The sequence below is a fragment of the Odontesthes bonariensis genome, chromosome 5 (genome assembly GCF_027942865.1).
Source record: "Odontesthes bonariensis isolate fOdoBon6 chromosome 5, fOdoBon6.hap1, whole genome shotgun sequence".
Taxonomy (NCBI): Eukaryota; Metazoa; Chordata; class Actinopteri; order Atheriniformes; family Atherinopsidae; genus Odontesthes; species Odontesthes bonariensis.
This window is the reverse complement of record NC_134510.1, coordinates 19,825,969-20,049,918: the sequence shown is the minus strand read 5'-3', so window position 1 is coordinate 20,049,918 and position 223,950 is coordinate 19,825,969. Positions and strand designations below refer to the sequence as shown.

General features: G+C 42.6%; 20 protein-coding genes across 34 annotated transcripts; 5 read left to right on the top strand and 15 right to left on the bottom strand.

Annotated features, from left to right (window-relative positions):
• The first annotated feature begins 825 nt into the window (after positions 1-825).
• rcc1 (regulator of chromosome condensation 1) lies at positions 826-6,343 on the top strand. Its single transcript, XM_075466625.1, has 10 exons — positions 826-906; positions 1,785-1,908; positions 2,063-2,250; positions 2,358-2,537; positions 4,036-4,132; positions 4,231-4,353; positions 4,482-4,622; positions 4,811-4,930; positions 5,030-5,182; positions 5,583-6,343. The coding sequence occupies exons 2-10, from the start codon at positions 1,803-1,805 to the stop codon at positions 5,756-5,758; spliced, it is 1,284 nt and encodes a 427-aa protein (XP_075322740.1). The 5' UTR covers positions 826-906; positions 1,785-1,802; the 3' UTR covers positions 5,759-6,343.
• A 5,512-nt stretch (positions 6,344-11,855) lies between these two features.
• oprd1b (opioid receptor, delta 1b) lies at positions 11,856-18,957 on the bottom strand. The gene is made up of 3 exons (XM_075465196.1): positions 18,298-18,957; positions 16,517-16,872; positions 11,856-16,294 (listed from the first exon to the last, which is right to left on the bottom strand). The coding sequence occupies exons 1-3, from the start codon at positions 18,537-18,539 to the stop codon at positions 15,765-15,767; spliced, it is 1,128 nt and encodes a 375-aa protein (XP_075321311.1). The 5' UTR covers positions 18,540-18,957; the 3' UTR covers positions 11,856-15,764.
• A 27,515-nt stretch (positions 18,958-46,472) lies between these two features.
• On the bottom strand, positions 46,473-54,369 carry tcea3 (transcription elongation factor A (SII), 3). Of its 6 annotated transcripts, none has more exons than XM_075465190.1 (21): positions 54,155-54,369; positions 53,327-53,389; positions 53,098-53,203; positions 52,880-52,985; positions 50,986-51,486; positions 50,792-50,905; positions 50,496-50,597; positions 50,325-50,393; positions 50,104-50,214; positions 49,879-49,947; positions 49,670-49,729; positions 49,445-49,516; positions 49,268-49,336; positions 49,097-49,159; positions 48,943-49,017; positions 48,485-48,645; positions 48,287-48,342; positions 47,984-48,139; positions 47,714-47,860; positions 46,969-47,040; positions 46,473-46,861 (listed from the first exon to the last, which is right to left on the bottom strand). In XM_075465190.1, the coding sequence occupies exons 1-21, from the start codon at positions 54,221-54,223 to the stop codon at positions 46,853-46,855; spliced, it is 2,250 nt and encodes a 749-aa protein (XP_075321305.1). In that variant the 5' UTR covers positions 54,224-54,369; the 3' UTR covers positions 46,473-46,852. The 6 variants fall into 6 exon arrangements, with proteins under 6 accessions (XP_075321305.1, XP_075321306.1, XP_075321307.1 ...); XM_075465191.1 differs by having other exon boundaries at positions 49,879-49,944; XM_075465192.1 differs by lacking the exon at positions 50,325-50,393.
• A 20,919-nt stretch (positions 54,370-75,288) lies between these two features.
• Positions 75,289-82,320, bottom strand: tent5ba (terminal nucleotidyltransferase 5ba). Its single transcript, XM_075465189.1, has 2 exons — positions 81,882-82,320; positions 75,289-78,866 (listed from the first exon to the last, which is right to left on the bottom strand). Exons 1-2 carry the CDS (start codon positions 82,029-82,031, stop codon positions 77,838-77,840), a joined length of 1,179 nt encoding a protein of 392 aa, XP_075321304.1. The 5' UTR covers positions 82,032-82,320; the 3' UTR covers positions 75,289-77,837.
• An 11,448-nt stretch (positions 82,321-93,768) lies between these two features.
• On the bottom strand, positions 93,769-100,448 carry zdhhc18a (zDHHC palmitoyltransferase 18a). Of its 3 annotated transcripts, none has more exons than XM_075465186.1 (10): positions 99,816-100,448; positions 99,502-99,662; positions 99,104-99,253; positions 98,687-98,824; positions 98,561-98,612; positions 97,880-97,982; positions 97,669-97,781; positions 97,408-97,513; positions 96,245-96,315; positions 95,423-95,511 (listed from the first exon to the last, which is right to left on the bottom strand). In XM_075465186.1, the coding sequence occupies exons 1-9, from the start codon at positions 100,046-100,048 to the stop codon at positions 96,274-96,276; spliced, it is 1,098 nt and encodes a 365-aa protein (XP_075321301.1). In that variant the 5' UTR covers positions 100,049-100,448; the 3' UTR covers positions 95,423-95,511; positions 96,245-96,273. The 3 variants fall into 3 exon arrangements, with proteins under 3 accessions (XP_075321300.1, XP_075321301.1, XP_075321302.1); XM_075465187.1 differs by lacking the exon at positions 95,423-95,511 and adding an exon at positions 95,519-96,065; XM_075465185.1 differs by lacking the exon at positions 96,245-96,315 and having other exon boundaries at positions 93,769-95,511.
• A 3,193-nt stretch (positions 100,449-103,641) lies between these two features.
• On the bottom strand, positions 103,642-106,297 carry pigv (phosphatidylinositol glycan anchor biosynthesis, class V). Its single transcript, XM_075466624.1, has 3 exons — positions 105,966-106,297; positions 104,597-105,763; positions 103,642-104,505 (listed from the first exon to the last, which is right to left on the bottom strand). The coding sequence occupies exons 1-3, from the start codon at positions 106,032-106,034 to the stop codon at positions 104,218-104,220; spliced, it is 1,524 nt and encodes a 507-aa protein (XP_075322739.1). The 5' UTR covers positions 106,035-106,297; the 3' UTR covers positions 103,642-104,217.
• A 1,883-nt stretch (positions 106,298-108,180) lies between these two features.
• Positions 108,181-125,084, bottom strand: arid1aa (AT-rich interaction domain 1Aa). 2 transcript variants are annotated; one of them, XM_075465183.1, is made up of 20 exons: positions 123,907-125,084; positions 121,335-121,553; positions 120,653-121,252; positions 120,434-120,529; positions 118,871-119,111; positions 117,634-117,723; positions 117,354-117,524; positions 116,454-116,787; positions 116,175-116,320; positions 115,993-116,078; positions 115,684-115,893; positions 115,356-115,560; positions 115,053-115,206; positions 114,776-114,945; positions 114,501-114,672; positions 113,498-113,623; positions 112,753-112,843; positions 111,684-112,524; positions 111,424-111,554; positions 108,181-111,331 (listed from the first exon to the last, which is right to left on the bottom strand). In XM_075465183.1, exons 1-20 carry the CDS (start codon positions 124,819-124,821, stop codon positions 109,460-109,462), a joined length of 6,870 nt encoding a protein of 2,289 aa, XP_075321298.1. In that variant the 5' UTR covers positions 124,822-125,084; the 3' UTR covers positions 108,181-109,459. The 2 variants fall into 2 exon arrangements, with proteins under 2 accessions (XP_075321298.1, XP_075321299.1); XM_075465184.1 differs by having other exon boundaries at positions 115,053-115,188.
• A 3,581-nt stretch (positions 125,085-128,665) lies between these two features.
• gpn2 (GPN-loop GTPase 2) lies at positions 128,666-132,393 on the bottom strand. Its single transcript, XM_075466623.1, has 5 exons — positions 131,542-132,393; positions 131,200-131,356; positions 130,952-131,112; positions 129,217-129,347; positions 128,666-129,038 (listed from the first exon to the last, which is right to left on the bottom strand). Exons 1-5 carry the CDS (start codon positions 131,956-131,958, stop codon positions 128,966-128,968), a joined length of 939 nt encoding a protein of 312 aa, XP_075322738.1. The 5' UTR covers positions 131,959-132,393; the 3' UTR covers positions 128,666-128,965.
• Positions 132,394-132,644: 251 nt separating this feature from the next.
• On the bottom strand, positions 132,645-135,151 carry gpatch3 (G patch domain containing 3). The gene is made up of 7 exons (XM_075466622.1): positions 134,716-135,151; positions 133,955-134,412; positions 133,651-133,825; positions 133,480-133,539; positions 133,247-133,368; positions 133,042-133,169; positions 132,645-132,913 (listed from the first exon to the last, which is right to left on the bottom strand). The coding sequence occupies exons 1-7, from the start codon at positions 135,128-135,130 to the stop codon at positions 132,730-132,732; spliced, it is 1,542 nt and encodes a 513-aa protein (XP_075322737.1). The 5' UTR covers positions 135,131-135,151; the 3' UTR covers positions 132,645-132,729.
• Positions 135,152-140,870: 5,719 nt separating this feature from the next.
• On the top strand, positions 140,871-141,766 carry nr0b2a (nuclear receptor subfamily 0, group B, member 2a). The gene is made up of 2 exons (XM_075466621.1): positions 140,871-141,405; positions 141,525-141,766. Exons 1-2 carry the CDS (start codon positions 140,871-140,873, stop codon positions 141,764-141,766), a joined length of 777 nt encoding a protein of 258 aa, XP_075322736.1.
• A 2,119-nt stretch (positions 141,767-143,885) lies between these two features.
• kdf1a (keratinocyte differentiation factor 1a) lies at positions 143,886-147,505 on the bottom strand. The gene is made up of 4 exons (XM_075466620.1): positions 147,170-147,505; positions 145,823-146,883; positions 145,356-145,430; positions 143,886-144,571 (listed from the first exon to the last, which is right to left on the bottom strand). The coding sequence occupies exons 2-4, from the start codon at positions 146,862-146,864 to the stop codon at positions 144,483-144,485; spliced, it is 1,206 nt and encodes a 401-aa protein (XP_075322735.1). The 5' UTR covers positions 146,865-146,883; positions 147,170-147,505; the 3' UTR covers positions 143,886-144,482.
• Positions 147,506-147,962: 457 nt separating this feature from the next.
• Positions 147,963-150,421, bottom strand: LOC142379850 (trophoblast glycoprotein-like). The gene is made up of 2 exons (XM_075465181.1): positions 149,891-150,421; positions 147,963-149,677 (listed from the first exon to the last, which is right to left on the bottom strand). The coding sequence occupies exons 1-2, from the start codon at positions 150,148-150,150 to the stop codon at positions 148,708-148,710; spliced, it is 1,230 nt and encodes a 409-aa protein (XP_075321296.1). The 5' UTR covers positions 150,151-150,421; the 3' UTR covers positions 147,963-148,707.
• A 93-nt stretch (positions 150,422-150,514) lies between these two features.
• LOC142379851 (transmembrane protein 222-like) lies at positions 150,515-154,457 on the bottom strand. The gene is made up of 6 exons (XM_075465182.1): positions 154,293-154,457; positions 153,999-154,083; positions 153,735-153,766; positions 153,541-153,637; positions 153,324-153,454; positions 150,515-151,419 (listed from the first exon to the last, which is right to left on the bottom strand). Exons 1-6 carry the CDS (start codon positions 154,409-154,411, stop codon positions 151,332-151,334), a joined length of 552 nt encoding a protein of 183 aa, XP_075321297.1. The 5' UTR covers positions 154,412-154,457; the 3' UTR covers positions 150,515-151,331.
• A 527-nt stretch (positions 154,458-154,984) lies between these two features.
• Positions 154,985-165,201, bottom strand: wdtc1 (WD and tetratricopeptide repeats 1). Of its 3 annotated transcripts, none has more exons than XM_075465178.1 (16): positions 164,880-165,201; positions 164,405-164,544; positions 164,182-164,265; positions 163,995-164,041; positions 161,101-161,212; positions 160,350-160,537; positions 160,075-160,257; positions 159,890-159,984; positions 159,643-159,758; positions 159,452-159,512; positions 159,232-159,328; positions 158,951-159,121; positions 158,634-158,869; positions 158,337-158,505; positions 156,677-156,869; positions 154,985-156,562 (listed from the first exon to the last, which is right to left on the bottom strand). In XM_075465178.1, the coding sequence occupies exons 2-16, from the start codon at positions 164,468-164,470 to the stop codon at positions 156,365-156,367; spliced, it is 2,016 nt and encodes a 671-aa protein (XP_075321293.1). In that variant the 5' UTR covers positions 164,471-164,544; positions 164,880-165,201; the 3' UTR covers positions 154,985-156,364. The 3 variants fall into 3 exon arrangements, with proteins under 3 accessions (XP_075321293.1, XP_075321295.1, XP_075321294.1); XM_075465180.1 differs by having other exon boundaries at positions 158,337-158,502; XM_075465179.1 differs by having other exon boundaries at positions 165,066-165,201.
• Positions 165,202-167,054: 1,853 nt separating this feature from the next.
• Positions 167,055-179,149, top strand: cep85 (centrosomal protein 85). 2 transcript variants are annotated; one of them, XM_075465170.1, is made up of 14 exons: positions 167,055-167,187; positions 168,104-168,163; positions 168,268-168,399; positions 172,076-172,857; positions 173,888-174,018; positions 174,189-174,306; positions 174,418-174,603; positions 175,047-175,199; positions 175,286-175,440; positions 175,539-175,656; positions 176,508-176,558; positions 176,653-176,760; positions 176,866-177,109; positions 177,215-179,149. In XM_075465170.1, the coding sequence occupies exons 2-14, from the start codon at positions 168,124-168,126 to the stop codon at positions 177,376-177,378; spliced, it is 2,382 nt and encodes a 793-aa protein (XP_075321285.1). In that variant the 5' UTR covers positions 167,055-167,187; positions 168,104-168,123; the 3' UTR covers positions 177,379-179,149. The 2 variants fall into 2 exon arrangements, with proteins under 2 accessions (XP_075321285.1, XP_075321286.1); XM_075465171.1 differs by lacking the exons at positions 167,055-167,187; positions 168,104-168,163; positions 168,268-168,399 and adding an exon at positions 171,143-171,419.
• ubxn11 (UBX domain protein 11) lies at positions 176,391-182,634 on the bottom strand. Its single transcript, XM_075465177.1, has 13 exons — positions 182,353-182,634; positions 182,160-182,200; positions 181,575-181,685; positions 181,323-181,423; positions 181,190-181,241; positions 181,025-181,104; positions 180,668-180,940; positions 180,499-180,576; positions 180,302-180,425; positions 180,121-180,224; positions 179,949-180,025; positions 179,595-179,744; positions 176,391-179,504 (listed from the first exon to the last, which is right to left on the bottom strand). Exons 1-13 carry the CDS (start codon positions 182,421-182,423, stop codon positions 179,348-179,350), a joined length of 1,419 nt encoding a protein of 472 aa, XP_075321292.1. The 5' UTR covers positions 182,424-182,634; the 3' UTR covers positions 176,391-179,347.
• fez2a (fasciculation and elongation protein zeta 2a) lies at positions 182,624-188,459 on the top strand. Of its 4 annotated transcripts, XM_075465174.1 has the most exons (10): positions 182,624-182,760; positions 182,962-183,459; positions 184,332-184,440; positions 184,611-184,854; positions 184,934-185,199; positions 185,398-185,478; positions 185,613-185,688; positions 185,769-185,834; positions 186,936-186,961; positions 187,417-188,459. In XM_075465174.1, exons 2-9 carry the CDS (start codon positions 183,119-183,121, stop codon positions 186,944-186,946), a joined length of 1,194 nt encoding a protein of 397 aa, XP_075321289.1. In that variant the 5' UTR covers positions 182,624-182,760; positions 182,962-183,118; the 3' UTR covers positions 186,947-186,961; positions 187,417-188,459. The 4 variants fall into 4 exon arrangements, with proteins under 4 accessions (XP_075321289.1, XP_075321287.1, XP_075321291.1 ...); XM_075465172.1 differs by lacking the exon at positions 186,936-186,961 and having other exon boundaries at positions 187,417-188,456; XM_075465176.1 differs by lacking the exons at positions 185,398-185,478; positions 186,936-186,961 and having other exon boundaries at positions 187,417-188,456.
• A 797-nt stretch (positions 188,460-189,256) lies between these two features.
• On the top strand, positions 189,257-193,277 carry clec3ba (C-type lectin domain family 3, member Ba). Its single transcript, XM_075466619.1, has 4 exons — positions 189,257-189,364; positions 192,040-192,250; positions 192,373-192,471; positions 192,658-193,277. The coding sequence occupies exons 2-4, from the start codon at positions 192,154-192,156 to the stop codon at positions 193,056-193,058; spliced, it is 597 nt and encodes a 198-aa protein (XP_075322734.1). The 5' UTR covers positions 189,257-189,364; positions 192,040-192,153; the 3' UTR covers positions 193,059-193,277.
• Positions 193,278-193,820: 543 nt separating this feature from the next.
• cdcp1a (CUB domain containing protein 1a) lies at positions 193,821-203,646 on the bottom strand. The gene is made up of 9 exons (XM_075465169.1): positions 203,216-203,646; positions 202,396-202,605; positions 201,674-202,036; positions 201,230-201,601; positions 199,821-200,012; positions 198,987-199,361; positions 198,538-198,894; positions 198,351-198,438; positions 193,821-195,747 (listed from the first exon to the last, which is right to left on the bottom strand). Exons 1-9 carry the CDS (start codon positions 203,286-203,288, stop codon positions 195,306-195,308), a joined length of 2,472 nt encoding a protein of 823 aa, XP_075321284.1. The 5' UTR covers positions 203,289-203,646; the 3' UTR covers positions 193,821-195,305.
• A 1,454-nt stretch (positions 203,647-205,100) lies between these two features.
• tmem158 (transmembrane protein 158) lies at positions 205,101-206,705 on the bottom strand. The gene has a single exon (XM_075465168.1). The coding sequence runs from the start codon at positions 206,400-206,402 to the stop codon at positions 205,689-205,691; it is 714 nt and encodes a 237-aa protein (XP_075321283.1). The 5' UTR covers positions 206,403-206,705; the 3' UTR covers positions 205,101-205,688.
• Between the last annotated feature and the right edge of the window lie 17,245 nt (positions 206,706-223,950).

Sequence of the window (223,950 nt, the reverse complement as noted above, 5' to 3'; positions counted from 1 at the left end):
GTTTGAAGCAGTGCATCTAATAAAATACCTCTGAGATCTTATTGACCTTATTTGATTAGATTATGCTCCTGCTACTCGGGGAAGAAGCTGCATTATCACTGTGGGATGAAGGCCAAATGTTTCCTTCAAGTAAAACAAAGCATATTACAAGCTGGTAGAATTCACTAAAACATAAGATAACCAAGAGGGGAACAACCAGCATTCTCAGATTAATGCTAACTGACCATGAGTAAAATTCAACCGGACAAAGAACTGAACCAGATGTTCAAACCTGGTGTTTGTGTTTTTTGGAGAGAAAAACAAAAGCTACATTATCTACCACAGCAGTTATTGACGTTTTCTCATAAATGTTGTTGATAATATTTTCTTCATTATACTTCAATATTAATGTAATAATTTCAAAGTAAAATGTTTTGACTTTGAACACAAATACATTGTTTACATTGAACAGTACTGCGTGAGTTACATTACATCATGCAAAACCAATGTCCACAAAAACTGGGACGCTTTTTTTGCTGTCTTAACACGACAGATAAGTTTCATAGCTAATTTCTTCATTTGTTTAAGACACAAGTACAAAGGAATTGATTTTTCCGTGTCTTCAGTGGCCCATTTAACTATTAAGAGAACGTAAGCAAATCTACAGCTTAATGCCAACAATGGCGTCTGGGAATAGTTTCATATAACCGAAAAAGTTTTATATAAACAAAAAGTCTAAGTGGGTCTATTTATTTCTTCTTTTACCTACAAGCTTCTCGCTGCTTGTCTGCTGCTGTCTCTTTAAGGGGGCGGGACTTCCAAAGGGTCCATAGAACGTAACGTCTCGCGTATGCTGCACGTCTGAAGACCGGGAACAGGCGGTGCACGTTCACCTCTACGCAAACTACAAACTTCTTCAAATAACAGGTTAGTAAATTTTCTGTGCCTACACCTTTCTGGTAGAACAAACAACTAACAATAACCTCATAGAACCTTACCAATGCCACGCGCAGTGAAGTTATTGAAGTTTCTTGCCGTGTTTCATTCATTCCTGAGTGTAACGCTAACACAGATGGCTAGCTAGCAATAGCAAGTAAACACCCAGTATAAATGCCACCCAGCCAACATATTCAGTTGTAACCACTTGTGTTTCGTTTTCTCACGATGTTCGTAGCTGATTGTTTTAAGTTTATTTGCCACGAATAATTAACCTGGTGTTCAGCCATGTGCGAGTCGTTGAGCGGCGAAGCTAACGCCAAATGTTAGCCAGGACACATGGGCATTTCCAACAGCGTTAGATCACGTAGCTGAATATAAACTGTCCATTAATGCAAAGCTTTAACACGCTCGTGCAACTCTCGCCACGTGTCGTGGCGAAAAGTTAGTATTTGGAGCAAAATGTGTGAGTGTGACAGAGCTAAATTTAATATCCCTTTTATTATTCTCGCACATGCCCTCGCATTGCACGTTGGCTCAGTAGCAGCTATGAAACAGAGGTGGAGGAGGCACAGCTGTTTATGGGTTGATGTAACATGACCCAGGGCCAGTGTCTGGAATTACCCACTAACAGCTGTTGAACCCTCACTGGCTTCCCGTTAACCGAAATAATAACGTGTTTGTCTGGACTGATTTGTTTATTCCAATCTCAGAAGAACTTCCCATATTTCAAGTTTATCAACTTGTCTCCTCTGACCATTTTCATGTTTTAATTTTAACACTTGTGTGGCATTCATTTCATCCCCTTTCTTTCACCAAAAATATTAACATCGATTGCTGTCATGATTGATACCTGTCTTTGTTTCCAGTCTTAAAGTTTTGCTGCCATGCCTGCTAAAAAGACGCCGACTAAGAGAAAAACCGCTGCTGTTGTGGAAAATGTTAAAGACTCCAAAAAATCGAGAGGGACAACAATACGTAGTGATGATGGAGGTAAGCAGAATGGATTTGCATCTAGTTTGTCAGCCAACCAAATACAATCACACCAAGAATGCCATATTATCTTATGTGCCATGTCTTGTTAATAAATTGAAATAAACTTTTTAAGGTGAAACATTCTGGGGTTTTTGGTCTGTGTTTGTATCAGTTGCGCACAGGAGTCATCACAGGGAGGCAGGCCAGGTTTTAGTTTTGGGCCAGGGTGACGTTGGACAGCTGGGTTTGGGTGAGGCTATCATTGAGAGGAAGAAACCAGCTCTCCTGTCTCTCCCAGAGAAAATCGTGCAAGTGACAGCAGGAGGCATGCACACGGTGTGTCTCGGCGAAGCTGGCCATGTAAGAGAACACCTGGTCTACTTTTTAACAAAGCTGAATTTTTACTTTAAAAAAAAAAAAAAAAAGCCTCAGACAATAGACGTTTGAACCGTTGTTTTTGTTTTTAGGTCTACAGTTTTGGCTGTAACGACGAGGGGGCCCTTGGCCGGGACACAACTGAGGAGGGATCTGAGATGGTTCCAGGAAAGGTGACGCTGGATAAGAAGGTGGTCCAGGTGTCCGCGGGGGACAGCCACACAGCAGCTCTCACAGAGGATGGATCGGTGTATATCTGGGGTTCCTTCAGGGTTGGTGAACTGCTGTTTTAAATAACCTTAAGTAACCCTGCACTTGTTTGTAAAGGATTCTTCCTTCAATAACCGATTGCAATGTTTGGCTCTCATTTGAAACTGGACACTAAATCAAGTGAGGTTTAAAACAGACAACCATCAGTGTTGGAAAAAAAATATTGACATGGCTAGTGTTCAGTGTTAAAGGGGAAACTCTTCTGTCTGTTGAAACTTTTTGAGAATTTTTTGTTATAAAGTTGGTTGTTGAGTTTATAAAAATAAACTTTTAAATGGGTGTAGAGGACTGAAAAATGATGATAAAAGCTACTAAAATTAATTTCTGCAGTAATAAATGTACAGAAAGGGAAATGTATTGTCAGTGCTCATATTAATTTACTGCTACTTAATTTTTTATTATTTTTAGTTATAGATTTGGTAATTGATTATTAATTTGTCTGATATATGTATTCTTTTATCCCTGTAAGCATCTTCTCATTAAGTCACCCCCCCCCCATTTTTTTTGCTAGATAAACCCATTTATTTGAAAAATGAGAAATATCCAATTTGATCAATAACCTTGAGAAATGATTGCCAAAGTAAATGAGTAATACAGCAAAGCCAAATAAATGTAGTTGAAGTGAAATTTGAAAATGTAGTTAATTTTACCTTCTGTACATTTATTATTTAATAGTTTATTTCTATTTTTTTTTTTTTTTTCACGCTGGATAATGGCAGTTTCAGTCATGAGCAGTTGAAAATCTCGCCATATAATTGGGCAGAAGAGAAAATTCGCCTGTAGTTCAAATGCTTTAAAACCGTTTTCTCCTGTTCATTTTGCTTAGAAGCTGGAGTAAAATATCTAGCTGCTGCAGCTAATTATTTTAGGCAGAACCATGACGTAGGAAGGTTTGAGCAGAGCTGGTGTTTCTAAGCGTCGTGACTTGTCAGATTCCTCTCGACAGCTTGTTATAAGCCACTTTAACCCTTCTGTACTGCGTGTATGTCGATTTAATGTGACTCCAGCTGTTCAGACATGTGCCGTGTCAAAACTGAATCATATATTAGTACAGTGTTTCTCAATTCCGGTACTCGAGTACCACTGTACTGCATGTTTTCGATGTTTCCCGCCTCCAGCACACCTGATTCAAATGAATGGCTCCTGATCAAGCCACTGCACTGAGTTGATCATATGAATCAGGTGTGCAGGAGGAGGGAAACATCGAAAACATGCAGGGCGGTGGTACTCGAGGACCGGAATTGAGAAACACTGTGTTAGTAGATTCGACTCAGTGAGACATTTCAAAGACAAAAAACACTGCATTCATTCATACGTGACCCCGGCGTGCGTGTCCCTTTCAATCTATGGTCCTTTCTTTAAATGGCTGTGCCCTATTAACCTTCTTCATTTGTAGCCTTCTTGTTTGTATCTGGCCTACTTTTTTCCTCCGTTAATCATCTCCATTATAGTCTCGGTCGTCTCACCCTAAATGTGCTGGATCTTGTTTTTTTTCCCCAGGATAATAATGGTGTCATCGGTCTTCTGGAGCCTATGAAAACATGTCCTGCTCCAGTTAAAATGTCCCTTACAGAGTCTGTTGTGAAAATTGCCTCAGGTATGCATCAGTTTGTCTCATTGCCCCATGTTTGTAGTTCTTCACACTATGAATTAGTTCCCGTGTTTTCTATTTAATTTCCATGGATGTTTTTATAGGTAACGATCACGTGGTGTTGTTGACACTGGATGGAAATCTTTACACGTCCGGCACCGCTGAACAGGGGCAGCTGGGAAGAGTACCGGAGCATTTTTCAAACCGAGGAGGCAGGAAAGGTCTCGGTAGGTAACGCGCTCCTACTCTACATCCACGTCTGTGTTACTTTCGGCTTGCATAAGCAAATCTAAACGCATTTTTATCTGTAATCTGTACTGCATTTGTTTTTGTTTTTTGTGTGGTGCGATTTCAGATCGACTGCTGGTGCCACAGATGGTGAAGCTCAGAGGGAAAGTTCACTTCAGCGATGTATTTTGTGGGGCGTACTTCACCTTTGCTGTGTCGAAAGAAGGATATGTGTATGGATTTGGCCTCTCAAACTATCACCAGCTGGGTCAGTGGAGCTTATCAGTGTTTTGTTACAGTGATTAGTGAGTTATGTGACACTGCTTTCTGTTCAACTGAATTAATCCCACTCTTTTCTGAGCTAATTGCATCAGACAGAATGAAGTGATGGCATGTAGCCTGAAACCAACACCCTCCCCACACCCCCCCCTTTTTTTTTTTTAATCATCTATCTAGGCACTAAAAGCACAAAGATGTGTTTTGTCCCAATAAAACTGACTTGCTTCAAGAACTCTACCACTGCCTGGGTGGGTTTTTCTGGAGGACAACATCACACTCTCTGCCTTGATGCTGAAGGTAAGCAGGTCTGATAAGCGGGCTTATTCTGTTTAACATGCACAAATACTGATGTCTCTGGCGTTTTTCTTTTTCTTGTCTCGACTCCTCGCCATTTAGGGCAGGTATATAGCCTGGGCAGAGCAGAGTATGGCCGCCTCGGTCTGGGCCAACAGGCCGAAGAGAAGAGCGAGCCCACACCTGTGATGGGAATGGAGCCGGTGAGAGGAGTGTCGTGTGGGGCCTCTGTCAGCTATGCGGTCACCAGAGAAGGTGAGAAACACAGAAACTGTAGCTGTTATGTTTATGGACCGTACCCCTGCAGTCTTTAAGCGTTATACCTGCAGATGCTGGCTGTATCTGAGGTGAGAATAAACAATCATGAGTGAAACAAGGTTAAACCTTTCTCACTATCTAGACTTGATCTTTTGAGACATTTCTGTTTAACCAGCAGCTTTAATGACGACATGGCATCGATCTTCTTCCTCTTTTGTGGTTATTAGTGTCTGAACTGTGGATAAATGTTTGTTTTTTGTAGTTTTCCTGCATTTTGTTTGTTTTTGTTAAATAAAATTTAAAAAATGTAAGGGCAGTTTTGTTTTTTTGTTTTCCTACTTGCGTTGTGCTGCTCAGCTTTACAAATGTTGGCTGTGCTTTCTCCTGCTCACTCCAGGATCTGTGTATGCCTGGGGAATGGGCACCAACCTGCAGCTTGGCACAGGAGAGGAAGACGATGAGTGGAGCCCCATGAAGATGACGGGCAAACAGCTGGAGAACCGTGAAGTACTGATGGCCTCCAGTGGAGGGCAGCACACAGTCTTACTGGTCAAAGACAAGCAGGAGAGCTGATGTCCACAGAACGATGGAAGAGTTGCAAATCTTTTTCAAGCTGGGGCCTTGCTCAGGATGCTTCAATCTGACTTGGGGCTTAATCTGTGTGCGACTTCCTGTGCTGAGCCTAGTGAATATAAGAAGTGCAGGGGGGGCGAGTTGAGGCTTTGGCCTCTTTTTATGAGAACTCTTCTGTTCTTAACTTTGGGAAATTGTTCGTGGAAGTTTTTGATAGATCATGATCAACGAGAGACTATTTTTTTAAATCTAGCTTTGGGTGTTCCTTTGAATTATTTCATCAACTCACTCGTATGACTGTACCATAGTATTTTGGATGTTTCTATATGTGACTGCATGTACATAAAGAAAAATGAGAGTGCAAGCTGTTTAGTAACTTTCACGATAGTCTTTTAATTGTTTCCTTTAAAGCAATAATTCTCATTTACATTGGCTCAGGCAGGACATTCATTCTCCGTGAGTTTAACAAATGCTACTGCTGTTCATTTCACTCCATAAACACCATCGTCGTGACTGTTTAGGCATGTGGTAACACATTGTACTGTACATTGCATTTGTTGCTTTTCCTGTCTGAAAATAAAGATGTTTTTTATTTTCCCCCTTTTCTTAAGCCTCTACTTTGCATTAGTGTTCTGAAAACTACATCATAAAATATGAGACGAAGAAAAAAAATCTCAACCAATGTTTCTCATGTGACCCTTTGCTGCTTTGATGCAAGTTATTTAAAAACTGAAAGGTCTTTAAAGCCATTTCCAGAGTCTGTGTAATTTATCAATTAACGTAATGGTGCTTTTCAGTTCGCTGTGCCGTAATTACACGAGTCCCAAAAATCCCCCTTTTTGAAACATCTAAAATGCATTTATTGCCTTAATGAGAAACATTTTAGTGAAAAGTGAATAAAAACCGACAATTTGATTCATCCTCGGTGCACCCATTACTGCTGTTATGAGACCATTTTATGGTTCGAAATGTAGCTTTAATCAAATTCAAGGTTTTCTGCTCTTAATGTGGGTGTTTTTCTCATGGGTCTGGACAGAATTCTGTATAATTATTGATATAAAGGGTTTAAACTGGAGTTTAGACCTCTTATTTTCATAACGGATGTCTGCTGCCAGCTTCTTCCATTAGTGGTTTTTATGTGTTAACAGCTAGACAGAAGCAGAGTCCACTCATGTCTAATTCAATTGGTTGGTATGTGATCAAGAGGTTATTTGCCTCTCTACATAAGGTCTTTTAAAGTTGAGTCTATTAATGAAAACAAGGAGATGAGGTCAAGAGAAATGTCTGTACTTTTCAGAATTCTGTGAAATCACAGATATGAGGAAGGATTTAAGGGTTTCTGCAGCATTTAAAGAAACAAAAACCCAATGGAGTAATCAAAGATGAAGGGTTTTGCTCAGACAAGTAACCGACAGGCCAATGGTCATGAAAAATGAGATGTGGGGGGGGGCTTAACCCACTGTGACCTGGAGTAAGCGTATGTGTCTTTATACCTGTCAAACCAGCTATGTCAGCATCGTATCAGATTAATTAACATGATGCAAAGTCAGTCATTTAAAACCAAAGATGAAGGTGTAACAGCTGAAAAGGTTTTAATGGCGTGGTTTGGAAGGATGTTTTAAACTAAGCCTTAGGTCCGAATGGGTTAAAGAAGAACAATCATCAATGTATCACCCCATCGGTGAGTGGCCAAACTGATGTCATTTCTCATTAAAAGTCGTACGGCAGCTTGCTGGGAGTTTGCAGAAAGTACCGACAATAGGAAAATTCTCTGATCTGATCAAAGATTAAACTTTGTGAACACAAATCTGATGTTTGGTGGAAACCAGGCACTCAGCATCACCTCATTGCTACCATCCCTACGCTCAAACATGGTGATTGCATCGTGCTGTGGGGATGTTTTTCTGCCCCCCAGGGGCTCTTTTTTGCCCCCAGGGCACGTGGACTAGTCTGGAAAGAGGAAAGCATAGCAATCTGAATTTAAAAAAAAACTTTTCATGGGGGCTTTTGATCTCAAGTTGTGGAGAAAGTTTCCATATCAAAAAGATTATATGAATTATCCCACCAAGAGAACAAAGGAGCAGCCGAAAAGGAAGTCTTAGAGAGCTTAGAGAGGCTTGAGGATACCTGTACATACTCCCCATCCAACCCAGCCTGGTTCAGCTCAAAGGAACAATGTTACAAACTCCAAAAGGAAAGATGTATCAAGCCTGTACTATTATTCTAAAGAAGATTTTATGCTGTCCAAAGTTCTTTAACAACGTACTTATTGAAGAGGCCTGAATGCTTACATGAATGGAGGTATTTCGGTTCCAACAACTTGTCTTAAAAACGTTCCGTATGCACTATAACCGATGGCCATCTTCATATTCGAATGGAGCCCGTATCACTGTTTTACGGGAGCTTCATGCTCAGCTTTACAGCTGTCACTTTAAGCCTTTGATAAAAGAAATGTAAATTTTCCAGCAGCTCCAACGCTCAGCATCTGAGTCGCTTTATGTCCATTATGGATGCAAACAACTCATTCGTGCACTAGTCATTCATTTGAATCAGCAGAAAAGCTCAAGGATGCAAATGATGGCGCCAGCGTGTGCATCAAAGCTGCACGCTTTTGTTTCCTATGTGGGGGTGATGCACAGGGTCCTCGCTCGTCTCCTCTTCCTTTCATCTGACCAAATTAACTGTCAGGCCTGGGTCTTCACGAAGAAGAAGAGAAAAAGAAGGCTTCTCAAAAAGCTTTGAAATGCTCAATTATTGTTCATAAGTAGTTAATATGGATCGAGCGAACCACTTACCTTATTTGTTTTTTGCCATCAGAAGTACACTTGGGTTCAAGTGTCCGCTGAGGACCAAGGCGTTGGCACAGCTTGATTCTAGTTAGCATAGTTGATCTCATCTGTTTTCAGTTTGAATTCTAACAGAGTAATATTTACACTGTGCAGATGTAGACGGGCCATAATGTGAATGACGTGAGCTGTGAGGTTAACAGGTGTCAGGGATGGGTTTTTTTTATCAGCTTTTCACCCGGTGGAGCATTCAGCGTCTAATAATTTTTGAAAAGTCGACATGCTCCCATCACAAAGAGAGACATTTATACTGGAATATAGGAACGGCATCCTGCGATTAGCTCCTTTCACTCCCAGCCATTAAAACGGGATTTTTCATCATTTCTGTGAGCTCTTCTTGTTAAACTAATCAAAGAGGAGATGAAGATGTCTGTGGCACCTGCACCGCTGCACATTCACTCTAAAAACAGAGAGAGAGAGCCATATTAATCTTTCTGCGATGTGCTTTACGCTTCACATGTGGAACAGGTTGATGGGATCCACGAGCTATTAGAATCTGCGACCTGACAAATTCAGCATCATTTTTGCTCTGCTTTGAGTTCAGCATGGCAGCTTTTGAGCCTCAAATAACATCTCGTAACCCAAAATTCACGACAAAAAAAACACTTTTCAGTTTTTGTCATTTTTTTAAATGATTGCTGCAGAGAAGAGAATTGACGCTTTTCCTGTGGTTGCTTGTGTGAGAAAGCAGCCCACGCTTCTTTTTTATTACATACATAGGCTGAAATACACTCGACGGTATACTGACAGCTTTCATTTTGCAGGCGAAAATAGCTGTACAAAATTTGAGTTATTGCTGTCACCCCCCCCTGTTCAGACAAATAAGTTTGCTGCTGTTCAACACTGTATCGAAGCAACAAATGCCCCTGCTGTTACTGATGTGATGTCTGAAAGATGAAATGTACAATGCACTGTACTGTTACCCTGACGATATGTTGTTTGGCTTTGAGTCAGTTCAGCCTGGTGATTTGAGTCTACTCCCTCAGTTCATTTTTTTTCTTTTTTTACATTGCTGTCCCAATGAATAAAGACAATGTATCAAAATTTTTTAAATTTTTTTTTTCATGTATTAAACAATACTACCGTAGACCCCCCTCACAGTCTGCTACAGTTCACAAAGAGGTTGTAAAAAAGCTGTGTGTGTAGAATAAAAAGCACCTTGGGAGTTTTTGAGACAATCAGCACAAAAGCACAGGATTTGGTTTTGATTAGCTGTCAGTAGGGTATATGCATTTGATTCAAAATCAGCGCGTTACCTAGGTGAAAGACTTGCTTTTTCCACAAGGTTAAAGATAAGGTTCAGCCCTCGCCTCTAATAAATCTGTCATTTTCATCCACATGACTGCTGGCAGATAGCACCCATATTGACTCCTGTCTTGGTTTTTTTTGGCAGTGAAAATCTACTTCACAGCATTTTGTTCTTTGGGCATTTTGTCAACATTTCAGGCGAGGTCTGACAGTCTGATCTCTCCTTCGGCAAAGCATCTGTCACATAAAGCTGCAAGCCAGCACCAGAATCTCTGCATAATGATCATCCCTCTTGTGGTGCATATTCAGTTGTGGTTTATATGGCACCAACTCAGAAATGACAGGTTTGTGCACTGTTGTCCAAAATGAGGTGTTTTGTAGAAAGCCTAATTGACAATATGTCAGTGTGTCCACTGTGAGCTGAGACAAGGCCTTTGCTCTCTTATGCTCAGAGAGTTTCATGGCTGAAATATTGTGGTGTTGTCATGAATGCCTCAGAAAAAATCCCTCTGTTCTCATTTGCTTCTGTTACTTTAGGACAGTGAGTAGTCACTAATGAAGGTCAGAACACAAAAGCATTACAGTTTGTGTGTCCTCATGCACCAAATTCAAGCAAAACCTTCTTAAAAGCTCAAATGTCAAAGTTATCGCATAGTTGACTCAGAAATGTTAGATCAGAATTCTCTGTTGAATGGAACACATTGCTATTCAGTTATATAAAGAGGTCAACAAACCATCTTGCCAGGTCAGGAGCCAGCTTTGCCCCTTTTGTTTTTTTGGGGGGTTTTTTACAGTGAAAACACACCATGGACATCGTGATGCCTTCTGTGAGAAACACCCATGAGTGCATCATCAAAGACATCGAGATGATGAAATCATTCCCCAATTGTATGAAAGTGAGGACTCCATCCAGATCCAAAACAGCTGCCTTTCATTTAGATGAAAATTAAGATAGAAAACCACCAGAACAAACTTAAAGCTGGCATCGACAAGATCGAGCAGAGACTTCCAAAGATTCAGAGCAACAAGAGGGAGACCCAGCTCCCAGCTCCCAGACAACCCTGATAAGTTACTCACTTCAACAAAGTCTGCTTTTAAAAGGAGCCCGCCTCCGGATAAGCATTCACAGAGGGATAGCTTACGTCTGGCATTACTTTCACAAAGATTTCAAGCATAGTAAATAACTGGGTTTGATAGTTGATATTTTAGGATTAGACCAGCAGAATTTGAAGGCACGGCTGATCATCGGTAGGATAAATTGGGCAGCCGCAACTGTCTAATGCAAAAATTACAGTATATATTACCTTATCTTAAAAGTGACCTGGTGTAAAAATCTATACATGTAGTATTCTCTCGAACCACTGTGAAGATCAGGTTTTTAGTTGTTTTAGATTATGAAAATTTGCTTTCTTGTGGCTCTATTGTAAGCAGCTGTTAGAAATCCTCTGTCTCTTCAAACTGAGAGCGCTGTGATCTCAGATCTCCGGTTAGCAGACAGTTTTGATTGAATTTCAACTACCCAAATTATAAGGCACCGGTACTAAAACTTTTAGCAGCATTAAGACATACAGCCTCTGCCGGATAACTATGATTAAATGTGTCATGATTGAATCTTGATGTTTAGACTGAATATCTCTCCTTTCAATCAACTGAGTGAAATAACCCTAATCTAACAAGAGTCTGAGAAAATGATGAGCTAAACATCACCATCTAATCAAGGTCTTTATTCCCAGACACAACATCATTCATTGAGAGCAGAGATTCAGAGAGCGAGTACTTTAGTTTGAAGTGTGCAACAAAGTAAAGAATGACCATTTGCATATGTACTGTCTCAACTAAAATGAAAAAATAGAGCAGAATTAGTCATTTTTTAACAAATTCCCTGCGCGCCACTCTAGCATTCACAGTAAATGTGTGCTATTGGGATCCATGTGGTTGAGTGCATGTCATATTTCAAGAAGACAACACAGTGTTTAATTTGACTTTTTTTATTCTCCACAGTGAGTATACAAAAATCCATTGGTGATTTAAGTGATTTTCTGTATTTCAAATACTGACAACTCATTGCCATCTCGTGACTGAAAATCCCAATATTCCTGACTTATTTCTTCTTGTGCTGCCATTTATTCACTCATATTTACACATGCACATTATATTCACCCCATTGCTGTGAGCTTCCAGCCACAAGCGGACATTGGGCCTCGTCTATACCAACCTGAACCTAATCAATATCTCATCCTACCCACTAATTACACAAGGTACTCGCTCAGTTTCTAAGCGCATAAGCTAAGAGCATAAGCTATAAAGACAACACAAAACGTATACAGAATTAATCCCGACACTGTTCTCTAACATGATCTTAAAGTAACAGTACAAGACACAGACTAAGCTTTGCTTTATAAGAAAAAAGAAAAAAGGTATCCCATTTGTAGAAAATATTTACAATTTACATGTAAAACCATATTCAAACATCAAGCACTTTTTGCCTCAGCTAAACAGTTCACCTTTAAAAAGAAACAAATAACAACATAAACTGGATAAGGCATTAGGGTTCATCTCTCAACCCAATCTCATAATAGAATGAGTAGCAGCTATGTTGGTCCACATCACAAAATGTATCACTTTCACAAAAAGGGTTTCAAAACTGTTTGAAATTACTAGACTTTGTGACCTTAAATATCACTTCATGCCAACATCTGCCTTGTAAAACTGTCACAGATGTCATATTGCACAACAAAACCATGTTCAAAGATGCTTATGAGCAGGTAGGAGGGTGATGGGATGCCAGGGAACCAAATTCTAGCTCCATCCAACCCAATTTTGTCCAAGGACTTGTGACTTTTCACCTTCAACAACTCCTCCAACTGAAATGCTCATTTGTTCACACCCTTAAATACAGCTCATAACGGCATCCAGTAAAGTAACACCCCTACAAGTGGCAGAAGGGAAATACGACGCATATGGTCTTTTCCACCTCAGAGGAGACGTCGTTTTCAAGATAAAAACAAATGTTCCGTTAACAACACAACAGTTTATTCATGGTCTCATGGTCATCTGAGGTTGAATTGTCATTAGAAAGTAATTATCATTGACTGTATTTTTATGCCTGAGCCAGCTCCACACGGGCACCTTTCGAGGAGGAGGACAGCCTTGGGTAACAGTCGCTGTTGGTTAGGATTAGGCATAGAAAAAAGATGGCTAGGTTTAGTATTAAAAGATACGTGGTCACAGGTTGGCATCATCCTGCCATGCACAAAATAATAGGAAAAGTTCAACATTAACATCCCAAAATATCTTTGCCTTTTTTGTGGCTCTAATACGTTTTCGACGTGCGGACAAATGTACAGTGGCTTACAAAAGTATTCAACTCTCTTTGCGTTTTTCCTTTTCCTTTTTTTCCCTTTGCTATGTAGTTCCTAAATAAGATCTAGTGCTTCAGAAGTCACATATTTGGTTAAATCAGGTCCACCTGTGTGCAAGCTAAGTGTCTCACCATACGTGCAGCTGCTCTGAAAGGTCCAAGAGTCTCCACTTAGGCACCACTTAGCAAGCAACACTATGAAGTCCAAGGAGCTCTCCAAACAGCTCAGGGACAACAGCTCACCCTCCTACATGGTCGAGTTGTGGCGAAATCTCAAAAGTTTTGATAATCTCATGGAGCAACATTAAATCCGTCATCATAACATGGAAAGAATATATGACACCACACCAAACCTGTCTAGAGAGGGCCTTCCGCCAAAGCGGGCATTAACTAAGCAAGGTGGGCATTAATCAGAGAGGCAACAAAGAGGCCAAAGGTAACCCACAAGGAGCGATAAGACTGGTGTATCTGTCCCACCTCCACAGAGCTGGGGCTTTACGGAAAAGAGTGACCAGAAAAAAAGGGTTTGTTTTTCATCAACAGGAACTGGGAAACTGGTAAGAATCGAGACACTGATGGAAGGTGCTACATACAAAGAAAACATTTGAATATGCTTGCAAGGCATTGTATATGATTTCTTGTCAGATTGGGATGCATATTTTCACTCTGCTTAATATACTGTCAGTGATGCTGTTAGACATTTAAAAACACTTTTCTAGCAGCCGTGGCCTTTTAAATGACAAAAGATACTCCTCGGGGAGGACAGGAACATTTTCTTTTTTTTCTCCAACATTTTTAAATAAACATTTTTAGCATTAACATTTAACTTTACTAACTGGTTACAACTGCAGCTTAGTAGAACAGCAGCTTGATGACACAACAACAAAAAAAAATCATTCACAGTATCACAGAATACACCATTACAGAGCAATATTGTATGTACAATTGATACAGTATATACAGTGTTTGAGTATTCAGACAAAGGTTTCCTCACTGCCCAGAACCCTGAAAGTGTCCGGCGATCTTCAGAGGTTAAGTGTCCATTAGCTTTAAAATGTGTGGGAAGATTCCTGCTGCTTACTAATGCATTAGGTCCGAGTTATCTACCTTATGGTGATGTGAAAAAGAAGTGCCTCATTTCCAGCTCTTGACTCCACTGAATACTTTTTGCAAAAACAGAGCCGGCAGACTGCCAGAGGAAAGGAAATGTTGAATTGGCTCAGAACAGCTGAAAGGTCCTCTCGCCACACACTTGAAGACAGTACTTTAGTATTACTTGAGGTGTCCTTTTTTACAGGCCTCACAGGAAATATTTGACCTCTGAGCTTGATTACAGACATTAGTCTGTAATAGCAGCCCCCCTCACAATCCCAAGAACATGAAGCTGAATGCATCCAAAGAATGAAACTATAGTTCAAGCTTAACATTCACATGGATAGATTTTCATTATCTTCCCGAGGTTGATTGGCAATATTGATACCGCTCTATACAATACACTGAAGTCACACATTTTTACACTGTGCCGACTCTGAACTCAAGTTCTGCTTTTAAAGCTTTAACAATAGCTAAAAGGCTCCTGTGAAGCTGGTTGAGACTGATTCTAATTTATAGTTGTGTAAAAAAAGAAAGGAGTATATAATGAAGATTATCAATACTGTTAACAGTAGATTATTACTTTGTCTACAGACTCTACCTCACATTTCCTTGTAATTCACTGGCCAATAAAGAGACAAAATGAGTTAAAGATATTGTGATGGTATCATTATTCTAAATGCTTTTTGACTTAATATTTTAGTGAAAATCTAACATAGAAACTAATTTCCACATTATTTTTTTGTGTTCATGTGTTTCCAAACAAAAATAAGTCAATAACCATGAAGCCGCCGTTTGAAACTGCTGGACGTGGGAAAAGCTGTGGGCCTCTCAGTTTTGATTTGAAGGTCTCAGATGAAAAGTTTCAGAATTGAAACCCTTTATCAGTAAAAAGCTCCTGCAATTTCCAGGATTAGAAAGTAATTTTAGGAGCCAGTATACACTTAAATAAACCCATCACATGTGACATTTAGCTTCAAAACTGTTATCAGTGGCATCTTCCCTGCAGCTCTTCTGTGCCATCACTCATCACGTCACTCGTTCCTGTCACGAAGTGTTTTATGTGTCAGTCTAGCCTTCATCAAGTACAAGACATAATCAGTTGGACGGGGTCAGGTGACTGATTAGGCCAACCTTACATTTCCCACCGCTTAGCCATAAAAAAGACACCTTGGTGACAATGTGTGCTTTAGATCTGACAGTCTGATCATTAAGGGACCGTGTGCCTTTTGTGCACACCTCCAGATTGGTTTCATTTGTCTACATTTTCTTTTGCACAGGCACACACGGGCTTGTTATCCCGTCCTACTGAAATACAGTTCTTAAATAACTGTGTTTCACAAGTGGAAGTCAAAAGTCTGCATCCGTACACTCAGAGTTCTGTGGTGGACAACTGCGTGACACCGTCAGAATGGGCTTCATATTGTGCTGTTTCCCTCCCTGAATCATCCAAGCCTAGTCAGGCAGGGGCCCTCTGTGCTGCTGCAGACGCACAAACAGATGCAGGCTCCTTTGCACTGTTTCGTGCCCTGGAAAAGCTGCTCTGCTCCAAGCGGGAGCGATAGGGCAGGCAGAAATCCCTGAAGCACCTCTTGAAGTTTTCATCCAAAAAGGCATACAGCACGGGGTTCAGACTGCTGTTGGTGTAGCCCAGAGCAATGCACAGGTGCCAGCTCGCCATCACCAGGAGGTTCTTGTGGTCGATATTCACCATGGTCTTGACGATGATGAAGATGTGAATTGGGGTCCAGCAGAAGATGAAAGCTGCCACGACCACCAGGACCATACGGGTGATCCTCCGCAGGTTCCTGTCTTTCTCTTTGGAGCCAGACAGGAGACGGACGCTCTTCAGCCGCAGGATCATCAGACCGTAGCAGATAGTGATGACGAGGACGGGCACCACGAAGGCCAAGACAAACACACAGATTTTTGTCACTGTGTCCCAATACCATTCCGGCTTTGGAAATCTGAGTGTACATGCAGTGTTTCCTGTGGAGTTAAGACAATTGAAGGTTTAATAGGAGGCCATGTGCAGAAGCTAATTTAAGTTAATAACCCAGCTCAAATTCTCTTTCATGGTGTGATTATCTCCTGAAATCCACATTTACCACTGAAGTGCAAAAAAAAAAAAAAAAAACAGTGCAGAGAATAGCATTTATTACATTGATGGTGATTACAACCATTACTTCTGTAACAATTAAACCCACCCACCTTTATCTGTCACCGTGGTTACAGCCATGATCATCACTGGCACTCCAACAGCAGAGGAGAGGATCCAGATGCAAATGTTGATGAGCTTGGCTTTGGCAGGCGTGCGGAAGTCCAGGGCCTTCACAGGATGACATACAGCGATGTAGCGGTCCACGCTCATCATGGTGAGTGTAAAGATGCTGGTGAACATGTTGTAGTAGTCAATGGCGATGACCACTTTACACAACAGCTCCCCAAAGGGCCATGTCCTCATCAGATATTTGGCACTTTGAAAGGGGAGGGTGGTGGTGGCCAGAGTGTCGGCCAGAGCCAGATTAAAGATGTAAATGTTGGTGGCTGTTTTCATCTTCGTGTACCTGGTTAGTGGAAAGACAAATCATGTTTAATAGATACTAACTCAGAGTAAAGGAGTGTTAGATGCTGGAAATTGGATTTTTCTCAAGGTCTGCTTGCTCCTGTGTCACAGAGAGGAACGTGTCTGCGTTTCCATCACGATTTCTGATTGTTTCTCAAGGTTAGAACTCACTTTATAGTTTGATCTCATTATTTTCTGCACTCAAAATGATGATTCACCATTTCCCTTCAAACATATTGAACCTATTTGAATGAAATTGATTTTTTTAGCTGCATTATAGTTGTTATGACAGTACACTAAATGCTAAACAGCCTCAGTTCACAGTCAAAATGAGCCTATAAGACTCTGTTACATCCAATTTCTCAGTAATGAGTCAATTCCGAACATAAAGATCCTACAAAACTCCCTCTTGGTTTCAGATGTTTTTTTCTTTATTAGTGTGTTTCCCCCCGAATGCCAGCTGAACCGTTGTCTGATTGTTTAAAGACAATAGCTGGTCACATGTAACACGCAGTGGTTTTGAATGCTTTGGTGAAACAGACTATAAAATAAGGCTCAAAACAATTAAGGAAGGTAGTTGACATTATTTCATCCAATCCCACCCCCTCTCCCATTAAAGGGTTTATTGCATTGCACACTGTGCATGGATCTCACTCTGATTGGAACTGATTAGAAAGGCAGTGAGCGCAATACATCTCATTCTCCATTTGTTTCATCACAGTGATATTGAAGATCAATAAAATACTCTTGGATACTTCTCTGGCAGAAAATTTGTGGTGATGTTTCCATCAACCAGAGGCCCAGCCATCACATCACTGCTTACCTATAGGCTGCATTACTTCACCAATGAAAGAGGAAAATAATCAGAATCGGGATGATATGAAGTGGTAAGGCACAGTATCCGAGAAACCGCTTTTCAGCAGGGTTAAGCATTTTTTTCTCACGCATCACAACAAAGCTCCTATCAAGAGTAATTAGCACAGTGAAGTAATTTCAGTGTTAAACGTTGGATCACAGAGTCCTCCCTCTCCTCTTTTTCTTTTACGTGTAGGAGGTGTGTGTGTCTGTGTGTGTGTGTGTGTGTGTGGTTGTGGGAGAAGATGCGTGTCTGAAGATGGCTGTTAGACGTGCTGAAACTGCGGGCAATGACAAGAGACCATCACAAATTAAAAAATGAGTAACAGTACATTTTTTTATTTCAATCTTAAAACTATCAATCATTTCAGATTATTCAATAGTCCAAAAAGATAGTTACTAAAAGATTTTGAAATTAAATCTTTATACAAATGTATCATTTCCACCGTGGGTCTTCTGATAACCTATGTGGCTTTTCACTCATCAGTATGTGGCCACATATAAAAATCAAAGTTAGTAGCAGTTTTTTTTTTGTCAAATAAATGATGGGTCTTTAGTGTCTGAGTCTTACCTGAGGACTCCGTACATGACAAGCATGTTGCCCAGCAGTCCCACCACGCAGATGAGAGAGTAGAGAGCCGTGATGCAAACGGCTAGGATGAGACCTGACGTGTTTCTGGCTGAAACCCCGTTGGTTTCGTTGCTTTTTGAAGGCACGAGCAGAAGATCCTCTGCGAATGTAACATTGAACGGAGTTACGGAGACCGAGTATCGCTCGTTGAGGTCTTCTGGAGGAAAAGTGGGGAACTCCATCACCACAATCCAGGTGAGATTTTAGCGCAGAGAAGTTGGGGATTTCAGAGGCAGGAGCACAGGAGCGTTGGGGAACTAGACGCCAAATTGAACGTATGGAGCATCAGAGGACGTTGGAGCGCTTTCTCTCTCTGTGGGTAAGTGCGCGCGTCTGTGCGCGCTCCCTCCGGCAAAGCGCAACGGTGCGCATTGCGATGGGGAGACTATTTTCCTAGTTCTTGCCTAGCTTAAAACAGATATACATTTTCAGTGTGGGGAGGTCCAAACACCGTTCTCTACGTACATAACAGTCTTCTTTCTGACGAGTTAGACACCCAACATATAGATTTGGCATCTCACTTTTCCTCTTTGCTTGATAACGTGTATGAAACAGCCGTAGGATTGCTGACGCCGTCAGTCCTCTGTCTCTTACGAAGTGCTAAGAAGTTGAAGCAGAATTAACAAAAGTGTGTGAAAACAAAAGAGACGAGAGCTGTTGATGATCAAAAGTCCATCAGCTGTGAGCTCCAGTTGAGGTTGCCATGGTGATTTTAAGTGCAACATGCTTAATAACTATAACAATTTTAACCCTACCTTATCCACTGTTCAGATTTCTGTTGTCGACAAGGAGACCAATTAGAGCACGTTTAGCAAGTTGAAAACACTTCTCACATCTGAAAATAAACCTTAAGAAAACTTGTAATACAAAACATAATTACCTTCAAGTAGCCTGTTGGGGTTTCATGGTTAGATCTATCAGCTGAATTTTTACACTGTTGGTCTGTAGTGTCTCCCCATAACTACATTTGCAGCAGCATGTAATAATGCCTCATTACATCCATTTGCTTCCCCTCTCCCAAAAGAGCAGCCTCTGGTTCCACCTGCCACGCAGCAGCTCATCAGACAAATAACTTCTCCATACATCTCTCACTCTTGGAGATTCACAACCCAATTAGACATTTCTATATCGAGCCCTTCCTCTTACTGTGGCCCGTTTACAGCACCTACATGCTTCTCTTGGCCTGATGCTTGTGTTGGAGGAGCTTCATTAGGAGGCTGGCTGTTCTCACCAGGCTGTCAACCTGTTTAAATTACCTCACTGAACCAGGAGCTTTGCAATTACATGCCAGTGGTGCTGATTACATATTTAAGATGGCTTTCACAGCCTTTGTGGCATTAGTCAAGTGTGTGGATTTTGAATTGGTTCTTACATATTGTCATATAGTTGTTGCCTGGCTACATGTCTGTTATTATTATTCAAAGCGGTATGAGCAAACACACTGATGAAAGTATACAACCCATGTATAAAACTTTCATTTAAGATTTATGTACTTGTTACAGTATTAAATCAACAACATTTAGTGGAAAACACATACATTTATGTTTCAGGCGTTAATTCATCTGGATCATTCCTCCTCTCTTTATTACAAATTTATAAATAACTATCAGTTTCTACTTCTAGGATACGTGGTATAACCAGAGGAAACAACATAAATGGAGTCCTTGATTGAATGAATTATTGAATTCTCCTGAAAGCAGGTGTGCTTTTTCAGCACTGCAGTTAACATCAGAAACATCAGAAGCATGCGCCCATATGTGATGGTGTTTGTCTGCTGAGAGTGGTCTATGTGTGCCAGTGTGTAAGAGTTTTTCTCAGGTGACTCGGCTGACAGACTCTCCCACGGCTCTGTCTGTAGCGGCAGTCTTTATACAAACTGACCTTTACAAAACTGCCCGTCTATGCAGCCACCATCAACTCAACAGAAAGCAGCAGCAGTGAGAGAAATAGCAATGTGAACAAAAGCGCTCCAATATCTAATATGAATACAGATTATTTTTGTCTCTGACATGAGGGAGTTATCAAATTGAAATGATCTCCTTAATCTTATGGGGTTTTTTTTTATCAAGGAGAGATTTTTGTGGTATGTTTCTGTTTAGCTTTGTTGATGTTCACCTGGTTGAGTACATAGCTTCACTGGCTGCAAGGCAGTGCTGATTTGTCAGTTGCTCGGGCAGGTGGGCACAACACTTTGCATGTGAATAATCCAAATTAAGACAGTAAGCTTTTAGACTAATGGAATAAAAGCAATTTAGTGGGGAAGTTTAGTGAACAAGGAGAAAACACCTGCGGATGTTATTACGCTTATTGTGTAATTGAAAGGATGAAACCAGAATGGAGGAAAAATGTGGGACATGTTATATTTTGTTTTTTTACACCGTGGACAACAATTACATGCACAGGTGTGAGATAGAAAAATGCATATTTGTACCAAGTGCTTAAATCTTTAAATTGTTATGTCAAGCGGAGGTGTGTCAACACAAAGCAGCGACAGTGAGAAGAATGTGGCGAAGAAAAGCTCTGACTCATCCCTCTTCATTGTAATAACTGTAGAACATATGTAAGAAGACACAGTGTAGGATCCTCCAAAGAGTCAGATTGTTGCTCAGTAAAGTGAAATGTCTACCATCAGAACTAACCTGCTAATTTTAGTTTGCTGACAAAATTCGACAGGCACAATAGTGCAATAAACAATATTTTGAGCGGTAGTGAGCAACATTTTGAGATTTTGCGTGTGCTGCTTTAGCTGACTGCAGCTGACTCGGTGGTCAGATGCTGGGAACAACAGGGCTGAAGTTGTCAGGAGAGCCAGCTCACAAGAGCATTTCAAATCTTACATTTTAGAGAAATATCAAGTTTCAAGGACAATACCTCTTCTCCCGTAAGTGGGGTAATTTTTCCCAGTAATGTTTGATCCGAATGGTTTTCATCACTATTCCTTTTGGGAATGAAAACTATATAGAGTTTGGTGTGTAAAAAATGTGCTGCCAGGAGAGGAGATAAATCATATCCACCTTGTCAGAGATAATTATCGTTCTTAGGCTGAAGGTGTATCACATAAGGGCAAAGATGTGCAGGCACAGAGGTGTAGTTTCCACCCGATAAAGCCAGAGCAGAGAAACTGCTGTACCTGAATGGTCCTGACCATATAAGGAAGTGAAAATAGCCATGTCAGTCATTGATTTGTGAATCAGCCATTGTGAAACCTGGGGTTCAGTATTTGCCATTTTGGTCTATTTGGATCCAGAGGTGAACATATTTGGATAAGAGGGTGGAGCTGGAGAATAATACTTGAGACCTAATGAGATAAAAAAAAATGCACGTCTTTGAGGTGTAAAATAAGTAATTATTTTTCAAAGGACCATCGGCACACTGAATCGAGTTCGTATCACCATGATGACGAGCAAAACAAAGTTTTAGATTTAGTGTTTAGTGAGAAAAGTTGACACATGGGAGTCTACTGGAGCCAGAGAGGGTTGGTACCCAGCCCCGTCTACGTCTGTGTGTCATGGAGGCAAGAAGTCCATCTGTAATTAAAGTCTTCATAAGTTAATGCATTTCTAATGGATTTCAGAAATGTATTACTGACGCAGGATGCTTCACCAAACCAAAAAGAGCAGAATGCAGAAACTCAGTGTAGCGTATGATGATGACAACAGATCAGTGTGTGGATGCAAAACAATTTTCTCCAGCTAAAATCAGACAAAACTGAAATCATTGTCTGTGGCCCACAGAAACAAAGAGAAGGTGTTATCAGTCACCTTGAGACTCTCTCTCTAAAACCTAACTATCAAGTTAGAAATCTCAGGGTAATATTGGACTCAGATCTGAACTTTAACAGCCACATTAAATCTGTAACATCAGCAGCTTTTTACCACCTAAAAAACATTGCCAGAATCAAAGGAATAGTGTCTAAACCAGACTTAGAGAGACTGATCCATGCGTTTGTCTCCAGCAGGTTAGACTACTGTAACGGCCTGCTCACTGGGCTCTCTAAACGGGCTATAAGACAGCTGCAGTACATCCAGAACGCTGCTGCTCGAGTCCTGACTAGAACCAGGAAATACGACCATATTAGTCCAGTGCTCAGGTCTCTGCACTGGCTTCCTGTCGCTCAGAGAATAGACTTTAAAACAGCTCTGCTTGTGTACAAGTCTCTTCATGGTCAAGCGCCAAAGTACATGTCTGACATGTTGGAGCCATATGAACAAACTCGGGCTCTGACAACCTCAGGGAGGGGTCTCCTGCTGGTGCCCAGAGTCAGGACTAAACAAGGTGAGGCTGCGTTTCAGTTTTATGCTCCTAAAATCTGGAACAGTCTTCCAGAAGATGTGAGACAGGCCTCAACTCTGACAATGTTTAAATCCAGGCTGAAAACAGTTCTATTTAGCTGTGCATATGACACCTGAAAGTATTTTATCTACACTCTTCACATTTAAATGAATTAATTAATGATTATTTTTAATGTTTTTTTTAATTAATTTTTTATTTTTATTAGTATTTTATTTTTTTAATGATTGTAGGCCTATTACCTTCTTGTGATTTTATGTAGCTGTGAAGCACTTTGAATTGCCTTGTGTATGAATTGTGCTCTATAAATAAAATTGCCTTGCCTTGCCATGATGGAATGAGGCTGCGGCTGAAGGTGCCACGATGGAGCAGCGCAAGCCACGTTTGTTAATGTTGGCATGCCCACTTGTTATGCTGTATTTTTTTTAATACTTTATTGTGTTCATTCAGGTCTCAATCACTTCACAAACATTAATAATAATTCATTTGTGAACACATTTTCTCATTTTTTTTTCTCCCCTTATGTGCATTCCACCTTCCCCACCCGTGAAATAGACTAAATGAAATATGAGTCATAGTCATGATAAACAAATAAGTAAACAAAAAATAAATACTAATAATCATAGTAATAGTAAAATATGCATTAAATACATTGAAAAAAAAAACCCAAACATAAATATGTACCAATGCAATGCATGCACCTATGTATGCAATTTAACCTGTGCTTAGCAGTATTCCTCTTCATTTTAATGTACATGTACTCTTAAACCCTCCCGCCCTTCTAACCCCTCTTCCCCTCCCATCTCCAAACATACATCCATCCATCCACGCATACGCCCACATTCACACCCATATAAATGCATCAGCATATGTTCATCTATCCACACCTACACCCACATTCTCATCAGCATAAATGCATCCACATGCACTCACAATCCCCCATCCCTCCCCTTCTTTCTAACACCCCCCCCTCACATACACACACACACACTCACACACATGCATTCGCCCATCTATATACAAACACACTCATGTCTAAACCCCCATAAACAAAATAACAATTAATCTAAAAAACTGCAGAGGGTATACATAAATATGAATTGAGTATTAAGTATTAATTTCTCATGAGGGTGGTTTAAGATGGCTCCTCATTGTAAAGGGCCCATTTTTTGTCATATACATTTTCTTTATTATTAAGTCTATACATTATTCTTTCCATATTTCTAATTTCATCTATACTTTCCAGCCACTTATCTGTACTCGGTGGTTGTATTTTTTTCCAATTTCTTGTTATGTTTAAGTGCTGTTATTCTAAAGACCCAAAACAGGTAGAGGTGTTCCTTTTCCAATCCTTCTGGTATTATGCCCAAAATAGCATAATGTTGTTGTATTGACACTTCCTTACTTAATTTTTATCTGCATAAGATGTTGAACCGCTTGCCAATATTGTCGAGTTTATCACAAGAGTAAAATATATGTGTATAATCAGCGTAGTTTACACCACATTCCCTCCAGCAGCTGGTATTGGTTTGTGCGTATTTACCTATTATTGATGGTGTTAAGAAGTATCTAATATTTATCTTCCAGGCATACTCCTGCCAGTAGGGGGATCTTGTATAGGTGTTGGTATCTTTCAGACACCTTTTCCATTCCTCTTCACTAATAGTTTTGTTCAAATCCTGCTCCCACTTATCCTTAATGTGATCTAACTTTTCAGCCCCGTATTCCTGTAGAATGTTATATATTTGTCCAGTTGCACGTTGAGTGTTCTCGCTCTGGCATTTTCTGGCCATGAATTGTATCAGTAAATGTAAATCTTGAGAACTTTTTAGCTGAACTTTTTCATTAAGGTAATTCCTGAGCTGCAGATACCGATAGAATTGATTGTTTTGAAGCTGATATACTCTCGCTATATTTTCAAATGAATCTACTCCAGTGTCACTGAACATTTGGCAATGCATAATGAGGCCTTTATTCCCCCAGTTCTAAAAGGCATTATCCAGTTTATTTGGAGTAAAATATGGGTCATTCTGTATTTCTCTTAAACAAGTCAGATCTCCTTCGTTGATTTTTATACTCTTACATATTATTCTCCAAGTTTTAACAGTATTATTTACTACAGAGTTATTTGTTTTCATCTGCTTTGTGGTGAAAAGTTTGTTTAAGTTACCAACCAAGGATGTCTCTATTTTTTTCCATTTTGGGCACAGTCCTTTGTTCAACATAGTTACAGTTAATTTAACCTGTGCTGCATAGTGGTAGTTAATTAAATTTGGTAACGCAAGCCCCCCTTCCCTTCTCTTCTGTTGCAAAATTTTAAGTTTAACTCTTGGCTTCTTTTCATCCCATAAAAATCTTCTCAATAAGCTATCCCAGTATTTGAAACTTGTATGTGGTATATAAAGTGGTATATTTTGAAATAAAAATAAAAATCGTGGTAAAACATTCATTTTTATTGTACTAATCTTTTCCATTAACGTAAGAGGTAAATTTTTCCACCTATGTAGGTCTTGTTATGCTGTATAGTCTAATCTCATGTACAGATGTAGGTAGAGGCTATTGAACTCTGCAAACAGCATAACTTGAACACTGACAAACCCTGAATTAATCTCAGTCCGGCTCTATTGAAGTATGTCAAACTGTTGGCGTCCTTGACATTTGTGACATCGTACTTTGCTTTTATTCTCTCATATTCTCGTTTGCTTGCTATTGACACTGTGTGTGCTTTCATTGCTGCAAAAAACACACACTTTATGAATTCACCCACTTTTTACATCCCACGTCCTCCTTCTTTCTCACTGAATTGAACATTTCCAGGGCACCGTATTGTGGATAAGTTCACGTACCAAATATTTGGACATTCAGATATAGAGAATATTGCAGAATATAATGATTGTGGTGAGTATTAAACTTAATTTGTTAAGTGCTTTTCTGAACCATGTTCCCAAGGGCTTTATCAATCGAAAAAGCAATGAAAGAAATATAAATGACATAATAACAGTATATTATGTACTGTGGTAAATGGGATGTCTCCCTTTACAAAATTTTTGACTGGATCTGGCCCTTAAAACCACCAAATGTCCCTGCAGTAAATTCTAGCCTCCACATCTGCCTAATCTCACATACATATATACACACATAGCTCTTACACCAAAAGCCCAGACTACATATCAGGTCTTAGTAAATCTAAGTGGGACAGCTCGCCCACCCAGATGTCTGGAAATGATGAGGAAAGCAGTTGACCTGTTATAACTTTTGTTGCAACAGTTTTTTAGAACACTGACCACCACCTGCTTCTGCTGTATGAGATATGATGACCTACAGCACAGTGTTACTGTGGAGAACCATCTACTCCACCAAGGAGTAGAGCAAAAAATAAAAATAAAAAAACCCATAACAAATGAGTGTGGGGTCAGTGGCAATGCGTAGATGATGTCAGTTTTTCTTGGTAAACAATTTCTAAAACAGGTGGGAATGTGTTGTAAAAGGGAGTGAAATGGGGCCAACATTGGGCAGCAAAAACAAAATGCTGCTGTTGATGTGTTTATGTTTTCTCCTCTCCCCAAAAGGAAAATTACTCATGATTAGTCAGTACAGACGGCATGATTGCCTGCATCACTCATCAGCCCAATGGAAACCTTGGGAAACATTATGTTACCCCCCATCTCCCGAACCATCTCACTCACAGCACGAGATACAGACTGCAGACAGCTTAAAGTAAGCTTGTTGTTGTCTTTTTGCATAGAGACGCACTTAGCACGATGCATATTTGACTTGGTAATGATCACAAAAGACAAGTGAAAGCAGACTCCTGTCAGCAGCTGATGGTTTATATATATATATATATATGTGTGTTACAACAGATATGTAATAGATTGGATTATCAGCATCTATAAACAGCCATTTTCTTAATGGTACATGCATTATGAGCTGATTGTTTTATGTCAACTGTCAGATTTTAATATTTTGATTTATTTCAGCTTCTAAAAGGTCTAAAAATGAAGGAACGCATATCGTATTATAGCTTGGCTTTTCATTTCCCAAATGTTCAAGTTAATGATGGTCTAACCTGGTTCCATCGTATTATGTGAAGTGGGCACAAAACTGAAATCATCATATCACTGCAAAATGTACATTTCCTTTAGCACAACAAGCATGAATTTCAAAGAAATGTATTTCTGTCTGACGTTTCTTTTTTTTCCCTTTGTCCCGACCTAATTTTGGGTTGTTGCTATGACGATATACGCGGTGCAGAAGAGCAAAGAACTGTGCCGTAAGTCAACTTTGTCTAAAGGTCAAAACGAGTTTTAAAATAGATTCTTCAAAGTTGTGAATCAGTCTTGAATTGTGTAAATTGATTTTTTTTTTCCCACACACCCTTGCTGTCCATATTGGTTTTATACCTATGATGATACCTACATTCAGGACCTGCAAACATGCTTTTAAATGATTGAAAGGGAAAATGAAGCAGAGGGTTATAAAATTACACTGCCATAAATAAATCATCCTGACAACGTTGTGCTGTTTGTAGTCCTCTCGTTTTGTTTACTCCTGCCAGCTTGAAAAAAAGGTGGTGAAAGTGTGTATGTTTATGCATTATTGATTTGTTGAGAAGTAACAGATGCTCGTCTGTGGTATTATGCAGCTGTAGGTCACAACAGGAAGGTGGTGAGGCCTCAAATCCATCTTATCCCCAAGGTGTTTGCTGTGCTCCCTTTTAGCAGAAGCACAGACGTAAAAAAAAAAAAAATAGACTCATGGAATGATAGTTGCAATAAATAAAGGTCACGGCTGAGAGTGTTTCAAATTTTGAAATCAAGTTGCTATTTAGAATTATTCGAAGGAAATGAAGGTGACAAGGGTTATGATCTTTTGCATTTTCATTTGTGTTGTATTGAGACACTGGCCAAGGTGTTTGTATTTCTTCAGCTGTTTAAAGAGTTATTTTTTCTTTAAAAACTGTTGAAAAATTCTGCAGCTCGGGTACATCGGCACAAAGAAAGTTGGAGCAAAGATCACTTACCTGATGCAGAAGTTTTCTCTAATTTGCTCTGAACTCACTGTTGGGTTCAGCGTACTCTCTCAGAGGAGCTATGGAGCAGAGATCAAAGCAGATGGTGCTGTTAAAAATTTTAGCCCAATACACAACAAATTGCCCGTCTACAACAAGTTACACCTGACGTGGCTGTTCCTGAGAGATGTGTGTAATGCAAACTTGTGTCATATAATTGTTGCTAATGGCTGCACAAGTAGATTCATCAAACACAGTCTGCAGCAAAACATGAGATTGGCACAAAACTGGCCAATTGTATGTGGACACAAATGTCTCAGTTTCACATGCTGCCAGACATGAAGATTACAGCCTAGAGGAATACAGTTTGAATGCGTGCTGTTAAATTGTCATGAAAGGAGTCTTTATGACGGTTAACAGGTGACAAAGTCTGCAGTAGAAGTAAGAAGGGTTTGACGCCCAACTACGGGTATTTGTCCACATGATCCATCTTTGAAAGGCTACTCATTCATTGTCCACATAAAAAAATGCGATGCATTTTGATTAACTGGCTGTCACAAATGCCTCACCTCAACCTTACTTTCAACAGCTGAGCTCTCACTGAAAGCGAACCTGGGTCATCCTGAGGAGGCATACAACTACCAACCCCGGACAAAAATGTGCCCTTGTAAAATGTCCCTCTTTGCTCAATGCAGGGACTCATCACCAAAACCCAAAAATATTGTTGTGTGAAAAAGTGCCAAACATAACCAAAACAGCTTAACAATGCTGCTGTAAACACAAGATATTTATAACATTGTTAATAAAAGTGTTGTACAATTCTCATTATTTTCACTATCTGTTGTTTCTGTGGTGTTGCGCCATCCTTGAGGTTTAGATTAATGTTGGATAGTTTCCAACACAGCTGGAAAATTATTGGTGATCGATACAAACCTGTTATGAGAGCATTACACTGATGTTTCATTTCAAACATCTTGTGGAACAAATCTGAAATCATATTTCTGAGTTTAGAATTGAATCAGGACTAATAATCTCTTCAAAGAACATTTATAGTACAAGCAGCAGTGATTGCAGAGTCTCTGATGCTTACCAAATCCATTTGTTTTTTTGTTTGTTTTTACATCGTTGGGCTAATATATCACTCCTTGTGTAAACTGTGAATTCTTCACAGAAGATCTCCTTTTGCATGATAGCTGTGACTGACAGTTATTCACTCTCAGCTGCTGCCAGATGAAAATCTCATAGGATGTTATTTTCTTCTTTTTGTGTGTTTTTTTTTCTTCTTCACAGCAGTATCCTGCAATAACAGCCATCAGTTCCGTTTGTTGTCTTAGTTTCAGCTGACAATTAGTTATGCTGCAGTGCTTTGTACGAGTCTAGGACTTGATTAGCTCTCTGATTTGTGTCTGGCAGGGCCAGCCAGCGCCGACACCATGACACAGAGGCAGCACACACTAATTAAAAGAAGTGTCTGAGTGTAACATGCATATTTATTTTCATGAACACAGATTTTGTAGGCTCCTGCCTTCGGAGGAAAGGTGTAGCTAAAGCTAATATGTATTACTCATTATATGTGTTGGAAGAGCGATGATGTCATTAATGATGTCTGAATGGAGTCAACAAAGGAAGGCAGAAAGGAGGCAGAGAAGGCCTTCAGGGGTCCGTTTCACGTAGCAGGTTCAACCAACTCTGAGTCTATTCCTGATCTCTGAGTTGATCTACTCTGAGATAGAAAACCCTGAGTTTTCGGTTCCAGAAACGCTGATTTGAGTGAGGTTAATCAACTCTGAGTAAGTTCACCTTGAGTTTAGCGCGTGCACCACAACTTTAAAAAGCCAGCATCAACGGAGCCCCGATTCGACGAGTCACCTTGGCAACGGGGGAAGAGGAGGGGCTACGTTTTTCACCAACCTCGAATTGGAAATCTTAATGCGCTCATACGGCGAGTTTCAATACGTTTTTAGAAATAAGTGCAACACCGCTGCAGCAACAAAAGTGTAAGTTTAAATGTAGTCCTTTGCAATCACAATAATATTACAGGGAAACTGCTTGAATGGTAGCCCATTCATTTATTTCATTTAGGTGCAATCCCGCAGGGGAGAAGCGCTCTTGGCAGCAGTTTAAGATGAAATGTAAAAATATTGTTCAAACAGGTGAGACCTCGGCATGGAGGTACCTCATTTTGATCATGTTTTACACTGTAAAATAAATATTAAGTGGCTATTTGACTGTGCAGTTATTTTATTTCCAACATAATGCTGTTTTCACACACATAAACTATGTCTTCTCATCTATATCATCCATCCATCCATTATCTATACACCGCTGAATCCGTCAGTCGGGTCGCGGGGGGGCTGGAGCCTATCCCAGCGGTCAATGGGCAAGAGGCGGGGTACACCCTGGACAGGCCGCCAGTCCATCACAGGGCCACATAGAGACAAACGAGACAAACAACCATACACACTCACAGTCACTCAGAAGGACAATTTAGAGTCATCATCTATATCATGTTCTGTTAAATAATTAAGCCTATTTAAACTAACACAGATTTCTACTGAGCCAACAGAAAGAAGGCAGATGCCCGTAAAACGGGTGGTGGCCACCACCTCTAACGGGAGGGCAGTGGCTGAGGGAATCCCCGAGGAAGTCCACCCCCAAGACACGAGTGCCTTTATAAAATATAATAGGCCTATATATGTCTTTTTTAAGCCTATTCATACAAATATTTATTTGTCTTTTATGTCTTTTTTTTCTTTTGTCCCAACACATTCTGATGGTGCCGCTCAAAAAGATAATTGTCTGTCAATGCAAAAATCTATGCGCGGTCTGATAACCATCTCCGACGAATATTTATTTCTCTGCGCAATAATGCTGCACCTTCATCCACGGGATCATTGTCAAAAGGACATGTTCGTGAAAAAAGTTGCCTCCTACTGTATCTAATGGACTTATAGAAGTAGAAGAACTCGCTCTGCTAAATGAATGAATGAGGAAATCAAATGGCGTGTGTGGCTGAAAGAGGGCGGAGACAGAAAGAAACTCAAGGTTTCTTGAATAAAACCTGGTCCCGACCAGGTTAGGTTCAGAGAGTCTGTTACTCCGGTAACTGACCGTGAGGTTAAGTTACCTCTCTTTGTGAAACAGGCTAGAGTTACCCCTCTTTCTCGGGGTTGAGTTACCTCCCTTTGTGAAACGGAAAACTCAGGGTTTCCCTCATTTCAGGGTTAACCTACTCAGAGTTTTCACTAAACCTGCTTCGTGAAACGGACCTCAGAACTATATGACTGATGTTTACTCCTTTAAAGAACCGTCTCTCTGAATCAGTTTGTCACCACTTCAATCCTCTGGGAGTTATGTGGGAAGGAAAGACTTCTGTCCTTGACCCCAACAGAAGCAATTCAAATGTGTTCCACTTGTTTGAATGTTGCAGAGGGGAAAAAAAAGAAAGAGTGAGGCTGTAACTGAATGAAACCTGTAAAATGTAAATGTGTGAAAAGTGAGTCTCGGTCCATACAAACACTGGTAAAAAAAAAAAGAAAAAGGAGTTTTTTTTCCCTCCTCCACCATCGCCCATTCACATAAAACTTCCACCCACAGCACAAGTTCCACTGTGACAGTTGTATGTGCTACATACTTGCTTTATTGTTTTTTTCATCATACCACTCGTTTTGAATACTGTACTCAAATGTGCTCGTCTGCTACATTGCTCATAGTGCAAATCTTCTGACTTCACTGGCAGTTTTTCTTCCCCTCAATGTGTGGATGAAGCAGCTCAATTCAACATTCCACATTTTCTGGGTTTGCCTAATGACCAGTCACCATCATTAAACCACTGGCCACTGTCACTTTGCTATTCCATACGATGAGGTCTGCCAAACTACTCTGCATGAAAAACAGAATGTTCAAGTGATTTCCTTATCCCTTTGTCTGTTTTTTGTTTATTTTTGACAGCATGTTGGTCCTGAACACACAGCCCTCTGATTCCATAACACAGTGACTGTCCTTATTAATGTTACTGTCACTGCAACACCTCTTTGAGGGTCACCAGATATCTGCACTAGTTCATAGTGAAGGTACAAGCTGGGTGTCAGGCAGGTGTGAAATGCAACTGAAGGGAGTGGAATATAACCAAACAGAACTGGCTGCTGATTCTCAAACACACATCCAAAGAGGCTACTAAACTGTATCAACAGTTAAAAAATAATGCTCGCATGAGAAAACAAAGGGTGTGGAAAAGGCTTATGTAACACTGCGAAGAGGCAAAGATCACATGCAATTATAACTGCAGGAGTGGCAGAATATCATCCAGTTTATCTGTGAAAACCTGCTAAAACAGTGAAAGAGGACTTGACTACAATATTTAGTACATTTTTAAACGGTTTTCTCACTTTTGCAACAATAACCACAGATGGCGGGGAGATGGGAGATGGAGATGCTTCTACATTTTCTGTTTGCTTACTGATCAGATGTTGAGGGACTTATGTTGATGTCTGTCAAACTCTGCATGTTTAAAAATGACCATGAAGAATTCCAGTCAACAGTATGTTATGGGAGAAATAATGAATATTTCATGAAACATTTATCCCAGAATGGTACGGGTTCAGGTTGATTTTTTGAAATCTGAAATTTCCAGCCAAAAAGTTTTTCAAATCTTGCATCATCAGAGGCATCTACAGCACAGTAGAGACCCGTCCTGCACAGCCAGCCTTTTTGTGTATGTAACTGGTTAATATAGCAATAAACCAACTAAAGACACATTCTTTTGATGTTCTTTAGAACAGTGCCTGCCTACAGATAAAGATAAAAGTCGTGTACTGAAACCACACCACAAGAAAAAAAAGGTTTTTGAGGTGATATTTAACATATTCATAAAGTGATATGAATTTCCACTTCAGTGGAAAATCCAAAGAAGTTAGTGCTGAGCCATTTTATATCTAGATAATCTCAATCTGTGCTTGAATTTGGCCATTCCATCACGATGCATTTCTTCTGTTGGAGGCATTCCTTCATGGATTTCAATTCATCCATCCATCCATCCATCCATTATCTTCCGCTGGTCCGGGGATCGGGTCGCGGGGGCAGCAGCTTGAGCAAAGAGACCCAGACGTCCCTGTCCCCGGCCACTTCCTCCAGCTCTTCTGGGGGGACCCCGAGGCGTTCCCAGGCCAGCCGAGAGACATAGTCTCTCCAACGTGTCCTGGGTCTTCCCCGGGGCCTCCTCCCAGTGGGACGGGCCCGGAACACCTCACCGGGGAGGCGTCCAGGAGGCATTCTCACCAGATGCCCGAGCCACCTCATCTGACTCCTCTCGATGCGGAGGAGCAGCGGTTCTACTCCGAGCCCCTCCCGGATGACCGAGCTTCTCACCCTATCTCTAAGGGAGAGCCCAGCCACCCTGCGGAGGAAACTCATTTCGGCCGCTTGTATTCGCGATCTCGTTCTTTCGGTCACTACCCACAGCTCGTGACCATAGGTGAGGGTAGGAACATAGATTGACCGGTAAATCGAGAGCTTCGCCTTCTGGCTCAGCTCCTTCTTCACCACGACGGGCCGGTGCAGAGCCCGCATCACTGCAGACGCCGCACCGATCCGCCTGTTAATCTCCTGTTCCATTCGTCCCTCACTCGTGAACAAGACCCCGAGATACTTGAACTCCTCCACTTGGGGAAGGATCTCATTCCCGACCCGAAGAGAGCATTCCACCCTTTTCCGGCTTTTCAATTCATTTCAGTTTTATTTGTATAGCGGAAAAATCTCTTTGAGTACTTCAAAGATGCAATCCCATTCAAGCCAATTAAAGTCCAATCCATTGTAATACAATTATAATCCAATCAAATCCGATTCCTTCAATTCCAAATTCGTCAAACTCATAGATACAGGGGTGGTCGGTGGCGTAGTGGGTTGAGCAGCTGCCCCATGTGCAGAGGCTACAGTCTCGCTGCAGCGGCCCCTGGTTCAAGTCCTGCACCGTCAAGATGGCCCTTTGCTGCATGTCTTCCCCTTCTCTCTGCTTCCTGTCTCTCTCCAACTGTCCTATCATTAAAGGCATACAAAGATACAAAGCCAATTTTTAAAAAGTTGCCAAGCTAAGGAAACCAACAGATTGCACCGAAATTTCTTTTCGAGCCAATCTCCCATCTTGAGCGTGCACAAGGCAAGGCAAGGCATCTTTATTTATATAGCGCATTTCATACCACAGGCAACTCAATGTGCTTTACATAAAGACAAGGCATTTAAAAGAACAGCATAAAGCAGCATAAAAACCAAGAAATTTAAAGAAAAAAAAAAAAAATAGAACAAAAATTAAAGCAATCAAAGAAGAGGGGAAAAAGAAAAATATAAACTCCACCATAAGCACACCGAAAGAGAAATGTTTTTAACCTGGATTTAAAAGTGCTTACAGTTGGGGCTGAAATCAGTTCTGCTGGTAGTTTGTTCCAGTTGTGTGCAGCATAACAGCTAAAAGCTGCTTCACCGTGTCTAGTTTGAACTCTGGGCTCCACTATCTGACCTGAGTCAGCAGATCTCAGAGCTCTACTGGGTTTATACTCTGCTAGCATGTCATTCATGTATTCTGGACCTAAACCATCCTGTGATTTGTAAACGAGTAGCAGAACTTTAAAATCTATTCTGTATCTGACCGGGAGCCAATATAAAGACTTGAGAACTGGGGTGATGTGATGTGATCTCTTTGTTCTGGTTAAAACTCGGGCTGCAGCGTTCTGAATGAGCTGCAGCTCTTTGAGACTCTTTTGGGGGAGTCCAGTCAGAAGACCGTTACAGTAGTCGAGTCTGCTGGAGATGAAAGCATGAATCAGCTTCTCTTGGGACATGAAACCCTTAATTCTGGATATGTTCTTAAGTTGATAAAAGGCTGATTTGGTGACTGATTTGATATGATTGTTGAAGGTCAGGTCTGAGTCAGCACGCCGAGGTTCCGGACTTGGTGTTTAGTTTCTAGAGACAGTGACTCAAGATGTTTACTGACAGCAAACCTCTTCTCTTTGTTGCCAAACACAATGACCTCAGTTTTTTCTTGATTTAACTGAAGGAAATTTTGGTTCATCCACTTTTTGACTTGCTCTAAACAGTCGCACAATGACTCTATAGGACTGCAGTCATCTGGAGACAGTGCGAGATATATCTGTGTGTCATCTGCATAGCTGTGGTAGTTGACTTTAGAGTTCTTCAGAATTTGACCCAGAGGCAGCATGTATAGGGTGAACAGAAGGGGTCCAAGAACTGACCCCTGAGGAACTCCACATGTCATAGCCACTCGATCAGATTGATTACTTCCAATGGTCACAAAATAACTCCGCTCCTCCAAGTAGGACCTGAACCATTCTAGGACTGTCCTGCTGAGTCCTGCCCAGGTTTCCAACCTGTTCAGCAGTATACTGTGATCCACAGTGTCAAATGCAGCACTAAGATCCAACAGGACCAGAACTGACACCTTGCCTGAGTCAGTGTTCAACCTTATGTCATTTAACACTTTAATAAGAGCCGTTTCTGTACTGTGGTGAGGTCGGAAGCCTGACTGAAATTTGTCAAGGAGTCCACTGGAGTTCAAGAAGTTACTGAGTTGATTAAAAACCACTTTCTCAACAATCTTGGCTATAAAAGGAAGATTTGAGATGGGTCTGTAGTTGGTTAAAATGGAAGCGTCCAATGTTCTCTTTTTTAGGAGTGGCTTGATGGCAGCTACTTTTAAGGGTTTAGGAAACGTGCCTGATTGAAGTGAGCAGTTTATTATTTGCTGCAAATCTGTTTGGACAGAGCTTACAATAGTTTTAAAGAAGTCAGATGGCATTGTGTCTAGACAGGATGTTGATGGTTTAAGATGCTGGACTGTTTCTTCTATGGTTTTTTGGTCAACTGTATTGAATTCTGACATCAAAGTTGATTGATTCCTAGGTGGTTTTAAGGTTTGCGTCATTTTATTATTTTGCTGATTTATGTTGATATTTAGCCTTATAGATTTGATTTTTTCATTGAAAAAACAAGCAAATTCATTGCATTTTTCTGTGGAACAGAGTTCTGAAACTATCTGTTTTGGGAGGGTTGTCAGCTTATTAACCATAGCAAACAGAGCACGAGTGTTGTTGATGTTCTTATTAATCATTTCAGATAAGTGTTGCTGTCTAGCGCGGAGTAACCCGTGGTTAAAATTACAAAGACTTTGTTTGTAGAGGTCATGGTGAATTTGAAGTTTAGTTTTTCTCCATTTACGCTCTGCTTTCCTGCATTCTGTTTTCAAGGCTTTTACCATCATAGTGTTCCTCCATGGTGTTCGCTTTCTGCTCAAGATCATCTTATTTTTAACAGGTGCAACAGTATCCATGACATTTGAGATTTTCAAGTTAAAGTTATCTAAGAGTTCATCAACTGTTTCTGCACTCACAGTTGATGACATAGCTATAACTTCCATAAACTTAGCACTGGTATTCTCATTTATGTACCTTTTTCTAACAGACACACGGGTTAACTGAATGTTTGGAGTTAACTGTAAGTCAGAGAACGCACAGAAATGATCAGAGAGCGCCAAGTCCTTGATATCAACAGAAGAAATGTCAACACCTTTAGAGATAACCAGATCCAGTGTGTGGCCTCGAGTATGTGTGGGTCCATTCACATGTTGAAGGAGGCCAAAAGTGTCAAGTAGAGAGCAGAGTTCTTTGGCATAAGTGTCCATGTTATTGTCTATGTGAATGTTAAAATCCCCTGTTATGATGAAAAAGTTATAGTCAGTGCAGATAACTGACAGCAGTTCAGCAAACTCATCAAAGAAAGTTCCTGGGTATCTTGGTGGTCTATAAATGATTAGGAAGATAACTTTTGGATCCCCCTTTACTAAAAAACAGAGATATTCAAACGAGCTAAAATCACCAAGTAAAATTTCTTTGCACTGAAAGACTGATTTAAAAATGGCGGCAACTCCCCCGCCCTTCTTACCACTTCGACACTTATTGATAAAACTGAAATTTGTTGGTGCGGCCTCATTGAGAATGGTATCACAGCTACATTCAGTCAGCCATGTTTCACTAAGAAATAAAAAGTCTAGATTATAGGTCATGATCATGCCATTTGCTAAGAGGGATTTGTTGGCAAGTGAGCTGATATTGAGTAGGGCTAATCTCGTGGAGACAACAGGTGATATTGGTGTGTTTCGGGGTTGACACACTATATTCAATAGATTGGTAGATTTAACTGAACCTTTTTTATTTCTCACCAGTTTGACCACTTTTCTGTTACCTGTCATCACAGGGATTGAAAAGGCTGTCTGAACTCCATAGGGCCCTGACTTTATCTGGGGAAGAGCATTCTTGATATCAGTATTACAGCCTGGACCCGGCACATATCAGTCAGACTCACAGATATGATGATTCAAAGGGGGTGGGGGGGCTTGGTCACTTCTGTTTGAGGGTTGTTTCCAACGTGATGGACGTGGTGGAATAGGAGGGGCTGGATGAGGTGGGATGTTACGGGGGAAGAAAATGGGATTTTGGTGTGGTGTCAATTGTATTCCAATATTGAGAAAGCTCTTCATCCTGTCTGGGAAATCCAGAAGTGAGGAGTCCAGACTGAGTGGAGACTGCTGGGGGCTGGGTGGGGTCCGGGGGGGCGAAGGCTGGGGGTTTCCCACTGGGGCTGGGGGAGACTCCGCCTGTTGGAATGCCAGGGCTGGTGAAGACTCCTTATCTTGGGGTGAGGCTGATGACGTTGCAGACTCCTTATCTTGGGGTGAGGATGATGACGTTGCAGGTTCTTTCTGGATCTGCTGTCCATGGTCAGTCCTTGTCTCAGCGCCCTCACCAGAGCATTGTCCTATCTGTCGTTTTGGATCGTTTTGTCCTGTCTCGTCTTTGATAGGGGCTGCTGGTGTGTGACGCAGAGAGTAAAAAATGTTGGAGCTTAGCAACTGAACTCCTGACTTGTTAAGGTGAAATCCATCTGCCTTAAAGAGGTGCCTGCGTCCCCAAAAGATGTTGAAATTGTCAATAAAGTTCATTGAATGAGCAGCACACATGTCTTTGAGCCATCTGTTTAGCATCATCAGTCTGCTGAATCTCTCATCTCCTTTCCAAACTGTTGGTAGAGGTCCACTGAAAAACACCTCTGTACTGGTGATTCGAACTTTGTTTACCAGGTCCATAAAGTCTTATTTTAATACCTCCGATTGTTGCTTCACAACATCAAGGGCTCCTTCACAGTCATCAAGGAGACTGTGAAGGAAAAACTCCCCTTTAACAGGAAGAAACCTCTGGCAGAACCAGACTCGGGGAGGGCAGCCATCTGCCTCGACCAGCTGGGGTTTGAGGGAACAGGAAAGAGGAAACAACAAGCACCATAACACCAGACCAGGGATACCTGCTGAGAAAGAGGAACACAAGTTAATGACAACAATAATGCCATATGTACATCCAGAAAAAAGAGAGCAGAGTGAGGAAATTATGAGAGGTCCCCCAGCAGTCTAGGCCTATGGCAGCATAACAATGGGGTGTTTCAGGGTCACCTGAGCCACCTCTAACTATAAGCGTTGCCAGAAAGGAAAGTTTTAAGCCTAATCTTAAATTTAGAGAGGGTGTCTGCTTCTTGGACACATACTGGCAGCTGGTTCCACAGACAGGGGCCTGATGACTGAAGGCTCTGCCTCCCATTCTACTTTTAGAAACTCTAGGCACAGCCTTTAATCGGTGTGCACCGATTTCTGCACGTGGAAATTATTCATTTCAAATATGATACCATGACAGGATGCAGTATTTGATATAGATGTTACGGGATTAGATAACACAGGCTCCATCTTCTTAAGAAGATAATGATCATTGGCACCTAATCTGGAAAAAGTATAACTTTTCTGTGCACCCAATCGCCTTCTAATATTATTCTGATTATGAAAAATGTCAATTTTTATATCCCATCGACATGAGTGTGTCAGGCTTATCTATAGGTACCACTTCGACAGAAAACAGAGAGATGGACTGACCGAGTTCAGGATGTCAAAAGGCTAAACATTTGTAAATCAGATGATATGAGGTGATAGAAAAAACAGAGAAATGTATTGGAGTGCAGACAATAGATATAGAAGTGCCTTCACACTCGCTGGGAAAAAGAGATTTTCAAGTATCGTATTAAAGAGAAACTCACTGATGAGTGGGAGAAAAAAAATCTTAAATTGGCAAAATGTGGTTGTCAAGGAAACCTGAACTAATCTCCACATGAATTCACTTTGAAAGAGCCCAGCATTGCACTCATGTGATTCTGTCTTTTGCTCTCCGCTGAGGTCTGCTGCTCTCACTGTGCCATCTGGAGGTCGACCTCGGTGACACATGCTGTTTTTACAGTCAGGACTCAGCTGGCAGGCATGGAGACTGCGGTTCGGTTGAAACCTACCTACCAAAATGATAGATAAGTATTTCTAGGACAATAAAAAATTATGCATACATACATACATACACTCAGGACACTAACTGGTGAAGAAAATTTAAGAGCTTAAGTTCTTAAAAGTCCTAAAGTGTTTAGAGACACTGGAACCAAAAAAACTATGCTGAAAGTGTTTGAGGTTTAGTATCTCTTGAGAAATGGTGTGACTAGCTTTAACGAGTTCTCAATTTGATTAATATAGGGTATGATCTTTGAGTAAATTTTTTTTTTTTTTTTTTTAAAGATTTTCCTGATTTTATTCAGAAGATTTTGTACAAAAAAAAGACGTCCAGAATCCAGCGTTCCAATGCAATTCTGGCCATATAAGTATATGTTGCCAGGTTTAAAAAAAGAGGAAAAAATCTCTGAAATTTAGTCACCTCTGAAACCAATGCACTGAAGAAAAACCAGTGACCTTAACCAGCCAGTAGAGTACAGTAAAAGTGAGAGGTGTCAAGCCAGCAGGGGATCAGACAGATATTAAGCCTAAAGGGGAGAGAGAGAGGGATGAAGGAGCGTCAGGGAGAGAAACTGCCGTTCAGACCGGCACTGTCCATGCAGAAGGTTTCAGCTATTCACCGTTTATGACCGACACTCATTTGCGTAGCTTCTAATGGTGGCTGACATTTGTGGCTGACTAAAGGCCACAGTACTATCCAGACTTACCAGTGTGTGCCTATTCAAATGAGACATTATGTCTCTACTCTAACTGTGCACTGTTGCCTTATTCCATCTTATGTGCTCAGTGCCATAACACTGTTTGTCCGCTTCAAATATTCAAACATTTTCTTCAAGATCATTTTGAATTGTGGAAGAATTTGGGGCAAATATTACCTGTCCAAAGGTGTCAGATGCAGGCTGAGGGGTTAGACCTAAAGAAGGACCATTGCAGGGAGCAGTTCAGGACTGGAATAACGTACAGTATAGATGGGGAGATGAGAGGTGATGAGATGATGGAAAATGGAGGATTGATCGGGTTCACCTCATCGGGTGTTAAACCTGAGATGATTAGATGACACTTTGATGTGGAGAAAGTGGGTTGGTGCTGTGCTCCTTACAAAGAAAGAAGTTCATTCAGGTGTGCAGTTAATCCACTTCTTCAACTAAAAACAAGCGAGCACACATTTTGACTACTTTTCATGTGCTTACAGCATCAGTAAGAGAGATTATTCTTGTGTACACTTGGCATATACTGAAAATCACACCTCTTAGAAGGTACAATATTTATAATGCATTACATGTTTTGTAAATGTTCGATCAAGATTTACTCTTAAAGTGCATGTGAGGTTACATCTTTATAAATAAAAATGTTCTCTATTTGTCATAAGAATGATCAAAATGTTATAATAATACTAGTCCATTTGCAATAGCCCACATACAGTCTAAAGTATATTTGGGTAGTATAATATGATTATGGCAAAAGCTAGAACAATAAGCATACTTCTCTTTGTAACGCTCACATATTTACAAGAAACAGGACAGAGAAAAATGTTTGCGTGTTTGTGTGTAAAGCTTTTCACAATAACATATACATATATACATATATATATACATGTGTGTGTACAATATAAATGCACATGAAGACAATATACATATCCTTATGCAAAACTTAAAAAGGTTTATGTTTTCCTTCAAACACTGAAGCTGTAATCCTGCACAGCTGCAAAGAGCCTTACCCCAAAAATCTGCAGTGGCATTAGTCAGTCGTCTCCTGTTCCCGAGCAATAGCAGAGAGATACAGGGTTTTCCCACATGTTACCAGGCTCTAATCAAACAGTAAACAAATCACAGCTTTGTTGGCTAATTACAGCCGAGCTGTGTCATCCGATTGTGGAAATGGAGCTACAAGCTGGCCGCCACATCACATCGAGAACATTCACTTTGTTTTGAAAGGCAAAAGAGACAAGGACACTTCATGGTTTCAGATAGATCTAAGAGAAAGTTTTTACTCAACACATCTCAAGTCCACCATAGAAATTTAAACTCAAGAACTCGCAGCTCAAGTCTCCAGCAAGTGAGAAGTGAGATAAGAGCACGAGCAGCATCAACTTTTCTGTTTGTCATGCTTTTATTTTTGTAGAAGTTTTGAATAAATAAAAACCACAGTGTTTTTACCGAGCTCCTTCTTCTTGTTATGGTGGAACGTCAGTAATTTCTTCACCCTCCCAGAGCTCCACAGTGTTCACTGAATCATCTCCAACAGCAGAGGAGAGGGGTGCAAAATCTCCATGACAATCGCTTCAGCCCCATAACACTCGATGACAGTGTTGATGAAGACTGTACTAAATGGACATGACATTCTGGCCATTAGTCAGAGGCAATTGCATGATAATATCTGATTTTACTGTTATTTCCTGGTCTGATTTAAGCTATTTCCAACCCAGCTTACTGAAGGCTTGATAAGTTTTTCCCCCGTCCTGCGTGGATATTTATATATGTATATATCAAACATCCTAAATATTCTGCAAATATAACTAATTTTAACTTGCCCCTCTTCAGAAACTAGTTTGCAAGATTTGAGTCCTCAAATGCTTTCCACACACCACAGTGCCTCTGTTAGTTTCAGGTCATTTCACCCAGCATCAAGCAGCCATGCATATCATGTCTGGAACGGCTTGAATAACATTCCTTTGACTCTTCTCAAGGAGAACGACCATTAAATTTGACGTTTTCATGTGCTGGCAGCATCAGTCTATTTATCCAAAATTAAAGCAGTAGTGATGATAATGATAGGAAGTCAGGTGACGGAGCCGCAGTGGATTAAAACAGACGAACGATGCCGTCACTTTTAAAAGCTCCTTGACACAAACATCCTGAGAGGAAAAGCTGCTCCTCCTGAAAAACAAACAAGGAATTTTCCCCTATCCTCCAGGCTATTATTCAGCCTCCATATGCCAGATCCAGCGGTGGTCGCTTGGCTTTTGGACTTTTCTGAATAAATTGAATTGTATAAATAGAATAAATTCATTTTAAAGGGAAAGGGAAAGGGCATAGTACATCCTCCACAGTCTGATGGCTCTCAACATCAAATGCATTTCCTCACACCACTCATGAGCAAAGCCAGCATTTGCAAACAGCGTCTGCTTATTAGAGAACATAAGAATGAGACAGGAAGCTCCATGCGGTCGTATTCTCTTTCCTCAGCACTTTGAACATACATGCCTTTTTGCAAAGTCAACCAATGAATTATTTAAAACTGACTGACTCTATATCTACTGCCACAAATGCAAAATGTAAATATAAAAGAAAATAAAACTGGATAGATTTCAGATTCCAAATTGAAAAGTTTCACAGGGAGATAACGTTCCATTACGAGCACTCCTGAGATGCATTATAAAGGCAAGGTCAAAAAAGAAAAGAGAGAAAAAGGCATCAAACTCGAGGCTTTTGCCATCATGGGTATTTGCAATATGGAGTAAGCTTGAGTAAAAAAAAACTGTGACAGTCGCTTTTCAACAATATGCAGCAGAACTTCAAGACGATGCTGTTCAGTTCAGTGTTCAAGAAATATATAACATTTTAAATGGCTCATTTCATCACCAGTAACCTTTATCGTTAGTTTGCTTTGTGAAGTGGCGTGGAGAGCTTAATATTGAGAGGCTTTCTTTCATATTTCCATGTTATTTTATACTACTTCTCCACTACAGTCCAGTCGGAAACTGAACACTATTATTTTAAAAGCCTAATATTAGCTCTTTCTTTATCTTGATCCATAACAATATTGAAAATAATTACATTTTGACACATCAGTTTTTATAATCTACAATTGTGCAAGCCACTTTTTCTTCAGTAAATCATCAGAATATGTCTTTTATTGTTACCTTTTCATAGGCTCGAAACTAATTCTTCGAGTCCCCTTTTATAGTTTCTGAGATCAACGTTCTTTAGATGGAACACATTGTTATCATTTTTAAAGCTTTCTCTCTTTACCTCTCAATGTTTCCGTCACGATCTGAAATGAAAGATATGAAAGGTTCTTTTGGGTGAGCAGTAGCTTACCTCTTGCAGCCCTTCCATGCACATTGTTGTTGTTGTTCTCTTGAACATATGATGTCATGAACATTAACACTAGTTGATATGAGAGAGGCTTTTAGCTGATTCAAAGTTAGCTTGACACGCGTTGCTTTGGAAGGAATCTGTACCGGTCGAGCACTCCTGGAAAGGATAACGATAGTCTGCAATTTTCTACTTTTTAAAACTCTTTAGAAGTGATCATGGAACTTTTTCCAGTCTGATGAACATCAAGTCTTTTTCTGTAGTGCTAAGAAAACTCCATCTTTATTGTCCATATTTCTACATCATATCTGCTTTGTCTCACCTATTCCTTGTGTTCAAAGTTCTATTCAGACTGAAATGACAGCAGCAATCCAATCACACTTTGATACTAATCAGAGCACATTTATAGTTCTTGGCTGAAGTGCTCAGTAAATAACCTGTACCTGGCTGTGATGGGGGGACCCAGCTTCCTCACAAAGTGTCATCTATTTCAATTTATTGCGAGGCTGCATGAGTTACAGAGGTTAAAATCTCATAACACCAGAGAGAAGAATTCATACCAAAAAGGCTTCCACAAACCAGGAAGGAAGTGAGCCTTTTTGAACAAAATCACCATGAGCTCTTTCAGGCACAAGATCACAAGAGATATGAATACGTCATCAGAATCATTACATCTCTTTTGTAAGTGTTTGATTATAAGAAAAAGCAGATTTAACCTGCCATTATACAATACTTCAAAAAGCACAGTTAAATGAGATATTACAGTCCGATGTTACAGATATTATCGGTCTAACTCTAACAGAGCTATATGCCCAATTGTTGCGCTTGTAGAGAAATAATTCATCCTGACAGACAGTGACTTTAACCTCTTAGGTTATCTTTTGTAGCACATTGAGTCATCTGACTGGACAGGGATAGACTGGCAGGCATGTCCCCAGGGGAGACAAACATTTATATGGAGTTTAAATGACTGTGTGTCTTTGACTTACCGGGCATGCCACGTCACGCCACATAAGAATAGCTTTGTGCTATGGGTCATTTCAGAGGTACAAAAGCAAGCAAACATGACACCTGCGTAAGAGAGTATACTCCGTCAGGCTAAAACAAGTCCCAAACTGATATTTTGTTGGACTAGCTTTAGCGGCTTTAGCATTTCCCAAAGATTATTAATAGGGTTCAAGTCTGAACCCTTTGGACCTTTGGGAGCCAGTGTGTATGCAAATGATGTCTCATGCTCTCTTAACCACTCTTTCACAAGTGGAGCACAAATAATACTGGGATTGTCATCTTGGTAGTAGTGTGTGCCATCAGGGAGGAAAACATCTCTGAAAAACTCATTCAATATGTTCAGCTGACCTCATTTTATTGGCTACATAATGTTACTGCACCTACATCTGACCAACTGAGGCAACCCCAGATCATAACACTTCCTCCACATGCTTGTGTAGGAGGCACCAAGCATGATGACTGCAGCACTTCATCTGCTGCTCTTCTTACCCTGATACATCCATCTAAATCTCCACATCATTTTATTCCTCAGCTCTCAGTCTTAGTTAAATGCTATTCAACCAACTCATGAGCCTAACACTTAAAAACTGTCAACTAAACAACTAAAAACTGGTTTGGCTCTAGATTTTGTGCGCCAATAGTGTTTGGTGACCACAGAACCAATTCTGCAGAGCTAGTTATCTTGTAGTAGTGGAAGCAGAATAAGTTCCACACTCAGCAAGTTCTGCACACAATTTGAGTTTCAGAAAATTTGGCTTTCTGAAATTCATCAGATGGCCACTCTGACACAAAACGCTGACGTTGTGATTTCTAACTGATCTCCAGTTCTCGAACCAAATCAAAGTTCTCTGATGGTCAAACAATCAAGTTAGTGAAACTGTTGGGTTCTTTCCCACAAATTTGATTAAGGCCTATCCTGTTTGGTTTGACAGAGTTGGTGGTTTCAGTTTAACTTAATATTGACTTATTTTATCTAAAGGTGTTCTTTGACTCAGCATTTGTTCTAATATAGTTTCAATTTTGGCATCTTATATACTGTACATAGATGTGTGTCATTCTAAACTATATCCAACAGACATTTTGAGCACAGTTATTATAACTGTGCTCAAAATGAAAGATGGCTCATATCCATCAGGTGTCTCATTCATCCGTGACAGTCAGCTAGCCTGTGCAGAAATGGGAGCTCTGGAAAGTTTTTGAGATATTCTAAGGGTGATTAAAACAAAAATCGAGGGCACCACAACAAAGATTCTGAATTATTTTGTGAATGAGAGATTTCAATTTGAGTTCTGTCATTTTTCTGTCAAAAGAGAATGTTTTATCAATTAAAAATCAAATCTGCGACTCAGGTCTGCCGGCCATAAACCTGCATTCTATAATAACTGGTGAAAGTGAATTTAAAACTCACTCAGAAAGGTAATTTTTTTTCATAAATATTTACACAAGAAATATTTGGGAGCATTACACTCACTGATCATTTGAACTGTGATTTGCATATTTCTCTCATTGAAATGATGACATTAAACATTCAGCAAAAAAGTTAAACTGAAAATCTACAGTGTATCAGTCTTGCATATGCGCTTTGCATGTGTTGTAGACTTTTAGGCACTCTCTGTGTACTGATCCATTTTTATTTGCATCCATCCAAGCAACAAAGTCAATTATTGGTGTAAAACTATTCTTTTGTGTGTGGGATGAGATCTTAAAATGTTAAATGTGCCCTTTTATTTTTAAGAAAGTTAGCACTATGAATACTTTGAATTAGCATGAAAGTATTGTTCACAATGTAATTTGTGATAACCTGTGAAGTTAAATGTGTATTTTCTGTAGCTAATGCAGCCTGTGGTCTGAGTTCTGATGTACTGTCGCCATCTACGGTTTGTTTTGGGCGGTGCGACAAAATAAATTACATCACTCTTGCTATAAGAAATATATACATCTATAGTCCGTACCTTGTGTGTTGTATGTTCTTCATAACTCTGTTAGAATATTAGCAAACTGTGTATGCAACACCACCGTAAATTTCTTGCCAGAGTGTAATTTTGAACCCTGTCAATATAGTTTTTCTTGGAAATTACAAACTGATAAAAATTGTAAAAATATAAGTGAAAAAATGTTGTGCATGACATCGCAGTGAGCATAATGTATGTAAAAATCATACTTTGATTTCACCATTGTATGACAAAGGCATGGGCTACAGAGTGGTGGGCTGCTGGACCCTAAAGTGAGCATGAGGGTGCATGGTTGGTTGTCTCTGTGTGGCCCTGTGAAGGACTGGAGACCCATCAAGGGTGTACTCTGACTCTCACCCAATGACAGCTGGGATAGGCTCCAGAAAATGGATGGACAATAAGAGGATAACTGTAAAAAGGTTTTAAAAGCTGCCATGCTGATAATTTGTGTAGTTTTTATTGGAATTAGATATATACAAAGTGAACAGCTGTAACATGACATGGCATATTAAATGGATTATGGGTCTCTGCAAGACAGCACCGTGACAATTATTGACGAGTTACATCTGGGTTGATTTAATAGTTCAATCATCAAAATGACATTCACACTCAATCGTCCATTCCACAGGGAGCAAATCTTGGTTACTAGCACATGCGTAGAAATCTCAAAAGTTCAAGTAAAAATTGTTAGAACACCATTATCTTTTCAAATCACCAGCTGCAGTAATTCAGAAACTCCCCTCCCTCCCATCATAGAAAATAAAGCAGTTCATGATGCTCAGAAAAAAAAAAAAAAAGAAGTGGCACCTCGAGGGCATCAGCAGAACTGAAAGTTAGAAACAAACAGAAAGATGAATGAATAAAAAAACGTTTTTGTAATCTTTCAACAAAGTTGAAATGAACAAAAGGGGAGAGTTTAGAGTGAATACCTACCTTCCAGCGGTTTCCACACTCATTACACAGGACAAATGTTGTCATTGGCTCATCAGCACTACGTGTCTGCACCTGAAACACACACACACACACGATAAGGGTTGGTTACACTGAAAAGAGGTTCTGCTACAGAAGAACTGAAAGAAGCTGAAACACAAAACTAGTATTAGTAATATATCTATACAGTGGCTATGAGAAGCCCCTGCGGCAGTGACATAGAAGATTCTTGATTTTCATCACACACACCCTCATTTTATTCTAAAGTGGTTTCTTCTATTATCCACATGGTCAGGTGGTGTAGAAAATTGGAAAAAAACAAACAAAGAAAAAAAACAACAACTCAGGAATGCTGGAGAAGGAGTCCCACACAGCCAGCTAATTATGCATCTTTTCAAGCTTACAGTATTCCCCCTATTCTGTAACATGTCCAGTCGTCCATATTCACTAGTATTCAAGCAAACAGCTCGGGGGGGGGGGTGCTTTAGAGTAGCAGGCTGCTCCAGTATCAGACCCAGCTTTGCAATTTTGCACACACTCATATGTAATCGCATTGTAGTTGTACATGGTATTACTTTGCTCTGCGGGTCATGAGGAAACGTGGACAAAGTAGCAACAACACACAGATTTATGCTTAATTCAAACACTCGCTTTGGGATCGAGACAAACGACATCGGACCAGAGCTTCTCCTATGAGGGTTTGTTAGCAGGTACTCTGCGTTGGTACATTAAGCATCTGGCTGTTTACCTGGTTGTAGGTGCAGTTCTTCTTCCTGCACTTGCCGCACTGCAGCAGGTCTGTGGTGGTCCCACCAGTTTTGGCCATCTGGTGCTCCCTGATGGCCTCCTGGGTGAGAACATTCCTCAGCTGTTTGAGCTCATCACTGGCCATTTCCTAAACACAAACACAGAGGGTGCAACCAGAAAGCAGAGCAGAGCATGTGAGGTGAAGTGAGGAGAGCGTGTGAAACTACTCTGAGTATCACACAGGAGACCAACAGTGAGTGGCGCTCTGTACCTCTGCAGACATGGTCGCGATGCGGCTCATTTCAATGTTGCCCGCAAGGACATTTTTGCGAAGCCCCGGGTTCTTGGGGTCCTTCAAGTTGCTGATGCGGCTCCGCACTCTGTTCTTGTATTTCATATCAGTGGCCTTTATCTCCTGGTAGATATGTGCAATCACACAGTCAAGGATGAATTCATCCAACTGTGCACACCATCTGACAGCGTATAAAATATGTCAAAACAGGATACTTTCCATTTGGTCCACAATTAGTGAAACCAGCAAAGGCCTGAAAAATTAACTAATCTGAAGGATATGATCTTCTATCTCTGCTGCCATGCCGTCACAGTTTGCTCCAAAATCTTTGTAATCGTCTGTGAAATCCAGAACAAGTTTTAATCAGCACAACACATAACATATCTAAATGTGTGCTACATATGCAGCTACTTGCGTGTAAGATCCACTGTGCAGTCAGTTATAGTGTGTATAAACTGCTGCAGTGTTTTTTAGCCTCACTGTCTGTGCGCAGGGCAGCAGCCAACATCTCGATGCACTTGTCTCTAATGGATTCTCCGGTGGCCAAGTGGGGGGGCAGCGGACCCCCAGCAGAACTAAAGCTGGGTGACATCGGGCTGGTCGGGGTGGTGGGAGTTCTGGGGGCTTCAGTCTTGCCTTTTCTGTAGAAAATGACACATCGGGTGATTTCAGAACAGACGGCTCTGACGTAAGTACGACCAGAAAGCTTCAGGCGATTTATTCTCGTATCCATATCAGAAATTCTTTTTTCTTTTTTTTTTTTAAATATAAAATTCTAAAAGACAAACTATTTTTTAGCATTTACTGAGTTCTTGCCATCCACTGAGTGCACCAGCCAGCCCTCCAAACAGCCTTCCTTACTCTAGTTTTAGATTAAGCTAGATTAAATAAAAAATAAATAAATACTTGAATCTCATTAAAAGGATTCTGTAAAATACCTTTCAATGCCGTCAGTAGAAGCCTTCCTCAGTGGAGGTCCAGGATGAGGAGGCTTGGAGCCCAGAGACTCTCTCCTTACAAGCAAAGTCAGAGCGAATTATGTTACTGATGCGTCCCAAAAACTCTTTAACAGCACTGGTGTTCTCCATTTACCTTTCACCTGTTAGTTTCTTCACTGGCGGTGGGCTGCTTTTCTTTGAATCAGTGGATTCTCGTCTAATTAATGAGACACTTTCAGTAAACCAGGGTATAAGGTGTATTTGTGTATTTATTTTTGTTTCATTTACACGTATGGTTGAGATTTGAAGTGAATGCCACTCGTACCTGTCGGGTTTGGAGTCAGTTGAATGCCGTTTCACAAGCTGACCAGGCTTTGAGTCACAGGAATCCTTCCTGAAACAACACAGACAAAAGGCTGCGTCACTAGCATAATATTTTGTGAAATGCAACCTTCTTGGGCTAATGCTGTACAGTGAGGCTACTTTCCACAGTCCTGCACACCTGTGTTTTTCTTTTTTGACCTCCACACTGGGCGTTTTGGGAGGAGGCAGTTTAGAGTCAGACGAATCTTTCCTGACAAAAGGAAACATTTGTGTGTGATTCTGAACCAAATCCAGCTGTTGATCCAGTAAATTCCGTAATGACCGCTTCTCGTCATGCAGTTAAAGCACCAAAATCCTCACATTCAGTATGACATGCAGTTTGCAAGGCTTTCGGCTTGCCAACCTTTCTTTCTTGGCGTCATCTGAGTGTTTCTTAGGTACTTTGCTTTCCACTGAGTCTTTCCTGCAAAAGAAGAAAGTCTTGATGCCAACAGAACATAACTGAAAACCTTGAGTTCAACATGCCAGTGGCCAAAGGGCTCCTGATAACGTGCACAATTAATATAAAGAGAATAATCGAGAGAAAAACAGAGTGATTCTCAGATCCCGGACCTGTCTTTCTTCACACTCTCTGCAGACTTTTTCTGTGGCGCAGGCTTCAGTTCTGTAGAGGACTTTCTGCTGCAGCAAACAACATGTGGATTCAATGCAGAGAAGGAAAGTTCAAATTAAATCATAGGAGTTTTTTTGGTTTTTTTTCCTCTGAATATTTCTCTCCAGACTCTTCCAGGCAGTGACTGCATGCACTGTGAAAATGACAATTCATCTAATCCAGACCTGTCTCTGTCCTTTTTCCCATCCAGTGAGGGACGCTTCGGAGGCGGAGGAGGGGGGTGAAGGTGAAGAGGGAGAGGAGGAAAAGGAGCGTTGGGGTCAGGAGGCTCTTTTCTAAATGGAAAGACACCTCTCAGCTAAGCTGAATCACTTCACAAAGAAGGTGAGTAATGGCAGCAAATGTCACACTGTGATGCAACGCAGGTGGGCATGCAGAGCCTAACCTTGGAGGTGGAGGATGAAGGTGGAGAGGAAGAGAAGCTATTGGAGCATTAGGGTCCGGGGGAACTTTCCTGATGTGAAAATGAACTTTGGTTTAAATCTCTCTCCCTCTCTCTTTGACCTTTTACACAGTTAAAACTTGTTTCACAAACATGCACCAAAGCACGCCTGACCTCTCTTTCTTTACTTCTACTGCGGGCCGCTTGATCGGTGGAGAGGCAGGTCGAGGAGCATGAGGGCGAGGGTGTCGGGAGGAAGAGTCTTTAACATCCTTCCTGCGCACATGACACAACAGTTCAGATGAGAGGGAGGCAGCAGATGATGTAGCAGCGACTCATCACAGCATGCACCATGCACAGCAGGTATCCCGTTTTGCCACGTGTCCAGTTATAAAACTGTTAAATCATGCAGTTAGCGGCAGCAACATGTCAATCTGTCCTGCTCTTCAGCTCAGGCAAAGAGACCTGACCTGTCTTTTTTCATGTCCAAAGCGGGACGTTTGATGGGCAACGGCGGCTTAGCAGGCCGAGGGGGGGAGGGGAACCGGGAGGGATACAGAATACTGCTGTCCAGCACTGATCGCCTGAAACAAATATTTCAGTCTGAAGCCCTGCTGGACCTTTGTGAGGTGTTGTGATCATTTTCAAGCCACCGTGTCCTCACCTTTCAAACAGCGGTTTGTGAAGACTGGCGGGTCTCTCTCTCTGGGGTTCACTCAGCGGCCTGTCTCGATGATGCATGCTGACTGGCCTGTCGTGTCGGATTTCTTCTCCGTGTTTGTCCTTCTTCACATCATCCGTCTGCCTCTTCAGCTCCTCTGGGTGTTTCTCTTTTTTGAGCTGCTCCACATGCCTCATCTTTTTCAGATCTTCTAATGACCCGTCCTTGACTGGGTCCGACTTGTGTTTGCCACTCTGCAGGTCCTGTGCGTGCTTCTGTTTCTTACCATCCAGCTCCACCTTGAGATTTTCCGCAGGAGTTTGTTTCTCCCCTCTGATTTCTTGAGGGGGTTTTTCATTTTGGAGGTCCTTAAGCTGCTTTTCATCCCTGAGGTCATCTGCATGCCTCTTCTTGTTTATAAGGTCTTCATACTGTTTCTCCTTTCTGTTTTTATCAGAGTCAGGATTGGAGTCATGTTTTGGCTTGACATCCAGCTTCCTGTGACTAACAAAACAGAATCATTTTTACCTCTACTAAAGAGCCAAATGCAATTTAGACAACATTTACTACAAGATCGATATGAACCTCTTCTAACCTAGAGGTCCGTGTAAGTGAGCATGCCACACTTTTTATTTTTCTTTAAGTTTCCAAGCATGGCTCATTCACTGAAGAGACTGCCTGTTGCCGCTATGACTAAAATAGATAGTATTTGTTGGCCCCAATTCTTTTTGCATCAAATTCAGTCATTCTGCAGTTAAACATATTTTAAAACAGGTTCAACAACATCTGTAGTATTGACTCACTGTTATAAGACACTGCAGGAGTTTTTGTTCTCCAAAGGGTCTCTTATCAGAAGAGCCCAAGGTTGCTCAGTTTGGGTTTGGCTGTGGAGCTGTAACTGTTTTTCCGAGTGTTTTTCAAGAGGTTTAGAAAACGTGAGGCTGTGTGGTTCTTCTCATGCAGTTCTTCTCACTTTTTATTTTTCATTTCACATCACTTTGGATTTTACATTTGTGGTATTGGAGCCTCCGACTTCCTTTTTTTTGTTGTTGTAAATTACACTCTACAACTTACTGCTTCCTGTCCAACCAAAGGCTGCCAACAGTGACGTCTTGATGGTTGGCTTTAAATCTATCCACATCTGGACTTGATAATGTTATCAACCATAACATGTGATTAGAGTGCAAGTAAAAATAACCTAAAAATAGTAAAAGACAACATGACATTCCTTTTAGGTTAAGTTGTTGTTTCATAAAGGTGATTTTCAGGTGTGTGCAAACTTCAGCCGGCTCAAAATAACAGTGATCAGGTAATCGCATAATAACTGAGAGGACTCAGTAGAGGTAATATTGAACTCACCTCCTTATACAAAGAGGGATAAAATCCAGTGTGAATGAGTCTTTAGTAATTGGCTGCCTTCAAAATTTCCTTGAAAATAAAGCTAATTACAGTCTTCTTTTACTGAGACAAATAACATCGAGACTAGGCTTCACTGTACACATTTCAATGGCTTTAACTTCAAAGATGAAATGGGAGATCTTACATGTTTCTTATAAAGGTTTCAATCAACCTACTGATATTGTTTCATGACATTGTATGCTGCATTTCTTTCCCCGTGTAGAGACACATTACAAATCACAATGACTTCCTGTCAGAGTGGACAAACTGTCCGAATGAATGGCTCCTCAAATTAGTCTAATCAAGTGTCTGTATGAATTTTGCTAGAAAAACTTTATGCCCGGTGTAATGTTATGGTATACTAACCTTTCTGTGTTTGACAGAAAGCAGGTGTCGCACACATGATTGGTACTAACAGGGCGTTATTTCATAATGTGCAGGATCTATGTTGAGTGTCATGTTACCTTTGCCTGTGTGCAACAGCTGTGAAACAACTGACCTGCTGTGTGTCTCAGAGGGTGAGTCGTTTGGAGCTGGTGCAGTCTTAGTGGAGTCCAAACCGTTCTTAGTTTCAGCTGCTTTCTCAGAGTGAGGACGGCCAGAGTCTGAGAATGTGTGTGGGGGGAGGATCATATTAACAAACAATACACTCTCATAATGCATCTACTGCACAAACCATTTCACTGCTCTGTAAACGGTTCGCACAAATGTCTGTACCCAGAAGTCTCTTCCAGTCTTTAATGAGGACCTTTGCCAAGGCAATGACTTCTTCATCTGTGCAGTGCTTCCTGATAGCGTTCACAGACATGCCGATTCTCGTTTCCTGAATCAACAATGCACAAGAAGAAGATTGCGAGCGTTGATTGCCATGCACTTATGTCATTTTCTACAATGGTGTGAGATTTTCAGATGAATAACAATGTTAAAACTGTACTGTTGAGCCCACCTGGAGAAGTTTGAGTGTCACGTTGAAGCCTTTCAGCTCTTTCAGGAGATCCAATGCACCCTCCTGTACACACATAACTATGTTACTTTTCACCTGTGATTCATGAATGTGAGCAATCAGAAACATGTAATAACAGTATTTAACACAGAGTTGACAGCATGCAAATGAGCATTTTAAGGAGAAACTAAAGTCTGGTTGGTGGGCAGTAACGCTTTCACTTCTGTATTAACTGTGCATTCTCAACAGATAAATAATAAAAGCATTCTTTTAAACAGCAAACGAAGGATTAAATAGACGTTTGCATAACTGCTTGTTGTGTTCACTTGCTAGAAGTTTTCTGGTGCATGAGCATTTGCAGCCTTTTTACTGTGCAGAAGCGCCATGAAAATTCAAACAATGTCCCGTTTGCAGAGGCAAACACAACACAAGCACGACCTATGCTCACAGGCCGCGCTGTTTACTTTCTGTTGCACACTTTGCTCACATGTATATATATATGACAGAGAGCCGTAGATCTGCAAAAAGCTATCGGCAAAACGGTCAACACTTTGACCCCCACAGCACATACTGGGGGCTGAAATGTCCTGCGAGGGAAATGCATGCAAACTCGCACCAAACACCTGTTGATCGTGTTACAAGACAGTCAGACTCGTATTACACTCGTGGAGAAACTCCAAGCACGTCGAGTGTAAAGAAACCTAAGGCAATTTCAACTTAAACTTGAAGGAAAGCGGCGGATTTTAGCAAGAACTGTTCACTGGCCTTCGGCGTCGCACGAGGCGTCAGCGGGACAACGCGCCACCTGTGGGTGTCAAAATATAGTCTCACCGTGTTATTTCTAGACACCATCTTGTCCAGTTTTTTGGCGATCCGCATGAGATCTTCCTCTCGAGACATCGCTGCATTCAGTCAACCATAAACCAGTCAGCAATGTAGTTTGAATACTTATCAAATCCCAAATATTTTGGAAAGTTTAGCTCCGCAGCAGGTCGGGCTTTACGCACGGCGCACTCCATTCAGCCAAGAGGCGTGTCCTGCTGCAGGGTCCCAGCTGACCAGCGCGACCTATGACAACTATATATAGACTCTGTAGTGAACGCAGGCACAACTCAGATAGCAACACTTCACCGTGATTCTTGTCAGAAGTTTTTTTCCCTTTGTTTTTCTAGACTTGAAATATAATTCCCAATTCCCGCCCATCGAACAGGAAATCAGCGTCTTTAACCACTTTTTTATTTGATTTGTGTGTGTATGTGTTTCTAAAATATTACTGCATTATATCATTGTCCGGTTGACTTGTATTTAAGATTCTCCACTCAATCGAGGTCACTGTGTAATGATTAATCCTTCCAATTGAAGCCCGGGCGCAGTGTGCACTCACGTTATTTGCACACCGTGGCCAGCTGCTTTGCCAAACGAGCACCCTGACGCTCCATAACAGTTTATTAGGCTACTTATCTATTACACACACAATTTTAGGGAAGCTAAAACTTTTTTCTTTTACTTTTTTAAGTTCATACATTTTTTTTCAGTTAATATAGTGACCTAAAATGGCAGGAAGGGTTACTGGAGGTTACTATACAGCCACGAGAGGGTGCTGCGATCCTGTGACTGAAGTTAATCTTGCATGACAAATCTAAAAAACCTTCTATCCAATCTCAATACCCCATGTAACCTACAGAGGTCTGAAACAATCACCGCTGACAAAGGACGTGATACAGGCTACATCCCGACTGTCGTTCAAGTTGTTTTTCAAGACTATTTATGTTTCTCTCACAATGACTCTTTACGTTTTCATCTTTTAGTTATTCTCCTCTTCTTCTTGTGAAAAAAAAACCTGTTTGTGAAAAAATACAATCCATGCCAACAGAATGTTTTCAGACCCTTCGTTTTGCTCCACACAGGAAAGCCACAGAATGATTCTACAAACCTTGAAAGTTTAACCCATGTTTACTTTTGTAGCTATTTGGCCCAAAATACATCTGTGATATGTTCAGAGAATATAAACCCAGCAGAGCTCTTAGATCCAAGGACTCAGGTCAGCTGATCCAGTCCAGAGTCCAGACTAAACATGGAGAAGCAGCATTTAGCTGTTATGCTGCAAACAAGTGGAACAAACTGCCAGTGGAGATTAAACTTTCACCAAATGTAGACATTTTTAAATCCAGCTTAAAAACATTTCTTTTCTCATGTGTCTATGCATGCAATCTGTGCGGGATCTTAATTTATCTGGACTGTTGCTTGTTTTTAAATTCATTTTAATTATTTTATTTGTTTCTCTATATTCTTTTATGTATTTTTAATGCTTCTTCCACTCCCTGCTGCAATGCTTTTATTTTATGTAAAGCACTTTGAATTGTTTTGTACATGAAATGTGCTATACAAATAAATTTGACTTTGACTTTGACTTTGACATCTACATCTACATTCAAACATCAGCGAGGAAAAAGAAAAAAAATGATGTAGGAATTAAGTGAAACATATATCTGAAGGAGAGTAAGAAATGAAAAGAAGTATTATGAGTTCTGCCTGTGTAGATTCTCAGCCATGCAGTTTATAGTGATAAATAAAAGGCAACTGAACTTTTCTTGGTTCTTTAAGACATTTCACCTCTCATCCAAAATGCTTCCTCATTTCTAACTGAGTGGTGCTGAGTTTAAGCTGTTGTTGGGAAATCTCACACACTGAAAGTCATTAAGGTCACCATTGAGTTGTTTACCTGCCTGACCAACAGGTTTTGGTCACAAGATCCAAGGTGTAAATGGTTATTAAACCATCTGAAGAGGAGGGTCAAAGCTGTATTGTGCATGCTGGGTGTTACCTGAGGTCATCCCCTCAGTGCAAAGTTGTTTTTTACCCTTTGATAGATGGCTTCTTTATTTCCTCTCTTAAAACGATTCCGTTTGCAGAATCAGCATCGGGTCCATCAGTGAGAGAGCTCACTGTGGTCAGCTGTTAGATGAGTAAGTGCACAAGAAGGGACGCGGCGTCATCAACAAGAAACAAACAGCTAACATTACATGTTTATCATCCTCTCTTCTAATTTTTCATCTTTATTTTTCCAGAACAAGCAATAACTAATCGTCAGTCATGAAACCCAGGTGTCCCACATCCCAGGTGATTTCAATTAGGCTGTAATTACTATAATTTTAAGTTTATATTTTTTTTAAATCTCTGACTAGCTGAAATAATAATTTGATCAGTCTTGGAGGGGTTTAGCTGCAGATGTCCTTCCTTCATCTATGAGAATATGTCAGAGACACGCAGAGATTTGTGTTGAAAACATAGTACACCTGGTGAGAACAATAGGTATAAGTTGGGTATCATGTGCACAGCAGTGGTAATTGGATCAGAGGTTGAGTATGTATGCCGGAAACGAGTATTGAGTCTTGGGGCACACCTTTAGAAGAGGCGATGATGTTTTTTGCTTGCCGTGACACCTTTAAAGACTGTTCAGTGAGATGTGATTCAAACCATGAATGATGCTGCCATCACTATGTTTGATTGAGGATGATAATGATGAGCTGATGATCCCTTTGTGCTGTCCTCCACACACATGGTTCTGACATGTGACCTGACCTGTGAACAAATTAATAAATCTCAATTTAATCAGATCAGAGGATTTCATTTCTCAACGTCCAAAAGTCATTCAGGTTCCACTGGGAAAATGCCCAGTGAAACAAAATAAATATCTCTGATTTCTTTATCATGAAATCCTGATCACTGACGATTGTTGTTTTGATCCTATTAAGAGTGACTGCTGGGCTTGATGGCTCAGTTTGGGCAGCCAGATGAATGAAATCTGTTTCTTCCATTTTAGAAGGTGGAGGCTGTTGTGCTTTTTGTCACTTTGAATGCTGCAGGAACTGTTTTGCATCCTTCCCCAGATGTGTGCCTTGAAACAATCCAGACTCAAACGTAACGACAGTTTCCTTGATCCCACAATTTACTTTTCATTCTGGCATACACCGTCAACTTTGACGTCTTACATAGATGAGTGTGAATCTTTCTAATTACCTCCAGTTATTTTCAGTTAGACACAAGTGAACCCAAATCAAGTTGTACAAGCATCAGGGGTCTGAATACTTGCGTAAATGGGATATTTCAGACATTTTTTTTCCCAATGAATTAGCAAAACGCTTTTTAAAAAATCTGCCTTGGCTTTGTCACTGTGGATAACTGCGTGCAAACTGATGAGAGGAAACATTCATTCATTTTAAGATGAGTCTGAAACAAACAAAATGTGGCAAGTTTGAAAGAACCTGTGAGTCTTTCTTTGAAATCAAATTATTAGAAATTAATCAAGTTCATGTCGCACCAGTCAGTGCTTCTGAATCCCTCTGAGTCATGCACCTGGGGCTAAATATTCAGGAAATTCATTTACTTAAGTGCTTCATACAAGGTCTTTTGTATTCCTGTTAAATGTGTGTCTCTTTTCACAGGAAATCACTCACAGACCAGGAACTGAACTCCATTTCAGCTCAGATCTGGGAAATGTCCCCACTACTCAAATTTCTCAAAAGTTGTGGGAAGCAATGGTGTGCGATACGCAGTGGGTTGAAGAGGTTAAATTTGGTTTGGATCCATCCTTCTTTGTGTAGAAATATTTTCATTATCAAGTGTCCCATTTCAGACTAAGACTGGCTTGAACTGTATTCTTCATCCGCAGCAGTTTAAGGGGTTTAAACGTCTTCAAAATTAAAATCCTAAAAGAAAAAAAAAATACATAGCCTATTGAACCTAAAAGCAAACTGCAACATTATTGTCTGTAACACAGGGATTTGAAGATAACTGTGTTAATGACAGCAGGTGAAAGTACAGACAAAGAGCTTGTCTTGAGTAAAGCTCATTATCTCTTTACACTGCTCTTACACAACAGACTGAGAGCAGCACCCGCCTTCCCGCTGCCTGTCTAGCAGGTAGACGCAGAGCCGGCCAACTCAGCTCGGGAAGTGGGACGGATCAATGTGAGGTAAGAGAGGAAGCAGGTTAAGAGGAAGGACCAGTGATCAAGATCAACCAGCAACATCCTTTAGCTCTGTGTGCTAAACCTAAATGCCTAAAAAGCAACAGTCCCCTAGTGACTTATGGCCTCTTTCACAGACGCTCAGACTAAGCAAACTGTCTGATCTCTTCACACTCAGTTCCATCTTGTTCAATTAGCAGTCTTAAATTGGACTAATGCACTGATTATTAGAATAATTGGTTTTACATCAGTCTGTAGAGAGGAGTAGTGATAGAGTCCTGTCTATATTTGGCTATGCATTTGACTCTCTGTTCTCAGCAACAGTTGATTGTTTTGAAAAATAACTCGTCTTAGAGTGTGAGACCATTGATATAACTTTTATATCTGTCTGATAATCCTTACAACCCTGTTGGTCTTTGTAGTAGGAACAGGCGGCACTGGTTACTACAATGTAACCAACTAACCCCACTTGGCTGGCTCTTTTAAGAATCTTTGTGGTACCGCTGCATTGTTGTGTTTCATCATTTTCTGCAATATAGACTTTTAAAAAAAGTTCAATATGACAAATATCTTTGTAAGAACAGTGCTATTAACACTGTAATGTGTTGGTTTGATTGTGCACTAGTAAAACCATCCAGCTCTTCTAAATCTCTCTGGACTACAAGACATTGTGTATCTCAAGTGCCTGTTGTTCACGTAATCCAATGTTGTGTAAGCTGAATTTACAATTGAGAAGCTGTTAGTGAAGTAATTGGAAAATACAAGGTAAATACGGTTCAATTTATTAAGAAAATGTCTCCATAGCAGTTTAGCATAAAGAGCCTGGCTGTGAATGAAAGTCCAAAGCACTGAACAAACTGGTACACAACCTCCAATGAAACCACTGCATCCTGTTTTCACAGTTTTTCTAATTGATTAAAGGAAATACAATACAATCATACAATGAATTTCAGGGATTCCGCTGGGAGATTTTAGTACCTTCAGATAAAGTTTCCATGTTTCCCGTCCAACTGGCTACTACCTGTAAACCCTTCAGCCATTTTCTACATAACTGCTGCTAGTAAAAACATCCCCAAATTTAGTCCGCAACAGCTTCATAAAAAACATCTGTTTACCTGTTCTAAATTTTGACTTCTACCTGTTCAGGGTAAAAAATGACAGCCCTGTAATGATTAGCATACAATGGTTCAAGTCAGCCTATTCTTGTCACAGGTCTTAGCTGAGCACTAATGCAGACACCTGCATTAAACTATATTTAACAGAGGGTGAATGGAGAAGGGCGGCGCAGAGGTAAGGAGGAGGTCAGTATCCAAGTGTAGTAAAGTCTTACCACAAAACGTGTAAAACATACATTTGTCCATATGTCTGTCATGTAGTAGGCTACTGTAGCAGCCTAGAAATTGGGAAATGAAAAAAAATTGCTGCTGTTTTACATCGGGAAGTGTTCAGGTGACGTGATACAAACTTGTAAGAATGAATTCATTCCTATCCCTCATCCTACTCATATTCTTTTTATATTCAGGACTAACCTAGTATTTTTTCTATGATTGTAACTGAGAGCCAAATAGTGTAAAATTGTTCTTGTTCTTGTGAGTTAAAGTCAGTGTTATAACCCCCGGATTAGATACATAAATGTAAAGGCTTTACATAGTTACAAAACTGCATCTGTGTGCGTTTCCATACGCTGCCATGACGTACCCTAAGCCGCTGATGCTGGGTCTGAGAGTCTATCATTAGCCTCCTGGATTTGACCACTTCAAGTCCGATCTTGTCTTTGTTTGCGAGTGCAGCAGAATGTTAAAGGCCTGCTGCTTTGGTCAAACAGATGGGAGAAAGTCAACCCTGTTTGAATGACCGGATCCAGCATCCACCAGTCTAAAGTGCTTTTCTCTTTGTGCACCTCGCCCAGTGTTGTTGTCTCTGCCAGTTGCAGACCAGAGACGCCAGGCCTGGGCAGTTGTTGCAATTTTTGGATGACATCAGACGAGCAAATGAATGATTTCATTTAGCTGTCAATTTTTTTTTCTGGATCTGGTGTAGGATACAGAACCTATAATAGAGCGTGTTGAAACAGAGTGGGAGAACTGTTTAGACGTTCACATCTGCACTTGGCTGGAAGGGGATCCCAGTCTGGTGGGGTTGGTTTGTCTGTTAATAATGACCACTGTTTGGTGTCGGCACTTGCAAAAAGTAGGCTGAGAGGTTGGACCACCCAAAGACTTTAAGAACATCCTTGTACCTTCAGCTGTGTCTTAATCTCTATTTACTGCCACACACACACACACACACATGCCAAATCTGCCATATCCAGCACTATTTTGGTGGTGCCACAGTTTTAGGCTACCTTTAACCAAAATAACTGGTGGTGCCACCGTTACACACAATCCAACCAAAATAGCTAAATGAATAACTAAGCTAAGTCTGAATTATGCACCAAGTAAGATGTGTATAACCCCATTCAGACTATAAAAGTACAATTATTGTTTGTCACCCAAAGTGCAGATTTTGAAGAGGTGAGGCAGAGAAACTGATTCAGCCCATAGATGCATGGTGAATCGCGAAAGATGCATTTAAATGCAGGAGAAGCAGGAAAGGGATAAGTGGAATATGTACTATAACTTATCCACAACTGTCAATTACCCACTGGCACAGTGGACAGACAATGAGTCATTTGTATAGTGTGTCTGCAAAAAGATCCTGTGGTTCTTCCCAAGGCTGCGATTTTGATCTCCGAGCTCTTTTCGTTTGTGCTCGAGCTTCATCTTTACGCTGACAAACAAGTTTGTAATACCTTTGGCTTCAGACTCGGAAAGGAAATGAATCCCTCAACATAAAGAAGCAAATCAGTCTGCCATGAAAGAGTGCGGTGATTCTGTGACTCAATATCGTCAAGCTAAATAACTTCTAAAATGTGGCCGTTTAGAAACATCCTGTTGCACAAACCCTTCAGGTCAGACTTTGCTAATTGACAAAGCAGAGTTCCAATGCTAACAAGCTGAAATGTGTTAGTGTGCAAATCCCCTCTTAGTCTGATTTCCTTTTCAACTGTTCACTAATCCAACAAGCCCCCCCATAGTTCAACACCCTATACATCTACTGCACCTTATCCCTCCTGTCTTGGCAGCTTCAGCCGCACTTTCTTTAACATTTTGCTCATAATAACCATTTAGTCATTTAAGAGAAGTAGGAAAAGGTGTTCGGGAGAAAGGAACTGTAAACTGCACTTAAGCATCTTAAATATAGAGCCGCGTGTTTCTGCAGATTTGCTTTATCATATATGAAGACTTCAGTTTAGATTTGGGAATAAATATCTTTAGGAACACAAACACATTTCTCATCAATTTGATTTGTCTCTTTTAAAGATGTTAAACAGAGTCTGGTACAAAAGCCAAATGGAGAGCTTGCAGTTTCCATGGAAACAAGAGTGAAAATATCCCCAGTACTAGCCACGCCACGCATAAAAACACACAACGAAAATCAATGACACAATGTATGTCTGGTGAAAGAATAGAACTTTACAACCCAATCTGACGACAAAACATGAAGTAGTTCACACACACAGTTTTTCCCAGTTTTGTGCTATCCAGATACAAAAATATCTCCACAAAGGAACATAGTGTCCTCGCATTTCTTAAAATCATGTTATGAAAGAGGTGGCAAAGTCTGTGTTTGAAATTCGAGGGCTTTGAAGGATGGGGATGCGCACACAACTGCCACGCCAAGCCACCAAGTTTGGCTCCCGTTCCAACCACTGCCTTCTGCCCCCTCGCCTAAACACACACCTGTCATGTTCCACCAAATGAACACAGTTTACGGACCTCTGCAAGGTTTTTTTAAACAATTCTTTCACCATCTTTATAAAAAATTTGTGGTAGTCTATGAGTAATATATGGCTTCACATCATATCTATTACTGTCTAATTGCAGATCTGCTTGTTTAAAAGATAGGACTCTGACCCCTTTAATTCACTGATATCAACTTGGTGCAACAAACCTCTGAAAATAGTTGTGTTATGTGTCGAGGAGCTTTGTCACATCTGAGTAAATACCTTCGGGCTGTTTTCACTAGTTGCTGAAACAAAGCCATGAATATGTTTTTGACAGTGAGCTACAGTATGAGCCATATGTGCTGAATTATAGTCACGGTACGAATAAAAGGTTTTAATTGACGTTCTCTTAACTTTATAGATTTAACATAATAATTTTAATTTAGTTTTAATTAACTTGTTTGTTCGGGCAGCTGTGGGTTCTGGCCAAAAATGTCAAAAGAATTACAATGTGCTGATTCCACTTTGACCATTCCCTTTGCATTCCCCCCTCAGATGGTTTAATGTGGGAGGAACTAAAACAGATAATTCAGGAAAGTAATGAATAAATGAACAAACATCAGACAGAAAGAAAATCAGTTTGTGATAAGAAAATATGAAAAGACAAAAAGCTTGGCTGCCCAACCTCATTCAGCTGGTCTGGATTCATTACTTCAACTTGCACCTCAGCAGCCCAAAGGAAAGGGACTCCTGTCCAAGAGTTCCAACAAAAAAGCATGAAACCCTCCCGAGCACAAGCTGACATGTCAAAGCGTGGGTGATGTCACGACCAAGAGGCCTCTGGCAATGATGTCGGGATATATACTGAGGCCTGCATGTGTGTTAAAGAGAATGAATAGATCCCGTGTGTGTGTCTTCATCTTCTGGGGGAGGTGGAAAAGGCTGATGTGTGTTTTTGTGTCTGTTTTGGTTCAATGACAGCATACAAATGCACTCTGTCTCTGTGGGGTCCAGGGAGTTGAAGGGTCTCAGAGCAGAGGAGGCACCTCCGCTTCACTCAGGATGCATTGAATAATCTGCTCAGGCTTCCTGTGTTTGGATCACATGATAACAATTTGATGTTTTACACTGTATGTGTCTACTGTTAGAATACCAAGTTGATATTATCGCATCTTTTTAATTCTGTTTTACTTTTGACATCTGACATGTAGCTTGCTTTATTGAGATCTGCAGAGAGCAGACAATATGGACACAAAAGGGTTCTGTCTGTCTTCAGGAGGAAAACAAAAAGATTATGAAGAAGAAGCAAAGTCATTCAATCGAATTATTGTTTCAGCCTCCACAGAGCTGTAGAAACCAGGTTATGGTGTTAAATCACTTGGCTGAATGCCAAAGGTCAGAGTTGGTCGCCACCGTACACTTCAGCAAGTCTTTCTCACAGCTTTGCAGCTCTAACTTAACTTAGAGTTCATAATGTAAATGTACTGTGGAGGTTGAATGTTTACAGGCCCTTGCAAGTTTTTGTTGTGTTTTTTATTTATCCTAAAGCGGTTTAAATCCTTTTTTCTATTATCACTAATATGGACAATATTCTCAAAAGCCAAGCAACCAACAAGTTATTGGATGGATTTTTTTATCAATGGAAAAAAAGCAAAAATGATCCATTTACATGAGCATATTAATGAGGGAGTGCTCAGTACCTGATCTCTGCATATGGCACATTGGACACAATGGAGGCTGCAGTGCTTTGAGGCACTTTGAAGGTTGCAGCAATGTCCTTGTATATTTCATCAGATCTGGGCCATGACACAATCCTACCTTGCAGGTCTACAAACAATGTTTCAACCTGTTTGGTCTCCGCTCAGACGTACACCAAATAAGACACCTTATAAAGACTAGAATCTGCCTTCTTAATGTCAGGGGAGTTTGATAGAAATTGTCTATTTTAACAGCAACTTGCAGACATATATCAGCAACTCCCTACACACTCTCTTGTATTCTTAATAAGGAATAAAATTTCTCAATTTGAACAGACTATGTCTATCTTGCAGGAGTGGACTGCAGCCTCGTCTGCCCTGTGTCCTTACTTTAACATGTCCAAATCTGCTAACATCATACCATAGAAATGTAGAGGCTTTTGTCGGATGTGGTCTGACACAAGTGGATGAAGCAGGCTTTTCCAAATCCATTCGTTCTGCCTCTACATTTCTAGCCCATAACTGGAAAATATGGCGTCCAAAACACATATAGGAGTGACCAAAGTCAACACTGGTTGGTAACTCAAATATAAAAGCCTTTTTACTGTAATACCTCGTCAGATGGGTATTTCAAATAAAAGTTAATGACAAGTCTCTGCAGCTATCACGCAAAGAAAAATTGTTTTTGGAAGTATGTTTCATGGGGTTCTCCTGCCGTCGCCGCAGCTTTAAACAATAAAATTTTGACTGTTTGTTTGACAGACAAAACGATTTTCATGAGAAGTGGAGCTGCTCACTTTTCTAAAACTGCAAAAATTAAATGATCAGCCGAACAGCTGGAACACACGATGGTAATTACATGCTCATAACTTTCTCATTCTGGTGAGAGTGGGTTTACACTTGGAGGTCAAAATCGAGTAATGAATTGGAAAATCCTGTGTGTTCCAATGCTATAAACTGGAATAGGTCTATGTTAGGATAACTTATTGAATGCTATGAGAACTATATTTCCGAAATGTGTACATCTGATTTGTTTTTAGCATGTTTTATTATCTTCAAATCAATTTAAGTAAATCATCATCTTCTATTAAAGTAGTAATTCCAAAGTTCTCTTCCACTCATTAAATCCATGGTCTGTAGGGAGTAAAACAAAAGATGGGCTAAATTCCCACCCAAAAGACTGTTACCAAGTTTCAAAATGTATCACTCGAGAAAGACAGTCCTACACTAAATTTTATAACAGTGCTTTGGCTTTATGTCTCAAATGTGAGTAAAAACACAAATGAAAAGTTTGGTTGAGGCTTCCATGATATTTTTGACAGTTCCCTGATGGCTGATGTTGAAAGGTGATACAGATCAGCGTGGTTTTGGAGCTAAACACATGTCTCAGAAGTGCAAACTGTCAAAACAAATCATTGATTTATGTGTTTTAACAGGGGCCTCATTTTCCATCTGATCTCAGCTGCAGACACAGAAGAAATGCAGTTTGATAGAAATGTTGGTTTTGAGTGGGGAAGATGCCATCGTCAGTGGTTCTCCAATAACACTGGCGCAACGTCAAGACATGGAGCATTTAATGATTTTCGCTCAGATTAATATCAGCAGAAAGCCATGTGGAGTTATTATAACCAGATCGAGTGGGCTAAGTGAACTGGTAGCCAGTAAACCCAGTCACCAGCAGCAGGAGGCAGTTTGCGGGGGCTGAGCAGCCAGACAGCGGTGGCGGTGAGGGATGAAAAGCTGCTCTGAGACGTGGAAAACTCAAAATGTGGAACAATGATTTTACTGGGCCCTAAGTAAACAAACCCACATCAGATTGGACCAAAGTCCTCATGCATGAGTCATCCATCTCTTGAAACCCCCACTTGGAGATCTTCAACACTCCTCTAGTGTTGATGAAGACCACAGCCAAGCCCTTTTCTCAACATTACACTTCCTGTCCTGTTCCAGGAATGCCGAAAGGCGGACACAAGTGAAAGGAGCCTTATTGATGGGCTCCACATGACGTCTTACTGGTAAGATGGTAAGAGGATCGCATGTGGTAACATCACTTGAACCCACTTCTGAACAGGGCTTCAGAGTTTTTCACTTTTTTTTTTTTTCAGGATGAAGCTCGATCACATGATCCTCCTGAACAGACGCAAAGTTGCTCAAGCTGTAGTCTCAAAATTTCCTCTGAGGCCTTTTACTCCTTTTTTTGTGTGTGTGTGTGTGTGTGTGTGTGTGTGTGTGTGTGTGTGTGTGTGTGTGTGCATGTTTATCCTCCAACTGGAAAATGTCCTATATTCTGTCAGAAACAGCTGCAAAACTGAGGCAGAAAATGAACAACACTGACGTCTACGGACAAGAAAAACTGATACATTTTTAAAAACTTTAAACTTTGTATTCACATTGTATTTCCCTTTTATCCAATCTGTAAATTAATGCATGTTTTAAGAAATTTCAACAGTAAATGTATCTGAAACGATGCATAGAAACAAAGTAATGAGAAAGATTTTGCATCACTGTGGCAAAATAAAACCTCTTGTATTTTTTAAACAAATACAGGTATGAGACCTCTTTTTTGGGTCAGTTTAGAGTCTGAATTCAAGTTTCCATCAGTCTCAGATTTAGAGGAAACAGGCGAAGTGTCGTTAGCGTTCTTGAAGATTGAGGGGTCCGGTTCTTAGTCACTGTTGCTTTTTCTGAGAAGCTTTCCAATCTGGCACAGCACATATTGCAGTTTAATTCATCGCTTAAAATTCAATTTCTAAAAAAAAACAATGACTCCATCTAAACTTTCTAATCCAGGTTTATTCAAATCAACAATTCTTAGTGTAATTCTGTATTTCAGGCCCTAATCATAAGATAATTGTAACCTTAATTAGGCTACTTTTATTACCTGACAAAGCAGTACAAGTAGAGGGATGGAAGAGAAAATTAAGTCTAAAAAAAACAAAAAGAGGAAGTGAAAAATATCAAGGTTTCATGCTTTAGAGTAGTATCTATTCCTCTCCAACCTCCTTACGTGGTCTGTGTTAGTTGCTCATAACCCAGCAATATATAATCAATGTTTCCTGTTGCCATTTCCTATCGGTACAGCCAGTGAGTCACTTACCAATTCAAGAAGATAACTGGCAATATACAACTGCAGATCAGCTCCCTGAGCATTGGAAAATGATGAAAAGGTTGCCTTTTTGATGCATGTGACTACTGTCCAGGTGCCAGTGGGTGATGTATTGGGAATGAGTGTGTGTTGGCCAATGGCCTGATTCAACTGGCTAAGGTTTTACTGTAAATGTTGCACAAATGTGCCAGACTTGTGTATTAAAGTGAAGAATGAAGGACTGTTCATTTTTTGGACATGAAGGACCAAAGATATGTCTGATTCCTGGTCTTCTAATAAATACATGTATTTGAAAGAAGCCAACAAGTGTCAGATTTATGGAAATGCATTTAACTGAACACATTTAAATAGCCTCTAATTGTTCTGTATAGAAATGGATTCTTTCCTACTTAATAATAATAATAATAATAAATAATCTTCTAATAGTAAATTATATCTAACATTTAAGTCAATACATATAATTTTGTTTCCTTTGTCTAAGGACTTTGCATCCATCTATCCATCCATTTTCCATGCCCACTTCCTCCAATTCAGGGTTGCCTAAGCCTGTCCCAGCTGTCATCGAGCAAGAGGCAGGGTACACCGTGGACAGGTCGCCAGTCCATCACAGAGCTAACACAGAGACAAATAAACATGCACCTGTGGAAGTTGTCTTTAGGCGAAAAGATGAGCCGAAAACTTCTCACATTAAGACTCTGTGAGTCGCGTTTACTAACTGACAAAAACTGACAACTGACAAAAACTGACAGTTCCAACTGACAAAAACTGACAGCTCCAACTGACAGCTCGCGCATCAACAGAACAGCTGTTATCATGAAACGTCACCGGATCTCTTAAAGAGACCGCAACTATTAAATGCATCATAACATTCAAGACAATGAACCGCACAACATTACAGATAACAGAACACATATAAGAAAGTGAATTATGCCGTCAGTGTTGAGAGCACTACACATGCCCCCCCAGAATTCACTCTAACAGAAAACTTGAGAAAAAATATCAACGGCGTGGGGGGCAAATCAAACGTCCAGTGCGGCTCCGCCGAATTTGAGAGTGCGGAACCGCCCCCTCAGTGGCTGTCTGTGGGGCTCCCCTGCGGCATGGTCGAGGGGCAGGAGGAACGGAAAAGGGGGGCCTAGTCAGAGGCCGTCCCCGTTTTGGGGGCTGCGCCAACTCAACTGGCCTGGCCAGATCAAGGTGAGCTGGTTTAAGGCGGTCCACAGAAATACACTCAGGTTTGCCCCCAATGTCCACCACAAAGTGCTTGTCCCCAGTTTCCACAACACGGAAAGGGCCCTCGTAAGGAGGACGGAGAGGTCCGCGGTGCCCATCCACACGAATGAAAACATACCCAGCAGACTGTAGGCCACTGGGGACGTGAGAGTTTGGTATACCATGGCAGGAGGTAGCAAGTGGAGCAAACAGCTTGGCATTGTCTAACAGGCTGGAGCGCTGGAGTGTGGCTGACCAAGGGGTCGTGGTGCTGGGGACGAAATCCCCGGGGACCCGCAGTGGCTGACCGTAGACCAACTCTGCGGAGGAGGCCTGGAGGTCTTCCTTCGGCGCTGTCCTGATGCCCAGCATGACCCATGGGAGCTTGTCAGCCCAGGAACTGTCCTTCAGGCTGGCACGCAGGGAGGCTTTCATGGACCTGTGAAATCGTTCACAGAGGCCATTGCTCTGGGGGTGGTAGGCCGTGGTGCGGTGGAGTTTAACTCCTAAGCTCCCTGCGACAGCGTTCTAAAGCTCGGAGGTAAACTGAGCGCCACGGTCTGAGGAGATGTCTGAAGGGGCGCCAAAACGGGACACCCAGGTGCCAATAAATGCCCGTGCCACGTCCGCTGATGTTATGGATGACAGTGGAACAGCCTCTGCCCACCGTGTGGTCCTGTCGACCATAGTGAGTACATGTGTGTAACCCTGCGAGGGTGGAAGTGGGCCAACTAGGTCGATGTTGACGTGGTCGAAACGTCGTTCAGGCACTTGAAATTGTTCCAGGGGCGCTTTGGTGTGGCGGTGTACTTTGGCACGTTGGCACTCCACACAGGTGTTCGCCCAGTCCCTCACGTCCTTTTTAAGTCCGTGCCACACAAACTTTGCTGCCACCAGCCGTTGTGAGGCCTTGGTTCCGGGGTGTGAGAGGCTATGGATGGCGTCGAAAACAGGCCGCCTCCACTTCGCAGGCACAACAGGCCTAGGGGAGCCCATAGAGATGTCGCAAAGCAGAGTGGTGCCAGCGTCGTCGAATGCCACATCCTGAAGCTGCAGCCCAGTAGCGGATGAACGGCAAGCCTGCACGTCTGGGTCTGTGGCCTGCTCCGTTGCCATGCTGCCGTAGTCCAAACCAAGGTGGACCGCCCCCGCAACAGCACGGGAGAGGCAGTCTGCAACCTGGTTGTGCTTCCCAGAAAGGTGTGCAATGTCCGTCGTGAACTCTGAGATGTAAGTCAGCTGCCGCTGTTGCCTGCCGGACCATGGCTGAGTGACTTTGGACATGGCGAAGGTCAGAGGCTTGTGGTCCACAAAAACGGTGAACTGGCGTCCTTCCAGCAGTGAACGAAAGTGTCGGATGGCGAGGTACACTCCAAGTAGCTCCCGGTCGAAAGTGCTATACTTCCGTTCACTGGGACGTAATTGCCTGCTGAAAAAGGCAAGAGGCTGCCAAGCATTACCCACCCACTGCTCGTAAACCGCACCGACCGCGTAGTCCGAGGCGTCCGTGGTAAGTGCGATTGGGGCAGAGGAGGCGGGATGGGCCAACATGGCAGCCTTAGCCAGGGCTGTCTTAGCGTCCACAAAAGCCTTGTCTCTTTCCGGGTTCCAGTCCACAGTGTGCTTAGGCTTGGCACCTTTCAGAGCCTCGTACAGGGGCCGCATGGTTTGGGCAGCCCTGGGGAGAAAACGGTGGTAAAAGTTAACCATGCCAAGGAACTCCTGTAAGGCTCTGACAGTGACTGGGCGTGGAAAAGTGGTGATGGCCTCCACTTTTGACGGAAGGGGAACAACCCCGTCCTTCGTGACTCTGTGCCCCAGAAAGTCTATGGTGGACCGACCGAACTCGCACTTGGCTGGATTAATGATGAGCCCGTGCTCGGTAAGTCGCTCGAACAGAGTGCGAAGGTGCGAAAGGTGCTCTGGAGGTGATGAACTGGCCACGAGGATGTCGTCAAGGTACACAAACAGAAAAGGCAGATCCCGTAACACAGAGTCCATGAGCCGCTGGAACGTTTGAGCAGCATTTTTGAGCCCAAATGGTGTGCGCAGGAACTCAAACAAACCAAACGGTGTGATTACAGCTGTTTTTGGAATGTCGCGAGGGTGTACGGGCACTTGATGGTATCCTCTGATCAGGTCCACCTTCGAAAACATGACCTTACCAGCCAGGTGCGCTGAAAAATCCTGGATGTGCGGCACTGGGTAGCGGTCAGGCGTTGTCGCGTCGTTGAGCCGTCGGTAGTCCCCGCAAGGACGCCAGCCCCCCCCTGGTTTGGGGACGAGGTGTAGTGGAGAGGCCCAAGGACTGTTGGAGCGTCGAACAATCCCCAGGCGCTCCATGGACTCGAACTCTGTCTTGGCTACGGCAAGCTTGTTCGGCTCGAGGCGTCGAGCGCGGGCGTACACAGGTGGGCCAGTGGTGTCGATGTGGTGCTCTACACCGTGCTTGGCTGTAGAAGAGGAGAAAGTGGGCTGGGTGAGTGCTGGAAACTCGGCGAGCAGCCGTTGGAAACTGTCCGTGACAGAGAGCAGGCTGGAGAGGTGTTCTGCGCCAGAGTCGCTGAGCGAGCAGGCATAAGAACAGAAAGTGACGGCGTCGATCAAGCGCTGATTTTTAACGTCCACTAACAGTCCAAATGCACACAAAAAATCTGATCCTAAGAGGGGAACAGCGACTTTGGCAGTCACAAAGTCCCAGCCGAAGCATTGGCCGTCAAAACACAGTTCAACATGCCTTGTGCCGTATGTACGGATAGGGCTTCCATTGGCGGCTTCCATGGGGGGGCCGTGGGTGTCAGCCACCACGTCCACCTGTGAAGCAGGAAGTAGACTCCGCTGTGCCCCTGTGTCGCAGAGGAATCGCCGGCCGGAGATGGAGTCGTGGATGAAGAGCAGCCCGCCGGCATGGCCGACGCTCACGGCCACTAGTGAGCGCCGGCCTTGGCGTTTCCCGCTCCACTGAAGCTGCATGGAGAGCGGCATCGTTTGGCCTTGGGGCCAAACCTGGCATGGTAGTAGCACACACCTGAAGACTGCTGCCGACGTGGGGCTGCTGCTGCGATGAGCATGTGATCATCGGATATTTCTGATACAGCAACAGCACCAGCAGGAAGAAGGGCAGCTGCGCAGGGCTGTTGACTAGCCAGGAAACACTTGTCAGCCTCAGCAGCCAGTTCTCTACAATCAGTGCTGGCAGTGTTGGCCAAAGCAGCTCTCACATGAGCAGGCAGTTGGCGCAGGAAAAGGTGGAGGAAAAGGAAATCTGGCTTGTTGTCACCGAGCAGATCGAGCATTCGGTCCATTAGCTCTGAGGGCTTGCTGTCACCGAGCCCTTGAAGAGAGAAAAGCCTGCTAGCCCTCTCTGTGTCAGATAGTTCGAATGTTTTCAGTAAGTATTCTTTCAGAGTTTCATACTTTCTCGTCAGAGGAGGACGTTTAAGAAGGCTCACTACTCTCGATGCCGTAGAACTTCCGAGAGCAGATACCACATAGTAGTATTTCGTTTCGTCGGCCGTTATCTGACGCAAGGCAAACTGTGCCTCAGTCTGAGCGAACCAGGCAGAAGAAGACGATTCCCAGAATTCGGCGAGCTTGAGAGACACAGCGTTTGCGGTCATGGCGATCTGGATACGTCCAGTAAACAAACGTCGGGGTCACCAGTGTGGAAGTTGTCTTTAGGCGAAAAGATGAGCCGAAAACTTCTCACATTAAGACTCTGTGAGTCGCGTTTACTAACTGACAAAAACTGACAACTGACAAAAACTGACAGTTCCAACTGACAAAAACTGACAGCTCCAACTGACAGCTCGCGCATCAACAGAACAGCTGTTATCATGAAACGTCACCGGATCTCTTAAAGAGACCGCAACTATTAAATGCATCATAACATTCAAGACAATGAACCGCACAACATTACAGATAACAGAACACATATAAGAAAGTGAATTATGCCGTCAGTGTTGAGAGCACTACACACCCTCACTTCTAGGTTTCATTTTGAATCACTGATTAACCTAACGAGCATGTTTTTGGACTGCGAGAGGAAGCCAGCGAACCCAGAAAGAAACCCCAGACATGCACAGGAGCACATACAAACTCCCAGAGATTCAACCGTCTTGCTTTGAGGTGATAATGCCAACCACCACACCACAATGCAGCCCAGATTTTTAGGACCTTTTTTTTTTTTACATACCTGTTTGTTTATTCCTCTTAATATCTTCTTATAATTTTTCTTTTTTGAGGCACTAAAACCTGTCTTTAGGATTTAACCACATAAACTGGTTCATAAAGTCAATGTGAATCATTTGGGATGCCTTGACGGTGGAGTTTCTTGATGTTTGTTTGTGTGGACATATGAGGATAAAATAAGCAAAGGTTTGATCTTTCCCACAGCTTGGAGCAGGTTGAGCTGCAGTGTTCTCAAAAACAACAGTTTTACAGCTGAATGAAGCGGATGCTGATTTGTGCATTTGAATCTTTTTAATTCCAGCTGACAGAGCCTGTTTTTATTTATAGAAGCAGACATGGGTCATGTATCTGGCAGTAATTACTGCCATGTTTTGGTGAATAAATCTTAAAAACATTCTGCTGCTGCTACAATGAGAATTACTTTCACATGTTTAAAAAAGAAAACTCAGACAGATTCATTTGCACACTCCTGACAATCAAGATTTATAATGTAATCTTAGTTGATAACTGGATTATTGATTGAGTTATGATGAGAAAGTGGAGGATCAGATGGACCACAGCCCTCCTCAGTGGGTAAAATATTCACACTGTAGCCATTCAGTTGGTCCTGCTCACTGGATAAAGTTAGGATTGTTTGTCAGCGAGCTGTAATGCCAGGAATGCTCAGTGCTGTGTGTAAGTGTCTGTCACACTTTTGCCTCTCCAGCAGCAGTTTTTACATCTGCGGCGACACCACTGAACTCCGAAGTGAAGTAACAGCTTCTATTTCTCTCCTCTAAACTGCCCCACCCTTTGCCCAGTAGCGACTGTCCGGTCTATTTTCTGCTCTGGCATTTTCCAGCATGTTCCATTTGCCTGTCATGACATCACTTTCTAAATGAGCGCGCACACAGACACACACATGAACCCGCTCGAATGTCTGATGATTCACAGCTTTTGTCGAATTAACGTCAAGCTGCATCCGAATCCTGCTGAGATGCTCTCAGTCCACTTTTAGGGCTTTAGTGTAGCCAAGCCAAAACAATGTTGATAACTATTCTGTTGTGCATATTTCAATGTTTCCAACACTATACTATGACAACCTTGTGTGTCCCACTTTGGATATATCCATACTGTCATGTATTATAAAGGATTAAACAGAAATTGGAGCTTTAATGCTACTAGTACTGTCAAAATGCCATAAAGCTGACTTTTTGGAGATACCAAGTCTCTCTCCAGAGTAACAACGTATGATTTAAAGTCATTCAAAGTCAACATCCATAAAGTACATCAAGGAAGTTGTTGTGCCCCAGCTCTCCGGAGGCTTTCCCCTTGTGAAGAATTTGGGATGAACTTGTGGACATTCTTCAGCACAGTTCCCCAGCAACACACAGACAGCCAGGCACACATCTCTGCCGGCCAGAGCTGCACTGTCAGCTTGCTCCAGTCTTGTAGTTGAGCTAAGACATGTGTTCCCCTTCTGCACCCTCGGGATGATGTCACATCCACACAGTCATGTGCACCCCAACAACAGCTTAATTTAAAACATCCCCGTATCCTGAGTCAGGCCAGTGTGACCACTGTGACAGCGAGTCTTAAAAGTTTGTGTTGCATCTGACACAACAAGGAGAGCAAAAAATAGACAAAAGAGGAAAAGAAAAAGCAGTGAAAAACGCCCCTTATATAATGGGTGATTGTAAACGTTATAATCGCTCCCTTGGATGAATAAACCCTTTCTGGGGAAAGGTAATAGCACACACACCAAGCCGAGGGGGGGGTTGATTTGTGTTGTGGCAAGAAATTGGGAAATCTCTGTCATTACTGAGCGTCTGTCCTGTCATCACACGGGCTTCACACAGACATGTGCACAGAACCTCAGCCCACACACGCTCTAAATGAAAGCCCGAATTAAATGTCTCAAAGATTGTTATACCTGGCTTAAGCTGCCCACTTCTGTCATCTGGTTATGGCTCTTGATCAGGTCTCTCACTCAAACCACTGCTCTGTACGTTGTGCACTAACTTTTCTTTTATTTGGATTCCATTTTTTGATAAATGTAGAGATCAGTGTCTCAGCTACAGGTGAAACACAAGCCATGCTGCTGCTCAAATAACGTGCAGTCATGACAGGAGAGTAACGAGCGTGCACTCTGGGATATCTTTCTCGGTGCCATCTGCCCAATGCTAACAGCTGAAAACACAAACATGGTTATAAAAACAGAGCCTGCAATCATGACAGTTCATCCAGCATAGATTCAAAAGAGAAGGATCCAGTCTACTTCCTAGGCTCAATCGGCTTCAACAGCTTGATTCTTTGTTCAAAACAACATGCTGTTAATTCACACAGTGGAAGAAAAGATCATTAGATGCGGTAATAAAAACTTAAGAAGACAATGAATAAAAGAATTATCCAAATTTCCTTAAACTATTTATGTGACAATGGAGGCAAATAAGAAAAACTCATCATGAAGAGGTCATGGATGAGGCATCATGAATGTTGTTAGCATCCTAATCATTTATGAAATTCATTCTCCACCAATCAAACTCAAGATGTGAATAAGTGGGAAAGTGCATCACCATTACTATTCTGTACAAATGTAACTGAACCCGTTCAAAAAACTATCAGCTGTGTTAGATGACAGGAGCCTTGAATTTGTTCATGTGACTAAGTCCTGGAGATGTGATACATAGCAACCGTGTTGCTGATTTGTGCTTTAAAGCGATACTCCGGAATTTTCGAATTCCGAACATTGCCATTCTTTGATCAAGTTTTTGTATGCTCAAGTAGTTGTGACAGCATCATTCTTCACTAAACAAACTATTGGCAGCGAGAGCCGGTAAGATTGGTGCTAGATATTAGTCCGCGGCTGCCAAACTTTCAAACCAGGAAGCACGAATGGCTGCGGGTGATAAAATATAATTGTAAGGTTGGTTTTACTCCCTAAATCTCTCTATCAACGTAGATATTTGCATCGATAGCCTGGCAAGACAATTGATATGCTTTGAGTGTTTATTGAATTGGGCAAGACTGTTTTATTGTGGCAGGCTACCAAAAGTGGATCACTTGCGCTAGCTTAGCAACAGCGACCAGTGGTTTCACAAGGGCTACATGGAATTTAAAAAAAATTTAAAAAAAAAACATCTGTACACATTTCTTACACTCTGGTTGAATCATGGCTTTAAAGCATCACTGAAGACATTTTTGACTAGGAAAGGAGAACTCTTGAGTTACCAAATCTCTAATGTAAGTGTGTCCTGGCCAAGGCGGAGAGCAGCTCATCAGCAATGTTTGCACAAAATTTTCACAGGTGACATAGGCACGACAAACACTGAAATGTACATTAAATAAAGGAGGAATTACACAAAAATCAGAGTGATAAGAGTTTAAATTCATGAAAGAGAAAACATCAAAATAGTTCATTACAGTTTTTGGAGGTCAAATAGGGCCAGTTATAGTCTAGTATATAATTATAGGCTACCTCAAAGCCATTTATAATTTTCTTGAATTCATCATGTGACACCAGCTCCAAGCTGATTCCAATCAGTTTCGATATTTACAATCTCTATAAATAAAAGCAATAAGTGTGAATTTTTTGTGCTATTGAGATAGTTGTAGGTGTGTTTAGAAATTAGAAACAGATCAAGAATGAATAAAAAATGAATATGACAATATTTGAGTTATTGAGAGGGCAACGTGAACAAATAAGGTTTTCGAGGCTTGTGATGAACCTCGCTGCCCTGTGTTAATGCATGTAGTGTGTTTGGCATCAACATAATCCAGCACCGACATAAGGATGGGAGTGACAAGTCCCATTTTGCCTTTGAAGGAACAGTTTAAATTTATGCTTAATCTGCGGCTGCTGAATGTGAGGTGCAGAGGAGAGGGAACTGCACCAACCTTCAAACTCAAATTTAAAAAAAAAGTTTTACTTTGTAAACATTAGAGTTCAGTTTTTTGGCAAAATATAATAGAGAAAATATCATGGGGTAGGATCAATATCAGCAACAATTTCCTCTTATATTGAGCTCACATTCCTAATGAACATGTTTAATCTAATAATTGCCAGTTAGCAGAAATATAATTGCAAAGGTTCCAGCTGTGCGTATATGAATAAGAGATTAAAGGCTCTATACACAGTGCTTTGAAGGCAGCTGGTGATCCAGGGCCCTTAACTGGTTAATCTTGTCAGATGTGCAATAGAATGTGACAAAAGTGAAATCATTTCATATTAAAAATATGCAAAGGATTACTGTACTTTATGTCGGCACAAGCACTGTTCCTCTCAAACTGATGTGGAGGTTTCAATGTGAGGAAGCCCTGAATATGTGAGGGTCACATTTGGGAAAATGAACACCAAATTTTTTATCAGAATGCAGAGTAGATACAATTATTGAGCCAAACAGCAGGGCTTATCTGCCACTAATCAGTGTCATTCCCAGTTTCTTCCTTTTAATAAACTGCCTGCTTGTGTCTCTGAAGATTTTCGATTGTGACTCAGACAAAATGACATGGATATAGTATCAGTCAAGCAAACAGGGCTGGGTTTCCATTGGGAACGTGGATGGGAGAACAGGCCAGCCTTTGTTAAAAACCTTTAGTATCACAGAGGAGAGAGAAGCCATTGTGCTTTAGAAAAGCCTCCTTATGGTTCATGTCCTCAGATTGTAATGGATCCTCAGCTCCAGTTTGACAAATGCAACTCACTCCAGTCAGCAGTATATACATTTCATTGGGCCCGGTTACTGGAAATGAACCAGCTGATGTTGTTGGCTTATAAGGGTTAGGACAAACAGCCTTATATCCATCACACCCATACACAAGAAAGGAGAAAAAAAAGTTTGAGTCACTGTATGAGTCAGTTTTTCAGCCAAAGTTTCTCACATTTAATGAAAGCCATGTGACAGTTTACAACTTGACTGAGCGAAAGGTGAAGCTGCTCAGATAATGAGCACTTTAAACAAACTGCAGCCCTTAGAACCTCAAATGTCAATAATAATTACAAGACAAAGTTAACATGGAATAACAACAATGCAAAAAAAAAAAAAAAAAAAAAAAAAAAAAAAAAGGTGTTTTTCCTTGTTTAATCTCACAAAAGTGAATATTTCTGTTCCTGAAAAGAGAGACAGAGTCATCTGGAAAACACTGAATACACAGTTCTCACTTTACAGATGCTTTTAGAACATTTTGCGGTTATTTTTAGGCACCAGGAATCATAACAACATTCCCTTTTCTGAACAGCACACATTTCTTTGGTCCAGTATGTAATTAGAAAAAAAAAAAAAGCGTATGAAAATAACATCAGCTTCAATGGGTTTTTTTTTTCTTCAAAAATGTTTTTTTCTGAAATATATAAAGACTTCATTTTTGTAATACTTAAATAAGATATTATAGCTACATCTCAGAAATGACCAGCAATCTTACAGATGTCTTGTAAGACACAAAAAGTGAGAAGAATGAATGTGTCGGCTCAATCAGATGTACAGCAGTACAGGATTGTTTTAATTAAGTTACATTTGGCAAACGTGAGTTTCTTTCTTCCGTGTTTTCAGTCCAGCTCCTCTGAGAGTCACCAAAGTCGACCCTCTCGCACCAGCTCAGCTACATGGCAGCCACGTCTGATATGAATTACTGCACTGCGTGATCTGCGGCGGCTGCACGTGTGCAATATAATAATTACTGAAGTTGATGTCCTGTACGTATGGGGCTGGCTGGTAGTAACAGGTGACATTTGTCACGGTGGGGATGGCATTCTGCTCAGCCAGCACCTTCAGCGCCAGCATGGAGATGAGGCTGAGCGTCTGGCGCCGCTCGTGGCCCATCAGACACACGGTGCTCTCGTTCACAACCTCGTGCAGAGTCATCAGGCACTCGTAGCGTTTGTGCTCCATCCCAGCAAAGTGGTTCTGCAAGTAAGCCTCTAGCTTCCTCTGCTGCTCACCTATGTCGGAGAAGTCAATGAAGAAGCGTGAGCACATGTAGCGCTGCATGTGCTTCATGTCCGCCTCCGAGAAGGGTGTGAACCCCCGTACCAGCAGGTGGCAGTACTTCAATAAGCCGCCTCCCCTGATTTCCTCTGGGCTTCGTGTAGCTATGGTCCTCTGGCACAGGTGGTCCATAGCTTCCTTGAAGTCCCCGTACACACTCTCCCCAATCACTGTGGGGTGAAAGCTCTCAGACATGGGCGTCTCCGAGCAACGGTCAAATAAAAGCAGGGAGTCAAGACAAATCTGGAAGGAGTCCACACTAAATTCAAACTGCCGTCTTAAAGAGTCCACAAACTTAAGCTCCACATTCTTGCCCGTGTTGTTGGACAGTGAGATGAGGCTCCAGCGGTCTGTGTCATTACAGACCTTAACAAGTTTCTGTACGTAGGCCTCTTTGAGGGTTAGTGCTGTGATGCGCTCCTTAGAGACCCCGGTTGGCAAGAAGTCCAACAGGCAGTCCAGGACGACATCTTTAACCAGGCGGAAGGCCTGGTCATCTTTCAGCGACACGCCAAAAATCAGGTCAAGGTCCTTGTAGCCCAGTCCATTCTCCTGGTGGAGCACGTGACTGGCAGCCGAGCCATTCAACCTCACGTCTTTAACGCACACACCTCTCTCCTCCAGCCTCGCTCGTACCACCTGGACAGAGACAACAGAAACACACAATATGTTATTCATAAAGCGTTCATACAGTTTCTCTCTTCAGAAAATTTAAGTCAAGTATTTGAAAAAAATAAAAAAATGCTCTCGTTGCTTGAAATGGTATACCCACACATCTAAAAAGACATATGCAAGTAAATTGCACATGGGCCAAGTGGAAATCAATAGTTTGCAAGATCAACACCACTGCTTACACAAGTTCATTTCATCACCATCAGCCGCAGTCAGAATCAAACAGAATCAGTCCACAAAAACGAGCGGCGATGGCAAGTCTCCAGGCCTATCTCTGCCCTGGGTCAAATTGTCTTATCAAAGTCACAGTGATAGGATTTATAATCCTGATATTTGACCTCACGAGAGTGAACAACCAAGTCTGTGCAGGAAACTGTGGTGTCAAATAACCACTGACCTGTGCATGAGTAAATGTAGGCATCTCACCACAGTGAGGATACATTTGAAGAGTATCATCAACAGCAGGGATTCTCAAACTTTTCAGCCAGCGACGCCCGAATCAAAAGTGGCATAGAATTGCAACCTCCAGTATCACTGGTTAAATTAAACAATTACTGTTAATAAGCCAATTCAATTAAGGGGATAATGAAAACAGGAACAGTCCCAACAACCATGAAACTGTTTTTATTCTTTAATGATTACAGCTTCAAACATGGCATTAGTAGTCATTTTCACACATAAATTGATTTCTGGAGATCATCTCCAGACCGCCCACTTGGTGCCTCAAGACCCACAGAGGAATCCAGACTCCCAGACTGGGAACTACTGAGCTATTGCTCGAATTAAATGCAAATTTAAAAGAAACTAAAAAGTTGTTTGAGTCCTCAAATAAGACATTACAGGCTGATTTATCTCCCATGCCTTAAGTGACAATGAACATGTGCCATAAAAATTTGCCTTTTTTTAGGACCTATTGAAATGACCAAACTAAATTACCAGTAGCAGCTTCCTTGTCATACCTAATGAGCCGTCACATTTGTCATGGCGAGTGGATACACAGCAGGCAGACTTGCTGTTAAACTTTATTCATGTGGCACATTGTAAATATGCCTCTTGTTGACTATATTTCTCATGTGTCTTTGTGTCAGACTTGATTTCTATGGAGTAAACAGTATTGCAGACACCTGAAACATTAACGGCAGTAGCACAGATGAGTTGTTACACACTTGCACACAATCCTAAATCCCCCTACTGACACTGACCTGTCAGATTAGCGTCTATTAACTCTCTCTCCCATGGTGATCAGATAACATAACGGCTCTATTTATACATACTAGGTCAGGCTGTAGGCAAACATATGAAGGCAAGGCAACCTCTAGCACAGGAGGAGTTGAAGAACAAAACCAATGCAGCAGTCAATTGGAAGTGAGAGGATTGTAATCTTGCAACCATAAAGTGGCGCGGTCTGGGTTCAGACTCCAAATCAGAAGCTATGTTAAAGTGGCTCTTTTATGCTTCTGTAGGAGCTCTGAGACGTGAGAGCAGGCACGGCAGACTGCATGATCAGGCCTAGAGTTAACACCTTAGACCTGAATGCTACATGCTTGGATACAAGTGAGTGGTTAAGTCCTCCAACCCTGCCTCTGGAAGCTCAGGTATGACGCTGCTGGCTTGACATCAAATCCAGGCAGAAACAAGACTCGATCGTCCAATCTAGTTTTGCTCCCTTCTTAAAAAAATTTGGAGGTAGGTGGGTGGGTTGCACAGTCTGGTCCACTCATAAGCTGTGAAACGAAACTCTAAGAAGAGAGGAAATCAAAAGCATCTGCTGTTGTTATCTTGACCTCGAGTTACACTGCTGTAAAACTTTGGAATCATGATGCTGGAGTGGATGCTAGCAGCGTGTTTATCCGTCTAACCCCCCCCACAGTTGGACAAAGGTCCATGCTCTCATTCATGACTCCTGCGATGCACAACAGGAGAGGAGTAAGTACATCACCACAACTGCTCAAACCGTTTTGTTGTCCAAGTCATGCCAGCATAAGTGATCAGTGTTCAGCCTACCGCTAACTAAATCTATGTAACAGAAGGCAGATTTTAGCAAAACAAAAAAATGCCCAGAGGAAACATAAGAAGTCCCCACACTTGGAAATCAAACCCCCATTTAAGCCTCCCGTGTGTTCAATGGAGCATTCATCTTTCCACAACTGCAAGCATGAAGCTCTGGGCTTCACATGCTTGTTGAGTTCATCCTGAATATGTCAGTGTATAAATGAGATGGAAAAGGTGATCCTGTAACAGCTATACATTCATTTTGAAATTCTAACCTAGCATTTTCTTTGCACTTTAATGCAAGACAACTATCAAAGGACCCTGTGGGGGAGTTGAAATGGGATCCAGCCACAGAGCATAAGAGGAGGGACTGTGGCATGTGTTTGGATCATATGGGCTATGTAACTCCAGCTCAGGGAGCTAAGCAACGGACACTTTTAAAGACTAACCACATTTCATTCGATAAAAAAAATTAATAAATAAAACAAAATACCACAAAGGATTTTATTCGACCTCAAGCGATACGGGCATTAAACCTGATTTACCAGAGTTCTAGTCTGTCTGCAGAACATTTGAAACATTAACCTGCCTCCAAAGGAGGACACAGAGCAACCAAAGTTATGACAAGAAGTGTCAAGAGAGAAATGTGACTATTAAGGAAGAATCAACGCATCCTGTGAGAGTTACAATCCATGTAGAGGAACCACCAGAGGTCGTAGAAGGATTTAAAGGAACTTCAAGGAATTAAAAAAAAAAAGAAAAGAAAAAGAAAAAAACTGTGGTATTTGAATTATATTTTTAAAAAAGATCCCACAGATAATATCCACCTGTAGTGCAACAGGTGTGATATTTATGAAATTCGAAATTAAATTAGACCCCTTTTGTCTCGTTCTTTAAATGGGATTATTACACTTAAATTCCAACATACTTTCAAATGTGAAATGAAGCAATAACGGCACAGTTCGTGTGCGTCTGAGTGCGTGTTGGTACCTGGACAATCTGACGGGGTTGCACAGACAGAGTGGGGAAGTTTCCACGGCCGTGGATGGGAACAGCCTCCCCCAGGATCGAGTCCAAGCGCTGCACCTGATCCCAAGACAACACGCAGAACCGCCGACTGTGATCCGAAGCAGCGGACATGGCGATGTTAACTTTCCCCCCAAAATTAAAACGAAAAAAAAAAAAACGAGAAATCAGCAGAAGGTGAGTCCGCTATTCTTCCCAGCCCAGCTGTCTTCTTACTTCAGCAGCAAACAGATATTCCTCTAAAGTGTCAGCGGCTGGAGCGGATCCGGTTAGTCTTGAGGTGAGGAGGAGGAGGAAGGGGGGGGGGAAAGTTCTTTTCGTCTCAAGTGTGGAGGTTTGAGTGGGAACAGCCGTTTCCTCCCGAGTGTGCAGCTAGAATCCGGTCAGTCTGCAAAGCGCCGATTCATAAGGAAGGTCCAGAGGGCTTAAAGCCTCCTCATTAGCATTAGCCCTGTGATTGGCTGCTGTGTTTGGTCATTGATTATGAACGGCCTGCCTGCAGGAAACACCCTCCAAGTGACGCACTTGACAGTTTCCACTCCTCCGCTCCCTTCCAGCTGCATGCCGACAGGGTTTTCCCTCAATCAAGCCCTCTGATCAAATGATACTGTGTGACATTACCGCAACTGCAGCACAGTGAGAAATGAGCTCTCTACGTCTAGTTGAGACTGATAAGTAAAGTGGTGACTGATTACAGGGATTTGTTCGGCCTTCCAAACACATCCTCGGCTTTTCATTATGAGGAAAAGTCCATAATGGAGTATGAAGGAACTCCTAAGTTCTATCAGTATCATACAGAGCTGAAGAAAACGCCAAAACCGTAAGATTTTCTTTCTTGGAAAACACTTCAGTTTTCACATCACTGAGAGGTAAAATCACATCCAACAGGTGAATGAGTTGAACACTTATCATTCTGTTACAAAAAAAAGCCTCTACAGGGAAACTTCGAGCAGTTGTTTGGATGTTAAAGCTCCCACTATAGCATTACGTGTGACCTGGGACATGGCATTGACACTCCCTGACAACACCGGCCACCACATTTTGACCAAAAACTGTTTGTGACCAATTCATGGATGGTTTATGAGTCAGTAGGGCCCTGCACATAGATGTGTGAAGGGTCCCCCCACTCATTCCACAGAGGATCGAGACACCCAGACAGAAAGAGACACAAAACAATTTTGGACCATACAGGTACAGTTTGTTGTAAGATTATTTCCACAAACTTTGTGTATGGCAGATATTTTCCATAATCATTTTAGTTTTGATCTTTTTGAGTCTCCTTTTTTCAGAATATTTTTTATCTATCCCTTTTTTTACAGGTCTGTAGTTATTTTGCATCCTTTTGTCCTACGTTTGCATCCAATTTTGGTCTTTTACTGCCTCTGTCTTCCTTTTTTTGATATTTTTTGGCGTGCTTTGGTCATTATTTGTCTGATTTTCATCATTTGCCCCATTCAGTAATTTGTGCTTCCTGTTTATTTTGCACCTGACTCGGTTGCTTTGTTATAATTTGGTCCCTTTAAAGGCACCACACAAGTGCGTCTCACAGCGCGAAGGTTATCCGTTTGACTCTCAGTTGGGACCTTTCTGTAGACTTTGCACGGTATGAAAGTGAGCGTGCAGTTTGTTTAATTTGTCTCTGTGTTGGCCCTGTGATGCACCACTCTGTCCAGAGTGAACCCTACCTGCCTCCCCACAACCCTAAACAGAACAGAGTGGGTCTAGAAAAAGACTGAACTAATCAGCGATCACTTTGTGTTTCATATGGGTCGCTTTCTATGTGTTTTTGGTCTATTTATGACTCACTCTGATAGATTCACATGACTTTTGCCATCATCTCGGTCTTTGTGTCTCATTATGGTAATTTTCCCTTTTTTTTTGTGGTCACATTGTTTCATTGTGGTTCAAATTTCTTATGGCTGTTGTAAATAATGCAGATGCATGTCGGGGTTTTTTGTCATGTCGGGCCTCAATGCTGTTAATGTATGAAGCCAATTACACTGCTTGACATCCAAAGCTGACTATAAAATTCCCTGGAAATCAATCATTTATCAAAGTCAAGAAACTGTTTGTCAGTGGTTAAACTGCGATAATGGGCTACTAAAACTGCGAACCGTTGTTTGTTGATGAATTGTTATATATGCTTTGTATTTCCTCACAGATGTTTAAAGTGGAAACCAGTTCCCTTTGAGGTGTTTATCCATCCTCGAAAATCAAAACTTGCAAGCACGCAAACAGTCTTTCAGCTTCCATTTACATTTTCAGATACCTCGCAGCTGACGTTGTTTTCCACTGTGCCTCCTTATCTGTTGAGCAGATTGTGTTTTTACTTTTTTTGGTGTGGACAGAGAGACATTCCTATGGTACGGACAGAACGTTTTTCAGCTTTTCTGTCAGACACTGTATGTATTGGCCAGTCGGAGGAGAACTGTACACACATTACATCGCTTACTTTGGTGAATTTCTCCTCTTTATTCACTCTGACTCCAGTCACACCACTATTGTCTTCACACCTTAAGCTGGCCTGAATGCAGCCAATGTCTTTAAAAGCACTAAATAGCCCTTAATGAGGGACTTCGCTCAATCATAGACATTACTCACAATAGCAGACATTACACCTTCAGTGATGAGATGGCCTTTGGATTGCTCCGAAGTATACTTTGTCGATGAAAAGTACAGGTGAACAGTTTTGTAATTTCCTCTTTTAAGATTGATCATCATTTATGAAATGTCACACTGGTCATAACTGTCCACACAGCATTTTTATGCACCTGTAAAATGTTTACAAGAGAGTAAAGTTCATTTCATGATCGAACTTCGGGGGGGGTGGGGGGGTTTATATGAAGTGATAAAACCCATGATAAAACACACACTCAGCCACACACATCTTCCCCAAACATATTTGTGTGAGTGCTCGTTTTACTTCACACACATTTCGGCTGTTGTCACCAAACGTATAGGTGGAGGTTGACAATGTTTCACAAACCTCCAAAAGTCTGGTGCTGATCATGCCGTGGATTTTGGCCTCTACAGACGATCACTTTGGGTGCTGTGATGTCAACACAATCCTGTTTCTGTGGCAACAGCATCCATGGCTGTTGGGCAGCCAGGCAGTGGCGTCTCCAGCTGAGGGTCCAGCCAGGTACACATGAGAGACATCTGCGTCATGCGACTATAAATAACTTACCCTGCGGCAGCTGTGCATCCTCGGAGCAGAGCCAACATTTAACCTGAATGTGGAAAAAAGGATGGCAGATAAATGTCAGTCCATTTGACATTCTCAGGTTCCCCCACAGCTCTGTGTCAGAAGGAGTCATTGGGAGGTGGCGGCAAGGCATTCATGCACCGGAATAAATCAGTTAATACACTTAAGACAAAATGCCTGTGTCTCAACACCAGCTTGTTGTTTCACTCCCCATGTCAGGTTTTGTTAATTGAAGCTGGTGTTACAGCTGCTGGATCCTCTGTTTATCCCTCAGTTGACATCCTGCTGGAGCTATGACAACAACGATTATGAGCGTTAAAGGTGTGGTGAGGCAGCCAATATTTAAACACACCTTGAACAAATGCTGCCTTAAATTGTGCTCATGTCCTAACCATGAACAAATATAATGAAGCTATTTGTCTTGGGTAAATAATATTAAAAGTGTTTTAATCAAAATCTATTCCACATTTCTTTTTTTTGTGTTTATCTTTAGAGATTTTAAAGGGAAAATAAAGAAAAACACCAGATAGTATTTTTGTTGAGGCTGTGACACATGAGTATTTATCTTTGCCTCCTGTGCAGTGAAAAGAAGAGGAACAGTGCACTAATGAGGGCTTCTGAGTGCAGCGACATGGCTGGACGTCACAGCATGTTGTAAAAGCGCGACTGGAAATTGACGTTGCCAAACAAAAAAACACTTAAGTGTCATAATGACGAATTGTGTGTAGACGCATAATGCTCCGTCTGTCACACTGGATGAGTTGTGGAGACCTTTTTCTTACTCTTCTGTCAAGGCTCCTACGATCTCAGTGAATTATTCTCCCCAAAAAGACTTATTTCATTTGACACCACACACAGTCAGGCATGTTATACAAGACGACCAAAGTCTTTGCTATAATTAGAGTGTGCTGTTGCCATAGCTAAAATAGTTAGGCAGCTGCTGGTAGTACAGAATCAAGACATTTGGAGAGTAGATTTTGTGGATGATTTAGCCCAGTTCCTTCAGCTTTTTACTAGAACAGACTTGCCAACGAAGCAGATAACCTGCCTATACAACCAGGTTGGGATGACCAGTCAGCCTGGACGTGAGCTGACTGGGCGTAGAGGTAATATGTGATAAAAGCGTTTACTTTTCCAAATTGCTCCGTATGACAAATCTATGGGACGGCAAAGCAAGATTGCGCAAGCAGCTGTGCCACTGACGTAAGACTCCCTCTGCTGCCTGCTTGATTGATTACCGTAGTGTTATGGAGAACAGATAAGTGAGCTGTTGGGAAAAATACACACAGCAAAACACACTAGAGACTTGAGCGTCATTGTCATGGTAGTTACGCTCCCCACTGTGTTATCACCTGCACCTGCACCTGCACCGTCAGGCAACATGAATACGAAAGTGTGAAAACGCAAGCAGATAAATTTATGGTCTTTCGTGTAACTATAACTTCTGGTGCCTTGTTGTTAGCCAAACCTAAGATAAGCATGTTGCCACTGGTTTTGCAAGATAAAAATCAGATATATAGATGCTTGATTTATGAGGAAGTGTTCTGTTTTGAGGTAACAAACTGCAGTAAATTTTCATGTATCAAGCCACACACTACAGTCCCAGCATTAACTCGGGGGGATAAGAGTTTGTTGCATAGTTGGAGTGCTTTGAAGCTCAATGGTCAAATATAGTCTTAGACTATGTATTATGTAAGGCTCGTCTCGCTTTACTCTCTGAACGGGAGGGGGAAACTCTTACTCTCACTGACGCTGAGTGGAATGTTCAAAGAAATCTAAATCAAGCACAGGTCTATACGATGCTAAATGATAAGAATTCTTTAGGAGGACTTTTCTTCTGGCTTGGGTGAGGTGAAACTGAGAAGCAAAAGGCCGAAATGGACTGCGTGTCACACACACATTTTCTCCTATATATTTTTCCGTATTGTGTTCTTAAAGCCCCAGCCAAACACGTGGATATCTCCGCACATGTGATTTCTTCCTACCTTTGGAGAAGCCAATGTTTAAGCGAGGACCGTATACAGTGCACAGTGAAAATGAGTACACCCCTGTTGAAAAGTAACATTTTGAACAATATTTTAATACACACACAAGTTATTCCCAAAACGTGCATAGAGTAAGTTTAATACAACATCTGTTCAGCTTACAACAGAAAAGAAAGGTCAATAATATAACTTAAATGACATATTTGTCCATTTTTGTGAAATTATGCTGGTGCAAAAGTGAGTACACCCCTATGTTAAACTCCCTGAGAATGGGCCGTGTTGGCCCGAAATGTCATGAAATGAAAAGGCATTAAAAGGGAGGTCATCGTTGTGCGTTTCATCCTTGCCTTACATTGACATTTTACATTTTGAGTCTGCACCAGGCTAAAAGAGACGTGTGTGAGATTTGACTGAAATCCTATGGAGAGTATCATGATCTGCTTCAGTAGTCACAGTACATGTTGACAAGCATGTTTCTTTTGGTGAAATTCAGCTTCCTACTGTTGATGGCATCCATACAGCCCCAAACCATGTCACTCCCACTACTATGCTTGACTTTAAGCATGGGGCACTTTTCTTTGTACAAATCACTTTTTACCACCACACATGCTTGACACCATCGAAAGCAAATTTGTTTATCATTGTCTCATCAGAGACAAACAAACAAAGGATATGGATTGCTGGAACCATGTCCTGTGATCTGATGACACCAACATGAACAAATTTGCTTTAGATGGTGTCAAGCATGTGTGGTGGTAAAAAGTGATTTGTACAAAGAAAAGTGCCCCATGCTTAAAGTCAAGCATAGTAGTGGGAGTGACATGGTTTGGGGCTGTATGGATGCCATCAACAGTAGGAAGCTGAATTTCACCAAAAGAAACATGCTTGTCAACATGTACTGTGACTACTGAAGCAGATCATGATACTCTCCATAGGATTTCAGTCAAATCTCACACACGTCTCTTTTAGCCTGGTGCAGACTCAAAATGTAAAATGTCAATGTAAGGCAAGGATGAAACGCACAACGATGACCTCCCTTTTAATGCCTTTTCATTTCATGACATTTCGGGCCAACACGGCCCATTCTCAGGGAGTTTAACATAGGGGTGTACTCACTTTTGCACCAGCATAATTTCACAAAAATGGACAAATATGTCATTTAAGTTATATTATTGACCTTTCTTTTCTGTTGTAAGCTGAACAGATGTTGTATTAAACTTACTCTATGCACGTTTTGGGAATAACTTGTGTGTGTATTAAAATATTGTTCAAAATGTTACTTTTCAACAGGGGTGTACTCATTTTCACTGTGCACTGTAGGCCTGGTAACAAAACACCCTCGCTTCCTCCTGCACGTCTGGAACTTAAATCAAGTTGGCTCTGAACCCACCCCAACAGACACGTCGTGCAAATGTCCTTTTAAATAGAATTGTTGCTTCTCTTCCCTGCTTTTGTGTTCTAGATGGTTTGTACTATTCTCCACTGATCAAATTCAAACTCAAACTGCGAGGGTAGAAACAAGCTGACAGCTGTTTACAATGTGCAGATACTGCTGAGTCAACATCTCTAACCATAAAAGCGTATAAAATAAACGTGTTCTGTAATTTTCTCAACACTTGTGCCTGGTGTGGACGCTTTATATTAAAAGCTACCAGGGAAAAGGACAGGCTGCCTTCTCTCCTTTGAGAATTTACCAGAAGTGAGGGGGAAGCCCTATTTAGCAACGGGTTCTGATTTCATTCCCAGAAATCCCACTTGTAACCCCCATCCAGTAGCCGATAGAGGGACTATGTTTGAGGGGAAATAAATTTTAAAAGAGTAACCCACTGAAGGGAAATTGTGTGTAGTCACTGGACAGCTTTGGGTTTAGGAGAAGCAGGGCTACGGAGCAGGTCCTGCAGAAAATACATACGTTCAGGTCCAGCGTGACTAGTGTGACTGATACCTCTGAGAACAACAGTTTTATCCAACACATCTGTCAGGTAAAAAGTTCTGCCCACAAGAGCGATCAGCAGAGATCATGTCAGCAGCACCATTCTCAGATCACCATCCAGACCTCTTCCTCCCATCTGGCTCCAGGTTGCAAAGGGCCAGCTGGATGTTTCAAAAGTGTCAAAGCTTTTTACGATCAGAGGGATAAAGCACTAGACAGTGAGATATTCATGAATAGGAAGAAAAACAAAACTTGATTTGTGCGCTATTATTTAAAAGACTCGTGGGGTTTTTGGCTGCAAGATTAACATTTATGAAGTGATGTAACTGGAAGCAGGCAGGAGGCAGTTATGCTGCACACGTGGCCAAAAGCTGCTCTGAGTTTAGTGCAGAAGTAAGAGCAGCGAGCGCAGGGCTCCACGTTTTACATCAACAAAACTCTTCACACCCCACAATCAAAAATACATTTTGTCACCATTAAAATCCATCTGGCCTACTGACCATGGATTTCCTCTCTGTCTCGGTTACGCTTTGCAACCTTTTACCGTTTACATAACTTACATATGTAAACATGATAAGCAAAATGGAGCAAATAAACTGCTGTCTCTCTTTAAAGTTGTACTGGCCTTACCTGCAAGTTGGACATTTCTAGAATATGTCTGGTCATGCCTTTAAGGTGACTCAGCATCCACTATCTGTCTGTCCCACCTCTTTATTGTTGCTGCTGCATAGACCTTGGCCGTCACCAAGAACATCAAGTTCAGGGGCCTTTATGGGTTATTGCACAAGCATCACCTATGCATAAGTAGCTCTAAGACTGTCCTTCTCCACTATGAATGCAGCTCCATTCTTTCATCAAATATCCATTACTGTATGTTCTCAGCATTAAAACAGAAGTACACAGGCAATCATTATTCGACATTATCATGACTAATGTGTTAGCATATAATGGGAGAGCGTGTCCTGGTGCAGTAAAGGTAATGCGCCACATAACGAATTTGCAACAAAAACAATCATGAAGGTGAGTATAAAAGAATGATTAACAGGAGATTTCGTGTTCACTTTTGAAAATTGAGACACGAACAAGTTTTGTATTTTTGTAAGACCGACACACAGCTTCAAAAATCACAAAAGAAATACGGGTTTCTCTGTCCTGACAGGAGATATTATGGCAGCACTAAATTACAGCTCTATAATAAGATTGTAAAAGTGGGGTAATAGTTTGGTAACAAAGACGAAGTAATTAGGTGATATTACGTAATTACCATAGTGATGGCCAGATTATAGGCAAACAATAACAATGAATGCATTGAGGAAATGATATAAAGTTACAGACTGCTCAGGGGCCGATCTTGTACTTTTTGTTTTCTTCCCAATTCTGCACCAGAACAAGTTCTAATGATAGCTTTGCACTTGATGTGGACCCTGTCCTGGAGAGCCGCAGCTGCTGGCCTGTTTGCCAACCGGCCAACTCTTTTTTATTTTTGTTTTCTATCTTTCGCTGCCGCCCTGACCTAACAGGTCGAGGCAGATGGCCGCCTTCCTTGAGTCTGCATCTGTTGTTCATAAAAGGAAGCTTTTTATCTCCACTGTTGCCAAGTGCTTCCTTGAAGGGAATTGTTTTTCTTTTTTCTTTGTTATGTGCCCTAAATTTACTTTCAACCGGGAAATCTTCCGTGTTACGTGTGGATATGAGGATGACTCATCAGTACAGGTTTTAGAAATAAATAAAAAAAACAGGTGTATCTGTTGACAGGTGATCCCTGATATTGAGGAGAAAAAAAAGACTTGGAAGCAACCGAAGCATTTTCCACAGATTGATTGAGACCACATCAAACAGGCTTCATGATAACGGTTGCTGTGATAAGGTCTGATCCTGTGGTATCGTGGTACACTAATCCAACTCCATGGCACATATTCAGGTTTCCATGGCGAGCTCTTTCAATTTAACCACACACAGCCAACGTGTTTCCACTGCAGGGACTGCTTATACGTCACATCTTTTGAGCTTTTTATTAATATAAACTGTTTGCTCCAAAAAAGCCCCCCCCCCAAAAAAATCCAACTTTGAGGTTTAAAACATCAAACAATGAGTTGATTCTCATGATTATTTGTGAGATATGAGGACAAGGATTCATATTATGACACCATGAGACCAAGGATTTTTGCAAGCAAACAACTATAACTGTATCAGTGTCTGCTACTACAAAATGCAATAAATAAAGCATCCTTATCTCACTCACTATTTCAATATGAGATAAGCTGTCCAGTCAGAGCTGTAACTATACACTGTGTGACCCTTCTCTTTTCTTTAAACAAGGCTCTCGGGTGAAGCTGACTCGAGTCGCTATGCTCAAACAGATAGATAATCATGTACACCCATGTCACACCCAGAGAAATTCCTAGAAAAGCAGAGCACAAATGTGCAAACTCAAACCAAAAATAGAAACAGGGAATATAATACAAGGAAATCTTTAAGGCATTTAGTGTCAGAACTTATGTCTAGCATATTGTACACTTTTCTACACAAAAGTATGCAAGGATATCACTCTGCTGTGTTCCAGCTCTACATTCAGGATTCTGTAATTTTAACCGCCATGTCCAAGTCGCCCACAGTATTTCAGTCGTTTTGTGTTTCATTGGAAGCGGCAACAAACTGTGCTCGCTGGCAGCTGTCCTCTCCTGCAGGCTGGTTTGTTCTGCTCAGTACAGGGTTAATTATATCCAGCCTCACTGCCCAGCAGAGAGGCGCACTTTTAGCTCAGCGGTGACGCTGACTGCAGCTCTGACTGTGAGTCACCTGTTTAGTTCACAGAGGTGCTTCGCTTCTGTCCTCCTCAGACCAGCGAGCGATGAGAAAAAGACTTGTGAGAGCGTGACACACGGCTGCACACATGACAGCACCGCCAAACAGGGCTCAGCCAAGAGGAACGAGGCACAATGAGTCACATAATGTATGACAGCCAGAGGTAAATTGGTGGTGGATTACTTCTTTGACGAGCTGGAATTTATTTGTTTTAAAAGAAAGAGTTGGCTTTCCCTGATGTTTGGATCCAGTGCCATGCATTTCTAAGCTAAAGAGAAAGAATACTCGGACTGAAAAGGGAGGTTTTGTGTCTTTATAAATGTCACATATCTGCTGAAAACAATAGATGCAAAGCTTCAAAGCCCAGTCCCAAAATGTGCATTCCACTGGAAGGATTTTTTAAGTCTCTCCTCCCTTAAATAATTACCACCATGATGCAAAAGTAAGCCAAATGCAGGCCCTCAATCTGAAAACCAGCAGATAAACAGGGCTCTGTACCACACCAGCTGGGGTTTAAGATTATGATCATCTGCTGCCAGCAAGTACTGAAGTATTCTTTATGCCAACACTTCTTAATAAACCTTGTACTACACTCTAACAAACTACACAATTAGTTACAATTAGGTACAATTACTGGCTTTGTCGAACACAATTTTCAAATGCATCTTTAGATTTTTTTGTTCATCCTCTTCAAACAATTTTTTAGTCTTCTCTGCAATGAAGGGGCGTGAATGTTATCCAACACAGCTGCTGAAGCGGGGACTCTTTGGCTTTTTCCTTCTATGAGACACTGAGACGAAATTCTGAACATCTGTGTTACGTTTGCTCAAAATATACAAGTTGCCGTACTGATGTGCTTCAGTTTTGTGAAGCCAAATAAGGTTGTGTGAGTACATAGAAAACCCAAAGTGATCTGTTTGGGTTATCTCATTTCAAAGTAAATGTGCTGTTTTGTCTGTACCCTGACATCTTCTATTTGAATCCAGCTTGAGTTTAAGGGCGAATTTGCGTCCTGGGCCATCTTTTTATTTTTAGTATGGCCTGCCTCTCTCTTTTACCGGCCACTCCAAGTAAAAAAAAGGAATTAAGATAATTAAGATTTTTGTAGACGTCACAGCTTTCCTGCTGTCGTAACAGAGAAATCAACTGTCACATGCGAATATCCTCTCAAGATTATATTAAAAACTAAAAAGGTAATTTGTGGAGAACCTTAAAGCAACATTCTTACTTTTTTTTGTACACAGCTGAGAGCAGACAGCCTTGGCTCCCATGGTCCATCCATTTGTATGCACCAGCCTTCTGGCTATTGTTCTACATTTTCCTTTCTCGATTAATTGCAGGCTCCTTCAAAAGCACAACACTGAACATTATATAAACATCTTGTCATGAGCAATGGACAGGAATAATTCATTACTCTCTGAGAGATAGCATTTTGTGGCTTTATACGATTATGCTGAATCAGAGCTGGTGGAAGTGAATCCGAGGAGAGGAGAGGAGAAGCATATTTTATTTCCAGTTATTTATGGTCTTTTAGCATATTACACATAACCCGGTGCATTAGAACCTTGTGGCATATGACCCACTACTGATGTCCGGATCTAACCCAACGGAGTCACCCATGAATTCCTCACTCTTTTAGTGCAGATTCGTGTCAGCTGTCGTCCCCACACATTTTAATCACTGTACGTATTCCTCTCTTAGCACATGTGGTCGACGTGCAGCTCAGTTTCCAACAGGGAGCTGCCAGGAGGAGCAAACCCCGCTTACACCACATAAGAATTTGACATCTGTTTGAGTATGCCAACAGAAAATTAGGTTAAGACGATAAAATCAAGTCTGTATATTTTTTTTTTTCCAGCTCTCAAAAATCTGAAAAAAAAAAAAAATTAGAGAACCTTCAGGGGGAGAAATAATAGTCCAAAGTCCACAAAACTTATATTTATTGACCAAATGTTACAGTTCCACTGCTACACTACAAAATTCAAACAAAGTTTGTTCGTACAAGCACTGCTTGTAATCATCTAGCCAACCTATGAGTCTTGCTGCAGACTAATAAATGAGAGACCCCCCACTGACTACAGCAGAGGGGCTCTGCACAAACTCACAACCTATTTACAGCTTCAAAGTTCAGTTACAAAAAAATAAATAACATAAAAAGGCATTTCTTCTATTGCTCTCCACATGACTAAATATTCACATCCTGCCATCTAGTGGTACAATACTCTCACAAAGAAAAAAATAAATGAAACTGTTCACCATCATGACAGGTTTCATGCTTTAAGATCAGTAAAAGGTCACAAACATGAAAGAGGCCGCAGCGACATGCCGGAGAACCTCTTCACATTGAGCCTAATGTGCCTTTTTGACAAAGAAAAAGCAGAAACTAAGAAGGATCCCAGCAGTTTATAGAAAAAGTAAACAGTGCGCCACTGATGAATACTGCTAACCAAGTCCTGAAAAAAATTAATTAGCAGCAATTGTGACTTCAGTATTTTTGTTTTTGAGGTCCAAGATATTGGAGGAGGAGTAAAGGAGTTCATTATGAAACACGGAGATGCTCTTTTCTGAAATGCTACACGTTTCACTTGGTCACACATGGAAAAATTTGAACAAACTCGTTCCATTTTAAAATCTCCCTTCCCAAAAAGCTTCCTAACGTAATACTTCATAAAAAAAAAAAAAAAAAAAAAGAGATGACATTCACTTTTCTAAGACCTGACATGCAGAAGTGGTTACAAAAATCCAGCCGCACAAACCTTCACAGAAGAACTGAAATGAAAAATTGAGCTGCACATTACGCTCCCCTTCAGATAACCAATTCCTCTCCAGACTGTTAAATCACACCCACCTAATGACACTTAGATGATGCTGATGGTGAGAAGTGAAATGACAGGGCATTAGGCCAACTCTTGAGTTGATAAACTTAAAATGGCTTACTATCCAGAGAATGCCCATTCGGTAAAAATCCAACTTTTGTCTCCGCACTTTGTGCATTTACACTCATAAACTCAGCATTCCCCAATTTAAACATTTGCTTGCATAAGATATTAGCAGGAACTTAAACACTGAGGTTCTGCAGAAGGTGTGGAGGCTTAATTAGTGTCTCAAAGAAAGGTGTTGAAAAAAAATCTTTGTGCTTCCAAGTGTTACTAAGATTCCCCTTCATTCAATAGTATACTGGTGATAAAACTGAATCAACTCTTACAATGACATCTTGAGAGACCACATTTCAACATGCATCGTGACCACCACAAGGAAGAGGTTTCTGTGTAGCCACAACCACCGCGTGCAGCCGGAGCAGTCCACACCGACTCCCACTCATATGGTCACCGGGAGCGCTCACTGCAAAGGGATAAAACCAAGGTCAGGCGCACTGCCCAGAATCAGGGCGGTGCGGCTGAGCGATGGTGACGGAGAAGCCAGGCGGAAGGCTGGATTGATCGAGTGCAGCGAGTCCTTGTTGTCGCTTCTGCTGAATGTGGGACAAGGAGCAGCTAAAGGCTGTCGTGAGCAGCCAGCGGAGGGTGAAGGCTCTGGGGTTGGTGCTGCGGCGCTGGGAACCTCCTGGTTCAGTGGGATGGTCTTTGGGGTCCCTGGAGGGCACAAGCAGTGAAAGTCGGAGGAGTGGACCATCCTCTCCAATATGTCCTTTGTGCTCTGAGTGCACTGCGTGAAGAGGAGGAAGCAGGGAAAAGAAGAGGAAAAGAGAAGAAAACTGAGCGCACTGCTTTATGAGAAGATGAAGCAGCGATTACAACATGTAAGACAGGGCAAGCGTGCATCAAATATTCTGCAATGTGATTCAGAGGATTAGTTTGGAACTCATAATCGCAGTAAAAGCAATGAGAGCCCTGACGACAGCACCGTCAACAGATTCAAATGGAGAAGCATAGAGGAGGTGAGTTAAGACGCAGACAGTGAGATAAGGCAAACATATTGAACATGGGTACAGAGAGAGTTAGATGAGTTGACAAGCTGCTTCATCCTGGGTTTCTGACTCAAAGAGTAGACTTGTATTGGTTTGTGTCACCATGCATGCACAACAACACCCAACTGTAATGAGAGCAAATCCAACAAGATCATCAGCCCTTCAACACCAAGCTTCATCCAGCGCTGAGTGAGCGAACACATGTTAATGGGTAGTAGAATGATGATCATGAAGCATGCACAGTCACATGTAAACAGTGATCCACACCCTCGCCACAAACCAATCACAAGATCTAAAAACAAAACCAAAAAAAAGGAAAAAAGCCAATTTTGGGTGGATGCAAAAAGGAAAACGTAAACGTCAGGTTAACAGCGAATGCAAAAACAACCTCAAATATAACACTACAGAAGATTCAGTGAATGGCGAGTGAAGAGATGATGTGATTGGTTTAATGTTCGGCCCTACTCTTACCATCAACTGTCTACATGCAGCAGTGCCCTTCAGGCTGTGCAGGACAATGAAAAATCCTGACAGTTCTCCTCCTAGCAGAGGGGAATGGATACAGCACAACACTGAGTGTCAGATCTCTCGTGTAGCTTTTAAGATACACCCGTACGTAAGGTTCATGATGCATAAGTCATTCTGTTCGTTAACACATTCCTGAAGAAAGAATAAAAAATTAAATTAAAATAAAAAAAAAAGCAAAACACAGATCACAACTTCTTCCAAACATTTTCCAAAAAAAAAAAACTCAACTCAAAACAGACCAAATCCTTCAAAATACAAAAATAATGTTTATTCAACAAATAAAAGAAAACCTGCGTATGCATGTAAAAATAAAAATGTGTTATAAAGCAACATACATTGCAAATAACAGACTTTTGATATGTTGACATCATTAAGACAAACATATTCGAGGCGTGTGATAAATGTTTCTCGATACAGTGCCGATGACCCAGCGGGTTTCCACCTGCACGTGCTGACAAAACACAGCATTTAAACACTAGTTTGTTTGCATAAACCTTCACTACAACATAGAAGCCGACTCAGCAGTTCGGTAACAAGGAGCATGACACAGCAAAGCATTGAATTCCTGAAGTCTGAGCCAACAAATAACACAATAAGAACAAAAAGTGCCACGATTCAGGGGTGTACCTGATAAAAATAAGACCACTACACATCTGCAGCTGTCTGACGTCCTGTCAGCCACCAAGTCACTCAACACTGACCGTAACATATTGTTACATGTCTGGCAGAAAAATCTCACAGAATTTCTCTATATTTCCATCTCTAATGAGCTTGTTTAATCAGTTCTGCTGTGACTACTTTGCTTTGTATTGTGCAAGTTCTGAGCTGCTTACACTAGCCTACTGAAGTTGATGATAAAGCACTCAGAAATGGTGAAATAATTACACGCCCCCCTTTCCCCCTTTTTTTTTTTTTTACTTTCAGTGATAATACATAGACACATTGGGAAGACATTAATGGCATTTCAGGTAGCCAACTACTTAGAGAGGCTGAAGTTGGAGGTCTGGAGGATGTAGGAGGACACAGCGGGTGGGTAGGGCTAAAAATTGCACTTGAGCTACGGGGCAGTCGGGACTCGGAAGGGACCACAAGCTGTTTCATCCTACCATGTTTACGTCGTTCTTGGCTGTGAAGGAAGGCAGTTCTACCTCCGAGGCAGAAGCAGCAGGGACCGCTTCATTGGGAGGAAGGAAACCTCTTCTGTCAATCAGACTAAAGAACAGAACAGAGGATTCTGTTACAAAGCACAAAAATTTGGACCACAAGCAAAGTTCATGCAGCATGTTAGCTGGTAATGAACAGTAGGGGGGGGTATCATAGGAATAAAAATGTGCGAGATCATGAAGGCTCCTGACATTGTTACTTACCTCGGGGGCATGGGGCCACATAACGTCACACAGCAGTTGGTTATAATGTTGCTGTAACTGTACGGGTTCCCAGACTCCTCTGCACCCCTTTTACTTGACCAAGACCCTTTAATCTGTTAATGGACATGGAAAAGTTGATGGCTTTCAAAGCATTTTAAACCGAGCATCAATCACAAATTCAGTTTTGTCATTGTGTAACATCTTTACTTACATCTTCATTTGTGGTGAGATTGGAGGCCACTAAGTATGTATGGAAGCCCGAGAGGCCCAGAATAGACCAAATGGAGAAGAAACAAATCACCAACTCCACCACAGTGCACAAGGATGAGTCAAGGCCAAAGGTCACTGAGGATATGAGGCAGTCAGAGCTACAAAAGCAACTTAAATTGAACTTGTTGTCCTCCCGTCGTGACAAATAAATTCTTGAGGCAATCGTTTTCTCAGAATTCATGACCAATAAAGTCAAGTATGATTCATGAATTGACTCGCACTGGAAACCCAATGCCACAAGTTGCTGAAGGTACATCACCCGAAGAAACATTTCATAAATAAAAAGACCTAATAAATGCCTCTAAATTCAGAAATACACCCACACCGACACTAAGAAACTGATAACAATGTCTTGCATGTCATACACACCATGAGGAAGTTAACGCACAACCTCTTTGTGGATAACAAAATGTAGTACTACATTTCTTTATCCGTCTAGGCACTGACATCGCCTTCCGAGTTCCCAAGGCAGCACACTTGCTACTGGAAAGCCATCTGCCTAAAAGCACTGCTTTGTATGATGCCAACTGTCTGATCCGATCAAATGAGCTGTAGGAAACGCCTCAGCCACACTACAAGTTCTGCCATTTCTTAGCATAAAAACCAGCTCGTCAAAGGATATCTCGCAGGGCTCTCCTGAATGGCTTGAACAAGGCTTTTGCCTGCTTGAGAACCTGGAAGAGAAAAGATGAATCAGGAAACAGTCCTCTTAAAACAGTCATTCCTTTCCATCCTCTCGCATACTTACGCAAGGTGATGTGTGTGACGACGCAGCCAAATATGAAAGACGTCAGAAAAGACAGAGAGATGATGAAGCTGTAGAAGAAGCGGTAATTGCGCTTTCCAACACAGTTCCCCACCCATGGGCAGTGGTGATCAAATCGTTCTGATGGGAGGGGGGAAGAAAAAAAAAAAAAGCACATGGCAGGGGTTAGAAACATGGGATTAGCAGTTCTGGTGTTGACATGAGCTGAAGATGGAATATTCCAGGTCACATAACACAGTTTGATTAAATCAGACAGCAGCCAATCAATCCTTACATTCCCAATCAAGAAAATGGGAATCAACAATTAAAAGCATAAGGAAAACTTCACGGAGGGGGAAACAAAACACCCTCCTGTCAAACAGCATCATGATATACTCTCTGCAGCTGCAACAACCTTACCAACACAGTTGTCACACAGACTGCAGTGGGAGGTCCGAGGAGGGCGGAACATCTTACAAGTAAAGCAGTACTTGAGCTTTACCACCTGCTGGTTGATGAGGATCTCCCTGGTGCGCGGAGGGGGGCGATATGTTGATGATCCTGAGGTATCTTAAAATAGACCAGGGGTAGTCACTCACTGACACGTCCACATTTCATCAAAGCATTTGACCTAAGAAGCCAACACGTGATACCGTAACATCTCTATAAACAAATACGTTTGGGGTACGTCTAGTGTTGCTGCTCCTCAGACATGACAGAGTAATCTGCTTAGGTGCGGGTCTGCAGTTCAACAACAAACAAGTCTTCCATATGGCAAAGCTCTTATATCCATCTGTCCCACAGCAGGGATGCCTTACCTATCTGCCTCTCTATGTCTGCAGCTTCATCTGGGGTAGCCCTGGGTAAAATGCCTGGGTCTGTAAAGCTGGTTCTCATCAGGGACATGACCACAAACACAAAAAGCACCCCACCTATCACAGGTATGAAGACGGTCAGGTGCTCCACTAGGAACGGGCAACTGCGGAAGAGAAACCATCGTTAATCAACACATATATGATACAAAACCCTGCAAAAAGAAGACTTCTACAACTTCCACATGCACGCCAGCATACCCCTCTCATGTTTCAGTCAGGACCTGTGAAACAGGCGTACACGGGAACAAGTTACTCACTCAAATGCAAAGAAAAGGCCACAGGTGACAACAATAAGGCCCAGTGTCAGAGGAAGGATGCCGCTCTGTCTGGCTAGGATGAGCCGTCCATCGCAGAAAAACCTGTTCTTCCCTGGGAACACTTCCCATTTTCTCTGCGAACACTGCGCCTTCCTCTCGGTGTGGTTCTGCACCGACAGCGGCTGCACCGATAGCGCCCGCGGGTCGATCTGCTGGTACTCGCAGTTCTTCATCGTGTAAACGGCGTCGACGCAGTTCGGAGGCAGGCAAAGGCACCGACTAAACTGTCTCTATACCCCGAACTCTAGAGAGACGATTCTCTCAAAATTCAGAGTGGACATCTGTATTTCTACTAGTTCTGCTAGCGTTCAGTCGCCCAAACTGAAGCTAACCCCAGCTAGCTAATGTACCAACAAAGGCATTCTTCTCCGTAGGTCACTTGTACGAGTTGTATCCATTCACGAGTAGATTCCGAGTTAACTAGCATTTTTGGTAGGTAAACTAAACCCGTACAGACATATCGATACCCATTTGGATAAATAAAGTCGACTTTTATAAATGATTCAACACAAACTAGCAGGCAGTTGCTCCGGCTTATTGCAGCAATTCACTAATTCACGTTCCCCTTTTCTGTTCCTGTCAGCCGATGTACGTCACGGCGTGACGGTGATGAAGTCACGCAGGTTCCGCTAATTTGTAAAGTTACAATCACATGCACGCAGATGATTTGTAAATCAGGGGTTTGCTTGTGAGCCGGGATAATCTGGACAGGAGCTGCTTGTTCCACTGTGCATATGAAACCTACAACAATTATTTGTTAAAGCAAATATTCAGGGTTGGGTCAGATTATTTCTACTATCTAAAAATATGTTTTTTCATTATTATTACTACATTACAGAAATAAATATGTCTTATCTGAATATAGTTGGATTATTTTCAACTCAAACAATGAAAATACTGCACATTATTTCAAAGATAGGCACAGCTACCAAATTTCAAGTTAGAAGTTCTCTTCAAGCACATCCCCTTTTCACTGCAAATAAGATGCATTTTTCATATTCAGGTTTTAGACTCGGTCATATCAATTTAACAGTGAGTATTCAACAACCCAAATGTTTTTTTCTTCGTTGGTGCTGTAAATTGAGGACTTTTCTCTGGTGACCGAAGAGGAGCTTTCCTAAAATGTCCATGCACTATTTTAACTGGAAATAAAAAGGAATTAAAAACTCCATTATTTATAAATATTCATAAAAAAATAAAAAATAAAAAACAGACATTAGTTTTAGCAAAATTGCTAACCTGAGAGGGGAATTTTACTTGCTGAAAAGTTGAGTGTATTTGGCATTCAGAATGAGTCAAATCAAATTATTCTTCCTAATTATCATCCTATGCATTCCAATGATTGTTACAAAACAAAAAGGTTCCGTAATAAACTTCTTCTTACTGTTTTGTTTCTTTCGAAGTAACATTCGATTCTTTGGTCCCTCTCTTTTCCTTTGGGAGGTTCTGCGGAGCTTGATCCTCTGTCCTAGGCATATTTGGATTTGCATTACAGACTTTTCAGACAATTCAGTTTCTCAAGACCTATATGTCTGAGAACAGGTGTTTAAGCTCATTATTCATTATCATTATTCAGTGACGTGCAAATAAACTATATCATGTTTCAGAGATGAGAAAGAGACTAACTTCAGACCCTCTTTTTCAATGCCAAATCCTTTCAACTGTCAAGCACTTTGCATAGATGCTTGTTGTTGTAGTTATATTGGGTGAGCTGAATGAGAATTGGAAGGCGAATTATTTTTTTCTAAAAGTCGTAATAAAATGTTAATTTACTACTCACTAGAGATGAAACATATTACCTACAGATAGTCTAAGACGTATCTGTGATTTGTCACCGTGTGATCACTGCAAAGAGCTTAAGCTCTGCAAAACCACACCACCGAAACTTAACCAGCACTTTCGCTTCCATGTTTTGTTCATGACACCTGGAAGCTTTCTCACTGTAGTAAATGGAGCCGCTGTTATGCTATTTTTCTTTGAACTAGTAATAAATCTCTCTGAACATTGCCACGTGAGCTGCTGAGAAAAAGCAGAAAAAGCCTTGGAGGCTGTGATGCACTTAACAGCATATCGAACACTCCTCGTCCTTGTGATGAATAACAGATGACAAACTAAGTGTTTCAGATGTATTATGGAATTCAAGGTCGACGACTGGTCTGCGTGACAGCTGTTCTTCACACTTGTCATCATTAGAAAATGCAGGCTCCTTCATACACCAGAAAGGGGCATATGTGTTCAAGTGTTTAATCACATTTATTAGTTTATTCAGTGCCTTCCATGGAATGACAAATCATAGAAACCGTTCAGTCTTTTCACTTTTTATCTTTTGGCCATACACAATTAGGGATGCAGCGATTCCACTTTTTTTCAAACCGATACGAAACCGATGCTTGGATCTGAGTACTTGCCGATACTTCTACCACAAAAAAATGCAATGAATTGGAAGACAGGTTTCGGTCTCACTAGCCTAACCACACTGTTCCTGATTAGCTCGACATCTCCCCGGGCCACCAATCTAAAAAAATACAACAAAAATGATAAGCCACCCTCTGATCGCAGTCTTCATGCAATAAATTGGTATTGGTTCATGGAATCGGTTAACTGTAACGAGTACGAGTATGTTAGAACAGTATCGGCCCGATACCAGTATCGGTATCAGTGCATCCCTATTCACAATTGTTAGAAGGCATTCACAATCATAAAAGAAGAGGTGAAAAAGACTAATGTCTGCAAGTACTTCTACAGATAAGTGACAGCCTTTTTTGATCTTCTTACTTATTAAGGCAGAGCTATAAGGGAAAGAAGTGCAAGAATAGCCTATCTAAGGTAAAACACGATGGAGGTGCTATCATGCTGTCAGTCTGCTCAGATGACATTGAAAATGTCTGAGGTTTAGGTCTTTAGTCTTTCAGCAGTACGGTGACCTAAAACACACCAAACAGCACACGAGTGGCTTAAAAAGGAAACACCGAACAGACAAAACAGACTCTTTTCAGCTGGCTAGCGATGAGCACCGACTTAAATCCCAACAAGAGGTCTTTGGAGAGCTGAAATGTGCTGAATGGACTGAAACTTTAAGAGCTTGAACATGTTGCAGTGGAAGAGGGACAGAAACTACCAGCAGAGTAGTATGGGTTCAAGATTTAAAGATGCATTTGAAGACAAAAAAACTAACCATATCTTAGCTGAAGCTGCCAGTAATTTAATCATTTGTGTAATATTTCACCATTGTATTAGTTTTTTTTTGTAATGTTACTGTAGAACAGTAACCTTTGCAACTTTATCAAAAATACAGATTCATTTGCAAGATTTTTTTATAAAGAATTACGCACCTAAAGTTCTGACTTACAAAGATATTTATAAGTATATTGCTCAACTTTGAGCAGAACTGTGATTACAATCGTTTACCTGCGAAACCCTTTGAGCAGCGACCGATCCAGGATGCCTGAAAAAAAGATTCAGGTATAAGAGGCGGCGCTGCCGCAGGTCGTTTCATGAGTGACCTCTACTGGTTTTAAAAGAGGTCCCTCCACATGTTACATATGTAATATACTACTCAACAGGTAGTTTACACCGTAGTAAAAGATGTGCTTCGCAGATGAAGTCGACAACAGGACGATAAATGTTTAGAGCACACTGCAACTGCACGTTCTGAGCTTTTTTCAAAATGTTGTACTTGACAGCACAGACTTATAACACAATGTAGAATATTTACATCAGTGCATTGAGCAACATTTACTCTCAGATGAAAATCAAAGCCGAGGAATTAAAATTGAGTCTTTTATTTATTTATTCTTTTTTTTTTTTCCCATTCTCATTTTATAAGTCCCAAACTACAACTTGGAATAATTATCTTAAACGTGCAGTGGATTAGACTCTAAATAAAAGGATTTTTTGTTTTTTTCACTTCACAGCCATGCAACCACATTTGAGCTTTACTCGAACAACTACAAACACGAAGATGTGCAAATTAAACTTATCTTAAATCAGCGTCAAAAAAAATATTTTCTTGTTACAATAAGCTGTGCAGGACTGGGCCGGCGCCACAGGAACATGGGGAGCAGCATTTTTTGTTTTTGTACAACTGAGCTCCTCTTTTCTTTTTTTCTTTTGTTTTAAATAAATGAGACGCTGATAATAGGTTTTGCTGACATTTGCAATTACTTTCATGGACACTAAATCTGAATGTTATACCACTAAATGATGACTGGAAAAGAAAATGTTTCTGTTGATGAGGTGCTACAAGGACACGTCTGACTTTGCTATCTATAATTCGACAAAAAAGGCGTTTGCAGCCCAGTCCGACGCAGATGTGCTGCCTTTAAACCTTAAAAGTCTTTATTCAAGTCCATGGCAAGAAGTTGCAATGCAGTGCAAGGCCCAGTACCCAGTATGAGAGGAAGTATCCCAGTATGCTCTGTGTGGTGGGAGAACAGGATTTAAAGTGTGGCAGCAGTGCAATGACGGGGTTTCGAGGAGTGTGCGTGCAGCCGTTTCTAGAGTGGGTGTGCAGCTGCACGTTAGGGTTTGACGTTTTCCTTCGGTGAAGAAGAGGCTCGTTGAGGAGGAGCAGGTGAGCGCTTATCCAGAAGGGAACAGGAGAGGAGGAGGCCATGAATCTGGTCAGAACCTGGAAGTGAAGATAAAAACGGGCAGCGTAAATATCCCTTACACAAAGCTCGACTTGGACGGTCCACAAGAAATTGATTTGATTTTCTTACCTGCACGTGCATGCAGAGCGTTCCAAACACCAAGAGTACAGCCGAATGTACAACGTACACAAACACTCTGGGGTTGAAGAAGCCTGGCGCTGGTTTGTCAAGTCCTTTGTTTGCACCGGACTCCCAAAGTCCAAGCCTCATACAAAGTTCAGGATTAGTTTGAAAATATGCATAAGCAGCCATTATGCCGAGTGTAGCCATGGGCAGAGCCAGAATAAAGTTTGGTATCTGCTTCAGCTCGAAGTAACGGAGGAAGCCCACATCCCAATATACATCCTGGATGTGGGAATAAAGCAGGGGGAGGGGTCTCATACACCAGAGGGGCGGCGGACCGTTTTCATCTGGAACCCGATAGCCCTTCCTCTCAGCCAACGCCAGAAGAGCCGGGTGGATCTGTTCCAGGGAGGTGGAAGGGGTGCAAAACGTCCTATAGCCATAGTACTGGAATGCGCAGAAAGGAAGGGCGATAATTGCAGTCCCGAACAGGGAGGTGAGCAGGAGGGAGATGACGACCCAGAGGTAGTGCAGGACTTTACTGTGGCCTCTTGTGGTTGTACGATATACACGAATCTGGGTAATGGCGTGCAGTGATGGGAGATACAGCAGAAACCCTATGTTCACAAGTCCATTTGAGCGAGCTGCAGTGGCTATGCTGAGGGCCAGGCAGGCTCTGAGGGTGAACCCTTTCTCCAGGAGGAAAAGTCCACCAAAAGTGAGCGCAGCAAACAGGCTCTCGGAGTACCCAGCAGTCATGAAAACATTGGCAGGCGTGATGCAGTACAGCAGGCTGGCGAGAAGAGCAAGACGTCTGTCCTGCAGAACTGCTCTGCTGAGAGCATGCAGGGCGACCACACTCAGCAGGAAGAGGGCACTGTTCCCCAGCGCCACAGCCACCAGCAAACGCCCCCGCACACTCAGCCAGCTGCTGAGGGGCCACAGCAGCGTCTCTGCCAGGCCTCGGAGGATCACGGGGAACAGGGGGAAAAATGCAAAGTTGTGCTCATAGAGGTATCCTCGCTCTGCGATGAAGAGGAAATGTTCAGCATCCCAGTGTGAGAGGCCACCAAACAACCACTCCACCACAGAGTCCAAATACAGGGGCTCCTCTGTCCGAGGGGGACTGAATGCATCAGCTTCGTGATCAGGAATGGCAGCATTCAAGACAGCCTGAAAAGAAATGCTTCACATTATAGCTATAAACACATAACGACTTTGATGGTACAGGAAGAGTAATGCGGACTGTTGTACTTTTACACTGCGCAGAGGCACGTTACGGGAAAACGGGGCTGGTACAAACATAATAAACACAAAACACGAAAACAATGCCGATCAACGAAGTGGACAAAATTACAACAGCCTTTAAACTTACCTGCAAAAACAGGGAGAGACCCCTGGTTACCATGGCAAACTCCAGAACTGCTTTCACATCCATGGTCATTGATGAGACGGACAAAATGTGGAAAAGCCGGTTATGACAGCCATGAGCACTGCGGCTGCTACGAGGCACTCAATACTGGATTGGACATGTTTTCCATAAAACATAACTAGCTAGAAGGGGGGAAATTATCTAGAAATTAGCTTTAAAACGTTTTAATAGTTTATCCAATACAGAGATGGTAAATAAAAACAAAATTCCACCATAAGGGGAATTCTTCTTCGAGCAGCATTTATTTGTCGCTTAGCTACAAGCTTTGTCCTCACATCCTCATCCTGAAGCAGGAAACTTCCTTTCAAACAGCTCTTTTACTTCCGGTGCGGAAACCTAGAATCAAAACAAAAGCTTTGGCGCCTTCTTCGTAACGATACAATAAATGTTTATCTTTATTTTGTTCCTTTAACATATTATTAATCATTTATTGACCATGATATCTTTAGCGTTCGCTGGCGTGGAGACTATTATTTAGCGACAATTGTTGTTATGAAATTTTCATATACTGAAGTTTCTTTCCAGTAGGAGACGCTGCATAACGTCTTGTGACTGATGCTAATCCGCATACACTATGTTGCCCAAAGTATTCACTCATCCATCCAGATCATTAAATTCAGGTGTTTCAATCACTTCCATGGCCACAGGTTTATAAATTCAAGCAACTGGACATGCAGACTGCTTCTTCAAACATTTGAGAAAGAATGGCTCGCTTTCAGGAGTTCAGTGAACTCCAGCGTGGTACCGTGATAGGATGCCACCTCTGCAACAAGGACAGTCGGGAAATTTCCTCGCTACTAAATATTCCACAGTCAACTGTCGGTGGTATTATAACAAAGTAAAATACATTGTGAACGACAGCAACTCAGCCACGTGGTAGGCCACGTAAAATGACAGAGCAGGTTTAGCAGATGCTGAGGCGCACAGTGCGCAGAGGTCGCCAACTTTCTGCAGACTTTAGCGCGGACCTCCAAACGTCAAGTGACCTTCAGATTAGCTCAAGAACAGCGCGTACAGAGCTTCATGGAATGGGTTTCCATGGCCGAGCAGCTGCATCCAAGCCATACATCACCAAGTGCAATGCAAAGGGTCGGATGCAGTGGTGTAAAGCACGCCGCCGCTGGACTCCAGAGCGGTGGAGACGCGTTCTCTGGAGTGACAAATCACGCTGCTCCATCTGTTAATCTGATGGATGAGTCTGGGTTTGGCGGCTGCCAGGAGAACGTTACCTGTCTGACTGCATTGTGGCAAGTGTAAAGTTTGGTGGAGGGGGGATTATGGTGTGGGGTTGTTTTTCAGGAGCTGGGCTTAGCCCCTTAGTTCCAGTGAAAGGAACTCCCAATACTTCAGCATATAGATTTTGGACAATTTCATGCTCCCAACTTTGTGGAAACAGTTAAGGGGATGGCCCCTTCCTGTTCCAACATGACTGCTGCACCAGTGCACAAAGCAAGGTCCATAAAGACATGGATGAGCGAGCTTGGTGTGGAAGGACTTGACTGGCCTGCACAGATTCCTGACCTCAACCCGATAGAACAGCTTTGGGATGAATTAGAGCAGAGACTGCGAGCCAGGCCTTCTGGTCCAACATAAGTGTCTGCGCTTCTGGAAGACTGGTCAAATATTCCCATAAACACACTCCTAAACCTTGTGGAAAGTTTGCCCAGAACAGTTGAAGCAGTTATAGCTGCAAAAGGTGGGCCAGCATCATATTAAACCTATATGGATTAAGAATGGGATGTCACTTAAGTTCATATACGTGTAAAGACAGATGAGCGTATACTTTTGGCAATACAGTGCATCTTTGGAAACACCATTAAAATGTTCAAGTTTTACAAGATAGACAATGCAAAGAGATGTACTGCCTTATTTCTGCTTCTCCGTGGACTCTTCTGTACACCAGAATATGGCGTTCAATGGAAAGAAACACTGCTCTGATGATTAATAAGCTCAACAGAGAAAAGACAGAGTGCCCGATGTCAAGCTTTATGCTGTGTAACCTCATGTTAAGTCAGACAAACCCACTGGTGAAACACTGAGAAATAAAATAACAGAATGTAAGATTTTTTTTTTTAACCTTACGTTGTGTGGATTCACACATTTCTTTCTCCGGGAGCGCTTACTGTTCCAAAAGAACGAAACCATCAAACAGCTTACGAAGATTTGATGTACATTTATTCTTACCACGTGGAACATATAGTATAAAGATTTCATACTGAATAAATGATATTCCTTGAGCCAAAAAAAGGGAAAGGGAGGAATTTACATGATGTCTTAGCTACATAGTCTGAAATACAAATATGCAGAATCCATGACCAGAGAAAATTTGTCGAGTGTGTGTACTTCATCTAGTTTATTCTTGTTGTACCAGGAGATAACAAGTTGGAGCCGTGTCTGTCATACTACGGAGCTGTGGAGAAACCAGAGGAGTGGATGCGATCGGTGTGGACTGGAGGTCACGGACCAAACTCACGTCAGCCTCCGTGCCGTACCGATGACAAGTGTGAGAGTAGTGACACAGACAGAGACAGACACAGAGAAAGGAAGTATAATGTACAACATTATATATACACCACAGCAAAGCTGTATTTGAAGTTGAAAACCAGTCCTAAGAGGTGATTTCTTTTCATAAGGGTATTCATACAATCAAGGGATAAGAGGAGGTAAGGGTGTTGTAGGTTCTTGATACTTTGGGGAAGAAAGCCATTTTCTGTTCAACACCAAACTAAAATGACCTCAGAACTCTAGAGCTGCATCATCAGCCTCTGTGTGAAACGTGTGGTACAGAATGCTTACACTCAAGAGCAGTACGGTACAGAAAATGTCCTACAATCTACTGCACACTGCACAGGCCTCCCCGGTGAAGGTGTTTATTGACAGCGCTGTCTACTGTCGGGCTGACTGGTGAGGATCCAACTATAACCAGCAGGCCACTTTGTCAGTCTGCTTCACCTCTGAACGTCAACCAGTGACAGACTCACTGTGCCCTCGAGGGGAGAGCTAGGGCACACTGCGTCTCCCAAACTCACTGTAAACGAGACAGCAACTTTGGTTACAGTTTTTGTTTTTCAGCTATTTATTTATTCATTTATTTATCTTTATTAAAAAGTACTTTCCCCCCCACCAAGTGCAGAACAGTCTCCCAACCATGGTGCTCTGCTCCGTGTCATCCAGTTGGCATTCGCGTTGCAAGTAGTGTCACTTTGTCGGCGTCTCTCTGGTTTGCAATCCACCACAGCTCTGCATTTACCCTCCTCAAGCAAGGCTGGCCTGTGGAGGGCTCACATAATGTAATCTGAAGGATTTTCATAAATTAAAAGACAGTCACTTGAACTTTCCGTGCCCTGCTTTACACACACAAGCCAGGTTTACCAGGGAGGAGGGGATTGTGGATAAAAACCCCCCCGAAAAAGTGGAGCCACGGCTCTCTACAGCCGTCATGACTGGCCGATCAAAAAGAGTACATCACAGATAACATGAGAAACCAGCGAGTTCATTAGGGGAGATACTGAAAGGTCGAGGAGTCGGGACTCGTGTAGTGTGAACTCTGAGTGGTTCTCCTCCACCTTCGCTAAGGCATGCAGCGCCCGGGCAGCTCGTCGCATCATGTCAGGGCTTGTGGGCTCGAAGTGCATCCCCTGTAGGTGTAGCAGAGAGCCCTGGCTCTGTTGAAGCTGTGTGGCAGCCAGACTGTCCTCCAAGAAACCCAGCAAGTTTCCCACACTGCCCTTCTGAACAGCAATTGCTCGGGCCGCCAGTGTGTCACCCTGGGCCAGATTGGCCAATAAGACCACGGCCATCTCCCTGCAGACTGCAACCTTCCTGTCTCCAATTAACCGCACCAGGTTCCCATATAGCTTCTCCAACCGACTGAATGGCGGAGTGGCCAAGATAAGGTCCACATTGTTATCCTGGATGCTTAGTTTGCTTAGCGTTTCCAGAACCAGTCTCTGAGGTGACAAAGCACTGTGGGGACCAAGGGTGGGGAAGGGGTCCTGGGCCTCTGCTGAGGGGCACACAGCCCAGTGAAGAAGACCATCCAACAAGGGCAAGCAGATGCTCTCTGGGTAGATCGAAAGGTCTAGTTGGCCTGAAATGTTTGCCAAGGTGACCAACGTGTTCTCCCTCAGGAGCTCCAAGCAGTCCCACCACCACTCATCCCTTTGGCCCATTCCCTCGTCTGAATCCTCATCTTTCTCGTAGGTGAGTGGCGCCTGTTTGCGCTCAGGGTGCCGGTGGTGCAGCAGGATCAGGCGCCCAAGTAACAGCAGCAGTCCTGGATGTTTGGACATCTCGTGGTCATTGCCTGGTACAAAGGAGAGGCTGCGGACAATATTTGAGACACAGACGCAGCGACGTGCTAATGAATCCTGCCAGTCAGCCAGTGCAACGAGTGGCCCTTCGTCTTTACTGTGAGGCTCATCCTCTAGGATGGTGCCAGTCTGCTGTGCCTGTTGGGTTAAAATACTTCCCGGTGGAAGAATTGGTCTATTATTTTCCTGGTGACTTTTAGAAGCTTTCTCTACTGCCTTGGAGTCAGCATCGGTTTTCCTCTCCTCCTCACTGCTAACGCTGGAGCCCGCCTTCTCCGAGACCGTAGATTTCTCTGACGAAGATGCCCGTTTTTGCCTTTCTTCCTCCTCTTCATGCTTCTGTTTTTCCTCCTCAAAGGGAAAACAATTTTCCCGTATGTCCTCTTCGAGGACTCGTCGCTTCAGTAAAACATGGGGAACGAGTATTCGTTCTCGCGGTTCCAAGAAGTCTTTGCATGGCTCAAAGTGGGTCAGGATATGCTCTGTTGAGTCACCCCCTCCAGCACTCCAGTGAAGTAACCCACTGTCGAACTCCTGCACTTTGCCGTGATTATTTGCTTGGGCAGCGACAAATGGGTCTTTCTTTCGTACCACCCTCAGAGGAAACTTGTCAAACTTGCTGGCCTGTTTGGGGCGCTCAATGGCAGGTAAAGCCTGCGAAGAGCCAGTCTGTTCAAATGAAGAACTCTTGTTCTTCCTCTCCTCATCCGTCTTCTCCTCTTGACCGTGAGAGCATTGCTCTCGGTCTTCCTCCTCTTTCACATGAGCTGGCCTAACCGTTTCTCGCTCCTCCTCATCGTCATCTTCTTCCTCTTGTTCCATTTCCTCAACCCGTGGCTCCTCCTCTTCTGTGTTGTCCAAATCCCGTTTCAAGGCATCGGGATCAAGCAGCGTCCTCTGACCAAGGTCCCCGACTTCATACTCCCGCAGGATGCCAAAGATTTCAATTAGGCAGCGTCTGAAATACTCAACCACCAGCTCCAGAAAGCCAGGCAACTAAATAAAGAACACAAATAGAGAAAACATTAGACATGATCACCACTAAGAAGGCTATTAAGTGTAATAAAGGGATCAATATTAAGCCTCACCGTGTTGAGATCAAAGGTAGAAATACTGTTGTCATCATACAGGAGAACATTGATGGCATCTAAGGCCCATGTACTTTCAGCCAATAAACCAGATTTTAATGACATCATGATTCTCCAGGCCTCCGGGGTTCCTAAAATGAAAGGAATAAAAAAACTAAATGGGTGCAAAGAAGTTTCAGTGCAATAACACAAAGCTGAGAACATCTAACAGTAAACACTGTTGTGGTTATGGTGTCAGTTCTTATCATTTATAGTCATACCGATATCTTTCATGGTGAGTCTGCGTCTGGGTTTCAGCACAGGATGTGTTGCTTCTATCGAGCCTGGGGGAAAAGGCATGTCTCGCCTTATTAGAGGCGACTGCACCGGAGGGGGCACAATGTGGGATGCAGGCACTGGGGGGCCGGCCTTGTGCATCTTCATTACTCCGTGCATATAGGGAGATTTGCTGGGCGACGTCCGGCTCTCCATGGGGCGGGGCATGGAAGCTGGGCTGGACACTTGTGGAATGTGGTTCTGCAAACCCTGAGGGGGCTGGTAGTTGGGCTGTACTGAACGAGGCATAGGTTGGCCAGGCCCAGCTGGACCATAGGGAGGCTGCCGAGGGCCCATCTGACCCCCCCACTGACCGTCGTGATTCATGCGCTGTTCTGATGGCATCATATCATCCGAGCGGTTCATGCCGGGATAACCGGGTCCCTGGGGTGGGCCCCCAGGGCCACCCTGTCGGTTAGGGTAGTTCTGATAGTTGATATCTCGAGGTCCCTGCCACATTCCTCCCTGAGGACCATCAGGACCTGACTGCATCATCTGAGGGGGCATGTTAGGCTGAGCATTGGGCCCGGTAGCTCCCTGCATCCGCTCGCGACCAAAGGGAAACGGGAACTGATTGCCGGGGCCAGGTGGACGACGGTCAGGCCCGGGGTAGGGCCCGCTGCCGCCGTACTGATTGTACGAATCCTGCTGTCCTGAAGTTGGTGCAGGGGAGCCTCCTTGCTGTTGTTGCTGCGGTGCTTGTTGTCCAACAGGAAAAGGGCCGCTGTATTCAGTCTCATGGCGTTTAGATGGAGGGTAACCTCCTTCCACAGGACGCTTGTAACTCTACAGAAAATGGCGGACAGAGAAACATCCAATTACACAACACATCAACAGAACTGTTCTGGAAAAATCAAGTTGCTCACAATTTGTTTTTTCTGCTCTCTGTCATTCAAAATGAATGACAGAGAGCGTGGCACTGCACAGACACACTTAATTAAAAAGTACAACTTTCAAATCTGATCCCAGTGTACTGAGTGTAGTTTGAGTTGGTCGTGCAGATGGATAATTTACCGGTTGTGGGTACATTCCAGGCTGCTGATTTGGGTAAGAACCAGTAGGGGGCGCTCCCTGTCCAGGATACTGATTACCATAGGAATCAAGCCTGCAAACATTAAAGCCTAGTCAGTTTGAACATTTAAATCTTCTGCATCTCTGACTCAGTGGTAACACATGCAGTTTGTGACAAATTTATAAATAACAGTCTCTTAAATCTCCTTCTTTTCCCCTCAAATCTATAATGTAAAATAAGTAGAAAATGTCATTTTTATAACCCTTTCTCTGTACACTGCACCACTAAGTATAAGTGAATATTATTAGCATCGAGCCATTTTAAATCGAATTCCCACGTTCAAAATTAATAGTACATTTCAATCAATGCAGCCACCTGCTTCTCGCACCACAATCATTTACGAAAGAGACCAAACCAAAAGGCTGTCGACATATAACTACATTTGGACTGGATGTCCAAAGACTGGATATCCAAGAGAAATGACCAACAAGATCTGATGTTCGTGATGTGACCAAAAATTGGGCCTATAAATTGACTGCAATACTGGAAGAAACCAGCTGCTTTAAAAAAAAAAGAAAAAAAAAGAAGAAAAAAAAAGAAGAAAAAAAAAAGAGTTTATTATTACATTTCCGGCACTGAAACCTTTCAGAGACAATATTCTTGTTTACGTAAAAAAGAACAATCAGGTTCCACTGACAGCAGTTTTAAAGCCAAGAAGTCTGCCAATCAGTTGTTGAGTGAACTGACCGTGGCTGCTGTGGTGGGAAGCGATTTGGCGAATACATCCCCGTGTCGGCGTTGGCAGGCATCATAGGGTTTGGCTGAGGAGCACCGGATCCCATGTTGCCCTCCGGGCCCATTCCTTGTTCCGACCTGGGAAAAAGCGGGAAAGCACACGAGGTCATTTTCTTTGCTTTCCGTGCTTTGGCTAAACACAAATTATGTCCGACACGTATAAATAAAATAAAAACACCAGGACAACAGCTCCAAAAAAAGCACACAACAAATTAAAAGGAAAAAAGAAAATACCGTCTTCATCATAAGCCGGGGACTAACATTAATCAGGTACAAGAGCTTCTTTGATGGGCTATTTTTAACATCCGGTTTGATGACAAAACACTGAGAAAAGTGGCTTAATAGGGATATTACAGGTACTCACACAAACCTTTAACAAAGTAATAAGCTGTAATGGACGGTTTGAAAATAAGCTCAAAGAAATGAAAATTGAAATCCTGTCATTTTTGATGGACTGATTTGCTTTGTAGTTTGTCTGCAAAACAACAGCTCTCCGCACAGTTAAATAAAAAAAAATACAGGGGTGACTTGGTTGATGCAAGTTAAATCAAAGATTTTTCATTTTTCCAATAATTCAACGGACCAAATTAAAAAGTCGACCATGCATTTTTAAATGTATGTACAACGATTCCATTTTCAAAAGTCTCATTTCTGTTTATGGACGCTTTTCTGCCTCAAAAGACAGAATCAGCACCCTGTGTGTCACCGACCGACACGAGACAAACAGATAAAGATAAAATCATACAATTCTATCATCGATCACCACAACAAAACATGGAAGTACATTGGAAACTTAACACCCATCTTTTCATAAAATACCTTTTCTTCAGATGACAAAAAAAAAAAAAAAAAAAAAAAAATCAAATGAAATTAATTTCTGCTGTAACTAAAAGTTAGACCTGCTCCTCCTGAATTGAAAAGTTTCAATTAAAAAAACAAAGTTACAGTCTCTCACCTCCTGTCATAGCCTGGTCCATAAGGATACTGCTGTCGGGGCCCCATTGGCATCGTGCCCATGGCCCCAGGCGGTCCTCTATTGAACGGAGGCTGTTGTTGTGGCGGCTGCTGCTGTTGGTCACCCACGACACTGTTAGGGCCCTGGTTAGTAGGAAGAAACTGCTCCCCGACTGGAAACAAGTTCAGAATTTAATTACATCACGTAAGAGACAAACTGGAACGCCAATTTCAACTTGGACTATATGATGGCATGAGTACATTCAGTGCGCCTACCTTTCCGCATGTTACCGAAGGGGTCTTTGTTGGGTTCGTAGGGTCCCATTCTACCCTGCATGTCTGGTGTGTTCATGCCTGACTGATAGGTGGAGTTGGGTGTCATGTTCTTCCTGGGGAAAGTGGGGTCACTTCCATCAGAGAAGGGGTCCTGCAGGTTAACGCTGCTCCTAGGACAGAGGTACCGTGAACAAGAGGCAGAATTAAACCGGTTGCACTGATCACCGTGCTTTTTCATAAGCAAAGATCCATTAGTAAAATCTTATTTGACAGTTACCTGGACCCGGGAGGCATTGGGGGCATCTGGGTATGAGGAGTAGAGGCCGGCGTGGGAGGTTTTAGGTCTCCCCCCTCAGCCATGGAGCTACTGGTGGACTGGGGTGTCTGAGGGCCCTGCAGAGAGCCTGACCCAGCTGTGGAGCAGAGGGACGCTTCAGTTTGAAGCAGACAGACATGGTACAAGACTTTAATGACATTGCAAAAAAGGCAAGTTCTTGTTTTGTTTGTTGTTGTTGTTTGTTTTTAAAGTGAGCAGATGTGAGCCACTGAACCACATGTTTTATCTGAGACTGGCTCTAACCTGGGGAGGGAGGCTGGACCTTAGCAGCTTGGTTCTTTTTGTTGTCTGTAAAGATCTCAGGAGGAGGGTCTTCACCACGCTCGATTTTGCACTCAAAGGCATAGAGACACTGGATGTACTGCTTCTTCAAAGAACTGGCAGCACTGCTGGATGTACCCACGTTTAAGGAGGTAGCAAGATCACGCCATTTCTTACTCTTATTTACCTACAACGCACCCAAAAGGAGACAAAATTTAAGAAGGGGAAAAAAAGAAAAAAAAAAAAAGGTCAGAAAGCAAACAAAACATGCGCTTTGGAGATTATTGTAGGTTACAAATGGCATATTAACCTGTGTCATTCCTCCAATCTCTTTAACTGACATATATAGCCGGAAGAGGTCGAGGGGTTTGCGCCCTACAGCAGGCAGGTTAGTCATGCTCATGGCTTTCTCTTCAATGAAAGCCAAGTATCGGTCAACCCACAACTTCCTGTCCGGCTCTGGTCCAAGCTCGTACAAGCGTGTTATGCTTTCATTGGTTGTCGTAGAAGAGTTGGACTTCTGTGTTTTTTGAGAGAAATAAGAAGAAGAAAAAAAAGTTTAAAAAGAGTAAGAACCCCCCCAAAAAGATTTCAGAAACATTTGTATTAAAAATGTTACCTTAGATTTGGGTTCTGGTTTGGGCGTTACAACCCCGTCTACTTTGTTATTCATCTTATTATTCATCTCTGGACTTGGAGCCATACCTATAACACGGGTTGAAATTAGCTGTGATGCGTCTACATTTAAGAAAGAAAAAATAAAAGGACAGAGCCAAAGGCAATCATCTCTGTATAACTTACCACTTGTATTATTGGCCATGTTGGGCCCCATGGGATAAGGTGATCCACCTGGTGTGTTCATCATTCCAGGCATGTTGTTCATTGGTGGGCCATAGGGTGGACCAGAGCCCATCATGCCTTGAGACATGTTGGGATAACCGGGCATCCTTGAAAAAGAAGAAAATGTGTGAAGATCTGATATGCACCACTGTGACAAAGTATTGGACACACATTTCATATTAAAGCAAAGCTGTGCGATGTAAATAAATGTATCCACAGGAGGACTGATGGAGAACCAACCTGTTGTGCATGGAGTTGGTGGCAGGGTGGTGCATGGCTGTTGGGTCCTGGGGCTTTCGGTTCATTCCTGGAGGGGGACACATTCCTGAGCCTACCTGGGGTGGCATGTTGCCCATATTAGGGGGCATGTTTGGACCCATAGTAGGTCCAATATTGGGGCCCATGTTGGGGCCATAAGGACGAGCCCCCATCTGATTAGGAGGCATCCTTCCTGGAGGCATGCCAGCATATGGCGGCCCTCCACTCTGTCCCGCCATGGGGTTGACGGTACCCATGCCTGGCCCAGGGTAGTTTGCATTGGGCATGTTGCCATAGCCAGGCTGTCGGGGATAACCTACAGATGATGCCAGGGCAACAGCAAACAAACAGTAAGTGATCTATTGCTTGTAACTGAACAATAAAAATAAAAAAAATGTATTACTGCCACGCAGTGACATTAATTTGCGTTTGTGATTTAAAAGTGTCTTGTTATATGACAAACACACTTTTCCTAAAAAGCTGTGTGAGACACACTTTCTTTCTAACAGAACTATGCACCCAGTGCAACAAGCCTTTGTCACAGTTTCAGCTCTACTGACAGGAGGCTAGGCTACGTCAGCTGACTCTCTGCTTCACAGCTATAAATAGCTGCAACAGAGTCAGAGGGAGGGACCAGCGACAGCATGGTATTCCTATGAGGCAAGGAGATATATTCCATAGGTTTGTCTAAAGGGATATGTACATGAGCAGATTTCACCAAAAGACTGTAAAGTAAGTGGAAAATCTTTATAAATCACAAGTTGGGCCATATAAACCATCTCTGAAAGCCTTTCATTAGGAGAGTATTTCAAAAACAGAAAAAAAAGAAAAAAGCTTTCAAGTAAAGTCAAAGTCAAACAGGGACGATTTGATAGTACAAACCTTGGGGGCCATATTGTCCTCCCTGCTGCCCATAGCCACCCATGGAGTTGTTCTGCTGGTACGGGGCCATCCCAGGATGCATCTGTCCCCCAGAAGACTGACGAGGTGACAGTGCAGAGGCTGACTGGGGGGAGCCGTAGGGGGGCATCTGAGGGTTTCTCTGCATGAACCCTGACACAAATGAACAAGAAAAGAGGACGGGGATCAGAATCGAATGCTATAGCTAACACTCTTGACGGGTTAATCCCCATACTCACTCTGGGTTAAGTCAGCTACGTACCTCTATCCTGGGCCATAGGAGACTGGCTCATTGCAGGATTCAGGCTCCCGTCTGACTGCACACTTGATGGCCTGGGAGGCATCTGGGTCACTAAACAAAAATCAACGTTTGGTTAGTTTGAAGTCAGGGGAAGTAGATTTTCTGATTTGAGGAAAAGGACGATTTTTTTGTCCATGAAAATAAATATGCCGTTTTGATGATAATTTGTGTCTGTGTGAACAGAAATTCTACGACGTTCATGAATTGAAAAAAAAATGTGCTACGGTTAACAGCAAATCGGTGAAAGCTACACGTCTACAATTACTCAAGTAAGTAAACTTTATAGGATATAAACATGCGGCCCATCTGAGAAAAAGTCTATTCTCAATCCAAGTATAATACAGACCTCCACTTTCCACATTACTTGTGAAAGCTGCCTATCAAACCACAAAGGCCTCTAAAACTAGCCGTGTTACATCACAAAACCGTAAACTCAGATTTCAGATGAGCGAACAGAAACTTTGCGCTTCTATTCTCAATCTCTCACACATCATTCCGCACAGAATGTGGCCTTTAACCTCAGCGGAGCCAAATTTATTCTTTTTTTTTTTTTTTTTTTTTTTTTAAAAAAGCAGCACACTCTTCAAGCACAAACAAGGTGAAACGTGGGTGCTTGACACTTACTGCCTTCTGGAGAGGATGGACAAAAACACTGTTTCAAATGTGTGCGTGATACTGTTTGACAAATTAATTTACAACAACAAGATAGACAAATAAAATAATATTATGGTTGTAGCTACCAGTACATTCAGCCTTCTGATCCGACTTTTGTCAGGTCGGTCAGCCCGAGTACACATTTTGTGAGCAACCACCTTTAGAAATCCCACAAAACTTATATATCTTAAAGAGCAATCAACATCCGGATGTGCTCAAATACAGCCAGTGGATTTTCAGGAAGAATTAGATTACATAACATCACTTTAACGTTGCCATTCGTACTGTTTTCAGCCCCAAAATGAGCAAATATATGCAGGTTTGCCTCGGCGAGGGTACACACACCAATACATCAAGTGCGTATGGATTTAATTAAATAAATCAAACAGATCAGGCTGCTGCTTTCAAGCGTCAAAGCGTAAGTAACTTGGGAAAACAACTTTTGAAAAAGAAAATTGACATCCATAAAGCGATTTTATAGTATCGTGTCTCAGGAGTCTGCTACATATCAAACGCCTCATTTCTCTGTGAGGTATTGGCTCACCTGGCATGTTGGCGGGTGACAGCGGTCCTGTGCGGGGTGTGCTGGCGCTGGCAGGGGAGCCAGCTGGGGAAGGTGAGGGCCCTCGGATGCCTGGCAGGTGGGGAGACGTATGTGGAGAGAAGGGCGACTGGGCAGGGTTACTCTGCTCGCCTTGGCTACTCGACACACCCGACGTGCTCACGCCGGGACTCAGGGCGCCCTCTGTACCCGTTGGCAGGTCGTCGATGGACCCCGATAAATCCTGAAAAATACAAACGGTGAGACACAAAGGAACAGTCAGCCAAAGGAAAAAATGTCATGTCATGGTTTCATAAGATTCACTTTTGGTGCCCGTTGTGCTGTATCTACTTCATATACTGGCTGTAGTATAAGCATGCACACACATCCCCTGGAGGCCTTTGTCCTTATTTATCTTTTTCATGGAGAACATGAGTGTGCACTAGAGCCATGGGTTGTCATGGATACAAAGGTTTGTAGGAGGCAAGTAGCCGAATCAGCAAAAGCAGCAGCCTCGCCATGTGATTTCATTACACAAACAAATTATTTTGATTTCATCCCAGATTTAGAGCCTTTTTATACCGACATTTGGACCTGGGTAGGAATGAAGAAAACATTCATCTTAAAGTCATGAATTTTAAGTTCACACAATTTGACATTCCGTGCGACTTTTTAGACACAAGCCAAGTCTGCGAGACATGAAATATTTCAGTCTGACAGACAACTCGCCGATTAGACCGGTTCAGTGATTTTATCCAACGTCAACGTTTGGTGACTGAGCCCAGGTCAGCGAGTACTCCTGGAGTCACAAAGAGCTCACAGAGAAGTTACTGCATATGAATAGCACCTGTAAGTTTTTACTATCTGCAGCAACTCGTCCACATGTTGTGAATTCTAACAAAGGTACAGGCAGGGCCACTGACATGTCTTTTTTTTTTTTTTTTAAACGGTCTTATTCAACTGAAAGTAAACATAAGATACAAGCAGTAGAAAATGCTTTTGATTCTCTGATAAGGTCTAAATTCTGGTACTCACGTGCACACGTCTTACCATCATTAACTAATTATTGACATGAATATGTGCAGCCAGAAAAGATGTCTGCCCAAACACTCGGCGCACGGATGAATTTATAACTCACTTAGCTGAGGAATTTAATTGAAAAATAAATAAATAAATGAATTAAGAATGAATATGCTTTGTTTTGAGCGAGCCAGGTTTTCAATCTTCACAATTCTCATCCACACAAACTAAAACACCTCATTTCCACAAGCATCAGCCACACAGCTGTGCCCCAACAACCACAGAAGTGCAGCAGCAGAAAAAACAATGACAAAAATCACTGAGGAGCAGAAAGCGCAGCGGCCACAGTACGACAAAACAGTAGCAGAAACCCGTTCACACAAATACCTTTCATTCATAATAAAAACAGAAAAAAACTGTACTGTAATTAGCCTCAGAAGTTGTAAGAGAACAACTATACAAAGATAGGAACTAACTGTCATTCATTAAGGTGAAAAGCAAAAACACTGAATGCGACCCAGCTGTGATTTAACAGGCATTACTGACCGGTAGACTGGAGGGGCGGCCTTGGCTGTCCTCTTGGCCAGGTTTAGGCTGAGTGGAGGGAGGGGCGCTGGACTGAAACGAGTCCTGGGATACTTCCTAAAAAAACAAAAACAAAAAAAACCCACATGTTTAACTATAATGAAATGGAAGCACTGAGAGAGAAAAAAAAAAAAAACACGAGTCCGACATACGAATTTGATACAAGGCCGAGGGAAGTACCTGCTGCTGGGGGGGAGGAAAACGCTGATAAGGTGACTGCTGTGCTTGCTGCTGCTGAGCATTCTGCTGGTATGCTGCAGGCTGGCCCTGTGGGTGTTGGCTGTGCCCCGGTGGCTGCTGTGGATGAGACTGTGCCTGCTGTTGCTGTGAAGGGGGTTGCTGAGGGCCCTGTGTGGATCCTGGGTAGTTGGATTGGCCTTGTGATCCAGGGCTAGCCTGGGAACTTGGCTGCAGTGGGGTCTGATTGGGAGCTCCCTGCTGTTGGGCGTAGGGAGACTGGCTGGGCTGGGGGGCTGACGTTTGAGAATAAGGTGGCTGAGACTGTGGGGGCCCTTGGGATGGGCCTGGCAGTGGCCCCTGGGACTGTTGGGGCATGTGGGGCTGCTGATAGGGTGGTCCTCCCTGGGTGAGTGGAGCAGAAGTTGGTGGAGGGTGAGGCTGTCCTGGATAAGGCGACTGCCCGCTGGGTTGTCCGGGTGTGGGTTGGGAATACGGAGTTTGTTGCTGACTTGGGTGAGGAGCTTGACCAGGTTGGCTGTAATAAGGTGCCTGGCCCTGAGAGCCATATCCTCCTGGTCCCTGCTGCGCATAAGATCCCATCTAAACAGAATACAGAGAACAACTTTAGAAAGACAGCAGAAAACACGAGTGAAAAACATTCATTCAGAATAGGATCAAATACCTGTGGACCATAGGGCATGGCACCCATGCCTGCAGGGGTACGTCCTGGCATTCCCACTGGGTATCGCTGGGGACCTGGTGGGCCGTAACCCTGGGCAGGGTACCCCGGCCCGGGCTGAGGACCTGTTGGAGGCCCCTGCTGAGTCTGCTGACTGTACGGACTGCCTGCTCCATATGGCTGACCTCTCATTTTTCCCATCGGATCCATGGGAACAGGTGGCTGGACAAGAAAATGAGACAATAACTTCAGTTAACGACTAAATAAGTTAGGAAATAAAAATCAACAGATGTCAAAACTTACAAGCAGCCTTCCTCACCCATATGCAATTATGCCATCACAGCGTGTTTTTCAAAGGCCCTAAAATACCTGGCTGCGGTGTGCAACCATCATAGACCCAAAGTATAAAAACAAACTTCGGTGAATGGAGAATGGAGAAGTTGTGCTTTTTTTTTTTTTTCTTTCCCCAACTCTTACCTTATTTCCCACGGTCATTACCCTGATATTTTTTTTACCTTACTTTGCCATAGTTTCGGAAGTCAACAGAGCTATATATATCTCCTTTCGAAAGGAGGGCAGTCTGCCCAATCTTAAACATATCCCAGCTGTGCTCCTGTTTTGAGCCTGGTCCAAGTAGCTTTTTTTTCTCCCCAGAGAAGGCAGTTTGGCTTTGGATGAATGACACCAGAAATGAGAGAAGTACTTTAACAACATCCAGAGAGAGTGAAAAATGTACGAGCATGCACACACCATTACCCAGCAAACAAGTCCTAAGTCTGACTCATCGTTTTTAACTTAAACAAGTGTTTCACTATATATAAAAAGGTCAGGTCTCCCATAACAGTTTCAACAAAAGAAATATGTACAAACTAAAATTGTCCCCGGATTTTACTTCAAATCAGATCTCCCACATGTGCACTTTGCTGAGAGGAGCATCCTCAGCTCCAAAGCAGTCCCTTTACTAATAGTATACACCATGCCTTATGTGACATACTGCAGATCCAAGATAATGAGGTGAAATAAATAAGAGCAGCACATGGCTAATCTGCATAAAACAGAGAGGAAACTCCTGTGGTGGATGAGAGATGGTGGACTGCTTTCTGATTGGCTTGGGGGGAGGATTGGGGGAATTCTTTGCAGGCACACAGTCAAACTTGTGTGGCATGCCAGATACAGCAGCAGGACACACATCCTCCTGGGCAGAGCACAAGGTTGGCTTTTGCTATTGTGTAATGAGTTGGAATACCCCCCCCCCCAAAAAAACAAAACAAGTAATCTGTAATTTATCTTGGCAAAAATCAAGGATAGAAAAAAAAAAAAAAAAAAAAAAAAAAAAAAGATTTGACAACAGATCTCATCTTAAGCCATTATGTTGTGAAAATTGAACGACTGTAGTAATGCTATTATAGTTTAATTTGAATTATATATCAAATCAATCCAATCTCACACACTGATGCAGACTGGAGCTATCATGATGATCTCTCTGGTGTTCTAGTGGAGCAACCATGCAGCACCTAAAAATCAGGCCTAATAAGAGGTTTTTGAAGAAATACATGACCACGTTTTTTTTTTCTGTGCCCCCAGCTGCTCTTAAAGTGTGTGTTTTTAAAAGTAAAACAGTGGAGCTGGGTGGAGGAGTGAGGCAGTAATGGCCTAAGTGACCCTGTGATGAGCTAATGCTGTGTGTTCTTATCAGCAACTGTTCCCTTGCATCACATGTAATTATAAATGGCCATGAGCAGCGGATGAGGAGCCAATCAGATTTCAGCTAGCATGTCAACCCAAGACCAACTATCTCCTGGCTTTGACAGTCGGATTTTACCTCCACAATTCAAATCCCACTGCAAACTGCAATCTGCAGGCTGCACTCAGTCACTCATAAGGCAGAGTTGACTGTTTACAGGCAGCATGCGTGGAAAGTCCGGAATCCTTTTATCACAAGCGAACGCATTTAATCAATATATTGCCAAAATCTAACAATATGCGTCTCTTCCTGACATCTCACGAGGCAAATAAGCAATTTAAAACAGGACCTAAACAGGCCATTTAACTAACCGTGAAGGACTCACTCGGCACCAAACACATTCCTTCCGTCATGGCCGCAAAATTACAGCTTACCAGGCAAGAAACAGTATAAAAATCAGGGTATAAGCAACCCCCATGTACTACGGTGTGAGGGCACGTTATAGAGCCGCATAGTAAAGCTTGCTTATGACAAATAGTCCTGAAAAGTCCGCGATTAAAAGGGAGTAGCAAAGCTCACGGTGAAAACACGAAGCTTTGCATTTTCGCCCCCTTTTCAAAGTCAGGCCTTCTTGGCTTCCTGAACATAATTTCACCAACTTATACCTTATATAATGAACACTCTGCTGCGACTACGTGCCTTCATGCATTTATTAAAAGCAACACTTATTTAATGGTGTGGTGTAAAGAGAAAAAAAATACACACGAGAGGCAGCCATTTTAGAGTCTTTGCGAACTAGTATCAGACAATGGCTGGCCTGCTGCGTTGTGAACTAGCTCAGAGGGAAGCAGACGTGCTAAAGCCCGTGTTTCAGTAAAAGACTGGTTTTACCTGGCTCCTAGCTAGCGGCTGCCCAGCACTTCCCGGGCTCATGGGCGACGGGTGATGACTCCTTTGTTGCCAACCCGGATTGCTCCCTCCGTACTGACCGCTACTGCCCATGTCTGCTGGTCCCTTGCTAGCTCCTTCTTGGCTACTGTAGTCACTAGACGGGTAGTTTGGATATCCCCGCGATGAGCTGGGGGACGTTAGGAGCTTGTTGAGTGTCGGCGTGGATGTTGGTTGAGGGTTTCCAATGTTATATCTCTGGTTACTGTAAGATCCAGCCATTGCCGATGGTCCTCCTGGTGGCGGCTGCTGCTTAGCTGGCTGCCCCCCAGCTGTCGGCGCCTGAGCACTGCGAGGGGAGTTCATGGCGTATGCTTGGCCGGGATAGGGAGTCCTGTTCGGGAATGGGTTGTAATTGTTAAACTGATGGTTTGAAAAGCCATGCTCGTGTGAATTAGGCTGATACGGGTCCATCATGTTGCTCGACTGCACAACCGGACCCGCAGCAGCTGCCATGCCAGGGCTTTGTTGTCCGCCATGTTGATGAAAAGGGGCCCGACCGTAGTGCTGACCGTATCCGTACGAAGGTGGAGGAAAAGCGGGGCCGTGGTGATGCACCAAACCGGGGTTGTTATTTCCCTCCGGTCCTACAGAGTCATTCTGGGTATTATTGTTAGCCCTGGGCGGGTTCCCATTCCCGTTCTTCATCTCAGGTTCCCCTCCTCCCCCTGCATTTCCACCGTCGGCCCCGTCCTGCAGATCCACCCGGCCCGGCGATCCGCTGTCCAAACCCGGCTGCTTTTTATCCGACTGCTTCTCTACGGGAACAGACTCTTCCTTGGGGTCTCGATCCGGCTTTTTGAGTTCGGAAGGCGGGCTAGTGTTAAGAGTGGCGGCGCTGGCGACCTGAGCGGCCATGATATACCCCCCCCACCTCTCTCTCCCTCTCTCGGCGAGTCAGTCACAATCAAAAGCTAGCATTGAATATAAATAATTCTTTAGAAACATTAATCCTTGTGTCGATTCATTCCCACCCCTTATTCCGGACCGAATCCGGCTGCCATCCCACCGGTTCCGGCTCCGTAAATGGGTTTGAGAGATGATGGAGGCTCCATACAATGCGTAAAGAAGCGACAGAAATTGTTGTGGGAGTTGTGTTACTGAGCCCGGGTAGAGGCAGGGAGCTAGCCCAACCAACACGAGGCTCCGCTACATACAGCCATTTTACTGAGCCGCACGGGTGGCCGCAAAACACGGACTGCCTCTTATCCGAGGAGGCCCGGATTTTTCTTGTCTGAAACCCTCATGTTGTGTCTCTTTTTTTCTTTTCTTTTACCCTGTAGGTGGAATATTTTCTGCACATGATAAGTCTTAATGTGCGTTCGAGTGAAAAACAACCAAGAAGCGTTCACCAAAGAAAGTGCAGCCCGGTGAAGTTGAACAGAGAGCACTGACTGAATAATGAAATATGCAACTGTATGCAACGAGTATGATGCCACAGTTGTACATGTAAAAAAGCAGGGGGACGCATTGTGAGGTACATATTAGCCTACACATAGACTGGGCACATGTGCAAAATTCACACAAAGCACTCAAATCATGCAGACTCCGTGTGTGTTTTTGGTTTTGTTGTGAGAGTGTGTTTGTCTCCAACTATTTGTCTTTCAAGTTCTTCAAATTCTCAATTTCTGTCTCGTTTTTGCCCTTTAATATCTCTATGTTTATTTTGTGTCTGGTGGTTATTTGTATTTCATTTAGCTGTTCTTTGTTGCCAATTTCCCTCTCAGTTATTATATTAAGTGTAACAATTGGGTTTTCTTAATGGCTTAAACAGAAGGCAACTGAGCTTCTCCTCATAGTTCTTGAATATATTTCACCTCTCGCCCAAAAGGCTTCTACATTTCTTCAGTCAAATTGCCCACTATTTAAGCACTTATCATGATGTGGTTGACTGAACACAGACATTACATTACTTTCTGTCGCCTCAAACTACATTTAGGTCATTTTGCATCTTTGTCGCCATTTTGTGACCATTTGATATTTGCGTCACATTTTGATAATTTTGTTTCTCTTTGAGACCAATTTGAGGTAAATTCTGGTAAATGTGACTGTTTTACATCTCTCTGTGGCTGTTTTGTGTCACATTTTGGTTATTTTGTGGCTCTTTGAGGCCATTTTGGGGAACATTCAGGTTAATATGGTTGTTTCACATTTCTCTGTGGTTGGTTTGTATCACATTTTGGCCCTTTTGCGACTCTATGATGCTGTTTTGTGTCAAATTTTGGAGATTTTGTGTCTGAGTTCATTTTGTGTAACATTCAGGGTAATTTGTTGTTTTACATCTCTTTGCGGTGGTTTGTATCACATTTTGGCCTTTTTGCAACTCTATAATGCGGTTTTGTGTCACATTTAGGTTATTTTGTGTCTCTTTGAGGCCATTTTGTTTATCATTCAGGTCAATTTGGTTGTTTTACATCTCTTTGCATTGGTTTGTGTTACATTGTGGCCCTTTTGTATGTCTTTGTAGCCAGTCCATGTGTCTTTCAGGTCATTTTATGTCTAATTCAGGTCTGTTTGTGGTCATTTCACATTTCTCCGTGGTTATTTTGTGTCACGTGTTGGTCATGCTCCTCAAATATGGACAACAGTCTGACTAGGAATTAATACCCATTCAGTTTATAAGGAGCAATGGAAGTGATACAGTCGTCGATGATTCACTACATGAATGATGAAAATTCCTTAAAATAATTCAGTTACATTGTCGGTAAAACAAAATAAGAAAGTAAAGAGTGGTTATTTCTTTATCTTACTAAATATATTGAACTCATAGATATGCTTTTGCACTGGTGGTTTTGGTTATTTCCCACCAGCGTCTCTGAGAGGCATTGAGACAAGAGAGGCAACACACACAGGTTTTTCCACAGCAGAAGGAGGAAGCCTTGCAGCAAACGAGACTAGCAATGCACATTCCCTCTTATTCCCTCCCCTGCCTGCCTGCCTGCCTGCTCTGCTCTCCTCTACCACCCCCTCTCCTCTCTGTCTGTATCTCACTCCAGCAGAAACACTCTGTGCTGAGTGTGGGGGGATGGGCGCACAGGCTCCTGCTCTCTCTCAGCCTCCAAACACTGAACTATACTAAACAGAAAAAACGACACCTTATCTCCCGGAGAGAAGAAGCGTGAACAGTTTTAAAGTCTCAGAACATTTCTTTTTTTTTTTTTTAATGTAACATTTGAGTCCCCTTCTCCGCTGACAAATGAAGGGGACCTTTTTTAGCACACTGGGTGTGTGCACTGCATTGAGCAGGGGTGGGATGGTAATGAAGTGTGTGTGGTGAACTGAGGGAGTTTTTTGTGTGCGTGTGTGTGTGTTTGAGAGAGAGAAATAATTAAAAGCTGAAGCAGTAAAATCTTCATGAGGAATTTAATTGTTCGATTTGGGTATTGATTAAAATTCAGATTTGGCATGTAAGTAGGACAAGGCTGCCTTTCGGTTTCTGTTCTCACTCTTGCCACACAGGCGCGCGCACACAAACCGTATCTCATGCTCTCCCTCTCACACACACGCACAAACACACACATCTACCTCTAGGGGGCTTAAAGGAAGAAAAAAAAAGGCAGGAAGTACCAATGAGGAGGCATACTTGATCACATGTACAAACATCGAAACACAATTTAACATTCAGCCTGACACACCCCCCTAATGCACACAGAGCTTTGCAGGCAGGAAGCTGTCCACATATAATTTGCGGCCACATCACACCACACAGGGTTAATGTGATTTCCCACATCAGCGCGAGCTCGCAAAGTGGATCACGCTTTTATTTCAGTATAACTGCAACACAGCAGAAGTGCGTGCACGCACAGAGCCTCGCACTGAATGCTGGCCTGAGATTGTGTCGGTTTTAGTGGCAGGGGTACAACCAAAATGCAGATAGGATAGATTTTGAACTGTGAAGAAAGAGCGCAGTTGGCAGCAGTGGAAACAGTGGAAGTAGAGAGCTTTTTTTTTGCAGCATTCAGTAAGACAGAAGATCTTCCATCCCAAAGACCAGACACAGGGCCAGTTGTGCAGAAACACAGATTTAATGTGGCTTCCTCTCCCCGCCTGACTTAATTTTTCTGCTTCGGCTGCTGGAAAGAATCGGAGCAGATTTTTGTGGATCTGGGAGGAGGATTTGCGAGCGCATGCGCCACCTGCTGGTCAAAACGGACCCGACATACAGCGCGAGCACCGGTTCTTGACCAAGGCAGTTTTTACTGCGGTTATGATGTGTTGCTGACGGCTTAGATTCACACCGTCTTTGTTAAGGGGTTTTGGTGCAGCTGTTTGTATAAAGTAACCTGTAATTACTCTCAATTCATAGGATAGCACGTCGTTTCATTCCGACCTAAATGTTAAACAAAAGTCAATCTGACCAAACAGATGGTTCTGAAAATGTTAAAAGGTCATCTGTGGCACCGCACATTGCCATGCATGCTCCTTTATATTCAAAAGCTTAGTAAGAGAGGAAAAATGCTTTTTTTCTGACGCCTGTCCAGCGTCATTCTCACTTCGTATAGCAATGCACACGGGATGACATACACGGTAAAAGTCCTCTGCAAACTCTTAACTCTTCACCGCAATTCACTGAAGAAAGAACACACTTTGAGCGCACCAATAATCTAAAATAAGAAGCAAGGAAAATGTTTCAACGTTTGTTCGGGTCACTTCAAACATGAAAACGAGGGACTCCGCTTTCGGTACCTCTTAAGAATCAGCATTGGTGTCAATAAGAAACTTTATTTGCCAGTACAAATACAAGATTATTCAGACAACACGTCGTTAATATAGGAAAGGAAATCTCAGCATTTTCTTCACTCTGTCGACCTCAGTGTGTATTTTGACGAGGTTTAGTAAAAGCAACTACTTTACAGCACCTAGTTCTAGTTCCTGTCTTTCCCTTCCTTTTTCTGTTGAGTCTATGAATTCAGGCCAAGGGAGATAGATGTCGCCAAGACTCGACTGGTGTACTGGTGCTTGGGAGGCATCCACTTTTGTCCTGTGACTTGGTCTTTTCATTTCACGGCTCCATCATTTCCTCCTCCACGCTCTTTCCACTGGTTTCGACGTACCTTTCTTGGACCCCAAGAGTACTAGAGGGTCAAATATTAAGGAAAACACAATAAAACCTTCACATGTTTGGTGTATGTTGTCAGATTCAGGTTAGCTTTTGACATAATCAAGGGTATTGCTGAGTCTCAAAGTGCCTTTAGGTTTGATCTTAAACCGGATGAGTCACACTGAGTCGCCGCAGTGATTAGGAAAGGATACGAGTTGAACTGGAAGTCGGCCCCCACAGCAGCTGACATCATCGCTTGCAGATTCCTCTCCTCCAGGTCTCCAAAGCAGTAGCCATTGGCCTTGTCCACAGTGCGTAAGACCTGAATCATGCTCTCTTTGTCCTGGAGAGAGCAAAGAACAGCATGTGATCTGGGGATTTCCCTGGAGAAACTCAAAAAAAACTAACCACTTGCTAAGTATTTGCTGTAAGGAAGAAAAAAAGAAAAACTCTCACTGAAACCTTGATAATATGCTGTTTAAAGACATTCTCATTTCTGGTTTCTAGAGTTACGATAGCAGCACGCAAAGTCAATATTAGTATTAGGGCTTTCACAAGTCTGGCTTTATCGAGTGTGTTGAGCCGCCGCCGTGCAGATTTACAGCACGAGGAGGCCTTCTGAGTTTCTGAAACCTTGAAAATGGGATAACAGCTTCCTCAGCCTTGTGTTTTGTTGAGCAAAGTTTGGCTTGGCGAGACAAGCAACAGATGCATTCAAAGCCACAAAACTCCAAAACTTCACTATCACAAAGTTTGTTTTTTTTTTTTTTTCTCTCTTTCAGGGTCAAAGGTGTTGTTGCTTTTTTTGCTTTTCACACTGGCTGCATATAGAAGTATATGAGTTAACCAAGGTAACAAGTGGCTGTTATCTCAGGGGGGAGCAGAAAGTAGAAATGCATCAGGATTTTCACCATGTTAGAACAAGAGGCTATCCGCATTTTGTGTGCCTCTGTAGTCCCATTTTCAGAGCCGGCACGTGGTCTAAACTCCTGTTTCTGGACGCGGACGGGATCAAATCACTCTTCATCTAGAGGTAACATTCACGTAGCTATTCACAGAAAACTGGTCCGATCCTCAGTTCCAAAAGCGAGAAGAGATTTGTGATGAAATATGACTTGGGATTTCTCAGAGGGGCTGAAGTGCATTTGTTTCAGACGCTCAGATGACTTTTACTCAGTTTGGATGCTCTGTGGGCGCGTAACTATTTTACAACCCATGTAGAGTAATGTAATAAAAGGGATTCTTTGTGCACACGCAGTGTCTCTGAGCAAACTTAGATAAATCCAACAGCGGGATAAATCTGAGATGAGCTGCGGATATAGCAAATGGACAGTAAAAACAAATGCATCTTTTAACTGCGAGATTGGCCTTCAATCAAAGCTCAACATAGGTGTTAATATGCATGCTGCAATAGAAGCTTACAAGCCGCCGTACACACAACTCGCAGCTCAAGAGCCTGAACATAGTAGTTTAAACATCTCCATGTTAACTTTTCTTCTGGTTCCTTCTGGTAATTTTGAGCAAAAAGAAAAAACACCATTTAACGTGAAAGGCAACGTACGATTCTACTTTCATGCTGCTCGCTTAATGGTGTAAAATATAAAACAAGTGAAAACGTGCAGCTTAAATGGGATTTACTCTGTTGCTAATTATTTGATGAAAATAGTAATTCAGCACTAGCGACTAGGCTAAGAGGTGCGTAAACCTTTACCTGGAACAAAAAAAAACAAAAAAAAAAAAACTGGTCAACCATTCAAATTCTGCTACAAAAATAACACATGCAAGTACTATCAAGTCAGAAACTTGCAAACAAACACAGAGCAACACATTGCATCCCTAAACATTAGCTCCTATGGGGTAGAGTGAACCACGTTGAGTCCGTGAGGTTCATTCTTTGCCACACACAGATGAACTTATTTTTAAAAAAAGACAAAACTGCAGTGATACCTGTACATTGAGAGGCACAAAGGAGACGAGGCTGTAATCCTGTATGACTTCTGCCAACTTTTCGTTTAGACGGTGGAATTTTTTAAAGAAGGGGTCTGCGGCCAAGTGATCGAGAAGATAGGTCAGGTCCATAACCTCTGTGTAGAAGTCCAGGTTGAAGGCTGCACGAGTACACACAGCAAAGAGTGTCAGCGCCGTGGATGAAGAATTGAACTTGCTGGAGGTACAGCTAAGAGCCCTTCACTTACCAAGTTTGCCATACTGCTCAATTAAGTCCATCTTGGAGAGGATGTTGACGTGGGGAAGCTCCACGTGCAGCATGGTGGAGAGAGAGGTGCACAGCACGGAGATGAACTTGGCAGGGTCAGCGCAGTAATGAGAGTCCACGAGGTGCACTGCCGCCAGCTAAAAGGAAGAAGAAGAAAAAACGTGGGAGAGTGAGAATAATTACACCTAAATGCAGTCTGAAGGGGACCTTTATGGTGTTAATTCGGTGCAGAATTAGGGTTGTGTGGTGTGGTGAGGTTTGAGTTTCAGGGGGCTCAGGGGATGTTAGATAAATAACATGTACCCATGGTCAGGAGGCTCACCCTGATATTCCACTTGGCCAACTGTGAGAAAATATTCTTTACTGAACTCTGGTGGGTGTAGAGCTCAACCTGCCCTGGACAGTCAAACAAGAAGTAACAGTCTCTGTGTGCTTTCAGTTTATTCTCCAACCAGTCCAGGTTAGCCTCCACATACTCCATGCAGTAGAGAAGCCCGCCGTTGGGCCCAAGCTTCAAGCTGTCCATGACATCGTCCAGGGTGACCAGCTCCGAGATGTCCACTCCACAGGAGTATGGTATTCCTTCGTTGGCTGGATCCATATTCACCACAACCACCTTGCGCCCGAGGCTGGTCAAGAACTCCTGCATTCCTTGGCAGTACGTGGTTTTACCTGAACCCGGGGGTCCGATGACCACCTGACCGAAGCACAGAGGTTTGACTCCTCCCTGAGTGGACATAGTTTTGAAAGTCCAGAGAAAGGGGGGTGCAGAAACTCACGTTGGAAGGGATCAGGGTGTCAGAGGTGCCACATGCGATACCATGCACCGTGTCAGCATCCAGCTGTGGTGTTACCTGCACGGTCACGCTCTATAATAGTAGTCTGAAAGAAACAGTTCAGCTTCCTGAGATTACCGGACAAAATTAAAAACGCCGAAGCAATAAATCTTTGCCGTGTCAACACTCATGGAAGTTAAACAGCTTCATAAATGAGGTGTTATAAAGCTTGGAGGTGCCAAAAGAGAAGTTGAAGTTGACCTAAATAAACCTTTCTGTGATAGTACAGTGGGCTCGTATAAAAAAACCAACAACATAATACTGATGGAAAATTACCGCACTTCGACTAGAAGTTAGCATGCGTACAGCGGCTGCTAACAAACAAGCGAAGGTAGCCGATCACTTCCGGGTTACGCGATCTGCCTGTCACAATAAACGTCGCTCCGTTACGTGCAATGAGCCGCAACGGAAACTCTGGACTTCTGGTTTGGTGATAATACCAAAATACTTTATGCAATCCTCCTTTAGCTCACGCTTAACATTCTTACATCGTTAAGATATGCGTTCGTGAATTCTTGCAAAATTTTAGGTTTCGTACAAGAAACAAAATCTCGAAGAACAACGGAGTTAAAATAAATATAATCAAAAATGTATTTTTAGTAGAGAAATTTTAATAATAGAAAATAAACAAATAGTTCACAGCTGGGTATTTGATATATAACACTGAATTAAAGTCATCTTCGTGGTCCAATGCTGCCACCTGGTTGCCACCCTCGGTACTTCATGCTGGTGTTCGGTTGGCGTCTCAGTAAGGTGTCGCCTCTATCTATGTCTTTGGGCTCATCGTACACTGTCGTTATAACCCAGTCCTTTCTGGCCTTTTTTATAGGATTTAAAAACAGTTTTTCTCCATGATACCTGTAAAAAAAAACAAAAAAAAAAAAACAACAAAAAAACATTAGCCTTCTGCCCTCTCACATGACTAGACATACAATTATAGTCTATATGAAATAATTAGCCAGTCGTGTTGTAATGTTCACACTCACCCAAAGCCTCTTTTGCAGTGGGGATGTTGACCTTCATTATCAAGTGCTTCAGAAATCCCAACCTGGCTGTTTCCCAGTCCTTCACCATCTTTCCAGCCCTGCTTCTCCATCAAACGTCGGCCAAAACCCTAATCCAGAAAAAAAAAAACAAGTGAGGAAAGTTCCAGGTTCTACAACCAGTAACACACTTAGACAACTTCCTCACCTTAGTGAACTTCTCGAAGCTGCCAATTGCCTGATTGTGCCCCGATCCATCTTCAACACCTTCCCTCAGCCTCGTTTCATACCGCATTCTGACGTAGTCTCGAGCGTCCATGTCACCTCCGTCTGTGAGAAGAAGGACAGAGGGGAAATAAATCTGACATTCCAAGTATAACACGTGGTTTAACTTCCTTACTTAAGTGGTGTAATCAGAGCTGTTGTACAAGCCTCAGGTACCTTTATCGTAGTAAACACTCATGTCGACATCCCAGTCATCTGCCGTTTGTTCATCAAAATCTACGAAAAACATCAGACAGAAACATAAACATAGTTAATATTTCACTGAGAAAACACACAGTTATGATCTTTTTTTTGTTGTTGTTGTTGTTTTGATTTCTCTTTTCATACCTCCTTCTTCCTCCTGCCAGAACTGAGCATCAGTGTAGAACACCAGACCTGATCCCCCTTTTTCCCACTTCAACTCTATCTCCTCCTCATACAGCCTCTCTTTGCTTCGCTCCTGGCTTGTGACATCATCATGCAAGGCTTCATGGCGTTCCCACTCCTCACAGCAGTCATCGTCCTGCAACCAAGCACACGGACGGTCGATAAAACCACATTGAAGGAATAAGGGTTTGTCCACAGCACTCAAGCACCACAGTTTTTGACAAACAGACAGGAACCGATGGACCTTACAGTGACTCAAACTCACATCGTCAGCATTTGACTCTGCATCCTCCTCTTCCACTTTTTCCTGCGTCTCATCAGCTCCTGTCGTTTCTTTGCAATCAGCCAGCGGCCTTGATTTTGACGATGGCGCAGCCCACGTGCCCGGTCCTGATATTTCATGTCCAGTGGCTGTTACGATGGTCTCCTCTGTGGCTGGAACGGTGCGTGTGTCGCGGTACTGGAAGGGGACGTTTCCATAACGACGGCTGGAGCTGGTCTTCGGAAAAGTTAGGCCCAACTTCCGAATGAGGCGTGGAGGCAGGCGGCAGGATTGGATAAGCTGGAGGAACACTTTCACCGGCGTGCCCACATTTCCGTTCTGCATCAGAACGGGTGGATTCAGCTCAGGTAAGCTTCTGAGGTCAGCCTCTGTGAAGCGCTCGGTGAGGGAAACACGGTGCCGCTGCTCATATTTAGTTTTATATGGGAAAGCGTCTTCATCTGAAAGAATAAAAGGGACAACAATTATATACAGTGACAACACATTATAAAGTCACTTTACGAAAGACAACAGTAACTCTGTCCTATGGTTCCTACAGTTTGTAGTACATCACGTTCCTATTCTGTTGTTGTTGTGTTATCTTTATGTTTTATATGTTATCTAACTCATTATATAAGGCATAACAAGGAACCCTGTAGAGCCGCAAGCTGTCCTATTGATGCCAGGCGGAGTAACACTCCGGTTCATCTGTAAAATTGTTGACAGCCCCCTTATTATGCCACAAATACAGCGTGTCACTTTACCTTTGTCTTGTGAAACTTTAATTCTTCTGATAACGCAGCGTCTGGCCAGCCAGTTTCCTTTCGAGTCGATCCAGTGATTCCCCGCATACATCTTGATGAACCTGTCGGCGTCTTTGGCGTGAACCGACACGATGCAACAGCACGACCGAGCCGCCTGCTTTGACTCCGAGCCGCTTTTAGTAGACGCGTCGGGTTCCGAGGATTTGGAGCTGCCCTCCTCGCCGTCTCCACAGACGGCGGGTTCAGGCCCCGCGGACTCCCTGAGAACCTCCGGTCGATGTCGGTAGTGAAAACACTGAAAACCGCCGCTCTCTATGAATTGGCTGAAGTAATTTCTCAGGTTCGCCGAACGGAAGGCAACGGGAATATTACTAATAGCAAGATACACGGCAAGGTTAGCTTCGCAGTCCGCCATGATTGTTTATGTTGTCGAACATCAGACGTCATCGGAACAAACTCCAGCCTCGACGTCATATCCGCTTCCTGAGCGTCACGACACCCTGTATTATTATTATTATTATTATTATTATTATGATTATTATTATTATTATTGTTGTTGTTGTTGTTGTCGTTATTATTATTATTATTATTATTATTATTATTATTATTATTATTATTATCATCATTATTATCATATTATTTTATCGTAAATTATGAGCAAGTAATTTCCCTGGAAAGAGTGTAAGTAACTAGATTAAGATTACATTACCAAATCCAGAAAGTGCTCATTTTATGTTATGCTCTTCTTCTTCATCGGATACTCCATGTAGCCTAAACTTCACTAATAACTCGAGCAAGACAAATGACAAAATGTCTTTCAGGATAACTTTTCAAATCTTTATAAATATAGTAGTATTTTGCTCTCTCTTTCATATGGATATAAAAATCCATATGTAAATATACCCGCTAGTCAGAGTTCATTAACCCAGTGACTAACGCCAGCTGTGGCCTTCACCTCACCTTTTATCTTTCATTTTTGTTGGTAATAGGCAGTAAAACTAAACTCGTCTGGACTCTGACATCATTGTACACATATCACACACATTATTATAGGTTAGTCACATTCCCGCTGGTTTGTAAAAAAAAAAGTCATTCTTATCATCAAAGGGATTTTTTTTTTTTTAGAATAGATAACAATTGAGAAAATGTTTGTTGAAATTCAAATAAACTTGTCAAACGTATTATACAGAGTTATGCAGTATTACTTTTATGTCTATAATCTCAGCCAGAGGTGTAGTGGTGCCCACAGAAGTAGGTGTAATCTTAATTTTTAACAGCCTTTCAAGGGAAGAATAAGAACACTGTGTTATAATAGCGACATGTAATAATGCTCTGCCTTATAAGCATGTACACCATGCTTTACATCACTAATCTACACTAAAGAGAGAAGAAAAACAAAATATTTATAAGTGAAATAAGCTCAATATAAGCTCAATGATTTGTTAGCTTGGAAGAGGAGAGATCTCTTCAAAGGTAAGAGTATTGTCATTACTAGCATGGATCCTTGCATTTGAGTTTTTGGTTTTGGGAGATTTAATTTAACAAATTAAAGCATTAACATTAAACCTAAAGTCTCATATATCACTGCCAGTACAAGAGCTTCAGATTTTTTTGCCATGCAAGAGTGGACAATAATATTTTTTCGGGCTTTTTATGCCTTTAATGATAGGACAGTTGGAGAGAGACAGGAAGCAGGGGGCAGAGAGAGGGGGAAGACATGCAGCAAAGGGCCGTCCGGTGCGGGACTCGAACCGGGGCCAGCTACAGTGAGGACTGTAGCCTCTGTCCATGGGGCGGCTGCTTAACCCACTATGCCACCGACCACCCCACAATAATATTTTTTACATAAATATTTTTCTGAAATCTTCAACTTTCAAAGGAGGGCACTCCTTTGAAATATTTAATGCAAGGGGGGGGAGGGGGGGGTGACACATAAATGATCAAATAGCTCATCAAAGAACACATAAATACAAGTGCTCATATTGATTCTAAGTCTAATTCGATGGAGTGAATTACTTATCAACAAACTTTTTTTGTTTAGGGTCAGTTTATCCATCAAAACACCAGATCTTATAACAGAATTACAAGCCACTAAAACAAGACAATTCTAACAAAAAATGTGTCCCTTCATCAGCTAACAATTAGTTGGTTGGAGACGCAGTAAAATATGGTCTGTCACACCAAAATGAGCTTGTAGAAGAAATCCGTATTTGTTGACAAGCTGGTGAAAAATAGATAAAACACTATCACTGGGTTCAATAAAATTCAACGTGTATTTTTTTTGTTTGTTTTTGTCATATTCCCTCAATGTTTAGCCTGACCCATCAGATACATACATCCGAGCCCTAAGGAGTATGCGTACCTGAAAGGGACTATGATGTTTAATCCAGGTATGTATTGATAAAATTCTAAGAGTTTGATTTTCCAGGATAACTATTTGATCCCTACCTGGATGACCTTTTTAAAAGGCAGCCAGGCAAAGATCCACTGTATTAGCAGCGCAAATAAGGTCAAGGATCAAGCTCTTGACATGATGTCCATCACCCTCATGCATGTGGCTGCACTGAGAGTTCAGTGACCCAGTGGGAAAACTGTAACAGTCGGGAAGTAAAGTCAACAGAAGCCAGCTTCAGGTGGAAGCTTTGGAAGAACAGCAGACTACAGTTTCAGATGGTGTGGGGTTCAATTATGTAATTCTACATCAAATGATCCAATAATCTATGAGATTAATCTTGTAGTCATATTTAAATGACTGCTTTACACTGTTCAGGTTTGCATGCCTCTCAAACTGTGGAATTACAAATAAGAAGACTTTGCTATTCTTCAAATGTTAAGCATTACCTCTTGTTTAACCTGAGAGTGGACAGTCTGGCTTCATTGATTCCAGGATCCTGCCGTTGTTCCATTTAGGGAATGAAGGACAGTTCATCTTTATTGTCCTGGCAGAGATAAGCGTCTGTACTCCGTGCATGTCTCTGCCTGCTCCTAACCTCCATAAACACAGGCCTTATCACAGGCATTTACAGCTGTCCTCATGCTTCATGAAGCCTGAGGGCTGCTGAGTACATCGTAGGCCACTGTGCTGAGAGGCTCACATTTTTTTGATGATAATGTGTTTTTGAAGTCTTGTGTGAATCATCCTCAGTGGACATCGTGTGTCGTAAGACTGATCATGCTGTATCATAATGAGATTACCCACAATGAGAGGTGGAAAAAAGAGACTATAAAACATTTTCTGCACAATTCTTTCAAGAGAGTGATGAGGTAAAACAAACATTCAGTGACTGGTGCTGCCAGTGGTGTCTGGCTTCTAATCTCTTTATTGCAGTCATCTACTTCATGACTGACCTTGACTCCACAGTTTGATGGTTCACATCTTCCATTCTGTGACACTTCAAAGCTTTCTGGCAGGTGTCCCACGTAAAATAAAGACTGTACTATGTTAAACATTATGTCTCCTGTGACTTTAGAATATGGTTAATATTTTTTGCTGTCTGGGTTTTATGTTATTAGCTCATCATTCCACCGCTTTGTTTATGTGTGAGAGTAATAAAGTGATTTGCTTATCCGTCTCAAACCTCGGTGCCAGGCACTGAGAAGATAACAAATTGGGATGGTGGAACACTGAGCAAACTGTTACAGACACCTTTAACTGGACTTCTATGCTTTTGATTTTGTTTTGATTGTCTCAGAACAAAAACACCTGACCTGAAGTCCATTTGAGATATAGCCGAACCTGCTCCACTCACAGTGATCAATCAGTCACATTACATAACTCTAGAAGCTGATGGTCTTGTCAGAGGGTTTTTTGTCAACATCACATCCGATGCTTTTCTTTCCCAAGGACGGTGCCATGGAGGCTGCCTCACAAGCAGCAGAAATGACAGCTTCCTTAGTAAATATTGCCTCCACCCTGTTTTTGGTGAGTCAGTAGTTGCTCTGTGCAGAGTCATAGTGCTGCAACAATTCAGACAAACGGAACCCAGCCCTGTCTACAAAAAAAGAACATGGGTTGTTTCTGGTCCTTTCTGGCCAAGAAAGTTACAGATCAGTACTGTCACCTGGCAGGTCATTTGCTAACTTAAAGACATCCTACCAAAGACCGTGCATTTATGGAAATGGCATGCATGTTGGACTGATTTCAATAGCCAACCATAACCATTTTGCATTTGACGCAGAAATTGTGAGTTTCACAGAGAATCAGTTAATGAGCAAGCCCTGTTCAAATAATCCTTGACAGTTCGTTTTTTTTTTTTTAAATAGATGAGAAATACAGATACGTTGTGAGCCACAACTGTTTCGTTTGCAAACTTAAAAACTGTTTTGACTGAGATTCACGGATCTCTCCTTTGTGAATTTCTTTGAATAAAAGCGTCTGTTACATGACTATACGTGGATGTAAGAATCGAGCCAAATTGATTGTTCAATCCCTTTAATTCAGAATGGTTATATTATCGAATCGAATTAGAGGCAAACCTTTGAAAGCTGATGAACAGAAAAATGGTCGCATTTCCATGGCCTAGTTTCAAGCAAATAAACTGAGCTGGCTAGTGTCATCATAAGATGGCAGCCAAGTCATCAGCTTCATTATGTTTGACTGTAATGAATGAATTTATGGTCACCAGCAAGCATTAGTTGCATTGGCCCAGTAAGAGAGAAACATTTTTGAACAGGGCATAGCCTACTGTGATCATTCTTCAATGTCAGGAAGAATTGGCCTTATTTAAAGTGTAGAGGAAGAAACAAATGTTCATTCAACGTGTCCTGGAAATGTAAAGTTGCTGTTTCAGAAATGATTTGCAAAAGGATGTTTGTACCACCTATTATACCTATCAATTCCTTTTCAAAAAAAGGGTAAAAATCAACTCAAGCGAGTGTATGAATAAACTTTTTATTTCATTTTCTGTCTCCTCCTATCTCATTTACCTTCTCTAATGTGATGCTTTCTCGTGTATTCAAAGAAAAATAAAAACCTGAACAAAACTTAACTGATGCTGCACATCGTCTCTTTCCAACGTAGTTACTCAGTCAGAATGTTACACATATTTTTTTAAGAAATTTGAATTCACTCGAGGCTCTCAGAAAGGAAATAAATGGTCTCTGACGTTGAGGTAAAGAATCTGAAGGCAAAACGTTGACATTTATTTGGGGTGTGACAGTTTTAAACCTTTGCTTTCTCTTTGTGCGTGGACTGGTACACACATTTGTGGCTACTCATAATGTCATTTAATCTAACTAAAGCTTATCGTTTCATTTCTAGAGTATTTCATAGACATTTGTGACCATTCTGACACCAGTTTCTCTCCACACAGCTGCTTGACATGGCTGCTCAGGAGAACTTGTAATAATGCAAACTTAACTTTATCTTTAACTCTTACCAGTCTTGCCTTATGCTTCTTGACTTTACCGTAAACTCACACGTTGGCAACTTATCTCAACCTGCTCCTACGTGAACTCCAGTGCTTACAGGAAGTTCTTGGGACTGACAGGAATCGGCTGAAAGTTTCTTCCCCTCTCTGTCACTCTACAAATCGTGAAGTTGTTTGCATTTACCCATATTGATATAAGCTTGTTGGCAATTTTATTTAGCTCCTGTTAGCATGTAGCTTGGCACAGTTGCTGCTTGTCACAGCCCATGTTCCAAATATCCACAAACCACACTTCCAAAATTCCACTATTGCTTCTAGATTAGTCCCATTTCTTCACCTTTCTTTGTCATGAGGAGTTAACTTAGGGGTCAATGCCCTTGCTGTGCCCTGGCCTTCCTCCAGCTTTACAGGTGTGAGCTGGCGGGTGCAGGGACACAGTGTGGGGCTGATTAACTCTGCAGTCCTTGGTAGCTTGGTACTGCCTGGGTTAATGACACCGGCTACAAGATAAGGCCTATCCCTCTAGATATCCATGCATTACTCCAGCAGCTATTTTTCATTGAGAAAAGCTTATCGGTTTCCCAGGGTTATTCCAGCAGTCACCTGGCAGAGCACACAGTTGTTTTTCCACATAGAGTATATTGACATTTCAAGGTCCACTCCGTGGGAGGGGTTGGCCTTATATATATAGGGAGATGAGAGGAAGCAGCACCACTCAGCCTCATAAAGAGCCCATCCTGCGAGAGGACGCACGCGTTTACCTAGAGACAGTCTTACTCAGAAAAGATGGATAACACATGTAGTTGTTTGTCTAACAGCGATAGGCTTTTAAATCCTATCCTCTACAACATCCTAAGCCAAATGGACAGCAGCAGACCAAGCCAAGACCACTTCAGCTACAATTCTGTTCCTCACAGATGCAACTGTGAGCTGCGACGAACAGTGTTCTTGAAAAGGCAAACTGAGACCTGCAAAGAGGCTTCAGCGGTCCTGGTTAAAACCATCCATTTCATGAAGAACTTACCTGCTTTTAACCAGCTGCCTCCAAGTGACCAGTTTGCACTTTTGAAAAGCTGCTGGGCACCACTCTTCATTTTAGGTCTGGCCCAGGAGCATGTGGACTTTGAGGTGACAGACGTCCCTGCTGACAGCATGCTGAAAAAGATTCTCCTGAACCGCCAGGAGAACCCCGAGATAGAAAGGGAGCAGCCCACCATGGCAGGTTTCAGCAAGCTCAAGTCTTGCCTCAAAAAGTTTTGGATTTTGGATTTGAGCCCTAAGGAGTATGCATACCTGAAAGGGACTACGATATTTAATCCAGGTATGTATTCGTTGGATTAAAGTTTTTGCGAAAAGAAATTTGCTTCACTGAAAAGATGCTGTGCAAAAATGCGTTATGCAGGCGTGTAACCCCGCTTTCCTAATTTTTATCATCGACAGATGTGCCAGATTTGAAAGCAAGCTTGTTTGTTGAGGGCTTGCAGCAGGAAGCTCAGCACGCCCTGAGCGAGGTGGTCCAGCTCCTTCACCCGGGAAATCAGGAGCGCTTTGCTCGAATCCTCCTCACAGCCTCAATGCTGCAGGGCATCACACCCAGCCTCATCACTGAACTGTTCTTCCGCCCCGTGATAGGCCAGGCTAACCTGGTGGAGCTGCTGATCGACATGCTCTTTGGCAGATAGGAGCGGTGGACCTCATGTCAAACTGTCATGGAAAAAGTTGACTCCTTTAAGTGATGATGCTTTTCATGCTTTTTATATGTCTCCTCTCATATAATGAAGAGATGCCTGCCAGTGGGTCGATGTAAAGCTCACAAAAACTGTTATTTGCTGAGCAGGGGATTATAAATTTTCTTACATTTACACTGAAGCTGAGGTCACTTTAGCAGATTTCCTCCACTGAATTGGAAAGATTTGGCTTTCCACATGAGGACAGACTGTGCTTTACTGTCACCACACTTGATATTATGTGAAAGATGTTCTCTGTTTTTCATTGATGTAAATAGGTGTTGTTTTCATTTACAGAAAACATCAAATAAATATATTTTTGTACATGGAAGTAATGGAGAAGTTTAGCCTCATTCTCAGTGTTGTGAACACCTTCAACAACCCTAAAGTTCATTTGACAGATCCATCATTCCTGACACGTTGTGCTCAAGAATGGTTCAACCAATATTTTCTAAAATTCTAGAAAATGCCAATGTGTCAAAGAACTGGATACCTCAAAAAAAAAGAAAAAGTAAGACCTCTGCTATTTTCTCATATCTAGAATTGTTCTTTATCTTGAAACAAATCATAAGGACAATGTGAAATATCTGAGAAAAAGCAAAAAGGCAACAAAATAACATCCAAGGTGAGGACTGAACCTTAAATTAGTAAGCAGCCGTACGTCATAATTAGCATATTTGTTCATCATATCATCATGACATGGCCTAGATGGCACAGTTAGATATTACGAATGCATCTCAGTGTCATGTGATCCTGGTTAGTGGAATATTTCTCAGACTGAAGTATCGTATGAAATTCAGACCAGTGAGATGTTTTAATACGACTGCAAATTTTGAAGCATTACAATCATGTTTTTGTTTAGTTTTTTTACAATTATGTTTTGTCTCCCTCTCATGGAAAATAGTGGAAGTCAAACATTTACTCAACCAGATTTTTCCATAAGAAGTTGTCAAAGATTCGATTTTTACTAAGGCATTTAAAAAAAAAAAAAAACATTTAGCAACAGGAAAACCAAGCAGGAAATGATCACATTTTCTGACTCATAGAAGAAAAGAGAAATAGAGTAAACCATAAAAAAAATCCAAGCGATTAGCGTGCTATTATTTATATGGGACAGGCCCTGCTTATTCATCCACCTTTGTGTGTTTGTTGTGAAACTGAGTCCTTGCAATACACCTCATACAGGTAAAACAGGAATGTGGTGGCGGGGGCAGTGAGAAATGGGGTTACACAGGAAACCAGCACACTCTGTTGAACGGCAATTTTTTTTGTTTTTTTTCCTCGACAAAAATCTTTTCATCTACTTCCAGTGAAATTCAAATCATTTCAAGAATGTCAAGACCCCATTTTTCTTGATGCGAGGCCTGTCTGATTTTGTCCAAATGCCCAACTGAACACAAAACCAATGTAAACAGACCCTGCTGTTATTAATAGGTTATAACCAACTAAATTTAAAAGTCTTAAAATGTATACGTTTGTTTGCTGAAGCAACAGACCTGTCACCACAAGGAGCAACACTTCAAATCTGAGGTGTTCGGTATCCTAAAATGCAAATTATTGAGGACTGTGGCTCAGTTTGTATGACCCAAAGTAATCACAGCAGGCTGGTTTTCTCTGCACGGCTTTTTCCTTTAGCAATAAATAACAAAGACAAACCCCGGGATTTTATTTCCTTTCTGTAAGAACCAGCCAAACGAGTTCCTCCTTTTGCTGAGGGCGGAAAAAGCCTGCCTGCTTCAACACTGACCTCGGGGAGATGAGCCTGACAACAATAATCCCAGAGATAAAGAATAAAAGTTTGCCAAAGAGAAGAACTTTGTGAATACTTCTTGATATATGAGAATATTTAGCTGAGAAACACATCGAAGAGCGTTACGTGCAGATCTTCGCGGATTTTTGTCTTCGTGCTGGGAGCGAAAACAAAAGGTTGACAGAAAGCTCTGCAAGTACAGAGCAGCATATCTCATTCTGTGTGAGCTGCGTCGAGAAAGAGGTGGCAGAAATGCTTTTGTTATGACACAGCTCCTTCGTAAAAAAAAAAAAAAAAAAAAACAACAACACAGAAAAAAAGGCACAAAGCAGAGATTTTTTTTATTTTGTTAAAAACAGAAGTTATTGTATAACAAAAAAAATGAAAAAAAATAGAAAAAAATGTTAAAAAAATGGCACAGTAACATTTGCTTAAGAGTATTTACATCAAAATATGGCTTAGAACAACATAGTTTTAAGGTAAAAAAACAAACAAACAAAACAACGAATCGTAGGAGTCCAAAGAAATGGTAGAAGACAATAAGCTCATACATACAGAACATGCGCAGTAACTTTTTTTAACCAACAAGAATGAGGACGGCTATGTTTTTTTTTGTTCTTCCCCCCTCCATCAGCCTCTACACTCTGAAAACACTGCATACAAATTCATAAAAACTAACGTCCCTGGGTGGACGAAAACAAACAAAAATAAGTCACCTCCGTTGGTCACGGATTACACAGATAAAGATCCTTGAAATAAAAAAAAAAATGTCATCCTGATCATGAAAAAGAGAAGTATAAACCGTCCAGGTGAAAAGGTGCTCGACTGTAACAGCAGAAATGACAGCAGAGGGGTAATATTTGTCCATTTTGGCTACATGCTTTGCCAGTGCGGGCAGGTTCGTCTCCCTTGTGTTGATCTTCAAATAAGCAGCAGAGGAGCGCCTGAGGAGTCAGTTTCAGTGTCGTGATGGTAGGCCGAGTAGGCTGTGGTGGTGTTGGAGGAACATGCTTGGAGAGAGGAGAAAACATGATTCAACACCGTGAAAACGAAACAAAGCACAGCAGCAGATGTTATACTTCAGCCGCAGAGGGTGAGACGCAAAACAGCTGAGTTTCATGCCAGGCCGCTGATAAATTCCCAGGCCTCGGTGTGAAAGTTGTGGAAACACAATGTGGTGTACCCTCATTCAAAGGCATGTAACAGGACACCCTGTCCTTTAAACAGCCTCTTCACAGACCAGCTAGAGGAAGGAAGGGGGGGGGGGGGGCTGCTGCACTGTAATCCATCTGTAATTCAAGTTGTTTGCTTAGATTACATAATAAATCAGGGGACACTTTGAGGCATATACTTAATGTGACTCGATCCGCTGCTTTGGAAGGTGGTGTTGCGTGAACGCTGAGCTGGAGGGGGAGAGAATGAGGCAGACGGGCAGGCAGGTGTTGGGTGGCAGAAGTGGGGAGGAGGCCTCTAATGAGCCGGGGATTGTAATGTACAGAGAAAAGAGTCGGAATGCAGGGCTTTACTGTTTGAAGAGAGGTATGCCAGTGGAAAGCAGAAAGGAGGTGAGAAAATGCCTAGAGCGGCTGTGGGCACAATGGGTCGCTGAGGCTGAACCCCACACGCTGACTCACTCACCGGAGCGATAATTACACCTCAGTGACCACGACAAATAAAGGCTGTAGCTTCTAACGCAAAATTCAATATCATGATGTCTTAATTCCTCATTTGTGCTTTGAGTGCAAACGATGGTACACATGGGATCGCGCTGCGTAATGGAAAATTCCCACTCACTTTTTCCGCTGTAATGTCTCATTTTCCTCGCCAGTTCGTCTGATGGCGTCTGCTCGGACACTTTCACCTCTGGGACTGCAGCAGGGCGCAAAGACAAAAAACAAACAAACAAACAAACAAAGACACACAAGATGAACACAGGCAGACTGGGCGCCTCAACAGACTCCAACAAGCTCTTATGTTAAATTTAAGCTGGTCATCTCTGAGCTTTTGCAATGTTTTTGTTGACAGCGTGTACTTGTATCAGCTTGCCTCAGATTAACTGATTCCTATGAGGCCACTGCCTGCAAAATGCAACAACTGAAAGGCAAACAAAAGCAGCAGCATTCCAACAGACACTATGAGTCATTAGGGGAAGACCTAATGACATGAACGCTACAGCCAGATGGCACTGGAAATGGCTTTCTAATTGTATAATAAACACAGAGGTTATTGATTATAAAAGCTAATCAAATAAGCTGGCTTACAGTCGCTGCTCATGAAGGGGTTGGTCATGGTCTCGTTGCCACTGTCGGGGAGAGTCCCGTCGTTCCTGCCATTGGGACGCTGCCCCGTTGAGTGATGGCTCTTGTTCCTCTTGCTTTTCCGGGTGCTGATGCGGATGACCCCGTGCACCAGCTTGCACTCTGCCTCCCGCTGCTCCAGGTTGTAGTCCTGAGCGATGCTGTAGATGAGCTCACTGATCTCATTGGTCTTGCGGGAGAAAGAGGAGTCAGAGGTGCACTTGGCCAGCTGGTCAATCTGATGGAGGGCATAAAGCTCCAGCAGCTTCTTGGTGATAAGGGAGTCAATGTCTGTGCTGTCGCACTGGTCATCAAAGTCATAATAGTCATTGGATAGCAGGCTGGTGTTGCTGACTGGTCGCTGGCTCTCCCCTTTAACTGGCACACGGCTCCGTTTGGGGTTGTTGACTTCATACTTTACCGTCTGACCTCCAATGCGCACATCTGCGTAGCGGAAGCTTTCGTTCTGTTGCAGCTTGGAAGTTTTAGCGGACTTGCTGGGTTCCAAAGGGATGCCGCAGGTGGGGTTGCTCACAGCCAGGCCATTGGGAGGGTGAGGCTCACCGCCTGCTTTGGGAGGATGGTCTGTGGAGCTCTCGTTAACAGGCAGACACGGCTCTCGGCTGCCGTAAAAGCCACAGGTCAGCACGCAGCAGATGAGAGCCTTGCAGCCACTCCAGCCCATAGAGGCACAGGAGCCACAGGTGGGTCTGCTGCTGGGCGTGCCATCTGCTGTCCCTGGAATAAACCCTATAGTCTCTGAGCCCCGAGCCGTGCCATTTCGTGGGTGGCTTCTGCTGCGACCGTACTTGTTTTCTGAATATCGGGAGTGGTCAGTGTGGTGCTCACGTAGACGTTCGCCATGAGGATCCTTGTAGGAGTCTTGGCTGGCCGTGCTCTCCCTGGATATAGTTCGATTTTGTCGGTACTTGTCCCCCCTGGAGCTGGAGGTGTGGTGTTTGTGGTGGCGGGACGTCTGGGGAGCCCCTGAGCTGTGGCCAGGCATGCCTCAAAATGCCTGGGACCTGGAGTGGTACAGGAATGTTGAAAACTTTGCGTAAACCTTTTGTCTTTTGTTGTCACACACAGACTCACAACATGAAACCCGTCAAACTAACACAAAGCATCTAGAAAAAACAAAACAAAACAAAAAAAACCTGGCCTGAAATCCTGCGCATGGAAATACATCTGAGTTCACCGATTGCTGGCTTGGTTGTACTTTATTTTATTTCGGGCCTACGGTACCAGAGAAGCCCAGCCACCGTTCAACATTGGACCGCTTCTAGTCTTACCTGCAAAACGCCCACTTACCGCATAAGAAGAAACAGTTGTGGTGGCGTTTTCTCCCGGATAACTTGCTCTGCGAGCAAACCGCGGAAGTCTCACAGAAAAAACTCCTGGCGCCTCGAACTGAGAGAGAAAGGCGGATTTCGACAGCCCACAGATTTCCAGGTGTGTCGGCAGACAACAGACTTTGTAAACCTGAGGACGGGAGTCCGGCGCCTCGACCGAACCACGCAGCGCAGCTCATTCGCGTCTCCTCTGTTAATAAAAAACTAACTGCCCTGTGTTGCAGAGTCTCACAATGTTTGGCTATTACCTGCGGCTACAGCTAATCCCAGAGCCTAACACCACCCACAGGTGAGTCGTGACGTCACACGAGGCGGATATAAAAACCATGCAGAGGAGGGAGGGTAAGATAATGTAAAACATCCCACCTCTGAACGTTCAACAACCAGATAGTTTCACCTTGTGGGGAATTACGCCAGCGTAGACATTTTTTTTTTTCTTCCACTTTACACTGTGACAAATCTGCGACTTGCTAATTCATGCACAGAGACCGTGCTGGTAACATCCCAGGTGGGGCACAGAGGGGTGCACAGCTGCAGAGCCAGCAGGGGTTTGCAAACAGTATCTGTCATTCTGCCCTATTTCCACAGCACGGAGACACTTAATCACGCAAACAGTAGATGGGCGCCATGTGGAGAAAAATATGAGCTCGTGTAGCATGGTGTACCACACAGCAGTAACAGCAAAAGAGCACAGTACTCGAAAATTACATTAGATAGGCAAATGATTTATTTATATTTAATGCACTTTTTTTTTTTTTTTAAATCTCACAGCAGCCATTTTGTCTACTCCTTTAAATATACTAATACAGATCACAATATGAACACAACCAAGCACAATACACATTTACTTAGTATTATATATATATAAAAAAAAAAACTTGTAGCTATACGTCTTGATATTTAACAGGGATGATAATAATCCATCCATCCATCCATTTTCTATACCTGCTGAATCCGTCGGTCGGGTCGCAGGGGGGCTGGAGCCTATCCAGGTCATTGGTCAAGAGGTACACCCAGGACAGGCCGCCAGTCCATCACAGGGCCACACAGAGACAAACCAGACAAACAACCACAGACACTCACACTCACTCCTAAGGACATTTTTTTTAGAGACACCAATTAATCTAACATGCATGTTTTTGGACATGCATGTGGGAGGAAGCCGAAGTACCCGGAGAGAACCCACGCATACACGGGGAGAACATGCAAAGTCCACACAGAAAGGCCCCAGCTATGATAATAATCCCAAAAAGTAAATACTAAAACCGGGATTCTCTACAACATTCCACTCACTGCTCCTGTTAAGTTTAGAAAAAACACCAAACTAATCTACAGGTTATGTTTCCAGTGCCTCAACACAAAGGCACTTTTTAGGGTTAGGTTTATAGGTTGTAACTGCAGTATGAACAGGAAGCTCCAAACAGATCAAGTATAAATTCCCTGACACAATCTTGTCAAAGCCACTTCATTTTTTTGCCAATTAACTCCGCTTGATGATCATAGATTTAGAGGCGGGGATGCTGTCACCTGTTTGGCTTGCGTTTCCGTGGGAACCTGGACAATACAGGTGTCATTTGGCAGCTGTTGTGACAGAGCTAAACCCACATTCCCTTGTGCCCTGCCACCAGCTCCTGAGAGTTGTCTCAGCCGAGGGTCAGAGTCAATCTCATAGCGGTAGTGATACCCTTCAAGAATGTCCTGACATGCATCTCTAGTGTCCACGATCCACTTCTTCATGCCGTTGCGATTCAGGTAGAGCACCAACAGAAAAACCATGCCCACCAAGCCCAGCACCAAGCCCAGGAAGACGTAGGACGTCTGCAGGGTGAGGTCGGTCACCTCAGCGAGGCTTGGAGCAACACAGCCGATGGCCTGGACGGTGAGACCTCGCAGCCGAGAGTTGGTTAATCCCGCTGGTGAGGCACATCTGACGGCATCCACATCTATCTGAGCTCTTGATTTATTCAGCCAAGAGACAAAATCATGGATCTCACAAGAGCAGGTGTACGGGTTGTTACCGAGGAGGATTCTCACGCTGCCAAGCCTCTCCAGCTCTTGCAGAGCATCAGCTCTGAATGTCTGGATGGTGTTGTGCGTCAGGTCCAGCATCTCCAGATGGTTCATGCCAGAGAAGGTCCCGCTGTAGACAGCCATCAAAGAGTTGTTAGTGAGGAGGAGCTGCTGCAGATTGGGAACATGGGAGAACATCCCGGGGGGCAGCAGGGCAAGGTTGTTTCCGGAGAGGTCAAGGCGGAGGAGCCCCCAGAGGCGGCCCCAGCGCAGAGCCGTGGTGAGGTCTGTCAGGGCGGTGAAGTTGTACAGCGAAGAACTCAGGTTGAGCTCCTGAAGGGGACTGCCAGGTATGCTGAGAGCCTCTGGATGGATGAGTGCCAGCTGGTTTCCACTGAGGTCCAGGAAGCGCAGGTTGATGAGGGAAGAGAAGGTGTGGGATGCCAACTCTGTGATCCTGAGGAGATGACTAACACTGTAACACTCGCTCTCAGGCATTTCGTATCATTTTCAGGATTGAAAAGACGTCAAACATTTCACAAATAACAACCACACACAGATATGTACGTTATTTATTTATTATGTACACATCAAGGAAGTTAGTTCAGTTATCCAAATAAGGGTTAATATACATGACTGAAAAAGAGAGAAACAACAAGGACATTCTCACCTGTTATTGCTTAAAATAATGTTTGTGACATTCCCCAGCTCTGTAAACGAATCAGGTCCAATTTGGTGTATATCATTCTCTGTGATGATGATGGTCTTGGCATATTCTGGAATATCTTGTGGCACTTTGAGGAGAGCCTTCGAAACACATTTCACTGTGCGCGTGACAGCGAAACACTCGCAGCCAAAAGGACACTCCAAGCACTGGTAGGGTGCAAAAAAAAGAACTCCCAAAAACACGAGGACGGAAAAAATGCACATCTCAAAACTACAGCCAAAATGTTCAGAAAAGAGAGTCACAGCAGAGAAAAATGTGACCTTCTGTTCTCACACACTAACACTGCAGCGTCCCAGCACTGGTCCCTCCTCATCTGCTCCACTGTGGCAATAAGGGTTCCCGTAAACTGATGGCAGTTCATATCACACAGAATCTGCTGGATGAAAAAGGTACGTGGTTCCCTTAAAGGTACAGAGGACGATCAGAACGTCCACAGCCTGTGACCTACACCACAGTGTGCCAGGGGAGACGCCGGAGAAATCCAAATATTCTCTAACAAAATGAGGTATTTCAAACCGAGAGTGACGTAAAATAACACTATAAATAGTGCTCATTTAGGGACCAGGCTTTAAATACAAATCAGTTTATACTTCATCTGGGTTAAAGTAACATTCTAGCATGAGGTTGCACAGTTTGAGAGCTTTCAGTTTCTGTCTGGAGACAAACAAAAAGCTTAAATAATAATAACAAAAACATTTCACACATAACCTTTACACGCCGGAGGAAAACAGATTCATATGGGAGCACAATACAAACGGCTTTTCACATGCGAGTCCTCCATCATGTCATTCTATCTTTGGTAGCGGCTCGTATCTCTTGGACAAATAATTGATGAGTACTTTCAGCATTAAGATTTTGTGACCATCTTTGTGGCGATCCATCACTGAAATCAGCATTAGCCGTCCTGGAAACACGTTCATCACCGACGTTCATGAAAAATACATCCCCGCAACTCAAATGTGTTGCTTCAGTGTGGTGCAACGCACATCGCCACCCTCAGTACCACCAGTTCCACGAAACACACACAAAAAAAAGAAAACACTGGCCGCGCCATGTGAAAGATCATGTAGTGTGAGGAGAATATTTGAAGATATTGGGGTGGACCTGTCTGATACAGTATAAAACAGCAAAGAACAAAATATCAACAACAACAAAGAAATTCCACAGTTCAAACATGAATTATGTAAAAAAAACAAAAAAAAACAACAACAATGAGGGTTTGCCCTTGACTGCCCTCCCAGACACTACACTGCTACAGATCACAACACGTAGTGGAATCCCTCCTTTGGTATTTTTTTTTTGTAGCAACAAAAATCCCGTGAAAACACACCATTCCCGTCAGTGACAATAGAAGTACAACCCAAGCCCTGTACTGCTTGCTGCATTACTGTAGGTGGAATGTCAGGACGAATGTGGCCAGGACTCCGAAGAGCATGATGGAGGGCAGCCAGGTCTTGATGAACGCGGCCCAGCTGAGGGACAGAAAGAGCGTGTTAGAGAAACCAACAACATCTGGAAAGTGAAGGTGACGGCGTATTTTTTTGGAAAGCCCAGGGACATGTGAGGCGTGCTCGCACAACTCTCATCCCGCACCACACCCCGGCCTGCGTCCTACTGTCCTATCCACCCAGTCGGAGCTGGGGGCCCCAGCGGAGAGGTGACCTCCAGCGGTGGCACAGAAGGGAGCGCTGCTGTCAGTGATGAATTACACGACAGCCCATCTGTTTAAAAAGACTCCTGTGCCGTGGGAGTGCACGCACAGAGGCAGCACAAACTGTGACGCCAGCGTTCTCTATGTGGGTCAGCGGAGAATAATGAGGGGGTTCTCTGAGCCATATGTCTCCTAATGCAACTACAATCCAGCAGCAGAGCGGTTTTAAGGAAAATGCCTGTAACTTTACAAAAGCTACTGGTGTGTTTTCTGTCCATCCTGGAAAAGGGAATCCTCCATTGTCATCGTGACTTCTTACGTTCTCCCAAGAGGCTAAGGACAGAGCCAAAAAAAACAAACAACAACCAATAACCTGGCTAATCTGGACGAGAAAATCTAATTGTTTATAGTCAAGACTGCACTGATGATTGGTGTCAGTGAAGCCACAACAGGTCATGTGACAGGACTGTGTGCTCAGTAGGTAGTTTGATCCCAGCTGATTCTGTCCATGTTTAATTGTCAAAGACTTGGACGATCAAAATAGAAAACTGCTGTAGATGTACACAGGTGTGAAGGAAACGTCAAGCGATCCAGGAAATAGATGCAATGTACAGTTGTACTTAAAGAGCAGGGCGTAAATGATTATCTTGTCTTGGTGAAAGTAGAAGATTCCTCCTTACAGTATTTCAGTAAGTAACTATAGTTCATTTCCAGAGTACAACGGAAAAGTTTGAACTGAGGCAAGGGCTGTACAGAAGGGGTATGAAGACATAAAAGAAAAACAGAGCGGGAGCAAATCGAATAAATACAGTCAGGAAGCAGCAACCTTTTGTGTAGTCGTCACTTTTTACGACCACAATTCCAAAAAAAGTTGGGAGACTGCAAAATGTAGACGAAAACTAAATGCAATGATCTGAAAGTCTCATAAACTAATATTTTAGTCACAACAGGACATAGAAAACTTATTAAATGTTGAAAATAAGACATTTTACAACTTTTCTTGAAAATTACTGCCTCATCTAGGAATTTGAGGGTTGGGGTTCTAGTGATTTCACGACAGAGACATGCCTGTTTTTAAATCTAGTGATTTTCAGCTATGGGCCTTGCGCACAGAGATGTCTCCACATTCTCAGAGTTGTATTTCTCTAATATACTGTAGATGGTAAAATATTCCAAATCTTCGCAGTTCTACACGGAGGAAAACTCTTCTGAAATCGCTCCACAATTTGTGGGCTCGGTTGTTTTTTTTCGCAGATGACTGAACCTCTGCCCATCTTTACATCAGAGAGACTCCGCCTCTCTTAGGTGCTTCTTTTTGTATCCAGTCATGTTATTGACCTGTTGCAAATGAACTCATTGAGGCGCTACATGTTCCTCCAGCTGTTTCTTTTTAGAATCGCTTACTTTTCCATCCTTTTGTTGTTGCGTCAGATTCAAGACGAGCTGAAATAAATATGTCGAACCAACATAAAGAGGCCAAGACCGCACTCAAAAGCCGTTCTACATGTGACTTCATATGTTAGATGAGGAGGTTTGGCTTCAAGGGAGGAAGCTTTTATGCTTTGAGGGGACCTTATGATTGGATGAAGGAAATTATCTGTCAAATAACCACAAATGTCCTCGAAACAGTTCAGAGGATTACCAGTTTGATAAATAGAAAAAAATGATCTATATTATTTGAATGTAGCCATACCGAATGTGTGTGAGTGAGTGTGAAATATTCACCTGACGTGTTTTCCATGAATGAGAGACAGCATGCACAGGTTCACCATGTTCCAAGATGTGCTGTTGTTATATCGCATAAGGTTGAGGGCCATGGCAACGTGGGAATGGCAGTTATCTAAGCACAGATTGTGCTTCAATGAAAAAGGGAAAGAAACAGTTGTATTAGTAATGAGTTAACAACATGTATTAATATGTAAAGTCTTAAATACAGTCTCACCGGCCTGCATTTGTATTCCTCAGATGCATCCTGGACTGCCTTGTCCCATGTTGTTGCACCATTACCACATACTTTGTCCACATCCAGCCTCCAATACCTGCAACATTAGTTAACAGTGGATCAGTGGATGTAGATTTAATGCTGGACAAACTAGGGCATGATGCAAATGATTGAATTTTGACCAATAAACCTACTTTGTTGGCTGGCCAAACCCCATGTTGTCCTCCTGGAAGGAACATTTCAAAATCATACATGTGAACTTATGATTGAGGTCACAGTAAAACTGAACGGCTCGTTTCTAAAAATACATTAAATGTCAAAAATTATGTAAGCTCATTAGCAATGCGGCAGCTTCTGCTTTGCACATCTGCGTGACGTTAAATTAAAGCGTTTCAAGCTGAGGGGAAATAACCTGTTAGGTGAGGATATGAATTCAGCGCAACAGCTGCAAAACTCACCGAGACGAAGTAGGATCCTGCAAAATCTCGTATGATTCCAGAAGAGGTGCATATGCCCATGTGACCAATAAAGGGGAGCACCCACCTGCAGGATGGATGCATGGGTCAGTTCACATACATTTGATTGTCGAACGTAAACGATGCACTCAAAGGTGTAATAAAACAGATCAAATCACCGACTAGTACTAATCTGCTTTCGTTTGTTTTGAAAACAACAACCTGCCGCCCGAGCTGTTAGCTGCCACATTTGATGCTAATGCTAGCCAAAACAGGAATAATGCTATAGCCTCTTACGATAATATAGGAATAGGTGTCCAGACAACGCAGTAGGGGTAGCGGCTGCTTTTTCTGTCGGTTTTTAGGAAATCACCGTGGTAGTTAATCATTATGTCGGTTTCAGCCACCTCCGCCATCACAACCTGCAGAAACGGGACGGGAGAGGGGGCAGTGACGCACAGGCGCACAGTCAGCGTGGAAGACTCCAGCAAACGGCCGGTGTTTACTTTCCGGTCAGTGGCTGGGATTGATGTTGGGTACCGATACAGGATTTCCTATAAAACAAATAAAGGCTAATGTTTTTCCATCTGGTTTTATTATAGTTTTTGTCTATTTTCTTTCTTATTGAGCTTTTGTTTCCGTCCCAGAAACCTTTCATTTTACGACAATTTTTTTTTTTTACTATTTAATGTTTAATGTGCTTTTAAAGGTGGGCCACCTCATTACAACAGTAAATGGGGCATGAGACGCTGCCCCCAATGTACCAGCTTGAGGTGTACGGAGCCTACATCTGTTATGTGATAAGTCAGCTAAATCTATGAGGAGAGCAGACACTGACAAATGAGCACACTGTAGCTTTGCACACAGTACATCTTCCTAACCTAGATAGTATTGGGTCTGTGCTGCTGGTTTTCTTGTTGCGTGTTAGAAGGAAAGGAGCAAAGCATTTGTCATCAAAGGAACAAAATTACTACAGACGAGAAGGTGTTCAATAATTTTATTCTTCGTTTTGTTGCAACAAATGTTATTACAGGAATCCTCAAAGAAAAACAACTTAATGAACAAAGTAAAACACATGGAAGCCTAGTGATGCATGTTGCTGAGGACCCATTTGTTAACATAAACCCATGAGGGGGGGGGGGGGGGCAATGGAATCTCAATGAGCTGCTCTCTGAGCACCAGATGGAAAGTGGCTTTCTTCCTTCCCCCCCTCACAGCTATGGTCACAGGAGCCTCATGAAAGCTGAACACCTGACTGCAGAAGAGGACTACTGCTAGAGCCATGCAGCCGGGAACCTTATCGCCACCAAATACTTTGCGCCCAGTTGTAATACAACACACATAAGCAGTGTGTGTCCCACTTATACCTAACAAAAGTTTGACACTTGACATTTCTTCTCAAATGGTATGTGCAATCGATGGGACTAAAAACAAAAAATATATATATCTATATATATTAGTTAATGATTTATTTTTTCCCTTTAACAAATACTTGTCAATATCTTGTGGACATTATCTATTGGTCAATTATCTATTGTCCTAAAAGTCTTTAACTAAATGGAGCCAAAATCATTTGCGAATGAAACCGAGAAACCAACATTAATCCTTGGCTGTCGAAATGATAGATGGCAACCTTTGGCAGAAGAAACCCCTCGTTTTTCCTGACAGTTGTAAACTAAACACAGCTTTTAAATGCATTTCATTGGAGCAACAACTCAAACAATTTAAAGTTACAAATAATTTCGGGCTTCCAAAACTCCAACTAAAAATAGGATCGAGTCAAATTTTTGTCTAATTTCCATGTGCAGGCTTTCCGAGATGAGAGGGCACTGTGACGCTTTGCTCCATCTATAGAGCAGACAGGAGATGCAACAAAGCACCGTTTTCTGGCCTGTGATCTGTTCCTCCACTGAGACACTGTGACTGTGTGGCCACCCTGACTTGAAAATGGATCACCTGACCCTGCGCTGCTTCTCCTACGTGTTGCGTGTCTGTCCAACATAGACCTCAGGAGTGGCAAGTGCTGAACTCCTCCTTCGTAGTGAGAAACTGGGAGTGACATGGAAGGTGCTCTCCTCAAGAGGTGTCCCCCCCCATGCCGTGACAGGTTGCAGGGACGGGCCGATGTGTTGTTGGTGCTTTGTAAGGGCGAGAGGGGTGTTGTCTCCACCCTCCATAAATTCCCCATCTTTAAGTGACCTCCACAAATCCTAGCGTGGGACAGCGGAGGGTGATGCATAGTGCAGAGATGTGACATGACATTCACTCAATGTTCTGTCAGAGAAGGGGGGCGGGGATTAGCTTTCAAACAGGAGCCGGGAGAATGCTTTGCTTCCTAAATCCATTCTACAGAATGGACGACTGTGTGTCTAGCTTGGTCTACACTGTACTTGTCCGTCTGAGCTGTCCTCGTCATCTGAACCATCTGGGCCAACGCCATGCAGGCCAGTGATGCGATAGCCCATGTTAAACAGCATAACCTCCAGTGGATCAGCGTTCATACGCCGCTGATTGGCCTGAGCAGCTCCCTCCATGTCCTCCACGACACGCCCATTGTCACCGTCCGTCTGCAAAGCAAGAATGCAGAGGCAATCAAGCACAATTCATGAGATACCTTATTAAGACCAAAGTCATGATGATCTGTCTTTCTGTAAAAATAGACAGAAGAAATCTTTGTTTACCTCTGGTCTGGGGTTCCATAATCGAACCACAGGATCGATACCGCTAGTAGCCAGGAAGCAGTAGCTGGGGTGGGGCTGTAAGCAGTTAACGATGGATTCATCCCCCTGCAGAATTCTCACCAGATTAGTTGTCTCCTTCTCCCATATGAAGAAAGAGCCGTCATCTGAGCCGCTGACAATGTACTGCCCTTTGCTGGAGAGAAAAGAAGAGCTTTCAGACCTGCCCCGACAAGCCACGTTCCTCTGACGTGAAACATCGACTGGAAATACAATTAACGGAAACTGTGAAACCGTTTTTCATGGCAGTACAGAGGTGTACAGGACTTTTCCAGTCATCATGTGAACGGTAACTGAGCCGGATAGTCAGGTACATTAGGTTAGGTAAGAACTGAAACAATGCTTTTAGTTATTCAGAGCACTCAACTACAGAATGTGATGAGATACCAGATGAAGTGGAGGTCAATCGATATTTTTTTTTTTTTTACCATCACACAGCATACATTACAATATGTGGCCTCAAATATGTGGCATCAAAAACTGAATGTTGCAGTTCAGGACCGGTGGACAAGTTTCATTAGTGCCATGAACTACAATTTGAATTATCCAGGTCAAAAAAAAAAAAAAAAAAAATCCCTGATCAGTTTCAACAGCACTGAGCCTGGCCTGGATTGTGTTTTACTTTAAAAAGTCTGTCTGTTTGTGTGCGTTAAAATGTCAAAATGTGTTCCTGGAAAGTCCTACTGTAACTCAAAAACGAAGCACTTAGGCTTAAAAGTGGTGTTTATGTTAGGCTGTGGACAGATTTTGTGAGTAACTTATGTAAAGTATTTAGTAAGTAATGGCAATAATGCAAAGTCACAAAACCTTACAGCCATGTAGTTGAGATCAAGGTCACCAACAAGTTAAAATAAAACATGTGGGATCTGACGAATGAGTACTAAGTGAAGGTGCTGGTAGGTGTGCCCTTCCAACTAAATACTCCTAATGCTCATAATCAACAAATGCTCTCTTTAAAACACATTAATATCCACACACCTGATAAAAAAAAACTAGAAGGTCACTAGTTGATCTAATATCTAACTAATTTCCACACTTTGTGATGATGCTTATCAGAATCTATTCTGCCTGACGTGGCATTTGAAAAAAAGACAAATCTGTCTATTCTATCAATGCGGACAGTTCTATTAAATTTTCTAGCAACAATTTTCTGAACAGGCATGCGGTTATGTGTAACGTAAAGACAGGAACATGTCGAGCCATGGCGCCGTTGATAGCACAGACTAACAATGCAGAGGGAAAAAAAAAAAAAGATAAAAAATACACCATTTTTACTGAAAGCTAGAAGAAAAGGTAAAATAGCTCAGAAAGTTGGGCAGCTTTGATCTGCAGTTTGAGTAAAAGCTGTTTGAGGTCAGATGAGGTTTAATCAGCTAATAAACCTAGGGGTTCTTACTTTTTTCCAACAACACTGAATGTTTGACAGGCATTTTCAGTACAGACACAAAAGCTCAGAAAAAGCTTATAATTGCTTGGTATTGGCGGAAGCACGCTGTGCTTTGTTTACACGGTGACTAACTGGAGGATCAGATCACATTCTGTCACACAGCTGATGACTGCCCCCTAGTGAGACCAGAGCAGACTGTCGGGGAGATGCACTGACCTTCCGAAGAAGTTGGCCTCTTTGATGTCAGTGGTGGTGTTACAGTGACCACAATATCTGTGCTTGTAATCAAAACTGCGCTCCCTCAACACCACCTCGTCTTCGGGAATGGATTCTTTCCGACTGAACGAGTGGAAACGAACGGAGCTGTTGGCCTTCTTGTCTTCTGCTGGTGATGACAAAAAAAAAAAATCTTATTTTCAACCAGTCTTTCGCACATTCTCGCACATTGAAATACAAAAACTGAATTCCTTTCCTTGCTGCAAACCAGCACGACGGCATTTCACTCTTTCCCACCTGATTCTGACTTGGAGAAAAGAGCGGCCTTGATGTCTTTGTCTAAGGCGTCGCAGGCGCTGCTGTGTGCCTGCTCTGGAAACTTTCCTTTAAAATCATCAAGACACTCGAGAGCCTCAGCCACATACTTCAGCTCAAAGAGACACCGTGCCAGCCTGAAATGTGCCTTCAGATGGCTGGGGTTTAGTGTGAGAGCCTTCACACAATCCCTGAGAGCATCATAATGGTCTCCATCCCTGGGAATAACAGACCCGAACGTTAACAGTAGATAACTGCAAAGATTCATCATTTCTGTAACGTAACACTAGGACACCTACCACTTGCGCTTCATATAAGCTGCAGCCCGGTTCCCATATAGCATGGCGTTGCAGCTGGCCTCATGAATGCCTAAACTATACAGCTGGATGGCCTGTGTCCACTGCTGGCGGGCAAAGGCCTCATTAGCTTGTTGCTTTACTTTCTCCAATTGGGGTGGGAGCTCTGTAGACCTAAATAACGAGGAAATAGAAAGAAGTGAACATTTTCAAAATAAATTTGCGTCACAAAAAAAAAAGAAAAAAAAAAAGCTAACTCAAAACAAAAGGCTGTGACAGGTTACCTAGACTGCATTTTGCCTCCAGTAAAACAAATGCGGCTGGCTGGCAAGTGAAGTCCATTGGAGACACCATTGGTTGTCTTTCCATTCTGCACATTTTCTGGAACAACATGAGTTGCAGAGATTACCAAGACAGACTGTACATGCATACCATCCTTGATATATGCTACATAGTAAACAGCTATTGAGAATTGTGGCAAAAATCTGCCGGCTGACGACTTGCCTTTTTTTGGAATCAGGAAGGTATATGGCCTCTGCTTGAATGTCAAGTCAAACAGATACACCTGTAAGAGCCATGAAAATAAAAAAATAAAAACTTTAGTAAAACTTTAAAAACACTGCGCCAGTGAGTGAAGGGTGCAAATGAAAGAGGACCCCTCTCATCCTTTTGGTGTTTGTTGTGGGACACATTACCTGCTCCCCGCCCATGTTAACAAGCAGCTCGGTGCCATCTGGGCTGAAGGTAACATACGTGGCCACCAACACCCTCAGGCGGTTATTATAGTCAGTAAGTTTCACTGGAAGGTGCCCTGAAGCATTCACACAGAAGATGATGTTACTAAAGCCCACCCCTCTCAACTAACCTCCCTTCAACAACTGCATTTCTCAAATAGTTCTCAGTCAATTCATTTGTTACCGGACAGTGAAGTGGTGTACAAACCTGCTACGTAGTACTGCCCAGCACCATCGGGGATGGAATTCTGCGTGTCACAGAATGTGTGCACAGCTGCTGATGTGCTCTGACTCAAAGATTTCCTTCGTAAAAGAACAAAACAGACTTTGAAAATCCAGTTGTGTAGGTGTGCGTGTCAAAACTGGAATGTACCACATTTGAGTGGTATTAACCTGTGGTTATGAATCATCCTGATGTCATAAAGACGGACAAAAGGCCCGTTGGCTCCCACAGCCAAGTAGTTGTTGTCCCGTGGGTTGACTGCTAGACACTTGGCCTCAACCAGCTGACCACAGAACTCTGTCAGGTCGATCAGCACCTCAGAGTGTTTACTGTTCTCCCGCAGGTCGTACTGTCTGTTGTAAATGAGGAGAAAGTTAACATAGCACATGGGACAACAGTAGCTATTGCTTACTCCTTTGGCTTCATCCGAGGTCCCTGATGTTACCTGATGATGCCATCTTCCGCAGCACTCCAGAATGTGTTGGGCCACATGGGTGCTGTGGCAATGCGTTTGACTCTGTTGGTATGATCCGAAAACATGTGGATGGTTTCCTTCACCGTCAGGTCATGCACGTGGACCTTTGTGTCGGCTGCGCCTGTTACCAAGATTCTGTCCCCAGAGTGAGGAAGGAACTGTATGGACAGACCAAAACACCAGAATATAAACTGATAAGTGCAGACAGAGAGTCTCACGGGGGTACGGTCGTCTAGTTGTTGGCATTATTAGGTCGTTTACAAAGACAACCAACGGTCTATTCATAGCCCCAATTCTGTTCTGTTAAAGTCAACATGTTCTACTCTTGAAATATTTTTTCCTCTGTATTTGACCTCAAGGCAGAGTCTCACCGATATAATTCAAAATATAATTCACTGTCTCTTGTTTTAAAATTCATTTAAATTATTTTATTTGTTTCTCTTTATATTCTTTTATGTATTTTTAATACTTCTTACTCTCCCTGCTGCAATGCTTTTATTTTATGTGAAGCACTTTGAATTGTTTTGTACATGAAATGTGCTATACAAATAAATTTGATTTGATTTGAAAAACACAATAACAACGGCTCCTCCTTTCCTCTCAATGCCGCCTTTCTGATACTGATAGTACACTCTCAACATAAGCACACGCAGCGCTAATAACTTTAGTAATGTGGCCCCTAACTATGCAGTACGTCCATCTTACAATCAGTTCTCCTTACCTTTACAGAGAATATATTTGCTGCATGACCTGTGTGCATAGTTGTCAGCTTCTTGTGTCTGAATGGATCCCAGATGATGGCATGCTGATCATCTGAGCCTGAAGCCAGCAGACTGAATACAAAAAGAATCATCAGGACAAGTCAAACAACAACTGATTAGGTCACACCGGTTAAAATGTACAGTAGTGGACCTAAAGTAAGTATCTGCCCTGTAGTTTAATTATTACATACAATCAGGGCTCTCAAGTTTTCAAGTTTGCTTGGAGTGAGATTCGGGCGGGGCAGGGGCCGGGCCATGTGCGTGGGGGGGTTTCTTTTGTTTTTTTTGGGGGGGGGCTGGTCCCTTGCAGTATCCCATCGCCATAAACTAGCTACTTAAAGAACAAAGAAATTGTTTTATTTATACCAAAATCACAAATCTTCACTTTTACACTAAATTCTGCTATATTTTAAAATAAATTGTTTTAGGTGTTTGTTTATGAGTGTTGTTGTAAGTGTTTGTGGCAGATTTTGATGCTTGATGACTGATATTGGGGGCTCCCATTTAAAGCACAGCCATTTTCAGTCATGATGGATGACAGAGTTCCATTCAGAAACAAAGTGTTCCTTGTCTTGGTTTTATTGAGCCCCACCATGGAAAAAACCCTCTCTGCATCAGCATTTCAGTGTGGCAGAACTAATACCAGTTTGGCAATTGTAGATAGCCTTATTGGGAATCTGTTCATACCAGTCACCTTTGAAAACAATTAACCACGGAAGCCTAATTACACTCCTACATATTTTTCATTTTTCATTAAGTTGCTCATGTCAAAGGGTGTGTGCTGAATATTTAGGTCTACTACTCCAACGAACACTTTAACCGGCAGGTATTGGTCTTTTACAAAGAGTAGGAAAACTATAGTAACTAACAAAAGATTCAAATAAATGAAGATATGACCTGCTGATGATCCTGACGGTTCTCTTCCACCTCCAGCTCGTCTACAACTTCTGCACGCATTCAGAGCATAATAGGCTATGTCCGCTGTGCATTCATGGACGCGTGCTTGCAGCTGAAAGCTATTTCACACCCGGCAACAAGAAATTCTGTTTTCTGATTGGCTGAGAAATTCTATTTTGTGATTTGCCGATGGGTTGCTAAATCAAGACAGCTGTACCGGAGCTATTCTGAGCTGTACGAGCGCACAGTAACCTGCCATTGACTCGTTTATAGTATCGGCCATTAGAATTTCTGTGCGACGAAGTTGATCATTTCTCAGCGTGAGAAATGGCATGTGTGGCGTGTGAGCGTGTGAACTTGTTGAAATGCGTGTGTCTCACGCTCATTGCGTGAGACTTGAGAGCCCTGATACAATTATTATTCATCGGCTTAAGGTGAGCCATTGGGATTAAATGACAGGAGCTGTAATGAGCTGAATAAATGATTTATATGTGGACTTTCTGCCCTCTTCCTATTCGTACTTATCTAAATTATTCTTTTGATTCAAGTCAGACGTTTCACAATACTGATGGTGTTGAAAGTGAGGTAAAATGAATGATACACAGACATTTATGGAGGCATAAACAGAATGTAGAGGAACATCAAGGCTCCACTGCATTTCATTATCACAGGGCTCAGAATATATGTAGATGTCAAATTTTACATGTTATGTGCATATGTATACAAGTAATCTGGTTATGATTGGACTTTTAAAGTATGCTGTTAGTGTGTTTCACATGCAAACATCTTACTCTGTTTTAAAACCCTGGATAAGGTATTATCCTGGTTTTGAGACCTTGATATGCTACCTGGACTAATCTGGAATAAACTATGATAATGTGGCATGTAAAACACCTTGTGTTAGTATTAGGGCTGGGCGAGTTAACTCGTTATTATCGCGTTAACTCGTTAATTATTTAACGCCGATAAATATTTTATCGCGCATTGACGCAGGTTTTATTTAAAAAAAAATTATTAAAAAAATAAAAAAAGATTAAAAAAAATTTTTGTGCCTTTAAAGCTGCAGTCTGCAACTCTTTTTCAAGCACAATGCCTGGAACTGTCCGGGGATTCTGAAAGTAGTACATTAAATACCCCAATACAAAAAAAAAAAGAGTTCTCTAGGTCCCCTATATGTCCCGCTAGGTCCCTCCAAAGCCAGCAGGTTTGTTTACAAAATTGCAGACCGGACCGGTAAAAGGTAACCAATCAGGTTACGAGCTGGGCTCTGCTGCCTGTCAATCACCGATTGTGCACGCGCGATACAAGGTAGGCTCGTCCCCACGCTTATTTATACAGACTATTGAACTTCATTACGGGCTAGTCTACTTACTGTGTCTTCCATGATCGCAAATGACAGGTGAGTTGATGAATGAGGAGTTGTGTACACGGATCTGGCGTGCACGTAGACGTGCACGAGTTCTTATGTGTTTTGATGGGGCGGGATAGGAAGTTGAATAACTTTTTATTTTTCGGTTAAAAAATAAGCATTTCTTGCATTTTGCGACTACGGAGGTCACCGTTTTCAACTTCAAGCGTTCTGATAGATCATGTAAACTCTTAAAATGCCAAAAATTAGGACTTTACGTATGACAACAACAAATCCTGCAGACTGCAGCTTTAATGGATGGGAAAGTTCAGAGAGACAGGAAGCAGGGGGCAGAGAGAGGGGGAACAACACGCAGCCAGCTGCAGTGAGGACTATAGCCTCTTGTAGATGGGGCGCCTGCTCAACCCACAGACCACCCGTTTTATTATCTTTTTATTATTGTAAAAGTCTGTTGCTGTCTGCTGCGGAACCGGAAAAGAAAGTAATTGGCGGATCCACCAAACATGGAGAAGGCCATTTTCATTTTAAAGTTCTTCCAGACCGTTGTAAAATGTGATCACAGTGAATTTTAAGGATTTGAGTACTTACTCTCCCTTTTCGTTCCACTCCAAACAGTTCACACAGCCATTGTGGCCCTGTTGAAACAGGTGATACTGACTATCAGAAGAGGGTACCATAATACAGAAAAACATCTTGTTATGTTGCCCTACTTTTCTGCATCCATCTCAATTTAAATGAAAAAAAGTTTTTTAAATTGCTCCATGTTGTGAATTACCTGAAGCTCGGCCTCCAGTCCAAGCCGTTTGATGAAGGGATCAGTCACATGATGGAACCTTTGAAAGCCTGATGCCCTCTTGTCCTGGAGACATGAATCAAAATCAGTCAGTACACAGCACGAGAAAGAATTTGTGAGAGTCCCTTTACATCCATTTCTGTAAAGTGAAATACATCTAAAGATGGGCACACCAGGCTCATGCCCCAGACATTGGTTTGCTTACCCTGATCTGCCTGTATTGGATATCCTTGGTGATGTTAACAGTAGTCATGGCCTCACCGCAAAACATAAATTAAGTTCTGGGCAGGAGGGTTCCAGGGGTCAGAGCTCAGATGACATTTATTCTTCTTTGTTGAGACGAAGCTGCAGAGACATTGATGAAGAAAACACATCAGGCATCCAAGAGACGAGGACACCGTTATTTTTGCTTTTCTTGTCATTGTATTGGGTCGACATCAGGGACTTGGAACAACGTGTTCCTCAGTGGACACACAAAAACATCAGATAACACCAGCTGGTCCACAGACTTTGCTCACACCAGTGCCAGAGACAGAGCGTTTGCCCCCGTTAACGAACATCAACAAGCCGAGTCTATTAGCTGACTTGCTACTGTTAGCAATGCAGCTCTGCGAGTAAAACAATCGTCTGTTTGCCACAACACCAACAACTGTCTGTACGTTAAAGCCTTGTAAACTTACCAGAATCGTTAGCCACCTTATGCACCGGGCCTTTAAGAGACCTGTCGTTCACCGAGTAGCAGGCGTTAGCGCACTGGCGTTACCGCACTGGCGTTACCTTGCTAGCTAAACAAAACGTCCACTTCGTTGTAACGTTAACATTTGCAGAGCTTAAATTGTAATTCACGACAGTTAAGTAAACCTCACCGTTGTCCTTTAATTGAAAATGCTTCTGTCAAGAAATGTCCATTGAGGAAAAGTAACAAATGACACTCTATGAGAGTTTGTTGACAGGTTTCACGCTAATACCTCTCTAACTTGAACAGAAGCCTCCTCCCACTGGAGATAATTCTCACAATTTGGTTCCGCCTGCTAAAACGGACCAAACACTTCCGGTCCCTGAGTGTTTCAGAATAAAAGCTTTCTCCCCGAGACTCCGAAAACAAAGCAGACGAAATAAATCAATAAATAAACAAACAAATAGATAGATAAACTTTATAAAATATATCAAAACGTAATGAAAAGATTAAGTATGATGTAAAAAAATGAATTAAGTGAGACAGTCAGCTTTTGCATAACTCACAATGATACTGAAGTCTCCATCATTTGGTCAGTGCTGAGTTTTATTAACACAGAAGAGGATGTGCAGGAGACAGCACACTTCTTTTATAGGGGGGTTGTAAAAGGTTTCTATCTGTATAGTTACCAAAGGAGATTGTCATGTGCATTTATTAAAGCATTAAACATGCAACTTTAAATATCAGCAGCATATAGCAGTGGGGGAACAAACCTTCTTGATACTTCCCCTCAAAAGTCGACATCAGAAAGTCACATTTGAAGCACAGTGGTCATTTAAAAGAGAGAAGTCGTTTTCATTTTTAAACTACTGCGGGAATTACATTTTAATTGCGATCGTCTTTTTTAAATGTATCAGTGAGAATGTCTTACCACTATAAAAGTCTGTCACAAGCACCAGAAAAAGCCAATTGCAAATACAAATAGATTGTTATACTGTTTCGTAAATTCATTAATAATATTAACAATGAACAAAAAACAATAACACTTTTCCAACGCTAACTGTGTCAGATAACCTTTCATTAGTTGCGAATGGATAATCTTATGTCCTATCAGATGCTTTTTTCTCCCGTTTGATAAATTTAAAAGCCACCCACAGCATTGAAGCTCCAGCAGCTTCTGTAATGAAATACCCTACATTTATTATCATAATGTGAATTCATTAAACTTCCAAAATGGCCCCTCTCATCTTAAGATCTTTTGTTTCCACTGAAAGCCAAGTTGAACACATGTGTGTTGGTATGTGTGTGGTAGGCTGTTGTCTTGCTGCTTCTTTCAGCAGCCCAGAAACAAGTTTAAGAAACGTTTATAATTGTTTGAATTACATACATATTTATAGCTGTCAACTACAGATGCATTAAATAATGCTTTCAACATCAGAAAAATTACCCTGAAAAATTATTTATGTACTTTCTGTGTATTTGTAGATGTCTTGTGAATCATTAGAAACACGTTTCACCAATGATCAGCCTTGCACGTTTGATATTTCTAGAAACATCTGAGTGCATATTTTACTACAATGTACAGCACTTTCTGAATAGAAACTGAATTATTAGTAAATCCCTGGCACAATTTATTATCACTGCACAATGACAGTAAGTTCTACACATTTCTGTAGAACATGATATTACTTGTTGTTGATCAGTGCATATTTTTTATTTTTTTTAGTGCAATTAAAACCATTACCACATCCAAAATGAATAACAAATCCACACATCTTTTTGTATTATCGTTTACCTCAAAAGTAGTCCGCTAAATGTATCTGAAAACTGATTATTAAGGTTTAAAGCGTTTTGAACCCACGGAAAAAATTCACAGTTAATCTCGCCTTCTCGGCACGTCTTGCTTGGGTTCGTTCGTTTTATGTTACCGCAGCGGTATTTGGTCATATGACAAAGTTTATTTTGCCACCGTCTTCTGGTATTAGCAGCAATTTTAGAATAAGAGCCACTAAATGCTGCCACCCGAGAGCTAGAACTGTAACCTGCAAATCTAATCACAGCGACCACAAACTCCGTGCAGACAGGAAACACTCAAACAGTTTCACAGACAGCATTAACCTCCAGTGTCTAGAGGGTGGCGCTGTAAAATTAAACAAGCGGCCTTTGTGTCTTCGGTGGGTTGTCTGCCATCAGAAGAGATCAGTTTGCTAGCGGAACAACAGCAGCAGCAGTGGATGGTACAGATTCGGCATCAGTTACTAGCCTGAAACCGAGATTTGTTTCTTCAGTTGGCGTTTAAGTGGAAAAATAAGGTAGAGTATGCGCTTTGTCTGCACCGAGAGACAACCTTTTACCGCGAATTCAAGCACAAAGGCTCACTGATATACGTTGGGTTGACATGAACTCCTGTCGCTAAGTAAACCGCAACGCTGAGTTAGCTGTTAGCTAGCTTGTTCGACGGAAACCGACGGAAACGGATTTGTCATGGATTAGCTCGAATGGTTAACGGTACTGCGCATCACAATACAGAAAAAAATCAAGTTGTAGCTTTAAAACAAGCTTGACCCGGTTCGTATAACAGCCACATTTAGCTATGATTTAAAGTGTTTAAACGAATTCAGTTGAGCGGTTTCTTGTGGTTCGCTCGGAGCTCGCTTTGACTGCTTAACGAGTCATTTCCTTCACGAATTAGCTAACCTAGGGGATTAGTTTTAACAAACGAGATCTTATTCTGCCTCTACCCATCAGTTGTCACAGTTTCTTGGCTCAAACAACGCACACAATCCCTAAAGTCACTTGAGGATACAGGTATTTAAGATCGAGATTATGTAAGACATGTGGTCATGCTGTTATTTTTGTTGTTACTCGGACAACTCTGTCGCGGTTGTTGAAGGGCAGACACATTTAATAGTTAAATAATAGTACTAACAGCTGCTGAGCCCTGTGACATAACGCTTCAGTTCATAATGTTCAGTATGCAGTAAGGAAGGTTCGTTTAGTGCACATGCCTGACTGGTTTACTTTCAGACACACATGTACAATTCTCTCTTTTTTTACTGTTTACACGGTCAATTAATTCAATGGTAGGAACAGTTATGTATTTGCTCAAATAGATAAGCAGCACACTCAACTAACCCACATGAAGGAATTTCACATCTTTGGTAATTTTGTCAAATTGCCTGCCAGTAGATACAATAATGCATTTTATTTTTTCCATATTTCTAACAGGAGACTTTGGCTTGGATGGAATGAAAACCTCACAGAGATACATTGAATCCAAACCAGCTGGTAAGTTGGCACTCAGCTGACAAAATATTTGAATGTGGCCTCAGCTCCTCATGTATTGATATAGTGCCGTGGTGACATTGTGTCTTTTCGCAAACATACATCAGCTCGGTTTGCTGACATGGAGTGGCAGACACCAGCTGTGTCAGAGAAGTTCCAAAGTCGTGTTGGCCGTCGGCCCGGAACATCGGACAGTGGGGACACTGGTCTTGGCACTTCGGCATCTGAGAGCACAGAAGGTGATGACTTTTCGCTTGTTCTTCCTCTGCCTGTGGCATGCGTTGTGTAACATTGTTTTGAAGACTGTTGGGGAATACAAAATCACTTTTTATCATTAAAGCACCGCGTTTTTTTAAGCTGAATTGAAAGTAGAGAACAGTGGTGTACTGCAGCGGGGCCTCATACTTGGCCTAAACACCTTTAGTGTGCTGGAGTTGGAAAAGACTTTGTTTGTCATGTTGTTTCTAAGTCTATTTATGGAGCGGTAAAATGCTCGTGATCCACTGTGGATGCTGGGGAGATTTACAGAGGTGAATGAAAGCCCCAGTCAGAACTGGCCTAAGGCACTGCTTCTCTGCTGCGGTGTTTGGGCTGGTTGAGAGGAAGAGGTGTTGGTATATACCAATGCTGAAACATGTTATTATGTTTTGAATAGGAAGTGGAGACGGTGCATGTGTCTGTGCACCGTGTTTCTACATGTACAAACTCAATCTAGAAAAAATAATGGGCTGATGGGTGGTGTGAAATGGATGGCCACCTGGGATGGGTGGTCCCTGTGTCCACAGGAAACACTCTGAAATAATAGCCTGAACATTTATTGGAGGTTTATCTGCACTGATGCATTTGAGCCTCACAAAGCTGGTATTCACGGTGGCCAGTTTTATTGGACTTTACACAGATTTCCGCCTGATGACACGGTCCCAGTGCTGTTGCAACTTGATGTGTGTTTTTGTGCTTGCCCTCCTGCTGTGGTGTATTTGAACAGTCTCTGCTGCTTACGCCCCACCCTTCTATAGGAAGATGTGGAGAACAACTGGGATATATCTTCCAAAGAACTGATTCTGCCTACTCTAAATGTGTTTGATGTCGTCAAATAAGCCCTAAACACAGTCAGTGGGTCTACATGATGAGATTAATTCGATTATAGCTATAATTGGATTATGCTCCTTATTTGAGCAAAATCTCGAGCATGCGCAGAACCTCGAAGTCCAATTCCCCACGCGCTTCACCGTCTACAAGCACGTTTAGTGTGACTTTCAACCGAGTTATCCCGGGGTCTTAATCTGATCGCGAGTAACCCGATCCGATCCAATTTCTTGTCAGATTAAGGTGTATACATGAATTTAATAACTCAATCCTATTGTAATTTAGCCCTTAATCCGATTTTTACATTGCTGAGTGATCAATGAACTCAGGGTTTGGCAAGGCAGCATTCCTTGAAGGATTGAAATCGTATTCAAGTTTATGTTGGCTTGTTATCTGATATGTTTGGTCTAAAAGATTTTGTCTTCCTTAGTATTTTCCCTGGACTACTCTCTGCTGCTACTTGCATCGTCGTGATCGTTTGATATCGTTTGCTAATTTTAAATGTCTTAGGTCTGGGTGTGAGCGTCCATGGTTAATTGTCTCGTTTGTCTCTGTGCGGCCCTGCGATAGACTGGTGACCCGTCCAGGGCGTACTCCGCCTGTCGCTCAGTGGCAGTTTGGCGCTGAATTGGATTAAGAGGGTGTAGAAAATGGACGGATGGATGTTTTTAGATGTCCCAGTTTTACTTCTGCAATGTCACACCTCGTTTGACAATACTCAATTTATAAGAAACCCCTCTGTCAAAACAATATTCATGGGCCACATGTTATAAATGTAGGTATTTTGTCGGTACTGGTGTTTTTACAATCTTCAGGCATGCTGTAGCTGACTGTGCTGAACAGCAGGCAGTCAGATATACTGAACACCTGACATGTGATGCCTCCGTAGAGTCCACAGAGTTGTTGTCGTAGAGTGAGATGGCTGCTTTATTTTATTGCCTTATCTTTAGTTGTTACTAAACCATTTACTGGGAGACATCCAAATACTTCCAAACACTGCTTCTCGGGATGGATTTGTTTGCTTATTTCCTCCTGTTTGGTCGCAGTTTAGCAAGCATCGATTAATTTGACTTAGTTGCCAGGATATTGAGTGTCTTCTCCTGGATTTCAAGGCACACTACTCCTCAATATATTGTTTTTTTATTTTAGTTTCCAGTCTTCTATCTTTATAATAGTGTACATAAAGTCACCAGTAATCAAGGTTTATTGATTCTGTGTCAGAGTTTGAGTTCAGTTTGTCTGATGTCCGGTTGTGATGTTTTGAACTGGTAATATGATTTTTGTGTGGTTAATCAGCAACAATCAACAGTTAGACATGGTGGCTAATGGCTTTGAACCCCAGAGTAAACCCTGGACACAAAATGACTGTTAATCCTAAATTCAGCCAACTTTATAACTGGTATGAAATGTGTAGAGTGGAACGTGAACATGTTTTTGTTTACCCGACCTAACCCAGCAAAAGTGTGCAAGCGTTCAGTATTAGTTGTGTTTGAATCTTTCCAAAAGCAGGAATGTCTGCAGAGCAAACATCGAGCTAATGTTCTTGTTACAGAGCAGTTTAGACTTGTTCTAGCCAGGCACGAATTAGTGCAGCCTAAAGGCTTTTTTATATATAGTTGGAAGATTTCAATTCTTAAAACGGGATTTGATATATTACCATTTTAAATCTTTTTTATATTCCTTGGTGAATCAAAGGTTTTCCAGTCTAATGAGGTTGTGGTTTAAACTGAATAGGGAAAAAATATCCCATCCAGGCTCTGACTTTGGATGTACACGTGTGATGCGTGTTACAGTGGGAGGAGGCAAGGTGCTTAAATAAGCGGCACCCACAGATCACCCTGTAACTTGAGAGGTGGGCTATAAATACCCCTAACCTTTCCTGTGTATGTCTGTTTGTATGCATTTGCTCAGAGCTCGGTGCAGGCTGGTTTGGCTGTGTGAGGACAATACAAATCTGGGCTCGGGGTCTCCTCGCTGCTCGGCTGACAGTTTTAGCTTCAACGGTTGTCTCTTGTGTTGCTCGGAAATGCAGGAAAATGTTTTCTGTTTTCGATTTAAAGCGTCTAAGGCTGTGCTCGCCTCGGTTCAGCTTTAGAAAAAAATGCCACAGCTAATTGCCTGTTTGTTGCGTTCGAGTGACTCCCCGTCTCTCCGACCTCAGCGGGTCTGTCAGGTTTGTAATGCTGCTGAAAACAGTTGTGTAACTTCAAGTTGTGTTGATGCTTGTGGAGATGTTTGGTGTTGCTTGGGATCTTTCTGTTTTCCATGAGGTCTTCGTGAGCATAATGTGATCCCTGAGCTTTTCAGATGACGACAGTTCATATTTTTGTGTATGTTGAATGGAGGGTGGGTTCAGTGTGTACTTTGTTGTGTGCTCTGACGGTACTAATCCTTGTATGTCCTCAGAGTATTGATTATTAAAGCTTACTTGAAGTGGTGAGAGCCTCTTAAGTTGTAACAAAATGCAACAGTTTGTCGTAATTGTCCTTTATGCACACATAAGGTGACATCAGCTTTATTTAACACGGATTTGTTTAGGTAATACACAGCTTTTGTTCCTTGCTTTTTTCAAGTCTATTATAAGCCTTATTCCCTGAGTTGAGTCAATCAGAGCCGGTTAATTCTTTCATTGGTGACACCTCATCATCAAAGTAGGCCACCTATAAACCCCGCTCCTTATACTTTACTTCACTGTCTGAAAATAGAGAAAATGGCCTGAAGTCGTGCTCTAGATACTCTGCACTGATTTTAAAAGGGCGTGTTTGTGTAACAGATAATGAGAATATAACCATGTAATTTCTAATGAAATTCCTCTTTTACTCCTTCAAGATTTCTGCAGTTCCAGCAGCAGCCCTTCTTTCCAGCCCATCCGCAGTCAGATCCCCATACCCACTGCACATGTCATGCCATCCACGGCTGGTGCCCCGACCTCAAAGCCACAGTTATTTGGCCAGGAGGACTCCCTGTCCTCAGCTGAGGGTCACAGGTCTTCCTCAGGCTCAAGAACCCCAAGTGGCTCCACATCGAAGTCCTCCTCTCTTTCCAAATCATTATCTTCACCAAACTTGGATGCTCAGGCCGGTGTAGGAGTAGATCATGTGGGACGCAAGCCAGACTGCCTGAGCCGCTACCGCAGCCTCGTCAACGGGCTGGACCACTCGCTTTTTCCCACAGATCACACACGGATGGATGAGGGACAGAGGTTTGACACCCCTGCTGTGGAACCTACTCTAAATCAGTCAGCCCTGTTAGGGGGGTTGTGTCCTGATGTCAGACTCCAGTTACAGGCAACTGGGATTAGAGACGCTGCAGACTGCGTGTCTGAGGCCTACAGAGGAAGTATGGACCACAGCTATAAGGTTCTGCCTGAAGCCAGGCCGGGCCTCTCTGGCACAGCAGAGGCCTCTAATCAGAGGGCTGCTCAGCCTGGTGCAGCTGGATCTGCTGGAGTTTATGCGAACGCTCTCAGTCTGCAGACTCAGGCCCTGCTGAGGGAGCACACAAGCCCAAAGGGTTACGATTCCCTGCGGCCGGACAGATGTAGTGAACTTTCTAGCTGGCAACAAAAGCAGCAGCTGGAGAGTTTACGCCTACAAGTGGAACAAATGCAGGCAAGTATCCACTCCAAACAGAAATCTACAAAAATGTTAGTCACGAAGTACAATCTGTCTATATGGCTAACACAGTTAAGACTACCCTTCGACTTTTAAACCACCCGAAACTGTATTGTACCACTGTATTGTACTGAAGTATGTGAGAAGCATGTCCAGCATGTTTAGCTTATTTTAAGGATCAAAATTGTTCATATGTTAAAAAGAAAAAAGGCTTTTTTTTTTTTTTTCCAGTATACGATCAGCTTGAAATGAACTAACTGTGTTTGGCCTCAACTGGTCAAACCTTCTGACACACACATATTACTTTCAACATTGCAGAGTGTGAACTGCTGCAGTCACATTAATGGACAGAGGCTCAGCCATGGTCAATTAATTTGACAAGATCAGTTACCTTATTACTTAGATAAATGAATAAGGCCACTGTCCAAACGTTCTTCCTCCGCTGTTTAACTTTACAACATAATTAGCTTCAGCACAGGGTCATTTTTTTTTTCTCTGTCAACGTCTGAGCCAAATAACCGAGAGAAGCTCTGTCTGAGCATAACAGCCTTTATGTTGGAGACTGTGTCTTCACTTGAAGTATATATCGCATTATTCCCTGAGTTGATAGCAGCTATGATATTTGTAAATCAATATCAAGTGTATCTTCGTCTTGTCTTAATCTCAGTTTGTAGTTGAAGCAGCAGCTGTCTCGAGTCTCATCTGCTGCCACAGCAACGGGAGACTACTTGGTCCCGACCTCATTTAGTCTCACTTGCACCCTTTTGCCTTCGTATCCACAACACGGCCCTTTGTCTCAGTTGCGGTGCACAGAATGCACTCGTGCCAGAGAGGGTTCCAGTTTCTATATATTCCTCCAGTATTCCACACTGCTGCCTGTGTTGGGAAAAAGTAAAATTTTGCAAAGTGTAAACGTGTTGAATTTACAGGATTCTGTGAAGTTATGCACATTACCAACAATCCCTGATGATGTAGTTGTTATCTTTCAGTGGCATTGACACTTATTAGGTTTCCTTTTTAATTCCAGTTAATGAATGCAGGAGTGAGTCAGTACCCGCCTCTATACTCAACACCACTGCACTCAGAATCGGGCAAGTGGGACGCTCTGGTCAAGGCCAGTGAGAGTCTGCTGAAGGAGAAAGAGCTTATCATCGAAAGGCAAGTGTTTACAGCAGTTTTATTACTTATGCTGCGATATTCTTGAGAGGGCACGGTAAGGGACGCTGTCCCCATCTGTAAATCACGCCATCATGTGTAAAATATAATTCCCGATACTTACTCCTACTGCATTGTTGTTCTTGTGTTGGTGATGGTTGGACACAATACAGACAAAAGCAGCATATGGCCCAGCTGGAACAGCGTCTGAGGGAGAGTGAGCTTCAAGTTCACGGAGCCCTCCTGGGCCGCGGGTCGTCTTTCGGGGATATGTGTATGCTGCGTCTCCAGGTGAGTGAAAGCACGCTTTGGTTCCCACTGACAACACTAGTAACACTGTTTTTCACCATTTAAAAAAACAACCCTCAGCCGAATCTTTTATTTCACACGGTTGTGTTACAGGAGGCTCAGAGGGAGAACGCATTCCTGAGGGCGCAGTTTACTGAGCGCACTGACTGCGTTGCCTTGGAGAAAGCAGAGGCAGAACGCAGACTGGGGGCAGTTGAGGCTGAAACACGCCGACTAACTGAGAGTCTGAAGGAAGCCTGTGAGAGGCACGCGGAGGAGATGAAGAAACAGGAAGAGAGGGTTTGTGCTTACCTAACACCTCTTCCTAACCCAACTGTTGCAAGCAGGGCAACCGCATTGTGACGACAAACAAAAAAAGAGCGGTTGGTTGGTTGAACGCTACTCTTTGATCCGGTTTTACACCGGATTACAACTCAAGACAGTTGAGAAACAACATACTTCAGATGACATGAGTCTGCGCAGGAAAGCAGCACCACCACCCCAGCACAACCTGAGACCTAGATAAAAATCAGTATGAAGCTTAGCTCATGAATATATCTAACTTCATTTCCATAGCTGTCAGTTTTAACAAGTTCACTTCCTCATTTTCACCAAAGAAGGAAAAAACAAAAACAACTTGAAGCAGCTAAAGCGTTTTCTCTGAGCTCAGCAGCTGATGTTGAAACGCTTTGTCACATTTTTCACCATCCCGTGTAACACGCCTGCGTGTTATGTGTGTGCAGATCCGCAGTCGGGACAAGCACATCAACAACCTGAAGAAGAAGTTTCAGAAGGAGGCGGAGCTGAAGCGGGAGAACCAGCAGCGCATCGAGACTCTGGAGCGCTACCTCGCAGACTTGCCCACCTTGGAGGACTACCAGAGCCAGAACAAACAGGTACCAACAGTCGAGCTGCTCTGTTCTACTCAGATCAGGTGTGTACAGTCTAAAATGTGGACAAACACGTGTGCTCTTTGCATCAGCTTTTGGAGGCTGAGCAACAAGCAGCTCAGCTACAAGAGAGAGTAAGAGAACTGGAAGGCAGCCTGGAGACCACACGCTCACAACTATGGGACAAAGATGCACAGCTGGAGGAGCAGAAACGCCGAGAAAGAGACCTGCTGACAACCATCACTGAGTAAGGACACTGTGTACCGTCCTCTCTGTAGACGCTGAGTGACACGGTAATAAAGCTGCGTGTTGAGTGTTCTCCGTTTTTACTGTCGTCTTCATCAGTATGCAGCAGCGGGTGCAGCAGGGCCTTGAGGATGGAGCCAGACTTCCTTGTGTGGATATTGAGAAACTTCGAGGAGAAAACAGCTCTTTGAAAGAGGAGCAGCAGAAACTCAAAAAGGTTTGTGTGTGTCTGTGGTGTTTTAAAAAGCTTCTTGGTCCACCTTATATTTTTAGGATTTTCTTTATCTGTTATTTAGAATGGGTGTTCAAAAAAGTTTTAAGACTATCGCTGTTTACAAATGAGAAGCACGTACATTTAAGTATATTTTAATCTCTGAAAAACGAAGGATTTTAAAGCACTTCTGACTCAGAAGTGCTTTAAAATGAGTCCTTATGTGATAATCTCATGCGGCTGCTTCTCAGCTTAATGCAGGACTTCTTGCTTTGAGTTAAAAAGAAAAAAAAAGGCACTTATTTAAATAATAATAATAATCAAAGGTATTATATATATATATATATATATATATTTTTTTTACATGCCATTTACGTTCGCCACGTAAAAACGAGCAAATTGTTGAAGACCAGGGCCGCAAATAATGGAGGTGTCCATTTACCTCCGTGGCACTGATTTTTCCATTCAGTTTTACCTTGGGCAGTGCTTTGATTATTTAGACACTTTTTTGTTTGCAGAAAAGTAAAAAGTCCAGAGTTCATACTGACAAACATGTGCCGGTAAAGGCTTCTCGTCTTAAACGCTTACTCTAACAAAGCTCAGGTCACAGCGTCACTCTCCAGCAGAGCACGCACGACGGGTGATGTAACTTATTGCTGAAGGATCTGTTGAAACCGAATTGACCAGCAGGTGCAAGTTTGACTGTGTAAACATTGCATTCATGTCCTAAATCTGCGTCTGCACAGTGAATCCAGGGTTTGTTCTGTGACTAAAACTAACAGGAAAAAAAAGTATGAAATCAGATTTGTGCCAATAAAATCCAATTTTATTTTGAAGCAAAGTTTTTCTTCTTGCAGGTTATTGAGAAGCAGCATCGGATGATGGAACAGCTCGGCTCCCAGATTCAGGTGTTTTTCTCTTCTCGGTGAATCGAAGTGACGGTGTGGTTTTTATCCGTCTTTATGGTCTTGTTAACGTTTGTGAGTCTTTGTGCGTCTTCAGGCTTTGGAGGAGCAAATATCTCAGGAAGAGAGCAGCTCCCAAGCTCTTAGAGAGGAGGTGTTGGCCAAGGAGCAGAACACGTTGGAGCTGCACACCGCCATGAAGGAGGTGAGATGAATGAATTCTGTAGCTCAGTTTGATGTAGAGAGAACCCGAGTTCTCAATAGAGCCCGACTGCTCCGCTCTTAAAACTTGCTCTGATCGCTGTTGCAGCTGTCGACTCAGAACCAGGAACTGATGGAGCAGAATCTGACTCTGCAGGAGCAGATGGGCGATCCAGAGCAAAGGAGCGCTGACCAGGCCTCCTCTGTCCTCCAGCCTGCGGGAGCTCGTCTCACACAAAGACTGCACCTGGAGATTGCGTCCTGCCTCAGTGACCTGCGCTCCCTGTGCAGCATTCTGACCCAGCGAGCCCAGGGACAGAACCCCAACCTCTCCCTTCTGCTTGGTCTCACTGGTAAGCACGGCTCAGATTTGACTCTTTAGACTGTTTAGAAAGAAATGTGTTGCAAAGAAAGCAGTTGGAAGTGGCATGAGATGAAATGTCTCTTTATGTTTGCAGCACCTCCAACGGTGGCGGGGCAGGACGAGGACTGGATGGATCCCGATGTGCTGCAAAAGAAGCTGGTCGAAGCCCAACAGCTCCGTCGCGATGTGGAGGAACTGCGTAACGTAATACTGGACCGCTACGCGCAGGACATGGGCGAAAACTGCATTACTCAATAACTCTGACATCCAGGTGATGGAGGAGACTCGCAGGAGCTCTCACAGGCGCGTCTTTCACGTGTAGTAAATGATTGTCAGAAAGAGGACTGGATTTTTTTTTTTTTTTTAATTTTCTCATAACCAGGACAAAGGAAAGCCCAAATGGTTTAGCTTCTGCTTTTCTCTCGACTGACTGAACATTGAGTCTCAAGCCCCTCCCCTCCTCCCCTGGTGAGTTCATCTATTTCAGTCCAAGGGCTAACAGAAAATAACTTACCTCTAATACTTGATCCTTTAAGCATTGTGTGTGTTTTTTTTTGTTTTTTTTTTATAATGATAACATGTTACTGTCTGTTACCAAACAGTCTTATACTTAGTTCCACACTAGTGGAAAACTCTTTGTGTAGAAGTCCCACGAATATAATTTATTTAAATCTCCGTTTCCCTGTTTCGGGGGAATTATCCTTAAGTGGTTGACAATCAACTGAAAATACCTTAACCTGTGCTTTTAACTGAATTTGCAAAGAAATGTTACAAATGCGCCATTTTTTTTCTAATGGCAAACACTGTAACGTTACACTCTGCTGTGATGTATAGGACATAAAAACTGAAGGATTTAATACCAAATCAGCTCCTCACACCAACGGGCCTACAACAGTTTTAATACCAAAGAAACTCCGGTTGAAGCGGTTAGATGTTTGTGAACGCAGCTCTCTGCTGCAGGCGTCGTTTTGATCGAACACCAGCATGTGCCTTTTGTCACGTATGCAACTACAGTGCTGATACGGTTTCCACCAACCAGAAGGGCTGTTAGCAGCTGTACTCTTCCAGCATGACTTGTCTTTGTCAGAGTAACAACCAGTAGGATAGTCGTTACATTCCCTGACTTTGAATGTAGAAAAAACTCTGGGCCTTATCACGAAAGATCAAATAGCCCCCCCCAAAAACGTTTTTTTTTTTTTTGTTTCTGCTCGATTACTGAATCAAAGTGGAGAACTAAAGTCCAGGTTGAGCTCGTAGAATTTAATTTATCGTCGATAATGGCTGACTTGCATTCAACAGAGTGGTTAAGTGATAAATGTATGACTTAGAAACAGTATTAATCCTCGGTATTATTTATTTTATTTTCCGTCTGCTTTGACGACTCAGTGTGAAAGCTCTCTGGGTCTACCTGACTGTAATAATGTGCTAATGTGTTCGGACAAACTCGGCGTCCGCAGCGTGTAAAGGTCCCATGGAGTGGCTTTTTAGATTGTAATTTTTTCTCCGTGGTTTTGTTGTGATGAGACGTTGGGGGGAGGGCAGGTTCTCCTCAGGTGTTTTAATCCCATGTGATGATGATTATGATGATGATGATTGGAAGGGTTGGCTGGATCACCCCTGAATCAATCACGGCGTCCTGGAGGAACATTTTGTATCCACCCAGAATAGAGGAGAAGCCATTTTGGTGGGGAAAGAAAAAAACAAAAACTTGTCACTTTACAGGAAGAGAAAGGGATTTTAACATAAAAATATGCAACAGTGAATTATTATTATTATTTTTTTTTAAATGTACAGAGCAACTCTTCCCCCATGGACACACGAGCCATATTTCATTTCATGGGACCTTTTAAACCTCAGCAGCACAACATTTCTCTTTGGAAAAGTCAGGCTCCGCATGCCTTAACATCTCAAACGTTTTGTTTTCTTTTTGCAAAAGGGAAAAAAAAAATGGACAAAAAAGGCGTTTCTATTTTCATACTTTTGTTCTTGTTTGTATTTGCGAATTTTAGAAATAAAGATTTTCAACATTTTTGGTTTCATTTAATTGGTCTCAGACTTCTCAAACTGCAGCCTTTTCAGCACTTTGGTGCAGTTTTTGGGGTCACACTGTCATGTTGGATGAGAGCTGCACTGAATCTGTGCTGAGACGTGTCTTTCTTACCACGACCTGTGAGCGTTTTGTGCGAAACGCTCACAGGAAAGGACTCGCGCACAAGCTTCCGTACGTTTATTGTCTTCTGCCTGTGTTGCCGCTGCGTTGCCCCTTTCGCAGCAGCAGAGCAGCGTTTGTCAGCAGTCCACAGGATCGCAGCGTCTGGCTGTCGTCGTCGAAGCTGTGCGGCGGGTACGCACTGATGATGTCGTAACCAGGCAGACCGGCTCCTCTGTAGCGCGGTGAAGGACAAGCAGCCACATTGTTATAGAAGCTGGAGCTCAGTGAAGGACGCTCTCGGAGCGGGAGGATGTGCTCTCACCTGTGTTTGTCCAGATAGCTTCGCAGCTGACCTACTGTTTCTGAGAGGTGCATTCTCACCACGTAAGTACGACTCCCGTCTTCTGACTTCACCTTGAGCGCGATGGCACCTGTCGCAGATTGAGGTTCGTCACAGCTGAAGGTCTTACCTCTGTACATACACAGGAAGTGGCAAATGAAAACAGGAAGACTTCCCTCCTGATAGTTTGTCGTCAAACATCATGGCAAACTGGATCGTTTCAGAACAGCATGAGCTTGCAGGGACTGACCCTCTCTGGTGAGACCACTCCTCATTCATTTTAGACAACAAAACTTTTTTAACTCTGTGTGCTGACATGGAAATATTTTTGCCTACCTGTCCATGACTGCTTGCAGTGCTGGTGTTTCTACGAGTGTCACTGAGCTGCTGCTCTGGGCATCAGATGAACCCTGCTGAAGGCGTGCAGACAGTGTGTGTGTAAAGCAGAAGTGTACATGAGCGCAGTTTTTGGTAGGTTCTACTACAACAATCCCTTTGTGCTGCTCACCTGCAGCGTTGTTCTCAGCGCGTCCCTGACATCAATCACCCGACCCGCCTTGACTACAAATCTTGGCAGCTTGTCCAGGAACTGATCCGTGGCCAGCCTCTTGCCTTTTTTCATTAAAGGAAAACCTCAAAATGACAGCGAAGACAGGATTTTCACTGTAGACGCTGGGTGCAGAACAGACCTGCTAACTGATGGCTGACCGCGCTTGTTGACCCATCTTTCTCCCCACGCACAGCCTTTCCCTCCCCGGGAAATGTGTCCCACGGCAGCCTGGTTACGAATTCCTCATGTCGCATGTCGTGAACCTGGACAAATAATTTATAATGAGGCACGTGCACATTTACACTCAGAGAGAGAAGAAGAAGAACAGAGACGCACCTCAAAGGGTACACCATCTGGAAATCTGTGTTGAAGCTCAGATGGGAAATAACCGTCCATTAAGTCCCCCATACACTGCTGCAAGAACCAGAGGAAAGAGGCATTTATCCACCTTAAAGTTTCCGGTTTGTGCCCAGACTGTTTCCCCTCATAGTTTTAGGAAGCTCACCTGGGTGCTGTCCTCCTGGTAGGAGCGGAAAGGCCCATCGAACATGACGACACCATTGCTGTAGAGCCTCAGTTGAACGGGCTCCTTTTTTGCCAGCTTTGCTCCCGTTGCCGTCGTTTGCACAAAAGACTCCCCTTCCCCTGCGAGGACGTTCAGCTCCCTGATCCTCTGCAGCACGAGGTCAAAGTTCATGTGAAAGCTCCAACCAGTCTGGGATGGATCACTCGTCTCCCCATCTCCCACCCAGATCAGACCGTAGTCATTCAGAAAGTTCTGCAACACGCGGGAGAGACAGCTCGATATAAAACCTCCCACTGTACTGAAAACACAGTAACACGTGTCATTAACTCATCTCACCTCCATTTCATGCACTTGATTTTGCAGTTGTTGGCACCTTCTTTCAGGATCATCTCTGCCACTCCGGCAGCCTGCACTTGCTAAATACACACACACACACACCTCTGACATAGAATTGACTTCATCCCTTAAAGCGCATCAAACTCAGGTGTGCGCGTCATTTACCTGATTCCTCCTGAGCGCTCAGCCTCTTCTCCAAAACCGAAATCCTGTTTTCCTTCAGTGGAATGCAGAAAGCACACAGTGAGAGTCTGGCACCTTTGTCTTTGCTTTTCATCCAGGGGAGGCGTGTGTTCACCTTGTGCTTTATCTCCCGCTCTCGGCTCTGCACCGTCTCCTCCAGCAGCGCCACACGCCGCATCATGGCTGACATCAGCTCAAAGTCGCTCGGAGGAGCTCCTGATTGGCATTTTTTTGTTTTCAGTTATGGAAGGGGAATATATATATATTATATAAATAAATTGTGATATGCTGGTTTAGATTTAAGTAGGACTTTCAGAAATATATTGCACAATCTCTGCACTGGTAGTAAAACAGTGTATGCTTCCACCTTGCTTTGACGGAGCTTTGGACTCTGAGGTGGAGGCGCCTCGATCAGGATTGTGGGATGCGAGTGGAGGAGAAACGGAAGAGTCATCAGCAGCTAGTCCTGCCTGAAATTCTAATAAAAGCATGAGACGATGACAGAAAGAATTTCAGAAAATAAAACTAACTGTTTGATAAGACTGTCAGTGGTGGGAAATTAGCATGGAAAGCACATATACTCAAGACCAACAACTCTGATGAAAGCTCTCACTCTCTTTTTACGCCTCTTTACCAGAAATGGGAGTTTTTCTAGCTTCATTTAAACTCTGGTGTATTTGTTATTCAATTTGCAAATAAAGATTTTTCATAGGATTGTCGTCCTAAAATGATCCAGTGTTATAAGACCATGAAAAAGTGGAAAATGATCTATTCCATTGTAATCTACAGCAGCATGTTGGTTACACACCAGGAAATGTAGATTAATAATGACAAAAATATAAACTACATAGGCTATTACGGCGAGATTTGCTCAGCATTGAATAGGTACTTCGGTGTCTCCTCCTTCATCGGTGGTTATTTCTCTGTTATTCATCTGTTGGGCACAGTTTACCTTGCAGCAGATTTCTCCTGAAAGGCACCTTTTGTCTACTCCTGCAGACCAGAAACGAGACAGTGTGTCTTTATCATCTGTGCAAGTAGGCTACTCTTCGCCGTTGTACAAAATAAAGTAAATAAATAAAATTTAAATAAAAAAAGCTGCAGTTGTGTTAATCTGTCACAGGACCCGTGTCCTCTGTACTTACCGTTGTTCATTCAGGGGCCCCTGCAGAGGAGCGCGCCTCGTTTTCTTCAGCATGGCTAAGGGAGAGCTCATTTTTGCTCTACGCGACAACACCTGAGAGTCCCCCGGTTTGCTGTTCCAGGTTGGGCCTGTTCTCTGGGATCCCTCGTTGTTATTTCAGTTTGTTTGGCGTCCGTTGCCATTAGCAACAGGAGGGCAGGAGATGAAACCCGCAGAGTTCCCGTTTCATCCACAGGAGGTCGCTGTCTGCCCTGCACACTGCGGGCTGCATCCACTGCCGCAGCTCACACAAGACACACTTTTTACACGTAAAAGATAAAAAAAAAATTAAAAAAAAAAGGCTTATAGAATATGATACCTTGTCATAAGTGACGCTACCGGACAGGAAATACAAGTTAATCTGAAACAGGTGAATGCCAAATGGGTCAGATTTAATCATTTTGTTGTTGTTGTCGGTTTGTTTATATTTTTTTAAGTGTAGCTGTAGCTACATACCCAAAAAGTAAAAAAAACAACATATCGGACTGAGTAGTTTAACCCAGAGGCTTGTATTTCTTTATTTGTTCATTCGTGAATTCACTCATTCATTCATTTGTCCATATTTTCAAAGCGGTCTCCGCGGTCTCGCGCACTGTTCCCACGCGGCCCAGCGTCCTGAGTATCGCCACTAGTGGGCCCGGTGCAGCCTTGCTGCGGCCGCACAGAGAGGATGTGGAGGCCTGTCAATCCCACAGCGACAAATCCATCCTTTCCCCGGAGCGATTAGCATGGTCCGGGCCATGGCCGCACCTTTCGACGGCGACTGGCCGGACCTGTGCGACCCGACCGTGCCTTCAGAAAAAGGGCTGCAGCCGTACAAAGGCCGCGTCGCGGCAGCTGGGGAAGCAGCCACGCAGCTCTTCTTGGATCAGGATGATCCCTCCGAGCTAAGCGGCGGCGGCGGCGGGGGCTTCTCCCCGGAGATATCCGGCGGTTTCGGGTCCATAGAGGATCTGATTAACGGGTTCGACGAGAGGATATCCGCGTGCTTCGGAAATGCTGACGCCAAGACGGACTGCGTCGCTCCAGTGAGTGCGATCGCGGAGGACACGCTGCTGGAGAAGGACGAGTGAGTGTTGGTGTTTGTGTGTGGCCTGCCCGCAGGCTTCGTGTTCATCACGGCCGAGGATGAGCAGGATCCGTCACGTTTGGAAATCATACAAAGCAATGTTATGCGCCCTCTCAGTGATATGATGGGCTGCAACTCATATCATCCTCCGTGAAAGCACCTGCTCCTGAAAACCGGCTGTCAGGTCTTAGCTTTGTTTTTGAAAATGGGTACATTTAGGATTGTTTTTTTTTAATCTCCTTTATGTCTCTCTTTTTTTTGGTCTAGTGTGTCATTTGGTCTGCTAATAAATGGTTTAACTTTAAAGACATCTAAAGTGAACCGTAAGATGAGTTGGGGGATTATATGTTTAAACTCGGCATCGGAACCGTTTAATCCGATTGTTGTGTTTGTGGGTGTGAGGTTTCTTTGGTGTGCACAGTCACTATTATTGTCCTTGGGTTCCGGTAACCGACATAACCACAGGGGTACTCCAGCAATCCAATTAAAGTTAATGATCTTAAGTATAGTCGAGGCAAGTTTATTTATGGCATCTTTCATACACTGAGGCCGTTCAACGTGCCTCCCATCCAGTGCATTGCAAGAATGTCCACAAAACGGCAGGAAAAGATACAAAAAGAGTAGAAAAGATGAAATGGAAGAAAGACGTAACGCAAGTTTATTAAAGGTTTGTGCCAGTTTAACTACAGTTCTATGAACTGCCCCACATTTCACCGCACCCCCCCTCCTAATTTATAAGGCCGACTTAGTCATACACAAGTCAAGTCACCTTAATGACACCATCAGGGTTTAAATGTCCCGAGCTATGAGTGAACAGCCTCTTTACATGCGGTTTGCTGTGTCGGTCAGAAATATTCTTGGTTCCCCCACAGAATCTGGAATGCTCTTACCAGTAACTACGGCCGCGTGATGCCGGTGGACTGGAAACGGTCTCGAACCTGCTCCCTCTACATCTCCTCGTTCAACCTGGAGGAGAAACCTGTGAGCGACCCCCGGCCTCTCCCCTCCCCTCCCCTCCCCTCCCCTCCCACCTCTGCCCCACTTTCCTTTCACCCCCCCCAAACCTTAGCTCACAGATCTCACATTTTCATTGTGTCGGGGTTGAGCGTGGTGATTAACCCCCCCCCCCCTGCTGCTCTGTTCCTGGCCAGAGAAAGACTGATGTTGCGGAGGAGCTGTCGGACGAGGACGAGCTGAGGGAGCAGCTGGACATGCACTCCATCATCGTCCCCTGTCTGGCAGAGGAGCCCCTCGTCACGGCGGAGCAGGTGATTGAGGAGATAGAGGAAATGATGCAGGACTCATCGGACATGGAGGCGGAGCGGAATCCGCCGCAGTCGGACCTGTCCACGCTCTCCCTGGATGTCCAGCGGTGCAGCCCCGGCTTTGAGGAGCGTGAGTGTCCGCCTCAGTACATCAGGGCGGTTTGTCTTCCCAGCAGTAGCTCATGTTCATGTCTGTGCGTGGGGTCCAGGGGTCAGGGCCCTGAGTGTGGCAGAGCTGACGCAGCGCCTGGAAGAGGCCGAGACGAACATCGGGAGGTTTTCAGAGGAGCTGGTGCAGCAGCTGGCCGTCAGGGACGAGCTGGAGTTTGAGAAGGAGGTGAAGAACAGTTTCATCTCGGCACTCATTGATGTGCAGAACCGGCAGAAGGAACACCGGGAGTCACTGAGGAAGAAGAAGAAGCTAAAAGGTGGAGGCGGGACGTCGCAGGGCCTGACGGAGAAAACGCCGGCATCGGTCAGTTGGCTGTTGCTACAGTCGGGTTTTAAGGAGCCATTACCAAACTGCTCATGTGTCAATCCCTTGAAAAGTTTGTAGAGTTACAGCTCCTGTCAGACGAAAGAGATTTCTCTTTTGCTTTTTGCTGCACGTTTTCCTCACTGTTTTGATCCTCTTTCCTCTTGTGTTTCTTCACTTTTCTTCCTTCCTCCTCAGCGCTTCAGCATGGAGGGGCTCTCCTCCGTCTTTCAGAACAGCTTCCGGCAAACATTTGGGAGTGGGTGCAGGGACACACAGGTTACTTTCCCTTTTTCTCTTCGTCCCTGAACTTGATCTGTCCGTTCGCGCCACAAAGTCTTAAACTCGTCTCCAACTTCTGTGCATCATTGTTTTTAAGTCTCTCTCTCTCTCTCTCTCTCACGGTTTTACAGTATTTGACCACGGTCATCCCTTATGAGAAAAAAGGACACCCTCCCTCCGTCGAGGACCTCCAGATCCTGACCAAAAGTAAGCGTCTGCGTCTCTGCGGTGACGTCAGACTTTTTGCAGCTGAATCGTCACCTCTGATTTATTGATTAACTTTGCAGTTCTGCAGGCGATGAGAGAAGACAGCGACAAGGTGCCCAGTCTTCTCACAGACTACATCCTCAACGGTGAGGTTTTTTTCTATTCAATGCTTACGCATCCTCATTCTCCGTTCAAAGATGATCACTAATGGTCGTTGCTGCGCACCAGGACACCGGTGGTTTTGCACATTCGAACCACTTCACTTCAAATCATCTGTACTCCGTGTGCTGACAGAAGGTTTCAGACATTCAACATTGTACTTCAGGCTAATTTTCAAGTAGATCATTAATCTACATGCAATATCCACAACATTTTTCCTTAATAAAAGAGACTGAAATGTCCCATTTATGTAGGTGTTTGAACTAACTGAGTCCTGGGGCCCTCTACCTCTGTCAGCTTGAGATTTCTAAACTGAAATTCATTTGTACCCAACTATTCATTGGGCATAGTAAACTAAAGGAATACACCATCCTATTTATGGTGAAAACCAATTTACGAGCGTTTGAGAGAGTTGCCTATAGCCACGTGAGAGACAGTTGTGTTCACGCAAAGATCTCAAAATGAAAGAAGTTTGGTGCCACTTAGAGACTTTATAGATCTGACTGCCCCCCTCTGCCATGAAAATTCTTGAAAAATGATCTTGGAAAGGGATTCATTTAAACGGTCCATCACTGAGGACAGCGTGTAGTTTCCCAACGTGGTTAAACTACACCGCTGCTGCTTCATGTTGATGCTTTCAAGAAGACAATGAAATGTAAAATCTGCTGCGTGGCCACTTCATAGATGACTCATAGTGCCGGAGAGCGAACGGTAAGAAAACACGGATAGTTGGTAAAATCATCATTTGTGCTTTTGTTTGTTGTTGAATGTTCAGCAGACGGACGACTAAAGTCTTCTAATAAGCATTCAAACTCCTCTAGATCAAGCACGAAGACCCTCTTGCAGAAAGAGATTTAGAAAACTAAAGCCAATAATGACAAACTCTGAACGCGGGATGATGCACATTAATCACCCCCCATAGTACAGGAGTTTCTTATGTGTGTCTCATATTTAACAATTCGAGGTTTGTCCTCTCTGTGTCTTTTTTGTTTTCTTTTCACGTTGTCCTTTCACTCCGTTTATTTTTTGTCTTTCTCTGCCTCTTGTGTTCTACTCTGCATCACTCTTTGCTGCCTTGCACTGGCTAGCTCTGGTGTGAGCCACGGACTGGGAGGTTTGTGACACATTCACATGTATGGTGCACTGTTGTGGTGTTTGTCACTCGCAATGTGAGCGCGCCCCCTCGTGGCCACTGAGTGCAGTGCGGCCTGACCCCAAACTTCTCCTCCTCACTTCTTTCCTCTCCTGCACAGCGAGCAGCTGCAGCGTGGTTGGCGATAGTTTTAGTGTTTTTGACTTTTTACGCTTCACTTTGAGACACTGCTGTTAGTTAGTTAGTTATGTTATAGTTAGTTAGCGTTACTTAGACTGCATCTGACTGCAAGCATTTAACCTGACTGTCACCCAACCTGCAATCTGTGAAGGGTTTGTTTTGTTTCAGTGAGTATTAACTGCTGTGCAGAAATGAGGATTTTTTCCTTTTGGTTTTCCTATTCTTTATGTCCCACTTAAAAATTTTATTTAGGCTCTAATCCTTTGGGTAACCTTTATTGTTGCTGTTCTTTCCAGTGTTTTGCCCGACTTAGAAGAGACAGACGGACACTCTGCGGAGGCTTCTGACAGTTTACCACGACGACAAGTTGGAAGAGGATAGATTGGATTCACAAGCACAATGTTTTTACCTCAATGCGTGTCTTTTTTTTTTTTTTCTTTCAATCTGATTTAGAGTTTTTGTTTTTTAATTGAGCAGTTTTTATTGTTGCGTGGAGCATTGTGGTTTGCAAACTTAGTGCATTCCTGTGAATCTCTACCTTTTTTTAGGTGTGTATTTAATACTTTGCACTATCAAAGTGTGTCCCAAAAAGGGTTAATTCTGTGGGAAATACACTTAGAGATGAGATATAAGTTCGAGCAAATCGCCGGCATAAAGGGCTTCGTATTAATCTGAAGTGCTTGAATATACTCTGAGCCAAGAAACAAAAGCACTGAGTATGTTGATGCAGAATTTTGCCTTAGTGGAGAACTATTTAAATGGTTTTTAAAGCAGCACATTCATAAGGCATTAGAAGACAAGTAAGCAGAAGACTTAAAAAGAGATTCCCGGAATGATAAGCGTTTAAAGCAGCACATGAAAAGGATCAGAGAGGGGGAGGAAATTGAATGCAGGTATATAACAACACAAATAAATCCCTCATCTTATTCTCAGCTGTCTACATAGCTACACACAAAGTGTACAATCTGCTCCTCCTATCGGTATGTTACTCACATAATCATTGGGATTTTCTGGGCGAAACTGTGTTGATGGTTGAGGTGGTGTAAACTGGACTGATGATAACAAACTATGCATTTGAGTGAAAACTGAAACTGACCCATGCACTGTCTGTACTTTTGCGAGCTGGAGCTCTGAATCAGAGCGCAGTGCGTCGACGTGCCTGCCGTGCACAGAGCAGCCGACATTTATACTCTGTGTGTGTTACTTCATACAAGCTGCCTTGGTCTGAACTTTTTGTATTTTGAAAGCAACTTATTTTCAACGAATGTCCTGTCTCTGGAACCTGTCTGTGTTTATTTATTTTGTAAATATTATATTTGAAAATGAAAAATCTCTTCGTCTCAGTGTATTTGCTTCATTTAGGGGGGGTAAAATCTAGTAATATGGATTATGAATTAACCCCTACCCTCACCATATCACTTGGTCTTCTCCCTGCAACTAACATAGATTAGACATGCGATTTATATGTCGACCTTCCCAGGCTAATGTCGACCCAAAACTGGGGGGGAAGTCACAATATTGGAAATAAAGGGGGATGAGCTCGTAAGAGCGTGAAAGCGTCTGCAATTGTCAATACTTTATATGTTTGATGTTAAATCTAATTATTCTAAACTGTATAAACACTCAACAACTGCATCATTTCATTAGATCAGCTGTGGAAATGAAAAGTCGAAGTGTGAGACCCCACAAAGATGAAAGAAATGACACAGGAGGCTGGGTAACCACCTGAAAATCCGAGTGCAGTAATCAGGACTTCAAGAACCAAGCAAAGTTCCACTAATCAGATCTGCGAAGGTTGACCTCCTACAATGACACAATGGACAGAGTGCTTCTTGCACAAACATGCTTTAAGTGCTTCAGACTTGACACAGGTGGGGTTTTAGTGGATTTGTGGGTTTCTGTCAGAGCTCAGACAGCATGAAGGACACGGCATGATGTCGACCTCTTCAGAGTCCTTACAGGAAAACGGCACCATTGAATTATGTTTGTACTTCATCAGCTCCCATGAGGTTCACTATTTTTGGCATGAGCCATGGCAACCACAGTGAATGCTCATTGTGGGGCTGCACAGGTGCTAAAGCTGCTGCATTTACAGCCAGCACCACGAGTGTCTCAGGATGTTTCAAATCCTCGCTGATAATATAATGATTGGTGAAAATACTGATCTTTATTTTTGAAGCACTTCTCACACGGTGCCTGCTACAAAGAAAATCCAGTAAAATTGGGAAAGGCTCTCATACAGAGGTATGTTTTAAAGATTTCCTGTCTCCAGAGGTTTGATCGAGGAGGAACACTCTAGCGTGATTACAAAACACACTGAATGCTAAAATCACGTAGTCACGCCTGCTGTGTGATTTAAATTCAGTCATTATACTTTGGATTCTGGAAATGGTTTTCCATCGGATAGATGTAATGTATTATTTAGTTGAGAGGTGTGTGAAATGTGACATTGGGTTTGAACAGTCCACGTTTTTCCTGATAGTATTTCTTTATTATGTAAGGCTCTGTTATGTGTTTAATGCACCTCCTCCAGCTCACTGAGGAGATCCAGATGTAGACTCAGGAGAGAATCTGAAACAAGCCAGCTCTGTCGCCCTCAGCAGAAACACAACAGGAAACAGAGAGGAAAACAAAAAGATTAAGTCCACAGTTCAGATGGAAAGTGAGCTCAGTGAAGCACTTGGGGTAAAAAGATATAACATAACTTTAAAGGGACATTATGTAATTTCTTCCCCCATCTAGTGGTGCAATTTTATTTTGCAAAGTCGAATGAATTTGCTCTCTAGCGCCTCATGTTTTCAAATGTGCGTTGCAACTTCTGTCAAGATTCAAGAAGCTATAGCTTCAGACTCAAGGTCCATACAAACAAAAAGACATCAAGACACACAGTACAAAGGATTACATAACACACATACAACAACACTATAAATACAGATGTCAGATAACATAAGTTGACATAGCCTTTGGTGTGAAAACAATGCAATTACGGTGCGTTCACACCAGACGCGGTCGGGCGACGCGATTTTCCGAGTCATATTCCGGGAGTTACCGGAAGTGACGTCGACGCAGCGTTAGCATTAGCAGCGTTAGCATTAGCAGCGTTAGCATTAGCAGCGTTAGCATTAAGCAGCATTAGCAGCGGTAAATAAACTCCCGGTAAACTTACAAACTTTCTAATGTCTCTTTTTGTGAGTTAAGAGCCTATGTGTACTACGGCAGAAGTTTGGAAACAATCAATGCATTATTAGTGGGATCATTTACGAGATAAAATCTATTTAGCATTAGCGGCTGTAATAAGCCATTCGGCGGAAATGACGTCACAATGACGTCATTTCGGCTTGCAGGCCTGGCGGGGAAATCGCGATTCGAAGTGCTTTATGTCCAGTGTTGTGCGTGAACGAGTTCAAAAGAACGCGTTCATTGAACATGCTCATTTTTTCGTGAACGTTGAACTGAACGCAACACATTTTTTAATAAGGAACTTGGACGTGAATGAGTTCACATTATGTGTCATGAACGGCAGACATCACTGTAAATGAACGTTGGAATTTGTTTTCTATTGAAAACTGAGTGACATCTGTTTTCTCTTTTGAAACGCAACGAGAGAAAGTTCCTCCCTCCTGTATTCTCGCTGGTGCCGCTTAAATCATGTATCACCAGACAGAAATGGTTTTGACATTGTGTGCGCAATGCATTGCGGGCAACGTAGTGTCCGGCTGAGAATAGTTGAATAACATACTGGCTTCCGCACGACTTTACCCGTGATGAATTGCAGCAGAGCGGGGTAGGCATAACAACGGCGTGTAGCAGGCAACGCCGAGAGCGCGGAGGGCTGGAGGAGCGAGCGAGCGAGAGAGAGAGAGAGAGTGAGAGAAAGCGCTGCAATTTAAAAAAAAAGGCAGGTGGAAGTGATGGCACGGAGACAGACACCGATTCTCCTTATGAACATTTAAAACAATTTTACACTCTTGCAAACCAAGACCCCGACGGCATTTCATATTATATATTCTTTTTTAATTAAATGCTGGTAGATTTCATTGCACTAAGTATAGAACTGGTCTACCTTGTCTGTACTGCTGCAAGTTTCATCACCTGGTAAGAAACCCACAATTGCAGTGTCATGAGCAAATGTCTACAATGAGCAGTTTCCAAGAACGTATAGTGATTTCTTGCTCGTAGTGTGAAAAAAAGTATTTATTTGAATGTCTCACGAAAAAAGTAAAATGAACTGAACTTTGAACTAGTTCAGAATTAAAATTGTGAACTTTGAACGTGAACTGTTCACTTTGAGCATGTATGAACTGAACTTGAACTAGTTCAGAAAAGCTGTGAACTGACACAACACTGTTTATGTCCCTCTCGGCATTTCGTCGTTTTTCATAGACCGGAAGGACATGGCGGCCTCCATAGAGCTTACCCGCTCTATGTAGATACAGACAAGTTATTCTTCACTCAGGAGGATAAGTGAGATTTTTGACAGAGATCATTTTACACCAATGAGGACTAACTTATGAATGAATATGTTGATTTGAGCTAATAAATGACTTAATTTATTACATAGTGTCCCTTTAACAAAGTCATTTTTTTGCAGTTGTTGATGTTAAATGACACAATCTGATACAGGTGTTCGAGAAAATATCAAAATGTTGATATTCCAAGCCCCGATCATGTAACATCAACAGCAACAACTAAAGATTCAGCACACAATAACAGTCACCTGGACAGATAAGGCCCTCCTGTGATGTGTTAGCGACCTACACACATATGGAACTAAATTCATGCTTGTCTGAGGACTGTTTAAAAAAAAGAGCCTGCTTACCACCCTTCCCTCCCTTGTATTACAAAAGAAACCCAAACAGCTGTTAAACATCTGTAACACATTTGTTCTCTCTGAGATAAGATTTCCTCTGCTCTCCTAGCATGCAAAACCCAACAGTCTGTGTCTGGCCAGCGCTCAGAACTGAGAGGAGCTTTGTGTGGTGCTGCAGCAGAACGTTTTCTTCACAAGGCATTTGAAGTGTTTTCCATGGATCATGGATGTTAGAGGGTTTTGGATGGTATTTGGCCTTCTCCTGCTGTTGCGCTGCTCACTCCAGCAGACCACCTCCAATAAAAGAAATAACAAGAAAGGTAAGACTTGATGTTGAGGTCAGAATGGAGATGAAAACATCCTGAAGGCCTATATGATAAAAGCTTAACTGTCATACATCTAAAGTAATGCAAAGTGAACAAATGCTGCTCTTTTGTTACAGATTCTGCAACAACTGCAGCTATTGAGGAGCTCCAGAAACAGATTAATGACATAGTTCAGGAGCTGAACTTGTTGAAAGAGCAGCAGGCTTTACAGACAGGTTTGCTTCCAGCTGTTGTTTCATAAATATCAAACAATTTTGGAAATGCCGTTCCATGGCTGCACCGCACTTGTATGTGTTGGGTCGCAGGCTGTATGTCACGTTTTAATCAACAGGTCTCCAGAGATGAAGTGATGGTGCAAAAGCAGACAACTAAACCACTCGCTGTTCATTTTGCCCCCTCAGTTTGTCTGAAAGGCACTAAGATCCTTGGAAAGTGTTTCCTGGCTGATCCAGTGAAGAAAAGCTTCCACGCAGCCAGCGATGATTGCATCGCCAAAGGAGGCAGCCTGAGCACCCCTCTGACAGGAAATGAGAACGACCAGCTCTACAACTACGTGCGCCAGAGCATCGGACCAGAGGAGCACATCTGGCTGGGCATCAACGACATGGTGACCGACAGCCACTGGGTGGACCAGTCGGGCTCCAGCGTGCGCTTCAAGAACTGGGAGACAGAGATTACCCTGCAGCCGGATGGGGGCCACAGCCAGAACTGCGCCATCCTCTCCACCACAGCCAACGGGAAGTGGTTTGATGAGAGCTGCAGAGCCGAAAAGGCCTCGGTGTGCGAGTTCAGCATCGTCTGAGAGCTGTGCTGTTGCTTGTTAAATCTTTACTGCGCAGATATGAGCCTTTAAACGCCTGTAATCAGGTACTTATAAAACAATGTGCAGCATCTCTCCTCAATCTCACTGGAACATGATCTTTTATATTTCAATTAACCAATATTTTGCATATTTCTCAGCATTCTACATATCATCTTCTGCATAACGTTGCGCTGCTTTTATTTCAATATGTGCTGTTAATAAACACGTGTCTCATATGCATCTCTCTCATTTTCCTTTTGCTCAAATATAATGGGAATCATCTGCAGCGGGAAATAAATGATTATATAAGAACTGTTCCAGCTGAAAGTAAATCTTGGTTTATGTTTGCCGTCTGTTTTTTTATGGGGCTGACGGAGTTGAAAAGTTTATTTCATTATAAGACTCACCCACTGGATGAAATGTTTCATGTTTCCAAAGTAGATGGACTCACTCGGTTTTTTCCTAAAGCTTTGCAGAAACAAGAAAATGTTTTTTTCTTCATTTATGACTCAACTGATGTGGAGAAAATGTCCTGTTGGGCTCATTTTGTGCCAGTTTCTTTGTCATATGTGGACCATAAGAGCAGAAATCCTTTTTATCATTTTTTATTTTTTACAATAAAGCTATCAATACAAACAATTTACTTTGGCCCTCAGGGACCCGAGGCCATTGCCCACTATGATTAGAATATGACGTACGTATTTAGTAGAGCTGAAATGTAAATCAAGACCAAACGGTGCAGTGAAAGTAGAGCGTAGCAAATACTGTACAAAGTTGCAGTTTTATTATTTGACATTTTCAAAGGCTTTACTTTTAGTTTCCTCCCTGGAAACATCGGTGTGGGACACTCCCCACTCAGTAAGCACAGTCACTTATTGTCTTCTCAACCCACATACACAATTTCATCAGGAATATTCAGACTCTGCGTTGGCACATTTTTAATCACACGTCAAATAAACAAGTCTGAACGTCTCCATGGAGATTAACTGTGAGCTTTTATGGACATGCTTCACAGCCCGAACATTCAAAGAGTTACAACGATCCAAAGGACTCTTTGTGTCCTTGGTTTTGAGTATGTAGGAACTTTGCCACCCTCTGCTACTCTTTCAATGAACTATGAAAAAGCTACATAAAATACAAGATTTGCAAATCCCTGTGAGCCATTACTAATCAAACAAGGCCGAATAATTTCCTGGAGTCATCTCGGTCAGCCTGATGTCATCATGACACCCAGTATGAGTCATTTCTCTTTCGCCAAGTGTTCATCTCAGAAGCATTTTACAGTGCAAAGTTAAAAACAAGAAGCTGACTGCAACGTGGGAGAGACTTGGATTTACATCTTGTTTGGGCTCCACATAGAATCAGGGACTTGGCTCTCCACAACACATTAAAAGGGGATGAACACTTCCCACATTTGCTTGAAATTATAGCCTTCAGTCTCCTTTCTAACAAAGATAACTACATTTATCGTTAGATGTAACTTTGCTCACAGAGAGCAGTTGAGTGCATCCATGGATCTCTGTTCCTTTTCGTCGTCACGCAGGAGAAGCACTTTCACTCTCATAACAAATATCCTAATATAGCTTCTGACAAAGGAGTCTCATTGATCAATAGACGTAGAGGGAAAACACAAAAGCATGTGCTTGAAAAGAGAAGCAGCTCCCTCACCTAGTGGCAGATTCTGTTTCTACTTTTCTCTTGTAACAAAATATGCCAGAAAACAATTTGAAGAAACTAAATAGAACTAGCAGGAGTGCGATGACCTGGCAAATTCATGGTGTGTCTGGAGGGCGGCCGGAGCAAAAGCAGTGGCAAACAAAAGAGAGACGGCTGACAAAAAAACATTTTGCTGTTACAATCCACCGCAGCACCAGACCATCATGTTCTGAAGAATAAAAGGTTCTGAAGAAATAGTTTTTGTTTGTTGCCAAAACTGAAGCTCTCTTTAAAGAAAAAAGCGCCTTCATCCAGGATACAGCTCAGTAACAATCGCAGGCGGGTTACAACGCGGCTATTTTGTGTGCCTATTTGGTTTCCTTACAAAAGCTCCACTCAAAAGAAAGAAAGAGAGAGAGAGAGAGAGAGAGAGAGAGAGAGAGAGAGAGAGAGAGAGAGAGAGAGAAAGAAAGAAAAAGGTTCCTTGCGAGGCAGAACAGCAAGCAATCACACAGATGCCAGGGAATGAAAATCACAAAAGTTTAAGTGCGTCAAGAGGAAAATCAAAAAAAGCTGAATCCAATCATCTGTTCAGTTCCCTCCCTCTGGCTCGAGCCGCGGGCCCAGCTTCGGAAAGCTCTCCTCCTCGCTTTGGTTCTCCGTTTGGTAAATCTCGTTGCTCACCATGGGCTGGTTGTGGCTCAGAGGCCTGTTGGGAAGTGGAGGACCCTGAGAGGAGAACCGATACGGCTGATGAGCCTCCTTGTCATTAACGCTGCTGTCTTTAGAGGCCAGAGGCTTTTGTGAGTCGGTGTGCCCTGCGAAGGACTGGTATGTGTCCAACTCTCCGTTGATGCCAATCTCTGCCCCTTTTTTCAGCAGGTGAGTGTAGACCAGCGTGTCCTCAATGGTGTCGTACACATGAGACTCGTTGTCTTCGCGGGTTTTTGGGAATCCGTTTTGTCCGGGCAGGAAGTTGGTGCCAGCTGGATTGTAGATGGACACTTCATGACTGAGCTGCTTCTTCTTCTTCCTGTTTGGCAGAGAAGATGAAAAGAAGGGAGTTTTAAGGTTGCATACAATATTACTTCTACATGAAATACGAACCAACCAGCATCCTTTTACAGAGTCAAGACAACAAATGATATGGAGTCTCTATGTGACTTTTGCTGGAGTCTGTGGTCATTTTGACCCACTGTGGGGTTTTTATGTTAATTTCTGTTCGTTTCTAGACTTTTCTAGACTTTTCTACTTTTCTACATTTCCTTTTGCTCGTTTGCATCTCTTTTTCTGTCTCATTTTATTGGTAGTTCTTTATGGTCAACTAAAGGTCTTTAAATCCCTTTCGGTCTCTTAGTAGTGGTTCTGAATCAGATTGAGGCGCTTTTTAGTTTGATTTTATCTAAATCCTTATCTTTGTCTATTTTTGTCTGTTTGCGGTTGTTTTGTGGCTTGTTGCCCTGATTTTTTTCCTCTGTGGAAGCTTTTGAAAAATCTACTTGACAGTAAAGAAAAGCCTTTGGTGTTAATGTTTTCTTCTCTTTCAATGGAAAAGTACAGCCCAGCTCTGATAGAACCAGTGCTATAAAGAGGACATAATGTGAAAAAGGCTCCCCTTTTTGGTGGCTGAAAGCATCTATTTGGGTGTCTTAAGTGATTGCAACCTCAAATCATGCTGCTTTCACGATCCATTATGAAAGTGCCGAGGATGGTCAGCTATTTGCTTTAAACTGCACCTGCTGATCGACCCAGAAATCGGACTTCTTGTTGGTATTTTGTTTGATTTTTGGTTCAAAGTTGCCGTTATTTGTAATATTTCATCGTTTTAGCCCATAAAAACGTAAACAAAACAAAAGAGGGATGGACTGACAGTGTTGCATTGTGTCTCTGTGGTGTTTTGACCAAACTTATCACAGACATTTAATCAATGCTACATTCCCACTAGGAAATTTTATGCCTGATTATCACGTCGCAGATCTGAGACAAATATGAGCTTGATCGGCAATCATCAATTGCTCTATGAGAACACTTCAAAAGGCGTGATTTGAGATGCCCACAGATACGTCCCAGTCTCCAACCCGATTTCTAGCTTGCCTGATAATCTAGAACGTTTGCCAGCGGAGGAGTTGGTGAGTGTGAAGCTAAAGTCTCTAAGAGCACAAGAGACGGGGTCAGAGGACGCGACAGGGCAGAACTCGGGAAAGGAAGAGAACAAACATAGCACGGTTTGATTTTTTTTCCCCGGTCCGTTCAGGAAACCCGAGCAAAACAATGTGGTTCCTCATTAGTGGGAGAAGATCCCCGCCCGCAATATTTCCAGTAAGCGACATCATGACAGAGAGGGAGGAGCTGTGGAGAGAAACCGCCAGTTCTCTTCTACAACAAGTTGAGCAAAACAAACTGAGTCACACACTTATTGACAAGAGAGAGACTTGTTTGCTTGACAGTTGTACCTGCTTGATAACGATCAGTGAGATGAGATCACTTGTGTAGCACGAGCACATTAATCAAAATGATCCTCTCACTCGAGTCCAGGCGCCTTGCAACATTTCTTACTTGATTTAAAGGGATAGTTCGCCTCTTTTGACATGAAGCTGTATGACATCCCATATTAGCAATATCATTTATGACCATTGACTTACCCCCTGCTGCGTACTGTGAGCAGAGTTCCAGCCGAGTTTTGGCGTTGACGAAGGTAGTCCGGCTAGTTGGCTGAGGCCACAAAAATAAAACGTCTTGCTTCTCAGAACAATATGCGTTCAAAAGAGTAATACATTTGCATCACAAAATTGTTAGCCAGAAAAAGTCAGACCTCACAATCGCTTGGCGATATTTTTGCCTCCCTTCATATCAATGCGTGCTGCCACCTGACGATAGCCACACCTGTTACGGTGTTTACTGCTCGGTCTGCACTTCGCTCTGCACAGTTTACACATCCCGTAGTAATACGAAGGTAGAGAGAAATGGCGCCAAGCGATTGTGAGGTCTGACGTTCACCACGCTTGTCGGAAAATAACCAATTCAATATAATGATCAGTCATGACCAATGTTTCCAAAAGCTTCTGTGCGTAAAAGCATCTCTCTCCAATTGTTTTGATATGGGCGAGAAATAACACCCTCAGCGTGACGCTGTAAGAGCTAGTTAGCCAACTAATGTTCTGTGGGACAGGCGCCGTGCAGGGACAAACAGGGCAACAGCGCGTAATCTTCTATGAAGTTCAAGAAACACTTATATTAACAATTACAAATTAATTATAAACAATTACATTTTTTAATGTCCACTCGTCCATGGCTTGTAAATTTAGTCTCGTCTTAGTCTCGTTAACGAAAATAATTTTTTATTCTCGTCATATTTTTATTTTCTGGAAGCAATTTTGTGCGTCATCGTCACGGGAAAAAGGGGCGTTGACGAAATATTTTCGTCATCGTCCTGGTTGACGAAATTAACACTGGCTCACAGGACGCAGCGGAGGGTAAGTCAATGGTCATAAATGATATTGCTAATATGGGATGTCATACAGCTTCATGTCAAAAGAGGCGAGCTATCCCTTTAAGTTAACAGCCGCTTCAAACATAGGCTTTAGACCACACAGTGGTCCATGTATGCACTTACAAAAAAGCAGCAGTGTAACTCACCTAATCACCATGCAGACCACGACCAGCACTATGGCAAAGATAACCAGCAGAGCAGCCACCACACTCAGGATGATCATCAGGAGAACGTCTGAATGAGAGAAATCCACAAATCCCATTTTTGATGTTTACAAGTTTGATCTGAAAGATAATGTGAAACTAGTAATAATACAGCCAAATGCCTTCTTACTCGTCCTCTCCTGCAGGGTGATCTTAATGATCACACCGAAGTCTCCCTTTTCAGGCACACAGTTGGACATGTTGAGGTAGAAGCTCTCGGAGACGGTGAGCTCACTCTCTGCCTCCTCATCTTCCCGGCGGCTGTAGTCTTCCTCAGGGCTGCCGACTCTCTGCACCCTGATGTTGGTGTGGCCGTTGTTGCACTTGGGCTGGCTGAGGTTGGCGAACATCAGGTGTGCTTCCATCTTCGGGGGAACTGAGACCATCCAGGAGACGGTGGAGAGCGACTTCATGCCAACCGGCCAACCCGGGGTGGCCACAAGGACAGGGGTGTCTCTCGATGGAGATACTGTGAATATATATCTTTCTAAAAGCCAAGAATAGAAATAGCATTAGTCCATTACAATAGAACAATAATTTATTCATTTATGTCATCATCCAGTAGAATCTGCTTCTTACCTCGTATCTCCGTTTCAAAAGTTGCCGTCAACACGTGCTTGAAATACGTTCTCAGTGCTTCTCGCCCCATGCTGGACCGCCATGTGACAGACATGTTGTTGTGGACGAGGACGTTTTGTATGGCTCCCTTAGGGCAAAAGAGTCCAATGGTAGGGCCATGTTCCTCATCCATTTTAATAAGGATGCTGTCATTGCAAGGCTGTCCAGGGAGGGCTTGTTTCAGGGGCCCAGTGGGAGAGACGAGCTTTACGGTCCCATCCTCGGCAGGACGGAGTGTCCAGGTGACGCGGCTCAGAGGGGCGGGGAGACAGGGCGGCAGCAGAGGCACCAACAGTTCCACTGGAGTCTTTGGACAGTCTTTCAGATGACTGCACTCTGATGTGGATCAAGAGGGATGCAAGGATGAGACCCATTTTGTTTTTCTTCAAACAAGTACAATGAATCCAGCTACATTAAGATTCAAATGTGCAACGATTACAGATTCTGCGTCAGTGGAACTCTACAGACCGAGTAGCTTAAGCAGAAAGCAGCTGAGCACTTTCTCTTGCGTTCTTGAGGACGTCTCATCTGTAATCTGCGAGGCTTCCTGAATTGTAGCTCACTGGTGGGTAGTTACCAGTATTTAAGCTCTCGGAAGTTATTTTTATTCAGTTTTTTTTTTTTGGCTGAGAGGTCAAACGTCAACACAAACCATAAAGAGTCTAATTTCCATCTTAAGCATTTCTATCTTAATCACTAGCTCTTTTAAAATTTAAATGAGAATTATAATGACCGTCAAAGCCTCATTTTTCCAGATCTATGGCCTCCCAGGTAAACCCTCAAATCAGCATTTACCTATAACCATCGTGGCTGTGACCTGTACATCACCAGGAAAGCAGTCCTGAAAAGACAGCTCGCCCTTTGACACGACTGTGACGTGCTCCATCGTCTCCGAGTTCATTTTCATCTCGCAGTCGGAGTCCGGTCTCACATTATCGACGTGCAGTGAAAGGCCCTCTGTCTTGCTGAGATCCACATTACACAACACTGAGGAGAAAACAGTCCAATAAGATAAGAGCTCTTTATTCTGTGTCTCTGTTTATCTTACAGGCGTACACACACACACACACACACACACACTAAGGCAAATGTGAGGGCATTCCTCGATTACTGCAGGAAGTGCTTCCTGGTAATGTGCCAATGCTGTCTTTACTGAGATGAGAGCTCCCCTGAGCTCTTCAGGCCCACTCCCCACGTCACTCATACTCATGTATACTGCGAAAAGACGAGGAACATTCTGTCACACCCCTGAGTGATGAAACTGCAACCTGGTTGTAACTGTTAAGAAAATGTGTGTGTGTGGGTGTGTGTGTGTGTGTGTGTGGGGGGGGGGCAATTATTTACACACATGCCTGCTGGAACATGTGATAACATTCATTTTTCTTGGTGAACAGCAGAAAACTTTTGTAGCTTTACTTTCTAACAGACTAAACTGTTCCTCATACCCTTAGAGTTGCTCTTCACTCTCTCTTTTTTGGGCTCCGCTTTGGTTTCCACCAGCTCTCCACTTTGTTCCCAAGTCAACCGCGTCCATCTTTTTCAGAGCATTCGCACAACTCTCAGATGCATAACATTTGCTATGGTTTAAACTAGCATTAACACTACTGTGGCATTTTCAGACGCCACAAAACAGAAACGTTTGAAAAGTGTTCACGTCAATTCAGTCTGCATGATTGCATTTCCATCGGAAGTGGCAGAAACAGTCGCCCATGTTTGATCCATGACTAAGTCTTATCAGTCATTAGGTGTCCTTGCCTGGTACGTCACACCTTTACCACATGAAGCTTTTTCCAGTGGAAAAAGAAAACAGCTTTGATGTCCAAAGGTCAAATTCGACACGTATAACAAATTACAGACTAAAGAGCTTGTTAAAGACAGACAACATTTTAGTTTTAAAACACTGTCTTAAAAATGAAAATATCTTCTAGACTGAAGTTTTTGCATGTCACAGAGAAAATGAACAAAAAAGCAAAAGAAAAACAAACTGCTAAAAGGTGCTTAAATAGAGCTGATAAATGAGAAGCTTTGTGCCATCTTCAGTACAGAAGTTTACAGAAGTTTCTCATGAACCATCTTTAAACTCCTGTTTGTGGCTTACAATGATTTTCTGCTTCTTGGACTAACCGACTGCCTCTTTAAAGGATTGGGTCTACGGCAAGAGTTGCAAGACTAAATGTGTGACCAGGCGCGGGTGATGTACAAACCTGGTGAGCTTGTTCTTGAGGCGGACACCTCGAAGTTCAAGGAGAGTCCTGGAGAATGAGCACGTCTTCTGTCCATCTCACAGTTCCTCAGTGTTAGTAAAAAGCTCCCCTGAACCTGCTTTGGTTGGGGATTGTCCAGACTCTGAACCAACGCTCCTCTCTCTTTGCTGTGGTACTCCACTGCTGTCTCCTTCTTCAAACACTGCGGCTGTGTGACGTTCAGAAACCGGACGTCTGCCTTAAATTTGTCCGGGACCTGAAAGTACCACTCCATCACGTCGTCATCAGGAAAACTGTCTGGGTAGTTTGGTGAGAGCAGCTCTGAGGATGAGGGGTTACCTCCTGGTAATGTCAGTGAAATTCTGGCAAGAGCTAGGAAAGGAAAGGATAAATTAAACAAGAGTCAAAAGACTCATTTCGAGAGGAACAATAAAACTAACTTACACTTGATGTCCTCCCCCACAGACACATCAAACTGGCCATGTTGCAACTTCTGGCCAGCCGGGACGTCCAAAGAAAGGCCGCCCTGATTCAGGATTTGAGCACTACGGATAGTACCCCCTCTGCAGTATTTCCCGACAACAATGTTCCCCGTAGTCTGGGAGGCCCGGAGACTGTAAGTGTGTTTGTCTGGACATCTTTCAGACGATTTGATCTGTCTCAGCCCCGTCTCAGTGAAGTCTAACTTGAACGCTTTCGAAGCAGCGGCTTTTATATTCCAGGTGAACCTGCGGGGGAAATCCTGCAAAGGCTGGGAACCGGCGTCAGCCTGGATGATGTGGCCACTGCACGACTTTGTGGTGCATTCTGAGAAGAGAGAAATATTCAGTCATGTCAACAAATAAAGTCGGTCTTATAAACCAATATCTTAATATTTCAGCTTTGAATTTGTCTCATAAACGTTGGGATAGGTCCATGTTTGCCACTGTGTAGCATCCCATTTTATTTCAACAACAGTCTGTAAAATCTGGGAACTGATGAGCCCATTTGCCAGACCTTCTGGAAAAGGAATGTTGCCCCCTCTCTTGTCTGATATATGATTCTGGCTGCATCTCAACTATTTTATTAGCTGATACATTTTTTATGTTCTACTGTCAATAAGATACTGGCTTATGAGATTTGCTAATCACTGTGTCAGTTCAGCGAGACGTTCACTGACATCTTACCTATATTTAGCACAATTTCCACCCTGAATGCATCTTGAGGTTTGGAGCATTCAAACTCCAGCGGGACACGCTTGTTGTCTTTTAACGACAGAGAGGCGGCACATTGCCGTGAGCGTCCTGAACCGGTGCACACTTGGCAGTCTTTGGCCTGTGTGCTGCTGATGATGAGGGTGGTGCCACGCTCAGGAGTAACCGTCAACTTCAGAACCCCTGGAATCGATACAGAGGGCGGGAAACATTATTGAGACTTCTCAAGTGAGACTAAAACACATTACGAAGACACGTTGTTAGTAACCACTGTGTTTAGGTGATCTCTGACACATTCCTATGACTAAGCAGGCCTGTACTGAGCACACAGTCATAGAACCATGTATCAGCACATATCCTGATTAAACCTCCACTTTTTTCATTTTCTATACACACATATATCTTAGAAGACGTAACTTATCATCTGACACATGACACACTAATCTTTTGGAAGGCCGGATTTGATAAACCAACAACAGGAAGCAGGTCAGCCATACACAACAACAACAACAACAACAACAACAAACTGTCCCGTCAGATGCTGTGTTATGCTTTAATGAACTCAAACACAATAATCAAAGGCATTTGGTCCAAACAACTTATAGCAGACAGGATGAGCTCGGATATAAGCAGCCCAACAGTCTTTTTTTTTCTTTTTCTAAATTTATGAGACCTCCACGTCTCCTCCTGCTATTGTTTTAATTTTGATAAAACAATCAAGAGTCGATAATTCAAACGGCAGAGCCAGTCTTTCACAGCGCATCCGCACACCTGGTTAATAATCCGAACTCACCTGATACGTGGGAGATGACGGCAATAAGGAGTAAAATCTGTAGAGAAACTGCTCCCGATATGTAGGAGGTCATGCTGTAGCTCTGCAAATCTGATCCTGAGGGAAATGGAAGGAATTCAGCGGACGTTTCATAGCTTCTAGTCCAGAGATGTGAGCTCCTTGCGCCACATTTACTTCGCCTTTTTACTTGAAGCGCAGCACGAATCCGCCAAGACGCGACTCCTCCATTTCCTAATGTGAGTCAGGAGCAAGGGAGTGTTGAAACAGGTAACGTAAAGGCGTGGCCCGGGCAGCCATTTTGGCAGGTACAGAGTTCAGCAGTGGCTTATAACATATTTCCGATGAAACATATGTCTGTAATGTATAAGGGTGACACCTGCGTTTTGGCGTGTAACAACGTGTCAGATTTCACGTTTAAGTGCGGGTGAAAATGCCTTCGCTTTCAAGCGAAGAAAGGTCTAAAAGGTGGAGAAACATGCCATTTCTAACGCTGTTTTAAAGCTGCTTAGTATTTGTCCCACAGCAATGGTCCGTGGTGCATTATTTATAATTCTGCTGCATGTCGTGAAAGAAAAAAAAAAAAAGAAATTAGAAAATTGGTTGATATTTTGGTTTTAAGAACATTTTCTCACATTTTTCTTCCATTTTCTCTCTGTTGTTTGAAAGCAGTATGTAGGAGATTCCCAACAAAATAACTGCCGTTTCCAGTCATCATCGTGTTTTTTTTTTTTTTTTTTTTTTTCTTAAATCAGGTTTGGACCAGCCCAAATTATTGAAGCACATAGAACCAACAGATTCCCCCCCCCCCCCCCCCATGCTGCGTGCACAAGATTAACCCAGTGCATCAGCTTGAAGTGCATTAGACTGAGCTAACTGAGGAGCTGAGGGCCTAAAAGAAAAGGGTTGGAAAGTCTAATGAGGAAATACGCACACACACACACACACACAACAATCATAATGAGTCTACTGTTAAAACTGAGTTGAATCTAATAGGCTAAGCACATACATCGATCCGCTCAGATATGAAAATGATGATTAGTAATATCACCACCACAGCTGGAAAGATCCCCAGTGACACCGCAGGCCTGTTATGTGATACTTCATTGCAGAGAAACGCAATGAAGTATCAATTTTTTCTTTGGTGGAATAAAAATGTGGACGGAAGGCAAAATGTTTTCACAGACACATCCTCCCAAACTGCTGTTGAGGAATACAGATTTTCAGGCTCGAATGTGGGCCAGCGTTTGTCCCACAGGACGAACAGCTTTGTTTATAGATCAGACCGATGAAGTCTCTCCTGCCTCGGCCTGCCAATGACTGATAGCAGCTGCAAACAAGGGCAAACTATATGTGGTTCAATGTTTTTTTTTTTTTCTCGTTGTTGTATTTGCATGGGGGAAGTGGGGGGTCGTAAGGGGGCAATTGTTTGGAAAGAGGAAAAGAGAAACCTCAGAACTTCTCGCTCTCTGATGTTGCTGCTAAGCAGTCAGTGAAATGAGTTGTGTATTAAACTACTTAAGGCCAACGGACCTGCAAGGTCATTGATATTCTTCCCATTAATTATGAGTCCATCAATAATTTAGCTCTCTGAAAGGATCTACATGATATATTAGAATAGATTTGAATGTTTAAACGCTTTCACTGAATTCCAAGAAAAGATAAAAAATGGATTTATTCATTTGACCCAGTTCAGCATTTTCAGATACTGAATTTAGTTCTGTTTACTCACTAGCAAAGTGAGTTGGCTAAAGGTACAGCTCTCTAGATTCATAATTGACAGCATGGGCTTGAAATCATTTAACCGCTAACCTTTGGAAATAAGTCTGGAGGACAGTGAAGAGCAGAGAGAACAGGTGAGACGTAATATGACCAGCTAAAGCCTAACTGTTTTTTGTTTTAATTTTATTTAAACTTTTGGAACATTAATACAAATAAACACATAATGATGTACTGATGACTTTATAAATCTAACAATATAGGAGTTGAAACTGTCTGTGTATATCCCGATCATAAACAACATCTATTTGTCAGAATTTATTGGAAAAGAACCTTTTACATTAAGTTTGGACTGAACATGATTATAAGTTGGGTAACAGCACACTTTTCGCTTTCAGTGCAAAAGTCCTACACATGGGAAATATAAGGCAAAGAACTGTCTAGAAAGATTAAAAACTATACAAACACAGTTTAAAGAGAAATTTTTGCACAGTTTACATTGACATAATCTATAGGAAGGCCTACAAGGGTATACAAAACACATTGGTGTTGGTCCCAGTATAGATTACTATTGGCTAGTACAATAATCCTTCATACTTTACCTTGGTTGTCCTAACGTGGAGGAGGTGTAAAGGATAGAGAACAACCAAAACTTTCTCAGAATCTCCGCAGTCATTCATTCGTCCATGTGTACAGCTGAATGGCTACAATTATAGTATAGGCAGCACAGGCTATGATTATAATAAAGATTTGACAGTTATCTCGGTCTCCTCTGCTCCATCCCGTTGGGCAGAAATCCTGCAATGATCGGGACTGGCCATATGAGAGCAGCAACACTCCACACGATGATGACCAAAGTCATGAAGCAAGCCACAAGTGTCGACTCGATGGGCTTTCTGTTCAGCCTCCAACTTTTGTCCCCCTTCAGCTCGTCGAGGCTGAAATCCACGCAGCAGAAAGTGACCTGATCCCCGGTCTGCTGGCCCCTCAGTCTGCCCTGACCAAACCTCCGGTACCGGGACATCCCGCATCCCACGCACAGTCTCAACTCCTGCTGACCTCCGGTGACCCCGAGGTGCTCGATGACCACGGGCGAGATGGCCCGGTTGAAAGCCGCGGAGAAGAAAGCCCTGCCGTGGTTGTTGGTGGTGTAGATAAGCACATCACACTGGAAGCCGAAGCTGCTGTCCCAGCGGGCCATGAGCGAGGTGGGCAGGAGTCTGTTGACGCTCACGTTGCATTGGAACTGAGTGGGACCGATGGTCTGCGGGGGAGAGGCGTCGGGCGAGGCTTCGCTCTCCTCCACGGACCTCTTGGAGAAGCGCACGTCCACCTCCAAGTTGGCCAGGAACCTGTTGGAGGAGTTTATGGGCGGCAGGAGGAGGTCTTCGTCGCTCCAGCTTTGGCATGGCGGGAGAAGCGCCGCCACCGCGGACAGAGCCAGCAGGAGAGTCGGGGAATTGTTCAGCATGGCACAGGGCGCGTCTCTCCTGCTCGCATGGTGCTGTGACGATACGCAGGCGACAGGCAAGATGTGCAACTGTTTGGAGATGCGAGTGATTTCTTAAATCTCAGCTCCCAACAGAAACAATAAATTCCAATAGAGAGGTCCGCAGTCTGTCATATGGGCGCATCCCCCTCGGTTTTGAGATTTTCCTCTCTCTTGTTCTCCAAATGCGCCCTGTTTGTGCTGAGCAGGAGCAGCAGACTGTGCGCTCTCAGCTCTCTGCTCCGCTCCTGCTCCGTCACTTCAGGTGTGAGCACTGAGCACCAAAACACAGGGGAGTGGTGAGAGAGCCCTCAGTGCGCAGGGACGCATGCACGGCGCACACCGTTCAGTCGGTATAGTATACAAGCTTAATAAAACTCCCAATTTTCACGATTTAAGAATTGAATTCCTCCAGTTTTGGGGTTAACAAACGGTAGAAAGACCGCCTTGGTTTGCTATCCGATTTAAATGACGTCTGTCCACGAATTTCTCACTGAAAAGGCAAAATATATTATTCACGTGGTAATTAAACTCTTTATTCCAATTAATTTAAAAATATATATATTTTTTTTTACTTCACTCAGTCTGCTTATCTGAAGGTAACTCGCAGGGAAATTAGCAGGGCCAGAGCCAGCTTTTTAGAAAAAGAAAGGTCCCAAGTTCGAGCAAATTTTTGATATCCTTCTGACCAACACTAGCCCCTTTATTCTGCAACCCAGACTTAAACAAACTTTCTAGTAATTTCTTCAGGGATAGTCTTTAGGAATACTTCTCCAGGCTGAAGGAAGAAGCTCTTCTATTGGATGTTGGCTGCCTTTTGCTCCGTGTTCTGTCAAGATAATCCCACACTGCTTCAGTAATGTAGAGTCACACACTTTGGGGAGAATTCATCACTCCGTAAGACTTGGTGCCAGTGATTTTCAGTCAAGTTCTTTGGCCATTTGGCATACCTCAGCCTCACCTCCCTGTTTCCTTCCCTTAAGGAAATCGAAAACAGTCAACTTGCTGGGTGAATCTATCTAATCTGTTAACGGTACCACGTACAACTCAGAATACAACAGAGACCAGTGTAAACTCCACAAAGCTAGCCTTACTTAATATTAGATCTCTGTCCAATAAGTCACTGTTAGTTAATTACTTCATAATATCACACAATTTAGATTTTCTTTTTCTGACAAAAACATGGTTAACAGAGAGCACAAGTGCTACTGTTCTTAATGAAACAGCCCCCCCAAACTTTAGTTTTATGGATAAATGCTGAAATGGGAGGAACGGTGGGGGGAAGGTGCCTTATTTAAAGATTAAGAAGATCCTTTATTTGTCGTGCATACACACAAAATTTGTCCTCTGCTTTTAACCCATCCAGGTTGGCACCTGTTGACACACACATGCACAGGGTCACACTCTCATAGAGTCTAGAGACAGATGCCAACCTGGAGAGGTGGGCAGCTGTTTGCAGCGCCCGGGGAGCATGGGGGTATGGTGCCTTGCTCAAGGGCACCTCAGTTGTGATAAGGAGGTGGATGGACACCCCTCCAGCTGTCAGTTCCACCAATTTTTTGAGTGACAAGAGTGGGAATTGAACCTGCCGGTTATTGGACGACTGACGCTAACCACTGAGCCACGGCCCCTTTTGAATATCTTAGTTTTATTTTAGAGGGTGTTCCTAAAATCCTGTTCTTAATCATTTACACATCTCCAGGATACTGTGCAAGTTTTATTGATGAATTTTCTGAATTATAGTCTGTTATTTTGACTGATTTGAACCATTTTATCTTGACCGGGGATTTTAACATTCACATAGATAACATGATGGATGGTAATGCCAAAGAATTATTTTCTGTGCTGGACATGTTTGGTTTGTGGCAACATGTAACAGAACCTACCCACCTTCGAGGTCACATTCTGGACCTGGTCATTTCTAAAGGTGTTGATATTTCTTCTGTTGACTTGGCCTTGTCTGACCATTTTTGTATTTTATTTGATTTATTTGTCACTCAAAATGTTCAAACAACCAGCTTCTCAGTTAAAAAGAGGTACATCAATGAGAAAACAAGTGCTCAGTTTAGTGAGGCCATAGCTATGTTACCAATAATGAGTGCAGAGTCGGTTGAAGGACTGCTGGATCATTTTGACTTGAAAATTTTGAATGTAATGGAAGCTGTTGCACCGATAAGAATCAAGAGCACCTTGATCAAACAGAAAACCCCATGGAGAAACACCACTACGGTCAAAAACCTGAAAAGAGAATGCAGGAAAGCTGAACATAAATGGAGGAAAACAAAGCTTCAGATTCACTATGAGCTGTACAAACAAAGCCTGCGTAGTTATAACAATGAGCTGTGCAAGGCCAGACAGCTGCATTTATCTGAAATGATTAATAAGAATGTCAACAATTCTCGCACTCTGTTTGCTGCCATTAAGCCACTCCTAAAGAAGAGAACTCTAGATGCCTCTATGATGAACAACTACAGACCTGTCTCTAATCTCTCTTTTATATCCAAGATTATTGAGAAAGTTGTATTTAACCAGCTCAACGACTTTCTGAATGAAAGTGGAAGTCTTGATAACTTTCAATCAGGCTTCAGACGTCATCACAGCACTGAAACAGCTCTGGTCAAAGTGTTAAACGACATCAGGTCGAATACTGATTCTGGTAATGTTTCAGTCCTGGTTCTGTTGGACCTCAGCGCTGCGTTTGATACTGTAGATCACAGAATCCTGTTGCACAGGCTGGAAAACTGGGTTGGACTTTCTGGAGCGGTCCTTAACTGGTTCAGGTCCTACTTAGAAGGCCGGAGTTATTTTGTTACAATTGGCAGCTATGAATCTGAGCGAGTGGCCATGACATGTGGAGTCATGACCCCAGGGTTCAATTCTTGGACCTCTTCTGTTTAACTTGTATATGCTCCCTTTGGGTCAGATATTGCAGAACTTTCACATCAATTTTCACAGTTATGCAGACGATACACAACTTTATGTGTCTCTGTCACCGGACGACGGCAGCCCAGCAGACGTACTGTGTCAGTGTCTGGAGGAAGTAAACACCTGGATGAAAGAGAATTTTCTACAATTAAATGAAGACAAAACTGAGATCATTCTGTTTGGTAGCAAAGAGAAGAGGGTCAGCGTTGGTAAATATCTTGAGACTCGGGACCTTACAATCACTGACCAAGTTCGTAACCTTGGAGTGTTGATAGACTCAGATCTGACTTTCAGCAGCCACATCAAAGCTGTCACCAAGGCAGCTTTTTACCATCTCAGAAACATCAACAGAATTAAAGGTTTCCTCTCCCAAAAAGACCAGGAGAAACTCATCCATGCATTCATCTCCAGTAGACTTGATTACTGTAATGCTCTTTTAACTGGACTTCCCAAAAAGAGCATTAAACATCTGCAGCTCATCCAGAACGCTGCTGCTAGAGTTTTAACCCGGACTAAGAGATCTGAACACATCACAGCAGCTTTAAAATCTTTACTCTGGCTTCCAGTCAGTCACAGAATAGATTTTAAAAGCCTGCTGATGGTTTACAAATCCCAGAACGGTTTAGGCCCAAAATACATCTGTGATATGTTCAGAGAATATAAACCCAGCAGAGCTCTTAGATCCAAGGACTCAGGTCAGCTGGTCCAGTCCAGAGTCCAGACTAAACATGGAGAAGCAGCATTTAGCTGTTATGCTGCAAACAAGTGGAACAAACTGCCAGTGGAGATTAAACTTTCACCAAATGTAGACATTTTTAAATCCAGGTTAAAAACATTTCGTTTCTCATGTGTCTATGCATAAAATCTGCACGGTATCTTTGAACTTATCTGGACTGTTGCTTGTTTTTAAATTTATTATAATTATATTATTTGTTTCTCTTTATATTCCTTCATGTATTTTTAATGCTTCTTCCACTCCCTGCTGCAATGCTTTTATTTTATGTAAAGCACTTTGAATTGTTTTGTACATGAAATGTGCTATACAAATAAATTTGACTTTGACTTTTGACTTTAAGAATGGCTTCTTGACAGCCAAACCACCAGCTGACAAAATGCTGGTTTCTAGAACAATGCAGGATCATTGCTCATGAGAGGATATAACATTTCCTGTGGCTGTCATATGGTTTAACAGGAAATGTCAGTATCAGTTACATATTTTGGTTTGCATATTGCTCTCTGAAAGTCCATAATGTGGGAACACTTTGTGCAACCTTTACAGAACGTCTCGTCTGGTTGTATTGACATTTTTCTTTGGTTGCAGGAATGTTCCCAAAAGTTTGTTTTGATTGTCATAAAATTATAAAAAAAAATCTGTTTGACACAAATATGGGGGAAGTGTTTTCTCACAGCAGAGCTATCTATTGCCTCCTTGTGAAGAGGATGGACACAGAAAGCTCCTTGTAGTTTCTAACAATGTGGAAGCAGTTATGAGTCCTCTCTTAGGATTTGTATGTATAGTGAAAGTGTGCACACTAAAGGCCTGTTCATGATTCTATATTTAGGTTTTACTGATTGACATTAAAATGCTTATGGAAATTGAATGTTCAAATCCTTAAAAGCATGCGCTATCCCAGTATCACCTGGTGGTGCTAATCTAAATCCATAATTTTCCTCCATTGACTATCCAAAAGCAGATGGGTAGCACATGCCTTAACCTTCAGGATGAAGTTGATTAATCTCGATTACACCGATATGTTCCAGCCATGCCAAAAAGATATATTTACTCTTGTGTTTAAAGCCTTAAAGAGGACAAAAGCATGGCTGCATCCCAAAAGTAAAGCTAATGCATGATCTTTTGCGAGCATTCTTTAAACGTTTGCTTAGGTAAGAAGCTTTATTGTCATTGTACAAGAATACAACGAAATTGCGTTTGGCAGCATCTCTTGTAGCAGCTATGCTATGTTTATGGTTCTTGTTAATCTAACTTTGGATGAACCACAGATTGAACAGAATGAACAGTGAATGTTCTGTGCGTGTTGCAGAGGGATGACTAAAAAATAAACAGCTTACTGACAGAAACAAATGGCAAAGTTTAACACAGGAGGTGAAACAAGGGGTGTTTAATATAAAAGAAAAGTAATGTGTTTTTTTTTAACAGTAAACCTGTGAAACTCTTGTTGTAGACAGTTAAATCAACATTATGCGCTTGCAAATGAGAATCCTTTGACATTTAGGGTATTCCTATCAACATGATGAGGGACTGCAATGTTACATTCATGGTGTCCAGAGGATGAACCCTCATCATTTTAGGAAGCAACTAATAAAACAGGAGGTAAAAGTTTTGTGGAATTTGTCAACAGGGAACAGATTAGCACATCTGACAGTCCCAGTTCTCGATGTTGTTGCTGATGTTGATCATTTGTGAATTTATCGCACACATTCAAACTCCTTTTGAACTAAAATCGCTTTAGCAACTCTTATCGTTTCCCGTGGTGATACGATCAGGTAAAATCTCAATTTGGACATGAAGCCCCTGTCCTGAGGGGGCGTTGCAGCCTAATTAAGAAATACAAATAGAGGCAGCCAGTAAAGAGGCTAGAGTTCTGTAAAAAAAAATAAGATACGCTTTAAATTTTGTGAGTGTCGATATATATGTATCATACATTTAGGCTTCTGTCTCTGTAAAGCCCACTAAGCTGAGGGACGTGATAGGATTTCAGTTGACTGCTGCAACAAGGTCACACCAGTGATTGTGACATTTCATTTGACTGATTGTGCTAAGAGATAAGAAGTTAATCTGCATGCCACGCAGAAAAGATTAACTTCTGAACCTTTATTTAGTCAGAATAGATTCACGAGCTTCGGCTGTATCCACTGTGCAGGCGGCCCCACCGGAGCAGCAGGGGTTTGAGTGCTCTGCCCGAAAGCCCCTCATCTGTGGTGGTAAAGAATACTGCAGCTATCTCACTTGAGATTTGGCACATCGTTTGTCACAAACGCTCAAAATGAACCCAACGTATCTGCATGTGCAGTAAAAGATATGCAAAGTCTCTCGAAATGTCTTTTCTTTTCTTTTTTCTTGACAGGGTAAGAGTCATTTGAAAGCGTTTTCCCTCCCATTCAGTAATAAATTGTATGTGAGAATCTGTGGTGTCACAGTTATACACCACTTTCTCTCCAATTATACAAGGCCACATTTCATACAAAATGTTCCCAATGCGAAAGGCAGCCAGTTATCGTCCATCTTTTCTTTAATTCAGTCATAAAACTAATGCACTTCACAGGACTAGTTCCTATAGTTACCTACAGCATAGTGAAATAATGTAGGGGAACTGGAAAGTCAGCGCTGGTGGGTTGAAACTTAATCTCTGTTCAGTAATATCATTACATGGTAGAGCCTGTAATTCAGGAGATTGAGAACAAAAGTAATGAATTCAACTTATGACACTTTTCTTCTTTATAACTTTTGTCCTCCATCTCGGTTTTCTGACTCGATCTAAGAGCAACGATTTGACGAATTTGGCTCAGTTGCTCACATTTGAAAAAATATTTTGTATTTCAAATGCTATCGTTTTAAACTTTTAAATGCTTTCAGCTGCCACCTGTAAAAGATGTCAAACCAAACAGTCCATAATCTCTTCACATGTGTGTTGACCTGCTTTCGGCTCCGTGAGCCTCCTGTGTGTTGGTGCTCGTGTCTCATGGGGAAGTGCACTCAGGGGAAGTCCAAAACATTCATAAACACGTGGCTTAAACAATCTCCTGTGCTGCAGCACCAGGGATGTTTGTACACAGTGTGCATAATATGTCTGCTCTATCTGATACTGAAGAGCACACAGCCCTCTCTCCCATTGCTGTCCTGCCCCCCTTGTGTTTGTGTTTCAGATCCAGCACTTTTTTTCACAGACAGCAAATCCAACTACAACTGCAGCTGGGGACACAGCTGCAGTTGGTCTCATCTGAACAGAGCTCTGATAGTAGTTTAAACATTAGGACTTGGGGGTAAACACCTGGTCGCTTTTTGGCAAGGAAGGTTTTGAGAAGGATTTGGCTCAGTTCACATTGAGCTCGGGGTCCAGAAAACACCCCGATGAAGCCAGGATTGAGTGCTCTCATCCGCTCACCCTTCAAAAGTTTTATACATGTATGTGTATGAATAAGGATTTACTTTGAAATCGTTGTATTTCTTCAATCTAAATTTTAAAAAAATGCTGTGTTCGTGTAAATGAAAAGAGAATGCAGGGATTTCCAAATCTCATTAATCAATATTTTATTAACAGTACAACATAGAAAATGTGTCAAATGTTGAAAGTGGGATATTTCGCTAATTCACAAAAGATATCGGCTCATCTTGAACTTGTTGGCAGCAACATCTCTCAATAAGAAGTTGGGGCAGGGCCATGTTTATCACTTTGTTGCATTCCCTCTTCCCTCTGCAAGTCACTAAACTTCTGGGAACTAATGAGAGCAGATGCTGGAGCTTTGGGAGAGGAAAGCTTTTCCATTCTTGTCCGAATTAGGATTCCAGCAACTCAGCAGTCATGGGTCTTTTTTGTGTTTCATGATGTGCCAAATGTTGTCAATTGGTGAAAAATGTCTGTTGCTCTAAACCCTGTATATACCTTTCAGCACTGATGTGCATGTTACAATATAATATAATGTATTCTAGATGTTATATTCAAAGTCTTTGTAATCAACATTATTTTGAAATTACTAAAAAATTTGTGGATTTTTTTTTTTTTTTTAGTAGATTGCCAGACCTCTGCCCATCTTTACTGCTGAGAGACTCTGCCTCTCTAAGGTGCTCTTTTTATGCTAAGCAATATTACCGGCCTGTTGTCAATTAACCCGATTAGGTGCAACATATTCCTCCAGCTTTTTTTTAGCATCACTTACTTTTCCAGCTTTTGTTGCCCCCCCCCCCCCGTGTCAACTTTTTCATGATGTGTTGCTGCCATCAAATCGAAGATGAGCTAATATTTCTCATTAGGTTTTTAAAAAACATTTAACTCAGCGTCCCAACATTTTTTGAGTTGGTGTTGTATTACTACTCTTAGTGGAGTTGAAGTTGAATTGTTTTTTTTTCCTGATTTATAGTGTCATAGATGTTTTTCATGCACTTTCATACTTCTTGCTAAATTCGAACACAAGAAGCTTAACAAATTTGCTGCACCATTGCGTTTATTCATTTAAAGTTAATCTATTGTTCTTATTGTGTCCATCCTGCAGAAGACGTTTTAGGTTATTTTGAAATTAAATCACTGGAAGTTGAATCAGTCAACGTTCCATTTTTTTTTCCATTTCTTCTGGTTCTTGTATTCTAAATGCCATTTCAGCTTTAACTCGGGAATTGATTATGTTTTTGAGCAGTATACGCTTCCTTACAAATATAATATAATGCATCAGAAACAATAATAAGCTATTGACAGAATGGGGTCATTGACCAGGAGGGCAATTGTGATGAATTATGCTGTTTCATCTTTGCAGGCTGGGATATATGAATGCTACTTGGGAAAATCTTTTTCTACAGTGCTATTTAAATGGCGTAATTTGTTGCAGAAGCCTGCTTCTTTGTATTTGATGTAAGCTCCAGCCGAAGGTAAAGACGCTTTGGCCTCAATTTGCACCTGAATGCCCTCATCCTCTTGTCTCCGTTTAATTGTGACAGCATATTCAGCTGGACGCTTTTGCTTGAAAACAATCACCCAGTTGTTTGCTTCTCTTTTTGCTCACTCAGATGTCTCTCTGGTGCTCAGAAACACTCCCACACGTCCCCAAATGCAGGTCCCTCTGCATCAGATATGCTCTTGACAATGTTCTGGTGAAGAGAGCAAGGAAATGGAAATTACTTTCTTGTTCATTAATTATGCTATAAAAATGTAAATTGCTTGGATGACAAAAATGCAAATGGACTAAGATAAAAGTCTCCTCTGCTGGAGGAAAATGTATGAAAGATTCATTTTCTCAAAATATGGCTCTTTATTCTGGAAACCAAAAGCAGGATCTGCAGCAGCTCCTGATTGGCTCAGACAGGTTGGTCTGACCCACCAACTCGAACACACAACCGACTTAATTAGAAGCTGAGGATTGGGTTGGTGCATCCTCAAAGCAGCAGCGTTAAATCTCTTGTTTAACATCTGAGCTATCCCCTTGTCTGTCTCCAGAGGACATGACATACCCCCAAACACTGCCAGAACATATCACCACGGCAACAACAAGAGTGGATTCCTTGTAAGCAGCGTGCATTGTAATGAAGAAATATCCAGTTTGTTTTGTTGGCAATAATGATAATGACGCTAATAACAAAACTGTCATCAGAGCAGCCGACAAAATTCGTAACAATGCCGTGTTCATGTGCTGTGAACGTTCCACGGGCAGCAGGCCTGAAGTTTTTATATCAGACAGCATATTACCATCTCAGGGTAAAAAAAAAAAGCTCACAGTTTGCAAAGAGCTTGAGACAAAACATAAAATGCTGGCAAACATAGAGCACAGAGTAATCACTAGGTGCAGAACCAAATCAAATATGTCTGTTACTGTAAATGCAGGCTAATTTATCAAGAAAAATGACCAAAATTGGCTTTTTGAAAAAGCCTTTTTAATATATCACTTACAGGGTCTACAGAAGTGTCCTTCTCTAATTCAAAGCGACCATCATACACACTAATTTCAGATTGAGACAAAATATTTTTTTTTGGAGTCACGTGGTATTTTAAAAAGGTGGACATCTACTATGCAAAGGAGGCGTACTGTCACATGCTACTCAGTGGCATCGGGAGAAGTGTCATTGCATAAAGTGGTATTGGGTAAAGTGACATTTTGCCTCAGGATGCAGGTTTTCCACTGAACCTCTCTCGCCCTGAGGTAGATGAGTTAAACAGTCTGATGGCCACAGGCAGAAAGGACTTCGTCTGGCGTTCAGTCTTGCACAGGGGTGGAATGAGTCTGTTGCTGAAGGTGCTTCTGCGCGACGTTAGCACCTGGTAGAGAGGGTGAGTGTTGTTTTCCAGGAGGCTATGCAGTTTACACAGCATCCTCCTCTCAGACACCACCAACAAAGAGTCAAGCTGGACCCCCAGGATGGAGCCAGCCTTCCTGATGATCTTGTTGATCTTGTTGGCGTTTGCTGCCCTCAGCCTGCTGCTCCAGCACACCAAACCAAAGAAGATGGCACTGGCTACCACCGACTGCTAGATCATCCTCAGCATGATGTTACTTACATCGGAAATCAGGAAATAGAGCTGGCTCTGACACAGCCTCCGTGTTCTTGGCCCAGTTCAGTTTATTGTCCAGGTGTACTCCAAGGTCACTTAATCCTGGACCACTTCCACAGTCTCACTGTTGATGGAAATGGGTGTGGGGGCAGATTTCCTCCTGTGGAAATCCACCATCAGTTCCTTTGTCTTGGTGGTATTTAGATGCAGATGGTTAGTCTCACACCACCCGACGAAGGAGTCCACAAGACAAGACTCAGAGTGGAACTGGAAGTCAGAGGTGTACAGGGTGAACAAAAAAGGGGAGAGAACAGTTCCCTGTGGGTCCCCTGTGCTGCTGACCACAGTGTCAGACACACAGTCCTGCAGTCTGACATACTGAGGACGACCCGTCAGATAGTCTGTGATCCAGGAAACCAAGAGGGGGGGTCCACCTGCATCGCCGTCAGCTTACTCCGCAGCAAGGCAGGACGGATGGTGTTGAACGCACTGGAGAAATAAAAAAAACATGATTCTCACAGTGCTTCCTGGTTTGTCCAGGTGGGAACAGGCAAGGTGGAGCAGGAAGATGATGGCGTCCTCCACTCCAAGTCTGGGCTGGTAGGCAAACTGAAGAGGATCCAGTAATGAGCTGACCTGGGGCCGAAGAAGTGACAGGACCAGCCTCTCCAGGGACTTCATTAGGTGGGACGTCAGCGCCACCGGTCTGTAGTCATTGGAGGTGCTGGGACGCGCCTTCTTTGGTACTGGAACCAGGATGTCTTAGCACAGGGACCCTCTCCAGACTCAGGCTCAGGTTGAAGATGTGCTGCAGGACTCCGCTCAGCTGGGCTGCACATGTTTTGAGGACCCTCGGGCTGACACCATCGGGACCTCCTGCCTTGCCTGGGCGGAGTCTGCACAGCTCCCTCCTCACCTGCTCTGCTGTGAAGGTCTGTGTGTCGTGTGTGTTGATGGGGGAGGGGGGACAGCAGGGCTGGAGTTTTGAAGATGGATGGTGGTGGAGGAGGGGTAGTCCGGAGCACTCTCATCAAATCTATTAAAAAACAGATTCAGTTCGTTGGCTCGTTCAGGACCCCCCCTGCTGTCTGGCTACCAGATGGTTTGTAGCCAGTGATGTTCCTCATGCTGCTCCACACGTCTTTCAAGTTGTTCTGCTGGAGTTTGTGCTCCAGCTTCCTCCTGTAGCTGTCTTTGCCCTGTTGGATCCTCTCCTTAAGCTCCATCTGAACCCGCCTCAACTGCTCCCTGTCCCCTACTCTGAAGGCCCTCTTCTTCTCATTCAGCAGGACCTTGATGTCTCTGGTGACCCACGGCTTGTTGTTGGGGAAACAGCGTACAGTCACTGTGGGAACAACACTGTCCACACAGAAGTTGATGTACCATGTTATGCAATCCGGGAGATAATCAAGGTCCTCACCATGTGAATCACAGAGCAACTCCCAGTCTGTTAGTTTGAAGCAGCCCTGTAAAGCCGTATCTGTCTCCTGTGACCATCTCCTCACAGTCGTAGTGATCACCAGGACCCGCTGGATTAGAGGCTTATACAGGGGCCACAGGTGGATGAGATTGTGGTCTGATCTTCCAAGTAGAGGAAGGGCAGTGGTGCTGTAAGCCTCCTTAACATTGGCATACAGCAGGTCCAGTGTCTTATTTTCCCTGGTGGGACAGTCCACAAACTGCTTGAAGGTGGGCAGTGTTGCAGCCAGAGTTTCATGATTGAAATCCCCCGAAAATTCCTCCACAACAATATGAGACTGATGATGTCATACAGAAAAAAAACATTGCCTCAAGTTATTTCTTTTTTTTTACAACCATTAGTTCAGACTGATTGTCAATATATGTAGCCTCAGTGCTAAAAAGTGAAAAAGCGCAATTCTTATTATCTCCTCTTCAGAGTGTAATGTTACATTAAAGGTTCATCAGTGATGCATTCACTTCAGTGGCTGTTGAGTTAAACGAAACACTAATTGACTGCTGAGCTGATGAATTCGTATAAATGAAGCACAAACTGCTTGAGGAAAATGTCAATCTGAAACATAATTATGGTACTAACCACAGCAGCCACTGGTGCGTTAAAATATATTTTTTTGCTTGAAGAAGATGAGTGAATTACCCTGAAGCTCATCCTGAATCTGAATCAGTAATCATGTGAATAGTTGTCAAATAAGTGTGGAGACAAAAATTAAATGTTCACCTAAAGAAAGGCCTGAACATGGAATTTTTCACTTTCAGCTATCGCTCACATCCAGAATATAATAATAAATTGGAGGAATTTAAATCCTCAAGATCACTTCCCAGAGTTAAACAATTCAAAACCTAATTTTACTTTTAATCAGATTGCCACCTTCGCATTGCTTGAAGCCAACTTGAGTCAAGAGGACTGCAGAGTGATTTGGATCTTCAGATTTGAGTAGTTCTATGCGAATTACAAGCCTGAAATAAGGCAAAGTGGATATGGATACAGAGAGATGACATAACATGGGTTGCGTAACAGCTTGCCAGCTGCAAACACAAATTCTTCATCCATATCAGAGAAAGTCATGCGGCTGTGTAAGAGGAAAAATCAGGATATATTGTGATGCGTCCAGAGCAGATTATGTGAGATCTTGTTCCAGCTGCAAAGTGCCTCATCTCGATCTGTACCACCATGTTTCTCCCAGAGGCCCCCGGTCCTGCATGAGCACAGATAAGTGAAGGACACATGAGGTTGTCAATGTGAAATAGGCCCTGGAAATAACATCACACTTATCAAGCTGCTTGAACCACAGTCAGCGGCGTGCAGAGACCTATCAGCCATCTCATCCTCGGTCTCTTGGAGCTGAGATGGTGTGAGATTGCTTCTCTGTGGCTCTGCCGGCCCACCTCTCACTGAGGCAGATGTAGATTGTGAATCACACTCTGGTTCATGAAAGGTCACCTTGGACAGGTAGAGACAAGTCAGCCCTCCCCTGCTTTCTACCTAACACATTGCTGTTCTGGCAACTCTGTGTGGTCGTTTGTCATGGGGTTCTCTGCTGGTGAAATGCAATCGTCCTCCGAAACTAGGAGAGGGGAGGTGATTACCATGGTCTGTTTGTCATGGTGGGAGCAAGGAGGCGGATGCGAGTGGAAAAGGTGGATAATTGCTGGTTTCAAGAGTGATTTGTTTGAGAAACAACAGGAGGCCTGCTTGTAGCTGCAACACAAAAGCAATGTTGAGGTCCAAAAATTCTCAACTATACTGCAACCAAAAATAACTTATGACGGAAACTTTACAGTTTTTTTAGAATATTAAAAGCAAAAGATAAGGAAATGGACCACAGAGACAAAGCTGGCGAACAGAAAGCGGATGAGATTTTCACTGAAGTGATTCCCTGTTTTACATCAGATTTCCAGTAATAAACTGTCTTTGTTCATGCATGCACTCCTGGAGGACACTGAGCCTCCATCTGCTCCTCTTATAATATACATATAATTTTTCTCTACTCTTCATCTTCTTAGAGGAAAATCATTTTGAAAAAATACTGATCTGGAGGAGCCAAGCAGAGTCCCGACAGCATTTAAAAAGCTATCATCCTCATGAGTTTATTACCCATGTCTGATTGTAACTATGGGAGGAAAAAAAACATGAAATAATAGTCAAAGTTATATTTCACTCTTTTTTTTTTTAAGTATTGCAACTTTTTATTTGACTGTGACATCATGCAGACAGGAACTTACAATTGGAACAACCAGCAGTAATGTTTTTCAACCCGATGCCACACTATTTAGCAGAGATGGGGACTCAAGTCACTGTGACTTGGACTCAAGTCGACTCGAGTTGCTGTTTTGATGACTTGTGACTTGACTTGACAAAAAATAAGAGACTTGAGACTCGACTCGGACTTGGAAGTTAAAGACTCGGCACTTGACTTGACTTGAGACACGATGACTTGAATGACTTGAGTGTTAAGCATCTAGCATAACTTCAAACTTTGTTCGTCATTTGAAGATCCATTCTGACCAGTAAGTGCTTGTCAAATTAGCTAATATTATCCTGTTAGCCTAGTCGGTAGTTAGCTAACGTTAGCTTGATATGATACAGGGTGGACAGGTTGGACACATTGGCCAATGATGTTTACTGACAGTTACTTATATCTTGTCTTTTCACTTTATTAAGATCAGATTCTGCAGGTAAAATTGCAATAATAATAAGGTGACTTGACTTTGACTTGACTTGACTTGACCTATCACAGGACTTGACTTGACTTGTCCAAGAAAAAAATACTTGGGACTTACTTGAGACTTGAAAGCTAAGACTTGAGACTTACTTGAGACTTACTTGAGACTCGCACATGTGTGACTTGGTCCCATCTCTGCTATTTAGTGAGGTTTAGAGGTGCTGGTCCGTAGAGCTTCTTTTAATATCTGCATGCAGTTGCGCTACAGCAGCTGCTTTCTTTATGCTAAGCTAAGCTAGCTACATTCACACAATTCAAGCTTCATCATTTGATAGTAAATAACTGTCATTTTTAACCTGTCAAACTTTTTCTGTTTCTTAATAACTTTACAGTTGACACTTATTTAAATGCTAAATGTTTGTCTTTAGTAACTAACCCATGCTGGTGTCTTCATTCACTCTGTCAAACTGATGGAACTCTGGTTGAAATTAGCATTGGTAAATCATAACCTGATCTACCCTGAGGTTCTTTACAACTGAGGGGTGGACTAGACTCAATAAAATACACTTTGAACAGTCCCATATGGCCCATTATGGTCATATTCACATGAGTGGTGTGGCCAAAGGGAGGAAATAACGTAAGGTATGAATAAAAACAGCAAGTGTAATTCATCCAGATTCCATTAACGTTACTCTACAAAGTTGTTAATCATGCAGCATGTTATAAACAAAGTACAGCAGTCACAGTCAATTTGCTTCTTTCCTCCCCCTTTTTCTTTTTTTTCTGTCCTTCTTTGACTGTCTGGCAAAGTCACTCATAACAAATTCTGTTCGACACTAAACTGTGGGGTCAGTTTATGAATCTGTAAGTGTGAATGATGTATTGGTGTATTCCACCTCCGATCTTCGAGCTTTGACATCTGGTTACAAATTTCTTGGTACGTGGAATGGCCTAATCTGATGTAAAGTCCTCAGTGCCAGCAATACTATACGTGCACTGTATCAGAGAAGGGTGTGCACGTCTGTCATGTGTACAGTGTCGTCTCCACTCCCTCAGATCTTGTTTTGCTCCAAAGAGCTGTCATGAAGCAATTCAGTGAAGGTTGAGCACAGGAAGTGGACTTCATGTCTGCCTGTGGTTACGTGCACTTGGCTATCCTTACCATGCAAAACAGAGCAATTGATACATATTTGGGTGAGGTACAATGTAAATGTATATAGCTGGAGGGGAAAATTTTCAAAATGTCCCCAAGAGTCATTTTTGTTTTCCAGAACATTGACAGAATTTTTTAGTTTTTAAGGAAACACAGCCTTCAAAAGCACCTGCAGTCTCACATGAAAGAGTAAAGAGGTGAAGAAGTGAGCGCCAGCTGATTAATTTCTGTATCTGCAGATGAATCTCTGGCTGAATGTAAAAAGTGAGCACCTCCACTGTAGGAGAAACCTATTACCCTCTAATTTCTCCTCTGCAGCCACATCCTGTGGTGCCTTGGGCAGAGACGCTTGTTTCACTCTGATATACGACAGGGAGTCAGAGCGAAGCCCCGGGTTTGGCTCAGTGATGTCAGACCCGGGAACTTTCTTTATCCCCCTGCTAATGATATCCTTCTTCTCCCTCCTCAACAAGTCTGACTTCATGGCTTCTGCCTGCATGTCAGATCAAAGGTGAGAGCCACGGGGAATGCTTGTAAGAAAACAGACTGATGAGACGCTGGCTCCTCATCATCTTCGTCCTCGGTGCCTCTCTGCTCCGTGATGAAGATCAGAGTATCAGTCAGCAGTCACATTATGCTGGAAATTGGCATCAAAGAAATTTTCTTCTTCCCTTCTATGTTACACACAATGAAAGCCTCCCCCCGAGGATTGTACTGCTACAGGCAGTAAATCTGTGTCATGAAAGTAGTTCAATCAAGCTTTCTGGTGACTCTCCTTATGCAAAGATGGCTGACTTATGGTCTGAGTTGAATACTACAGCCTGAGTTAGGTTATGCATGACTTATGAGAAGATGGCAGACGTTCAAAATGGCAATTAGGTTGTTTAAACAACAAGGTGCTTAAGAGCAGATTTACTTTGCTCTCATCTTCTGTGAAAGATAATTTACGCAGGCTATAAAAGGGACACATAAAACAAACAATTAGAAAAAAAACCAGGTCTCCAGGTTGTGAAATATCTCTCCTATCTTGTCACACTTTACACCTCACTCCTGAGTTAAATCATCTGAGGATTTTTTTCATTACTGGAACATAAGCCATTTGTCACATGAGATGCTTAAATAATTTAGTAGCAAGTATAGTTTCAGTGGTGGGTTTATAGTTTTTATTGGCACGCTTGGAGAGTGAGAAGATGATTTGGAATATCCTCAGGAATAAATGTAAAATAACCAATTGCGTATGATCAAATTATTGACGAAAAATAGAAACGTGAAAAAAACAAAAAAAGTCTTTCATGTTGGTAAAGACCGTGAAACAATACAAACGAATCTGTGGAGATTACAAACTGACAATTAACCAGGCCTCCCAACTCGACACATACCCACTGCCTCGAGTGGAGGATTTGTTCGCAATGTTAGCAGGTGGACAAACATTCACAAAGCTGGATATGAGCCATGCGTACCAACAACTTCTGTTAGATGAGGAGTCAAAACAATATGTGACTGTTAACACGCATAAAAGACTATTCAAGTACAACCGCCTGGCATTCGGTGTCGCATCCAGCCCAGGTATCTTCCAACGCACGATGGACAACCTGTTTCAAAACCTTCCACATGTGGCCGTGTACCTGGATGATATTTTGGTCACAGGAAAAACAGAGGAGGAGCATTTGCGAAACCTTGACCAGGTACTGAGGAGACTGTCTGAGGCGGGACTGCGCCTCAAGCGCAGCAAGTGCGTTTTCCAAGCTCAGAGGGTCACATACCTGGGCCATCGGATTTCGGCGCAGGGTTTGTCCCCAGTGGTAGAGAAGGTGTTCTGGCTCCACTCTACTGGCTGCTGCACAAAGACAGTTCGTGGAAATGGCAGCAGGCCCAAGTGGAGGCATTCCAGCAGGTTAAAAGACTGTTACATTCAGACCGACTGCTGGTGCACTTTGACCCTGCCAAGGAGGTCATCCTGTCTTGCGACGCGTCCCCCTATGGCGTGGGGGTGGTCCTTTCACACCGACTGGAGGATGGATCTGAAAAGCCCATTAGCTACGTATCACGTACACTGACCGCAGCAGAAAAAGGGTACTCACAACTGGAGAAAGAAG

Coding starts and splice junctions, on each gene's coding strand:
- nr0b2a (XM_075466621.1), top strand. CDS start 140,871: ATGGATAACACATGTAGTTGTTTGTCTAACAGCGATAGGCTTTTAAAT. Junction 141,406..141,524: donor GACTACGATATTTAATCCAG/GTATGTATTCGT, acceptor TATCATCGACAG/ATGTGCCAGATTTGAAAGCA.
- LOC142379850 (XM_075465181.1), bottom strand. CDS start 150,150: ATGTGCATTTTTTCCGTCCTCGTGTTTTTGGGAGTTCTTTTTTTTGCA. Junction 149,678..149,890: donor ATTATTTTAAGCAATAACAG/GTGAGAATGTCC, acceptor TCATCTCCTCAG/GATCACAGAGTTGGCATCCC.
- rcc1 (XM_075466625.1), top strand. CDS start 1,803: ATGCCTGCTAAAAAGACGCCGACTAAGAGAAAAACCGCTGCTGTTGTG. Junction 2,251..2,357: donor GTCTCGGCGAAGCTGGCCAT/GTAAGAGAACAC, acceptor TTTTGTTTTTAG/GTCTACAGTTTTGGCTGTAA. Junction 5,183..5,582: donor CTATGCGGTCACCAGAGAAG/GTGAGAAACACA, acceptor TGCTCACTCCAG/GATCTGTGTATGCCTGGGGA.
- arid1aa (XM_075465183.1), bottom strand. CDS start 124,821: ATGGCCGCTCAGGTCGCCAGCGCCGCCACTCTTAACACTAGCCCGCCT. Junction 116,079..116,174: donor CATGGCCAATAATACAAGTG/GTAAGTTATACA, acceptor CCCGTGTTATAG/GTATGGCTCCAAGTCCAGAG. Junction 115,561..115,683: donor AGATTGGAGGAATGACACAG/GTTAATATGCCA, acceptor GGTGCGTTGTAG/GTAAATAAGAGTAAGAAATG.
- tent5ba (XM_075465189.1), bottom strand. CDS start 82,031: ATGTCCGCTGCTTCGGATCACAGTCGGCGGTTCTGCGTGTTGTCTTGG. Junction 78,867..81,881: donor AACCCCGTCAGATTGTCCAG/GTACCAACACGC, acceptor GTCTCTGTCCAG/GTGGTACGAGCGAGGCTGGA.
- gpatch3 (XM_075466622.1), bottom strand. CDS start 135,130: ATGGCGGACTGCGAAGCTAACCTTGCCGTGTATCTTGCTATTAGTAAT. Junction 134,413..134,715: donor TAAAGTTTCACAAGACAAAG/GTAAAGTGACAC, acceptor TTATTCTTTCAG/ATGAAGACGCTTTCCCATAT. Junction 133,369..133,479: donor GAGTGTTTACTACGATAAAG/GTACCTGAGGCT, acceptor TTCTTCTCACAG/ACGGAGGTGACATGGACGCT.
- cep85 (XM_075465170.1), top strand. CDS start 168,124: ATGAAAACCTCACAGAGATACATTGAATCCAAACCAGCTG. Junction 168,164..168,267: donor CATTGAATCCAAACCAGCTG/GTAAGTTGGCAC, acceptor AACATACATCAG/CTCGGTTTGCTGACATGGAG. Junction 175,441..175,538: donor CTGCTGACAACCATCACTGA/GTAAGGACACTG, acceptor CGTCTTCATCAG/TATGCAGCAGCGGGTGCAGC.
- fez2a (XM_075465172.1), top strand. CDS start 183,119: ATGGTCCGGGCCATGGCCGCACCTTTCGACGGCGACTGGCCGGACCTG. Junction 183,460..184,331: donor ACGCTGCTGGAGAAGGACGA/GTGAGTGTTGGT, acceptor GTTCCCCCACAG/AATCTGGAATGCTCTTACCA. Junction 184,855..184,933: donor CAGCCCCGGCTTTGAGGAGC/GTGAGTGTCCGC, acceptor CGTGGGGTCCAG/GGGTCAGGGCCCTGAGTGTG.
- cdcp1a (XM_075465169.1), bottom strand. CDS start 203,288: ATGACCTCCTACATATCGGGAGCAGTTTCTCTACAGATTTTACTCCTT. Junction 202,037..202,395: donor GGAAATTGTGCTAAATATAG/GTAAGATGTCAG, acceptor CTCTCTTCTCAG/AATGCACCACAAAGTCGTGC. Junction 199,362..199,820: donor CACAGCCACGATGGTTATAG/GTAAATGCTGAT, acceptor GATCCACATCAG/AGTGCAGTCATCTGAAAGAC.
- wdtc1 (XM_075465178.1), bottom strand. CDS start 164,470: ATGTTTTGCGGTGAGGCCATGACTACTGTTAACATCACCAAGGATATC. Junction 159,759..159,889: donor TGGGCAGTACTACGTAGCAG/GTTTGTACACCA, acceptor TGAATGCTTCAG/GGCACCTTCCAGTGAAACTT. Junction 158,506..158,633: donor TTTCTCCAAGTCAGAATCAG/GTGGGAAAGAGT, acceptor TGTCATCACCAG/CAGAAGACAAGAAGGCCAAC.
- gpn2 (XM_075466623.1), bottom strand. CDS start 131,958: ATGTCCACTCAGGGAGGAGTCAAACCTCTGTGCTTCGGTCAGGTGGTC. Junction 131,357..131,541: donor TGGCCAAGTGGAATATCAGG/GTGAGCCTCCTG, acceptor TCTTCCTTTTAG/CTGGCGGCAGTGCACCTCGT. Junction 129,348..130,951: donor TTGTGCCTCTCAATGTACAG/GTATCACTGCAG, acceptor TGCTCTCTCCAG/GACAAAGAGAGCATGATTCA.
- zdhhc18a (XM_075465185.1), bottom strand. CDS start 100,048: ATGAAGAACTGCGAGTACCAGCAGATCGACCCGCGGGCGCTATCGGTG. Junction 99,663..99,815: donor GGCCTTTTCTTTGCATTTGA/GTGAGTAACTTG, acceptor TCTCTTCCGCAG/TTGCCCGTTCCTAGTGGAGC. Junction 95,512..97,407: donor CCAAGAACGACGTAAACATG/GTAGGATGAAAC, acceptor CTCTTCACGCAG/TGCACTCAGAGCACAAAGGA.
- oprd1b (XM_075465196.1), bottom strand. CDS start 18,539: ATGGAGTTCCCCACTTTTCCTCCAGAAGACCTCAACGAGCGATACTCG. Junction 16,873..18,297: donor GTCATGTACGGAGTCCTCAG/GTAAGACTCAGA, acceptor TCCACTAACCAG/GTACACGAAGATGAAAACAG. Junction 16,295..16,516: donor AACCACGGTGACAGATAAAG/GTGGGTGGGTTT, acceptor TTAACTCCACAG/GAAACACTGCATGTACACTC.
- LOC142379851 (XM_075465182.1), bottom strand. CDS start 154,411: ATGGCGGAGGTGGCTGAAACCGACATAATGATTAACTACCACGGTGAT. Junction 154,084..154,292: donor ACACCTATTCCTATATTATC/GTAAGAGGCTAT, acceptor TCCATCCTGCAG/GTGGGTGCTCCCCTTTATTG. Junction 153,455..153,540: donor AGGAATACAAATGCAGGCCG/GTGAGACTGTAT, acceptor TTTTCATTGAAG/CACAATCTGTGCTTAGATAA.
- kdf1a (XM_075466620.1), bottom strand. CDS start 146,864: ATGCCTGGCCACAGCTCAGGGGCTCCCCAGACGTCCCGCCACCACAAA. Junction 145,431..145,822: donor CCCCTTCATGAGCAGCGACT/GTAAGCCAGCTT, acceptor GCCCTGCTGCAG/TCCCAGAGGTGAAAGTGTCC. Junction 144,572..145,355: donor GAGACATTACAGCGGAAAAA/GTGAGTGGGAAT, acceptor CCTCTCTCCAAG/CATGTTCCTCCAACACCACC.
- pigv (XM_075466624.1), bottom strand. CDS start 106,034: ATGACCATGGATGTGAAAGCAGTTCTGGAGTTTGCCATGGTAACCAGG. Junction 105,764..105,965: donor GTCTCTCCCTGTTTTTGCAG/GTAAGTTTAAAG, acceptor ATTTCTTTTCAG/GCTGTCTTGAATGCTGCCAT. Junction 104,506..104,596: donor CGCTCTGCATGCACGTGCAG/GTAAGAAAATCA, acceptor CTTCACTTCCAG/GTTCTGACCAGATTCATGGC.
- tmem158 (XM_075465168.1), bottom strand. CDS start 206,402: ATGCTGAACAATTCCCCGACTCTCCTGCTGGCTCTGTCCGCGGTGGCG.
- clec3ba (XM_075466619.1), top strand. CDS start 192,154: ATGGATGTTAGAGGGTTTTGGATGGTATTTGGCCTTCTCCTGCTGTTG. Junction 192,251..192,372: donor TAAAAGAAATAACAAGAAAG/GTAAGACTTGAT, acceptor CTTTTGTTACAG/ATTCTGCAACAACTGCAGCT. Junction 192,472..192,657: donor GCAGCAGGCTTTACAGACAG/GTTTGCTTCCAG, acceptor TTGCCCCCTCAG/TTTGTCTGAAAGGCACTAAG.
- ubxn11 (XM_075465177.1), bottom strand. CDS start 182,423: ATGAGCTCTCCCTTAGCCATGCTGAAGAAAACGAGGCGCGCTCCTCTG. Junction 182,201..182,352: donor GGGCCCCTGAATGAACAACG/GTAAGTACAGAG, acceptor TCTGGTCTGCAG/GAGTAGACAAAAGGTGCCTT. Junction 180,577..180,667: donor ACCAGGAGGACAGCACCCAG/GTGAGCTTCCTA, acceptor TGGTTCTTGCAG/CAGTGTATGGGGGACTTAAT.
- tcea3 (XM_075465190.1), bottom strand. CDS start 54,223: ATGTCTCGAGAGGAAGATCTCATGCGGATCGCCAAAAAACTGGACAAG. Junction 49,517..49,669: donor GATGACGCCAAGAAAGAAAG/GTTGGCAAGCCG, acceptor TCCTTTTGTCAG/GAAAGATTCGTCTGACTCTA. Junction 48,343..48,484: donor TGCTGCCCTGCGCACAGACA/GTGAGGCTAAAA, acceptor TGGATTTCACAG/ACGATTACAAAGATTTTGGA.